We start from the raw sequence: 257,134 nt of genomic DNA, 5'->3' as shown, positions 1-257,134 counted from the left end.
TTATACTAGTTTTATAATGGTACAATACCCATTTTACAGATAGAGAAACTGTTATCAGAGAGACTAAGCAATTTGCCTTTGATGTCATAATTAAAAAGAAACAGACCCAGAATTCTAACTTGAGAGTTGCTGTCTGAACCACTTTGCTTCTTTTTCTATTTAAAAAAGGAGAATTGGGGCACCTGGGTGGCTCAGTTGGCTGAGTGTCCAACTCTTGATTTCAGCTCAGGCCATGATCCCAGGGTGGTGAGATCAAGCTCTGTGTCGGGCACGGAGCCTGCTTGAGATTCTCTCTCTCTCTCCCCCTCTGCCCCTTCCCCCTGCTTGTGCTCTCTCTCTCTCTCTCTCTCTCTCTCTCTCAAGTAAAATAAAATAAAATAAAATAAAATAAAATAAAATTAAATTAAATTAAATTAAACCTTTTTGTAGTTCTGGTTGCATTTCTTGTCATTATCCCAGAACAAAAAAGCCTTCCAGATTTATCTCTTTGATCCCATTCAAGAGAATCTACACCCACTATCATTGTCTATAACCTGTTCATTTTAATGTCACCTGGGATTTGATGAATGTGATATCAAGAGGTCCTATTTCCTTCTGACTATCCAATCCAAGAAAGTTATGAACCAAGAGCCCATAACAGCAGTTTTGCTCAGTTAATATTTCAGACTACCAGAAGCCTTGAGAACCTAAAACATTCAAACCAAACAGTACTTACAGCCGGTCGCTGGTCAGTTCTCAGCAAAGTACCCTGTCCCTGGGTCTCCTGTTCACTCTGAGCTCTGAGTGGCAAGGTGAAAATTAAATACAAGCTGCTTGAAATGTGAACCAACAGGAAGTTCCTAAACTATCTTAGGACAGATTTTACTCTTGCCCGAAGCTAAAAGGGAAGCTATTGTCCGAGGGGAAGTCCTGGGCTTTCAGTCTTTTTGTGGCTTGGCACAGAACTGCTCTTGGCATTCCAGCTGTCTAGCATCAAAAAATAAAAGCAAACAAAGAAAAAAAATTCCCACTAGCCGTTGTCTTTAGTCACAATGATTCTCATTGAGAACAACCTCAGCCTTGCCTTGACCTCCTGCAGTCATTACTACTGAAATAATCCTTTTGCTTCCCACCAATCCATTTCCTCCCAACGTCCTCCTGGGGAAAGTAGGAAGGATTCCTTTGTGCCAGATGAGGAAACGAAAGCCTGCCTTCTCCAGCACAGTTGCACACACCAACAATCTCCAGGATGATCTGCTTCTTCATCTATAAGAGAGTTGTCATCAACAGGGTGGAACTAGACAGGCTGTCTTGTACAGCCACCCAATAAGTCTTAAAAATAAGAGTTTTACTCACAAGAGGGAATGGCAGTCAAGCCTTGTTGAAATCCTCTCTTCCTTTTGCTTCCAAATTACTCTTCCCATTTGGTTCCCTTCTGCCCTCATCTATTAGCTTTGTCTCTTTGTTTGTTTCTCTACCTGCACGCAGTCCATTCATTTCAGAATTCCCAGAGCACCTTCCGTGGATATTTCCTCACTCTACAAGTATTTCTTGATGCTGGGAGAGTTGAGAGCCTCTTGAGATGGGTGATCTTGAATTTGCCAAGAGACCTGTCTGACGGATGTATGGTTTTCTCTAGTGGCATTTGGCTATTCAGGAGAAGAATGGGGGAGTTGGGGAGTAAGCTTTGTTTCAAGTTAATGCTTTTTTTTTTTTTTTTTTTTTTTTTTTTTTTTTTTATGCCAGGGAGATATCACAGATAGATGAAGGAGCAAAGGAAGTTAAGATATTTGTGAAAGACTGCCCCAAATGATGAACCATGGTATCAGAGGGACATACGGAGGAAAGAGACTAGAAGGGGACTCCTAGGGAGGAAGCATTGATGAACTTGAAGAAAGATGAAACCAGTTGGCTGGAAAGGTAGGAGGTGCTGCTTGGAGACAGAATGATTGACTGATTATCTTAAAAATAGAGCAGTTGCAGAGAGTGGGTGGCTTTGTGATAGTGTAGACAAAAGGTCATTGGTAATAAGGAAGGCAAGGAACTGAGAGGCAAGGGTGTTTGGTCATCCCCATGGACATTCAGTTTATCCTTTTGGAAACTCTCTAAAGATTTTTGAAATATGAGAAACAGAATAAACGTAATCATTTCCACTCATCTCTCCCAACATATATACACAACAGTGTCGATTTTTATACTTGGATTCGTTTGTAAAAGCAATAGCAGACACAGATGTCAAAGGAGGACCCTGGAATCCATAGAAGATTGTAGTCAGAATCCTCTTTATGTCAAAAGAATATTTAGGTCCAGTTTCTGGGGACTAGGGGATCTACAATAGGTGATAGAGAATGGCCCAAAGATTATAGGTGAGGGAGACAGCTAATAAGACCACCACTAGGGCCAGAGGAGGGAAGATGGGGGTTTCTTTTTCCTTCCTTTCCTTTCCCCTTATTGCCCTGAATCCTTATACTACCCACCTGGTTGGCACTGGAGCAATGGGATCAGGGTTGGTAGGGAAAGAGTGGCAATGTAGTTCATAATAGGAAGAGAGAGAGACAAGCAAAGTAGGAAGGAGACCCCCAAAGGTGGGCACCCCCCATAGAGCTTCTTTCCCAAAGCCCATCTCAGCATAGGGTGTGATGCAAATCCCAGCACCCAGTGTTTCCTAGATCCCCCCGCTGGTCAGCAATGGGGCTTCCCTGCTTCTCAGTTTATTGGTACTTCAATTTCATTTCTTAAAAAAGTTTCTATGTGTACTCATTTTCGAGAGAGAGAGGCAGAGTGAGAGCAGGGGAGGGGCAGAGAGAGAGGGAGACACAGAATCTGAAGCAGGTTCCAGGCTCTGAGTGGGGCTCAAACTCATGAACCATAACACCATGACCTGAGCCAAAGCTGGACACTTAACCAGCTGAGCCACCCAGGTGCCCCTGTACTTCAATTTCTATTGTAATAGAAGTAACTCTCTTTAATTTCTGGGCCTGGAGAGGAAAAAGCATGATCCATATGGATTTCGAATACATCATGAATTTGAAAAATCAGGCAAAAACTCATAACATCAGAATTTAGCATGATTTCATTCTTCTGCCTTTTGTCCTGGGAGGTGTGTGTGTGTGTGTGTGTGTGTGTGTGTGTGTGTGTGTTTAAATGCTTTTATTGCTTTCACTTCCTGTTTAAGCTGAAAGCAGTTAATAAGAAAGAACGCTTTATTTCAGCATTTATTGGTACCAATTGGATAGCAAGCACTCCTGGGGATAAAAGAAGAATTAAACACAGACTTTGTTCTTAGTGACCTTATAAGCTAATATGGGAGATAAGTGACATAAGGAAACAAGCAGAGTGCTAGTCAGTCCTACCAGGGAAGAGCACACTCCAAGGATTTATGGAAGAGAGTTATTGAAGGGACGGTCTACAGAGGTGTTGGCTGCATTAAGAGACCCAGCAAGGCATGATGAAGCATTCAGTGTCTAGCAATAGTGGGAAACCTTTACCACCTCCAGGTCTGCGGGGATAAGAAGAGAGGGGGCAGTGTTTCCAGATTCTGATGAGAGTAGTAGCTGTGGGTGAGGTGCCATGACATGGGAGCAGTGGTTGTAGGAAGGGGAACGTGGCCACTGTCAAAACCACGGCCCTCATGGAGAGAGCAGAGGTGGGTGGGGATGGGGTAGGATGGGGGAGATGCCAGCAAAAGAGAGTAGAAAAGAACAGTCAGAGAAGTACATGACAACACAAAACCATGTGGTATCTGGGAGTGGAAGCAAATGCTTTGAGCGGAGAGAGGGGTCCCCTACGTCACTTGCTGCCAAGAGGGTGAGCAAGGGGAGAACTGAGAACTGGTCACTGGATTTGGCAAGATGGAGGGCACGATCTTGGCAAGAGCTATTTTCGTGCCGCGGTGTAGAATAGAAAATCTGATGGGAGTGGGTTACAAAAGACAAATGGCCCATCTGCTGGGGTGAACAGAGCAGAAAAGAGTGGAAAATAGTGGAGAGTCAAGTGGAGATGATCCAGGAGGAATCCAAAATGATGAATATGAAGTGGTGAATGGTGTCCGAGCAACTGAGATCAAGAGTCACGGGAATTCAGAGAAAGGAGCTGTTCTTCCAAAGATGGAAGATGATGAGACCAAAAGGGAGATCTTGTGGAGAAGGTGGCACCTCATCTGGGCCTTGAAGCCTTCCTACCCTCCCACTGCCTCCTAATTATCCCTGGGGTGCACATGATTCTTAGATAGCAGACACTCTCTGGATCCCAGCCTTGGCCTCAGCCACTGGTTCAGAGGCAGAAGTAACCTGCCTCATGAGTGGGATGCTGGGTCAAAGGCTCCCTTTCTTTCTCTGGATAGTGCAATGTGTGGATGGAAGAGCGTTTTGCTTCCTTGAGGGACGCGAACCAAAAATAAATAAATAAATAAAAAGACAGGATAAGGAAAGGGCAGAGCTGAAAGAATTACAGAGATGCAGAGCTTCTGTCTGGATGACTGGCAAACTTAGGGTCAAACCATGCTTGAATTCCATCCTTCCTCTGGACTCACTGATTAGGAGGAACTGATATTCCCTTGACTATTTAAGTCAATTTACATTACATTGTCTTGTGCAAATGGAAATCATTTTGATTGAGAGATGTTATGATTTGAACACTAGGAACTGGCCCAGGGATAGATGTGGGAGGGAATTTGGAAGGAGAAAATGATAACAAAGAAGGCAACTCAGCATAGTACAGTATTCTCGACATAGTTTTTTTGTGTTCTTTTTAAGATGTTTATGTATTTATTTTGAGGGGGGGGGGAATAGAGAGTGAGCAGGGGAGGGGCAGAAGAGAGGGGGAGGGAATCCCAAGCAGGCTCTGCACTGTCAGCATGGAGCCTGACATGGGGCCTGAGATAGTGACCTGAGCCAAAACCAAGAGTCGGATGCTTAATCAACTGAGCCCCTCAAGTGCCCCAGCACTGCATAGCATTTTTGAGCATGGAGTCAGACTTCCCGGGTTCATTGCTATGCTCTGTGATCTTGGAGAAGTCATTTAACCTCTCTATGCCTCAGTCTCCTCGTCTCTAAAGTGAGAATAATAATAGTACTTAGTTGATAGAGTGGTTATAGGAATTAAATGAGCAGATGGTTGTAAAGAATTTACAATAGTGCTCAGAAGGTAGTAAGTTCTTTACAAATCTTTGTCAAATAAATTAATGGCATTGTGTCTGCAATTTGCAACTGAGATTATGCATAATCCCCACCTCTAATGAGAGGGGCTGGGCTCCCTGATTTTGAAGACTCTCCCAAGGTACTCTACATAGTGACAGGGTCACTGCAGGCCATTCTTCCTATGTTTCATATGAATAAGTAGAGGCCCCAGGAGGCTCAGAAATCATCTAAGAGAGAACTTAGTAATAAACATCATGATAGAGCCAAACCCCACCAGATCCAGAATTAGGACACCACATTTATCCTTCTGGTCTGCTTCCATTCATTAGGAGCCCTTGGAGTTGTCCTCTTTCTCTTTCTGGGGTAGCAAGGTGACCTTCAGGTACTCAACAGCCCTAATAGTCTGTGGGTCTCGTAATACCACCTTAAATGATTCTGTAGTTTACCATTTACAAAGCATTTGCAGTGTCTCCTTCTGGACACACAAAAACCTGTTGAGGGACGCAAGGCAGATATTATATTATTTTTCCTGTTTCACAACCAAGAAGGGAAGCTGGTTGATAAAAGGCTTGATATCAGATAAGTTACCACTAAGGGTCACTGGAGGTGAAGCCCACTGAGAAACTCGGGGAGCCAGCATACCCCTGCCTGTTATCTCATCTGGGGGGAGGGAATTGGGGTATTTATACACCAACTCCTGTCAATCACCGGGGGGACATTAATTTCGGGCACTTCTGGCCTGTCGTACATGTAGCAAAGTGGGCTCAGGAGACCAGAGGGACTCCTCAGGCAAAGGCCTGTGGCTGTTGGCACTTGAGAGCAGGCCACTGCCCTGAAGTGATGAAAATGAGGGATAGGGGTGACCACCATCAACATGCCCTGGTTTCCTTTCCAAGATGCTCTGGGCACCTTTCTGTGCAAGCAGGCCTGGGAAAGGTGGTGTTTCAGTTAGGCACCTTGCTCTTTTGACCTCCATCAGGGTTTTTTGAGGATAAGGAAGTAGTGATAAGGCTAAATAATGATCCCCCCCAAGATGTCTGCATCCTACTCCCGGGAGTCTATGAATACGTTACCTTACGTTACCTTGCATGCAGGTGTAAGTTAAAGATCTTGAAATGGAAAGATTATCCTGGTTTAGCCAGAGGGGCCTGATGTGATCACAAGGGTCCTTAGAGGAGGGAGGCATTTGGTTACAGGAGAGAGAAAATTCTACATTCCTGGGTTGAACATAGTGAAAGGGACCAAGGGAGAAGGAATGTGGGCAGCCTCTAGATGCTGGAAAAAGCAAGGAAATAGATTCTCCCCTGAAATCCTCAGAAGGATCACCGTTCTACCAACACCTGGATTTTAGATTTCTGACCTCTGTAACTCTAAGAGAACCAACTGGTGCTGTTTCAAGTGACTGAATGTGCACTCATTTGTTCCTGCAGCCATTGAGAACTAATCGAGGGAGAATGGGGATTGGGGGGGTTCGTGGAAGGGTCCACCTCAGCTGTCTGATAGGTAGCTCACGCAGCTTGTGCAAAACACCAATGTTGATTTCACTGCTTGCACCCTTCCTACCAAATGTGTTACCCATCTTGGGAATTGGCACCATTTATGTACCTACTTGTGCCATAAACCTGGGGGGCATCCTCAGTTTCTAGTTTTCTCTCACAATCTCACTTCAAATCTGTCGGCAACTCCTGCTGGCTCTACCTCCAAAATGAAGTCCACATCCGACCACTTTCATAACCTCCATGGCCGCTCCAACCCGCCATCATCCCACCTAACCTAGGCAATGACAGCAACAGCTTCCCACCTGGGCTCCCTTCTTCCACTCTTTCCCTCTGTTGTGTCTTTCACAACGGTTCATCAGATCCTACCACTTCCCTGCTCAAATTTCTCCAATGGCTTCCATCCCACTGCATTAGCACGAGATCCAAGGTGCTCACCTTGATCGAAAGCCCCTACATGATCTGGCCCTGTCTGCCTTTCATCCTTATTTCCCAGCACCCTGCTCTGCAGCACTGGCTTTCTTGATGTTTCTTAAACAGGGCCAGGTGGTAGCTGCCTCAGGGCCTTTGCACTTGCTGCTTGTTCTGCTTAAAACCCTTTTTCACATATCCACATGGTGCACCCCTCACTCTAATTCAAGCTTCTGCTCAGATGTAGGCATTAGAAAGGGCTTTCTCAGCCTTCCACCTAACTTAACTTGCCCTCTGCCCACTCCACCATTCCTGAGCTCCTTATCCTCTTATATCTTTCCGTATACCCTCTTCTCACTTCCTGAAATTATATGAACTGTCTTTTCTACTGAAATATAAATTCCACGAGGACCAAGACGGTTTTATTACCTGTTCTATACCAATGCCAAGAACAGTGCTCCGCACATAGTTCAATAAATATTTGTTGATTGAAAACACACACTTCCCGTTAGGTGACTGTCATGGCTAATCAAAGACAAGTGGTGGCTTCTCGTGTAGGTGTCACCTACTCAGCACATGAATTCCTACATTTTTACATAACCACCCACACCTTCTAAATCTTTGTGCCTGAAAGAGAAATTGGTCCTCAGCTACCACAAGTCCTGTCATAAGTTAGAAGAAAAATTGTGAGCCATCTGTGACTTCACGGAAAGTACAACCCTCCAACACAGTTCTTTTCAATCACAAACGGATCCTTTGGCCCTCCCAAATGAGAGGGACCACTGTCCCCACTGGGTGTGTGGCTGTTAGGTGCTGCTTGATTAAATATAGAAAATTCCCGCCTGCTTTTCTTATTTAACCCACTCACTAATTTCACTCACATTCAAACCTCCTGGCTTCAAAAATTTGCCCTGGGTATTTATATTATTTTAAAACATTAAAAAAAGAATTTTAAAAAGCAGATGGAATAAATCTTATCGTTACAAATTCCCTCCTCCCTTGTTCTTCTTTTCTTTTTTTCCCCTCCCCTTCTTACATCCAACCTCACTAAGGGGTGTTAACTATCCCTCCCTGGGACCCCAGGGCCCAAGGTGTCTCACCTGTTCAACGTCCCTTTTACAGGTGTATTCTACCACTGGTCTGCAAGCTCAGCTACAAAATGGAATCACATGGAGAGGTTTAACGACACTGGTCCTGGCCCCACTCTCAGAGGTCCTGACTCACTTGGTCTAGGTGCTCCCTGGGGACCGGAAAAGCACTCCAGGTAAGTCTCAGTGCAGCCACAGTTGACCAGCGTCACGTCTAGTCCCTCTCGTTGGGGTCCTTTGAGGCTCCCCTTCTGAACACACTCCCCAAACTCCTTGGAATTTTCCATACATCTCCTTAAATTCACAAAGACCCAGCTCTTGCTTGATGACTCAGTGTTTTCATAACAACGCCCACTGAAAGAAATGTCTCCTTACTTGATGTTATAGTTCTTTGGAGTTTGCAAAGCCATTTCCCACACATTATTTCTCTGACTCCTCTCAACGTGAGGTGGGAATTCAGGGCCAAGATGAGGTGAGGACAGCCAGAGCAGCCGCCTGCGAAGTTAGGGCCAGGGTGGCCACATGGAGCAAAACAAACAAACAAACAACAACAAAAAACCAAAACAGTAACAACAAAATGAAACAGAACAAAAACAATAAAAAAAAAACAAAAAACAAAAAACCCTCTCAGAAACAGGATTCCCAGTTACATTGGAATTTCAATTAAGCAATAATTTTTTTAAGTTTTTTTTTTTTTTAACTTTTTAATGTTTTAATTTAAGTTTTGAGAGACAGACACAGAGCGTGAGCAGGGGAGGGGCAGAGAGAGAGGGAGACAGAACCCGATGCAGGCTCCAGGCTCTGAGCTGTCAGCACAGAGCCTGATGCAGGCCTTGAACCCACGAATGTGAGATCATGACCTGAGCCGAAGTTGGACGCTCAACCAACCCAGAGACCCAGGTGCCCCAGCAATAATTTTTTGTTAACGTAAGTATGTTCCATGCAATATTTGGGATATACTTAAACCCCAAAAATGTTTGAAATTCTAACTTAACTGGGCACCCTGTATTTTCCTGGGCATCTGTATACCCTGAAGCTTTGGCTTGAGGCTATAACACTCTCTTGCCTTCCTGTGATCTTTTAGCAACTTGCCAGCTTGAGCTCCTGCCCATGTCCCTCCTCTCTTCTGCATGGGTAGCCATTATTCTCAAAAGAGGCTCTTTTGGATATTAGGATCCACTTGTGCTTCCTTTTTTCCCACCTTTCCCTCTCTTCTTTCTGTGGCCTAAATTATTTATAAGTTCACACTGGTTTAAAAAACACCATCAAACATTTATTCAGGAGTTTCTGTGTGCCAGGCATTGTGCTAAGTGTTTTGTATTCATTATTTCATTTACTCCTTACAGGCTCTACCTACATAGGACTATTTCCATTTTAAGATGGAGAAACAAGGTTTATGGAGGTTGAGAGATTCTTCAAGGTCATTCGACTTGGAAGTGACAAAGCAAGGATTTGAACAGGGCTGTCGGGAGTCCAGAGCCTTTGTTCTTAACTAGAATGCTAGGAAAACAAGGTGGTACTAAGAGTTTGTGGCTTTGCTAGTCAAGTCGTCTAGCTTGCTCTGTTTAGCTTCCTGAAGCTCCTTGGGGTTCGGAAACCACTGGATAGACCTCTTCTGTGCCATCTGGGTGGCCTGAGAGATTAATGGTTGACAATACAGCAATCCATAAGATGAATATACATTTTTGGAAACCTTATTTTTAACCCTGAGGGAAAGAAGTGTCAAGGCTTTTGAAGAAAGACTTTAGCAGCCAAGTAAACACTAAATCAACTCAGGGACAATGTTCTTTAAACACATTGGCTGAGGCTAAGGGGCAAATAGTTTATACTGATTCTGGGTAGCTGGCCACAAATGTGATGTGTCAGAAAGGCTTTTTTTTTTTTTTTTTTTTTCAAGTGTTCTGTATCTTTTTTGGTATAAGCTGCCCCTGTGCTTTAGCAGTCTGTAAATATTTGTGCGATTAACGTATGCTGGCAAATGTCTCAAGAGGAAAGCAGGCTTCATAGTGCTCAGCAGAATTGCAATTAGCAATGCAAAAGAAAAAGAATTTGTCTCTTTCATCTCAGTGCTTAAAAACCTGTCAGCATTCAATACAGCTGGAAGCTTCAGAAAAGATAATTTGCAAAAGCTGATTTTCCTAAGCTTTTAAGAGTTAGCCCTTTACCCTGGTATGAAAAAAACATTCACTTGAAAATTGGTTTTTTTTCCCTTCCCTACTTAACACTAATTTATTAGAATACTGTATTCTAATGTATTCATAATGAAAGGTGTTGTAGAGGGAAGTTCCTTTAAACATGTTAGTAATGTTGTCAAAGGGAGTGTTTTGCATTGTGGTACCCATGAAGTACCAGAGGAGGGAAAACATGGGTGGCCTATCTTCTTTAGAAATGATTGCCTAGGTGATTGGAGAGGAAGAAGAAAGAAGTGTGCCTGCTGAAAGCAGCTGGAGAAGCAGTGCACCTGGACCCATCCACTGCAAGCCGTCTGCCATCTGCTCCTTCCTGACATGTCATGGGCTTCCTCTAAAAGTTGCCATGGCCTTGAGGCTCCTGTACAGCCTCTGAAGTTCCTGGGCAAGTGGTCTGTACTCCCGAGCACATGCGTGCCTTGGATCCTTTGCTCTTCAATCTTGGCGTAAGATGCCTAGCCAGGTGATATGGACTGAATGTTTGTCTCCCTAAAATTCATATGTTGAAGTCCTGGCCCCCAATATGGTGACATGGGAAGGTGGGTCCTTTGGGAGGTGATTAGATTGTGAGGGTAGGCTCCTCATGAATGGATTAGTGCCCTCATAAGAGACCCCTGAAAGGTCCTTATCCCTCCTGTCATGTGAGGATACAGCAGAAAGGTGAAATCTATGACCCAGGAAGTGGACTCTCACCAGACACGGAATCTGCCAGCACCTTGATCTTAGACTTCCCAGCCAGCCTCCAGAACTGTGAGAAACATATGTTTGTTGGTTAAGCTGCCCACTCCACGGTGATGTTACAGCAGCCTGAGCTAAGACACCGGCTCTCGTGAACAGCCAATACGTTGCTGGCCCTTTGGTGATCTTTTTCCAGCTGTTTCATTTAGGCCTTGCTGATCTGCAAGGGAGACTTTTGAGATTAGTATAAAACCCCTACATAAGAATATCCAGGTAGGTTTGTTAAATGAGCAGATTCCTGGTCTCCATTCCAGGAATACAGAATTACAATCGGGGGTCGATGGGGGTGCAGGAATCTGCTTCATACACAGACCCCTAGGATTCTCAGGCATCCAGAGCTTGAGAACCTCTGAAGTGAAAAAGTCACATTAAAAAAAAAAAATTCCCCTTCTGTACTGCCTCCTCTCACCCTTTCTGGGGTGCCTAAAATGAAAGAGGATTTGATATTTCCTCCAGGAACCCCTCTCGGAATCCTCAAGCAGTGGGACACCCCCTTATCTGCATTCCAGAGTCATGTGAGCACAACTCCTTTACAGCCACTGTTTTACTAGCGTGATTTGTTAACCTCCTCTGGGGAAAGCATCATTTCCTGGTCATCTTTTTCAGCCCCACCCCTAATCCAACACCCAGCATTTAGTAGGGCTTTGGTGTTTCGATCTGCGTATCTTTGGAGAACTCCTAAGGGTCACATGCCTTCAGAAAGTAGTGATATCTAGGCTGCTGTTAATTTGTCTCCCTGCCTCATGACACAGATGAATTGCTGCTTTAACCCAGTGACCACCTCCTTCTCACTTGGCCAGATGTTTGCTGGAAAAGGGCCTAGAAGCAGGAGTGTGCTCCTACGGAGTCCAAAGGCAATCTCCGGTTACCAGAGTCGCTGGTGACAAGATTTCAGGTGATAGGCTGTGAGACTGGACAAAATAATTTGTCGCCTAGGCTCTGTGCCCTTCCGGAAGACATCATCTTCTTTCTCACAGAAAAGCCTTTCTTTCCTCGAGGCTTTAAACCATGCGAATACACTGAACTCCAGCACTCTGAGACCTATTTTGGGCAATTCATAAACACAATAGGCTTAGATGGTTTATGGAAATTTGCTCAGAGAAAACGCTCAGGGCAGAGCCTAAAGCGGACTGCGAGTGTTATTAATAGCTAACACTTAAAACAGGCTGATGGCACCTTGAGAGAAACTAAAGAGAAACCCTGATTTGAGCCCATTGTCCCAGCAAGGACACCACACACGTGCACTGTCTACCTCCTGAGCCAAGAGGGTGCTTTTTGCCTGTTCCTCCTGCAAGGGGCAGCTTGCATTCTAAATAACAATGACAACTAGGAATGTGTAATCACCAGGTTTGAGTGCTTATCAGAACTTTGGTTTGTAAAAGGATCAGAAAAGTTTAAGAATGGAGGTGTGACTGAGCACATAACCAACTTGGAACAGGATTTCGGATGTTGATAAGCAGTGTCTGCCCAATGAAGTATTCAAGGATGAAGGCTCTTTCTTAACAGCCATTTACACCGCGCCGCGTGTCTAAAGGACATGAAGGAATGTTCATTATTTGTGACCTTAATACCTATGATCGCTCAGAGAATTTTGTAAAAAGCCCCAAACCCTGACATTTGGGATCTTTAAGCGAGCTTACAAGGTAAGTAACTAGAGTGCTGTAATTTTTACTTCCAATCACAATGCACTTAGGTACATTTATTTCTATGAGAGGCTCCTTAAATAGGACGGTCTATTTTCCAAAGAACACACAGCTGGTGAATTCTGAGAAAGAGAGGAATAATGCTTGTTGATTCTTGATTCATGATCTACACTTAAATTTCGTACATTTGGTATACTTTAGATGGCAGGAAACCAGAGACAAATCTAATACACTGGCCCTAATGTTCTTATTGATATAGAAAATACTTCTACTCCATCTGATTTTGTTGCCAAATTAATAAATGGTAGCCCACTGCAACCAGCTTTCTAAGCTAACTAACCTTTTACATGAAGATTCTGAGCTTCCTAAGTGATGATTTACTTACTGTTCTATTGGTGTTCCAGCGTCAAAAGAAACATGAATTATATTATGTGTTGAGGTCAAGTCAGTGAGGTCAATTCGTATCCTGTTTTCCCATTTTTCCACTGCCATAAAAAACTTTAGAAGGAAAGCAAACTGAGCAGGTTAGGAATTAAGCAACCACATTTTAATCAATAAATATGAACATCTGTGTGTTAACCAGTTATTAGGCAGAATAGTAACTTATCAAGAATTCAAAAAGTAACCTTGTAAACAAAGTGCGAGAATCTTTGCCATAAACGTTGCCCACATAATAGAATTAGAGGTAACAAGAAATTTACTCAGAATGAGGCTTGGAATAATCTAACAAGTTCCAGGCATATGTTAAAGCTAAAAAAAGATTATTTTGCACAGAGTGGGCAATACGTAGATTACCTGACAACGCAATGAATAAATGATTGAATGGAGGAATTGCTGAACATCAGGGAATATGATGACTTATATTCACATTATGGGCCATTCTGATATCCATTTCTTGTTCCTGCCCTGCCTCACTAGGCTTTGCTGTGCTCTGTACCGCATGAAATCACATTTCCAAGGGCCCTTGCCAGCTGGCTTCCAGGTAATGCTGGTAGGGTAGGGTGCCAGGGGGAGACTCAGGGCGGGAGAGATGAAGCTGGGGTATTTTTCCACATCTGACTCGGCTGGTATTGCCCCATCTCAGGCAGGGGCTTTGTCTGTGCCATGGCTCCAACCCCCACTATCCCTGGGTGATCCCAGCTCTCACCAGGCAGCTCCCACCATGCCCATGTGGCCAGTTCCTGTGGGCTACCCCGGCTTCTGGATTAAGGGAACCACACCTTTTCATAGCCCTCGGTGGTACCAGATTCCTTTTATTTGGCTTCTTTTTGATTATCTTTGTAAGTCAATCTCCTCTATTAAAACCCCTCTATTGAAACACCTAGTATGGCTTCTGTTTTCTGTCTGATATGTATTAGATTCATTGATTTTTTTTCCCTCTCCTTTAACTTCTCTGGGAATTTTTGCGTGAGAATCTGCCCTAAGCCAATGAAAAACCACTCAAATCACACTCAATACCCACTTTCTGCAATACAGGTGAACACACACTGCTTTTTCTCAAGCACTGGAACGCTCTTTGCCAGGTGCAAATAGGACTCTGTCTGCCGTGTCACCACTGATCACGGTGGGCACAGCCGAGAGTCATCTGCAGAGGTCGTTTTTGTTGTATGTACTAAATGAGACAACAAGGAGAAAAATACAAACAGAAAATTAGTCTTAAGAAGAAATTACGAAGTCATCAAATGGATAACATTGTATAAAAAAAAAAAACAAAAACAAAACTCTCCCAAAACATAGGTACATAAGACAGCACCAGAAAAGTTTCTTCCTGTTGAATCAACAAGTGTTCCTAAAATTAAAATCCTTTAGAATTTCTTGGTATTTCAAGAGCATTTAAAAAAAAAAAAAAAAAAAAGACTCATGAACGAATGATCCGTAGCTTTTCGGCTAGAATGCATCCCTGGGATGGTTATTTTCAGAAGTAGAGTTCCTTGGTGAGCATAGAGACCACACATGGGATCTGCTTCTTCTCGTGGAAGTAGGGGTCATCAGACTGGGACTCAAAGTTCCTGGCCACTCTGTTGTTCACCCTGGTGAGGATATGTAGGATCTCCAGGCTCTTGCCATGCTCGTTCAGGATGGAGCACAGGGCCTGCACAAACCAGGACCCACTGCCCGGGTTCCTCCATGAGTAATAGCCTTCAACGAGACAGAAAGGAGATGATCAGATTGGCTGGCCTGGCCGCACCACCAAGAATGAGCTCCTGGTGTACGGGGCCTCCACACCTGCTTTTCTGAAATTATCTTACTCTTCTCTGCGTGCAAGTCCCCGGTGAGAATTATGCTCGTGTGCTCAGAGAGCACGCATCGTAGGTTTAGAAGGCTGCGTAAAGATGCTCAACGCAAGGCCTGGTGTTCCTGCGTGGATGCATATCAAATACCCAAGTGCTCAAAGGAAATGCCGGAGAAGCATTTTGTTAACTCTGGGACTCCTCGCTGTCCTCTGGGGGCAGAGCTACTTTCCAATCCAAGCCTCACAAGAGAGGAATTTGCAGGAGATTTCAGAGAATTTTGAGATGTGTTCCTGCTGTTGGGGGACCCAGAACTGGAGCCAAGCTCCTCATGGAGAAATCTGAAAGTAAGACTTGGCTGAATGACCAACTGCCTTATGGGTAGAGCCCAGAGAGCCTGCAGCTCTGGGAAGGCCACCATCACAAGGGCAAGGGGTGTGCTTCTCATGGACCGATATGGTCTGTGGCCGAGAGAGTCTGGCTCTCAGTCTTCCCTGGGTCCTGTCCAACACGATTTTTTGGAGGGACAAGGAGACCTCAGCAGGAAGAGGCTGGACAAGTGCCCTGGAGGATGCCCAGAAGAGGAGGAAGGAATCACAACGCACAGCGAGGAATGGAGACGCAAATCCAAAGCCAAGGAGGTATAGGGTCCAGGAAACCCAGCAGTTCAGGAAAGTGCCCAAGGAGAAAGCACCCAGCCTTTAGCATTTCACAGGTTCAGAGCGCAAGAAGCCAGGTGACTATGGGACCCGGAGTTTACCTTAACTCACCTCCCTCCCATCTTTGGCTCTGGGAGAACCTAAAAAGGATCTGGCAAATGGGGGAGGAGGTGAGTAAGGGGAAGGATCAAGGCCCCTTTAGCACCTTAGACCTATAGCGGGGCTGATCTGGGATCAGAAGAAATGGAAAGCCAAATTAGGTTCAGGGTTTTAATTGTTATTTTGGGCTGGACGTTCGGGTTACGGTGCTGTGACTGCCTGTGACTTGAAAAGTGACAATACTGTCTCATATCTTAACATGAGCTGTAAAGCCAGGGACCTGCTGATGCCTCCATACAAGGGCAAGGGAATCTTCCCCTCACTTACCCCCATTCCCTCCGGTTTAAAAGGACAGCATGCAACAAAATAAAGTCGCCCTTGGCTTCCATGACGAGCTGTGATTTGTGCCCCTAGTCCTAAGCGGTCTCACCAGTTGAATGAGACCATTATAATTTATGGCAATCGCTTATTGAATAATTGTACAATAAGCAGAAATAACCTTTTTCTGTGACATGATCGAGGCACTTAGAATTCTTCCCGCGGCGCACTGGTAACCACCGGTGCAAGGATTTAAGCCCAATGGTGTTAGTAGTACCAGAACACAATTCACTTTCAGAAGGGCTCACGGAACGCATCTCGTTCAATACAATGAACTAGTGAGGCTGGTCACGGACAGTCACCTCCATTTCAGTACTGCCCCTGCACTCATGTCCTTTAACCCCTGACCTACATGGTCTTCCAGAGAGCCAGTCTCACCCTGTGACTCTCCTACCTGAAATAGTTCCATTGCACTTCATTATCAGGGTGAAGTTCAGGCCGCTTAGGATAGCACACAGGACTCCCCACGGTGGGGCCCCCCTGTTTACCTATCCAGGTTTAATCCGTGCTGTGCCTTGTCACATCCTGTGCTATAGACGGCGTCCCCCAAAACTCAAATGTTGAACCCAGCCCCTAATGGGACTAGATGTGGAGATAGGGCCTTTCTGAAGGTAATTAATGTTAAGTGAGGCCATGAGGGTGGAGCCCCAATCCCAAAGAATTAGTGTCCTGATCAGAAGAGACCTTCTCCCTCCACCATCTCTCTGCCATGTGGGTGGGGACAGAGCTAGAAATAGACGGTTACCAGCCAAGAAGCAGGCCCTCACTAGAAACCAAAATGGCGGGCACCTGGGTCTTGGATTTCCTAGCCTCAAGAACGGCGAGAGATATATTTCTGCCTTGAGTCTGTGGCATTTTGTTGCAGCAGCCCACAGGCTAACACACCCTGTGGTCCAGCCTTTTGAGTTTTGCCTCTGACCCCTTGGCACTCAGTCTGGCAAGCCACCTTTCCCTTCCCCTGCTGTCTGATTTTTCATGACTCGGTTACGGTGGCGTTTTATGAACGCTTCTCTCACCAGCCTCCCTGGAGTTCACCCTTCTTCCCCTACTTCTGCCAGACCTTGCTCAGAACACCAACAGCTCTACCTTGGGTTTGTTCACCCAGACCGATGACCCCGTGCCACTGCCTCCCTCTCAAGAGCAGGAAGACCAAACTATTTTTTTTTTTTCACGTGATCCTTAAAACGTGTGAAGCTGTCATTCTCATGAAACCTCATCTGTAGATCCTGCCAGAGCTGTTTTTCCAAACACACCTATTTACTGCAACCAACCAATACCTCTGTAGCAAGCACTTGACCAAACTACTACCCCACAGGGCATTTCTAAGTGATAGGTTTTACTAAAGCACAGGAAGGAATTCTACTGAACTGAGGCAAACAAGGAGCTTGGGAAATGGGTAGGCTTGCTCACTCCTGGCATTTTCTGGTGCCTGTTTCTGGGTCACAATGTCAAGAATCCCGGTCTGAGCTACTGCTATAGTTTTATACCAAAATCTCTCTGGGATCTTGAGCATATCATTTAAGCTCACCCCAGCTCAATTTTTTTTTTAGTCTGTAAAATTAAGACAGTAACACCTTTCCTAACCACCTACCCAATTATTAGGAGGATGATAAGAGGTAAGAGACACTCTGTAAGACATTCTGTAAGGTGTAAGTGCTACAGAAATGTTTGCTCTTACCATTACCAAGAATAGTAGTGATACTTAAATGGAAGGGCTCAGCTTCCTTGGAGAGAAACTCGAACACATCTCCGTGGCAGGCAGAACAATGGCCCCCGGAGACGTCCACGCCCTAGCCCTGGAACCCATGGACAGGGTACCTGACTTGGCAGAAGGGACTCTGCAGATGTGATCACAGTTACGGAAGTAAGGGGGGAGCGTATCCTGGGTTACTCAGGTGGGCCCGACCTAATCCCAGGAGTCCTGAGAAGAGGAGAACCTGTCCCAGCTGTGGTCAGAGAGAGGGACAGGTTCACACAAGAGTCACAGAGATGTGAGATCGCTGGCTTTGAAGCTGGAGGAAGAGGAGCACAAGGCAGGGAACCCAAACATGCTGGAAAAAGCAAGGACACGGATTTTCCCCCTGGAGCCTCCAGAAGGAATGTGGCCCTGCCATCCCATTTCGGAATTCTGACCTCCAGAAGCGGAAGACAATCCACTTGTATATCGGAAGCTACTGCGTTTTAGGGAATTTAGCACTGCAGCAAGAGGAAAGGGATACAGCCCCAGGCCTGCGTGTTGATGGAGTGGCATGGTCTTGATACCTGGGACCGTAGAATAGGCGAAGAGAAAGTCGGCTTCAACGGGGATCTTGTATCGGGGACTGGCATCTGTGTCATTGATAGGCCCCGAGTCAGCCTGGACCCCGTCATCGAGCTCGGTCCCCCGGCAAGCCTAAGTAACAAAGCAGAGATCACTCCATGGAGTCGGGAACAGGCACGCGTGTGCTTTTCGCTGCTGCGTCCCGGTGCCGAGGGCTATGCGTGGCGGGTTCGGCAAGAATTTGATCAATAAATAAATGAACAAAGCCTGTGTCGAATTAGTAAGCCAGAGCCAATGAAAATCTTGCAGTGTCTTAAAGAAGCCCTCACAATCCGTGGTCTGATGCAAATACAGATGCGAAGCATTTAGAGGTAGAAAACCAAAACCCCAGTCTGCAAACCCCGACCGAAACAGCACGTACGTTTGTAAAAGTGATCCGACCCAAGTCACTCTGTAATCCTTTCCCGTTTTCGACAGTATGGGGGTTACCTGAATGAAGAAGAGTTTGGGTTTCTCTAGAAGAGTTTTGCATCTGTCCCCCCTAAAATGGGCTGTCAAGTCCTTTATCGCTGTCACGCCGTCTGTTCCATAAATTAAATTTTCTTCTCCGTGGCTTAGTAAGATGCAGGCGAAACAAGCCGAATTTCTGTGGTCCTCTTCAGAGGCTGCAAGCAAGCCATTGGAAGATTGAAAGGTTAAGACGTAAGTCCTGCGGGACCTCAAAAGGGTCCTCCTTCCCAGCCTGGCAGTGACCGCTGTCGGGACAGGTATTCAGGGGCAGGAGCACCCCTCCAGAGAGAAGGAAGACCAGTGGAGAGAAGCGAGAGGCACGGAGAACTCTAGAATTCTCACTCAGTCTGAAACCAAGATGGCACTGCCTCCTGAGGATGTGCGCCCCAAGTGTGGGAGGGGGTTCAGGCAGCTGCCGGAAGGCAGCACACTGGGGTGCTGAAGGGCATGGCCCTACTGCTTGTTAGGTCTGTGACACCAGGCAAGTTACTTAACCATTTTGTGCCTTGGTTTCCTCATCTGTAAAATCTGTTTTAAAAAGAAGGTACTTCCTGGGGTGCTTGGGTGGCTCAGTTGGTCGAGCGTCTGACTTTTGATTTCGGCTTAGGTCATGGTCTCACAGTTTGTGAGATCCAGCCTTGTGCTGGGCTTTGGGCTGACAGGGTGAGCCTGCTTGGGATTCTCTCTCTCTCTCTCTCTCTCTCTCTCTCTCTCCCTCTCTGCCCCTCCCCTGCTCATGTGCACATTTGCTTGCTCTCTCTCTCACTCTCTCTCAAAAGAAATACAGAAGCTTCAAAAAAAATAACACTTCTGAAGTACATGGGGACTAGAAAAGAGTTTACATCTCAACTCCATTCTGGACAGAATGATACAGACTTGTTCCTTCCCTACGAATTAACTCTTTGAAATTGGAACTGTTCTGTAGATCCCAAACCTATCATTTGCTGTCCTATGAGCAGATTTCATCTTTTTAGGGAGAGATCTAAGTTTCCTGAGAGACCCCCGCCCAGCCTGCAGACAGGGATGGAGTAGTCCAGACGAAGGAAAAGCTGCCCAGGCTGAAATCCCTCTGTCCTGCAAAGGCGGCCCCCCATCTCCGAGCCCACTGGCGTGCTGCCCCTCCTGGGAACAGGAAGGAGACGGAGGGAGGGGGTAGGCACGCACCTTGTTTCAGCAGATCTTGCATTTTGGCACAAGAGCAGTCATTGTAGACGACCACGTCAAAACCCAGGTTTCTGAAGCACTTGAAAAGAGCCTCGGCATCTTTGTCTGTTCCGTTTCGGACGCCCATGCCTGTGGGAATCAAGCCCACGATGAGCAATCCCGGGCTGAGAACTGCCTGCCAGCATCGCCCCGTCAGGCGTAAGTGCAGCTTTGCTGGCTCTTGTGTAAATGCTCCCAAGGTCACAATTTAAGGGAGCAACTCGGGGCGCGTGGGTGGCTCAGTCTGTTGGGCGTCCGACTTCGGCTCAGGTCGCGAACTCGCGGTTCACAGGTTTGAGCCCCTGCGTCGGGCTCTGTGCTGACAGCTCGGAGCCTGGAGACTGTTTCAGATTCTATGTCTCCCTCTCTCTCTCTCTGTCCCTCCCCCCACTTGCACTCTTTCTCTCTTTCAGAAATAAACATTAATTTTTTTTTAATGTGGAATTGATATATGAAGCAAACTTAAAGGAGAGGGTTACTCAGCTCACCCACAGAAGGTGAGCCTCATCATGGCAACTCCAGTTGGGGCCAAAAGGCTCCCCTTGACTCTTAGCCCTTTGGTCCCAGTCTTGCATCAGATAATGCACATGGTGGGACCTTCGATTCCAAAGCTTCTGGCGTCCTCACATCCCTTCCCCCCGGACACATAAATAGCATTGGATGGGGGCTGTCTGCCATAGCAGATGGACATTGCCTTTCTCCAATCAAAGTCTGATACAAGTTGAAGACAATGGAAAGGAACAGGAGAGGTTAGCCTACACCCACAACACTTACCTGTCTTTTTGTCGAAGTTCTTGTTGTTTATTATGATGCATTTGCCCACCTTCTCAAAATTCATGTTATACTGATATGCAGGCACTTGGTCCTGGGTGGTCGTGACTGATCTTCCTGAGCCATTTTTCTTCTTCTTACTGGGGAAATATAAAGGCAGTCAGAGGCTATGGAAGACATTTGGATGGAAATGGCCTCTGGATTCTATTATTAGCAGGGAAGGGGTGCCCAAGAAAGCTGCGGTATCTGTGAAGAAAAAAGGCCCGAGGGGGGCAGATGGTTTTGTTTAATTGTCATATTTAAAACGAACGGGATCTCCTGCCTTGTTTCGCTACATGCCAGAGAGATGCAAATTAAAACCACAGTGTGATACCGGGACACTCTCACCAGGATGGCCACCACGTGCTGGTGACCGTGTTTCACACCTGGCGTTGTCATACATTGCTGTGGGAACCTACTTTGGACTTGCGTGGTGGAAAACTCGTAGAATCTACCAAAACTGAACTTAAAACACATCCTATGACAGAGCAATTCCACTCCTGGGGCTATCGCCCAAAGTAGAGTAAATATGTTTGCAAAAAAGGAAAGATCTACACACGTGCACAGGGGTACTGTCTAGCAATAGCCCCAAGCAGGAAATTATCCATATGTGCATTTACAGTGCAGTGAATAAACTGAATATGCATATAATGAAATCCTACAGAACAACGAGAATGAACCAACCGTGACAACAAGAAGCCACATAAACAAATCTCGCAAATATAATACTGGATGAAAGAATCCACATACAGAAAATGCTAATACCTAATAGTAGAAGCAGTTACGTGAAAAGGTGGACAAAAGGAGCAGCAACTTAAAAAAGCAAGTTGGGGCCCCTGGGTGGCTCAGTCGGTTAAATGTTGACCCTTGATTTTGGCTCAGGCTCACAGTTTGTGAGTTCAAGCCCCACGCTGGGCTCTGCACTGACAGTACGGAGCCTGATTGGGATTCTCTCTCTCTCTCTCTCTCTCTCTCTCTTTCTCTCTCCCTCTCTCTCTCTTCCCCTCTCCTGCTCATGCTCTCTCTCTCTCTCTCTCAAAAATAAATAAATAAACTTTAAAGAAGAAAAAAGAAAAAAAGAAAGTAGTCCCCTTCCAATCTCCAAACACTGACCATCCAGCTTTCCAGAAGTCTGGCACATGGGCACTGAGGCTGAACATGAAGCATCATTGAGAGAACACAGAAAAAAAGGTCAAATGTGGGTGGAAAGCAGCCGTGCCAGTCATCCACAGGAATATAGGCTCCGCAATAGAAGAGATCTTTTTTTTTTTAATCTGTTCTGAAAAATTGCTGCGTCCCCAGTCCCGGGAACAATGCCTGGCATATAAGTTATCCATTAATAAATATTTTTTGGAGGGGCACCTGGGTGGCTCAGTCGGTTAAGCGTCCGACTTCGGCTCAGTTCATGATCTCACGGCTTGTGGGTTTGAGCCCCACGTCGGTCTCTGTGCTGACAGCTCAGAGCCTGGAGCCTGCTTCTGATTCTGTGTCTCCTTCTTTCTCTGTCCCTCCCCTGCTCATGCTCTGTCTCTCTCACTCTCAAAAATAGTAAATGTTAAAAAAAAATAAAAAATAAATATATTTTTTTAAAAACTACACACCAATATCCCTTATAATTATAGATGCAAAAACTCTCAAAAAATATTAGCAAGTCAAATCTGTAGGATTATTGACCATCCCCGAGTGTGATCGATCCCAGGAATTCAAGGTTAGTTTAATATCCAAAAATCGATGAATGTAATCCATAATATCAATAAAGGACAAAACCATATAATCAACTCCATTGATGCAGAAAAAGGAATTGACAAAATACAGTACCCTATTATGGTAAAAATGCTACATAAACTAGGATTACAATAGCACTAATCCAACTGGAAAAGGACATCTATGAAAAACTCCCAGCTAATACCATACTTAATGATGAGAGACTGAACGCTTTCCCCCTAAGGTCAAAAACAGGTCAGATAAGTCCATTCTGGCCACTTCTGTTAAATACTGCAGGAGAGGTTCTAGTCAGGGCAATTAGGTTGAAAAAAAGTCTTCTGTGAATGAATGAATCAAGTCCTATCCCCTCATTTTACAGATAAGGAAACAGGTCCACAGAGAGGCAGGGGTTGTTCAAGGTCAGCCAGGCAGTGATGAGCACAGTGAGACCAACACGTCGGCCTCAGGTGACGGTCAGCATCCCATGTTGGTGTTTCAGAGTCCCACGCCCTGGCCTATCTGTTAGAAGACTCATCCACCACTGTCGCAAAACTGTCATCAAAAGTTGTTAGGAGTAGAGTGAAAATAAAAACTCAGCTTGGTACCTGACAAATGCAGGCCCAAGGGTATTTCCCCCCCCCAGGCTTCACTGAATCTCACTGTTGTAGTTTCTCAGAGTCTCTGGAAGGACATGGCCTTTGCCGTCGCCCCTCCTACCTGGGTCCAGATTACAGAGTAGCTCTCTATGTCGAATCTCCAGACAGCCGGTTGCTGTTTTTCAACCGCTACACCACTTTATCCTCCACTTTTAATAAGGCCAACTTTCTTCCGTGATATCGTCTGATTTTTCAGAGAAAAACATCCTCGATCTGTTCTACCATCTCTCGATTCTTCTTCCCTACTTTTTCTGTCTAGTCTAGGGGGGTGATGTCCGTTCTTCTCCACATTTCTTTCCCCAGGGAGGCAGCCCAAACCAGCACTGGACTGAGACTCAGAATCTGCCCAAGGGAACCCTTCACAGAGCACCGAGCCCCCTTCCTGGAAAACAGCCTTCTGTGACCGTCACAGAATCAGATGGCCGACTTGATGGGCAGCAAATACTCTTGTGGAGTCTTCTTCCCCTCCCGGGCCTCCATAAAAGCTCAGAGGAGACGAATACCAGCAAAGTGAGCTTCTGTGGTGTTCAAGGGCATGCCATGTATGGGAGCGTAGGATTTACTTCTGAATTCCCTGTCAACGACCCACACTGACAGTGTCCTCTGTGCATGAGGCAGATTATCTGCACATAGTCCTTCATATGCACACAAAGTCTTTGGTCTTCAATTGATGCCTCTGAAGTTGGGGGAGGTGGCTTAATTAGGGCCATTCCATAGGTACTGATGACAACTAACATTTGTCAGGGCTTACTATGGGCCAGGACCTTGTTAAAATTCTCCCTGCATTTTCTCATTTCCTCCTGACAGGTCTTTAGCTAATTTAAGGCCACTCAAAGACCCGAAATAAGACCAGCATAAAGTCTAGCAGGCTGGAGGATCTCTAAGAGATAAGACTCTACTTCTATCTTCTGCTATATGAGTTATCCTAAAACAAACTGTACAAGAACATCCAAGTAATAAATGTGCTGTGGTTTTTTTTTTTAAAGCTGTCATTAGCCCATCCCCAATGATGAGCAAAACAAAAGATGCCAGTGAGCATCTTTTATAAGAAAAACAGGCTTGGTTGTAAGTTATATGAAAAAAAAAAAAAAAAAAGGACTCGGCTTTTATCAGAATAGGATTTGGAAAATCAATTTTTAAAAAAAGGAACACAAAAGGGGAATAATGATAGATACACTTTAAAGAAATTTCCATGGTTATGAAAAGTACCTTAAAATTGAATATGAAATGTGATTCTTATCCCTGGTAAATATTTCAAAGGGGAGGGGATTCCCTTACCTTACCGGCCCCTAACTTGAACTCTCATTTTTCAAAATGAAAGGAGTATCTCCTTCCTCTTTCTGGATTTGAGTCCGTCGTTTATTTTTCCTTCTAACCCCAAATAGCTTTTTGTTAAACCCAGGTCTTTCCAGATCCCAAATGTGTATTAGAGAGCAATCAATTCTACTCCATTGACTTCATCTTCTTAAGAGAGGCACCGGCCTTGGGAAAATTCCATCTGCAGCTTAACTTGTGGGGAAGCAACCCCTGTGACCGGGTTAAAGCATGTCACTGGACAGACAAAAGGACGAAAGGGCTGTCAAGATGGAGAGAGCACCAGGACAAAAAAAAAAAAAAAAAAAAATGTGGACCGAAGCCCACGGCATAATAGATACATTCTGCTAGAATCAGAGTCCAAGAGATCAGAATCCCTCACTGACTAGCCTCGAGGCTTCCCAGCACCCTCTCCTGGGGATTAGCGCCCTTTCTGTCCCATTCTCCCTTCAAAGACTCCAGTGAGAGCAAGGCCTTCACTTCCATTTTGCCCATTCTGCCTGCAAGGTTGCTGCAGAGATTATTAAGTACAGCCTCACATTTGGGAAGAGAAATGACTTCTGAGAGGCGACTCTTTTAGGATAGTCCCTAGCTGCTGCATGTTTACCCACACAGGACAGTTATTTCACTGCAGAACTTCTCTTGTGCGTGACCCCTAAGGCTATTTGGAGACACTCGTGGCCTGGTGGGTTTTCTTCCCTTTCCCCCACCCCACCCCACCCCCGAGGCTCTTATTTCCAACTGTGGAAAGGCCCGGCTGGAAGACACAAATGTGTCCCGTCGGCCCCTCCCATAACGACCTGCAGACAGGTACAAAGATCCAGTTCAGCCTCTACTTCCTGGACGAACCGCGAAGGGCAGGGTGTTTAATCAAAATAACACGGTACCGCAGGGAAGAATGAGGAAGTTCTCTGTGTCCCTACGTGGGATCATTTCCAAGGCGGAGGTTAAGTATGAAAGAAAACAGAGGGACAAAACGATGGCAATAGTATACCACCCTTTAGGGGAAGATGAGGGGAAAATCTACGTTTACATTCGATTGTACCTGCATAAAGACTCTTGAAGGGTGACATAATGGGTAAACTCATTAATTCCAGGGCTGGGCTGCCTGGCTCTGAAACCCGGCTCTACTACAGAGCCGAGTGATCAGCAAGTTGCTTAACCCCTCTGTGATTCCTCGTTTGTAAAAAGAACAAAATTACAACATCTGCCTCCCGGCTTATAAACAAGCGGATATTCAAAAAGCACTCAGAACAGCTTCTGGCCTGCAGAAAATAGTACCTAAATGTTATCATTACTAACGGTAGTTGTATATCACGAAGAGTGGTTACCTGTGTAAATAGGGGCCCTGGGGCAAGGGCAGCATGAAGGAGGAAGGATTTGACGATATATCTTTTTTAGTACATGTGACTGAATTAATTATTCAAAAGGTTACAATAAAAATGATTTAGTAGCGGGGCGCCCGGGTGGCTCAGTCGGTTAAGCGTCCGACTTCGGCTCAGGTCCTGATCTCAACGGTTTGTGAGTTTGAGCCCCGCGTCGGGCTCTGTGCGGATGGCTCAGAGCCTGGAGTCTGCTTCGGATTCTGTGTCTCCTTCTCTCTCTGCCCCTCCCCCAACTTGTGCTCTGTCTCTCTCTGTCTCTCAAAAATAAATAAATATAAAAAAAGAAAATTAAAAAAAATGATTTAGTAGTTAAAAATCACCTGCTGCAAACAGATTCCGTTACTTGGCTTATGTTGAAGATTACTGGATTCGGACTTTTTTTGTGCTACTTGTTAAAGAGACACCGTGTTTCTGTTTTTCACTGTGATCTTACACGTGATTTTCTTCCCTAGCCTTTTGAGCTTTTTCCTCCTCTCCGTGTCAATAACCGTGCTGGTAATAAACACAGTTCTAAGAAGGACCATTCTGGAACGCTCACTGCCTTGTATACGTTACCTCATGTGCTCTTGACGACCACTCTGTCAGGCGCTGGCCCCATGACATTAGCTTGCCTGAGAACACAAAGCCACACAGGGGTAGAGCCCAGATTCACTCACAGGTCCAACACGAAGTTTCCTATTCCCACATTTCTTGTCTCTATTAACACCCAGATTCCCGGGGCCTCAAGCTTAGACCTAGAGGATCAGAGCCGGACCTGGGTGTCTTCATGGAGCCGCTCGCCTCTGACATGTGAGGGCCTCAGCACTAGCCTGTCTGCTTGCTGCCTGGGCTCCCCGGACCCTCAGCTCTCACTGCGGTCCCCAGGGCCAGCTCACCCTCCGCTCTCAGACATCACTCTCCGTGTGGGCACGGCCTTTGGGACCCTCGGTTCTTGGCCAGAAGCTCGGACCAGATACACCTCGGGAAGCACGGCCTGGGGAAGGTGCCAATCGGCAGCAGCGAGACCGTATTTAGGGTCACGTGTGTGTGATCCACAGCTTTCCGTGAAAACTGCGAGGTCTCCTAGGGGTGACAGTCAAGTGAAATGTTACACTGCTGTTACTTGGACAACGCAACTGAGACGCTTCCAGGAAATGCCACTGTGTGTGCAACGCCACCCTTGCTCTCCCTCGTTGGCACGGTGTTCGGCGGGTCCCCTGCGTGGCCTTGGTGGCGCAGTAACTCAGAGTCAGGGGAGGGAAGCTTTGCCATCCCGGTGCCAATAGCTCTTAAAGAGTTACTGTCTGTTTGGAAATCAATTGCTAGAGCCAGGCAGACCGTCAGATAAACAACTGCTATCGGACAGGAGCAGCCGCTTCAAGGGCTCCGAAGAGACTGTGCTAATTAATTAGCCACCGCAGAGAGATGGTAACAGTCCACAGCTCAGCGGGGCCAGGTTCTCCCCGGGGGTGGCTGCTAAGAAACTTTCAAAGACCCAGATTAGAAACTTTTCTTTTTCTTTCTTTCTTTCTTTTTTTTTTTTTAACATTTATCAGATTGGAAACGTCTTCAGCTGGTGATCCTCCCCCAGAGATAAGACCTTCTGAAAGTGGATATTCTTGTTTTCCTGGGTTGATAGGACTTTTCTGCAGAAGAGCCTAGAGCATGGAATTGCTGTGGCACAGAGACCCCAGGACCAGATCAATGGAAAACCAGTCTTTGTCCTGAATCTGACAAACCTCGCCAACGGGGGAGGAGGAACCACTCCAGACATTCCCTAAGTCACCAGGAACAAGCATCACTAATATCACTGAATAGTGTTTTATGCTTTACAAAGCCTGTTCATCATCATTATCCCATTTATTCTGCAAAGTATAGATGAGAGGCAGGGAAAGACATAGTAAATAAAAACTGGCCACAGTATTTAAGTCAGATGCTACCACTTTCCAAACTACCTGCGCTCCCCCCCACCACACCCCTTCTCCTCTGCCTTCGCTAATTCTCTGCTGATAAACCTAGCTTTTATCCTGACCTTTTTCACTTTCTGAAGACTTTGGCCAAGATTACTATGCTGAGAAGAAACACAGGATTCTTGCTCACAAGTGCAAGGCTCATGACAAACCAGAACAGTGAATTAAAAGTTCTAAATCCTTTTAAAAGCTCCTGGGTTTCACAACTGGCCACAGATTAAAAAAATAAATAAATCTGGCCATGAAATCACTGCTCTTAGGGCCAAACAAGATTGCAATAACTACCATAACCTGGCAGAACTTAGCAACTGTTCAAAAGTGTGCACTAAAATGCAACGGGCAGTCAATCGAATACCAATGCTTCCTAATCCTAACCGTCTTTTATTTTTTCTTGGTATTGCATTTCCTCACCAGTATGAGCACGTACCATTATCTTCTCTTCCCAGACACATTCAGAGAGGCTCAAATCTCTGCTAAGAACACAGACAATGCCAGCATTGATTATCAGGAAGAAACTAGATTATCCTAACTTCTTCGGTTAGGGACCTGTTTTTTGGAACCTCAAATTCTGCAGTGCGAGGGCAACTCAGTCATTTCAACAAAGTCAAGAGGCACAAAATCGCAACCAAGCCCTGATGGTCATTTATACAAAAAAGATGTCCTTGAAGAGCCTATAGCAACCTGTACCAGAAACCATTGTAGGACAAAAATACTCTGCCTACTTTGCGAAGAAGTAAAAAAACCTCGGAAAGGGCACAATGAACTTTTACAATCCACTCTGGGCGTGAGTATAATTTTCCCCATCACCGGAGTGGATAAATACAGGTTTTATCCTCGTCCAGATCCCCTCGGCTGCTCGAGATGTGAATTATACCTTTCTATATTTGGAAGGGAATAGAAGCACGCAAACCTGCTACTGTTTATTTTCTAAAGCGTCTCCATGAATAGGATCCCCAGAAGCTCTATCTGTTTGCAGACATTCATCAGCAGGAAAGTAAACACACCACCAGGCACACATTTCCCCAGGGCTCTTCCATTCGGAACTAGGGCTCTGGTTTTCGTAGCTGCTTTGTCTAAATATTTTTGGGATGATTCATTCATGGTTTCAACATTTTAACAGCGGGTATCCCCGACAGTCCTGACATACCAAGGCACAGAGCAAGGCAGAGAGGAAAGGAAAGACTGAAGGCGGTACCTCGTGTCTCCATCCGAAAGGACCCCCCTGTGCATCAGAACTAGGCTTCGCCCGGCAACTCTGGGCAGCGGGTTTCCTTCTTCTCTGTAATAATAAAAACTCAACATGCTCGGGGCTCAGCAGGGGACAGCAGACTGGCACAGCCCGCCTGGCCCTGAAGGCCCGTGACTGAATCAGCAGTGAACCGCACACTGGAGTTTTCCACAGGACCATTCACGCTGGGGCTGGGAAAGTCACACTGGCCTCCCCCTTCTCTGCTGACCGGCAGAAATGCCCAGGCTCCACACGGCTGCATTCTCCCCACCCCGGGACAGCTCCCTAGAGAAAAAGTGACTTTCTAGGAGCATGGGATCTGAAGTGGGGGGAAAAAAATACCCCAGACTTCCACAAAGATGCAGCCAGCGGCACCATTTTTAAGAGTGAAAACATGGAAACGGGAATGGCTAAGCAAGAGACTGAGATTCAGTCGAATAAAATACCACACGGCTATTTAAAGTGATGAGCGTGCAGATGTGGGCAACCCAACAAAGTGCCAAGCTACAGGAGGTGGCAAAATTACATGTAAGTAAATGAACAAAAATCGGAGGGGAGTTTGTGGTGAATCAGAGTCCAAATGCTCGAGGTTATTTTTCGCCTTATAAAAGCACGCAAGGCATTCGTACAAATAATAAAAGACTACAGAGGCAAGCCAAAGACCTTAATTGTCAAATGAGGCATATAAATCATTTTTCAATCGTCTTGAACAAATTGAATGATCCAGGAGTTACTACCCTTCCCCATCTCACCCCTCCAAATGCAAGGAGGAAAGTGTGAACACGTAAAAACAACACCCTTATTAAGCAAACTGCTCACGATGATGCTTTTCTCAATTTCCTGGTTCAAGGTCGCGGCCAGGGAAAGGTGTGCCACTGACAGAGCGGAGCTGTAACACCTGATATCCTGGGCAAACCGAACCCTCGGCCACGCTCAGGTCTGTGAGCAGAGAGAAATCTGGCTCCATACGTTCTGTTCTGGAACCCAGATTTGCAAACATACGCTTACTTTGGGAAACAAAGTCTATTTAAAATAGGCTATGGAGGGAAAGATTCCTTCCCCAAACTTCTCCACATCACTTGCCTCCTCCCCTGAAAAACAAAGCAGAGAGACCTCTGACAATAAAAATTGATAAAAGAATTTAAAAAAAAAATTCAGGAGGGAGATAAAGGACAGAATTCTCTTGAAACAGCCTCAAACTGCTGTCTGTATGATGGCGGGGGGCTCTAGAATTTAGAACAGCTAACAGGACTCAGTCCTCTCTCTCTTTTTTCTTAATGCTTATTTATGTTGAGAAAGAAAAAGAGAGACAGAGAGAGAGAGGGAGAGAGAGAATCCCATGCAGGTTCCGTGCTGTCAGTGCAGAACCCAAGGTGGGGCTCGATCTCACAAACCGTGAGATCATGACCTAAGCAGAAATCAAGAGTGGGATGCTTAACCCGCTGAGCCACCCAGGTGCCCCGGCCCTCATTCTTCCTCATCTGTGGAACAGCAGACAAACCCACTGTTACACATGCGTGCCAGACAGAACACCCTGAGCCCCAGCAAGCTCAGGGTTTGAACAGGCAAGGCCACACTGCACAACTAACTCTTACTTGTGACCGCGTGTTCCCCCGAGAAACAACAGGTCTTAAGTTTCATAGTACTTTTCTGCACCTAGGCTTAATTCTGTACAAATAGTGTCTTAACATTTTTATTACTATGAAAACCTGATCATTTACTTCCCTTCTTCACTTTTTTCTTTTAACCATACAGCTAGCTCATGATTTCCCTTCTAGAAGAGCAATAACCTATAATAACTGGAGATATTCTGCATGTGGGGGAAGCTTCAAAGTCTCTAGATCCCGTCACCATGCTTTAGAGGTGTGGTTCTCTGCTCCTGAAATGGGCACTTGACCCTCTATCAGCACGCCCATCGCTAGCCCTGCTGGAACTCTGTCCAAGCCCTCAGCTGAAGCAGGGCAGAAAGGGAGCAATTTCAACGAAGAATTAAATTTGCTGACCCACTTGGGTAGAAGAAAAAACCTGCTCTGCTGGTAGATTAACGTGGCTGGCCAGCTCAACGCCACTGCAGTTGTGACTGGCACTTGATGTATGGGGTGGATCGCTGGACCCCAAGTTAGACCCAGGTCTTGGTGCTGGTCTTGCTGGGTGACTATGGGTAAAGTACTTTACCTCTCTGGTCTTAACCGTCCTTGACTGTTATGGGAGGGAGCTGGATAAATCACATTTTTAAGGCATCTTCCAGTTTTAACGTTACGGTTCTATGATTTCTTCCCTGTCAGGAATCATGTACAGTTTCTTCCTCATCAGGCAGTTCAGTAAGCTGACAGTTACTGTATTCAATTCTCATAAGCAATCCAGTGGACAGGTATTCATATACCTATTACGTAGACACAGAAACTGAGGTTCAAAGAGGTCAAAGGACTTGCTGGTACCTCAACTAGTGATTGGGAGGCAAGGCCAGAACCAGAACCTGGGATGTCCACCTCCACGCCTCCATTGTTGCCATTTTAAGAATCATCACTGCTTCTAGATTTATTACAGCATTAAATCGTTAGTATGGTCTATGTACAAATTTCGGAGACAGGCATCCAGTATTCTGTAGTATGAATTCGAAGACTTCCTTTATTGAAAGGTGAACTCCCTGGGTATATTTTACCATTCTCTTTCTTTTAGGGGGCCCAGACCTGGCCTCTCTTAATCAGTGGGTATGATCGAATGGCTTTTGCTTAACATATTCTTCGGAATGAGTTAAGGTCTGCTATCTTTGCTCTGTTCTTTAATTCCAAAGCATTGCTTCTTCTGAAACACCCTCCCCTCCAAATGAAAAGACAGGCCACCAGGATCTTTCTTATAATTATACAAATAACACACATTTTTTTACAGGGATCTGTTTACATATAACACTTAACTGGTGGAGAAACCCAAGTTGCAATGCAGGAAAAAGAATGATAACCCTGTGGCATCCATTAAATACACTCGAAGAGCACACAGGGCAGAGCACGAAGATGATATGGAAGACAAAGTCCATGGGATCTGAACCAGCGTCTCAAAAACAGGGGATTTATCAAGTTTCAAGAATGAGGCTTTTCTCCTGCCCCCTTCACCTGGTAAACGGAAGGATAAGCAAACCTCTTTGCAGGGACACAAAGGCTCCACCAGGGCCCGGGGGAAATCTCAGTGCATGAAATCTGTTTGCTCCTTTGTCTTTTATTTCCCTTAATGCTGACCTTGAGCAGAACTAAGCCTCTGATTTCAGAGCTGAGGTATGCCTGCAAGAGGACATGTGTGAGGCTGCTGGGTGGGGCCTGGCCTCGTACCCTCGATGGCTCCCGGTGTGGTGCCACCAGATGTGGGCCTCCACTCACTTTCTAAGAATCTGTGTGCTTTGTAGCTTGGCCTGACCATCACTGTCGCTGGGGCTCTTCCTGGGCCCTGATAACTCAACTTCCAACTCCTCTGGCTCTCCCTCCTCCTCCCATAGTTCCTAATATACTACAATTCAGCAATTAGCTATTCTCAGCCATTAGCCATTTTCTGTAGCCATGCCTAGACATTCTAAAAGAACCTGAGTTTACATTCAGGGCAGGGACCACACTGCTAACACGGATGGCCGGTAACCTGTGCCAGGTGCTTGGGTTACCTTTACTTCAAGAAGAATCCCTCTGTAAGTTCGCAGATGACTTTAGGCCTTGTTCCTTAAACAATGGCTCAAAATGAATGCAGGCTGTGCACATACCGATTTCTCCTTTTTTGTTTTTACTTCTACTAATTTTAACTAATTAAAACACTTTTACTAATTTTAAGTTAATATCTTGCATGTCTTTCCTTTGAGGTTTCCTATGTTTTCCAACCGTTCTTCAATAATCGGGAAATAAGAAAACATTTAAATGCATTCTTGTTTTAAAAAAAAAAAAATTAAGTTAAAGAGCAGTTGGGTTTACTCAGGGTCCAATGGAATGGAAATAAAACGAGGCTGTGGCGCCATCTAGTGACAGTGAGGCGAAAAAGCCAAGACAAGTCTGAGAGCTTAGCACTACCTGGGGCCACGGAATCCTCCCAAGCTTTGGGGGGAAAAAGGAGACCTGTTTCCCAGAATCCTTGAGGTCTCCAGGGGAGGGCACGTGTCCTCAATTAGAGAGGGGCAAGAGGTGCCACCTGATAGCAATTCTGACGCCCCGAGAAGGGAGCTGGGGACAGGACAGTCTGGGTAGGGTGCCCACCATCAGCTGCGGGGAGCACTCCAGCGCAGTGGTTGATGCGCTCACACGTCGGACCTGTGGCATAGCGTCCCTCACTCCGTGGAGGTGGACCCTTTGCTCTGCCATTTTCAGGTCACCCCAATGAATTAAATTCAGCAGAATAAACAACTCCCCTTTAGAATCTTAAGTAACAGAAGTGAAAGTATAGGGTGCTGACCAGTCAGGTGTGACAGTGGACACCTGCTCTTTGCGGCAAATCCCACTGTCTGGAGTTGCACTTAGGGTCTGGTCCCATCACATGCCAAGTCCCTGGCACCACCCAAATCCATCCTGCGCTCTCGGGCAGCAGGGCCAAGGCAGCAGAAATGTTCAGGGAAGCAATGGAAGGTGGCAAACACCGGTTTTTCTGTTAGAAATAATGGATTTCGTCACCCCTTTCCTAGCCAGACAGCTCAGGGGTCACTATATGACTTCAGCTATTCCCTGGGGTCCAGGTGCCACTTTCCTCCTCGCCTCTCCCCTCTTCAGCCCTTCAGCCCTCTTGGTCACAAAGTCTCGCTGCTTCTACCTCTCTGCACCCCTGGCACATCTGGGGCCAAAGGCGAAGGCTCCACCTGTCGTATTCGGCTGGTGTTTCGCTCCCATTCTCGCCCAGAGAATTTGCAACAGCACCCCCTTCAGGCCCTGCCCCGCACTGCAGCTCTGCTGCTCTGGCACTTTTTTTTTTTTGGTAGGTATGGTTGATCAAGTCACTCTACTTAAACTTTTCCATGACTTCCTTGTTCTTTAGGATTCCAAATCCTTAATATGACTGACAGACAAACCCTTCTAAAGTCTGGCCCCTGCCCATTTACTTTAATTCAAATATTTGATTGGAAAATGGAATTGAATTCAAATATTTTGCAAGGATAATTGTTTATTTTGATAAATGAAGCTTGATGTCAACACCAGCCATGCTATAAAAAGGTAGCGAACTATAATACAGAAAATTACCTGAGCTTACTGACCTTTCCAAAGGACTTAAGGGGGTAAAAAAACCCCAATATCACAGACCATGTCTCTTCCGTAAAATGATGCATCTTAAGGCAGAGGTGTTCAAACAGGGCACTCAAAGACCTTCCAAGGGGTGCAGACATAGGATATTTTAAGGGAGTTCATGATCAGATCCTCAACTTGCATGTGTATTTTTCCGAAAACTGGTTTGCCTGAGATACTGCCTCCCCTGTTTCCCATCTCCCACCAAGTAAAAGAAGAGCAGAATTCTCATCCACCCTGATTCTTAGATGGTGTCAAAACCTCCACATCATCTAATAGACAATTCAAATATAAGTATCTGTGGGTCTCTTTGAATCAGGCATGGTAATGGGCTTCCTATTTACACAAGAGTCTAATAAGGGTGAAGGATGGCGTTAGAAATGGGGCTGTTTGGGGCCACCCTGGGCTGTTCCAAATTCGATGATATGTTTACAAAATATACTGAATAAAAATAAACATAGAATGGAAAGGGAACGTTGTGGCTCTTAAATAATGACTTTGCCTTTTTCACTTCCTGATTATTTCCAAAGACACTATCACTTTTGAGCTAGAGTTCTGTGACAGCAAAGCAAATAAACACTGAGAGAAGTGAACACAGCATCCGGCTTTCTTTGTGCCCTTTCCTTCCTCTTTCCTTCCCTCCCTCCCCACCCTACATCCATCCATCCAACCTTCCTTTCTTCCATTCATCTATCCATCCATCCATCCATCCATCCATCCATCCGTGCATCCATCCTCTAAGAACTAGAAACAAGATGGTTGTCACAGGGATGCCTTATAACACATTTGCTGAACTGGAAATGGTATCAGACCTTTATTGGTTGAAAGTAAATCTGGTGTGGCAGATTAGTTCGACAAGAAGGACTGGTTTTGTCAACTAGAATATACAGCAGACATTTGACGTAAGTGAATGAGCTACATTCGCAGCTCTAAGGTCTTAACCATGAAATATCTTAAAAAGCAGACAGTTTAAAAGCTTTTTACCAAAAAAAAAAAGGATACTGACAAATGTTCATCATCGCTACTTTAATTATCTTATCTCTGTTGGGAATATTTTGGGTTAAACAATTTGCCCCCAACTAAAGAGGAACAGGCTTAATTAACAGTTTTTTGAGAAGTTTTGGTAAAGCCTTTTGAGCATACTTCCCATTAAAAGAAAAAAATCAATGTTTCTAAGGGCAGAATAACAAACCCTTTTGTAAGTCAAGTAATTTGTAATTATTTTCGATACAATTGAAGGACCTAATTGATTTGTCATTTTTTGGCACAGAACTTAGAAGGAATTCAAAGAATTAAGTGACAATTATTATCACAAAACTGTTGCCATCCCACGTACTTATTCATGGTTTCTTAGCGCTTCTACCTCTAAAAATGACAAACAGGCAAAAGAGGTGATACTGAATGCTTCCTTATTCTGGCAATGGCTCTCATTTATCCACGTATGCATAAGCTAGCTTTTGAAAAGCCCGCTTTCCCATTGTAAGTTGCAATTTAAATGCAATTTCTATTTAATAATTATCTTGATGAAAAATGATTTAATAGTGCTAATGACTTACCAACATTTGTTTGGATCAACTGTGAATTAATAAGAGTCAAGACAGTAACTTAGTCTCGGAGAAATTATCAGTAACTTAACATAGCAGAAATTTCTTGTAATACTCATGATACCTGGAAAAATGTCTTAAAATTTATGCATACATAGGGGCGCCTGGGTGGCTCGGTCGGTTAAGTGTCCAACTTTGACTTGGGTCATGATCTCATGGTTTGTGAGTTCGAGCCCCGGGTCGGGCTCTGCGCTGACAGCTCAGAGCCTGGAGCCTGCTTCGGATTCTGGGTCCCCCTCTCGCTCTGCCCCTCCCCCACTTGCACTCTGTCTCTCTCTCTCTCTCTCTCAAAAAAAAAAAAAAAAAACTTTTTTTAAATTTTGAAAAACTTTATGCATATGCATTGATGCACACCTTTAGGTTACAGAGATGCATGATGGGGAGATCATTCAAGCAACTAAATCTATGACAGCAGAATAAAATACTGTGGGGGGAAATAAAGCAAAAAAACAAGAGTTCCGGGGAAAAAGAAACAACAAAAATTCCAGCTGTTAAATACAGCTTGCTCGTGTACATTTTTAAGGGAGAAACGTGGTTATAAAAGTACTGTGGATTCAGAGTCCACTGAATACATTTAAAGAAGTGATTTTCAAATGTCAGTATTTACAACATACCGCTGGGTTTCATAATTTCTGGGAAGTATACCACAAGGCTTTACTAAGACTTCCGAAATGACCATTACACAGTTTCTGTTTCTCTGTCACCGACAGGCAACCTGCTTAACCTAAAGACTCAGAGACTTGGGAAAACTGAAATATTCTCACGTCCTTTGCACCTATTTGCCAAGAAATTTATAGGTCACCTTAAAATATGTGTGTGCAGATAGGGGCGCCTGGGTGGCTCAGTCGGCTGAGCGTCCGACTTCAGCTCAGGTCATGATCTCACAGTTCGCGGGTTCGAGCCCCACGTCAGGCTCTGTGCTGCCAGCTCAGAGACTGGAGCCTGCTTCGGATTCTGTGTCTCCTTCTCTCTCTGCCCCTCCCCTGCTCACTCTTTGTCTCACTCTGTTTCTCAAAAATAAATGTAAAAAACAAACAACAACAACAACAAAAGTATGTGTGTGCATGTGTCGTTTTAGAACGTTATTTTGCAGCTCCGTGAACGAAACATTTGCTGGCCACTGTTCTAAAGGGCTCGTACTGGATCAATTGACCTTATGGCTTTCGAAAGTTCTCAGGAGTTGCAGCTGCATGTTCTGCTCATTTCATGGGGTATCCTTGACCCTAAATGGCCACCAAGGCCAAAGGAACTCAGGTCCAGGATGTGGAGGTCTTCTCACTTTTCCGAGTCCTGTCCGGGATGGCGTGACCCAAGGGTTTCTCTGGGATTGTTTGGAGGGAGCCAGGCTGCCCCTCATCACCGGCTCTTCCCCTCCTGAGCACTGCTTGGGAGCACTCCCTAACCTCAACTTTGATCTCTGTCACCGTCCCTCCCAGGTGGGGCTCGACTTAGGAGACGCCGAAAAGTCTGATGCTTCTGACCCACAGTGCCCTCCGGCTTCTTGCGAGGAAGCCCTGTTGCCTGCCGCCTCATGGCCAAGGGTGAGGGGAGGTGAGGGGCCCCTCTGGGTCCCTGCATTCCTACTTTTAAATGGAGAGCACAGGAGAGCTATTGGGTGGTGGTGGTACCATGTACGTTCTCATCTCAGCTCCACCATTTACTTTTTTTTAATTAAAAAAAATGTTTATTTATTTATTTTTGAGAGACAGCGAGAGAGAAAGAGAGAGAGAAAGAATCCCATGCGGGCTCTGCACTGTCAGCACAGAACCCCAACGCGGGGCTTGAACTCACAAACCGTGAGGTTACAACCTGAGCCGGAATCCAGAGTCGGATGCTTAACCAACGGAGCCACCCAGGCGCCCCTCCGACATTTATTAACTGTCATCAAAGAAGCAAGCTGGTAAACGTCTGTGTGCCTCAGTTTCCCTGCCTATTAAATGGTGATAACGATAGAACTATCTCCGGGGATTAGGAGGACGGCGTGCCATACTGAGCTAGCACACGAGAACGTAATAAATTAAGTTGTTGTTATTATTACTATTAAATGCCAAGATCTGGAAATTTAGAAGTGGACTCAAGAAACGACAAGGTGAGAATCAGCAGACGGCATGCTTCCTTCAATGGAGGGCTACCGTAGAACCTCCTGTCCCATGCCCCCGGATTCTGCCTGGCAGCCAAACCTGGTCCCAAAGGGCAGCAGCAACCCAGGCTCTGCCCCAAAGGAGGCTGCCTGCAAATCACCTCTGATGCGGACAGCCCCTCCCTCCTGGGCAGGTGCCACCCAGATGCGCAGCTGCGGAGCCGGAGACCCCCCCCTCCCCGCCAGTTTGGTTTCCCCCACCTCTGGGCTTGCCCCCAGAGACAGGAAGTGCACGCCGGAACCCGAATGTTGTCACACACAGCTGTCAGGGTTCTGTGCAAATCTTCCACGCGCAGCACGGACCTCCTGCCCTGAATGTCCCTCTCCCCAGGCGTGTGTGGAGATGGCTGAGGCATGGCAGGCTGGAGGGGCCCAGGGCCCCTCTTTAGCCCAGGAAACGTACCTGAAGAGTGATGGCACAAAGGAAGACCGGTCTGGCTTAGCATCAACTGCATCTCTGCTTGCTGAGTCCCCAGCTGCTTGCTCCACGCCACAGCCCTGATCGTCTGCCATCTGGAAGGAAGAAAAAAAACCAGAACCTTGGTATCTAGCGCATCACTGGCCTCATGATCTTTTTAAGTAGCACTCATTAGATGATACAGGGTTTTTTTCTAAGATTTTTCTTTAATTTATTTATTTTGAGAAAGACAGAGACAGTGGGAGCCAGGGAGGGGCAGAGAGAGAGAGAGAGAGAGAGAGGAAATCCCAAGCAGGCTCTCCACTGTCGGCGCAGAGCCCAAGGCAGGGCTCGAACTCACAAAACTGTGGGATTGTGACCTGAGCCAAGATCAAGAGTCAGAGGCTTAACCAAATGAGCCACCCAGGCGCCCCTAGGTTTGCGGTTTTTGACTAAGCCTGGAGATGAGCAGTCTTGCATGTTTAGGCTCCAAGGCTCCTGCACCAACCATGCAGTTAAATGCTCGAGTGCCAACTCTATTTGAGGCATTGTTCCAGAGAGGGAGGAGGCAGCAGCAAAGAGAACAAAAGCTGTGCCCTCAGGGAGCTTCTGATCTGGCAGTCCCTGATTTTGTTAAAGGATCCCCCAGTAAGAGAAGCTGTGGAAGGTCTGTAACAGGAAACTCCCTCTACATTCCTGACAGGTGACAAGGTGCTCAAGCTTTGCCTGGCATCGCTTGAACCCCGTTCGAAAACATTAGCAACCTGCAAAAAGCAAAAGCTCTCTGTGTCAGACGGTTTTCGGCGGGTCTACCAAAATAGACAGATTTCCATCCTATTATTTTCCTCTTCCAGAATCTTCAAGAGATCCCTATGATCCAACAGTTCAAATCTAAACCCACCTCCTTGGGTTTTAAGACCCTTTATGATCTAGTATTGGAGTTGGCAAACTCCGGCCTACCACTTGTTTTTGTAAATAAAGTTTTATTGTTAATACAGGCATACCCATTTGTTAACATATTGCCTATGGCTGCTTTCCTGCCACAACCAGAGTTGAGCAATTGCGACAGAGACCATACGGCCTGAAAAGCCTAAAATATTTCCTACCTGGTTCTTTATTTAAAAAAAGTGGGATCTCTTACTAACCTACCGCTCCCTCTACTTTAAGACGTGAAAACAACAATAAGAATAGAAACTGACTTATTATTTGCTTGTACTAATTGCTTTGTAAGCATTATCTTATTTAATACTTTCAACAATGCTGTCGGACCATTCCTATGATCACTGCTTTTTGACAGATGAGAAAGGTGAGGTTAGAAACAGGTAGATAGCTTGTCCCAGGTTATATTACGAGTAAAGAGCAGGACTTGGATCTGAAGGCAGCAGCATGCACCCCACCCAGAGCACACCCCCCGTTACCATCATACCATGCAGCCTCCCAGCATCCTTAAACATATTATGCTCATTTCAGGTTCTGTCAGGGCTCATAGTTCTCTCTTTCTGGAAGTCACCACTCATACATCTGCTGGACATGACACCTTTGTCCAGCGGGCTAATAATCAATCTTCAGAATTCAGCTTAAATGGCACCTCCACAGGGAGGTCCTCCTTGATTACACCTATCTCATCAGTTCCCCCCACCCCTGTTCTCTTTGTCTTTTTTTTTTCATTTTCACTCTGCTTATTTGTAGCTCAAACACAATTCTAAGTTCATCACGGCAGAAGCGCCCAACACACAAAAGGTGCCTACGACAGAAATATTAACTGAACGGAAAGCTGGAAGAAACAAATGTCCCAAGGGAAGAGAATCCGCTAAAAGTGATATGGCCGGTTAGAAGAGAGTTTTAGTAGAGCCTGTACTAAAGCCGTTTTTCCTACATCCATTCCTGTTTCCTTCCCTGTGAAGGGCTCGGCTTTCAGTAACAAAGGAAACCCTCTCCAGAGTCTAATTTCTGCTGGTCTCAGTCTCCGAGCAATTGCACAGAGTGGGTGCGCAGATGCAGGCCTGCATTTCTGTTAGGCCCGCCCAGGGATGTTTTCACTCAGTCAGAAAACAAGAAGGCATCCACTGGACACAACACACTGTGCCCCAGAGCACAAGTAACGGCTTCTGGAGGTGGGGAGAAGGAACCCAGCTTGAGGGGAGGGAGGCATCCAAGATGGCAGAGTGCTGACCCAGTGGCTGTGAGTTCTGAGTAGTAGTATCACGTCCCCTTGCAGCTTACCTGAGGGGTGAGCTGGGCAGTAAGGAGAGAACGGAGAGGGAGGGAGGGTCCCACACGAGCTCTCTACCATGACTGTGGGAAGTCAGGTGGCCATCTTGTTTCTCAACACCTCATCAACCCTCCACCATCGCCAGCAATGTGCATTGTGTGTTCAGCGGGGGGGGGGGGGGGGGGGGGGGGGGGGGGCGGTTAGAGCGTTCAGATTAGGGTGCAAAATGTTTCTTGAAAACAGAGATGACCCCATTCCCAAAGGAGATAAGCATGAATCCAGGCACGCAGAAACGCTCGATAATTTTATCTCATCTCCTTTACATACACTTAGTTACTTTTCAGTGTGGACTGTTGTCAGCAAAGCACAGAAATACTTTTTAAAGTTAGCAAGTTAAAGTTACACAAGAGCCGTCAGAAGAAGACACTACCTTCAACATGTGGTAATTAAGCCTTGAGCCTTTTGCTAATGCTAGTCTTTAAGGCTGAATCTAGGATGTATCATGATAAAACAACGTGACCAATTTTTTTTTAAAAAAGGACAAACCTAAGCAAAACAGCTCCTAAGAAAGCCAGACTTTTGCTCTGATGGTGTTGGGGGTGCTGGGAAGAGTTGGGGCAGCTCCTCCTCGAATACTTACTGGGAGCCTAACGCACCAGGCCGTGTGCTAGGAGCTGGGGACACTGCTGGGAGCAAACTGACCTGGTGCTGCCTTGATGGGGGACAAACTTTGATAAAAGGAGGGCACAAATGTCAAGCTGCGATTGTCGTGAGTGCCATGCGGACCAACAATCTGTGGCCATCCCGGGGGACCCGACTGGGCTTCAGAGGAATTCGGGAAGGTTCTCAGGGGAGGAGATATCTGACCTGAGGTCTGAGAAGGGGAAGCCCAGAGGGTACAAGGCCGGGGGGTGCTGCAGGCAGAGGGGAACTGCACACTCAGTAAACCCTTGACCTATTCCGTCAAAGCAGGGGTGTGGCTTAAACTGCTTGTCCTTCCCAGCCACGCGGAGGGGACTTTGGACTTGACTACAGAGGCATAAAATTCAGGCTTATGTCCACGGATCAGCCGTGGGAGGCCTCCCAGAGTTTTCCCTCCAAACATTAGGCCAGAAGGGTCTTCAGCCTGAAACCTACAGCATCTTGCTGGGTTGATGCTGAACGCTGCGCAGAGGGACAGGAAACATTCAACGACTGTCTTACTCCTATGAGGCTAGGCTTGATTTCTGGGTGAACTCAAGTTCACCCAGAATAAGGGTGCTGACCGTGAGGTGCCTAATCCTGGCCACATCATTTCAGTCAGGCCAAGGCTTGGATTTCCACAGCCTACCCAAGAAAATCCAGGCCTATCTCACCTCTGCTGTGCCTGGAGAGGGCAGGCCTACTGTTATTTTCTTGTGTTCATCCCCTTTGTAAGGGCTCAGGCTGTAGCCCCCGAAAGGAGGAAATAACCTGTAAGTAAACAAAGGACAGGGCCACGTAGCCTGCCAGAGCAAGAGTTCAGGCGAAATGGCCTAGAAATGACCCACACAGAATAACCCACAAGCGATTTTACTGCCCCATAAACGCTAAACTTGACTACAACGGTGAACGGTAGCAAGGTGACCTGCAGCCTGCCTTTTTTTCACTTCCTCAAGAGACCTTCAAGAGCTCAGTACCAGGGGCCCCAGCCAGGACGACGGTAGCTCCAACGCACTGAGCTCCCACGGAGGGGCTGTGCGCCTGTCACCTCCTTACAGCCTGGCAGCAACCGTCAGCCCGCGGTCACCACCGATCCCATTTAACAGACAGGCACAGGGAGGACCGAGGCCCACAGCTGACAAACAGGGACGCGGGGACTGGCGCCCAGGGCGGTCAGACACCCGAGCGCTCACTGCCTGCCTTGCGAGAGATCGATCCCCTCCTTCGCGTCTCAATCCACGCCCCCTTTTTCCAAATCCCGAACAGCCCGAACTGCCCGGCAGTCCCAGCTGGTTAGCGGGGAAGGGAGGGCGCGCTGAGCCGAGCCGGCGATGCCGGAGGGGGGCGGGGGGGCGCGAGGGCCCTTTCTTTCCCCAAAGTTTCGTTGCGGGCCGGCTGGGGGGATGAGAGGGGGAGCAGGGCCAGGTGGGAGGGCGGTTGTGGAGGGGGGGAAAGAGCGCACGCGGGCGGGAGGGGCGCAAGCGGGGGCGGAAGTTACCAGGCCCCTGCGCGGCGGGCGGCGGGGCGGCCAGCGCTGGCGTCCGTCGCGGTCCCTCGGCGCTGAGGGTCTGCGGCCGCCCAAACGAAAGCGAAAGTAAAAGCCCCGGCGTGGCAGGGGGCGGAGTCGCGCGGGACAGCCCCGGGCAGGCCGGACAGCGGGCGACGCCTGCTGCCCGCGCAGCGGGCGCGCACCGCCCCTGGAGGGCGCCCTCTGCAAAACTGGTGGCCGGGTCCGCACGCTGTCCGCGTTCACCGCCCGGGGGAAAGGCGCCCGTGCAGTTGCCCGCGCACCCCTAGAACTTGCCGGATAAAGTTCGCAGGCAGCTCTGCGATCCCGACGCCGCGCTCACAGTCCCCGGGAGCGCTCCAAGGGACCCGGGAGCGCGCTCGGCCAACGGGGCGCGCGCGGAACGGCAGCCGCACACCCTGAAGAGCGCGCCCGGCGGACTTCGCGGCGCTCGAGGGTCGGGCGCTCGCCAGGGGTTCTCCCCTCCTGCCGCTGCTGTCCCCCGTCTGCACCTCCCTTCGGGTCTCCGCACCGGTTAGGGGACCCGGTTCCCACAGCCAGAGGGCTCTTCCCCAGCCGGGCCCCCCCGACCCCAGTCCGTGCTGGTGGCGTGCCCACCCCGGGGATTGGGTGCCGGGCGCCCGCAGCAGCTGGAGCTACCTTCTCCGGGGCGGGGCTCCTGGGACCAGCCCTGGGGTCGCCGATGGGCTTCCACTCGCTGGGGCGTCTCGGTTCGCGCGGGGGGCGGTAGGACCCGAACTCCGCTCCGTCGTCGTGGACGAGCTCCGTCTCCTAACTCGGAGAACTGGTCTGAAGTTAGTGCCAGAATCTGTCCTGCTCGATTTACTGAGCGCCCCCAAGTGTCAGCCACCGGGGATGTGGCCGTGACTTAGTCGAACGTGGGAGGGACCGTGCGCTCTCCCGGATCCCACCTCACTCCTGCCCCTGCGCCCCGCACACGTGCGCGGATGCACACGCGCGCTCTCCCGGATCCCACCTCACTCCTGCCCCTGCGCCCCGCACACGTGCGCGGATGCACACGCGCAACACACACGCTGGCCTCTTCACCCTTGGGCCTCCAGCCGGCGCCTCCTGTGCCTGTCTCCAAGCCCGCTCAGGGAAGCGACTAATTAACGGGTCACACTGAGGTGTGCATGTATGAGAAGTTACACTTCTACCTGTGCCAGAAATAATTGCTTTTGAAGAACTTTCAACCACCTTGAGTGAAAGGCAACCGTCGTGGCGTGAGATCAGGCAAGAACCACATCTTGTCGTTTTGTTTGCTGGCTTTACCCTGGGCCCGAGACTAAAGTAACCGTCTCTAGAATCTCACCAGGTAAGGACGCTTTCTTGGTCTAGGAAGGACTGGCTCCAGGTAAGTGTCAGGGCATGGCTGTAATTTACTAACTGCTGCAAAAATCCCGAATTCCCGAATGTTTTAAACAGTCACACTGTTTCCAATATGGCTGTGTTATATAAGCTGGAAATTTGTGCCCACGGCCCCCATGGTCGAATGTTGGAACTCGATGCTCAGCGTGATGGTATTAGAAGTTGGGTATGATTTTGGGAAGTGCTTAAGTCTTGAGGGTGGAACCCTGGTGAGTGGGATTAGTGCCCTTATAAAAAAAAAGGCCTGACAGAGCTTTCTAGTCCCTTCCACCCGGTGAGGACACAGACGAAAGTTGCAGACTGCATCCCCAAAGAGGGGGTCTCGGGAGAACCCCATCATGCCGGCACCGTGATCTTGGACTTCTAGCCTCCAGGACCGGGTGAAATAAGTTCTGCTGTTTATAAGCTATTCAGTCTGTAGTATGTTGTTACAGCAGCCCGAACAGGCTAAGGCAGTTTATATAACATCCATGTTTCTAAAATGTTGGGGATAAACTAAGTCCTTGTAGGCACTAAGATAATTTGCTTTTTTAAAGGAATTCAGTTGTGAATCCTTTGAGAAATGAAAACTACCAGTAAGGAAAATTGGTTGCTTTCTAATTTAATTTATAAATTTAAGTTTTTTTGCAGGTTATTCAGGAGATAGAGTGAAACACAATGTTAGATTTGGAAGGGACCTTAACTACTCCTCCCTCTGCTCGTTTTATAGATAAAGAATCTGAGGCTCAGAGGAGTTTTCCACACCCTTCCTAGCGGCAGAACCAGGATCAGGTTGCCTAGAAAAATAATGAATTTTCCATCCTCAAGAAGTCTCTACCGTAAGTTATATCATGCAAATGTATATTTGTATTGCACGTAGGAATTCATTGCTGGCTAAGAAAGATGGTTTGAAGGAAAACTTTCTTTTTTCAGTTCTTTAGTGTGGGCTGGCATGGGGAACCCCAAAGATATTGCTCTGAGGCTGGATTTTCCCAGTATTAACAAGTAAAATGATGGAGATATGGAAGAGAAGAAATAATTTTGAACTTTTCCCTCTACAATGGTTTTACTGAGACTTTAGATCCAAGTGACGTTCTAACTGTATTTCTTGTGTCTCTCCAGCCTTGGCCCATGCCATTGTCTTCTGCTTCCTTTCCATACTCACATGATTGGCATGGAAGTCTTCCTCCTCCTTCCAGAAAAGTCCCCAAACTCCATTACTCAAATGGTTTCCCCAGGGCTAGACTCCTGGGTGCTCCTGGACTGGTCCCTTCGGCCCTTCCCTCTGGCCCTCTCCTCTTGCCCCAGCAAGCTCCTTAATCCCCCCCCTCATCCTGCTGAGCACAGGACCCCCAAAGGATGCCACCAGTGATGTTTCTCTAATTCTTCACAGCACAGCTCAGGCCAGGCTATGACTTTGTACAGGACTCCATTGAAGGATATCCCTTGTTTAACAGAAATGCCCAGAAATGTCTTAAGAGGCACAAGCCCAAACCCAAACTCTGGTTGAGGCACCGGCAGCCTCCTTCAACGGGGGGGTGGTGGAGGGGAAGAGTAGGAAACTCTGGGCTTAGGCAGAATTCCCTGAAAGGGGGAATTCATGTTGAACCTATTATCAGTTAATTGTCTCTGAGCTCCGCATCCACCCTTTTTGTCTGTTCCGTAAAAATTAACCTGGGCCCTTTATGTAGTTTTCCTTGCTTCCCTCCCCCTGCCATGTTATGCTTTGCCTGTAGGGGGTGCTGGACAGAGATTACAAGAGGAAAACCAGTGTCTCTGGTGTGCTCCTGGAAAATCAGGCTCTTACAGAGGCTTCTCGGGTTTCTGAGGCGCACCCAACTTCCCTGGTGCCCAGCTACTGCTCTGCCTACCAGCCGGCAGCATCCTACAACCCTGGTACTCCCTCACATGGTTTTGAGATACATCCCTATGAACCTAGAGAGTCGATTTCCAGGAAGTTCTAGGGGCCAGATGTCTAGCAAGTTCTACCAGCACGGCATTGACAGTGACTTCTCTGTCATCTAGTGAGTCACGGCCACACTCTCTTCAACAAGATTTGGATCTCAGCCCCCCGGGGTGAGGAGAAGGTGGGGGACTGTCTGTCTCAGCTCAGAGCAGGGGTAGCGGCTTGTTACGTTGTTATGTTACGTCACGTTACTTTACAGGCTATAGGCCGTGCGCTGTGGTAATTAGCTCAGAATCACGTATTTGACTTCATTGGCTCTTCTTTCTGTGGCTCACTCCCACCCTCACTCCTGCCTCGTGGAACCACTCCCCAAATGAACTACCAAGTCCTCCCCTCAAGATCTGCTTTTGGGAGAACGTAAACTAAGGTAGACATGCACCCCCCAGCGAGGGAGGGACAATTCCAGTCTAAGCAAAGTGACAGGGACAGAACGAAGGGTCGGGAGCTTTCTCCTCCCTCTGAATTTGTCATCTCCCTGTGACTTCAAAACCGTCTCACGTCCGTGGCCCTGGGGGGGCACTGGAAATGACTCTGAGCTAGGAAGAATGACCTCATCTTCTGGATGACAGAACCAAGGTACAAAAAGATCTTGACCTGCTGAAGCAACGGGGCTTCCATCAACAGGACGAAATTGAAGAGATAAACAAGTGCTCCGTTTAAGTTCATAAAGAAAGTCAGTTATCCACAGACTGAACATGATAGCGATTCGTTTGAAACGAAATGTGGAGTTTTTCACTGATCACGATGTCCCTATGAGTCAGGACTTCAAAAAAAAAAAAAAAGCCAAAGAAACGTGGGGCAGTGTTGGCAAAAGCATCCAAATCGAGGACCCAGAAGATTCTCCATGGCCTGGCCCTGGCTCACCACAACCAAGCCCAAGTCTCGGACTCTTTGCTGATTGGACGGCGTATCGGACACCTCTCAGGAGCCACTTTATTTATTTATTTACTTATTTATTTAGTGTTTATTTTTGAGAGGAGGGGAAAGGCAGAGAGAGAGAGAGGGAGACAGAGGATCCAAAGCTGGTTGGTACCAACAGCAGAGAGCCGGATTCAGGGCTCGAACTCATGAACGGTGAAATCATGGCCTGAGCTGAAGTCAGACGTTCAACCAGCTGAGCCGCCCAGGCGCCCCAGGAGCTGCTTTAGATCCACGCAGCCTCACCTGTCTCAGGACCTCTGCCTGCTTGGGTCGGTCCAGCCTCAGCACTGGCAAGTAGCTCTGTGTGGGCTCTGGCCATCTTCGTGGGGGCATGACCAACAGTGTCTTTGGCCTTCTGTTGTCTTTGCTCTTTTCCCCTGTCGCCGTTGAAGCATAAGATGCTGGGGACGCCACGGGCATATACACAGCAGGGACGCGTAGGGACGTTAACACCCAGTGGGACTCCCACCAATGGGAGACAAGGGCCAAGAGGTATATTCTTCCCCCTTCCTTCCTGTAGCAGATGTTCCTGATTAGAAGTTGTTTATGTAGCCTCTTGGAAGAGGGCGATCGAGCTGTCCGGTGCACCTCATATCAGGCAGTGGCTCCTTTGAGAGTGAACCTTCATATTGACCCCCTCCCCAACTGCACCACCATTTCCCGCCTCTTTTCTTCTCCCTGGCACTACATTTCTAAATAAAGTCCTTGGACATAAGCCTTTGCCTCATGTTCTGTTTTGCGGGGAACCCGGGCTGAGACACGTCTGAACGAATCCCGAAGGCCACACGAGTGTCGTGTGCTCCTTGGCTACGGCTTGGATGGGTGGCTTAGGTAGTCACTGTGGCAAGGTGGGGGGAGGGATCTACCGGAAGTGAGCAGGGTGGGATGGACAAAGGAGCGACCGCCCACAGTGCCTGTCAAGCAGATGGGAGCCTGTGGATCTCCCTCCAGCAGTGAGCGGTCACCCGAGTTCCTTAAGGTGTCCAATTCTAGTTCACTGGGCTTGTTTCTCCTCGTGACTTCCGATCCCTAATAAGTGCCTTTTAGAAGCAGAGGTGAAGGTACAAATCCAATTCAACGTCTTCATTCTGTTAATTGTTGTTTTCACAAGGGCGACCTCAAACCGCAGCGGCTAGGTCACCCCTTAGAGAAGTGGTAAGTGGCTTTTAACTTACGTGGAATCTGACTGTAATTCCTCATCCCTCTGGGTTGCGGCAGAGTCCTTTCTCAGTGATTACTGGGGCTCGCACCCAGCCGCCCGGGAAAAGCTTGAGAAGCCTGTTAAAGAGCAGAACGTTCTGGGAACACTTCAAGTCCTGCACCAACTTTCAGCGTGGGAGCCTCCCGGAGCCTGGGGTCCCTGCTCGGGGTCCCCTTCCTGCTGAGAGAGCAGCCTTGGGCCCCGCTATCTATCTGTGGGAACCCCGGACTGCAGCCCCTCCTTCGTGTCGTGTGAATGCTGCTTTCTGCTTTTTCCCCACTTGCTTTGCAACCTACTCCCCCTTCCCAGCTCAGTACTTAACTGAACATCTTTTCTGTGTCAGGCCTTGTTCCAGGCACTAGGGAAAGAAATGACAAGAACCAGGGATCCTGTTTTGAAGGAACTTGTATTTTGATGGAGGAGACAGATACTTTTATTTTATTCTGTTTTATTATTTATTTATTTTCAAAACGTTTTCTTTATTTTTGAAAGAGAGCGCGTGAGCGGGGGAGGGGCCGGTGGAGGGGGGCGGGCAGAGGATCCGAAGCGGGCTCTGTGCTGACAGCTGCAAGCCCGATGTGGGGCTAGAACTCAGGAACCGTGAGATCATGACCTGAGCCGAAGTCGGATGCTCAAGCCACTGAGCCACTCGGGTGCCCCGGAGACAGAAAATTTTAAAATGCAGAGATTCTGATATTCAAGATGTCCAGTGGTGGTTAACTTCAATGAAGCACATAAAGCAGGGTAAGGGCCATAGAAAGTGGTCAGGTGAGGGGTGGAAACAGGTGAGGTGCCATCTTTTGGAAGCTGTTTCTAGAAGGTCTGTTTTAAGGTGACATGGAGGTGGACACTGAAGGTGACGGAGGGGCTTCATGAAGCCAGGAAGAGAGGGTTCGTCTTTAAGCTGCCCCATTTCAGGTCTGGGAAGGAAGAGAATAAACAGACCTTCTTGGAACGATCTAGGATAACGTACAGAGACCAAAACACTGAGAGGTCTAGTGTGTTCTTATCCTAATCAGTTTTCAGCCTCACAGTTGTGAACATCTTTTTTATTTTTATTTTTTTAGATTTTTTAAAAAAGTTTATTTTTGGGGGCGCCTGGGTGGCTCAGTCGGTTGAGCGGCCGACTTTGGCTCAGGTCATGATCTCACGGTCCGTGAGTTCGAGCCCCGCGTCGGGCTCTGTGCTGACAGCTCAGAGCCTGGAGCCTGTTTCGGATTCTGTGTCTCCCTCTCTCTCTGACCCTCCCCTGCTCATGCTCTGTCTCTCTCTGTCTCAAAAATAAATAAACGTTAAAAAAAAAAATTTTTTTTTAAAAAAAGTTTATTTTAGAGAGAGAGAGAGAGAGAGAGAGAGGTTGAGAGAGCGCGCACAAGTGAGGGAGGGGCAGAGAGAAGGAGACACAGAATCCGAAGCAGGCTTCAGGCTCTGAGCTGTCAGCAGAGGGCCCAACGCGGGGCTAGAACCCAAGAATCGTGAAATCGTGACTTGAGCCAAAGTCGGACCTCACTGACTGAGCCAGCCAGGCGCCCTATTATAAACATTTTTAATAGATAAAGCTAAAATTCAGATACGGTGTTTACCCCTCCCATGGAGTGAATCAATCCTGTTTTGTTTCTTATATTTTTGGGAACTGGCCTCTCTGCTTTAGTCACAGGCCTCATAGAGCAAGCTTTTCTAATTTGATCATTGGATGAGTGTGTGGCCTATCTCTTTGTATTCTTTTCTTGGGTTATGATCACAGTTAGTGTTAAACTACTACATGCTGCCTAATCACACACGAGGATTTGGTCACCCACATAAACATGATGCTGTTGTGAGTTCATTTTTCTATTTAGAGAAGCACGTCAGCTAGAAATACCTCCAGCTCATTTCCCAGACGCATGCGTGCTAAGCCAGTCGCCAAAATAGCCCCTTGAGTAAGTGGCAGCTTTAAAAACCATCCAGCTGCTGACTTCAAATTAGAAGGTCAGCAAAGGAAAGTGGAAGTTGGATTTTGAATGAGCAAGGTGTCCACAAGGTTTTGACGGTGGTCGGGATTTTGGGAGACTTGAACAGCTAGCCTGGGACTGTTCCTTGGATTTCTTGCCTGTTGCCTCTTTTTGTCTGCTCTCTTCGGACATCACGATGAATGTGCAAGCTTGTTCTAGGTGTGGGTATGGAGTTTATCCTGCTGAGAAGATCAGTTGTCTAGATCAGGTCAGTAGACATGTTTTGGCCTGCGGAGATAAATTTACCAATACGGGAAATTTATCTTCTCACGTATGGATGTGTGGTTGTTTTTGAACCATCCAAAAAATGTATTTCTCACCTTTCTTCAGTTCTACCCATTTCTATCTGTCTTCTGTGTTGCCTTGAAAAGGTTATTCATTTATGTAACGTTGTATTTGTGTGTATGTGTACATGTGTGCTTATCACCATATTATCTCTAAAGATGAGTTTTTACCTGGAAATGTACAAGAATCCTGAGTCTGGGAAAAAAAAAGGTATTTCTGCTAAATCTTTTCTGTACAATTTCTAGATATGGCATAAAGCGTGTTTTCACTGTGAAGTTTGCAAGATGATGCTATCGGTTAATAACTTTGTGAGTCACCAGAAAAAGCCGTACTGTCACGCGTAAGTGCTTGATGCCCTGCCCCACCACCTCTTGGGTTTTGTTTATTTTTTAACGAGGAGCCAACCAGAGCTTCAAATCACACAGTCCAGAGTTAAATCCAAAAATCATCTTCCCCAAGGTTTTCATTTACATAGAATCATTGACGAGCCCTAAGGCAGGATTTTATGCAAAGGACAGAAAGTTGAAAATTTCAAATTTCTTACCGTAAAATGGTAAATCTATCCACTGTAACCACATATCGAATTATTAAATACTGTGCAGAACAGTGTAATTACCACAGATATACCTATAAAGCTTTAATTTTTTTCTTTGAAATAATTCCAGAATCCATTTCTGGTTTTTTTTCAGAAAATTTTTAAGTGGTCATTTTCTAGTTGAAATTTTTGTACGTTCTATATATTGAATTTATTTGATTTAATTTTTCTTTCTTTAAGGCCTTGCTTGGAAAATCGTGAACTTCATTATTAAGTTGTATATTTATGAATGTAAAAAACGACTACCTTTAAGAATAGTCACTCAATCATCTTGGATAAAATACATTTCTGATTCTGGTTTATATATATTTTTTTCTAGCCATAACCCCAAGAACAACACTTTCACAAGTGTCTATCATACTCCATTAAATCTAAATATGAGGAAGACTCCAGAAGCCATCCATGGGGTAAGTTACTTAATTTTGAATTTCAAAATAGCCTTTAAAGAAACTTTTTTAATTAACTCAGGTTTTTAAGTGTCTGTGTCGACATTGAACCTGCTCATTTTCTTCACTTACGTGTGCAAAGCGCATTTAAGTAACGAGTGTTGCTATTTGCCTTACACACTATAGGGGCCAATACCCAAGATAATCTAGCTTGAATATCCAAGGTATTTGTAATCTTTCTCTGTCTGCCAGTCTGTTCACTCTGATGGTGGTTTACCCGATAGGCCCTGTACGCAGTAGGTGCCTAATATGTAAAATGAAGTTTATAGAGTTGGAAAATATTATAAGAGCCTTTCCTTATTTTTTCCCCTGATTATTTTGGTATAGAAAATTAGGGGCGCCTGGGTGACTCAGTCAGTTGAGCATCAGACTCTTGATTTTGGCTCAGGTCATGATCTCACCATTCGTCATATCGAGCCCAGTGTTGGGATCTGCACTGACGTTGCGGAGCTTTCTTGGGATCCTCTCTCTCTCTCTCTCTCTCTGCCCTTCCCCCACTCATGCTCTCTCGCTCTCTCTTTCTCAAAATAAGTGGATACATAAATTAATAAAAAGAAAAAAATTTAAAGAAAACAGTAAACTTCTAACTCCACACTCTTAAATCTTTCTAGATTCAGTAGTTCTTAACAATCACTAGCAGCCTCTCTTTCCCCTTGGGACAGCAGCAGGTCAAAGAGGCTTTGATTTGGAAGCCATGTTTGCATAGACATGCATAGACAAGCCGTGTTGATAAGCCAACCTCTTTTGAGAAACCAACAATGGGGTTTTGTCAGAGAGCCGGCTATTGACCGGACCCTCGCGTTTATTAAGACGATGACTCATTTAACTTCTTTCCCCCTGCCCCACAGAAGTTGCTCTGCGGGATGGAGCTGGCAACTTTCTAAAATTAGAAACTTGCACATGACGGGGAAGACTGTCTGTGATCTGCCCTCCGCATGTCCCCTCACCTCATACTGCCTCTCCTGCCTGGGCAGGCTCCCCTTCTCCGCAGGAAGACCTGTGTTAGATGGAACCTCCCCGATGCCCACTGCCACGTGGCTTATTTCACTAAATGCTTTGCACTGATTGTGAGCTTATTTCTTAGCAGGCTTAGATAACATTTACTCCACAGTCATTTAATTCATTTAGTACACGCCACAATCTGACAAAGTAAGTACGATCATCATCCCCTTCTGCTGAGGAACCTGAGGTGCAGAGTGGCTCACACATGCCTGATCTCGAAGAATTCGCAAGCCATCCTAGGTGGCCGAGAGGGTTAATTCTCGGAGGATCTTGTTTTCATCTCTTCATGGCTAAGGGCAGCTCCACAAAACTACAGTAAATACGGAGCGTTACTCCTGCTGAAACAGTGCCACACATTCTTCTAGGCTCTTTATCCGTCTTACCTTTTTTGTTTGTTTTGTTTTTTTCACAAGAATCCCCTGTAATATTATCATCTTGCAGCTGGGGAGGCTGAGGCTCAGAGAGGTTGAGTGACTTGGGCGGTTTTACCCAGCTAGTTGAGTGGGTACAAATCCAGGTTCTGTCTGACTTTAGAACCCGTATCTTAAACAGCTCCATTGGCCTAGCGTTGCGTACCTAGAGGGGAGCAAACTGTCCGGAAGGAAGAAGGGACTTGTTTATGTTTACAAACGTCCAGACGTTTCTGAAGTGGTATAGCCAGAGTGCGGCAGACTAAATGCAAGGAGAAGTGGTTGCACATCAGAGTGCTCTTTGTACGTATTGCACTGTCTACAGAAAGAACCGTGATATCTTTATTTTTCCACACGGCGCTGGCTCTTAACTGGCACGTCCCTGCCTTACAATCCTACCACAGGTCACACGGTATTACCTTTCTTTGAGGCGGAGGTGGATTCATTTTGTTTTAACTGTGTGTGACAGGACGGATCTGAAGGGAGATTATCGCTGGTTCGGTTTCCAGGCACAGGCAGGACGTCTGTGAACTTCCCAGGATGCCTGTGTGTGCGCGTTCGTTTACATCTGTGCGAATATGTGTGTCTGTGTATAAAGATGTATGTGTGCGTGTGGGGAGTGTATGTACGTGTGTATGTATGTGTGAATCGTGCACGGGCATACACACGTGTGTATGTGATGCGTGTGTACACGTATGTGCGTGTGCGTGTATGTGTGTGCCTATGTGTATGTGTGAGCGGTGTGTGTGTGTGCATGTGTACGTCTCTGTATATCTGCGTGTGCGTGGTGTGTGTGTGTGTGCGTGCATATGTGCACGTGCGCGTGTGCATGTGTGTGTGTATGTGTGTTATGCCCAGTAATTGCCTGCTGAGGTCACTTTCTCCGGCTTCCCCACCAGCGAAAATTTCAGAGGGACAGCAGTGTCCCTTCTGGGCCCCGGACCTAATAGCCACCTTGGGAAGTGGGATGGATTACTTTCTTACCCTCTTGCATCTCTGAGAGACTTTGCCCGCTGAATAAAAACCAAATTCGTTGTACATGTGCTAAAAGAAAAAAAAGAACAAAAGGGGTGCTGGGGTGATGGTGATGAAGGAGGAAAGTAAAGATTTTTGAGTAGGCATTTGGAGCAGGTTGACATTTTTGTGCTTCCTAAATGTCTCCCTTTTAAAAATAAATAAATAAACGTTTGAGACACCATTTCCTGTTTGGCAGGCGTGAATGGGATTTTTAGGAGAATAAAACATCTAGATTCTCTTTTATTCAGAGAGTAGACTTTAGCTCTTAATGCTTCCTTACCTCACTGGTGACACCTATGGCCTTTTTCCTCTTCCTACTTCCTTAGAATGATCTGGAATCTCATGAAAAGTCTCCAGAGAAGCAGGCACTCCCCGGTGATGGATTTGTCCTGTGGGTGGAGGACGGCAGATAAGGCTTTCTGTCTATCTTGGTCACATGATTCTGATTCCTTATGTCAGTGGCTCTCAAGGAGGGCAGTTTTACCCCTCGGGGGACATTTGTGATGTCTGTGGACCGTTTAGAGTGTCACAACTGTCAGAGAAGGGCACTGTTGGCATCCGATGGGTAAGGAGCAGGTATGCCACTAACCATCCTGCAATGCACAAGGCAGTCCCCACAAAAAAGAGATACCTGGCCCCAGATACCGGTAGCGCTGCCGTGTGGAACCCCTGCCTTACATTCACGGGATGTTTGTGGTAGTTTCTCAAAATCCAGGGAAGAAACAGGGAAAATGCTCTCAATTTATATATTTACAGATACACGTATTGGAGCTGCACTAGGCAGTAGCAAGCCTAGAAAGTCCATGAAAGAAAGTGCTCTTAATATGGAAATAGAATTCCCACCTTCTAAACCTGGCTCTGATTACCCATTGGATGATTTTAGTAAGGTCATTTCTTTCCTTTCCGTTTCTTTCTTCATCTGCAAAATTAACGATTTACACTTCAGCTTGTTAAAATTGCAGATCTCTGGGCCCCCTTTAGACGTCATAAATTACGATATCTGGGTTTGGACCTAAGACCTTTCGAGTTTTCCTTTTATGGTTAGTCCCGCTTAGGTTCTCCGTAAGAAATCTTTGCCCCTCCTGAGGCTGTGAAGATACTGTTGAGACGTCGGTTCTGCCCAAGGTGATCTACACGTTCGGTGCAATCCCAGTCGAAATCCTGGTGGTTTTTGTAGAAAAAAAGGATTTTTTTTGACGAAGGGATTCTAAAATTGATCTGAACGCACAAAGGTTCTAGAATAGCCAAGAAATCCTGAAGAACAAAATCGAAGAACTTCAGCCACGAGATTTCAAGACTTACTACAAAAGTAGTTGTAATCAACTTGGTATAGTATTGGCATAAGAAGAGACAGACTAGCGGAATACAATCCAAGGTCCGGAAATAGGGCTGCACATATGTGGTCACTTGAATTTATAACGAACCTACCACTGGAAGTCGGTGTAGCAAGGACAACCTTTTTTTTCTTTTTTAAAGTTTATTTTGAGAGACGGAGGGCACACACGCGAGAGCCGGGGAGGGGCACAGAGAGGATCCCAAGAAGGCTCCACACTGTCAGCTGCAGAGCCCAATTTGGGGCTTGATCTCACGAACTGTGAGATCATGACCGGAGCCGAGATCAAGAGCCTGACGCCTAACCGACTGAGCCACGCAGGTGCCCCGAGGACGATCTTTTAATAAAAGGCCGTGGGATTATTTGGATATTTGTGTGGAAAAAAAATGAACCTGGGTCCCTACTTCACACCCATACACAAAAATTAACTTCAGGTGTATTATAGGTCAAGATCAAGATAACAAAGGTAAAACGATAAAGCGTAGGAGAACGTGTACACGAATCTGGGGAGCCAACGTTTTAACAAGCTCCCCGGGTGACTGTTGCACAGACTGAAGTTAAGAGCCACTAGTCTCGTGTCTAGTGTTTCTGACGTTACTCTAACCTGCATACTTGGTGTTGTGTGAGACGTTCATAGGGACTTTCGGTCTTTTTAATTGCACTGCTAAATAGGGCTTTGCACACGACAGGTGCTGTGCACAAGCCACCTGGCTGGTGGCACAGGTGAAGTCACAGTGATACAGTGCGTGTTGCCATCCACTTACGATGCTTTGTGGGCGAGATTTAGAGAAATCCCTCCGACTTAACTCCAGATTTCTTATTTTCCTTCTCTTCTTTGATGAAAACATCACCGCATTACTGACAACGTCTTCATTGTGCAGGTGGACGACCAGGATGATAGTGAACGGTTTAAATCGGTTTTTCACTGGGACATGAAATCCAGGGATGGGGCAGATGCAGCTAACAGGCAACCCCTGGTGAACGAGGTGAGAGAAGAGGTATGAAGGGGTCTGGAAGAAGGGAAAAGAATGGCACGCTCTGCGAATGAGATGCATTATTATTATTTTTGAATGTTTATTTAATTTTGAGAGAGAGCATGTACGTGTGTGCACGCGCTGGGGAGGGGCAGAGAGAGAGGGAGAGAGAGAATCCCAGGCAGGCTCCGCACGGTCAGCATGGAGCCCAACGTGGGGCCTGATCCTACGAACTGGGAGATCATGATCTGAGTGGAAATCAAGAGTCGGACACTTAACTCACTGGGCCACCCAGGCGCCCTGAGATGCACCTTTATTTTTACTTGTAGAGGAATTGATTAGGCTTTCGTTCACCCAGTTTGTGATCGCAGCTGTCTACAGAGGACATCCATCAACAGGCCATGGGGTCATGTCTACCACATCTGCTCCCAGTCCAAACTCACTAGTCAGTTTGTTGCTTCCAACCACCGTGTTTCTGTCCCTGGGAACAACCACCCAGGCTGGAAACCACGGCTGCCCTTTCTCCCTCTGATACGCCACTCAGCTCCACCCTTTCCCTGCATTTCACTCTCCCTGCTCTGATCCACATCATCTCCTGTAGAGTGACATTGGTCACACATCGCTTCTTGGGTAGCCCTAACTTACCCTTCCTACCACCTGAGAGTTTATGCTCACTCTCTATGGAGAGTCTTCTTTCAAAATTCCTCATCAATTTACTTTTAAAAACAATTTTTAATGTTTATTTATTTTTGAGAGAGAGAGAGAGAGAGACAGAGCATGAGCATGAGCATGAGCATGAGCATGAGCATGGGAGGGGCAGAGAGAGAGAGGGAGACACAGAATCCGAAGCAGGCTCCAGGCTCTGAACGGTCAGCGCAGAACCCAACTCAGGGCTCGAACTCACGTACTGCAAGATCATGACCTGAGCTGAGGTGGAACGCTCGAACGACTCAGCCACCCAGGTGCCCCTCAGCCATTTACTTTTAATTATACATGTGATACTTGCATTTTCCTCGTTGCAAAAAAAAAAAATCCAACGTACAAAGTTAACCCCTTGTTCACCATCGCCAGTCAGTCCCTCCGTAGACGTACCTGTTGTTCGCAGTCTTGTGGGTATTCTTTCAGACTTTACTCATTTACAAACATGTAATTCATTTCTTAGTACTTCCATTTGGATATGACTACTGCCACTTATTGAGGGATCTTTAATGAATTATTTAACCATTCTTTGGCTTTCTCCTTTATAAATTGAACTTCTGTCTCTCCAGATCTCCGGTTTGCCCCATGTCCAGCCCACTTGGTTCCCCATTTCTTCCCCACAATTCCAATCAGATTCACCTCCTCATGGTCTTTCATACGAAGCCTGTCATTGCCTTCATGCTTTTGTTCCTGGTAGTCTCCACCCTGGGAATGTATTCAACAAACACTTACTGAGTCAATTATGTGCCAGGCACTGTTCTAGGCTGTTAGAACAGTTCCAGGCTGTTCATCAGTGAACAAAACTGATGAAAATCCCAACCTTCTAGAATGGTTGTCCGTCTTCCTCTCTTTGCCCCTGTTAACTGGCCTCAGCCTTGAAGGTTCAGCTCAGATTCCATCTTCCTGCCAAGAGTGGGGCCCATCTCATGTAGGCCGCTTCTTAAAACCTTGTGTTTATCACCAACACGGTACATTTAAGCACACAAACATTTTCTAATCACTACCTATTTTGTATGTTGGTTTTATCTCCCTAGATAGGCCACAGATGTCTTACATAAAGAACTGTCTTCCCTTTTTTCTTTTTTTTTTGCTTTTCTGTTCCCAATGTTAATTGCTTATCCCGAGATCAGGCACATGACAGGTAGTAGGTTTTTGCAGTGTGTCTGAATAATGCTAGTTAATCTCACGTTGCCCCTCCATAGCGACTCCCCACTGCTCAATCCGGGTACAAAGATGAGCAAAGAAATATTAAGTTATATTTAGAACCCTTCTATGATATAAGTGAATCTCAGAAAGTTCAACTTTTTAGGATATTAGGTTATTTTCTAGGTGAAAAAAGTGAACATTTTTGTTAGCTGAGACCCACCATATGCCAATAGGAATTTATAGCCTTTAGAGAATTTCTCTTATGTTAACAGTGTATGTGAGCATGCTGGGAGGATGGGGTAGGTCTCACCAACCAATGTGTAGGGTGTGTGCTTATGCATTTGCGTGTTTCCTTTATAGAGAGGCTACTGGACCGGATATGGGGAAGGGAGTGGTTGGTGCCCAGGAGCTCTGCCAGATCCTGAAATCGTAAGGATGGTTGAGGCCCGAAAGTCTCTTGGTGAGGTAAGGGCCCTAGACATTACTCTTGCAATTAGTTTGATCGTTTCTTTATCTTAAGATTGTGGTAGACAGACTACCGACCCCTCCCCCAGAGGTTACCATGTGCCAATCCCTGGAACTGTGTATCTGTTAACCTTATATGGCCAAGGGGACTTCGCAGATGTGACTAAGCTAAAGATGTTGAGATAGGAAGATTACCCTAGATGATTAGGGTGGACCCAGTGTAACCACAAGGGTCCCTATAAGGAGGGAGGCGAAAGGGTCAGAATCAGAGACAAGGTGAGGTGATAACAGAAGCAGAGGTCAAAGCCATGTGGCGCCACACATGAAGGGTGCCAGTGGCCTCTAGAAGCTGGAAAAGGTAAAGAAATGGAGTCTCCTCTAAAGCCTTCAGGACGGACCAGCCCTGATCACCCGTTTTGGACTTCTGTCCCCCCCCCGCCAACACTGTAAGAGAGATTTCAGTAGATTTTCATGTAGAAAAGGCAACGTTGGCCCAGATTATGCAAGTCCTTAATGATTTGCACACTTCTAGCCCCTCCACACACCCAGGGCACTTACCTTTGAAGAAACCACTTTGGACACTATCATTAGTCTTTGGTGACTCAGCCTTCAGCAGATAGAAAGAAAACAGAAACACAAATGCTGTGGTGCCCGGTGTCATTAGGAAGGCTAATCATCGGAAGTACTCAAAAAGTTAGAAGGGAAAACTAACGTTTTGTTCTCGATGCCGTGGAACTAATTCTCGTGGACAAGTTACGGAAGAGTCTCCCGCACATTAACCGCTGCATTAGCATACCAGCCATTGGGTCAAAGGGGTTGCGTTCTCTTTGGGTCCCCTTGGGTTGTACCAGGTTCCATAGAATTCGATGTAAGCATTGAAGCGGAAGCCCCTTGACCTGGGAAACATGATTTCTTCGGTGTTGACTGTTACTCAAATCGCCAACGGAATGACATCATCAGGTTTACCGCAGGTGATCGAAGTGTTTTTCAACTACCTCATAAATCCAGCAGCATTGGTTCTGATGGTGCTTTCCGTGGCAGTTTTACTTGTTCTCACCTCGTATCATTCTGAATCTCGTGCTGACATTGGTTCTGACCAGCAGGAATATACAGAAGACTATGAGCAACAGAGGGGCAAGGGGAGTTTCCCAGCCATGATCACACCTGCCTATCAAAGAGCCAAGAAAGCCAACCAGCTGGCCAGCCAAGTGAGTGCCCTAGTGCTGGTTCACCATAGGTTATGCTAATCTTTGTCACCAGTGAGCCTCTGGGATTCGGGTAAAAACCACCAAGAGAGTGCTTATGGACAGTAGGTGTCATTAGTGTGGTATTATGGAGACAGCTGTGTCCTCATCTTTTCCTTGCCCGTTGTCTTCTGTGCCTGGATTGGGCCACATTGGCCAAATGGAGAATACACCAGGTTGCCTACCCAAAGACTGGACCGAACAATTTCTCGAGGTCGCTTTAGCATTTCAGATACTGATTTTTATGAAGTGGATGGCAGATCCGCCTGAAGAAGAGCAAAGCTTGTTGGCTAAGAGGTCAGATTTTTGGAGCCAGAATGCTAGGATTTGAATCCTGGCTGTCTCACTTACTAGCTGTGTGACCATGAGAAAATTACTAAGCCTCTCTGTTCCTCGGCTGCTCATTTGTAAAATGGGGAAAATAGTAGCCCTGCCTCATGTGATTGTTATGGAGAGGAAGTGAGTTAGTATTTGTTAATGTTTAGTTCCTGGCACTCTCTTGGACTTGACACGTGAGCATTGGTGCTTTTTAAAGAGGAGCTTATAAAGCAAGCCCTAAAAACTTGCCCTGGGCTTGTGTCGAGTGTAGCCCGATGGAATAGCTTCAGGACAGCTGCAAGGAAAGGTCCTCACAAAGACTGGTGGGTATGACCTTGACTCTCTGCTGTCTCTTCATCAGGTGGAATACAAGAGAGGGCATGATGAACGTATCTCCACATTCTCCACGGTGGCGGATACCCCTGAGTTGCTACGGGCCAAGGCAGGGGGACAGCTTCAAAGCGATGTAAGAAATGATGGAGGCCAAGACCCTGTGATTCTCCTTTAAGAGTCTCTATTCCTTCCTTCCTTGGAGGTGGAGGGAGGAAGTATGTAGGAGGCCTCTCAGTCCCATGTGGGAGCCAGGAAGAACTTTCTGAGGTCAAGGATGGTCAAGTCAGATAGGTCAGCTAGCACAGACCTTGTGAAAACTCTTTCTCAGAGAGAAAACTTAGATAGTATCAGTAACAAATCAGGTGTATGTGATCAATCTGAAAAAATTATGCCCTTGTCCCTGCAAATTATAGAACGTAAACTTCTAAAGAATTTCTACCGTTTGCCTTTTCACAGCCCAGTTGCTCCTTAGCATAACAAGACCAAGAACTTAGTCTTCTTCTGAGTGGGAAGTTTAAGCACAAATCCATGTTCAGCTTAATGAGTGGTTCCCACTTGCCTTTGGTGGAGAAGCCTCTTTTGTCTCCCAAACTCGACTGGTGGCTCCTTGAGGGCAGAAGCCTTACTGCTCCGCCCACCCCCACCACCTGGCCCACAGTAGATGCTTCATAAGTAGGTGTTGAATTCTGTATTGAATGTCTCCGCGCACCAGGCATTGTGCTGGGTTTGGGGAAAAAAGAAGGCAAATAAGACGCGTGTGGTCCATCAAGCTGTAAGCCAATGATGATGCCATAGGGAGACATGGAGGGAGTTATGCAACCCCTCATCAGATTGCATGCTAGATACTGGGACTGTGGCATGAGATTCATTTTCTTTTTTTTTTTCATTTGCCAGGTGAGATACACAGAAGACTATGAACAGCAGAGAGGGAAAGGCAGTTTTCCTGCTATGATCACCCCTGCTTATCAGATAGCCAAGAGAGCCAATGAGCTGGCGAGTGATGTGAGTGTCCGTGGCAGTGTTTTCATGTTAGGGGAGGAAGCGGGAAGTTACCTGGACCTGGCGAGTACAACTTCCTGTCTGCTTTTGCGTGCACCGTGGTCCAGGAAGTAGCTCTCCTTCAGAACTCTGAAGCCGTTTTACCAAGACGATGATCTGGCACTTTTATGTCTAAGACACACTCCCTGGACCCAAGCAGGAAAAAAAAAAAAAACATTCCACAGAACACTTGGTTTTACTCCCCTGGCTTCTGTGCACAGAAGGTTAAATTCACCAGGTTTGTCCTTTGCCTTCGTTTAGGTGAGATACCATCAACAATATCAAAGAGAAATGAAGGGAGTGGCTAGTCCAGCTGCCGGAGCTGCAGGTGCATCGTCAAGGGAATGTATGGACCAGTATGGCCAGGTATGTGATACATCACTTGCTTTCTGACGGTCAGTTCTCAGGTCAGCAGCCCACTAGCCTGCGACATACCGATGACCGTTTAATCCGGGGTTGGGCTGTGGTTTATGTTGCCCTATTTATGAGAGGTGGATTTTCCCAGCCAGACAGCAACCACAAATAATGACACAGGGCTCAACCTGATCCACGAAGGAAAAACAGTTTCTCAATGCTTTTCCTTTTCTTTTTTAAAATAAAGAACCTATACCAATATGGTTGATTTGGCAAGAGTAAAGCATTCTCACCTATTTATTCAAGAATGGTCCCAAGGCCTAAGACTGGCTAATTTTAACTCATCCCTGTAGAAGTGTGAAAGGGATCCAAATACATGTCTCAAAAACTATTGGGCACTTCACTGAATAGCAGGACTCATTTCTTAGAAAGTACATGTCTTATTGAGGTTACTGGATAAAGCAATATGCCAGAGGATGTGTATCTTTTCCCTAGTTTCACTTCTCACATGAACTACTTATTGATGGGGTATAGGGGTAGGTTGAGATGATAATTAGAAGCTCATTTTTATTTGTATGCCCCTCTGTATTTTCTGGTGCTAAACAGGTGTAGGAGAGAAAGGGAACATTATTTTTTCACCATTGTAAGTAAAGGGTACTGGACGGCCATGTGTGTTCTGGACGATGCCATTCAGTGGGCTTAGTTGATTTTTTAAAAATTAATTGGAATGTTGTTTGAATTTTTGGTCAGTGGCTAGACTCTACAACATACGTGATTTATTCGACATACATCATTTATGAAAGGAAACAACTTATTTCTCTTTAGAAAAATAAAACATCTCTTCATATTGGGGAGACACTCACGGAAGACTTGGGATGTGTGTGAAAATAGACTGTGACCCCTTTGCAAATGTTTAGTTTTGAATTAAAAAGTCCCTTTTATTAAATTCCATAAGTTAATTAAATGGTCTCCGTGCTTTAAACCCAATGAAATTATGTCTTTCTTGGTTTCATGTTTTAAGTATATTTTATAGAAGGCTCAAGACAACTTTAAAAAATCACTTTTAAGAAATATTTGGTTCCTATATTTGGCAAAAAATATTTTGCTCTAAATTTGGACAGAGCTATCTGCCAGTACATGAGCATGTCTAGACGTATCTATGCACATCGATGAGATGTAACCTCATAGTGTCATAGTTATTTTCTTGGCTGAAGTTTCTGGTCACGGTCATAACAAATCTAAGAATCAAAGTGGGTGTCGTTTAATAGCACCGCCAGCAACTGTTGAGAGGATCAGTCTTGGGTGGCATTTCCTTGTGTGATATAGCGGGACCCGCCAGGCATGAGTAGGAGGGAGTGAGAGAGAAGCGGACAGTCAGATAAACTATAAATATCCGTAGTGCCTAAAATGCCATACAATTCATTCTTCTTTTCAACGAGTAACTGTTTTTTTAGGTTAATGGACTGTATCATATCATCAACGTATTGTTTGTAACCAGTCAATTCCCCAGTAGGATTGAGTACCTCACTAAAAGATTTACACCCCCGACATAGATACACATAAGCAGAGAAGTTAAACTAAAGCTGCAAACCAAACCTACACCATAGAGCAGAATGGGGAAGAGGGGATTACCAAAGAATTCGAGAGCCTTTCTTCTTCTTTTTTTTTTTAAGCTTAACTTTTTTTACTTATTGCATTTGGCCCCAAACATTCTGGCATCCAAACATAAAAGAGCACTCGGACCGAACAGTTGTCACTATTGGATAAAAAGGAAGCCTGGATTTTCTAATTTGACCCAGCTGTCTTATTTAAGAAAATGTGTGTGCCATGGGGCGCCTGGGTGGTTCTGTCGGTTGAGCGTCCGACTTGGGCTCAGGTCATGATCTCACAGTTCGTGGGTTCGAGCCCCACGTCGGGCTCTGTGCTGACAGCTCGGAGCCTGGAGCCTGCTTCGGATTCTGTGTCCCCCTCTCTCTCTGCCCCTCCCCGACTCGTGCTCTGTCTCTGTCTCTGTCTCTCAAAAATAAACATTAAAAAATTTTAAGAAAGTGTGCGTGCCAGACTCTGACCCTGGTACAGAAGCAGGGCAGGCCTTTGTCTTGGAGGAGGCAGGAGGTGGAGGGAGTCATGAGCCCCAGGGGGCACATGAGGTAGTTTCGCATTTGTGGGAACACAGATGAGGAAGCAGCTGATTCTGCCTGGGGCAGGACTGGGAATGAGGGAGGAGCTCCCGAGAGAGAGGGTGGCGTCCGACAGGGTCTTGAAGTATATCCCACTGCCAGGAAACGTTTATGCCAGTGAACGTCATGATGGTTCCATGGGGGAGGTTTGCTTTCGTGGGAGTCGGTGCATGGTGTAGGGAAGAGGAAGGAAGAAACAGGCCCAGATTATAATAGTCTGGAATATACCTTTAGTCCCATTTAGAGCCTTTCACCCCAAATACAAAAATTCAAATAGTGATATAATGCTCTTCTTGGCAAATTAACATACATTGCTGGGGAAATGGGATCTTGCATGTTAATGAGTTTCTCTGCAGAGATCTGTTAACGGGCCCAAGAAAGGCAGCATCTGAGATTACTGGAAGACAGAGGGACCTCCCAGGTGTCAGATAGGACACGAGTACTCCATGTACTCATGGAGATTTGTAGAATGTCCGCGTTTATCTGGTGGAAATGATGAAGGTGATAATGATAATAGTTACCATGTATTTCGTGCTGTGTGCCAGGGACCAGTAAGTAGACCTGACCACCAAGTCCACCACCTTAGCCACCACATGGTATTGCTGGGCCCTGGAGGGACCAGTGTGGGTGGACCTCTACGGCAACAGGCTCTAGGAGGTATCATTGCTAGTCCCCCCCACCGCCATCCAGGGAGGGGAGCATCGCTGATGGAAGTTTTCGATTGGCCCAGCAGGGTTACTTGGAGGAATATGAGGAGCACAGAGGAAAAGGCAGCTTCCCCGCCATGATCACCCCAGCTTATCAGAACGCCAAGAAAGCCAACGAACTCGCTAGTGATGTAAGTACCTCATCGGGAAGACCCACAGGTCAATTTCTTAGAGCTGAGCCAGAGTAAAATGTTAGCCCTCAGTTTCTCTCCAAATTTCTGACATCTGCTTCTTTTGTTCAGACTCTTCGGTCACAGTTATCTGCTTCAAAGGAGACTGACACAAACTGTGGAACTCCCTTTAGGTCAGCCGAAGCAGGTGCAGATGCTGGGCTAGCCAGATCAGCGGGGCTAGAAGAGCCTTCGCTGAATGGCCCATCTAGAAACCTAGCACTTTAGGGGAAGAGCTGATTAAAATAAGCCATATGATTATCAAACTGGGTATAACCCAGTTGATAAAATGATTTTTATTTGCAGAACGTTGGCCAGCTGGCGGTCCTTGAAAGATAGGCTATAATTAAACTCGGTAGAGGGACGTGCACACATAGATCTAACACAACAACTTGAGCTTGGTCTATATATAGTTAGAAGCCAGCCATGATTTTCACACCCCGCTTGCCCTACTCCTTTACTCTGTCCTATTCCGTTATTATACCCATTTGCCCAGGAAGGTGCACTCTTGCCTCAAGAGGATAAATACCCATTTGCCAAGGAAGGTGCACTCTTGCCTCAAGAGGATAAGTAAAACACGTTACTCATTTCGCCTCTCATTAGCAGGTTAAGTGAGAAAATATGTTGAAACCATGGGCAGGCTGGGTTTGGAACGATACCTTTTGGTACAATTGTTTCAAGGTGTCTCTTCATGCAGAATTAAGCATAAAGGGCACCAAGTGTGAAAGGGGCCAGTAAAAATTTTAATACAAAAGGAACCGAGTAGTTTATGGATTTCATGGAGAAAAAAGTCCCTGTGATTTTTTAATTTTCCCTTCAGAAAGTTCTGTTAAGTAAATGTTGATGTTAAATGTGAAGTCATTTTGGAGTCCCTTCTCTCCTGAAGCATGAAAACAACAATTCCTTCCTTGCGTGTTTCTTTCAGATAAAATACAGGCAGGACTTCAACAAGATGAAAGGGCCTGCACATTATCACTCCCTCCCAGCTCAAGAGAACTTGGTTCTCAAGCGGGCACAGAGCGTGAACAAGCTTGTGAGCGAGGTGCGTATGGGGGACAGTGGACACTGGGGCGACCCCAGAGTGAAAAATGCCACGGACTGTGGCTTATGCGCTATACGTCGTTACCAGTTCCCATGGAACGAATGCGCCGTAAAAAGCAACTCACAAGAGAGCCCAGAATCAAACAACCTGAACTTAAAATTAAGTGTCTCCAAGGGTTCAAAAGTTTCTTCTCGGATTCCCATAGGGCTGTAGACTGTCAGACATTTCAGGCAGTAGATTTTTAGGTGCAGGATACTGCCCTAGCCAACCTTTATCACGATATGTCATTGTCGAAGAGTGGACATCGAACATGAGAAAGTGTTTGCAGCTTTGCATGTCTCTTATCCTCTTATAATTGTAGCCAGCTTTCCCAGAAGCTGTGTGTGTCATATGAATTCCCGTTACCTTGGAGGCTGGACTGGCTGCCAGGTGCCGTGTGTTGTTTGGGCTGCCTGGTATTTCAGAGTTTTTGAATTGCTGGGACTCTGGCAAGGAAATAACCCCTGGAGCTCCCAAATCCTCATCACGCCCTCCAGTCCTTTCTTTCACAGCAGCCTCTCACTGGCATTTCCTCTCTGGATCCTAAAGGCATTTGAGTTAGCAATCTCTTGCGACAGGGAAGAATGAGAGCTGTTAAAAGTAATCCCTTAATCAGTTATCCGCAACCGAGAAATAGATATTCAAATATCCTAAAATATTTTTCTTCTCTAACTTCAAAAGGTCCGTCCTTAACCCCGAACTGTTACTTACTCTGCAGTCCTCTAACCTTGGGCTGCTCAGAATCCCCGAGAGTGACATTTTCCTCATCTTAGCAGGACACTCACGTATTTTGGAGTCATAGATGGGTGCCTAGGTCTTGGAATCTGCTCTTTAAACAAATGTTCGCGATGGTTTTGATGCTCCAGGCCAGAGGTCAGCGAACTACAACCCGAGTGCCAGATCTGACCCATCGCCCGGTTTTGTAGATAAAGTTTTATTGGAACACCACCACCTCATGTTTGGTTACACGTTGTCGATGACTGCTTTCACACCACAAGAACAGAATCCAGTAGTTGCCGGAACTTGCTCTCGATTCACGGAACAGTGGATCTAGATGGAACCTTTGAAATTGTTAGGTCCTCACTTTGTCGTAGGTCTGGAAAAGTAGAGTGTCTTATTCTGGTTTAGAGAGACTTTCAGGAACAGAATTGGAACCAGACCTCTGAAAGTACCATTTTACCACCCAGGAAAAACACTGTTAACATTTTGGCCTTTGTCTGGGTGAAGATACTATAACCTAGTTTATGAATATGAAGACATTTATAGATTAGAATTCAACTATATTTACAGTCTGGTGTACTTTTTTCACTTTATATCAGATTGTGAGCATTATAATGCATCTTGCATACTTTATTTAAAAAATTTTTTTTTAAATTTTTTTCTAACGTTTATTTTTGAGACAGAGAGAGACAGAGCATGAATGGGGGAGGGTCAGAGAGAGAGGGAGACACAGAATCCGAAACAGGCTCCAGGCTCTGAGCGGTCAGCACAGAGCCCGACGCGGGGCTCGAACTCACGGACCGCGAGATCATGACCTGAGCTGAAGTCGGACGCTTAACCGACTGAGCCACCCAGGCGCCCCGCATCTTGCATACTTTAACAAGCATGTTTCCACCATATGTTTTATAAGATAGGATAACAAATTATATATATTTGCTTGGTGAGGTGTCACAAGAGAACCTTCGGTTTCTTTTCGCTGTTATGTTTATCCCGTAAGACAAACCAGTCGTGCTCTATTCGTGGTAATCAGTCTGCAGCTGCCTCCTCCGATTACCTAGGATGACTTGGAGTCCATTTCATGACTGTAGCCTCACATCTTGCATCCAGCTACCCAGGGGAGCTCAACTAGCCAACCCACTTAAAATTAGAAGGCACTCGATGCATCTGTTAGTGGTGTCAGTTATTATACTGCTTTGTAAAGCAACTTTTGGGCCTACGTTTTATTGAAGTGTACATACGGAGAAGTGTATAGGTCATGTGTACATAAGGGAAAGGATTTCCACAAGTGGACACATCTGTGCGCCTAGCATCCAGATCAAGAAACAGGATATGACTCAGACATATCCCTCCCAATCCCACAGACACTTTCCCCCAAGAGTGACCACTGTCCTGATTTCTCAAACCTGTTTCGCCACTTCTTGGGCTCTATGAAATCTTACCGTAGTTTCTCTTGAAAGGGACTGTATGTGTATATCTTTAATTTTCAGAACCAAATTGTTGATTTACTTATTTATTATTTGAAAGGAAAACATGTACTGCTAACTTACAGTATCCTATGCCTGGTCTTTTTAAATGCTGGGTTGAAAGTTTTCTAAAAATATCCTAGTAAAGTCCTGGTGACATTTTTCAAGAGTGACTTCGGGCTTGGTTTTACTGTGCATCTGGTGTTTTGGTTTCCAAGGTGGAATATAAGAAGGACCTGGAAAGTAGTAAAGGTCACAGTATCAACTACTGTGAGACGCCTCAATTCAGGAACGTGAGCAAGATCTCAAAATTCACCAGTGATGTGAGTTTTTAACACCTCAGCGTTGGTTTGGGGCTTTGTTGATGAGCTAGTTTCTAGGTCTCTTAAGAGACAGTCTGTGTGAACATATCTGTTTGTCCCGGAAGCATGGCCTCTTAGGCACGAATACCTAAGAGTTTTGATGAAGGTTGCCTGCAGGCAGTAGTCCATGTAGTGTTAAATTCTGTCACGCCCCCCGCCACACACATGACCTTGAGTCCTCATGGTAGCACCCATCCTCTTGTGTTCTTCTTGTGTAGCGGTATCTGGCTCCTGGTGGTGAATGCTGGGGAGGGAGGCTGGCTGAGCATGTAACATCGCCTCTCAATGTGACCTCGTGCTTCTTAGTACCCGATCTCCTTTAACCTGGGGACCCAGATGTTCTTTCCTCATTTTACAGATGAGCAGAGACATGCCAGAGTGGCATTTGCAAAGCTGGAAATTCCCAAAGTTCTGGGGACGTTTCGTTGAGCTCATCAAGGACCCATACTAGATGTGATTTTATTTCTGCTTAGCTGCACATAATAGTAGAATTTAAAATCCTGAGGGAATTTGTAAGGTTCAGGGAGGAATTTATTGCCTAAATGTAGGGGTTAAGAGCACCAGCTTCGGAGCTGACAGTCCTGGCTCCATGATTAGCCAAGTGTTCGACTTTGGGCCACTTGTTTAAGCTCTCTGAGCCACTTTGTCCACCTATAAAATGGGGATGATACTAAGTCCCTCCTCGTCACGGAGTGTTTGTGAAGACGAGCCGAGTAGGATCGTGTCTCAGACATAGTAATAGATTTGTGTAAAGAATTTCACTGCCTGTAGGGCGCCTGGGTGGCTCAGTCAGTTAAGAGTCCAACTTCGGCTCAGGTCATGATCTCACAGTTTGTGGGTTTGAGCCCCGTGTCGGGCTGTGTGCTGACAGCTCAGAGCCCGGAGCCTGCTTCGGATTCTGTGTCTCCCTCTCTCTCGGCTCCTCCCTCACTCACGCTCTGCCTCTCTCTGTCTCTCAAAAATAAGTAAACATTAAAAAAAAAAAAAGGATCACTGCCTAGAAACTCTATGGCCTCCCAGGGTAGATTATTTTAACGTAGCTTCGTTAGAAGCCACCCAAAGTGGTCCTGTCTATGACTTCTTGGTATCCCGTTTTGGTTTTCTCTTCATTTGGTAAGCTGCATTTGGGACATGACGTCATTACTTCCCATGGTTTTAGTCGTAACCCATTTATGGTGTAAAAATCACAGAATTTGGCAAAGCTCAGGTTATATTCTTCATATAATTAGAAACGGAGGTAATAGCCTGCAGTGATTTATATGAGCCCCGAGCGCCTGCATAATCAGCGCCTGTCCGTTGGGGAGCGCCACACGCTCAGGGTAGGTTTTCACAGGGGGAAGAATCTGGTATATTTACAATTAGAAATGTTCCAAGAAAACTGGGTCTGTTGTGTACTGCCTGTGCTCACCCAGATCCTATGTTTGGTTGTGTGCCCGTGTTCTGGCCTCACTCCAGCCTCTTGTGCTTGCTTGAAGTGTAAGTTGCTTTGTTACAAAAAGGTTTGTCTTTTTTACTCAGCAAGGCACTGACTACTTCGGTAGGTTCTATGTAATCATTTATATTAACAATTTAGTGCATTAAGATGAGTAGTAGTTTATCTTCAACAGGTTGGGAGGAGAATGCTTTTCTTGAAAGTTTTGTGTTTCCGTGTAGAATAAATATAAAGAAAACTACCAGAACCACATGAGGGGCCACTATGAAGGAGTTGGTATGGACAGACGGACCCTCCATGCTATGAAGGTTGGAAGCCTGGCAAGCAATGTGAGTCCTAGTTTGAAGGGCCTGTAGGTCTGGGGACCTGTTGGGGTGGAGGGAGGTGAAACGTGAAGATTTCAGCCAATTCTTTTTCGACTTCCCTTTGTAAAAGTCAGTGTTCTATTGTGTAAACATTAACTGATACAACCAAAGCTAGGTTGACAATTTGCAAAAGCTTCAATTTATTGGTCTCAGCTTTCTCTGGCTTAAAGAGTTCTCAAATGTGTTATCATGGATCTAGTGTGAGAAAAACATTCCGTTTCTGAGAGAGAGAGAAAAATGGCTGAGCATAATTCTTATTTGAAATCCCTCAAATTTCCATAGTGTTTGTGGTTTGTTTGGAGTTGGTTAGTGGGTTGGTTGGTTCATTCATTTATTCAATGGTAGTGTTCATTGAAGACCTCCTGTGGGCAAGTGCCGGTCAAGGTGGTGGGATAACGAAATAGATGGGATCCCATTGCGTGTAATCTGTTAATCTCTCCTTGGCTTTGTCAATTGGGTTGACAGGGTTGCAAATGTCAGGTTGTAAATCTTGGAGGTACAGGGCACTTAAAAGAAACCGATTTCATTATTAAAACATACAAAGGTCAAATTTCCTCTGCTTGAGAATGTCAAATTTGACCTATAGAAAAAAAAATTTTTAAATCTTGACTTTTCATTTATTTTCTGGGGGTTTAGCCAAGAAGCTCTTTCATCATATACCCATGTGCCACTGCTTCCCTTTGTAAGGGGTTCCATAATTAATAAGAAAGATAAAATAAAAATGTGCTACAGATGGAAGTTCACTAATTTTGGATTAATTAAGAATTCAAATGAATTAAAGGCAAAGTGCGAACATAATTTAATTTTCCTTGGAGGTGGTGAAACTGAATTAATTTTATTTCTTGTTACTTTTTAGAAGTTTCCTATGTCATTCAAACAAGGTCAAAAGAAAGTAGGGACTAGTTTCTTTCTTTCTTTCTTTTTCTTTGTGTTTCAGATTGCCTACAAGGCTGATTATAAACACGATGTTGTGGACTACAACTACCCAGCCACTCTTACTCCTTCCTATCAAACCACAGTGAGACTGGTTCCCTTGAAAGATGTAAGTTCTCCTCTGGTAGCACCTTCTGCTTTATTGCTTGTCCCTTCCTCCTGTGGAGTGATTCTTAGGTAGCGAGATGGAAAGAGAGAAGATATAACAGTTCGTAACAGATGGAAGGGATTAAGAAGGGAAACTTTCGGGGCGCCTGGGTGGCGCAGTCGGTTAAGCGTCCGACTTCAGCCAGGTCACGATCTCACGGTCCGTGAGTTCGAGCCCCGCGTCGGGCTCTGGGCTGATGGCTCGGAGCCTGGAGCCTGTTTCCGATTCTGTGTCTCCCTCTCTCTCTGTCCCTCCCCCGTTCATGCTGTCTCTCTCTGTCCCAAAAATAAAATAAACGTTGAAAAAAAAAATTTAAAAAAAAAAGAAGGGGAACTTTCCCACTAGGAAGCCCACGTATGCATGTTTGGAAACTCTTAGATTTTCTATGTAAGGTGGGGACAACTCTGGTTCCATCTTGAAAATAACCTGCTCTTTAGTATCTCCTTGTAGAATTTGGTGGAATATGTCTGCTGTTGGGCACATTGAAAGCAATCATTCTTTAGACATGAGGAGCTTCTTTTTTTCCTGATTTAAAGTTTTGGAGTATGGTACGTTGAAGGACTGCAGGGAGTAAAATAAAATAGCTAAAAGTTGAGAGGAAGTGGTAATGTTGACTCAATTTTCTCTCAGGAGCACTTGGGAAAGTATATATATTTCTTAATTACTATAGTGGTGATTTTATTTAGGTACAGTTTGACTTGTCCCAATGAAATAAGTATAATTCATTAAATTTATTGTTTTCTAAGTGTAAGAATTTTACTGCATATGCTTATTACAGGAAATTTAGGAAATACAGAAAAGTACAAAGAAAAAGATTAAAGTCATCTGCTATCTTAAAAAGTAGTTAAGGTGGTTTAGAACTGAGTTCATATCATAGTTATTGGCCAGTGATGGTTATCTCCAACCAGTCAATAATTTAATAAATAATTCAACATATATTTACTCAATGCCCAGTGCTACTTTCCTTTACATTCCCTTGGGATCAGCATGACCTCAGTAGCTGACTTGGGTGTTGCTCTCGGTAAATAGGTCTTCGGGTCGCTCTCCCTTTTGCTCAGAGTGGGAGCCTTGTCGGGTTCAGCTGGGCATCTCCAGTGTTGAACGCACGGCTTACGGGACAGCAAAGGACAATCACCGGCAAAGGATAGTTTAGTGAATGAAATAAGCTTTTCAAATGTGTAGTAAAGCAAAGAATGGGAAGTCAAGGAATATAAAGGGCCTAAGCTTTGCTTCTTCTTTTCCCAGGAAGTTTGGTTGGGTTGACTTTCTCACATCACCTTCATGAAACCCAAGGTTACACTTGACTACCTAAGCTACTTCCTTTCTATTTTGCCTGCATGCATTACCTGGGAAACTTGAGGACCAAGAGCACCTCATTAAAATGCGAGTGTCGGCTCAGCCCGTAGAACTCCATCAGTCATGCCTAAGAGCACAGTCAAGTGGAGAGAGATTCCTACAACTTTGTACTCCCATTATAACAGGACTTGCTATTACATTTGTCTGTGGAAGGCTGTGGAATCAAACCACGCACCTGAAATACAGCCTGGTCAGCTGCACGAGTCTGATAGGAGAATCAAACCAGACTGGATTCGAAATACTATTTAGAAGCAGAGGGAGATTCTGAACTAGAAGCCCCAAGAGCCAGATCCAGGTTACAGAGACGTTTAGTTTGACCACACAGAGTTGAAAAAGTAATTGGACCAACATATAGAGATTTGGGGAGTTCATGTAAAAATTCATATTTTCATCTCTTCTGGAAAAATCTAAAAATGCTGGGAATGGCCACCCTAGCTCCTGCATGATAGCAACTGGCTGGGACTGAGGGGCAGCTGCTCTGGGTTATCTTATTCTCCTTTAGCTTCCCTTCCTGGCTCCCATGTGAATTTGAATTTACCACCCCAGAATGTAGGGATTTACATACAGGAAGTGTTGGGAGAAGGAAGTTTGGGGAAGGAAGTTGGGGGGAATCCATTACAAGAGCATTTATGGTCCCTCTGTCTGGTGGCTCTAAACGTGGTCAAATAGCTATGAAATGAAATAAACAAGCGTGCGTCTTTAATTAGAGAGCATTCCCTTCAGATGGATTTTATCAACACTAATAGCATTAAAATGAGATTCCATCCTCAGCAAAGAGCTCCTTCAGAAAGTAGATTGAAGCAATGGCCAAGCATCTGTGATGTTGCAGAGATGTGATTAATCTTGGAGACTGTTAATTATGTCCCGCAGAGGAGAGTAATTATGCTCTGCAACATACTAATGCAGAATTATTGGGAAGGAATATGCCTTTTAAAAAAAATACAGTTTTCGTGACATTTTATCATGCATAATTCTGAACTCTAATAGACTCTTTATTATGAGATGATAATTTCCCCTCTGAGTTAATGCACCAGGAAGCAACTGCACTCTAATCTCATTAATGGTTGACATTGAAATGACTTTATATTTCCTACTTTTCCTATATACCCCATATCTGCAACTCACAGTGTGCAAAAACTTCTCTCCCTGGACCACTAACCAAAAAGCACAAAGCGATGCCGTGCTTTATCTCCAAATCCAACAAAATACCCCGTGGCTCAGTGTCGGGAAAGCTCAGTTTTTCCTAGATCCTGTTCTAGGAGTTAATTTGTAAGTCATTTGTTCATACCCAGAACATATTTGCCTGTCTAAACAATGGTAGCTCTGGCTATGGGGGATCCCTGATTCATCTGTAAAGAAAAAAAAAAAAGTAATCGCTCCAAGCACCCTCGCTTTGGCAAGCCAGGTTTACAGTGGGAGCCACTTTGGCTGACATTAGCTGGGTGACCTTGGGCAAATTAGTTCTCTGGCACTCAGTTCTTGCATTGTAAGGTGGGGATAATAAGAGCGTCTGCCCGCAGGGTGGTTGGATTAAATGCATTCTTGTGTGTGAAGCACCGGAAGTGGTGCTAGGCACAGGAAGTACCATTCTTTTTTTTTTTTTTAATTTTTTTTTTAACGTTTATTTATTTTTGAGACAGAGGGAGACAGAGCATGAACGGGGGAGGGTCAGAGAGAGAGGGAGACACAGAATCTGAAACAGGCTCCAGGCTCTGAGCTGTCAGCACAGAGCCCGAGGCGGGGCATCGAACTCACGGACCGCGAGATCATGACCTGAGCCGAAGTCGGCGGCTTAACCAACTGAGCCACCCAGGCGCCCCAGGAAGTACCATTCTTAAGCCACGATTGTCGTTAGCCCGTGGTGGGACAGGCAAGAATGGAGTGAGTACAAGGAGGAGACACGGGAGACAATGGCCCTTAGGTCTATTTCACTTGAGTCACTGGGCTATAAAAACGTTGAACTATTCGTCAGCATTTAAAAATGGCAAGTCTTGACACAATAAAATAGATTTCGGGTTTCTTTGGAATAACTGGAAGATCTGATCATTCTGGGCCCCGCACTGTTGCACCGTAATGTTCCCAGAGCTGAGCAGCAGATGCGGGCCTTTGCCACAGTCCCCCCCACTCCGGAATGCTTCCCCAACAATGAGGCCAAACCCTTAGCCCCTACTAGCCCTTCACCTGTACCCAGCTAGTGGTCTGTCTGGCTGTCACAGACTTTGTGACCTCTGGGCTACAAAGTCTCCCTGAGGTGAGCTGTCACCTATGCAGGCAGCAACAGGAAGTAGCAGCCGGCAGATAGAATGAGAGGTGTCAGACTCTAGACAGACCGCTGGTGGGAGGACAGGGCAGTGGTGCCCCTTGTGGAGGGCAGGGCCAGCGGCCAGAGGAGTATGGCCAGAGGCGGTAGGTGGAGGTCTGGGCAGAGGTGCCAGTAGACAGTGGGGACCCAGCAAAAGGGTGTGACGTTCTTAGGCGTGACCTAGGCCGAAGGATGCGGCCGCACTGTGTGGGAGACCGGGCGGGGTCCCGGGCTTCAGGCGATACGACAGAGGCATGAAGACTGGGCGTGGGGTGTTCAGTGATCTGGTTGCTATGAGCAAAACCGGGGTGTCGCTGACGGGAGGGCCTAGCCAGGAGCCTATAGGCAGAGGGGCTCGGGTGTCACAAGCCACCGGGTCAGTTTGGGGCCCCGGGAGCAAGGGCCCAGCTGAGATATCTGCATGGACTGTGCAAGTCTGCTCGTTCGGTGCAGAGTAGCCTTCTGTGGCTGTTTGCTGAAGGAATGCATGAATGAGCAAATGAATGAGCGTCAGGGGACCACGCAGGCCGCAGGGAAGAAGGTCAGGAATAGGTTAGGGATGCGTTAAGTTTTCCCTCCTTTCCCTGGATTGAGGGCTGGCCTTGGTTAGACCGTGGAACAGGCCATCCCCCACCTTCAGCCTCTTCGTCTTCGCTAGCCTGCATCCCGGCTCCCCTTCCGCCTGTGCGGGGCTCTGGGTCCTCACGCAGCTCACCGCCACCCCCTCCCTCGTCATCTGCCGCCAGGCCTCAGACATGTTCCTATATCTCTCTGCTCAATTCGCATTCTGTCTACAGTGGATCTTAGGAGGAAGATCATCCATCTCTTGGTGGATGTTTGGAGGAAAAGAAGACAATTGAATGAATGTCTTCTCATGGGCAAATGGCTAATAATCCTTGAGTCTCTGAAGGGCAAATTGTACTTTCCAAAGAGAAAACCCACGAGCCCCCCGTATCTTGAAATGATGGGAAACCTGGAAGTCAGTGCACTAGGCCGTGCTGGAGGTTTATCTTACCTCCTTCTCTTCTGAACTGGCCCACCCTTCTTCTTTCACGAACGTGCGAAGCTTTCGGCCATTTTCTCAGGGACACCGACGGGACGGAAGTGAGGGCCAGGCAGGGGCTGGCGTACAGGGTGAAGCCACGCGAAGACCGTCCTCGCCCAGAGCTACTGATGTGCCCTCGCCTCCCACCTCGACGTGCCTATGGCATCAGTTGGACTTTTTGTCCCTCTTGCATTTTTCGTTTCCTTTTTAAAAAGACCCCTTTTCTTTTGAAGCATAAAGCATATATAGAAAAGTACATTAAGCATAGATAGGCAGCTTGAATTATTACAAAGTGACCTTGTGCGTGTGTTTCCATTGGGAATGCATGTAAGAATAGAACTGTTGAGACCTAAGGTATGGGTGTGTATGCCAAGGCACCATATTGGTCCCAAAGTAGCTTTGCCAACCCGCACTTCCACCAGCTGTGTTGTGAGCGTTTCTGCAGCTCTACATCCTTGCCAGCCCTTGGTAGAGTCAGTGGCTTAAATGTTCACTCTTCAGGCAAAAGCGGAGGGGTGTCTAATTGCAGTTTTCATATGCATTTCTCTGATTCATAACAGTAATAACGTAGATGAGCACCTTTTCCTGTGCTCACTGGCTCACTGTGCTCCTGTTAAAGTCACTCAATTCTACCATGTGTTGGGGTTTTCTTGTCAGTGGGGTTGGAGAGTCTGTTGGTTTCCAATTGGAATCTTTGATCCTTTTTGTAGTAATCAGAGGATCACAGCTCTGCTGAGCTTAGGGGCAGGGAACTAATAAGCAAATCTTAGAGAAAAGTGTTTTTTGTTTGTTTGTTTTAACCAGGTCAACTATAGGCAAAGCATCGACAAATTGAAATACAGCTCTGTGACCAACACCCCTCAAATTGTCCAAGCCAAAATCAATGCCCAGCAACTGAGTCATGTAAGTAACCGGTCCTTGCCTAGTGGGGGGACTCACAATTGCTTTGTGGCCCCTGGATATCTGGCTCCCAAAGGATTTGGCTTTCATTCATGGTGACATATGTCTTGTGATAAACATGAAATGACCTCCCCTCAATGTAAACTTTTTATTTTGGAAAATTCCAAATATATTTAAGTGTAGAAAGGATAATGTAACGACTCCCCATGTATCCATCACTCGGCTTCAACCACTACCAACTCGTGGCCAGTCATGCTTCATCTATATGCCCATCCATTTCCCCATTTTGTGTTATTTTAAAGAAAAAGACCAAAGATTAGATAATTTAACCTATCAATACTTTAGGGTAAATCTCTAAATGATAAACAATTTTTAGACATATTTATACAATTTTAGTATATCATCCCAAAAAAACTAATAGTAATTCTTAATACCACCAGTGTCGTATTAGCATTCAATGTTCCAATGATCTCATAAAGTTATCATTTTGTCTTACGGTTCGTTTGGAACGGGATCCAAATGAGGTCCATGCTTGTGAATGGCTGATAGCTCTTTAAGATTCTTTTCATCTTTAAGTTTTCCTGTTTTTCTCTTTTCTTTCTTTTTTTTTTTTTTTTTTTTTTTTTTCAACGTTTTTTTATTTATTTGTGGGACAGAGAGAGACAGAGCATGAACGGGGGAGGGACAGAGAGAGAGGGAGACACAGAATCGGAAACAGGCTCCAGGCTCCGAGCCATCAGCCCAGAGCCTGACGCGGGGCTCGAACTCACGGACCGTGAGATCGTGACCTGGCTGAAGTCGGACGCTTAACCGACTGCGCCACCCAGGTGCCCCTCTCTTTTCTTTCTTGCAAGTTGTTTATTGAAGAAACTGGACTGTTTTTCCTGTTACGTTTCCCACAGTCTGCACTTTGCTTACTGGATCCCTATGTGGACTTCATGTGTTCCTCTGGCCTCCAAATGTCCCATAAAATAGTAGCTAGATTTATAGGTTGGATCAGGCTCAGGTTCAATTTGGGGCCAAGGATGCTTTTCAGATGATGCTCTATTTTTCCACTGGCAATCACCTAATGTCTGGTCGGCCCTTTTTTGTGTGTGACTTAAGATGGCCTTTTTTTTCAATGTGCGCAGCCGTTGAGACTTACTCCCTGAGTATCTACTCTGCCTATAGTGAGATGTTCAGCAGTGTAGCACATTAAAAAAAAGAAAAAAAAAAGTTCTGTATCCATAGTGCTTCAAAGGAGAGTTGGTGAAATAACCACAGGGAGATATTTTATACACTCACAACTCAGAGTGTGCCCTTGAGTTGTTTTACTTGTCACTTGACCTCTTTAATCAGCTGATTTCAAACACTCATAAACTCGCAGGCTTCCTTGTCAAATTTTCCAAAAACTCCTTGTCGGCTATTGGGTCTAAGGGGAAAGTGAAAAAGAGAGGCTTGCCCCCGAAATTCACCTCCTGTCTGTATAAAAACCTTGCATTTACCCTGTGGGTTGATTTTAAATCCAACAGGTGAATTACCGCGCTGACTATGAGAAAAACAAGTTGAATTACACACTGCCACAGGACATACCTCAGCTGGTGAAGGCCAGAACCAATGCTGAACTATTTAGTGAGGTGAGCAAGCAGTGGAGGTGAGAACGTGGTAGGGGTGCGTAACCTATGTGAAGGTGAGGGCACCAGTCCCTACAAGCAGGGGCTGTTGTGTTTGGGGAGAGACGTTCATCAGAGACGCCCATCACATTATTGTTTTGAATTTTGCTGTCTCATGGACTGTGGCAGTTCACGGGGGATAAACTGATCGTAGAAATGTAATTCTCATCATCTGAGCATGTGCACAGCATGTTCTCAGACACACACACACACACACACACGCCATCACCATCATCGTCATCCTCGTCCTGGTGACTTCCCACCGGTGCTTCGCTGTGTGGCGGAAATTCGAGTTTTGAGATCAATCTCAGTCGCTAGATTTTTCCTGGAGTCACAAGGGGGCTGTGATTAGGCTTCTCGTTCTAGATGGGGGCAGGAGAAGAAAAAAAGGAACTAACGTTTATTGAATGCCTGCTCTGTGCAGCACACTGAGACAGGCAACCAAAAATGGAATTATTCAATTATCATCACCCCCCAAGGACGCATTTATTGCAGGGACACAGTGGCATGGGCTTTGGCATGAGAATCCCCCAGGTCAGATGCTGGCACTGCGATTTTTAAGCTGTGTGACCTGTGCGAGGTCATAGATGTCTCCGAGCCTCATAGGCCTAATGCAAAGTATGTACAGTTAATGAGTAGAAGGCACTTAGGAAGGACCAATAAACTGAAGGTGTTGTTACCATGGTAATATCAATACCTTCCATCTTTACCAGCTTGGGATCTGTTTTCATGTTCTATATCCAGTTTATCCCCACAACAGCCCTGAGACAGATAATAGGAGATTTTTTTTTTTTTTTTTCAAATGGCAGAGTAAGGCTGAAAGAGCTAATGTGCCTTTCCCAAGGTCTCACGATCAGGAAACAACAGAGCAAGGATGGACACATGGCTCTTCTCTTTGTCCCGTCCCATCCCCGCTGCCCTGCACGGCCCCACAGCTCAGGAATCAACAAGCCGTGTTAATAATTTCTGTTACCGTTTTGACCATCATAGGCAAGATTCTGGTCTGCAAACAGATGGAGAAACCATCTTTGTGGTCGTCGTCGTTGTTTTAAACGTCTTTGTAACCTTTGGCAGGAAGATGGATCGGGACTCCTATTCACCTGTGTTTCTGTTCGTCAGGTTAAGTACAGAGAAGGCTGGGACAAGGCCAAGGGGAAAGGATTTGAGCTGAAACTGGATGCTATGTCTCTGCTGGCCGCCAAAGCCTCCGGAGAGCTTGCGAGCAATGTAGGTTTTTCTCTCATTAACTCAGAAATGCATAAGAAATGGTTCCGATAAAATGTCAGTGGTCCTGCGGAAAAAAAAATAATGACCGCTAACGTTGTAAACATCACGCCTCTTTAATCATCTTCTGGGTTCGCGAAAGATGGGGAGGTTGTTTTCAGAACTCTTTCCCTTGCCCTGTGAATACCAGAGCCCCTTCGATGGCAGAGTTTCCTTTCCCCTCACAGTAAACCTTTTTCTTTCTCTCAAGATTAAATATAAGGAAGAATATGAAAAATCAAAAGGCAAAGTCATGGGCACTACGGACTCCAGGCTTCTGCACTCTCTGCAGGTTGCCAAGATGAGCAGTGAGGTAAACTCTTTTCGGTCCTCCACACTTTCTCGGGCTTGTGCTGCTTTGAGAGTCCTTCCAGGACCTACTTCACTGCTACCTTTTTATTGACTTCCATCTACAATTTCTTTCCCTGTTGGTGTGAGAAGTTTGTTTGCTTTCTTTATTTAGCCAAAGCATACTGTTCTTTTAAAATAGGGGCACCTGGGTGGCACAGTCAGTTAAGCGTCCGACTTCGGCTCAGGTCATGATCTCATGGCTCATGGGTTCCAACCCCACGTTGGGCTCTGTGCTGAGAGCTCAGAGCCTGGAGCCTGGTTCAGATTCTGTGTCTCCCTCTCTCTCTGCCCCTTCCCCTTCCCCTGCTCATGGTCTGTGTCTCTCTCTCTCCATTAAAAAAATTAAAATAAAATAGATGAGAGGTGGGGCCCCCAACAGTGATCTCTTTCTACTGCTCAAGGTACAAAGGTGTCCGGCCACAGTTATTCATCCCACAGATGTTTACCAAGCAGCTACTGTGGGCAAGATCCCGTGTAAGACACCTGGGCTATCAGAATGGACAACACATAACAGGTTCCTCCCCAGCGGAGCTTAATTCTTACGGGGAGAGTTAGACACCAAGCGCCCTGTCTGTTGTGACCATGTCCTGGATGAATCCTGTGGCTACGACACACTTGATACTCAGAATGTTTAGCAGATAACTGAGTCGCCTAAACTCCAACCAATCGAAATGACCCTGCTGGTAAATGACTGTGGTGGCTGGAGATGAACCTTGGTAAACGTCACCTGCCGAAATCCTTTGGGGAGGGGGGGTTCTGCTACGAGGGACCTACTCGGTTTCAGATCAGGCCTTCCCTGCCAAAGCCGAGGAGGCCAAAAGGACACACGAGCACTGAGTTTCTGCTTTACAGCGGCTGCTCCAAGTTGGTGCAGGCTGCATGGCACAGCCAGATATAATTCCCTGGTGAGTCATTAAGGAGCCATGGCTTAAACAGAATGAGAGAGTTGGCATCTGGGTCGCCATTTTGGATGTGCCTACAGAACACGTCCTGTGAAGTGCGTTATCGTGAAATATACAGAGACACTGAGAATTTGGCTGCAGGTTAGACAGAGAACAGAATTATACTTCTTATTTTCAGCGGGAGGAGTTGGGGCCAAAAGGATGGTGTCTCGCCCAAACTTGTGTAGTGGTCAGTGGTAAAGGTAGAGATCGGATCCTAGAAGTCTGACTTACTGGAACCATACTGACTCTGCTGTGGCATGCCGCCTTTCCTCACCACCACACCACCATCACCCCTGTCACCGCTGTCATCACCGACATCACCACTGTCATTGCCATCCTCATTGGGAACGTTTACCAAGTGGTTGCTCTCTGCCAGTCCCTGCACTTAGCAGGTTTCAGCTGCTGTCTTGCTTGCTTATCGCAATAGTCCCCTGAGGAACATGAGCCCCAGAGGTCATCCACTTGGCAAAGGGTGGACCAGGTCTGACCTAAGACTTGTCTGGCTCTGCAGCCCAAGCTCTGTTATTCTGCCTCGTAAAGGTTCCGCAGAAACCGTAGATCGAGCATTCTCCTCCTGGAGAAGCCAGGGAGAAAGATTTCATATTGGTGAGAGGCATTCCTACCAGAGCCAGAGCAGCACGGGGCCTCAGCTCCTTAGCAGCACCGCCTTCCCGAGCCAGAAATTGGGTCCCACCTTTCTGACAGATGAGTGACATTGTCGTTTCCTCATGAAAGCCCGGGCTGCTTTTCTGTGTTTTGAACCACTTCTGCAAAGGCCGACCTCAAGTAATGGGTCTTGTCGGTACATTCAAGGTCGAATACAAGAAAGGCTTTGAAGAGAGTAAGACCCGCTTCCACCTACCCATGGACATGGTACACATCAAGCATGCTAAGAAGGCCCAAGCTCTGGCCAGTGACCTAGACTACAGGAAAAAACTGCATGAATACACTGTGCTGCCTGAGGACATGAAGACTCAGTGGGCCAAGAAAGCCTACGGGCTCCAGAGCGAGGTGAGCCCTCACTCAATGCCGGTTCTCTTCCTGCCCCTCTCGCGGTTGGGCACAGGCACGTCTTGAGAGCGATTTGGAACCTGTGCGTGAGTCTGTTCCGTGACCCCGAGGACTAGGAAGAACTTCTGAGATGCGTCGGCCGCAGGGAAGGCGGGTGGGGAGGTTGAGCCCTAGATACAGTCGAGACAGCAGAGGGAAGAGGGCGGAGGACTGGGGCTCAGAGCTGGTGCAGAAGGCCAGATGTGTTGATCACGGCGCTGAGCAAGGAGGAGGCGAGCGTTGAAAATGGCAAGTAAATCTTGGAAATTTAGCAGGTTGGGAGATACGATGTTCGGTCAAAACTGTGTGAAAAGCCCTCTTTTTGGTGCGGTTGTGGTGTTTGAGCACTAAGGCGGGAGATGCTCTGCTGGTTACAAAGTGAGCCAGTGGCCTCACCCGCAAGGAGAGTCCAGCCCGACTATGAAAGAGCCGAGGGCAGTTCTACAAATGCAAGAGCAAGGGTTTTCCGAACTCTCCCATCTTCTTTGCACCCACGCGTCTGATTACAGCTTGGGTTTTCTCTTGCAGCTGCAGTACAAGGCCGACCTGGCGTGGATGAAAGGAGTCGGGTGGTTGACGGAGGGGAGCCTCAATTTGGAGCAGGCCAAGAAAGCGGGACAGCTGATCAGCGAGGTAAGCTGAGCTCGGGCCCCCGGGCTCCTAGTGGTTCTCAGCCCGCGACTCGCCGAACACCGTCTTTTCCCCTGATGCCCCCTCCGCAGCCCCCCGGCTTGTTTTGAGGGGGACTCAGAGGAGGACCTCTCCGTTTCGCACCTGCAGGGCACCCTGATGAATGTTCCGCACGCCCTCCCCCATCCGGGGAGGCGTTCGTGAGAAGCCTTAGCGGTTTATGTAGAGGAGCAGTGGCAGCCAAAGAATAATCCAGAAGGGTTGTAATACGCAGTCGATTAGCACGTAGGAAAATGTGTTTGTCCCGTGAGGCGTGCGTGCTGCCTCCTGAATCAGAGGGTCTGCTGTTTGGAGGTCAGCACTCTTCCCGGTGCTGTGCCTTCGACTCACTGCAGACTCCGGTCAAGTCACTCGAGCCTTCCGACCCTTTCTGTCGTGTAGAACAGGGAGTGTTTGAGAGTCCCTGCGGCTCTCTCTCCACCAGGCAAAGTGGGCTTTGGCAGCCGGCAGAGGAAGACTTTTGAAGGGCATCTCATTTGGAAGTGTGACTATTTCAGGAGCTCTGTTTGGGATCCTCAAAGGGAATTCTTGTGTCAGGACCAGGAAGGCTGAGTCGGCATATCTTTTGCAAATGGTAATAATAGTGATAACAGCTGCACAGTCCCGCAGCCGTTGCTGTCATTGATTGACCACTTTGAGGACGTTGCATGCATACTGCTCATTCGTTGCTCACGGCGGCCCTGTGTGAGGAGACACTATTACTCCCCGGTGAAGCTCATTTTAGTGAGGGAAGAGGTACTGAGAGTTTCGAGGGAGGAGCAGAGCTGGGCTCTGTCCCAGTGTGTCCAGCCCGATGCCCCAGCTCTTGGCCATTAGGTGGTATTGCATCCCCGAAGCACGTTTTGTAAATGACTCTTATTTTTCCACTGCTCATCCTTCTCTCAGACACAGACACGCTTAAGGTTAGGATATAGAAATAAAGAAGGTAGACAAATGGGAATAACGCTTCAGGGTTCCTATGACTCAGTTCAGGCGTGCTGAACTCCCAAGTGGAGAAAACCCAAGCCCCATTTGCGTTGGATAAAGATGTAGTGAGGAGACCCAACCAGCTGACCTCCAGCCCTAGGAATTTCCATCTCTGTCTCACTTCCTCGGCCTACGAATTATTAAGCTCCTCAAGGGCCAGGAAAACACTATTCTCTTCGCCTGTTTCATGTTTCTGTTGTGCCCTGTCCAGGGTGGATTCTTGGCTCCTCAGTAATTTCTTATGATCTGACCCATGCAGAGCCTGGAATAATCAGGAATTTCCAACCATGGGAGGGAAATGCGACTTCCTTCAATTATGTGGTGAAGGAGTTTTCCCATTCAACACACTGGAACTAGAGAGGAAAATTACAAGTCTCTTTGGAGAATTTTTTTTTTCCTAAAGGCAGGAGATTTGGAGTCTCCAATATTCCAGACCCGACTCTGGGTTCAGGTGGTGCCCGTGACCCTCTTGCTGACAGAACTGGTGTGGTGCTCACCTCTGCGCTCCCCGCCACACGAGGCTTTTGCTTCAGTGAAGCCACCCCCAGCGGCCGCCCTTCCCGTCCGCTTTGGCACCTCCGGTGGAAAAGCCAGAGGAACTAACCTCCGGGAGGGACAAGAAGTCCCTGTGGGGAGACAGAATTAGCACATTTGAAATCTTGCCAGTTACTTTGTGGGTGTGAGGCGGGGACACAGTGAGGACGAGACCTCGGCGATCTGGGACATGAAGGAACTGGGAGGCCGGATCCCACCCGACTGCCAGCCTCCCGCCTGTGGCTCCCGGCATCCCCGTTCCCTATGGCATAGGGGATCCTTGGATAGCCATGATGGCACCATGCCTAACGGTGACGGCTGATGTGAACCGTTGCTGTGTCCATGGACTCCGCTCGCGGAAAGCATGGCATTGAAGCCTCTGCCCCACCCCAGAGTGAGACAGCTTCTATTTTTTGTGCCGCCGTAGCAAGAGCAGCTCGGGTGACCAAGAGAGGTGCCCAAGGTCATGAAGCTGGAAAGGGGCAGAGGCGAGACCTGGCCTCCATCTTCCTGGTTGTAAAGCCAAGTTCCCTCCACGTCACTTTTCCTGTGTCAGATCTCGATTTATAAAATGGGTGCATCCCAGGGCATAAGGTGAAACATAGGGTTTCCTGAGGGAGAGGCTCAAGTTCTCACTCAAGGGTGGGAACTAAAAGAGGCTCACCAGAGCGGGCTGCCTCAGGCCTGTGTGGTCCCGATTAAGCTGCCGGCCCAGCCGTGACGGTCCCCCTCCCCCCAAGAAGATGCACGGGTCACTGAAAGTGTGCGTGTGGACGTAAGCACGAGTGTGGTGGTGGGGACAGCCAACCCCTAATGCTACGCTGTCCCTTTTCTTTGGAAACAGAAAAACTACAGGCAGAGGGCGGACGAGCTCAAGTTCACCAGTGTGACCGACAGCTCCCAGATGGCACACGCCAGGAAGAGCCAGGAGCTGCAGAGCGGAGTGAGTCCCGAGCTGCCCTTTCTCCGCCATGCTGCCGTGTCACGGGCCGGGCGTCTCTGAGACCACAGCAGGTGCTGCCCGGACACGATCCGGGCACCAGCGAGCCTCTCCTTTAGACAGGCGGGGCCTGGGTCTCCCGGAGCCTGCAGGCTGTCTCCGGGCACCGGACCCCAGCTCTCTCTGCCTTACCCCACTTCCCTTCTCTGCTGGTTGTGAGGACAGATGCCGACTGATGCTACTCATTTCAGCTCTCAGTATTGCCCCGTCTCGCTTTCTTCTTCTTTCTTCCCCCGCCTCCTACCTCTCATCACAGGCTCTGTCATTCTGCAGCCGGGAGAGAATTCTCTTTGGGGGGGGGGGAACATGCGCCCCAAGACGGGCAGCATCGAAGTGAAACACCGTGTATGTTGTTCGCACGTCAGTGTTGAGCACTTCCTGTGCACGTACACCAAGCACGTGTTGGAGCTGCGGCAGGGTGGCCAGGACCGTCCTAGTCGTCCTTCATAAAGGTCCAGGGACACGTGCCGGAAAGGACGCTACCGACAGAGCTCAGGGGCATCAGAAAGCCGCCTTTTGGAAGCTCAAGTGGGGGGGTGGGAGGGAAGGGGAGAGAGAAAGAACAGAGGGGTACGTTTTTCATGGAGCAGGTGTTCACTTGTGCTGTGTTTTTGGTCATTGCTCGCTTTCCAGGTGTCACTGCCTGGGAATGCATTGGGACTGGCGATGGGGGCAGGGGGACGTGCAGGGGAGCAGAGAATGCTTCTTATTTTTCTCATTCGGGGAGCCTGGGCCCACCTGAGCCCTGCAGCGGGTTATTTTCTGTGGCTGTGGACAGCATAGATGGGAACAGCTTGGGAAGCTCAGTGCCTTCTCAAGGGTGACATGTGAAGACAGGGACCTTGGCAGTGTGGTCGGGTTGGTCCCCTGACCACACTCTTCTCGAAGCTCCTCACTGCCTCACCCTCTGCCTTCACCCCTCCTGCCTTAAGCCCCATTTGCTGTCGTCTGCTGGCCAGCGTCTGGTCTGGCGGGTTTTGTAACGGACCCCCCCGTGCAGGTCGCAGAAACGCCAAGCAGATCTGAAGGCGCACCCGCGATGCCGTGCCACCCACCCCACCCTGCCACCTGCTCCTGACCCAGTGCTCTCTCCTGACAGGTGGCCTACAAGGCAGGAAACGAGCAGTCCGTCCATCAGTACAGCATCAGCAAAGACGAGCCTCTCTTCTTACAGGCCCGAGCCAACGCTGCCAATCTCAGTGAGGTATGGCCAGAGGGGGCGGGGGCGGCTGTAAACTCTGCTTTCCCGCGTAGGCGCTTGGCCACTGTGCTCTGTCACCTGGGGTTCCACACATCCGGTCGTTGTAAACAGCTCATCCAGCAGACCTCGTTCCTGGCCAGTTGTAGGGGGAGGGAAGGACCACTTTCCCTAGGAACGAGTTGGCGGGAGATTTGACCCACTGACTATATAACAGGGTAGGAGGTAGTGGTTCTTCCAGGGTCGCGGCTCGAACAGCATTAGAGCATTGCTAGAAGGAAGGAAGCAGCACTTGAAGGCGTTAGCTCCAAACTGCTTGGGTTTGTTCGGTCCTTGGGTCTATCGCTTACTAGGTGTGAGACCCTGGGCTAATTCTTTGCACTCAGTTGTCCCATTGGCAAAAGAAGGGTAATACTAGTTCCCGTCTCATCGGGTTGTCACGAGGCTTCAGTGAGCTAATATACGGAAAGCCCTGGGAGGAGGAGGAGTGTGCCGAAGGTAGCCATTACCCAGATGGCTCTCAGACACAAAGCATGCGTGGCCCCATCCTTCTCCTCCCTGTCTTTCAGCAGGGGCCTTCCTCAGCTCTCCCCCTCAGCTCCCAGGTCTTTGGAGTCCTGATCTGAGTCCTAGGTAGAGGGGAAAACTAGAAGGAGCAACAGGGGCTAAATTGATTCACACACACAGAGAGGGAGCCTTCAGAAGAGAGACCTTGAAACCCACAGGTGGGGGCAGGAAGGGACATGGGAGGAGCAAGGACAAGCCCCAGGTGGACTAGAGGCTGGAGGCAGGGAGACAAAGATACGCAGCTGTGGCACCTGCTGGGCTGAGCGGGCTGCGTGCGCAGGGGTGGGGAACCTTCCAGAAATGTTGCCGGGCGTTTTGCAATGTTATTCCACCTCGGGCATGTCTTTGAGACCCCCGTGAAGACTCCTAGTAGTTTTCAAGGCCTCTGGAGTTCAAATTCAGCTTCTTTTGACTGAAGCCCTGTGTGTTAGGAGGCCTTGAGGCAGGAACAAGGAGGTCTGGTGGTGTTCAGGTTACCAGGTTTCTGTGGAAGGACGCAGTCGTGTTTGCCTCCTGGAGAGAGCATTACAGACTCTAGGGAAGGCTTCCCGCAGGAGGATGATCTCTTTTCTCCCCTACCTCCTCAGAAACTGTATAAGAGCAGCTGGGAAAACCAGAAGGCGAAAGGGTTTGAGCTACGTCTTGACTCCTTGGCCTTCCTGGCAGCCAAAGCCAACAGAGACCTGGCCAGCGAGGTGAGTAGGTGCTCAGCTTGTACAGGGCGCCACGAATCCTGCCGTTTTCCATCTAGGAGAGTCAGAAAGGGTCTGAGCCTCAGGGTCCCATCGGCGAAGTGGGGATAAATACGACTGCTTCACAATGAGATAATCCTGTACGAGCCGAGAGCACACTGCTTGCCACACGTTGGCTTTCAGTAGGCGGAGGCATTATCAGTGGCAGCAGCACGAGTAGTAAGCTAAATGGCTTATGTGACAGATAAACTGAGGCTCAGAGACATTCCAGGACTATCTAAGGATGTCGTGGCCTGCCAGTGACCGAGCATTGTGATTCTGGGAAGGTGGTTTGACCTTGCAAAATCTCAGTTAACTCATTGGTAAATCAGCAGTTGCAAAATGTTTACGAGGAAATGAAACAAACTGACGTGTATCGAGCGGTTCATAGTCCACTGCCATCTGTCGGGAGTCTGATGTGAGATCAGAAGCCGAGGCCAGAGTGGAAGACAAAGTCTGCTAATGTCATCAAGACAGTCTTGCTTCCAGAAGAAATGCGTGCACATAAATATATTCTCCTATATAAATATATGTAGATATCAGCTGAGCTAAACAGTAACTTGGTGATGTCATTCTGGCACAAGGTCCTTATCTTGTTCCTGGTGAGAGTTCATGAACCAGCACTGGTCTACAGATGCACTTTGAGGGGCTTGGGTTTGTACCAGGCCTGGCTCACAGTGAGTGTTCAATAAATGGTGGCAGGTATTAATACGGTTGTTGTTGGTGCAGGTGAGAGGACAGCCCAGGTCTCCTGATAATATTATCCTGTTACAGTTTTTAAGGCAGTTCTGTATCTGTTTTTTCCTTCTGATCCGCATTACTGTCGGTCTTTTTCCAAGCGAATATGAGCCCCTTTCTCAAACAGCAGCTGTGTTTGGGCTATTCTGTGTCATTTTCATTCCATGACTACTTTTTGTTTATAACGTTTTCACTATTCCCAGAAAGGAAACAACGGGCCACTTAAAAATAAATCCAGAAAAATTGAGGTGGAGGAATACAGACAAGAGATGGAATGTCACCAGGAACTTGGGAATAGACTGTTGCATAGCTGAGCATTCAGTTTAGCTCTGAGCTTCCTGGCAGCTGAGGTGAAAAGGGAAATAATGAGTAATCTTTTATTTCACTGTTCAATGATAGGAAGATTGTAATTCTAGTAAGATTCTGTTGTTTGGCTTTGTTTGGACTTTCAAACCCTCAGTTTGAAAATTAACAATGCCTTTAGGAGATGCTAAAATGCCCCTCTCTCTCCTTCCTGTTTAGGTGAAGTACAAGGAAGGTTATGAAAGGTCCAGAGGGAAGCTGATCGGGGCGAAGGATGCCCAGGGGGATTCACAAATGAGTCACTCGCTGCAAATGTCCAAGCTGCAGAGCGACCTGGAGTACAAGAAGGGGTTCGAGGACACCAGGTCCCAGTGCCACGTCTCCCTGGACATGGTCCACCTCGTGCACGCCCGCAAGGCTCAGCATCTAGCCACAGACATAGGCTACAAGACAGCATCTCATCACTTTACCGCTTTGCCCACAGACATGAGGGTGGAATGGGCCAAGAAGGCGTACGGGTTACAGAGCGACGTAAGCTCCGTGTGCACGCGTGCGTGTGCTAGCGTTGCCGCGATGGTTTTCCCCAGCACCCCCCCCCCCCGCCACCGCCCCCGAGATGGTAGTGTATCCCCTGACATACCTGCTTCTGGATCCCAGGGCGGACACAGCTCAGCTTTCCTAGTGGTTTAACCTTTATTTGAGCTCTGCCCGCTTCAGATACTATACCACCACCCAGCGACTTTTTTCTTCCGGGGCATTTGCTCTATGTCTGTTTTCCCTCTTTCGTTTTACTGCGGGGGGGGAGACATGTTGGTGACCTCCACAACCGCGGCCTGTTCTGGGAGAGGTCTCCCACCCTCCTTCCAACCCTGGCAGTGCCCTTTGCGGGAAGAGTGGCACACGCTAACCTGAGCGCTCCCTCCCCTTTCTCCTGGGTGCCCCACCTGGCTCCCCTCCTCCTTCAGGTGGCTCTTGTGCGCTGAGAAGGCAGGTCAGCTGCCTGCACGCTGGGGGCCGGGCGGTGGGGAGGGCGGTACAGACACACCCTTCCCGGCAGAGCGGTTTCGGGGGATACAGGTGATGCGCGAGTTTTAGAGAAGCGTCCATTTAAATGGCTTTCCATTAAAACGACTCCTTCCACGCACGGCGAGCAAAGAAATGAGATGTGCCCCCTGCCCCGCACCGAGGCGCATAGGAAGGAATCGGCACCGTGGGAGGCCTGGGCTGTCTTGTGAAATTCCCTCAAATAGCTCCCCACCCGGGTTCTGTTGTGAGTTCTCATTTTCTTCTCCCCTGCTTGTCATTTCCAACAAGGAAACGGGGAAAGCAGACAATGAGGACACTCCTCTTCCCGAGGTAGACACGCGTCCCTAATGAGGGACAAGGTTGATCCAACCCCTCCCGCTGAACCCCCGGGCGCCCGTGGGTGGGGCCTAACGCCACCGGCAGCGGGAGGCTCCAATTAGAGGGGAAATTAATTGACATTCTGGAGCCCTGCCTGTGACTGTGCAGAAATGGATAAGACAAAAGTGGCATCTAATTTGACTCAGCCAGCACCAAGGCGACATCTGGGAGCCGTTAACAGCCCTTTAAATGTCTGCGCGCCAACAATGGCCTGCCTTTTTCTTCTTTCTCCTTTATCAGAACCAATACAGGGCAGATGTGAAGTGGATGAAAGGCACGGGCTGGGTCGCCACCGGGTCATTAAATGTGGAGCAGGCGAAGAAGGCAGGAGAACTCATTAGCGAGGTGAGATTTCCTGACAGCGTGCAACAGGGCCGGCTGCACTAGGCGTGTGGCATTGCTGTATAAAATTAAAATAATTTCCACTCAAAAGGCGAAGAAAAAGGCAAAGCTACATGAAAGGCCCGGAAGCCCAGACTAGGGCTGGTAATTAGAGGGAAACTACATACCAAACACACACCAGTAGGGGCCCGTAGAGCCCCGGCAAAAACAAAGTGGGTGACAAATGATATTATGAATAATAATGACAATCAAAAAGAGCTCAATTGCTACCCACCAGCTTACCTTTTTAATGAAGCAACAAGGGAGAGATGATGAAAAGATAACATTTATTGCACCCAGAAAGCTCTTTCGGGACTTGATGCCCGTTTTCTCTCTCTCTCTCTCTCTCTTCCCGCCACAGTGTAAACAGTTTTTGAATATTCACGTGGTGTGGAGCACGTGACCCGGGTCTCTCCTGTTGAGGGGTCTCACTTCTACTTAAATCTCACGCCGGTCCACCTGCAGCCACCCTAGCTGGACCCTAAGGCATTACAGCGTGCTAAAAAGATCTGTCTGCTCACATTTTGGGGAGAGTTTCATTAAACAGGTCTTTTAAAGACCTGATCAGGGTTTCTCCCTCTCAGAACTATTGGCATTCCGAAAGCTCTCTGTTGTGGGGGCTGTCCTGAGTCACGTGGGGTGTCTGGCTGCACCCCTGGCCTCCACCCACTAGATGCCAGTAGCACCCTCTGCCCAGGTATGACGACCCTCAGTGTCTCCAGATGCTGCCGGAAGGTGGAGAGCCACTGGACTAGACACACCAGGGAGTTGTCATTGCCTCGTGCTCACACGGAGGCTGCCCGTCCTCGAACAACCCAAATCCCACCTCTGTTCATGTCTGTTTGGGGAGGAACTTGCTCAGAAGGCAAGTGAGAATTTTTCTAGTTGCCTCCAGAGTAACCCGGTCTTTCTGGATTTTCCTGGGTGGGGAGGGGATCACCACGGCTGCAGCCACAGAGGATGGTAGTCTTTGTAATGAGCCTCCTGGGACTTTGTTTTGAGAACACTTTCTTACTGAATGTGTAGGTAGGACAGAAAGACACCTAAGTTGGTTTTTCAAACACACCTGCCCAGCGTTGATATCTTTCCCATGGGAGAATGTTCTGGTTAGCCTGACATGTCACAGAGCTGGTTCCAAAAGCGGGTTCACTCTGATGGGCCTAATTTTTTAGGAAATCTTAGTCAACGTTCAAGGCTCAGTGGACACTTCACTGCCCTAAGTAGTTCATCCTGACTGAGGAAAGACCTTCCTCAAAGGATGATTTTGAGAAACTTGCCGCAGCAAACATCTAGGTTGGAAGACTCATGCTCCTAAGCTCTCATTGGGCCCACTCATAAAAGGATGTGAAAAATAAATCATACACACAATTTAGACTTCAAGATGATTCTTTCATGCATCTAAGTCTGGCATCCAAGGGAGCTTTCTGGAACTGTTTATCCCACAGTGGGCTTAATTTTCCACCTCATTTTGCAGACTTACTCAACAAATTGGCTTATCTTCTATGCTGCATGCCAGTCCTCAAACTTCAGTAAGGCAAGAAAATCTTTCAGCCGTTCTCCCTAATCACCTCACTTCTGTTTCCCACACTTCCAGTTCAGTGTCAAATTGGCTGACCTCTTAATTTTCAGCCCGAATGCCACACACTGCCGAGAAAACCACAGATGCATACACGCCTGTCTCTTAAAGCAGGAGTCGGCAGACCTTTTCTTGTAAAGGACCAGATAGGGAGTGTCTTCAGCTTTGTGGGCCACACAGTTCCCGTTGAGGCTCCTCGGCCCTGCCACCTCTGTGTGAACACAACCATAGACCACCGTGTACGTGAACGAGCATGGCTGTGTTCTGATAAAACTTTAGCAGAGTGACCCAACAGAGATGGCTGGATACCGAACCCTGTCTTCCTTAATCAACCCAGGCTACAAAAACTGACCCTGATAAATGAGGAAGTGTTCATAAAATAGGTCTTTGATTTGAGGAACGATACACTTCATAAGTCCGTTAAGAGTGCGACTGTCCTAGTCTCCTGGAAATGTATTTGGATTAAAAACAAACAAACAAACAAACCCGGAATTAATTTAAGCGTGACTTTTAGAATCAGAATTGGGTATCTAGGTCTTTGCCAGCATTGGAATTCTTTGTGATTCTGTGTTTGTTTGTTTGTTTGTTTGTTTCCAGTGTCTTTCAAAATGTAAGCTCCTTCCTTTCAACCATAGCACCCTTCTTCTTGTTATCGTAACATTCTAAAGAATCCTTGCTCGTGTTAACTGAACCAAGTTCTAAAGTGATTGAATAGTTGTGATCCCTGACTGTTAAATGTGAGGGTTTTGACTGTGATAATCTCCGCCAAGTCCTTTCGTGGAAGGAAAGCGGGAAGCTTCAATTGATAAATGTAACCACCTTCTTGCTTGGGAGACCCAAACTAAGAGATGTAAACAACGCAGCATTTGAAACCCACAAAAAGAACCCTTTCCTAGGCGTACATCCCCCGGTATTTTACCGGTATAACCCAATTTCGCGATGTTTTCTTTGCACCAGCTAGAAATACTTTAATGTTAATTGACATGAGGTTATTCTTAAATTGAAACAAATATTAACCTGAAGGCACCTAGGATATAAAGATGGAGGAAGCCGAATAATAATTATGTTCACAAATTCACTCTAATCTCAAGCAACCTATGATTTTCCCTTTCAAATGGCATGAAAGAGCGGCACAAAATTCACAGCTTTGATCTTTTTCTGCTCAACAGAAGAAGTACCGTCAGCCTCCAGATGCTTTGAAGTTTACCAGTATTAAAGACACTCCGGAGATGGTCCAGGCCAGAATTAGTTATACCCAAGCCGTGGATGTAAGTGATAATATATATACATTATGAACTCTAAGAGTGGGCTCTTCTTTCAACACTGCGATTGAAGCTGAGGGTTCCTTGCCTTGCTCTTTCTGTTGTTCGAAGGATGAAGGAACTCCTTGTCCTTTGCCAAGGAGCACCTTAGCGGGGGTGCTTCCTCATTAGGATGCAAATGGGGTGTTACCGCTCTTCTGATGCCAAGTGGGGCTCTGTCACCCCACTGCCCTCATGCTCTCCTGTCTTCCCATTTGCATATCTTCAAGATTTGTGTGTGTGTGTGTGGGGGGGGGGTGCTTTTCCCCTCTCCTTTTTGTTTTAAGGTGTTGTTTCCAGAACTGGAACTTTGGGAGTGAAAATTCTTGGCATCTGGAAGACTCAGCCCCCGCTAGTCCTCCTTGGGACCCGAGGGCAGGAATTCTTGCTCTCTGAATTCCCCCAAAGACTTTGGAAATGATTTGGGTCTTGCGGGCACGAGACTAACGGTGAACTCACTTCCCGTCTTCCCTTTTTAACGTGAAACTGAGACCTGGCCTTTTGTCCTCACTGCATGGCGTTCGTTGGAGACCAAATTGAATGATGAGGTCCCATAAAAACTCACTTTAGGACATGGGTTAACCCCATTTGGCTGATTCTGCTGAGAGAGGCCCGCAGATCTTTGTAAAGTGGGGCAGACACGCCTTATAAATATCTTCAAACCATTCGACTTGCCGTGAGGAAAATGTGCAACCCTTGGTGAAGAGGAGTTTCAAAATTATCTCTCATGCTTCCCAATTGAATATTTTATTCTGATTGTGCCTTATTTAACAGGCATTTGGAAATGTCCTGAGTGCCTATCAGAATAAGTTTTGGGATGATTTACAAACTTACGGGTTTAGGAATTTATAATTTCTTGACAAGCAGCCCATCAGAAACAAATTAAATTCTGAAAAACACAGATGGTCAAACAAGAACTTCTGTATGAAGAAAAACAACCCGGGCTTCTTCCTTACCCTAACCAACTCTAGGGGGCAGTGCTGTGATACGTAGAAACTTTGGACACAGCTACTAAGATTTGGGATGGAAAAGCCCGGCTTAGAAACTTTCTCTGGTGGCCGATGCCAACTTCGTGTGTCATCACTATGAGGATGTCATAAGCCCAAATCAGAGTTCCGCATGAAAGACACCCCAGACCCACCTGGTAGACATTTATTAGCACAAGAATCCTCGAGACGGAGGAAGGGAGTGGGGATCGAAGTAGGTCCAGACGTCCCCTGTGGAAGAGCCCTCTTTCATGCTTCTGAATTTTAATGCCCTCCCACGCTTTATGGTTAATAACAAAATTATTAGGTGTTAACTAGACCTCATTTTCCCATCCGACACCGTGTCGGGTTTATGCTACAAGTAGAGTGTTAACGCAGAGGCAGGTTTCAGCCTGTCGTGTTCTGAGCTGGGACGTAGGACTCAGGAGGGCACGAAGCCTGTGTCACCGTGCTGGCTGTGGGATCCAGGTGGAGGCAGGGCACCCAAGATCCTGTCCCTATGGGGAGGTGGCAGCTGTCCCTTGTCTCCCGGAGTGTAACTTGGCTGATGGCTGTGTGGAAGAACCTCCTGGGTTTAATGCAAAACCTCTCTTCCTCCACAGAGGTTATATAAGGAACAAGGAGAAAACATAAAGCACCATTACACTCAGACAGCCGACCTCCCTGAAGTCCTCCTGGCCAAGCTGAATGCCATGAATATCAGTGAGGTGAGGCTGGCGGATGGGGCACTGGCTTTCATTCCGGGGGATCCGGGGACCTGGGCAGTGCCCGGCAGCCTGTGCTCAGAAGCATCCCGTACTCAGAAGGGCCTGGAGCTTACTTGAATGCTCTGCTGTCACCATCTTGAAATTTGTAATATTTGTGACCAAGGGGCCCCATGCTTTCATTTGCGCTGCTGAGTTCTGCGGGCTAGGTAGGCCGTCCTACAGAGGAGTCAAGCTCATTTGCAAGAATGAGACTAGGAAAACCGCCTTACTACAAAAGGCGTTGGTACTGAGGGGGTGAAATGCGGGAGCGTCAGAATATAGGTGAGGGCAGCCAACGGCTATGGCGAGGAGAGACCCTTCCCTCCCGTGACCTTGATCAGCAACCCCCCCCTTTCCTGTTCTTCGACAGAGACAGTTGTGTTCTCCTTATCTTACGTCAAGATCTGTGCACGCTCAGCCTTATGCCTCCTTCTTCCACTCGGCTTGCTGCTCAGAGAAATCTGGGTCTGTCTGACTCTAACGAGTCGCCCCCAAAAGACTCTCCCTCCCGTGGGTGGGCGTGAGGCAGGCTCCAACTCTTTCTCGGTTTTTGCTAAGACGCAGTGATTTCTAACTCCAACCGGGCGCTGGGGGAGAAAACCCATAACAAAGCCGATGCCCATCTTGGTAATGAGCATCTCAGAACCACCAGGTCACACGAAGGTCTTTATTTGTCCACATGTTCCCAACAGACACGTTACAAGGAATCCTGGAGCAAACTTCGAGACGGTGGATATAAATTGAGACTGGATGCCATTCCATTTCAGGCAGCAAAGGCTTCCGGCGAAATCATAAGTGACGTGAGCATCCACCTCCATTACCGTGTCAATGTTTAATCCTAACCGATTTTTACTCCTTTTGCCCCCAACCCCTGCCTTCTTTTGCCTGTGGATACTGTCCTCTGCTTTCCCAACTGACTGTGTTAGGGCAATCTGGTAACGACCAGTGAGAGAGAACATACCATACAACAAAAAAAAATCCCCTAGCCGGGGTACAAAGCCAAATGCCGGACTGTAACTCTGGACCCCGGGCAGATGAAATGCACCCTCCACCAGGCGCTTTCCTAAAGCAAGTCCGCGTGCAGAGACTGTTAACAATGCACCCACCTTCTTCCAGCGCGGGCCGCCCAAGTGCTAACATGTCCTGCCAGTTCATATCCAGCCCTTTAGTCATTGGGAGTCTTGCATATGAAAGAATAGGCCTTTTGACGACTCCCGCGCGTTTTCTTTTAACTCACCCAGTCACTGTCAAAAGAACAAAACATTTTCGCCCAATACCCACCTCTCCCATTCCGTGTCCCTTGTCCCCGAGCTGTTACTCTCTCCCGCTCTCTTTCCCTTTAGTACAAATACAAAGAGGCATTTGAGAAAATGAAAGGGCAGATGCTTGGCTCCCGGAGCTTGGAAGACGATATCAGCCTTGCACATTCAGTGTATGCGAACTCGCTGCAGAGCGAAGTAAGTAGGAGAAAAAAATGCAGCGGGACTGGGGGGCCCTCACCTAATGGTGCACGGCCAGCGTGTGTCGTTTGTCCTTCCGGTTGTGGCTGTTGGCTCTGTCCTAACTAGCTGTGTGCCTTTGTTGGGTCCCTTGGCTCCTCTGGGCTTGAGCTTCTTCCTGCGTCAAGTGACAGTTTGAGCCAGACGACCCCTGAGCTCCCTTGGGCCATTCTGTGATGTGATCAGTGGCCACGAACGGGGGCCTGTGGGCTAGGTTTGGACGACAGAGCTGTTTTGTTTGGTCTGCAGAGTGAATTAGTCGCAAACCTTTAAAAGTGGAACATTTTGCATAAAGGTCGTAGACTTCCAGCCAGAAGCTGGCCCTGGATTCCTCAAGGCCACAGTTGACGTTGACGACCGAGAGCTCCGTTTAGAAGGGACCTATGCTCTCCTGGTCAGGCGGCCGCCTCCTTTTCCCTCACTGCCCGCCTTACTCACTGGTGCTATCGTCTGGGTGCCTGGAAACGTCTGAGTTTGCAGCCCGTGGTTTCGACCCTCTGGATGCTGGCACGAGTGTGTATGCAGTGTCCCCTTGTACATATGTGCGCTGGCAAACGGTGGGGCTAGACGCTGACGTATATCCCCTGTGTTACGAAGGACGAAGCACCTTTACACCCTGGGTCTCCCTTAACCATTGGACGAACTCTCTTGAGGAACATTATCGTCTTATCCACCCCGGTTTACTGATAAGACCTAGACTCTGAGCGCCTCAGTCCCTTGTCTAAGATCAGCTAGAAAGTGAATATGGTGCCAGCCCTCCATCTCAGGCTCTGTCCACAGCTTCACATGTTCTCCGCCTCAGTTTCCCCATTTCTAACATTCTTCCCCCCCAAACCCCCACCCCTTTCTGGGCTGGAGTGCTGACCGAAGAATGTGGGGTTGCACATGAATTGTCCTGGCCTTTATGCTAGGGGTCAGGGGAGGGTGCTAGATGGGAGCAGGAGGTAAGGGAGGGGTGGCCGGGGCTCCGGGAAAGATGGCGGAGGTGGAAGTTACGCATCTGACTCCTGAGAAAGCCCAGAGTGAGCTTCGCAGACCTTCCGGCAGCTTCTCTGAGGACTGCCGTGGAGCTTGTGGTCTGTCCTCTCCTCCCTCAGCGTGCCTCTTGGGAATACCCATCCCTCAGAACTGACTTTCCAAGCGTCTACCCACTGCTGTTGGCCCCCAGATTTCTTTTTTTTTCAATTACATTTTTCAAGTTTATTTATTTATTTTGAGAGAGCGAGAAGAGGAGGAGCAGAGAGAAAGGGAGAGAGAGAGAGAGAGAGAGAGTTCCAAGCAGGCTCTGCACAGTCAGCGGAGAGCCCAGCACGGGGCCTGAACTCACGATCAGTGAGATCATGACCCGAGCCGAAATCAAGAGTAAGATGCTCAACCTGCTCAGCACCCAGGCGCCCCTGCCCCCAGACTTCTTAGGATGTCGTCTGATGCTTTGAAGAAGCTGTTCATCGGCTAAGCCTGAGAAGGGAGTCCCCGGTGTCTAAAGTCTGAACCTGACAGGGGGAGGGGGAGAAACTCTGGCGGGCCCCGTGCCCTCACAGGTTAGCCACGTACCTTCTTGCCTCTGGCAAATGGGAAGATCTAAAGACCCAGCAAGGGAATCACTGACGTGATGTGATGTAGGTCTCCTGCACTTCTGTATTGCCCCAACTGGGGGAGCCGTGGGCCTTCATCATCTAAGTCAGTGACCTCCAGGAGCTGAGGGTGGTGAGTGTCATGAATCCTGCTAATTAAGCCAGTCCCTACAAGAAAGGAGCAGCGGTCCCGCCAGAACGTCTCCGGGGCTCACCTGGGAGACTCTCACTGCACTCGCTGTCCCTGGTGGTCCCTGTGCAAATGGTGGCTTTGAAATAGCGGCTGTTGATCTGTCTGCCCCTCTAGGTGAATTACAAGAAAGGCTTTGAACTCTCCAAGGCACACTTCCATCTGCCATTGGACATGGTGACCCTGGTGCATGCCAGGAAGGCTCAGAGCCTGGCCAGCGACCAGGACTACAGACACCCGCTCCCCCAGTACACTTCCTTGGCCGAAGACCTGAGGCTCAGCTGTGCCAAGAGAGCCCACAAGTTGCAGAGCGAGGTAAGGGGACCTGGCCTCTCTCTCAGGGCTCTGTCCTCTCAGATTTGACCAGGAGGCAGTGACTCCAAGCTCCCGTTGGTGCCGCGGGGGATTCCGGAGGTGAGAAATCCCAAACCGGGGTCTTCTTGGGAAACGCTGCCCCGTGCTCCTGCCCAGCACAGTTGCACAGATCTAATGGCAACGGGAAACATCCACTGGTTCCAAACATGACGTTTTCACACATGATCTCATTTGAACCTCGAAATAACCCCGTATCAGTAGTCTTTACCCCATTTTAGAAATGACAGGGAGGCTTGAAGAAGTTAAAGAGAGAGCTTGCCCGAGACCCCACAACTGTCAGTGAGAAAGGGGGGCTGACACGTGAACTTAGATGGCGTCTGACCAGGATGCCCTCCGCTCACATGTTTTGCATGTTGAAGATTTGCTACCGGCACTGCCTTTGGCCTCAGGTCTGACCAGGGTGGGGGTGGGGGGGGCTCTTCTTCGTGCTTCGTAAATTCCCAGGCTGCCCGTTTTCTGAGGGAGGCCATGCTCCGTTAGGAGAGGCTGGGGTCAGAGCGGACCCACTTCAGGCAGAGGCGAGTGTGTGGGGGAGGGCAGGGCATCCGGGCCCCAGCAGTCCTTCCTGGGTCCCCGCGACGAGTGGTGGAGACCTTCACGGGCCTCCCACGTGCGTGTCAAGCTCGAGTCACCTGTTTCTGGAAGCAGGTGGCCTGGGATTATTGGGGAGCACCGAGGATTTCCTCACCCCCAAAGAGATCCCGGATGTCTCCCCTCCACAGGCGGCAGCGTCCTGTTTGGCACTCCCCCTGTTGCCTACCTTTCTAGGTTTCTGTGCTATGGGCTTTGCAAGTAACAGGCTGGGGTTGGAAAGCAAAACACCGCACAAAACCTGCATCCTGGTTCGACAGTGCCTGGAAGCAAAGGGACACTCAGATCTGGGTATCTGTCGTCTGTTCGGGTTTTCCGCCCGTGTACGGTGTTTACCGGCTGCCAGAAACTGTCAGGAACCCCAGAGCAGCTGCAACCATGGAGCTGCCACGCTCAGCTCAGGGCCTGTGTGTCACTTGAGCAGAGCCCTCGCCTGCCCTTGCCTCTCGCTGTGACAGCACTTGGAAGGCAGCAACGGCCGGGGGCGGGGGGGGGGGGCACCTGGGTGGCTGCAGGGGAGCGAATTTGGGGACCCTTTAAACTGTCAGCCCGGATCACTCAGGTACACACACTCGCGCCTACCCACACAGACAGGCCTGTGCCAGATGATTCTGGATTCATTTATTAGTTCTTTCTTAACCCATGATTAATTAACGCCACCCTCTGCTGCTGGGTTTTGTTTTAGAAGGCCTATTAAACCGTCATTTCCACATTTGCCCCAAGACAACTGACTTTCCAAGCACAATCCACTCCAGCGTTTATGTCTGGATAGCCCCCATGAAGATAAAAACCTGCCTCACCTCCCTCCAAAGCTACGGAGACAGGTGACAGCAGAATCGTTTTTCTTTTGACCTACATTTTTGTTTCCCCCACAAACACTTACTGGGAGGCACCGTGTGTTTGTTGAGGATGCTCTGTCTGGAGACACTGGCTTGGCCGTGAGTTCTAATTACGACGTTATCCTCTCGTGGGTCCTCCGGCTTCTCCTTGCTTCCTTGTTCTGTGAGTTTGGCTTTTCTGATTCCTTGTGTTGTCTCTTCTAGAATTTGTACCGGTCAGACCTGAACTTCATGCGAGGCGTTCCCTGTGTCATTCCAGGCACGTTAGAGATCGAAGGGAGAAAGAAGGCATCTGAACTCATCAGTGAGGTGACCGGGGACCCTGGAGGGCTGAGGGGTATCCGTCTTATTTCCACGGGACAAATAAGCATTCAGCTTACTTCTTCCTGCTGAAGCCAGTTAGAGGTTAACTGTTAACCGTGGCCGTTCACCACATAACCTCTTCTGGGGCCTCTGTTCTGTTATGAGATCCTCCATTTAGACTGGATGTCATTTAAGACAGCTTTGCACATATCAAGCCAGTCCCTTATGAACACATAAGAATTATTCACTGACTCGTAAGATCTGCTTCCCTAGGGTCCCTTTGAAGAGTGGCCCTGTGGTACAATGACAAAAAGGCCGGCTTTGGAGACCAACAGATGGAGACTGAAATCCTAGGCCAGTGCTCATTTGCTGTGTGACCTCCAGCCTGTCACCTGCCCTCTCTGAGTCTCACCTTTGTAATCGGTTAAATGGGGGTACTCCTACCCCTCTCGTTTAAGTTTTTATGAGGATTAGCGCTAATAGTCCAAGCAACTATGCTTCTCTGGTGGCTGGGAAATGGTTGTTAGAAGCTTGGTGATAATTTCATGGTAAAAATACAGAAGTCTAGAATTCTAAGCCCTTTGAGCTTCTGAGGAATCTTACTTACACCTGCAAGGGCTCTGGGACGTCCACTCACTGTAGATGCAAGGACAGGAGGGCATAACGGAGGGCACTGGAAGTATCAGGTGGGCTCACACATTGATTAGGAGCTCTGAGAAAACGGAGCTGGCCTCACCGTGGGAGTTCAGATTGAACTTTGCGCTTTACTTTTCCAGTGAAATCTCAAAAGAGAGTGGTTTCTGAACCTGGTGGGGCATCAGAATTGTCTTTGGAGTTTGAAAAAAAAATACAGATGCCTGGGCCCACTGACAGTTTAATGAATCCTGGTCTCCCGGGGCGGGGTGCAGGCAATCGGTATTTTTTTTTTTTTTTTAAAGCTGCACAGTTCTTTCTGGGACATTCCCAGAGCCGAGGGGCTCTGGGTCTCCAGTGAACAAAGGTCGGGAGCAAACTGCAAATTTCAATAGTCACGTTCCCATTCATGGCAAAGGGCTAGATGTCCTCTCCTCTTCCTGTGGGTAAGCATCTGATTCAGTCCGTCCTGTCCTCCTCTGCGTCTTCCTCCCTCTGAGCTCCGAGGTCACGAGAGCAGGTGTCGGACTGGATTCCGGGGAACAGACTAGCAGCCTTTGCAAAGTGAGATTTTATAACCAGTGCTTAGAGAGCTTCGTCTCCTTTTGGTTTGATGCCTAACAAGTCGTCTTCTTCCCTCAGAGTAAATACCGTCAGCATCCCCAGTCATTCAAGTACACAGCTGTGACAGACACCCCCAGCCTCCTTCATGCAAAACTCAGCAACCAGATTACCAATGAGGTAAAATCGGATGGCTTTGGAATGGCCTTTTTAAAAACTGCTAGCTTGTTAAAAATAACGTGTATTTGTGGGGTCGGGGCCGGGAAAAAGCATGCGTGTTTGCATGGGGGTTTGGAAAGAAAAGAACGTCACATATGGAATGTAAACATTTTCCAGAGGGAAGGAAGGCCTAGTTGGAAATCTGGTTCAGACTCTAGTCTTGCCCCTCAAGGGCAATCACGGACCAGCAGGATATCCTGGGGGGCTTGTTAGAAGTGCTGAACCTCGGGCCCCACCCCTGACCCACTGAATGCACATGGTCCTTTAACGGGGTCCTCACGTGTTTCCTTGGCACATTAAAGTTTGAGAGTACTGGTCCGTCGTTCATCTGTTCTGTCTAGGAACATAATGGCTAACCGCACGTCCGTGGTCATTCTGATGATTATTCTCGGAAGGATGTGTGGTTATTCAGGGGTGCTGATGCAAGGCCGGTTACGTAGAATGCTGTTGGTCGGACCTCTGGAATTTCTGCCTCCTCCCTTACTTGCTGTTTGCTCACTTTATTTAAATATCTCTACCAGAGCGGCACTCAGGGGAAGGAATCTTATTACATAAAATCAGTGTTCCAGCCCCTTTGGTTCTACTTCTTGGTGGCTGTCTTGCAAGTTTGAAACAGAAATTGAGCTTGGCAGAGAATTAAATTTGGCATCGTCCTGAGTTTTTCAGATTTTCTTCCTGACTCTTTTAGAAGCCAGTTGAGATTTGGCTATTTATACAATTAGGGTCCACTCTCCCCCAAGTCAAAAAGTAAGAGACAGCAGCGTAGGATAAGAATGTCCCCAAGAGCTTGGGTAGCGACCGTTCTCAATTTTAAATTCCTGTCCAGGCTTTCCTGCCTGCTGCGTGAGCTGGATGCTATGGGGTAACACTGCCTCTTGTGATGACCTCTGGCCTCAGAGAACTCACCAGTCACAGAGCCATTTCTGATCACAAGAATAGGTGTTTTCATAACTGGTGGAGGCCATGCAGGGCGGCCTTGGTGGGAGTTTGCTCACGGAAGGAGCTGGGGCTTTAGGAAAGGATGCAGACCAGAGTTTGGGAGCCCCCCTTCCGCCAACCAGGGCTTCTCCCAAATCCCCCTGGATCTTGGTATTTATCGTCTGTACACTATATCCTCAAGGGAAAAGTTTACAATGAGAAGAGCTTTGATAGTGTTCCTAAATGCGGTTTTCTTTCCTCAGCCTATTATTGGGCAAAGCGTAAGGAGGAAAAATTACCTTTTCTTTTACCCAACATAGGGTCTCAGTGCGGCTTCTGTAACAAAAGGCAGATTAACAAAAGAAAAGCATACTAGTTTATTTAACTCAAGTTTTACATGGTACGGGGAGCCTTCATAAGGAAATGAAGACAGAAGAAACGGGTTAGACCTGAGCGTTTCAGTACGAGGTTCGATGAAGAGTGGAGAGTCACGGCAAAACGTGATGAGCTAAGAACAGGGGCACACTTAGCTCGGTCTGTTCGCTCAGATTCCTCTCTGCAGCCCTCCGTCTTCAGAGATAAGGACGCTCATCGCCTCTGGGTGTGGGGAGGGCATCTCTCACAGGAGGGTCTTCTGACCTGCTTCAGGAGAGGGGAGAAGAAAGAGTTCTTCTGGCACCTGCTGTTTCCCAGATTCCTTCAGCTTAAAGCATTCAGTACGCCAAGGTGCCGTATTTTGGGGTGACCTGTCCCGAACCCCGTCAGAAGCAACTTGCAGTGTCTTACATACTCCTTTTATGTCACTCAATTTGACTCATGAAAGAACTGACTTTATTGAAAGAAAGATCTTCCCCAGGGCTGAAGGTGTATCTGTGACACAGCGAGTGGCCTTCCGCAAACCTATTTCTGCAAACCTATTTCCCGCTTGCCAGCGAGGGACCTGCAGCGTTGCAGAAGCACTGAGCGTTATCTCCTTGCTTTTTCTTCGTTCTTTTTCTACCCAGCGCCTCTATAAAGCAGCCGGGGACGAGGAGAGGCACCGGTACACAATGACCCTGGGTCTGCCTGAGTTCGCCCGAGCCAAAGCAAACGCGGCCAATCTGAGTGACGTAAGCCTTTCTTGACGTAAGCTGAGGTGCAGACGTGCTCCAAAGCCACGTCTGTCTGTGGCCGTGATGGGCTCTAACGGTGGCCCTTCTGGTTCTCCCAGAAACTTAAAAAACGTCTTTTAGATGCTCATGGTAAATGCATTTTTCCTCAAGTGTGGCACGTACATATGCGTCAGAGAGCACGCCAGTGTGAATGCTAATGAGATTGTCTTTGCAAAAGAGAGAGCTTTTGCTGGTCAGAAATCGATTCTCGAACGCCATACTACAAATGAAAGGGGTAGCCTTTGTTCGTTGGTTCGTGTAATTTTCTTTTTTTTTTTTTAAAGAAGATCTACATGTGTTCCTACTGTAGGCCAAATACAAGGAGTCTTGGCGTAATCTCCGTGCTCAAGGCTACAAGCTGACGATAGACGCTCTTCCCTTCCAGGCTGCTCGCGTCTCTGGAGATATAGCCAGTGATGTGAGTTGAATGATATGACCTTCCATTTTGCCTAATTTCTGTTAACTTCTTGTAAAACAATGTCTACGGCTGATTTTCCTGAATTAAAGCAAATCTATCACCGTGTGAGACAGGATGTCACCTGCAGAATATATTAGTTAGGAATGAGACTCTTTGACGGAGGGAGGGAAAGAAAGGCTCTGTTAATCCGAAGCTAAACTCAGGCAAAGGTCTCCAGCAGGAAAGCGATTAGGATTTGTTTCTAATGGCGGGGTCTCGCCAGCGGTCCCCCTGTAACGCGTGAGCTGCCTGCTTTCTAACTGCGCCCAGAATTCGACAGAGAACTCGTAAGAGAAATTGTAATACGACCGTAACGCATCTCCCTCTTGGCTCTCTGTAGTTTCACACGTTGGCGTTAGGATTTGCCAGCTGTGTTTCAGCCACTCTGTTGATAGCGTCCATAGCTTTGGGACATGAAGGTGACTTTCTCTTTCCCACAAACAAATCACAGAAAGCGTGGACTTCAAATAAATGGATCCTGTCTTTTGGGTTTAATGTTTTGCCAAAGTACAAACGGTTAAAGCACAAGTTTTTCTTTTACCTTTTTTGATAAATTCCTTTTGGCCACAGGACACACATAAGGGGAGTGGGGCCCTTCCTTTGGTCCTGAGGATATGGTTTTAATTAGGTAGGAAGAATGGAGCGCTGTTTTAATTGTTCATCCCCCAGGGAGGAAGCATGCTCTCATGCCACCCTCACTGAGGTTTTTCTTATAATCATCACCTCCTAGTGGAAGAGTGGGTGAGTTTTCTAGGGTCGGCAGTGAAACCATGCAGGTGGGATTTAAGCAGGCCGAAGGCCGGCCCCTGACTGCAGTCTCCCCTTCCAGTTTCTCTACCGACATGACTTTGTGAAGGAGCGAGGTAGGCTGATCGGGACCCGGAGCGTGAGCGAGGACCCCCGGCTCCGGCACTGCTGGCGGGTGGGCCAGCTGCAGAGCGAGCTTCAGTACAGGCGGGGGGCGGCGGGCAGCCGAGCCCAGTGTCACCTGCCCATGGACATGGTGCACCTGGTCCACGCCAGGAAGGCCCAGGCCCTAGCCAGCGATCGCGACTACAGGACATGGTGCCACGAGTTCACGGCGCTGCCTGAGGACCTGAAGATGTCCTGGGCCAAGAGAGCTCACGCCCTGCAGAGTGAGGTAGGGGACCTTCGGGCTGCACGCCAGCCCCTGACCTTCCTCCCCCCGCTGAGGCTGGATGTAAATCTCTGCTTCTTCCTTTGCCTTTCGGTCCCCCCCACTCCCCCCGCCAAAGCTAAAACTTGCTGGGTCTGTGTCGGGCCATCTAGGTTGGAATCATTCGGCTGTTTGATAACTGTTTCTTGAGTACCTACTACACCATTCCAGGCCCTGGGAATTACCACGGTCAATAGAAAAGTCAAAAACTGCTACTTTCCCGGGGCTTCCATGATCTGGGAGGGAGAAGGACTGTGATAAGTAGGACACGTGGTACGTCGGGTGGACACACGTGGTGGAGACACACAGAGCAGGGAAGGGGGGGTAGGTGGGTGGACCTGTGTGTGTGCAAATTAAAACGGAGGGCGGGGCCAGGGCACTGAAAAGGCAACATTTGAGCAAAGACCAAAGTTGAGGGAAGGAGATACCACTCCAGCCAACAGAATAGCAAGTCCAAAGGCCAAGGCCCTGAGCGGGAGGAGCCCCAGCCTATTTGAGGCCAGCACAAAGGAAGTGGGCGAGTGAGGAGGATGTGGTCTGGAGCGGGGGTCCGAGAGAGAGTAGGGGCTGGACGGTATGCAGTGGGGGGGAAGCTCATGCCTGGCAAACAGTGATCCAGCCACAGCTGACGCTGTCTGCCTGCCTGCCTGAGTGTCCCTCTTGCCACATGCTGCGAGGTGGGGACAGTCATGACTCCTCTTACCCAGATGAGGTCACTGGGAGATGCCCGGGCAGGACTGACCCCAGAACCCACCATCTCACCCATCTTGCTCTCGAGGAGGGAGCTCCTTGCAGGGGAGTCAGGCTTCCTACAACCCAGGTGTGGACACTGAGACCCAGAAAAGAGAGGTCCTCACCCAGGCCAGGGCACCAGCCCCTCCCATACATGCTGACATCAGTTCCCTCCTCCTTCCAGGACTCAGTGTCTCCCGCTGGGACAAGGTAACGATGATAATGTGGGCGTGGTCAGCACTGGGGTGCACGTGCTGTGTGGCAGGCACTGAACCACGTGAACTTGTACGTGTTGTCTCTCTCAGCCCTCGGAGGAAGGAGCTCTCGTACCAAGCATTCTCAACTCCAGCACCTCAGATGTTCTGGGCTGGGTGATTCTCCATGGTGGGGCCCGTCTGGTGCATGGTGGCCTCTACCCACTAGATGCCATGGCACTGCCCTCCCCCCGGTGTGACAGTCAGAATGTCTTGAAATATCGCCAGGTGTACGTGGGGGGCAAAACTGCCCCCAGTTGAGAACCCAGTTCTCAGTTTAGGACTGGCCTATATGAAACCTCGCATGGTGCCCGGTGCATAGAAACGTGCCAGGAAGTGTTAGCTGTTTTGATTGTTCTCTACACCAAGGTCTCGATTCTGGTTACCTTTAGGGCAACGACCGCTCTTGAGTTTAGTTACACGGCACAGACAGAATATTATAAACACATAATTGGTGATGAATTCGGACTCCGTGATGTCATGATACACTGGCCACCTAATTATTCATCGCAGTTCACTGGAATGGTAGTTATCCCAGTCAGGTCGAGTGTGGGGCAGGGGGAGGTCATCGGGCTCCACACAGGGGATGTAGTTACTAAGGGGCCAGCCCAAGTTCCATTAGGAAGGCCTTCCACCTGCTAGATGGCCGTCCTGCCATCTCCAAGAATGGTGCATGGCATGACCATCTTGTCAATGGTCTATTCCTGGGGGGGAATCTCCAGGGCAGATACAGAGACCACCCGGGAGAGGTGAGGGGAGCCGAGCCGGGAGCCCCAAGACACTCGTGGGAAGCCCCACTTTGTCACCCACTGACTCTGTGTCCTGGAACTTTCACTTTGCTTTCTAGGCGTCTGTCCCTCCAACAGAGAAGCGAAGAGGTTTGACCAGTGACCTCAGATCTCAAGGTTCACGGATAGATGTTTTTAAGAGGGTGGCATCAGTATAATGTCAGATTTTTATTTCACGTTTATTTACTTATTTTAAGAGGGGGAGGGGCAGAGAAAGAGAGAGAGTGAGTGAATTTCAAGCAGTCTCCGTGCTGTCAGCACAGAGCCCAATCTGGGACTCTATCTCACAAACCCTGAGATCATGACCTGAGCTGAAATCAAGAGTTGGATGCTTAACCGACTAAGCCACCCAGATTGCCCTCAGATTTTTACTTTACTAAGTAAGAAAAAAAACCCTAAACATTATTTCAAGCTACCATTTATATCACAGTTTTTTTTTCTGAAAAGAAAGGATATTTTAATGCTAAAAAATGTAGGAAAAACAATCTAAAAAGCAAAGGACTTTCCAAGAGATGATAGCTGGCATTCTTACACACTTTATGAAATAGGATATGTATTAAAATTTGGAATGCTGAGAAGCTATGGCTTAATTTTTTTAAATCACCGAATGATGTTTCATGCATTGCTTTTTAAACTTCAAGTTTGTTCATTTGGTGGGGGGCGGGTAGAGTGCAAGAGGACAGAGGGCACCTCGTAATGTTGAGCTGGTTCTGAGGCTTCAGTTTTCTTGTGGTCGTTATTGAAAATCTAGTTTCATGTAGTTATGTTGTATAGAAAAAGAAACAAAGGCTCCGTGTGTGTTGACTCAGTTCGGCTCGGTCTGGGGGAGGAACAGTAGCCCCCAGCCTCCGGCTGCTTCTCCTGCCCTCTCCTACCCTGGCCAGAAAGAAAGCTGTGGGTCGGGCCAGAGGGAGCCAAGAGGTGCTCTCCCCCAGGTCGAAGGTCTCAGGCCACAGTTGCTCAAGCCATGCTTGCCTCGGGACGTGTATGAGATACATGCTGTGCCCAGGCAGTGCTCTACAGTGAATGGCCATGATCTTGTGCGGGGGCTGCAGGGAGTCCTGGAGAGCACCTTCAGGGACTGTCAAGGGGACAGCCCTGACCCCACCCTTTACGGCTGCATGACCTCAGGTAGACTCTGTAAGCTCCGTGAGCCTCAGTTTCTCCATCAGAAACAACAATAACATTAGCTACAATGTTTGGAACGTTTATTCCGGACCAGGCATTTGTTTACATGGTTTGCACCAACTATCTCATTTAGTATCTAGGTGCATACTGCTATTCCTCTTGTTTTTACAGATGTGGCAGCTAAGGCACCTGTAATCTTAAATAACTTGCCCTGGGTCACAGGCTGGCAGGGGAATGGCTTGCTCCAGACCCTACAGCAAGAAGCAGAGCAGGGCTCTTGTGTCCAGACTCCTAGTTCAGTGCTCTTTGGCTCCCCCGCGTGGCTGGATTAGGACCCCAGGTGCTCTGACTCCTAAGGGTTCCTTTAATGACCGCCTGCGTGGTACACCGAGTGGACAGCCGCCGGTGGCTCTTCTGAGAATCTGAGCAGTCAGTCGAACACCGAAATTGTTCTGCGCATGGGCATAAGAATCCCTCCTTTGAAGGATGCCATGAACAATGCATGAAATAATGAGTCTAAAGCAAACCACACCCTGTGCAAGAGAGTGATTATGAAGGGTCCCATTAATATGACAAATACACCTTCCCACTGGCCGCCTCCTGGCAGTTGTTTACATCGTTGGAAATTCGGGACCCAGTTGCAGCCGGTGCTGCAAAATGGGGGTGCCGGGAAACCCCACGTACGAACCCGAAGGTGGCTTCCAGGCAAGGGAAAACAGCAAGACTGCCATTTGGGGAAGCCAGATGCAGTTGGGCAGCGTGCGAGGCTCTCTTATTATCTTAGAATCCTTCTTTAAAACCATCTTTGGGTAGGTAGCTGATTCTTCTCAACTCCCCTCTCTCTCCCCCTCTTTCATCGTGAAGTCTGGGGCAGGCGTGTTGTTTTTAGGGTCTGCGTGAATAGTCCAACCTGGGCTGGGAGCTGAAATATCAATAGACGATCCATTTATAAGAGAGTCTGAGGCGCAGTCAGATCTTTGGGGAACCTGCATCTTGCTTTCTGACTTACCTGCGATTGTACTGTTCAGCTCAACAAAAGGCAAGTTGAAAGAGTGTTCCCCACTTCATCTTGCGTATGAAAGGAGCGAGACCCGGCTGTGAAGAGGTCCTGTCGGATTATTCTCTCTAACTTAGAAATTTATCCAATTTTCTCTGTTCTTTATCAGAGTGGAAGGCAAAAGCTTTGCCGGTGTAGACCGAAAGATCGTGGTATAAAAAGCAATCTTACTGACATGGGGTTTTGAAGCCTGCTCCTGAACCTGAGTGATGCCTCCCTTCACCAGTTAGAAAGCAGAGTGGAATTTGCACGGGGGCATTAACCAGCAGACAGTAGATCAGAAACGGACCCTCTTTGAGACCAGCTGTGAGGGACGCTGTGAATCCTGAAATGAAAAGGAACTAAAAAGGCCGAGAGGCTGGTTTCTGGAGTGATATTTTGCGTTACAGCAGAGCTTGTATCTAAATTAGAGAAACGCTATCAACTTCGTTTAGATCCAAATTTCAGATTTCCTTAGAGGGTCTTTTTCCACCTTTAAAAAATGCCTAATTTCCATAAAGAGAAGAAGAAAAGCGTTCATGTGACTGTCTCATCCTAGATAATGGTGGGCAGGTGGAGGGATGGTACTAAGACCTAATGTTTTAGGAGACTCCTGATCAGACTCATTGTCCTACAGCAGCACTTACAATTTTGTCCCAGGGATGCTGCTATAGTTCTAATCTTCTGAGTCCTTAAAATGAAAAAAAGGGTGATAAAGCCCAGCCCGTTTTGACCTTATGAGCAAATCCTGGGGAACGGTGGCAGGGGGAGGGAAACGTAGGCACAAAAAGATTAAATTGGCTCCCATACTGTAGGCCGGTTGTATCTAAGCTTGTGCCCTTCTTAGGGTCCTGCTGTAATTGTCCCCGCGCCCTCCTGCCCCCCTCCCCGGCCCCCCAAACCACCACGAGACAAAAACAGATCCAACACATAGAGCAGCTTTTGCTCCTGAGGACCCTCAGGCATTCTCATGAGCACAGAAGGGTCGTTACCACCTTCAGCTGTCACAGAGAGAAACTGAGTCACATTTGGTAAAGTGATTTGCTCCGCGTCACGGCAGGTTTGACCCAGAGCTCAAAGCCCTTTCATCACCTGGAGGTGGGCAAAACTGTTGTATGTAGGCAGGCAGGCAGGCAGGCAGTCACCTCACTGCCAGAAGGAAACAAAATAATCCAGGCAGATGCCTGGGCTTGGGTGTAGATCTCCACTCTTCCTTCAAGCGATCATTTGCATCCATTACCTTGGCTTCTAACCCTGCCAGTTCACAGGTGGGGTCTTCTTGTATCTTAGGCACGATCCATTATTTAATTCCTGGCAGAGTGCACGAACTCACGTGGTTGGACTTAACGATGTGCAGACACACTCCGAATGAAGATGTTGACACGTCATGATGAAGCATTATTACAAATCAAGGATCTAGGAATGCCCCGACAGTCTTAGACACTCTCTTGGTAAAAGCCAATGATTTTCTTCCCGCAGTTTCGCTACAAGTCCGACCTGATGGGCATGAAGGGGACGGGATGGTTGACGCTGAGTTCCCCACAGCTAGAGAGTGCAAAGAAGGCTGGAGAACTCATCAGCGAGGTACCACTAACCCGACCCTATCTTACGTGCAACCTATAGCATTCACTTTCTGCTGCAAAGGGAACCTGCTTACAGGGTGGAGATCCCAAGAGGGCCCCGTGGCCACTGGACGCCCAGTGTTTTTCTTGGCCTTTTGCAACCCAGTGGCAAGACTGAACAAGATCTCCCTCCACATGAATTCACTTGCTGGGGAGTTAAAGGCATGTTCCCAATGGGCAGTGAGAGACAGATGATGTGCTAGAAGGTTCTCAGTAGGCACATTCGGTAGTCATGAGCTAAGCTGGCCCGTTGTTTTCATGGGGGCACAGAACTTGCCATCCACCTCCTGAGTTTACTCAGAGTGCCCAGTGTCTGGGGCTTATCTGATTTCAGAAGGTGTTACACATTGCGCGGGGAATGGTTACCTTAACCCAACTCCCCACCGTACTGGTGGCCTGGAGATTCTTGCCCTGGCGTCCCCTTGAGGGTGGCATTGCCTTCTTCCATTTCTTAGTAACAGACCTTACTGGGACCCTGCTGATGCTGAATTCTCCCCTCTACTGAATTCCTTTATTGTGATGAGCCAGGCTATTGTGCAGCTTTCGAGAGAGAAAGAGAGAGAGAGAGAGAGAGAGAGTAAATAGTGGTAAAATGTTCCTTATCACAGGGGCCGCTTGGACCTCTTGTATACCCCTGTGAGCTACCCGCCAAGAAGAGAGACTTGTTTTCCAGTCGTGTCATTGGCCCATTTGGTACTGAGCCGGTGGTGCAGTGAAGATGCATGCTGAAAAATGCATGCTGTTCACCGGTTTTATGGGAACCTGTGCCTTTTTCTTACAGACTAAATACCGTAAGAAACCAGACAGTATCAAGTTCACCACGGTGGTTGACTCCCCAGACCTGGTTCACGCCAAGAACAGCTACCTGCATTGCAACGAGGTGGGCATCTTCCACCACTCGTCCTAGGTGCCCCCTAGTGGGTAGTGTGCCGCCCGGTACTCAGTGCTTCAGAGGATGGGCTTGGGACAGCTGTGAGCGCAGACCTTCTGTCTACTGCCTGGGTGGTCGAGGGCCAGTTACTTCTCTCTTCTAACCTCCGCTCCCTTATTGGAAAGGACGGCACTGAGAGCACTGTTTCATAAGATGAAGTGAACTAACTGAGGGTTAAATAAATAAATGTATGTGACACTTTTAGCAAGTGTCTGGAACATAGTGAGTCCTCAGTAAGTGTCCCCTATTATGGCATGTTCGCAATCATAACAATACTAAGTATTATTGGTGATCTTTTCATCAACATTAGAGAGATTCGTCTCAATTATTGATAGATGGTAATGAAATTAAAGGCTGAATGTAACCCAGTTAGAAAAAAAGAACAGCCATGTTAAAAGCTTCTTTCTGCTTTTACTCCGTATGATTTAACCTCATTTCTTCTCCCCTGTATTTATTTCGGAGTATAGGAAGTTAAATATTTTCTCTCTGAAATTGTCAAGGGATTTGATTTTGCACAGAGAAAGCTGACCCCTCATCACACAGAGTCTAAATGTTGTACCGAAACATTCGTGTTTGCGAAGTCCAAGCTGAATTTGGAAAAGGATCAGAATACTGTATTTTCCTCTCTAAAAGTAGATGAGGCTCAATCCCTTCCTAAAATTGTTTGCAACTCTTAGATCAGTGCTCTAAAAATAGGAACTAAGAGAGAGCTCGAGTTTTAAAATTGTGTCTTCCTGGGACCCAGGTAGACTATGAAAACTTTAATTTTCTGGAAACATCTTAAGGCATTTCATGGTAAAAAAAAAAAAAAAAAAAAAAAAAAAAAGACTTGTTAGCCTTTGTGTCTTTTTATTATTATTCACGTCAAACAGCAAGGGCATTAAGGCATCTCATTACAAGTAGAAACCTTGAACAATGCTCAGTTGCAAAGATTCTCAAAATACCCACACACCTTATACTGTTGTAAAACACACAGGCGTAGCCAACCAGGATACTGGTTTGGGGCCCATTTGGAGCAGATCTTGATGAGTATTTTAAACAGGGTCTATTTAAAACCAGCCGGTCCCACCTGACTATGGGCACACGGGCCCCTATGGTCAGCCGGTGGGTTCTGGGTTCTGGCGGGAGGCCCTCCACGTGCTGGGCTGGGTTCTGCCCCCACGATGGTGGGCACTCGGTGGGAGGGGCAGGAAGGGGGTCCGCCTGTTCTCCGCCTGTCACTTCGGCCGGTGCAGTTCTGCACTTACCGTGAGCCTGTCTTACCCACAGCGCCTGTACAGGGCGGGCGACGCAGAGTCCCTGCACAGATACACCCCGATCCCCGACCACCCCGATTTCACCAGGGCCCGCCTCAACGCGCAGTGCCTGAGTGACGTAAGTGAAGCAGCCGTTCATGTGGTGTGTAAGTGTGTTTGTAAATGTATCCATACCCGAGCTGGATGTTACTTGTTGGGGAAGAAAAAGTCCCAGGAGGGAGGACCTGGGACGGGAAGAACATGGGACCGAGAGTGAGACAGACCACGTGTGCGACTCGGAGCCACCTTCCTCGCCGGGCCTCAGTTTCCTCAACTGGAAAATGGGTTGGAGCCGGGCGAACCGATGCCTGTGGTTCCTCCCAGCTCGGAAATTCTGGTTCCAGGCACGACCGCAAAGACCTCAGTCGTGCGCTCTCCTGGCCCTGGCAGGGGCAGACGCTTGCTCTGTCTCTTTCCCGGACACGTGTCCTCGGCCCTTCGGAGCAGGGTGACTTTGGAGACGCCGTGGCACTTTCTCACCGCACAGTTTGGAAAGACGCTGCGGTTGCCGCCCATCGGGCACAAACACAGTCTCCTTTGTGCGTGAGGCGGTGGCCTTCAACACTTCCGCATCCCTTAGATGTGTGCCCTTTGCGTGCATAACCAAGATGCTGTTTCCTAAACCCAGGCTTGTTGTTAGCAGGGGTCGGAGGCCCCCGGTTGTAATAGAATAGGCAGCCGCTCGGCCAGCAGAGCTGTGATCCTGGGATAACAGGTAGCCAGGCGGCAGAATCAAAAGACGCCGTCAGATCAGAATAACACAGGCTGAGTGTGTCGGCCTGGGGCAGCGCGGGGCCTCCCAGAGTCCGGCCATTCTTCCCTCCCTGGCCCGGCCATTGTGTCCTGGGGCTCCGCGCAGATCAACAGCTGCTACCGTGCACCCCAGAGGTGGCCGCCTCGCAGGGGTTGGCGAGAGGCGCCTTCTAGTTAGCGTGTGTATTAGTTTGTTGCGTTTGTAAAGCCCTGTGGGATCCCACGCGGTGAATGCGACGGGGCTTTGTAAATATGAGTTATTATGACCATTTGATGCTTTTGAGGGATGTGCGAGCGATAATTTTAGAACGGCAGCTCTGGTGGGCTGACCTCCATCTGGGGAAGCGGGACCTCCCCCTCAGCAGAGCTCGGACAGAACAGCCATCGCATTAATGCTTCAAGGATGGGAGAAGGCCAGGCCTCCATTTGACGAGCTATTGGAGGCCCATTGCCCCGAAAAACTGGGATAAGACTGCCGGTCCGTTTGGGGGCCAGCTTAAGGAGGACGGCCGCCCCGGGCCGGTGACGGCGCATCTTCTGGCTCACAAGGGACGCCAGTCTGTAGAGTCCCAGAGCTGAAATTAGCCGCCGGGGCATGCGGATATGGAGAACTCATGAACCTCTTTTGAAAGAGCACTTCTTCGGGGGCGTGTAGAATGCACACAATTGGATCAAGTGCTCTGTGAGGAAGATGTGGAGGGAAAGTGACCTTCCTGGGCAAAGAAAGCCATTGAGATGTGTAAGGCAGCCGAAATAACTAAAAATCAAATGACTCTAATGTGTGAGGATGAGGACAAAACTGTGCCCACTGTGATAAAGAAGAGAAACGCCCAGGGTTCCAAATCAAAGCGCCTACGGAATGTAAAGGCTCCCAGTGGCAAGGCAGAAACCTCAACAGAATAAAAAAACTCAGGGAGGAAGTGATGACAATCAAGCAAATAGTATACAGGGAGAAGGGGGGCAGGAGAAAGGGAGCAGGCGTCTTGGGGAGAACCCCAATTTGGGCCACACTGGCTCGTTGGCCCTCGGCTGCAGAGACCCGGAAGCGGGGGCGCATCCGACAGCACCGTGGGGTGACGTGGGAGTTTGAGGCGGAGTGAAGCTCGGTGTCCCTACCCAGCCCAGATCTGGTGTGGAGGCCCTCTTTTAGGAAGGCGCCAACCGTCACCTTCCCAGGGGACGCTAAGAGTTGGGACTCTGTGTGCTGGGCCGCCATATTAGGGAGCATAATGCTAAAGGCGACGGTGGGTCTGTCGTTATCTGAACGCTCCCCCCCTTGTACATATCCCTCGCTCACGCCTGCTAAACTCAGTGGCGACCCGGGAAATGGAATCCTTTGGGCCCTGTCTGTGACCCATCGATTAGGTGATTGCCCCAATGGTTATGGGCTCTGTATTTCTAGGCCCTTGAACGCAGTAGGTATTTGGCTCGTGGTTGGCAGCGTTGGGTGTTGGAGGTGGAGGCCGTGATGAAGGTGAAGGTGATGGATGGCGGTACCTAAAAGCGCAGAGCCCGGCCGTGCCTGGCTCAGCCTCCATGGGCCCCTCTGGTTCCGGGCCCAGGTGTGCGGCCGTGTGAGGCACTTTGCTTTTTATCTGCCATCCCCGCTTTGCTTAATCTCCTCAATCCCCTGTAGAACAGAGCCTCAGGCTTGACCTCTATTTCCAAGTGACAAAAGTAAGGTTCTTAAAGGGCCTTCTGACCCGCTGGGGCTCTTGGAAAGAGTGAGCCACAGACACGGTCTGGGGCTGTCACTTTGTCGTCTGCTGCTGATGTGCCTCGCCTGCTGTCTCCCTTCTCTGTGGCTGAATAAAGGACAGCCCTCCACTGGGATCTCCAGATGGTTCCTTTCATTGAGCCATTCCCTTATCTTGAAAAAAAAAATTATTAGCTACATGAAGGCATGGGAGATTTTGATGCTCTATCGGTTATGTGGGTCTACCTGAGGACTAAGAGGGTGTGATTACAGACTCCTGGAGGGTGTGTGAGAACAGCTTCAAAAGGGGAAAAATGAAAGAGGAAGATGTGAAATAACATGGGTCAGGAACTCGGTCAGGTTCTTGGCAATCAATTTAACGCAGGTGAAGGCTCTTCCCTCGGTGCGTCCTCATGGGGTGCATGTGGGACACAGCCCGCTTCATCGCGATGGGGTGACGTGGCTTTGGGAGCTGCCGAGGGGCCCCCGGGAAGTCTTTGGAGCTAACAAACCCATGGGTGCCGGGACCTAAGGAATAGTACTTTCCGCGTATCTGAAGACACAGAGTTCTCGAACTTTGAGTTCTGTTGTTTGGAAGCGAATGCAAACACAGGAAGGAGTGGGGCAGGGGCCCCTCGTACCAACGGGATGTAGCGAATGAGCCGGACTCGCTGAGCCCACACCCGCCAGGGCAGGGCCTGATGAGCAAGCCAGGGGCTTAGAGCTGCGGCCCTTCGTGGCCAGTCCCACCAGGCTCAGAGCTGGGGAGGTCCTTGGGGTGGATGCGGGGCTGTGGCTCTGTCCTTGGGCCCCTGCATGGGCGAGGGTGTGTGTTTAGGAACTGTTCCTGCTCAGAACTGACAACATGCCAGATACGGAGTTCTCACTCCCTGCTCGTTCGCTTCTTTGTTCTCGCCATCTAGAAAGCCTACAGAAACTCTTGGGAACAGACGCGGGCTGTCGGCTATGACTTCAGGCTGGACGCCATTCCATTCCAGACTGCCCGGGCGTCCAGAGAGATCGCCAGTGACGTAAGACCTCAGGCTCTGTCTCCCTCTGTCACTGAGAGTTTTGACTGGTTTTCCCAGTTCTGTTAAAACGAAAACCACCAGGAACCAAAACTGAACAAATATTTCCAATGAAATTAAAAATAGGTCTTATCTCCCAGAATCTTAGCTAGAAGTTTTAAGTTGGGGAGGGTCGTTTTCCCACTTTCTCTCTCTTAAGAGCGACACTCTTATTATTTTTTAACTTTTTAAGTTTATTTATTTTGAGAGAGAGAGAGGCACATGGGAGGGGCAGAGAGAAAGGGAGAGAGAGAATCCCAAGCAGGCTGTGCACTGTCACAGTGCAGATGTCAAGAGTCAGTCGCTTAACTGACTGAGCACCCAGGCGCCCCAAGAGAGACACTATTTTTTTAATGTTTATTTTTGAGAGAGAGAGAGAGAGAGACAGCGTGCAAAAGAGGGAGGTACAGAGAGAGGGGGAGACATAGAATCTGAAGCAGGCTCTAGCTGTCAGCACAGAGCCTGACGCAGGGCTCGAACCCACAAACCACGAGATCATGACCTGAGCTAAAGTCAGACGCTTAGCAGACTGAGCCACCCAGACACTCTCAGGAGAGACACTCTTAAAACTTGATGTGTGTGTACCGAGAGGTCAATCAACATGTGATTGATGTGTTGATCCACATAAAAGCACTTTTAGCTGAAGTGCAGCGTGACAGGGTAGAAAGAGATGGAGCTTTCCACCTCGACTCGTCCGAGTTAAAGTCCGGGCTCAGTCATTTAGGACTCAGCTGCGTGGTGTTGGGCAAGTTGCTCACATTCTGTGGAGGCAGATTTCTACATCTATGAGCAAGGGGTATAATTTTTCTCTCCTAGGACTGTTGTAGGAGTGAAAACAAAATAGTTTAGAGTGTCATGCAAATAACAGGTGTTCAAAACGTGGCAGCCATTGTTATGGAAGAGGAAGGCATCATTGATCATGAACAGCTTGTCTCTGCCCACAATAAGTACAGAAACCAAGGGCAAGCATTTAGAAACATTTGCAGCAACTAGCTATGGTGACAGCCAAGCATGTGCCCGGTGGACTTATCTTGAGCAGGGCAGGGGCCGCATTGGGTGTCGTCACACGCACAAGGCACCCCACTGCAGGTGCGGTAGAACCACATCTGGGACCTTGACGGATTGGCAATTTAAAAAGCAAGACGAGGGGCGCCTGGGTGGCTCAGTCGGTTAAGCGTCCGACTTCGGCTCAGGTCATGATCTCACGGTCTGTGAGTTCGAGCCCCGCGTCGGGCTCTGTGCTGACGGCTCAGAGCCTGGAGCCTGTTTCGGATTCTGTGTCTCCCTCTCTCTCTGACCCTCCCCTGTTCATGCTCTGTCTCTCTCTATCTCAAAAATAAATAAACGTTAAAAAAAAATTAAAAAGAAATAAATAAAAAGCAAGACGAAATGAAACTGACCCTTCACTATAGATGGTTTGAGAGGCCCGGGTCCCTGCAAACTGGAAAGAATCAAGGGAAGAGTGGCTGCTGACAGAGTGGGCGCGTTTCTCTTCCTGTTGGGTTCATTATGGCGGCAATAACACCCAGAGCCGCCACTCGGTGGGCGTGAACCTGTGCCAGACGCGAAGCTTAGCCCCCAGCTCATTGAATCCCGTCAGTGTCCCGTGGGGCGGAGGTTCATTCTCCCATTTTATCAGGTGGGGAAACTGAGGCTCAGAGGGACTCAGTCACTGGCCCGAGGCCACAGAGCTAGAAGGTAGCAGCGGGGGAGATAGATCCCAGGTGTACCTGAATCCGAAGCTGCGCCCTTCCCCCATCCTTGAACTTCCTGCTGAGACCCTGGTGGGCTGGCGGGGGAGGGGAGGCAGCACCCACGACCCCCCTCTGCTCCTCTGACCTGCAGTTCCGGTATAAAGAGGCCTTCCTGAGAGACCGGGGCCAGCAGATTGGGTACCGCAGCGTCCAGGACGACCCAAGGATGAGGCATTTCCTCAACGTCGGCAAACTCCAGAGTGACAACGAGTACAAGAAGGACTTCGCCAAGAGTCGGTCTCAGTTCCACAGCCGCCCAGACCAGCCCGGCCTCCTCCAGGCCAGGAGGAGCCAGCAGCTGGCCAGCGACGTGTGCTACAGGCAGCCCCTGCCCCAGCCCACCTGCGACCCCGAGCAGCTGGGCCTGAAGCACGCGCAGAAGGCCCACCAGCTGCAAAGCGATGTGAGCTGCAACCCGCCCCCCCCCCCCCGCCCCCCTGAGACCCTTCTTCCTGTGCCTCGGCCTCTCATTCCACATGTGGAATTCTCCACTCTGTGGCCAGATCACCCCCAAACCCTGCTGACCTATTCCTCTTGCTTCCCTCCTTCCCCCGAAAGGTCAAGTACAAATCAGACTTGAACCTGACCAGAGGTATCGGCTGGACCCCTCCCGGCTCCTACAAAGTGGAGATGGCCCGGCGCGCGGCAGAACTGGCCAAGGCGAGGGGCCTGGGTCTCCGGGGGGCTGACGTGAGTAGCAAGCTCCAGACCCACCCTGGCTGGCACGGCCGTGGGGAAAGGCAAACTCGTTGTTTCTTTTCAAACTTTATTTTTGGCCAAAGGTCAGCCGGCTCTAAAGAAGTGTGAAATGCAGCTCGAGCAAGGCGCCTAATTTCATGGGTCTGAGATGACCAGGCGGATGACACCCGGGTTAAACTTCCTGCAGGGTTTTCTCTGAAGTCACAGCCATTAGTTCTGCGGAGACAAACCTACCGGGGCTACATCAATCCCGGGCCACGGAAGCCCAGGCTGTGCTGACTGCTTGCTCGTTACATTTGCAGAAAGGGTCAGGGACTCGCTGGCTGCAACAGTCCGGGTTTTGAACCCTGCTTTGTTCAGAAGAAAGACACCACGTCTAAATGAGAGATTGGCTTTGCTTCGCTCTCCTTCTTGCCTCGAGGATCGTTTTTCTTGGGGAGGGTGGAGGAGGGGAAGGGCAGGGGAGGGAGAACGTTTTAAATGCTCCGGGGGCATCTTAGGCAGCTCGCGTGTGGGAGCGGGGCGGAAGCTTCGTTCGGACTCAGGGAGGTATGTTTGATTCCTGCAGGGGGGACCAGAGGCTGTGGAGCCCGCGGATAATCAGAGGGGGGACGTGAACCCAGACGCCATGGAGATTCTGCACATCAAAAGGAGGAGGGGTCTGCCCTTGTGAGCATGCGGCATCCACCCAGGATTCTTGGGAGAGCGGCTGGGGAGGAATTGTGCCCACCAGAGACATGCTTCTGTTCCAGCAAGCCAAAAAAAACCCAAAAAACAAAAAGCATGACACACCAGCCCATTCCCTGAGCCGCTTCACTTAACGACTCTTAGAAAGCTACGGAGAATGTCGTATTTTCGGTCCTCTGGGTCATCCTGGAAGGGGGGGACCCGTTCTGCTGTGTACTTTGGGTGTCTGCCATGAGGAATAAAGACGTAAAGGTGACTTCCAGTGGCTCTGGTCATTCTTTAATCCCACACTTGCAAATGTCCGAGGTAAAGGCAGTCTGTGGTTTTCTAGAAGGTACCATCGTTTGCAGGGAAGCAAACAAAATATAGGTTGCGTTGCTTCTGGCATATCTTGGTCCAGGATGCGCCAGGCTGGGCGGCCGTTGTCTCTGTGTAGGGCGCAGACTCTTGGCTGTATGGCCTCCCAGGGACGCCCAGGGTGTCCGTGCTGCCCATGAGGGTGTGCCTTGTCTGGGTGCTAAGGAGAATGGGCTCTCAGGTTAAGAAGACACCTTAGAAACTAGTCTCCCTTTGGATGGTGGCTTTGATCCAATTTAGGAATTTGGTCACCAGGGTGTAGACTCCTGGCTTCTTCCCACATTCCAGGCCCCAGCTCACTATCCCATAGACATAGTAGGTGCCATTCTTCTCACAGGTCAGAGGGCCTCCTGAGTCACCCTAAGGGAAAAGACACGCGAGTTCAGCTTTGTGAATCAGAGCACTTTCAGAGACACCCCCACCTTCCATGAGGAGATGCCAGGGGGTGCGGTCACCCCGGTGGGTTTCCCTGGAGAGTGCTGGCAGGGACCCTCCTATGCCTTATATGACCCAGAGTTCTGAAGGGAGAGATGTGAACGCCAACACGTGTCCCTGAGTTCATGAGGGGTTGGCAGATGAGCCACGGGGCTGGGCCACGTGCCTTGGTCACACCCCCATGTCCATGCTCTTACTCATGACCCATAGTCACACAGTGAATTCTCAGGGGCCCTCAACTTCTCATTCCTGCAGGGGCCTCGGTAGGGAGCAGTGCGCTGTTTAGCCAGAGCCCTTGAAGGGACCCGAAGGGGCCACGCACAGGGTGGGGAGGACAGGGCTTAGAAATAGCATGGCCCACATGTTCGACATGGTCTGCGGGGTTAGATCTTCTGGGTTCCAGACCAGGCTTTGGACAGCCAACTGGGCCTCAGTTTCTCACATTGCAAACTTGGGGAGAGCAACCGACCATCCCCCACCTGCCCTGGCTCTTGAACGGATAAATGTTTGTAAAGCACCTGGAACGGTGCCTGGCTCATACTGAGCCCCCAATTAAATTAGCAGGAGGAGCATGGAGAGAAAACATAGCTCTCAACGCATGTCTCCTCTTAACACACGGCAACCGATAGGATCTTCAGTGGCTAAAGCTCTTCGGATCTTAGCCACATCTTCGGATTTTATGTAGATGTGATTTCCATATTATAGACTAGGCACCCGAGACCGGGGAATTATTTCGGTGTAATGAACTGAATGTTTGTGTCCCCCCCGCCCCTGCCCAAATTCATATGTTGAAGCCTAATTCCCCAATGTGATGGTCTTAGGGGGCAGGGCCTTTGGGAGGAGAAAGGCAGAAAATTCTAAATTTGGCTGTGCCTTGGAGTCTAGGAAGGACGTCTCCTGTGAGATGTGACCCCTGGGGAGTGTCGGGCAGGCCCTAGGTTGGCTGTTGCTACAGAGAAGCCACTCAGCCACTTAGTTTGCTAGGCCTAAATCCCCCTCCCCTTCTCTATGTCTCTCTCTCTCTCTCTCTCTCTCTCTCTCTCTCTTTTTCTCTCTCTCTCTCACACACACAAAGCCTAATAATTAGTTAATATTATCATGAGTTCTCTGGGCCTGTCATTTTTCTCCTTCTAGCCACTGGTCTTTTGGATAGTTCTGTATTGGGATTTTCAGACATGCTGCCCCGTTCTGAGGCCAGAAGCACCATTTTCACATTTAAACACAGCGAAGCAAATTCCTGCTCTGCCCGCTCACCACCCAGGTGCTGTAGGCCCAGACCGTTTCTCTACGCATCTGTAAAATGAAGACGATGACATCTCCTTCACCAGTGTCACGCCTGCCGGTTACTATGCTCAATCATCCTGGATGGATGTGGATTCCGACTTGCCAGAGGACAGGTGTGCCTACCCGTGCCTTAGCTTTATGGCAGGTGGACCTCTGAAACTGCCTCCCAGCCCTGGGCTCTTGGTCTGGCCTCTGTGCCCGGTGTATGTTCCTGGCCCACGTGTCCCTCCCCAAGTGCCATTTGGAGTCTCTGACCTGGCAGGAGTCTTTTCCAGGCTTCTGAAGGTTTCCTGCACAAATCATGCTGTTGTCGATCATGTGGTCATAGAGTCGGTGGGAGTTGCACAAAGTACTGGCAATCAGCTTGACCTTGGCATCCAGGAGCTGGCGGGACCCTTCCCCTGTGGGACAGAGAAAAGAGATTGCCACTGTGGGGACCCGGGTGACACCTGCCCCACCAGAAGCTAGCACTGATAAAAAGAGGGCCACAGCTCTGAACTCAGAAAGGAAGGTTTTTCCGGGAGATGGGCAGAAGAGCTTCATGTTTTAAGGATGGGGACCTTTGCCTCCAGCCTTCACTGTGGTTTTATAGACCCTCATTGCTTTGCTTATCGCAATGCAGCAGAATCATTTATTCCCTCTTCTGTCTGCCCAGCTAGACCATCAGATCAGAAGGGCAGGGATAGTGGCTTAAGCCATTTTTTAAAACTTCCTAGCAGAGGGCTGGTACACAGTAGATTCGTAATGATGGACCAAGTGCCCGGTTGCTCCTCTAGATGACCCACTTCCCAGAGTAGACATTTCTTTTCCGAGGATCCTCTGTTCTGCTCGGTCTTCTCTGGTCAGCACAGTGATATCGAAAGGTTTAGGTGCAGGACAATGAAGATCCCTACAAAGATCAGTCTCTGGCTACCCCCAGATCTGATTAACCAGAAGCCTTCATTCCCAAAAGCCTTCTGACAAATTTGTGTATTACACTATGTTTTCTTCACGAATACAGGTCTATTTAAAGTGTTTCTTGCTTTCCATCATTAAGGACAAGATTTGGAGGGAAGAGAAATCTATTTTGAGTATTTGAGAAAGACTTGAAATACACTTCGGAATTTCATATGTTAGAGAATATAATCTTGTCGGTACATGAGGAAATTAATCCTGTGGTTACTTTTTTAAAAAAGACCACATCCTAGAGGCCAATCAATAGCTTGAGTTAAAAACATTTATAGAACGCCTACGATGTGGTGGGCCTGAGCAAGGCACTATGGGAGAGACCGATGAACAAGAGTGGACCCTGCCCTCCAGGGCCTGACTTAGTGAATATCTCCATAGAATTCTATCAGCTCCTATTATCATGATTCCAAACCTAGGAGGTGAGCGTGGTTATGGAGAAACTAAAACCCAGCTGTCCAAGTGACAAAGCCAAGAACCCAACACAGGTCTGTCTGATGCCAAACCCATCTTCTTTACGATCTATCCTCTTTCCAATCTGCCTAGGGAAGGAAGGAGAAAGATCTCCATGGATACAGTATCAATGCTTGATGGACGTCAAGGATCCCATCAGAAACTAGCATTGATAAAAAGACTGATGAGATTTAACTAGAGCTTTAGTGATGAGGCAATGTCTTATTTTTGGTAATGCTTTTTTTTTTTTTTTTTTTTGGTAATAGATTTTCAATGGAACATGATGTCAAGTTCAGAAGGGCAGTTGAGTTTGACCCTTGCTTCTCTGGTTGATGCAACTTATCTGAGTCTCAGGAGAATGCATGGCCAGACTCACCTGTTTCTGTCACACCCCAGCCAGAGATGTGGCACTCAGTCCCAGAGGGGAAGGCACCATCGGGCAAACATACAGTCTTCACATATTTGGATTCCAGAGCACAGTGACCATCCACCGGCTTTAGCTTGAGCAAGGCTAGGTAAGGAGAAAAAGAGGAAATGAACGATGGGGTCCTCTCTGCCAAAGGAGCACTAGCTTCAACTCAATCGGAAGGGAGGTGTGGCAAAGCCCCACTCCCAATGCCCGAGAAACTAATGACTTCCTCCTCAGTCATTGAGTTCTTTTAACTTCCACCAGGGGAGGAGTAGCACTTTGGGATGAGAGTAATATCAAAAAATAACAGTTGAGTTTGAAATCATTTCTCATCCATTTTTTAAAAGAATGGGCTTCAAGAGGGGGAAAGAAAAAGATAGTGAGGAAGGAGAGAGAGTGACAGGTCCCAGGAATGGAGAACGTACCCACTGAACAGCCAGTAGCTTAACATTATCGCCTCCACACCTGAGTACCTCCCAGGTGCCTGATGTACACGGGGACACATGCACGTCTTGTCATTTAACACATAGGAAGCTGAGCGTTGTATACAAGTGTACCCATTTTACAGAAGGAGAGCTGAGGCTTGGGGAGGTGAAGTCAGCTAGTAAATGAGAGAGTTGGGATTCAAGGCTGAGCTCTTTCCACAACACAGTGTTGCTAGTTTCTCTTCCCCTCATTTATCATAACACTAACACAGACCTTTAGGACTAAAGGGCTCTGGAATAAATTCTCTTCCTTATGGAGTCTGTGAGGGACCAAAAAGATAAGAACATCTTCTAGAACCAAACCTCAGCTTTCCATCAGTAGTGAAATCCGCCCAGGACAAGACCCATGGGAGATCCACCATAGAAGACACTTGCCAATATCATTGTGGGGAATCTCGTCTCTTTCATTATAGTGGCTGTACTTGAAAATCTTCTCCACCCCGAATCTCTGCTCATGGAATTCTGTCTTCTTCAGGTCCTGGTCCCCTAACACCACTTTCAGATGTTTGGTTTTTATGCTGCAAAGGAAGGTGAGATGGTAAGAGACTGAAGCCAAGACTCTGCTCCTAGTGAGCTGTGTGACCCTGGACGGATGGCCCGACCTTCTGCAGCCTTGGCATCATCTGTGACTGTCATCTTGCTCACGGAACTCTGCTGTGGGCCCAAATAAGAAAATGTGAGGAAGCTGCTTTATTAATGGACCGGTCTACAAATGTAAGCGGAAACATATATCTCGTATTTCCTGGGAGACCTTCCATTGCCCCTAGGAGTTGCTAAAGAGCAGCCAATTGACTTCTTGAACAACTATTCCTTGTACAGGCTAATGTTTGCATGTTTGAGGAACATCTCCTGGAATCCCAGAAGAAACTGTTTAATGCCAGGGTGGATTGGAAGACCTTCAAGGTCACCACCAAAACCTGGGCTATGTGGGACCAGGCCTGACCATGAACTTGGGGAACTCAGGGGAAGCGGTGATAATTCAGGCTCCTCAGTAGGTACCGGTTTCTCTAAGCCACACAGGAGTCGTGGCTGAAGACACCAGGAGGTTCATGGGAATGGCATCAGATGGCATTTTTCTATTCAAGGCCAGGCTGGAAAGGTTAAGGAAACGGGTAAATCCGGGTTCATATCCCACTTACCTATTCACTTCCCACATGACTTCCGGCAAGGAGCCAAACTTTTCCAAGACCCAGGGTTTTGTTTATGAAATGGGAATAGTAATCAACTTTTTCACTGCACAGATATTTACTAAGCATTTGCTCTGTATGAAGCCCTGTACTCGGCATTGGGTATACCACAATTAATCAGAGTAAAAACCCCTATCTTCCCTCAGTAGATAGTTTTGAGGATTAACTGTCATAACACGTGCAATGCCTGTGGTAGTTCTTTTCCATCCGGTTTTACGGAGCCACTCTTTTGCCCTTAGAGCTAGATTTGACTCTCTGACCCTGCCAGAATCACCAAGATGCTGCTCAGATGGGAAGGAGAGAACACCCCCAGAGATTCGAGTCACCCTGGCCTCTGCTTTCAGCAGGCACCTACTCAGTGCAGTGGGCAGCAGTAAGCACCCAGCAGGGGTGGATCAGTGAGCCCCCACAGAAGTGGCCCTGGGGCATGGAGACAGTCAATGGCAATGAGGTCTGCAGGGATGCCTGCCATGGGTGCTTGCCCGCCGTGCTCTTGAATCCTCCGTAGATCCTCTTGACCTTCCCCATCTCAGTCTTCCCACATGAGTCAAACCCTGGAAGCTTGGTCAGAGGCTCTGTGGGGCTTCCCTCTGGGTCAGCAATGTCTGAAAGACAATGCAATGCAAGAAAGACAAATCACGCTACTCCCTTTCTCTCCAAGGCCTCAGAAGGAACTTGTCAGAGGTATGACTCCAAGTCCAGCAGCTTAGCAAGTTCCAGAGCTAAAAGACTATACTGACGCATACAAAGTGGGCACACAGTAGGTGCGCAATTAATATGTGTTGAATACATTGATGGATATAAAGCAAGTCGATAGAATTAACAATGAAGATGTTGCTTCTTATTTTGATATGGAGACAAAAACGTGTGTGTAAATATATAAATCCATCACTGGGTATGTACTTAGCTATTCATAATGTACGCATGTATTTTGGGGGCTTTCTTGATGTGTAAGGGGAGATATCCAGATGAAATAGAGTGAGGGACATAAGACAATTGCACAAATAACTGTCATACAAAGGAGAGAGCAGTAAGTGTTGTATGGGTGGTGCCCTTTCCATTCCATGGGGTTTGAGAGGAGGCAGAGATAACACTTCACTTGGTAGGGTCATGGAGGATTTCCCAGAGGCAGGGTTAGTTGAGTTGATTTCTAAAGAATGTTGGATATGGACAAGATCAGAGGGAGGATGGGGTATTCTAGACAGAGCTGACCATGAGAGAAAAGGCACAGAATTGAAACTATCCAGAGAGGTAATCCCATTGATCAGGGTGGGAGAGTGAAACATTCCAGACGTGTGTAGAGCGGTAGTCCAGAGAAGCCTGGCAGGAGGATTGTGAGGCTGGAACTCTGTCCATGTTGTGTCCTGAATGGTTATTTATGGAGTCTCAGCCAATGTTTGCTCACCACTGTAAACTGAAGGCCTGACATAGTGCCTGACACATAGCAAGTGATCCACAAATTTACTGAGTGCACTGACTGGGAGTTAGGACAGGAGTTTATGGTTGGATCACTGGTCTCAGTTTACAGAGGTATCTGGGCTTGCTAGGCATCCTGGAAGGGGAGCAAAGGATTGGGCATCTGGGTTTCCACTGGGATGGCAATGGGAAAAGCAGGTGTGGTGGAAGGATGGGGATGGAAGAGATGGGGTGCCAGGAAAATCCATCTAGGGATCGGCAATCTCACCATGACTGGGGCTTCTGGACAGCCACGGTCTTACCTAGGGTTGAGCAAGCTGGGATGTCACAGTACTCCCATTTCACCTTTGCATTGTTTATTTTAATGAAACACCAGGGCTTTTCATCTCCATCTGGGTTTCTAAAATGAGAACAGAAAATAGCCCACCGTCAAGGCTTGGCAAACCCACTGACCCTCATTAAAAGTCCTTTGGGTAAGCGAGTACCAGGTTCCTTGCTCCCTCTGGGACCACATTTCATTCCATTCCTCCAACAGGTTAACAGATGCTGGCATATAAGTGTTTTGGGGCAAAACCTTAACTTCCAGAGGAGAATCCCAATGACCAAGAAATAGTTAACAAGCCCTGTGCCAGATCCATGGGACATATCAAATTGTTTGTACGAAAAGAAATGAGATCCCTGTTGAAGATTGCCCTTTGTCAGGAAAGTGAGAGAGCCACAGAAACATGGTGAATGTAGGGCTCCACTGCCCAAACCTCCAAATTGCATATGTGGGAATTGTCTGAAGGCTGCCATGGATATCTGTCTGAAGACGCCTCCACGAGGGGAACAGCTCAAAGTGAGTGGTGGTGGGAGGTAACTTGTGTTTTGTACAAGGGAAATCCTCTGGCTTAATAGAACCAATTTAAAGTCATACAAAAAAAAATTCCTGCTCCTTATACACAGATTATGTGTGTCCTTGGCCTTGGTTAGAGCAGTGGAGGAAGCCAACAGAGCAGTCTGGGGGCAGCAGAAGGGGAAGAAGGTAACCAATCATCACCAGGGATAGAAATGGCATTATCCTTACTTGGAAAAACCTGAATATCCTTGTGGCAGAGACTGTAATGCCCATCGGACATTCCCTTTTATTCTCTACATTTCCCCCATGAAGTTATGTAGGATTACGTGACTATTTCTGGCCAACGAATTAAGTGTCGCGGAGATGATGTGTCACTTCTAGGTTGAAGTAGTAAAAACCTCATGCTCCATTTTTGAGCCTCTCCTTGCCTTTCCTAGACATCTGAGTAACTTTGTGGAGCTAATAATCTCACCCTTATTCCCCAGCCCACATGACAAAGGCAGCAGCAGTGAAGAATAAACTCTGAGGTATTCAAGCCACTGGGATTTGGGAGGTGTTTGTTACGACAGCACAACCTCGCCTATCCTGAGTAGGAAATCTTCGTAGAAGGAAACCTGATGAGTTTCAGTGTTCCATCCCCAAATTTCTAAGCTGGCCCAGGAACACTAAGAGCAGGGGAAAGGGACAAACCATTATCCTGATAAGCGCCCAAGACCGATCATGGGGAAGAAGGTGAATTTTACCTGCAGAAGTTGTGCTCCCCGATCCCATGGGTATCAGCATCTTCCATAAACATGTTGTAATTCTCGTGCAAGAGGAGGTGGGAGTTCCAGTAAAGGCAGGAGTGCTGGTTGACTGTCTGAGTCACTTTCCCTCGGTAAGAGTAGCCGTCACCAACATAGCAGTCGTCAGGACCTTGGAGAGAGCAGGCAGGGGCGTGAGAACGGACAGCAACAGACATGGTGCTCCAGGACTTGGCAGGTGTATCAAGTGGGGAAAGGATTGGACCCGAATACTGATCACCTTGAGAGTCCACCATGAATTCCAGAAAGAAAGTGGCTTGCATATTCCACATTCAGCCCAGCTTAAAACATGAAATATAGTGGTTGTGGGGAGTTGGAACGTAGTTCTCACACAAGTACTGGTGGCAACCTGTAGGTTGAGGCTCAAGGATGCCCAGGTGCGCTTAATTCACCCGCACTCTATCCCCGTTTATGACTTTGTTTAAAAGCCAGGCACACTCTATGCCCTGAGGTTGGAAGGCTGGGGCAGTAGTAGAGTTTGGACATCTTGACATGACTCCCATTCTGGAACAAAACCCAAACGGAAGAGAATTCCAGGGCCCTCACTGTGGCCCTGAGTTTCCGACGAAGTGGTGGGAGAGACCCATACCTATTTCACAGAATTTCCCCTTGAACTGTTCGGGGCAGGTACAGACGAACTTGGTTCTCCGCTTATGCCGGGAGCAGATGCCACCATTTTGGCAGGGATTCGGCCGGCACGCAGGAACCGCTGTGAATACAGGAAGTGGGGCCAGGAAGGCTCTTCAGAAGGAGTTGCAGCTACATCTGACATGACGAGGAGATACCGGTGGCACTCTTCTGGTGCCCATCCTTTCACAAAATATGGGTTACCAAAGGAGAAAGACAGACCCACTGACACTCTAGTAAAGGCAGACACGAACCTTAAGGACATAAAACAAACATGGATGAGGCAATACGATGGAGGCCATGCCAAAAAGAGTATGTAAGTAGACGGGTCACTCAGTTAGGAATAGGAGGCATGGACTGAGCGGGAATCTGGGGCCCGTCTGAGCTAGGTTGAAACTTCGCTCTGCCCTTAATAGCTGTGTGACTATGAGCGAGTTAGTTAACTTCTCTGAACTTCAGCCCCTTCATCTATGAAGCTCTGACTTGTGGTATTTTGGGAAGAATCTAAGAAAAAATGTAAATCTCTTGGGACAATGCCTGACTCATAGCAGTGACTAAATACAGATTTAATCCCTATGTGGCCCATTCCAGGAATAGACCACCTTCCTGGAGGAAGTGAGTTTCAAAATGATTCTTTTTGGATGGGTTAATTCCCACCAGACTCTTTAGGGAGGGTGCATTTTAAATTTCATTTTTCAATGCTTATTTATTTTAAGAGAGAGAGAGAGACAGAGCACGAGCGTGGCAGGGGCCGAGAGAGAGGAAGAGAGAGAATCCCAGGCAGGCTCCATTCCAGGCTCTGAGCTGTCAGCACAGAGCCCAACTCAGGGCTCAAACTCACAGCCCATGAGATCATGACCTGAGTCAAAGTTGGATGCTTAACCCACTGAGCCATGCAAGTGGTCCAGGGATGGTGCATTTTAAAGTTTGTTTGTTTGTTTGTTTGTTTGTTTGTTTAGAAGGGCAGCGCAGGGGAGGGGCAGAGGGAGAGGGAGAGAGAGAATCCCAAGCAGGCTCTGCACTGTCAGCACAGGAGCCCGATGCTGGGCTTGATCTCATGAACCGAACCGTGAGATCATGATCTGAGCCAAAATCCAGAGTCAGGTGCTTAACTGACTGAGCCACCCAGGTGTCCGGGGTGGTGCATTTTAAAAAATGTCCTAGTTAAAAGCATCATCTTGGATGCTACTGAAACATCAGAGGTATTGGGACTTCCATGCAATGGGTTGCAGACATCGCAGGCACAAGCCAGATAGAGAAAACCTCGCCTAGAAGGGGGCCTCCAGCACTTACCTGTGGAGCAGTCTGAGCCATTGTAAGGGTGTTTGCAGGCGCAGCGGTAGTAGGGAGGACTCTGGGTAATGAGACATTCGCCCCGGCCACACGGTTTGTTTTTGCACGTGTTTTGCACTGTAGGAGATCCATAGAGAAGCAGGGGACATGATTTGGGGGCACATCTTACTTACTGGGGTACCTGTACTGTACAACATTTGGGGGTGCTGGTGAGGGGTGACTGATAGCATGCCCTTGTCTGTGGTCCTGAAACATCCTGGACAAAATGTTTGTTTGTTTGTTTTTAAATAAATCCTTAGATCATGGATGATTGCACCCCAGTTCCTTCCAAGGCTCATGTTCTTTATTATTCTATTTTTATTAAAATAAAAACACCTTGATAATTTTTACACCTTCAACAAACAAATAGAGCTGCAATTTTAATTTCTCCACTTTCGAGTTGATTTTGTGTTCCATTTACAATTTTGTCATTCTTTTGGGCAGTTGAGGGACGAAGCCAGATACTATGTTTATGCCTGATACCCCAACCATCCTGAAACATTGATCAAAAAACCTGTAGTATTGAAAATGGAAGGAAGGAATGAAGAGGGCACAGAGGAAAGAGGACAATCATGTCTCTAGATAAAGATCCTCATGGCTCCCCTCACCCCAGTTAGATGGTTGCCAGATGGAACAGAATTCAGGTTCTCTCTAGGGGTGCAGTTAGCCCGTAAGAGTTCTATTCTCAATATCTTACCACAGAGCTTCAGGTTATGCCCATAAGAGGTCACTAAAGGCAGAAAGAGTTTTTACCAGAGTCTCCGTAAGTGAGGATGGTAGGAAGAAAGAACATGGGGATGGGAGCCAGGCACCAGGGCTCCGATTTCTTCTTTTCTCCTAACTAGCTGTGTGACCATGAGCAAATCCCTTGTATCTCTGGGCTCCCTTCCTCTAGATGGGTTGAGCCTTCCATGCCTTCAGATTCTTCCTGCTGTCTCATTTGAGAGCAGAATTGCTCTGTTGTAGTTAATATGAACAGTCTAAGCAACAACAAGTCCTGAGTTTAGAATACATCTCAGTCAGGGTCCAGCTCTTATCTCCTCTTAGCCTCAGTGTTCCCATCTGTACGGTGGTTATCCTAGTCCTAGCCAATATGCATGGGTGAGGATTCAGTGCGATGCTGCTTATTACCATGCTGAGGAGTCCATTACGGATGATCCGATATGTACAGCTATGATCCTTTCCATGAAATCATTCAGCCCTTCTCTACCCCCTAGACGTGGAGGAGGAGCAGCCTCTTGTTCAACTCAGAAGGAAGAGTGAATCCAGTAAAACTGCACTTACCATTCTGACACCTGTGTCCAGAGAAAGGGGCTGGACAGCTGCACGTGAAGGTGTCCCCACTGACAAGGCACTCCCCGTTGCGTTTGCAGGGGTTGTCCAGGCACGGATCTAGGATACGTGAGCAGACGTCAACGTGCAGCGAACGGCAGGTGAGAAGCCCCCGACTTTCTCATCAGATTGCAGCCTCCTGCCCCGCCTGAGAGAGCACATTCACAGCCAGGGACCGGGGACAGGGGGAAACATGGGCTGCCCTTAAAGAGCAAGGAAGACTGCAGTCACACGACCAGAGAGAGGGATTCGGGTTAGTAAGAGGACCGGCGAGAAGGAATCTCATTGAGTTTCTCATTGAGAAACTCCCCTTTTCCACCATCAGTGTTTTTCTCCTCCCAGTCTCGCTGGGAGTGCCACGGGGTCTGCCTCTGATGCTGAAGGCATTTCACAAGCCTGAAGACCTCCCCTACTCCCAGTGCCCAGGGGTGGAGGTCAGGAGTGGGGAAAGAAAACCCACCCCTAATGAAACACAAGCTTTCTGAACATCAGGAAAGAAGACCAAAGGCAAGAGGGTGACAGAAGAATTGGCGGCGAGGAGGAAATGACCCAGTGGCCTTCATCTTTCTTCAACTACTTGTTCAGTTAGATTTTGTCATATTTCATCTGTGCCTTTGGCTTTTCATGGTTGTCTGAATGGATCTTCCCTTGGGGAATTCTTTATCCTTCTGTTCACACACATTGTTCTTTGGTTCAGGAACTAGGATCCCTGGGCCCAGCTCTTGTTTTGATGGTCCCTTCTGATGTTCCCCTGATGCCCTGTATCTTGGCCCTGCCTTCCAGGCCACTTCGCACAGTTACACAGTTTTTATTCCAGCTGCTGAGTGCTTTCCATTTCTTCTCCTGGCTTAGTCACATGGTTTTTTCTTGGGCCCAGCTTCTCGTTTTCCCTTCTGTCCCATTGCTTGGGTTAAGAAGCCATAAACACAAAAACAAACGTAGAGGCACGTGTGTGAGTCCACACACACACAGGCACGCACACACCAACAACCATACAAAGCTTCTGAAGAGTATAAAGAGAGAGAAAAACACGGCACAAGTGGAACAGAAATCTCAACCTTAAATCTGTGAATGCTGCAATCTGGTGCCTAATGCTGATGCCAGCCTCTTCGGCATAATTAGGACCTACCTGTAATCAAAGCCGGGAAGTGATTTTGAGCATGACTTTGACTCACAGTCTTGAGAGACCTGGTGAAGATGAGCTAACTCGCTGTATGACCTTGGCTAAGGTTACTCCACTCCTGGCCTCACTTGCTTCATCTGTCATTTGAGAGTGGGACAGATAGTCTCTAGGAACCTCCCCAGTCCTCCTAGTGCATGACTCTAGCTGGAAAAAAACGCTAGCCTGAGTCATTTATCTGGTACCCATTTTATGATGCCGGTCGGAGAGGAGGAGAGAGATGCTTGCATATACAGTCACACACAGACCTTAATTTAAGTGCGCTGCCCTTCTCCCAGGAGGGTCCCCCGAACAGCTTTGGCACCTACCGTCCTCTGTGTAGTACCAGTCGGGATTCTCCTGGTAGGCAAGAGTATCACTGCTGTTCTCTTCATGGTTGTAATACTCGTAGCTACTCTCATAGTAGTCAGGGGTCCAGTCTACAGAAGTGGGAAGAGGACAGAAGAAAAAACCAAAAACCCTAATCATTAGACCTACAGATTTCTAAGTCCTGAAGGAGGACTCATGGGCCTTTCCGGCTCCTCTACTGATGGGGCGGACAGAGGGCTTAGGCATTGTGAGTTTTCATCTGGGGTGTGTTAGGACCCCGCAAGGCAGTGTTGGCATCTGGCAGGGTCCAGAGGCCCTGACTGGAAATGGGGAGAAGTCAAGTTCTTGCTTTTCACTGTGACCTGGGACAAGCTACTTATATTCTTGGTGCCTCCGTTTGCTTATCTGTAAACAGCAGGAAGATGGTTAGGATCTTGAAGGTCTCCAAGGTCCTGTAAAAGACGTGCCCAGGGTCAGAGCCAGTGGCACCTGAGTGCCTTGCTGTGCACTTCTGTGAATAAGCTTTCTTCCTGGGCCTTTGTTAGTCGGTCACCTTCGCCTATGAAGTCAAAGAAACTCGTCACTTTGCTCTCGGTCACGGCATCAAACTACTCCCAACTTGTACCTATAGAATCATCCTAACAGCTAGTATTTCTTGAGCCTCTACTAGGATTAGGCCCTGTAATAAGCATTTTATGTGAACCATTTCACTTCATCCTCATAATAACCTGGGAGGCATATTACTATCTCTACTTTCAGTTGAGAAACCTGAGGCTGAAAGAGGTGGTTATTGGCCCCGAGTCACATAGTTAGATAAATGGCAGGATGTGAACCAAGGCGGTTTATCCCCATAGAACCTCTAAACTGCACTGGCTTAGCTGCTTCAATTGACCTCTTACACGGCCTCAGCTAATTCCCCCTTCCCCTTGGGAAAGGGATCCAACCATCCCCATTGCATACCCAGCCTGCTAATTAGGATTCGCCCAAGGACAACCTTGAGAAGATTCATGGATTTTGCCCAGTGAAAGGCAGGGTTGTATATGACATTGTCCACGGGTGTAAACCTCACACCGGGCCAGTCCGTTGGGAAGAGCAAGCGTGTGTAAGGCTGGACTCAGGCTCCTTGCTGTCTGGGGCCTTGGAAGATGCTGGTAGCTCCTGTGGCTTGTGGAGAGAAGCTTGGGATTTGAAGAAAGTTGGGTTGACTCTGCTCTCTCCAGCTGGCAGGAATATGGCAAGGCGGCAGGTTGAAGCTCTAAGGAAGCTGCCCAGAGATGCATATGATAATGAGGCGGAAGCAAATGCAGATGGGCGACTTGAAAAGGCACTCCCGCAGAGCCAGCTGATGGCTGGAGCATGGCACTTTACCTAAGGCTGATTATCAACCACATTATCTCAGTCTCTCTCCGTTGTTCCCTTATAGTCTTTATCTCTTTGGCTTTTGAAAAATCGACTTTCGCACAATGGCTGTTTTATATTTCCCATTAAAATGGAACTATCTTTTTATTTCCTTTTTGAATACGCCAACTCTGGTTCCTTGCCAAAGTTTCACCTCATTTATCACAGTGTCAAGTCAAGCCTCCCCTTGCTTGCTCATTATTTCTCCCGAGCTGCTTTTCCCCGCTCTGAAAATGCTCCCAGAGGAGGCCACCTTTCCAGGGATGAGGATCTAGGTTGAAGATAAGGCCATTGTCTTCCCAGAGCAAATAAAGTTTCTTTCCATCTAGCATGATAAAGCAGAGAATGAGAGTGAGAAAGTGAGGGGGAGAAAACCGTTTTTCTGAGTTTGACATGAAAGATTTCAAACTGACATTTGGGAGAGACAATGGGTGGGTAATGAGATGATTACATCATTTATTTATTTCTTTTTTCCTTAGAGAATTTGTTTTTGTTTTTCCAAACAGGCGTTTATAGATAAGTGCCTTCAGAGCGCTCCTGTGATTTCTCCCAGCCCTCCGACAGGTTGAAGGTCGGACGGGCTAATCTCAGCTACGCCATTAAGACTCATTCCCTTTGCAGATATTTGGAAACGGGGAAGCTTTTTACGTAAATGGAACCGTGTGACTTTTCTAGGTGGTGGGGGATGGCTGTAATGTCTGCTTGAGAATTTTTACTGGAATCTGGCCTTATTAACAAGCTGTGCGCATCCCTCGGTGAAGTTAAAGAGGGGATAAAACACGTAGGCTTGGAGTCATACTTCTGCTAAACGAGGCAAAAAGTCCCTGCTACTCCCCAGGGCCTGGGGCCCTTGGTTGAGGTGGATAGAAGCAGTAGAGGTCCAGTGGCCCCAGGTCACCAGAAGCCATCCAATAGAAGTACCGTGCAAGGAAAGGCACCGAGATCCTTTACATTTGGGGCGGCTGCAACACGCTTTCAGAATGCTTTATAGAAGCATCACCCGGCAGGGTTTCTCCACCTCCAAACCTAAAGTTGGTGTTGTCTTTTCTATTCTGTTGGCACTTAATCCCACTGTCTACATAAGAAAAGTGTGTTGGGGCGCCTGGGTGGCTCAGTCAGTTGGGCGTCTGACTTCGGCTCAGGTCACGATCTCACAGTTCGTGGGTTCGAGCCCCGCGTCGGGCTCTGTGCTGACAGCTCAGAGTCTGGAACTTGCTTCCGATTCTGTGTATCCCTCTCTCTCTGCCCCTCCCCAACTAGCGCTCTGTCTCTGTCTCTCAGAAAAAACAAAAACAAAACCAAAAAAAACGTTAAAGAAAAGTGTGTTGTGCCCCTACGATGGGCCTACTATTATGCCGGGTTCGAGGAGGCTTTGGGAATAATGAAGAGTGGCCTCCACTCACAGGAACTTCCAGAATAGGGTGGGTGGGGGAAGAGATCCAGCCAAGAAAGGAAATGAAAGGGTAGTGGAAAGTCAGGGGAGCTGGATGTGGCCAGGCCTAGGTCAAGTCTTCAAGGTCCACATTGACATTTTAGCATTGTATGAGCCAATTGGATGGGGAAAAATGGCCCCAAGTCTCCACCCTTGCCGGTAGCCACATCTTTTGCAGTGTGACTTTACAGCTCCTCCTACCAAAAGATGGACTTGATTTCCCTGCCCCTTGGGTCTGGACAGGCCTTGGGACTTGCTTTGACCAATAGCATGTGGTAGAAGGACAGCGTGCTAGCTCCAAGCTGGGTCTCAAGAAGTCTTCTGCACTTCCTCTCCCTCTCTCTCTCTCTCTCTCTCTCTCTGCCTGTCTCTCACACCCTTGTGACTGCCATGTGAACGGGTCGGGCCTATTCTATGGAGGATAAGAGAACCTGTGGGGCAACAGGAGGCCCAGCAGTTCCCGTCAAGGCCTCAAAGGCCTCAGACATATGAGAGCCCAGCCAATCTACCAGCTGACTGCAGACAGGTAAGGAGGCCCAGCCAACATCAGCTGAGCCTGGTCCAGACCGGAAGAACGGTCCAGCTGAACCCAGTCTAAATTGCCAACCCAAAGAATTAAGACATTATTCTATTAAGAATAAGAATTAATACGTGATTAACGGTTGAAGCCACTCAGTTTAGGGTAGCATAGTATGCAGTAATAACAAATAAACACATGGGCCTTGATTGATAACTGGGTTGCTAGTGGGATAAGAAATTTAGGTACTACAGCATTCCTCAGTGGCCTAGAAGGCTGTAGAGTCTTAGGTTTCCGGGCTGCATCTCAGATGGCACCTCTCTCTTATGGTCCTTATTTAACTTTGTCTATCTGATTGTGTCCCCTAACTAGAGTGTTGGTGTCTTAAAAGCAACGACCGTGTCTGTTCCTCTTTCTACCCCTCAGTGCCCAGCACAGAGCCCTCTATGCAGTTAATGTATGTATGTGACAAGTGAGTTCTTCCCTCTGTGTTTGGGCCTCCCTTCATTCTGACTGGCCTGCACACGGCAGGCACACAGCTCGGCTAGCAAAGTTGGTATCTGTTTGGAACCGAGTAAACGGGAAGTGTGGGAGAGAAACTACGTGAGATTTGGGTCCGACGTATTTGGTGAAGAAAATGCCTGATGAGCTCCGTAGGAGTCTAGAAACTTGTCCAAGTGCTTTCCTGCATACAGAGGGATTACAGCCTGACATGAAATTGGGTTCCATTGCTGGATTATTGGAAAACACTCCAGGTTCAGATACAGATTATTGGAGGCTTTCTCTAGGCTGTAGAAAAGGAGAAGGCTTTGGGCGAAGGTGGGAGCAGCTGTGAGAAGCATTTTGTATTAGGTGTAAAAAGAAATCCTCGTGCATTTCTCTATTTATCGGAGTCTGCTTCTAGAATTTATCAGGAAGGATGATGAAAGTATCCTGAGCTAACTCAAATCATCCCAGTGATTGGTTACTGCCTATTTTCTATGTTCTGGACACTCTACTAAATAAGTGTGGTTGCACATAATCTTATTTAAACCGAGAGAAACCCCATGGCATAGTTATTACTATTCCTATTACACAGAAGAGGGGAAAAAAAAAAGGAAGTGGTGTTATCAGGGCCCAGGTCAACCCAACTCCAAGTCTGGTTTGTTTTTCCACCTGCCCAGGAGCCCCTTGTGGGTTTGTGTTTCATGAAACTCCACGGGTTTTCGCTTCCAGGAAGCAACACACATTGAGAAATCTCTTTTAGCCCATGCTCCAAGTCCCCGGTCCGGGATTACTGTTCTCTGTAGCCGGGGTCTCTCGGAAAGAGCTCCGAGTTTGTGAGATGGGCTCTGCAGCTGCTCTAGTTAAGGAGCTTGCCAGATGTGCGGAACGGAATAAAAATCTCTGGAATGCCGTCCCTGTTGGCGTCATCCATCACTGTGGCACAGACAGCTCCTCTGAGGGCCTCCCCCAAACCCCAGCCCTGTTGGCCTGCATTCGACGCTTCCAATCCAGCTGACAGGGCAAGCCCAGCAGAGACCCTCCCTGGCAGGCGGCAGGACAGCTGATGGATGGGCTCAGCTCATGTTGCTGGGCAGAAACAAGCCAGCTTTGAAGAGGCATTTCCGCAGGCCCGCTGGCTGTCACGGCACCTGCTTTGGGGAGATGAGCGGAGTCTGTGCTGTTTGATGACCACCTCCTCGGCCACCCATTGGGGACTGTGGCCTGGGCACCTTCTGCTCCAGCAAAACCCTCACCGCGCACCGTCTCCAGCAAAACCAACTACAGAAGCGGCTTGCCCGTGGACGTGCGCGTGGTGTTTCCTTGGCCACGCTGCTTTCCAAAGCCAGCTGGGAGCTGACAAGTTCCATCAAAGCACAACCCCCATGTGAAATTAAATCAGATACTAACAGGGGCTTGATTAAAACCTAACCTGCTCTTTGCAGAAAGGCCCAGCTACCGCGTCTCACCCAGATGCACGGCCAGAGGTTGACCCGACACCTCGAGACGGACTTAGGAGCCCAGGGATGGCAGCCTCCGGGGTCCTGTCATCGGCTCACCAGACTGGCAGAAGCTACTGGCACAGTTCTTATAGGGCCAGGAATTTCAGAAGGTTAAATCCAACACTCTCCACTCGCTGCTAAAGTGGCTTTTCAGCTCGTGTTGAAATGCCACCAGTGATGGAGAACTGGCCACCTCCCAAGAGCCCAACAGCACATCCAGGTTTTTGGACAACTCGGATGGACAGGAAGTTCTTCCTGTTTGCAGACCAAATCTGATCCTCCAGCTTCTGATCTATCTCCTGAAAGCTGGAAGCCTTAAGAACACAGAGCACGGACCTCTTCCCTTTTCGGGCGTCTGTGTTTAGCGGGGCCACTGGCTACAGCTGTTCAGGTTGTTCATGGCACAGTAGCAAGGTGCCACAAACTCATGGTGATTGTAGGTGTCTTTTTGCAGTTTTCTGGAAGATGGCAGCCCAGCGTCTTGAGGTAAACACGTCTCTTAATTCTCAGAAAGTTGACCTCACGGACTAACGGGGGTTCTGCTTTTCATTTACTTGAAGAGAGCGAGGTCTCTTGAGTTTTCCAAGCTGTTCGTCCACTGCGTGACCCCACCGTTCTGGAGCTCCAACATCTAGACCAAATGTCTAGATGGCCCCTCCAATGGGGCCTGAGAGTTGTGTGCTGAAGGCCAGGGGAGGGGACAGCTCTTCCCACCTCTTAGCTTTGGACCCCCCCCCGTTGGACTCCACATGCAGATACTGGTGTGGCCAGCTGGGGGAGCCCTCTGACGCATGATTCCTCCAAAGAACGGAATTCTACCCTGTTGAATAGAACACTCTCCTTTGCTTTGAGGAAAGACACGGACCCTCTCAAAACCCACACACCGTGTTTGATTTCACAAACCTTCCGTGAGCATGTGGGGTAGACAAAGGTCAGACATCCCTTGCCCTGAGCCAGCACAAGTCTGTCTGCCCACCCAGTGCTTTGCCGCTGGAGAGTATTGACCATAATGCGGAATTTGCCCCAGTTGTCTCCAACTTGCCTCCAAATACGCCCCTGACCCAAAGTTTAGATGTGACTAAACTTTGCCATCTCCATGTGCTGTCTGCCTGGCTCTCGTTCCCCTGTGGGTGACCGACACAAGCCACTGCCAGTGCCGGCCTCTGCCCTGCTGGAGTTGTGCCTTGGTTCCTGGAAGGGAGACTTGGGCCCAGAGTCAAGAGACCGAGGTTGGATGATGGCAGGAAAGAACAGCTCTGCTCAGTTGGGGCACAGCTGAGGGTACCAGGCAGAGGGGACAGGACAGAGACAAGGTGACAGAGAGAGTCTGTGAGAGACAGAGCCGTCGTGAAAGGGTCTGGGGAAACAAACCAGGCAGAGGGGCAATGGGGGGGGGTGCTCGTGGGAGGCCGCCACAGGGGCGGCTCAGCCTGAGGGCTGCCTGCATGGCCCAGCACAGGGAGCCTGGCTCCCCACCCACGGGGTGAAGTGAGTAAGGGTCCAGGTTGGCCTGCCTGGAGCCAATAATTGCCCCATGCCACCCTCACTTTGCGTTGGCCTTTTCATCTCATCTCAGCCACTAATGGGCTGTGTAACTTCTGGCATCCCTCCCTGCGCCTCAGTTTCCTCTTCTGTAAAATGAAGGGACTTAACTGTATCAGCAGTTTTTCCCTTGGGGGCCTGAGACAGGGCATCGGGGGCATCCGTGGGCAGCTCGAAATTTAGCAAAGCATTGTGCGTGTGCGTGTGCATGTGCGTGGAGGGACAAACACCCAAGAGAGCATCTTTCTGGGAAGATTCTTGAAGGGGTCCGTGGCGCTTCAGAACCCTTTGAACGCCGAGGTTGTGCCAACACTTACACGCGTGGGTCCCCTCTCCTCCATCCCAGAGCAGCCTGTAGCTTGTGGGGAGCCCCTGGACGATCCACACACTCACCTGGGTCCGGGTCTACGAGTAAAGACATCAAGGAGAACTGCAAAAAAGCAAAAACGAAAACAGAAAACCAACACAGGGCTGAGCAAGGTTGAGTCTGCTGGCTGGCTGGGTGCCTCCCCGAGCTCCTGCCAGCTGAGAGGAGCTTCTCCCAGGGTCACATGTCAGGATCAGGAGTGCTGGGTGCCTTCGGATGGCTGTAGCTGGGACGGGTTAGAGGGAGGGGGCGGGACCTCTTTGAAGACGCCCCCTCCTCCCCTTCTTCCCGTGCCCGTTGAGGATTCTCCTTGGTAGGGACTCGGTGCTTGTGCCTACCCGGTCTCGGGCTGTGGCCTGGCTGCCCAGGTATTGACAACCATGTCCCTGACCGTGATGAACACGTACGGAGCCTCTCCTCTCCGCCTGATTGTGCGTTGCTGCATTTCATTCCTATAACGGCCCTACGAGGAGGCTTCTATTAGCCCATGTACAGATGAGAATATTGAGGCTTACAGGTCACACAGCCGTGATCCGATTCGGATTCACACTCCAGTCTGGGGGAGCCTTGGGGGACAGCTCCTTGGGCGGGGGATGGACAGATGCTTAAAACTCTCCAGTGCCTTCCCATAGTTCTTGGAAGAAAACACAAGCACCTGCCACAACCTATGATCCTCCGTCCATAACCCTCCCTTCCACCGCCCAGTACTAATCCCCAGCCACACCCGGGTTCAAACTGGCGCCGGCCAAGGTCCTCCCACCTCAGGGCCTTTGCACCTGCTCTTACTTCTATGTGGAAGGCTCTCTCCCGTGACCATTGCTAGGTCTTAGCTTAAATGTCATTTTCTCCAGGAGGCCTTCCCCAGCTCGCCGTGGGTGTGACACGCCCCCCACACACTGTTTTGTCATTATATCCATTCATTTCCTCCATAGTTCCTGTTGTGCCATGTCGCTCTTGTCTATTTGCATGTTATCTATTTCTTACATTGACTCTGCCCTCCAGAAAGGCAAAGATCTCGTCTGTTTCATCACTGATGTATTACCCCATACTGAGAGTAGGCACATGACAGTCCCGAAAAAGGTTTTGTTGAATAAATAAACAGTCTTATGAACAACTCCTTTTAGAGCACAGTACTTGTCGGAAAAAGAAAGTTTTATTCATTTAAGAGCTGGAAATATATTCTTTTATTTAAGTCGAGGGTAAGCAAACTAAGGCCCTTGGGGCCAAACCCAGAAGTGTCGTTTTATAAATACAATTTTTTTTAAGTTTATTTGTTTGAGAGCGATGGAGACAGTGTGAGTGGGGGAGGGGCAGAGAGAGAGGGAGAGAGAGAGAGAGGATCCCAAGCAAGCTCCGGGCACGGGGCTCGGTCTCATGAAACCGAGAGGTAATGACCTGAGCCGAAACCAAGAGTGGGACGCTCAACGGCAAATAGAGTCTCGTTGGAACACAGCCATGCCTGTTTTTAAGTGTTGTCTTCGACTGCTTTTGTGCCACAACCGCAAAGTCGTCGTGATAGAGACCATACAGCTCCAGATATTTCCTATCTGGCCCTTTCCAGGCGAAGCTTGCCGACCTCGGATTTAGAAAAGGAGGGCTCTGTCACCCGCACAGTTCTCCCTTTTGGGTCTTGGCCACCAGAAGGCACTGGTCAACGTGATCATTTTCCCGGCACTTGCATCAACCTGGGGAGTGTGGTATATTTTCCTCCTCTCCCCTCAGCAGAGGTTTTAATTTTCTGTTTGACTGTAGGCCTCCTTAACCGTTTTGGGAACTAGGCAGATGATACATCGGAAAGGACAGGTAAGGCGCACCTGGGTGGCTCAGCCGGCGAAGCGTCCGACTCTTGATTTTGGCTGAGATCACGGTCTCACGGTTTGTGAGGTAGAGCCCCACATCGGGCTTTGCGCTGAGCGTGGGGCCTGATGAAGATTCTCTCTCTCTCTCTCTCTCTCTCTCTCTCTCTCTGCCCCTCCCCCACTCACGCACGTGTGCGCGTGCGCTCTCAAAATAAATAAACTTAAAAAAAAAAAAAAGGCAGGTTAAAAAAAAAGAATGCATCCTGACTTGAGGTACCGAGGGCGCAGTATCCACAGTGGAATTCTTGACAAAAATGCTTCTCCCGAGTCTACTCACGAGAAGCACGACAGGCGCAGGTTGTGGCCGTTCAACAGAACAACTAGCCGAGGCCCTGCAAAAATGGCAGTGCCGTGAAAGACAAAGAAGGTGGGAAGGCTGTTCTTTACTAAGTGAGAGTAAAGAGACGTGACAACCCAAGGCCATGAGAGGTCCTGGATTTAAAAAAAGAAAAAAGAAGCCGTAAAGGACATTGTTGGGGCAATCGGGAAACTGGAGTGTAGACTGATGTTAGAGAATCTTATTGTGCGCCTTATTCTTCCCACTCTTCTGTAGGTTTGGCAAATTGTGACATACACCGCTGGGGAGGGGAAGGCATGCAGAGAGGAAGAGTGGCCATTTGCTGTCTAGAAGGGGCCCACGCCTGCTTAATTGCCTCAGGGTCATCCGGCCTGGTTTCTGCAAAGAATGACATGGGGCGGGGGCGGGGTATCTTGTTTGGGAAGGGGGTTGATAGTGGGGAGCCTGACGGAGAAAGGGCGGGTTCAGGTCTTAAGGGTGTTCCTGGGCCTCGGGACTTGAACGGGGTAGAATCCGAAGGTGACTCCTCCAGGCTTGAGCACCAGGGCGGTAACCAAGGGAGGGCCGTGAGACGGCCCCGAGTGCAAATGTGACCCCTCCTGCCAACTCTGCGTCGATCCGGTCCTTCGCCCTGCATCACCTTCCCTCCACGGAGCTCGTCCGGAGGGCAGGGCCTGCCCCTCTCCCCATGCTCCCCCAGCCCAGAGGAGGTAGCCCCTGAATTCTCCCATTTGCACTGAACAGTGTGGACCGTGCCTGGCCACGCTCAGCCTTCGAGAAGTGGGCAGGACAGGAGAGAGGACTTCAAGGAACATGGTTCCTCAGGGCCCAGCGTGGGCAAGGCCCTCTGACGCCTGGACCTGGGCCAGAACCCCGAATCTGAGCTCTGAGCCGGAGCGGGAGGGCCAGCCAAGTGCTGCGCTGCCCACAGCCAGCAGGTGGCAGACGTGCCCTTCCCAGGAGCTGAGCCCTCGCTCTCGGGAGAAACCAAACAAAAACAACTCTGGACCTTTCTGGGGCCTGGGGGCCCTGCAGATCCCGCTGGCTCTCGGCGAATCTGAAGCAGCTGCCGCCCAGCGATGCAGCCTGGGCTGCGAGTCAGGGACCCAGAGCAGGGCCACTCATTTTGTGAGCCACTGGGTCCGCCTGCAGAGATAGGCTGCAGCGAAATGTGGAGACCCGCAGCCCAAACACAGGCTGGGTAGCTGGGGGACCATATGGGAGAGGCCAGGCCAGTAGCCAGTTATTTATGCCATAGGTCTGGATCCTGAAACTAACCTGAGTGATGGGGGTGGGGGAATGCGGAGGCACAATGTTTCATCCTATTCTGGCGTCCAGTCTTTCCACGGTGACACTTAAAATGATACAATCCTACTCCTGGGACTTGCACACGCAAGGAGGAAGACCACGAAAGCAAAAGAATAAGAAGGGGGCGGGGGGGGGGGAGGAGGAGACAACCGTGATCTCAGTCGGCATACATCAAGAGCTGACAGTGCGCCAAGGACTGTGCTCGATATTTTACATGCATTCTGTCTCGTTGGCGGCACACGATGCTTGATCACGGAGGTACTATCACTGTGTCTATTTTAGAGGTGAGCAAACCGGTTCCCAGAGGTGAAGTTGCCCACAGTAACTCAGCTAGTAAATTGCTGCAGCCAGGATAGAATGGAGCCAGTCTTCCACCGGAGCCCTTGCCCTTGACCTCCGTCGCTATGAGGGCTGAGGAGAGCGTGGCAATCATACGCTTTAACGGAAGACTGGAGGAGAAAGAAACAGAAGTGCTACCGAATTCTACAAGAGGCAGGTTGTGAAATCAGACCTCTGTCCTTGGAAAGCTTTATGAAAGGCCTGTCCAGGCCTGGTAGGACAGAGAGAGGACTGCTAGGCACCAGCGACAGCTGTGGAAGGTACAAAAGTCAGCTCGAGCTTCGGCCAGGCCACGGTGGCCAACGCATCTCAACAAACATCTCCACTCAGATCAGGGGGGTGTGCAAGCCGCTGCCTGCTTCTTTTGCCGCTTCTGTTCCTTGTCTCAACAGGGATAAAATAGCAGCTTCTAGTATCTTCTAGTGTCTTCTAGGCTAAGGTTTGTTAGGGGGAAAGACAGGGAGGGCAGAGAGAAGGCTATTGTCTCTGAGTCTTACTGATTTACAGCGTAATCTCCCCGGGGGTGAAGAGCATGGGAGTCTAATCCATTTTGTCCTCTCTTTAATCGAGTTTAAGCTTTCTCGAGATTTCATCTTTAATCTAGATTATTGCAGCTCAGGTTCTTCCTCTGCCTTTCAGAATTCTAAATCTTCTGGAAAACAAGAAGGCAGAGGCTAACAGTCTGAGTTGGCGAATCCCAGGAATTAGCTGGTGGAAACTGGTCTCAGAGGATTGGGACGCAGAAGAGGGGAGATGTGGTGCAAGACCTGTCCTCTGGAGCCAGAAGCTTGGCTTAGCATGAACCAACCAACAACAGAAAATTGGGACTCTAGGGCCACCTGGGTGGCTCAGCCGGTGAAGTGTCCAACTCTTGATGTCGGCTCAGGTCATGATCTCAAGGTTTGTGGGATGGAGCCCCCACCCTGTGTTGAGCTCCGCGCTGACGATGTGGAGGCTGCTGCAGATTTTCTCTCTCTCTCTCCCTCTTTCTCTGCCCCCCCCACCCACCCACTCGCACGCGCACTCCGTCTCTCTCAAAATAAAGAAAGATTGGGACTCTAATCCCTCCATCCCTTCCTCCTTGGATGTTCTGCCATGAGCTGGTTGTGGATCAACACGGAGAAGCCGAGTTATTCCCAAGGGCAGTTGGGTGGGAGATAACTCTGCCCCATGACCAAGTGAAGCTGAAGTCACTGGCCTAAAAGGGTGGGCCAAAGACAAGAGTGCAGCGTTCAGCAGGCCAGTCCTCACTGTTGGACAAAGAGCTCAAGGTCAGGGTGAGATGTGGTGGCGACAGAGGACAGAGGTTGTCCGTGTTCCCGTCACCAACCCAAGTATTGCCCCATACCATCCCCCCACTGCGGCTCTGGCTGCAGACAAACTATGATGAAATTCACAGTTGTGCAAAGCCACGTAGTCCTTTCCCCCCAAAAACTGTGATAAAATCCACGCAATACAATATTTTTAATTTTAACCATTTGCAAGTGTACCATTCACTGGCATTAGTTACACGAACATTGTTGTGTAACCATCCCACACTATCTTTACCCGAAACGTTTTCATCATCCCCAACAGAAAGTGTGTAGCCATTAGATAATAACTTTCTCCTCACTCCCCGCCCTCCCCTGATCGGTACCCGAGTAACCTGTGTTCTATTTTCTGGCTCTGAATTTGCCTATTCTAGGTACTTCATATGTGTGGAATCACAATATTTATCCTTCTGTGGCTGGATTTATTTCACTAGGCGTAACGTTCTCAAGGTTCATCCATGTGGTAGCATATACCAAACTTTCATTCCTTTTCAGTCTGAGTAGATTTCCATTGTCTATCCATTTTGTTTATCCATTCATCTGTTGAGGGACGCCTGGGTTGTTTACATCTTTTGGCTATTGTGAATAAGTTGCCATGCACATGGGTGTATAAATATCTGTTCCAGTCCCTGCTTTCCATTTTTCTGGGTTATACCTAGGAGTGGAATTTTCTGGGTCTTAGGGTAGTTCTATGTTTAACTTTCTGAGGAAGCACCATCCTGTGCTCCATAGTGGCCGCACCATTTTATATTCCCACCAACAGTGCATGAGCGTTCCAATTCTTTCACATCCTCATCAACACTGGTTGCTTTCCATTTAAAAACATTCTGGCCATCCTGATAGGTATAGAGTGGTGCCATTCAGTCCTTTTCTAGTCGCAAGGAATCTTGCCTTTCTTGCTTTTGCACGTACACCACACAGGGCTGTCTCAGGATGGGCAGGGTTCTCTGTGGCTTTGCTTTAATCTGAACCTCAGGGCAAGGAGGGAAGGCTTCAGCGGGGGAAATACAGCAGCCAAAGAAGAAAGCATTGGCCCGTGGTCTGTGTGGGTGGCTTCCTTCTCGGGAGCCTGGGTGAAGCAGGACCATAGTGACGAGCAAGGGTGCATTGTGGAGAGGAGCGGGTCTGGACTCTTCATGTACAGAGGGGTAAGGCCCAGGGGGATGGAGTGTTCCTGTAAGGACATGAACTGACTGGGGCAGGGGAGGGACTCGAGGCCAGATCTCCTTGCTCTGTCAATCCCCTGCGTAGCCTTTCTACTTTAACGCTCAGAGCTTTAGAGCCCATTCAGGCCTCTGCCCAGGTGACTGAGGGCTGGAATGTAGCTTCACGTGACAAGCAGAGATGGGATGGGGCAGAGTAGACGACGTCCATGGCATTTGCCATTCATTTCTGGAGAACTTGGTAAAAATTCAGTTTCCTGAGGCGCCTGGGTGGCTCAGTCAGTTAAGTGTCCGAGTCTTGGTCACTTGCTCAGGTCCCAATCTCACGGTTCATGGATTGAGCCCCACATAGGGCTCTACGCTGGCAGCGCGGAACCTGCTTGGAATTGCTCTCTCCCTCTCTCTCCGACCCTCCCTGGCACGCTCTCTCGCTAATAGTAAATAAATAAATAATAAACAAATTCAGGTTCCTGGGCCCTATACACAGATATCGTGCGTCCATGGGCCTGGAGTGGGCCCAGAACATGAATTTTGAACCAGTACCCAGGTGACTTTGCCCTCAGGCTCGCTTTGATTATACCTGCCTTAGGCATGAAGCTCCTGGCCAAGGGAGACCCTGGGCTGATCTCTCCTCTTTGCACAAGTTGTTGAGTCGCTCTGTGCCTCAGCTTCCCCGATTGTAAAAGTAAAAATGTCCGTACCCTCATGTTTTATTCCAGGGCATATGGCTGCTCGTGGGGAGTGCAGCTTTTGCAAAGAATTGGGGAGGATTGAGGATGAGGGATAAACACACGCCTTTCTGGGTGCAGGAACACATGCCTTTCTGGCTATAGTGCAAGTGGAAGGCCTTTGGAAAGGCAAATGAACAAACAAGACAAAAGAGCGAGATGGGTCTGAGGCCTCTGCCACGTGGGCATGATCCTGAAGCTGCCTTCACTTCCGTGCTTCCTTTGGTGCGGAACCGGTGGTCCCCAAGCCGATTCAGCTGGTGCTCCCCAGGGCATGACCTGACATCAGGCACAGCGTAAGACGGTCACTCCCTTCCCAATTTCACCATAAACCCTTCCAAACCCATCACAAAGGAGAACTGGGTGCTGCTGGTAAGTCTCTATCCTCTCTACCTCTTGCTAGCCTCCCCTTCCAACAAGGAGAAAGCAGGCTTCAGGCTCTGAGCATTTGGGTGGCAAGTGTAGCCAGTTAGAATTCAGTGATGTCATTTTCTTTGATTTTTTTTTTCCAATATAGTCGTGACAATTTCCTTTAAAAACAAATCTGTTGAGCTAGAGAAAAGGTAACTCTGTTTAACAAACACATTAAGAAACCGGTTTGGGCTTTAGGGCAGACCTGGGTTTGAATTCCCATTCTGTAGCCTCCAGGGGTGGCCATCTTGGACAGATTCCTTAGCTTTTCTGTAGCTTAGTTTCTTATTTGTCAAATAAGAATGATATGGGTGCCCAAGCCATTGGGCACTTGGGAATGAAGTAATAAACATTAGGCACACAGTATCTGACATATGATAGAGACTTAATAAATGGTTGTGCTATGATTATGATTATTAGCTACTGTTGTCAGAGAGTTTGAGTTTTTCCTTTCTTTTCTTTTTTTCCCCCCTCGCAAATCATGGGCAAGAGTAAGGAGAGCTCGCTAAGCATAAACTCTTCATGGAACTTGTTTGTCGGGTCACAGGCACGTCACACCAGTCCACCCCCTTATTTTTCCTGGGATCTTTGCCAAGTCCTAAGCCAGAAAACCTTGTTATATTAATTATGAAGAAAAAGCATGTTTTATTTAAAGTCCCGGCTGCCGAATATTCTGCCATGCTGTTTCTCTGTGACAGCAGAATTCCTTTTGCATTTAGGGAACCTTAATGAATTTAAAATATAAATATATCTGTGCCTATATACACATGTGATTTCCCGCGACCTGATTTCCCTAAATACCAGCATATACCGCCAAAGCTAATGAGTTGGAATTGTGCTTTGGATCAGTTTTGTGTAAAAAAAATCTGTAAGAAGTCCCAGTGAACTTCAGTCCCTCTCTTTTCCTTAAGACTCTGTGGTTCCAGCAAGAGGGAGTGATGTCCTTCCTGGGCCTGAAGGAGACTTGGATATTCTGGAACCTTGAGGCTTAGAAAGGGGTGGCTCTTACTTTCCCATCAAAGGCCTAGTTCGGTCCCGGGGGCTGTGCAGATGTGAACGCTGAAATTAATCAGACGCTGAACCCAGTTACTTGACCATCCAAAACAGGCTCCAATCCTTCAACATCCATAGTGTTTCTGCATAATAACAGACAAGCCGGGCTGTCTCTGTCTCTCTCTCCAACTTAGAACCTGGCCGATAATGTAAATCCATCCAGCAAAAGAGTATCAATGGTAGAGAGTGGTAGGGCCTATGGACTCGGCGGGGGTGGGGGGCGGCGCTCAAGTTTCTTCTGAAACTGGGAATGGTAGCCCTTCATCTGGTTGGTGCCAAGCAGGTACGTGAGCCCCATGTTACTAAAATGTCTGGTTTGGGAGTGCCTGGGTGGCTCAGTCAGTTCAGCGTCCGACTTCGTCTCAGGTCATGATCTCACAGTTTGTGGGTCTGAGGCCCGCATCGGGCTCTGTGCTGACAGCTCAGAGCCTGGAGCCTGCTTCGGATTCTGTGTCTCCCTCTCTCTCTGCCCCTCCGGCTCACACTCTGTCTCTCTCTCTGTCTCAAAAAAATAAAAATAATAAAAACATAAAAAATAATAATAAAAAATAAAAAAAATAAAATGTCTGGTTTTCAAGAAAAGCTGGGGATTTGTGCTTCTATGTGAAGTGTTCTGATTTGCAAATGTTGCCAAACAATTGAAAGAAAATTAAAATACTCTTCGGCTGACCTTCTACCCCCTAAAGAAAACTCAGTCTGTGAGCAGAATGGACCCCCAAGTTGCCAGTTTGCAGATTCGGGTCCCTTCAAAACTTTCTGTGGTGCTCTACCTGGGAGGATACTAGAGTTCTAGAGTTGTTGAGTTTAAATTCGAGGGTTTAAGGAGTCTAGACATGGGAGCAAACATGTGTTTTAATTATAAGGTGCATTGCTGGGGAGAGAAAAGCCATTGTCTTCTGTCCTCTCTAGGAATGGCCTGCCAAGCCTTGTCCTCTGGCTTCTGACCCTAGAGAAGGTCAAATTCCATTATGGCTGAGCCCAGTGGTCAAGAACCACAGCAAGAAGCGATTTTTGAGCCCTGGGCACGGTGCACATCCTTGATACAGTTGAGTGGGTCTCCTGTAACAGGCAAGGAGTGGGACAGATCTGAGCCTCGGTCCTGGCTGGGAAGTTAGTTGAACATCTCTGGGTGCGTTTCTCATCCATAGCACAGGGGCAACAGTACAAGGCTGTGCTGGAGACAGGTGTTCATTCAGGAAAACCAACTCTAGCTCAGGCCAGGAAGGCACTTCGAATGAATTTCTGGTGTCCATGACAATAACATTTGTCCAATACCTCTTTGGATCACGGATATCTGAATAAAAATCTAAGTTAGAGATGAGCCCATGGAGAACTCATTATAGGGTTTGCTGCATGACCTAAATTCATGGGAGAGTGTCCACACATCCTTCCAATGGATAGTGATTGTAGATCCTGTGACCACTTTTCTTTAAAGTTCCAGGGGCACATGGAGATCGCTGCACCCCAACCAGCAAACAAACCCCTGGACTAAGAGCTTCCTGCCCCTACACAGAGGACCATGTCCCTGAAGCTCTGTGGATGGAAGAAATCTCATCTTCAGCCAGAGTCCAGGCGAAAGACCTCATCCAGACAGTGGACAGCAGCCTGTAGGGTAGAGCTCGGCTTGACTAGAGGCCAAGCTGTCCATCTTCCCACCTGTAAAATGGGAACAATGACACTACCTACTTCTTAGGGTCCTCCCAGAGATGAACCGATCCACTGTAAAGAAAGAACCTGGCCCACAGGATTTCTCATTAAATGATAACAGTTGGTGATTATTTTTAGCTACGTGGGGTGGAAGAGACTGCCCAGCCCATCTGGCTGTGTGGCTCCCTCCCCTCGATGATGCCCCTGCACTCTCCAAAGCATCTGAGCGAGTTGGCCACTTTCCCCTGGATGTCTGTGGACTGGCCCATGGAACGCAAGCCGCCTTCCCGACCACCTGTCTGGCACACATCTGGGGTAAGAAAACATTCCAAAGCCCTGAATCCTCTCTTTGGAACTGACTAAGCTCATTGCCCGAAGGCTATCTCTCATATTTTCTCTTTTATCCATTATTGACTTATAATTTCATTGCTAACCCTAAAAATTCACTGGGGCTTGCACCAAAGGGAGTTTTTGGGACCATTACCGTTGTGTGAACTTCAAACAGACTGCATCAACTCTCTCCTTGCCTGCAAACTTTAGGATCTAATTCTTTCCGACTGGTACTTTCTCTGGGCCCCTTGTGGGCCTCTGATAATTTCCACCTCTTCCTCTAGACCTATGGTATTTCTGCTGGGTCTTGTCCCCAGACATCCACCAAGCAATCAAATGATGTAGGGGCCTGAAAATTTGTAACTGCAGCCACAGCACACATATACCAGTCATCACTGGTGAAAGAAAATTCTCTCAGAGGTGAGTCACTTGACAGCTTAATATGGGCCGAAGGAAGGTGTCTGAGGAAAGTTTACCGAAAGGGGAGGAGAAGCTCTTGGTTTTGAAGCATCTAATGAGAAAATCTGAAATTTAATCTGCTGCCTACAGGGAAAGCTCTATGGAATAGAATGGGAAATAAAATGCAAAGGTATTTAATAAGATAAAGGGGTTATGACTGCTCTTTCTGTTGTCATCCCTTGATTCTTCTCTACCTGCCCCCCCAAAGGGGTGCATTCTCTGATTTAATTTTTTTTATGTTTATTTATTTTGGAGAGAGAGAGAGAGGGAGAGAACGAGAGCAAATGGGGGTGGGGCAGAAAGAGAGAGACACAGAATCTGAAGCAGGCTCCAGGCTCTGAGCTGTCAGCACAGGGCCCAATGCGGGGCTTGAACTCACAGGCTGTGAGATCACGACCTGAGCTGAAGTCAGACACTTAACCGACTGAGCCACCCAGCCTCCCCTTATAGAGATGTCGTATTCATTCTGGAAATTTAAAGGGGAAAGAGCTAACATTTATTGACAGCCAATGCATTGCTTCATCCAATCAGCCGTGGCCCTCCCCAAATCTGTGACAGATTATCTGTCACTTGGTTTGCAGTAGGGGAAACTGAGGCTCAGCGTGATTATGTTTTGCCCAATATTCCACAGCTAGAATGTGGCAAAGCTGTGAGTCAAAGCGCTGGCTCCAAAACCCATGCTCATGCCTCAAACCACATCTGGTAGGGAACCCCAGGAGGCTCTGTTTGTGTTGATGGCCCCTCTCCTGTGCCCACAGAGATCCAGCTGGCACTCTGGAACTACAAAGGCACACAGCAGGGGCCGACATCTCCACCGCCCATCTGCTTCCAAATGCCCACGGTCCCCACGTAAGACCCGCGGATGGCATTTCCTCTCCCTGCTCGCCACCACCTCCCTTGGGCCCCTGCTGACCCTCCTTGTCCCATCTGCTAGGGACAAGGGAGAAAAATGCTACCCACGAAGCTTCTCTCCAAAACTCATCCACCTAAGTAAAACCAGAATCATACGCAACGGACAGGATTCTCCTCTCGAGCCGAATCACAGGGGTTCCTCCCCTACTGTTGCCTCGGATGGCCAGAAAACTGGACCTCTGTCCACACGTGCAAAGAGAGTCTGTAGCTTTTAATGGCTTCTCGAAGGGTTCTCGGAGATCCATGCCAAAGGGTTCTCCGAGCCCCTCGTCTTGGCAGATTTGCTCGCCCCGGTCCCCTTAGCGGCAAGGTGCTCACGGAGACTCAGCTCCGAGGGCTCGAGTCAGTTACGTGGGTTCATGGACTTGGCTTCTCGACAGCAACTAACATTACAGACCTGCATTGACTCTTACAATCAGGATGTATTCAGATTGACAACACGTGCCTTTTACAACCCAAGTTTCTAGTCACTCCCGGCCCAGGTGCTTGAACCTGGGTCGAACCCGGGTCCGCCTCATAACCTCAGCCTCTCAACTACGGACATTTGAAAAGGACACTTACCCCGATGGCTGCCTTTCCCACCAGAGCTGTTACCAGCACAATATGGAGATGACACATTCTGGCGAGCATATGTGCAGTTGAAGCCCTCTTGTTTTGCTCGACACACAATTTCTTTTGCTGTCTATGCCTTTACGGGGGGAACATGTCCCCAAGGACTCAAGAACAAAGGATGCCAATTATTAACTAGGCATCGAATACTGTTTAATGTTTTGCAAACCAACTATCTTGATTAAACAAATGGCCACTTTGGAGCTGGGCTGAGTCATGGGGTGGTTTCTTTTCTGGGGAGAAAGTATCCAAAGGAAGTGGCAGGGTTAAAGAGCCCCAGCCCCTGGGTGCACCCCCGGGGGGCTGCCGAGTGTTCGATGCGGAAGGGCCGATAGTTAACTACCGTCCCACGCACGGGATAAAAGCCCCGGTCGGGTAAGGCTTCTGCTACAGGCCTTTGCCGTCGCTGATTCAGACAGAATGTTAACGGAGTTCTGATTCATCAAATCTCTAAACAGAATTAAGGCATGGACGGGCTCCTAACAACATCACACTCTCTATTCATGAAAGATAAAGGATGCAAAACTGCTATTGACAAACATTGATCCTGGGCCCTTTGAAGCATTGCCCATGGTTGCTTGTTGGCTTCAAAAGTTTTCTTTTAAATCTCATTACATCAGGTTTTCTGCTTTTTAATTATTTTTTTTTCCTCTTTTCCTTGGAGTCTTTCTTTGATCAAGAGGGTGAAGAAACCGTGATGCTCATATCCGGGGCCAGTCCTCCCTGTGTTCTGTATTTAGCTACCCTGGTTCCAGGTAAGGTTCCATAAAGCAACGTTACCTCTCAAGCATGGGTTCTCAGGAACACGCTTATTGATTTCTTTAATAAGCATCATCTTGAGCTCTTGTAATCACCTGACTGCCCACAGTAATCTATGTGAGGGCTCTGGGAATCCTCCTGCCCGGGGCCGGCATCCGGGTTCTGAAACCTTGCCGCCAGCTGAGGCGGGCGCTCGCTCGGGGCTCCTGCTCACCCATATGCCGTAACCTATTTGGCACACGCAGGACCGCTCAGTGGCTGCTTCCACCTTTGGGAGACAGGTTGCCAGCCGTGAAGGGCCCCATGGGTACCAGCCCCGGATAAGGCCAAAGTCAATGCCTCAACCACCAGACGTCCTTGAAGGACAAACCGAGTCCTATCGTTTTTACCTCCTAAATAACTCCAAATTTGTCTTCTTTTCTCCACTTATTTTCTCTCCATTTCAGGCAGCCATCAACTCGCTCCTGGTCAATATCCACCTGACCTCTATGACACATGTACACACCAGTCCCTTTTTCTGGAAAGTTCTCTGAACCCATCCCAGTGTTCCCCTAATCTTCACTCCCACCCTAACTCTGTTCTTAACTCCAACCCTCATCGCTCTTGAGCAAGTTTGCTTGGTTAACTCACCCAGTCAATGCATCTTTCTGGTCTCAGCACAGACATGACTTCTTCAGAAGGCCTCCGTATGTTTTTCGTTTATAGCGTTAACCAGGGTCATGACTGCGGGCCTGTATTACTATTTCACGAACCTTCGTTGCCCACTGTTCCCACCAGACCGAAAGCTCCTAAGACAGGCGTTCTGTTTTGCCGGCCATTGGATTCCTGGCATACATAGATACCTGGCACTTGCCTGGCCCATGGTAGATGTTCGTATATCTTAGATGAATAACCGCTTTAGTAAAGTGACAGTGGGATCCTTTATTTATTTATTTATTTACTCACTTACTCATTTATTTATATTTTTTTAATGTTTATTTACTTTTGAAAGACAGAGAGACAGACAGAGCATGAGCAGGGGAGGGGCAGAGAGAGAGAGAGAGAGAGGGAGACACAGAACCCGAAGTAGGCTCCAGGCTCCAAGCTGTCAGCACAGCTGCATCCCGACACGGGGCACGAACCCACGAACCGCGAGATCACGACCCGAGCTGAAGTCAGTCGCTTGTCCGGCTGAGCCACCTAGGGGCCCCTAAAGTGACAGTTGGATACTTTATAATCAGGACACCTCCAATAGCATAACCAGCTCGATGTGAGAAACTAAAGTATTTGTGAAATTGCAAACACCCTTCAACTTGTTCACGAAGACTACATTAATATCCATCGAACATGCACCAGTGATCTGCCGTGAGCCAGGCATTGGCAAAGCAGGGACGGGACAGGCAGAGAGAACTTCGCTCTCAAGGGGCACACGTTGCCTAAGTCAATTTTTGGTTAGTGATAAGTGTGAAAAAGAATAAAACAAGGTGACGGACCAGAAATCCTTGCGGGTGGGGGATGTTTGCTGGGTGGGTCACCCGTGTGGCGCTGAGGCCACTGCTGATGGTTCTCTGACCACAGAGCAAGGACCAAAGAGGCAGAGCACTGGGGGGTCTGCTGTTTTCCACGTTTAAACTGCAGACCTCACGGCACCTGCACAGTCGGTTATAAGTAGAAATAGACATTTTTAGGCAAGTCAAATCACCGAATCAGTGCAGTGATGCAGGTGTCTCTTTTCCCCTCCACAGCCTTGTGTGAACTCGTGACCCTCTGATCTTGTGGAGTCTCAGAAAACCAGAAGCTTCTCTTCCTGGGTCAACAGGAAGTGACCTCAGCACGCTTGTGGTTCATCTTTTTAATACGGATTAATTTCCCTGACGTGTAGTCTCCCCTTTATCTCAAGCAAAAATTGAGCAATTTTGCTCCCCGTGTAATCACTGCAGGCCTCCCACATATTGTCTATTTCCCCAAGGCTCTGTTATCACAACAGTGTGGAATTGAATACATTTCGGCACATGGCCCTAAAGGAGAGAATTCTCTAAAAAAATGTGTAGTCCTTTGAATTGAGGAAGACAAAAGGGTTAGCTTATCGTGTAATATGTCTGTATCTGGGGAGTTGGAACGGACCTCCCTGGGATCTCTGGGTTTTTTGTTTTTTTGTTTTTAAATTCAAACACAGAGCCTTTAGCCCTCATTCCTGTGTGGGTGTCTGATGCGATCGGGTCAATCTATTCTGTCCGAGTTCTGGGTGACGTTTTCTCAAGAGTTGGGTTCCATCCCACTGGAGAGAGCCCCTATCCTGCCTTGGGGGGGTGCCTTGGGACTCTGGTTCTCTGTGGGCTGATTCTGCCACCCTAAGAAAAGACTTCCTCACGATAACCTTGCCAGAGACCCACTCTTTGACGTACTGGTTAGGGATTGTTTTTATACAGCAACCAGCGGGTCTGAACCAACCTGTTCTGTGTTTATTTGTATTTATGTAACAACAGTCTTCTTCTTCCCGCTGGGCCTTCAGCATGGGGTGGGGGGGGGTGTAGTATGGGGGGCGGGCGGCAGCCTAGAGGAGTACCTGTGAACAGCAGCTGGGACTCAAAACAGACCTGGGAGAGCCCCCACTCTGCCCACATATCCCCGCTGTGGGGCTTTGAGCCAGTCATTTACGCTTTCCGGGCCTCAGTTTCCTCATCTGTAAAGTAGGGAAAATATAGTTGCCACTTCATGGCATTACTGAGAGGTGCACATGAGAGCACAGAGGGAAGGTGCTTACTTAACTCAGTGGCCCCCATAGAGTAGATTTGCAGAGCATGCTGGCTTCGATATCACTAACGTCTTTTTGTGGGATGAAACTTGCTGAGCCCCCCAGACCCTCTGAGATGAAAGGGCCCCGTGTTCAGTGAGTCTAGTCTCCAGCCCAGGGAAGGAATGAACCCCTTCACGGAGGGGACCTTTATCTCACGTGTTCCTTCTCGGACAGGGGTCAGCAACCTTTTCCCGAAAGGACCAGATAATGGATATGTTAGTTTTTTTCTGACCGTGCATTTCTGTCATGACTGCTGGGTCCTGCCGCCGTGTCACCGAAGCAGCCGCAGAGAATGTTTATGCCAGTGAGCGGGGCTGTGTTCCAATAAAACACGATTTACAAAACCGATCCCGGAGAAAGTGACGGGATACAGCCAGAGCATTGCACAACTCGAAGGGGCCCCTATGGAGACACGTCGGAAGCCAGCGGAGGGGCCTGGGCTGATGTGACACCACTGCCCTCAGAAAGTGTGCCCCCTGCTCCAGAATCATAAGAACTCTGTGGGGCATGGGGACTAAGGACGATTGCTCATTCATTCATTCCGCAGGTATTTATTGGGCGCCTACAGCATGCCTGTGCTGTGTGGGACAAAGAAGATGGGTCAGGTGCCAGCCTCATGAAGTTACATTCTCATGATGAGCCTCACTCAGATTCACGTGGCTGGGCTTCCATTAAATTCAGAAAGGCTTCCCAGGGCGCCTGGGTGGCTCAGTCAGTTGAGCATCTGACTTGGTTTCGGCTCAGGTCATGATCTCCCGGTTTAGTGAGTTCAAGCCCCACGTCTGGCTCTGTGCTGGCAGTGTGGAGCCTGCTTGGGATTCTCTCTCTCTCTCTCTCTCTCTGCCCTTCCCCCGCTTGCATTGTCTCTGTCTCTCTCAATAAACTTAAAAATAAATCAATAAACTTAAAAAAAATTTTTTTTAATTCGTAAACCCTTCCCTAACCAGAGAAGAGAAGACATCTTGCAGGGAAGTGCTCCTGTTGCTTCCCGTCATTCCCCGAGGCCCCTGCCTGATCCATTAACTTCCAGGGGGGGGGAACCCTCCTTTGGGGGAAAGGGAGCTGGGGAGCTGCCTTGTTAACTTGGCAGGGGGCCGGGGTACCTTTCCCCGTGCTGCACCAAGTCTCCCCGGTATGTTCACGTCCACCGTAAACTCGTGGGTACTGCTCACCCCCTTTTTCCTACCTAGGAGATACTAGGGCGTCCACCACCCTGCTGTGTTTATGAAAGCAAACCAACATTTACGGAGCAGCTTCTGTGTTCCGGGTGCTTTTACACTCCTAAGCTCATATAGTCTTTATTACTGCCCCATGAGGTGATTTGACCCATTTTATCGTCAAAGAAAACCACGCTCAGAGAGGTTCAATACATTGCCCAAGGTCACCCAGCTTGAGACAGAGCCTGGTTTGAAGCTCCTCCCACTCTACTGCGTGGACGCCCGGGGTCTTGGGATGTAGTTTTGCCAGGTCAATTTCCACGTTGTCTTCATACTGACTATTATATATTGTTGGGGGTAGCAATGTGCCCAGTGGGTAGTAAGGAAACCCTGTCCTCCAGCATCAGCCACTATTGTTTGAGGCTGGGTTTCCTGGGAAACCCATACGGAGATGTTGGGATCTGTGGGCAGGAAGTTTATTGGGGAGTGCTTTTAGGATCACTACTCCTAGGGGAGTGAGGGGAGCGGGACAGGTAGAGGAAGAGGCTGGGTTGCAACGCAGTCACAACAGAGGCCCATCTCACGGAAAGTTCTAGAGCTGGGCTGGCCCTCAGTGTCGTCCTGCCATGAGCCATGGGGTAGGCCTTTGTACTGGGATCATCCCGTCACTGGATGTGGGCTATCCCCATGGAAGGAGTGTGAGTGTGGTCAAGGCAACTCTGGTGAAGGGAAATTCTCTGAGACGAACTCAGCGGAGAGCCTTCAGCAGCCAGTACCAGGCAGCTGAGGGAAAGAGGGCCCCATCTGTGGAGAGGGATCTGGTGGTGCACCACAGCACCCACCCCAACTATTAGCTGGAATTTGCTTAGCTGGAAAATCCGGCTCAGGAAACCTGAATGGTTCAGTCAAGTTTTGGACAAGCATCCCCAGTCCATCCTTGGTCTAATTCAAGATGGCTGGAGCCACATTCGTGGCCAGGCTGAATCAGGTCCGTGGGGGCAATTACAGATGTTTAATTGGAGCAGTCAATATCAAGCAGCAAACCAGACTGCTATTATGGAAATCATAAATCCTGCACTGTTAATAAACCGAGCTTATTTATAGCTGAGTTCCCCGCTGGCCAAAGATAAAGGAAAACCCTGATCATTTGGCATGATTTTCATGACACTTAAGTCAGTTTTATAGGAAAAATAAAGGGTTTCCCCAACCCCCCCCCCCCCGGGGGGTCAATTCCGGTCAATTTCGATTTGAAAAACAAAACCCAAAAAACCTTGCGGTCTGATGAGCACAGGCTGCAGTGGGTAAACAGGATGGAGAATTCCCCTGACACACTTGCTGGCTGTCTCTTGCCAAAATGAACCCTGCTCTTTGGCCGTTGGTGGCTGTGGCTCCTGTGATCCGCGAAGTTTGTAAAGAGACAAGAACCATCCGTGCCGCACAGCTGTGTGACTTCGAAGTGCAACGCGCAGCCCGATATGAATTAAACACCTCCGGATCTTCACACAATAATTGATCTGCCCATTTGTAGTTCTTTCCTTTCTTTAATCTTTCCGTGGGGCTTCAATCTTCCCTCTCATATTTTAAATTTCCTCTGTTCGGTGGTTGTCTATGGCAGAGAGTGGGGTTTTTTTTTTTTTTTTTTTTCCTCCCCGATCTCTCCCATCCCATCAATCAGTTCTGCAGAAACACAAGTCTGTCCCTTGGATCTTCAGCCTCACAAAGAGCTATCACCTGGGCGATGTGATGCTTCTTGTTCTAAGTGCGGCTTTGATTTATTAAACATTTTTGAATGAAATTCTTGCATACGTTTTGCATGTTGGGAAGCCCTCCACCCCCACTCCAGCGTATAGAAAACCTGAAAGAGAGGTGGGGTCTGGAGATTTGGGTGTCCCTTTCTGTCTAGACTCGTCGCCTTTCTGAGTACAGCGTGCTATTTCCAAAAGCCGTTTTCCTCTTGCGGGAGGCAGACCTCTGAGCGCCCACCCCTCTTAAATGTACTGCTTCTAGACAGGGCCTGACATTAACATCTTTCCTAAGCGCATTTGCTTGCTAGCCCTGTGTTGTGCTGGCAAGAGCCTGGGTTGGCATCAGAGCTAGTGGCCAAGCTATTTGTTTGCCGTGTGATCTTGAGCAAATTAAAAAAAAATTTTTTTTAATGTTTATTTGTGTTTTTTTTTTTGAGAGAGAGAGAGAGAGAGAGCGAGCAGGGGAGGGACAGAGAGAGAGGGAGACGCAGAATCCAAAGCAGGCTCCAGGCTCCGAGCTGTCAGCACAGAGCCCGACGCGGGGCTCGAACTCACGGACCGCGAGATCATGACCTGAGCCGAAGTCAAATGATTAACTGACTGAGCCACCCAGATGCCCCAATGAAGCAAATTTCTTCATCTCCCCGAGCCTATCTTAAATAATTTGGGGGTAAATTAACTGTGATGATATATGGGAAGGCGTTAGACATGGAAACAACACACATGCATGCACACACAGAAGCGTGTGATTTATCTCCCCTGATCGTGTATTCTTTCATTTGTTTTGGAAGAACCCATTAAGTGCCGTTACTATGGCATTCGTACGTGCACAGGGACGTCTATCTCTGCCAAAGGAAAGCCAACTAGGCAAATCGGTAGCTATAAAACCAGGTGCTCGCTGAGGCCAACTCTGAGCCGTACCGGATGCATAGACATCGGAGGAAGGCATATTAGAAGAATGACAGGTGCCACGTGGGTCCCATTGGTCATTGCAGGATAACTCAGCTGCCACTCCACCTACCCACACACTCCAACCTCCCCCCATTCAGGAAAACCAGTTGCCACATTGGTAATTATTATCTGCCACCAACACGAATTTCTTGTGTCTTTCCGAGGGTAGAGATTGGAGGACAGATCACACCCACAGTCTCTACTTTCAAGGCCCTCGCTCCCCACCTGGGGAAGCATCCCTTAATTTCTCTATGACTCAGTTTCCTCATTCGGGACATGAGGGCAGTAGTAACAGGTACCTCATGGGGTTGCTATTACCATTAAGGGGGTTGTGCTGGGTAAAGTTCAAAATGCTTGATATCGTTTCAGGATGTAGTGAATGCTCTACAAGCATTTGGTAAATGACCCGCCCTCCGGGACTATCTACGGTAGGGGCTTCAAATATTACTAGCCAAAGCTGCACCAAGGGCCCTATTAAATTAGTATAACAGAGGTTAAAAAAAATAAATTTTGTGGGTGAAATGAGCAACATTTAAGATAGCAGGTAGACCGAATGACCGAGCAGGCTTCGTGGCCTGGCATACACAAAATAAAAGAATCTGGTGAAGCCGGCTGCCCAACCCTACACAGAAAACTTCTAGGTCTAGATATCCTTTTGGTCTTGCCTCTGATTCCTGGTCCAACCCAAAGGCCAGCTGACCCACAATTGCAAAGTGACTCTTCCCTGCAAAGTGGTGTCAGAGTGCCGGCAGAAGCGGAGTTGCGACTCATAAGGACCCACACGTGGGTGATTTTATGCCTCTTTGTTACATGTGGCAGAACCGCTTTCATGATAATGCCACCAGGTAGCCGGTTGGGAGGGGAAGCCATGTAGCTCCCATCCCCCTCTAATTAGCAGAAATTCCTTTTGTTTCCCCCAAAGCCTGACAGCTGTGGGATGGACAGCTTGGCTTAGATCAGTTCACAGCACAGAAAGTGTTTAGAACAGCTCCTGCCGCGTAGCACAGACCTCAGATGTTAAGCCGTCACTACTGCCCTGTGACACAGAAACTGGCCAAGTGTTAGATCGCGTGGAACAGACGACAGGAGCGGTAGAATTTGAGAAGAGGAAGCCTGGACCCTGTGGCCAGAAGCTAAGTGGGGTCCAGCTCTAGCGCCCTCTGGCGTCAACGTGGTCCCTCCGGGCAAATCAGCAACTTTTCCGGAGCTTCAGTTTTTTTCCACCGTAGAATGTAGTTCATTCTGCCAATTTTGCCAACGTGGTGACGGAGGGCTGGAATGCTTCATAATCACAATGACCTCCCAGATATGAGACTCGGTTCTTCCCTCGCCCCCGCTCGTCTCCCCTCTTCCCGGAACTGTGGAGTATTGATCTGGGTGCTGTCACTGTGCCTTGCACCCCACAGCCACTTCTGCAACTGTACCGTCCGAGCTTATCAGTTGGCCTGGAGACAGGTGATTTTTGTCTCGAAGAACCTCCTTTCGCCAGAGTCCACTTTCTCTCCTCTGACCTGCCGGGGTCTGGGGCGTGTGCTTCTCCCGCGTCCAAGCTCCCCGCAGCCCCTCCCCCAGCCCCAGGCAGGGGGGGGGTGCAAAGGAGGCAGGTGAGGTGTCCGTCTGAGTGTTTGCCTTCCAGATGTCTTTCTTGTCTGCCCTCTCAGCCGCTGTGGCAGCAGCACCGCCACAGTGTGGCCCGTGTCCCCAGCATCGCCACCTGGACCTTCGCGGTAACCTCCGGCTTCTAAGCCCTACCCTGAAACCCCACCTCGACCGTGCCAGACAAGCCGTCTCCTAAAATGTCAATCTGGTTGTGTCACTGATCTGCTTAAAACTCATCAGAGGTGCCTCATTGCCTACAGGACAAAGTCCAGATTGATTAGCTTGACATAGAAGCTCTGGCCCCTGGACACTTTATGTGCCCCTCCCCGGCTTTGTTCCCACCTCTCCTGACCTCCATCCTCAACACTCACCCAAAGCTCCAGTCACGTGCCTGCCTGATGCCTTCATTTACCTCCACTTCTGGTTCCCCGGGCCAGAAACATCTTCTCCCACCTCTGGCTTTTGGAGAACTCCATCCTTTTCTCTTTCAAGACTCAGCTCGAATTCTTGGTGACCTTTTTCTCCCTCTAGAAGTTGGAGTCTTCTATCTACCCGGAAGACTCCTGTGGCATTGTGTGCATTTACGACCTTAATACCTTGATGTGTCACACCTGGTGGGGACACTTTGGGGCTGAGACTGTGATTCTCTTACCTCTGGGCATTCAGCACATGACGCACGATAGGTGCTCACTAATTGCCGAATGAAATGGATGTCTATGTGTCACCTTGGGAGTGTGGGAGATCGCAGGCATCGAAGAAGGGGGGAAGGAAGGAGAAGAGGGATGAGGGCAGGCCTAGACACAAGCAGTGGCGCCCTCTGGAGACCATAGGTCCCCAAATCTAGTCTGAGCCTACTCAGATGTTATCCTTGACCTCTATCCTTGCAGCCAAGGAGATAGAAGCGGCCCTAGCAGCAAATACATAAGGGAGCATTTGTCAGGGGGCTCACGGGAATTGCTTCTTTCAGAAACAGGCGCCCTTCCCTGTCAAGACTCGTGTTCCTGCCACTTCTGGCTTCAGCTGACCCCTCCCACGGGCTCCCATGAAGACCTTTGCTGTGAGCCTATCTTGTGCGTTGGTGTCCACACGTAGGAATGGTGGAGTTAGGGCGTTCAGGGTTTGGATCAGAGAAATGCACATATTGTAAGGCAAGATTATTAATGTACTTTATAGAACATTCTAAGGGTTCTTTTTACATTTTTTTTATTAAAAAATTTTTTTTTCCTTCTCCTCCCCCATGGTCTTCTGTTAAGTTTCTCAGGATCCACATAAGAGTGAAAACATATGGTATCTGTCTTTCTCTGTATGGCTTATTTCACTTAGCATGACATTCTCCAGTTCCATCTACGTTGCTACAAAAGGCTGTATTTCATTCTTTCTCATTGCCACGTAGTATTCCATTGCGTATATGAACCACAGCTTCTTTATCCATTCATCAGTTGATGGACATTTGGGCTCTTTCCATCATTTGGCTATTGTTGAGAGTGCTGCTATAAACATTGGGGTACAAGTGCCCCTATGCATCAGTACTCCTGTATCCCTTGGGTAAATTCGTAGCGGTGCTATTGCTGGGTCATAGGGTAGATCTATTTTTAATTTTTTGAGGAAACTCCACACTGTTTTCCAGAGCGGCTGCACCAGTTTGCATTCCCACCAACAGTGCAAGAGGGTTCCTGTTTCTCCACATCCTCGCCAGCATCTATAGTCGCCTGATTTGTTCATTTTAGCCACTCTGACTGGTGTGAGGTGATAAAAAAAAAAAAAAAAAGAGTTAGAGAGGGAGGGAGCCAAAACATAAGAGACTCTTAAAAACTGAGAACAAACTGAGGGTTGGTGGGGGGTGGGAGGGAGGGGTGGGTGGGTGATGGGTATTGAGGATGGCACCTGTTGGGATGAGCACTGGGTGTTGTATGGAAACCAGTCTGACAATAAATTTCATATTAAAAAAAAAAGAACTCTAATGAGAGATATGAGAACAATCTTCCAAAAAAAATTTTTTTTAATGTTTATTTATTTTTGAGAGAGAGAGAGAGAGAGAGACAGAGCATGAGTGGGGGGAGGGGCAGAGAGAAAGGGAGACACAGAATCCGAAGCAGGCTCCAGGCTCTGAGCCATCAGCACAGAGCCTGACGCGGGGCTCGAACTCACGAACCGCGAGATCATGACCTGAGCTGAAGTCAGATGCCCAACCGACTGAGCCATCCAGGTACCCCTATAACATCTTAATGGTTCTTTTATGAGGCTGGCACTCTTCATTTGACTCCTCCCCTTGCTCATGTGTACCCAAGGAAATCACAATAAAACTGTTATACATCTGAATGCATTTCTAGAAAAAAAAATCTGTATTTTCTTAAAGCCAAGCACATTTTGTGATTGGATTTGGGACTTTGTGATCGCATTGAGGCCAGCAGACCGCAGAGGTCTTCAGATCCCTTTCTAGATAGACTTTCTTCCAGCCTTTCTCGTGAAATCGGTTCTTTGAGATGTTCTTCCCAGAGGTATCTTTCCAGCATCTACACCGGAGATGGCACCCGCCCCAGAGGGACACACACAGAGAACCGTCAGAAGTTTCCAAGATTTTAAAGAATCACGGATTCGCCAGTGATACGTATTTGGATCGACTAGTCAATTCCTTGGTTTACATGGAGGTACAATTCCTTGCTTTCGCTCTCACAGTGCTGGAACTGGCCCGTACTGTTCGTGATGGCAATATCTCTTCTCCTAGTCTACGTTTGGTAGCTTGAAATCCACCACGTGGCAATATTTATATTACAGAAATTGGCAAATGCTGCAGCGTGGGGCTCCCCACCCCAGAGATCTAGCTGTTAAGTGCTCACCTACACACAACTGTACCCGATGGAGAAGAGAGACAGAGAGATCGAGTGACTTGCTCAGTGTTGCACAGCTCGGTAGGTTAGAAGTGATTGAACAGGACTTTTAACTAATTTATTTATTTCTCCATGGTTATTTATTTTTGAGGGAGAGAAAGAGAGTGAGGGCACGCGATGGGGGAGGGGCAGAGAGAGAGAGGATCCCGAGCGGGCTTTGTGCTTGACAGCAGAAAGCCTGATGCAGGGCTTGAACCCACGGATTGCGAGATCATGACCTGAGCCAAAGTCAGACGTCTAACCGACTGAGCCACCCAGGCACCCCTCAAACAGGACTTTTTAGAAGATGTAAAACTTGAACTGGGTTTCTAAGGGAATGTGAAAAGAATAGAATAGAATAGAATAGAATAGCGGCCCCCAAAGATACCCAAGCCCAAATTTCCTGGAACCTGGAACCCATTAATATGGCAAAAGGGACTTTGCAGATGTGAGTAAGGGCATGGACCTTGAAATTGAAAGATCATCTCGGGTTATCTGGGTGGGCCCAATTTCTTAAAGAAATGAGTCCTTAAAAGCAGAGAACTTCTCCTGGCTGGGTCAAAGGAGGAGACAGAAGAAAAAGAAGGAGAGATTCCAAGTGTGAGAGAGACCAGACTTTGAGCATGAGGGAAGAGGGCCATGTGCCAAGAATGTGGGTGGCCTTTAGCAGCTGAGAAATGACTGGGAGAGGTTAATCAGCCTGCCATCCATCCAACTACTAATCAGAAATGTAACCAGAATGTGTAACCAAGGCGGTCAGGCCCTAGAGCCCTTGCTCACCAAGACAAGTGCCTTCCAGCCTCGCTGTAATCAGCTGCCCCTGACCCACCAGGCCCCTCGGGCTGATACAGCCCACGCTGGGCCCTCACAAGGGACTCTTCCCCCTACAAGCTCCAAGGAGGGAAACATGGCCTCAAAATGCTGTAGCAGTTCAAGGTTTGATGGACACCACTAGGCGGAGAAAGGTTCTTTGGCTTTGATGGGAGGCAAGATCCCATCCACGCAGTTCCGGGAGATGGCTTTGCTCTGAACAGATAACTCAGTATAAAGGACAGGAAAAAGTAGAGGGGTGGAGGGAAGGGAGAGGAAGAGAGAGGGGGCGGGGTGAGAAGAGAGAGTCAGGATTTCACAGAGCCCAGCCCCAACCAGACACTCTCTGATGACCAGGGGAAAGGCTTTGAAAGTGGAAGGGCTGGGCCTCAAACCCAGTCCCTGAAAGTGGGGGTGGATCTCTGCAGAAATCACATGGGGACCCCTGCTGTGGAGCCAGGGAGACCGGGAAAGAGTTCAGGTGATAAAAAAAAAAAAAAATGTTAATAGAGGACTGAAATGCATGTGGCTGTAATTCCAGTCTTCAGGTTCCCGGTCTGAAATCCCGAGAAGAATGCCATCACTCTGCTGTTTCTCTCCCCAGCCGGACTCCACTCCCCAGGGTGACGACACTCTCGGCCTCTGCACCTTTTGTTGTTTGTGATGTTAAACGTGGCCAAGCAGGCACTTTGGTTTCAACGGCTTTTCTGTTAAACACGTTCCTTTCTCCCAGATCCCTGAACCACTTGGTGGCCACAAATGATACCATCCGGAAAGAAGATGGACCCCTTTCCCCAAGAAAGATGGGGTGTCAGTGACTCTACCTAGGACAGAGGAACCCCCATGTTTTCAGCCCATTCTCCAGAAAGGACATGTTAAAGCACAAAAATGGAATCATGTCTCTTTCCTGCTAAAATCTTTGAGTGCCTTTCTACTGTACTTAGACTAATACCCAAATTCCTTACTTGGTCAACCAGGCCTGAGAAGTCTGGCCCTTGCCTTCTGGCAACCTCACTTTGGACCATTCTCCTCCTTGCCTGCCAAGCTACAGCTGAAGAGCCTCCTCTCAGTGCCTTAAAGACACCCTGTTCCCCATCACTGCCACAGGGCCTTTGCACATTCACTTTCCTTTTTTGAGCCTTCCTTCAGGCCTCTCTTGCATGCCTGGCTCCTTTGTCTTCTGTGGTCTCAGTTTAAATGCCTAGTGGCATTTCTTTTCCAAGAAGGGAAGGTCTATTATTTTCTATCTTGACATCCTTTAGGGAATTTCCACAATATGTAGTTCATTTATTTGTTGGCTGTCCCTTTCAAAGGCCACTCAAACCCTTTCTCAGAGTTCAGGGACCTTTTCTGTCCTGTACATGCCTGTGTTCTCAGCGTCTAAGCACAGGCTTGTTGTTCAGTGAATATCTGATGAATCCATGAGTGGCTGAAGAAGGACAGGAAGCAGGAACAGAGGTGGGAGCCGCTGCAAGAGGAGTGGTCATTGTTCCTGGGGGTAAATGTTTCTGAGGGTGACTGTTCCTGGGGGTGACTGTTCCTGGGAGTGACTGTTCCTGGGGGTGACTGTTCCTGGGAGTTACTGGTCCTTGTGGTAACTGTTCCTGGAGGTAAATGTTTCTGAGGGTGACTGTTCCTGGGGGTGACTGTTCCTGGGGGTGACTGTTCCTGGGAGTGACTGTTCCTTGGGGTAACTGTTCCCGGGGGTGACTATTCCTTGCAGTAACTGTTCCTGGAGGTAAATGTTTCTGAGGGTGACTGTTCCTGGGGGTAACTGTTCCTGGGGGTGACTGTTCCTGGGAGTGACTGTTCCTGGGGGTGACTGTTCCTGGGGGTGACTGTTCCTGGGAGTTACTGTTCCTTGCGGTAACTGTTCCTGGAGGTAAATGTTTCTGAGGGTGACTGTTCCTGGGGGTAACTGTTCCTGGGGGTGACTGTTCCTGGGAGTGACTGTTCCTGGGGGTGACTGTTCCTGGGGGTGACTGTTCCTGGGGGTGACTGTTCCTGGGAGTGACTGTTCCTGGGGGTGACTGTTCCCGGGGGTGACTGTTCCTTGCGGTAACTGTTCCTGGAGGTAAATGTTTCTGAGGGTGACTGTTCCTGGGGGTGACTGTTCCTGGGGGAGACTGTTCCTGGGGGTAAATCTTTCCGAGTGTGACTATTCCTGGGGGTGACTGCTCCTGGAGTGGGTAAGAAAAAACCAGGAGCTGACCGGTGGAGAGGGAAGATTGTGGGGGGTAGGGGGCCCTGCAGGCAAGAAGCAACAGCCTGTGCTGATTTGCTTCTAGGGTTTTCTGCTTCCGGTCTTTCTCTTGGCCTTTGACTGCCCCCCTGGCAGATGTGCAAAATCACGGTGAACCTTGATCCCTTCGCTTTGTCTGGGCCAGGGCTGGGGACGCCAGCTCTTCATCTATTTCATTCTCTCCTTTTTGCTTATCTACGGGACAGCAACGGAACTGTGTGTGCTTGATTCTACCCATCCAAGGTTTTTCAACTATTTTGAGATTGTGTAGATGACTCCACGGTAACAGAAATGGCGTAACGCAGGAAAGAAAGACACGACAGTCCACACATCCGTAAACGTGTGTGTATGTAAATAGCATATATCGTAAAGTCACACAGATGCATACATTATGTAGACAGAGGTGACCAACAGAGGAAGTCAGTCCATGCTTTAGTTCTATTAGGAAGAAGGGAGAATGAGAGGTGGGTGAGCTTGAGAGATCTAAATCCTCATCTACCCCAAGTAGATGGTTGAGAGACAAAGGGCACCACCGACAAAGCAAGCAGTGTAGTAGAAGCAGAATATTTGGAGACGTGGAGGAAATCACCAGAAGAAATAAAAATAGAGGCAGTTTAAAAATTAAGAAGGTGCCTCTGGGCTTGACAGAGGAGGGTTGTTTTTCGTTAAACACCACTGAATGCTATTATTTTTAAAAATCATGAGTGCATATGACTTTGATATAATTGAAAAAAATTTTAGTGTGCATTTCAGCGGTGTTGATAAATGCTTTAAAATATTTTATATTTCCGGGGCGCCAGGGTGGCTCAGTCGGTTGAGCGTCCGACTTCAGCTCAGGTCATGACCTCGCGGTTTGTGAGTTCAAGCCCCGCGTCGGGCTCTGTGCTGACGGTTCAGGGCCTGGAGCCTGCTTCGGCTTCTGTGTCTCGCTCTCTCTCTGCCCCTCCCCTGCTCACGCTCTGTCTCTCCCTGTCTCAAAAATAAATAAAACATTTAAAATAATTTTAAAAATAAAATATTTTATATTTCCTAAAATATTCCTTCATTTTATTTTTCCCCCCAAAGGTGAAGACAGGAAAAATTGCAGCAGGGAAAAGGAATGTGAGGGGTGCCACATAGGGCCTGGGAAACAAGGTAAGACTGTGTAACTCTCCATCATTGTACCTCTCTCCAGATTCCCCAGGCAAGCTGCATGGACCGATGCATCTTCTAGCAGGTTCTCCCCATCCTGCCCATATGCTGTGCTCCCCGGAACATCTCAGGTCCTGGAAAGACGTGCAGACCCAACACCCTTCCTCACCATGGGACTGTGGGTGGAGAAAGATAGTTAGAAGCCCAAGTGACCCTGAACTGAGTCAGTAAGCACTTGAAAGCTGACATGCCCCTGAGGTTCCCACGTCCTTTTCTGGAGGGGTGTCCCTCCTTGTGTTCACAGAGCCTGGAGGAATGAGGACAGGGAGCTGGCAGCCTCTTGGGGGTCAGCTTCCCCATGTGGCCTTTGAAGTGGTGCATCCAGTTGTCACTTTCCTGCGGACCCACCAAGACCTGCAGACCTCACCCCCCTTTCCTGGTGTCCCTGCTGGGCTCCTGGATTGGTCTGAAATCTCCTGGCTTTCTTCACAGCCTTCGACAGAAGCACACAGGAAAACTGCCATTTTTCTTTCAGCCAGGAGCCATCTCACGCCCTTCTATTACTCTCTTCCTCTTCTTTCTTGATTTTTAACACAACTGGGCCAGCCACTCCCATGGCCCTTGAAGGCCCTCTCCCTGCCAGCTCCACTCTGCAGGGTCTTGCTTTGTGCTGGGTTTGTCACATCCCTGCCCCTGCCGGCTGGGGCTTGCGGGGTCCTACCTACAGATCTTGTAGTTCAGTCTTCGTAGGTATGATTACAAGCTCATATGACTTATTTTAAGTCCCCAGCACCTCCAAAGGAACCCAGTCCTCTTGGAGGCTCTCAGCTCTCTTGGATGACCCACCAACTCCAGGTAGGCCATGTTGATTGTGTTGGGACTCACCTTCAGATCCCATGTCCCATTAGCCTCTGTGATGGCAGTCTTCAGCCTTCAGGCCTAGACTTGGCCTCCTTTGGAACCAACGCCTACCTCTGCCGAACAAGGCTGCGGTCTTAGACTTGGAAACCAGGTTTGTCACCAGAAAGGGGTCGGCTTTCTCGTGTGCGTGTTAAGGTCCTTTGCAAGTGGACTGGGAGCAAAGCTGGCCTGTCCTGCCCCGCAGTCTTTGAAGAGCCCCACACTCGTGCTGTCAGTGGTGTGAAAACGGGCAGTTGGTGATCCCCAGGCTGAGAAGGAAAGATGGGTTGGTGGTTTGACAGATCACGTGAGCATCATCCATGCGGCCACTGCTCCTGTGCCCCTCCGTCTCCTGCTTCCCTGGGCTGTCCCAAGGAAACTCTCACCCTCTATTTGCCCTCCGTGGGCTTGTCTTTCTGTCCTTTGGCTGCAGGGAAGGACACAATCCTCGTTTCCACAAACAGCTCAATGCGGGGGCTTTGCGGAGGGGCTTTCTCTTATCTGGGCTCTCCTTTCTCAGAACGATGCTCAGGGCTGCTTTCAGTTTGGGGATTAAGCCAACCAAAGTACAGAATCCACTTCTCTGCATGGAGAATGCTCTCCAGTCTGTTGTTTATCTGTCTTCCTCCCAACACCCTCCCTGCTTCGCCCTAATCTTTGGAGCTTAAAAAGGCTTACAATGCTTCTTAGGCACGGAATAGTTCTTATAAGGCAACTATTGATGAGCCAGACAGAAATGACTTCAAAACTTACTGTGTGAACTTTCCTCCGTGACCGCATTGCTGGACGTCAAGTGAAAGGGGGAAGAAGAGGGTCCTCTTGTTGTCCTATATTATCAGCTGTTTTCCTCCCGCAGGAAGGCTGGCCATCAGGATGTTCCAATGTGGAAACTTGAACCTGCCCAATGCAGCCCCCTTCTTTCTCCCTTTACCCACTCAGCTACAATGGTAACGACTGGTATGACAGACTCACCCCGGCACAGACCAAACCCTGGGCACTCTGACCATACCCCGAGAGGAGAAGCTGTTCGTTTCCCATCACCCAACACTTCTCATTCCATCAGTTACAGCAAAATGGCATGAATAGTCTTCCCTTGTCTGGCGTTTCACTTTTCTGCGGTTTGTCACCTGTGGTCAACGCTGGTCCAGCAGGGAAGGATCCTCCTCCTGACGGATCATTAGAAGGTCGAGAGTAGCCTCCCGCTACGTCGCGGTGCCTGGGCCATTCACTTCGCGGAGTCTCATCCTGTAGGCACTTTATCATCTCACATCATCGTGAGAAGAAGGGTGAGGACAGGCGACACGGTATTTCGAGAGAGAAAGAGAGGAGACCACGTTCACATAACGTCTATTACAGCATACTGTTATAATTCTATTTTATTACCAATGGCGTTCATCACTTACTGTGCCTAGTTTATGATAAATTTCATCATAGGTATGTACGTATGTATGTATTATCTGTGGCTCAGGCATCCACTGGGGGCCTTAAACCTTATCCCCTGTGAATAAGGGGGCTGCTGTATTAGAATAGAATCATAACATTCAAGTTGCCCCCTTGCTGTTTGCAAACTGCTTTGATATGCATTGTTTCACTTTCTGCTGACCACAACACAAAGAAATAAGTGCCGTGATCCCCCCCTTGCCAGATGAAGAGACCGAGGCTCAGAGCCGGGAAAGGACTTACCCGAAGATCTCAGGAGCCCCGTGACTCCATCCCAACTCAAATCGACTGGAGACTCCACGCAAGAGGACGGGAATGAGAAGGACCCCGAAGAAGGTATCTCTGAGTGGAAATGAACCCGCAAAGAACAATTTACCTTCGTGACTTAGGGAATGAGAATCCAGCGACCTTAAAACCTACCACCCAGGGTATGTTAGAGCTGACCCTGAACATGAGAAGCAGGGTGGGAGTTAAGGGCAGAATGCTGAGTATCCTTGAGGGAAGTAGAGGCTAGGAGTCTCTCCCCTCACTCTGTATCTTTAGACAGGCTGGGCCAAGGGAGGAAACACAACTTATGAAACGCTAACTTGCCTTAGCAGCCTCCATCAGTGCTGATGGCAGAGGGAAACTGGAGGCCCAAGTTTTGAGGTTAGAAATCTTGGCTGCCGACATTCAACTTTCGGATGTACTACTCACATTGTGGAGAAAGCAGTAAACGCCCGACGCTTTCTTCAAAATGTTTGTGTTTCCTCCCGGTGCAGAAGAACAAAACAGGCATGACGTGAAAAGAAGGAACGTGGTACTAAGAAGGGAGCCTAAGAGGCACGAATGGAAATCTGTGCATATTTGTGCTGAGGTCTGGGAGGAGCGAGGCCCCCGGCTGTCTTGTCTAAATCATCCGAGGAGCACACGATATCTACTCGGGGACTCCTGGAATACCCAGTGGTGTCCTAATGAAATAATAATGGGGAATATCCTCTTCCCCCGGCATTTCTACAGGGAGGACTTACCATTACCCCAGACAGGGATTAGGCCTAATAAATTACACTTCAGGATGTAGGACGCACACAAAACGTCAGGGCTGCGTACACATACGGATGGCCCCGAGCACAGAAGATTCATCATCCCGAGGTTAGACACACAGCAGGCGCCAAGGAGCAGGAAGTGTCCTGGAATGTGTCCCAATTAGGTGGTTCTTGGAGCGGAGAAGGAAATACCAACAGTAGTGCTGAGATGTTTGCTATGGGGCGTCCGGGGCTCCAGGGACTTGGCTATGGCGTCTGTGAGCCCCTGTCATCCTCCTAAGAGCACACTGCCCATGCTGGGGTCTGTACCTACCTTCCTCAGCCTTGGCACCGTTGACATTTTAGGTCAGAGACTTCTTTGCCGGTGGGGAGGGAGGCTGTCCTGTGCGCCTGGGGGTGTTTAACGTTATCACCGCTCTCTACCCGCTAGATGCCAGCAGCACACGGCTCCCCACCACGCACCATTGGTGATGACCGCACATGTCCCTGGACTTGGCCAGATGTCCCCAGGGTGGGGCAAAATCGTCCTCGGTTGAGAACCACTGGTCTCTACCAGGGAAGACCAAGAATGATTTCGTTTCTCTGTTAGCTTACCACAGGCCCCAGTGGCTTCTGGTCTCATTCGCAGTCAACCAAGCACCCCCAGGCTCCTTCACGGTCCACTGGTTCGGCCTCACCTGACCTTGCTTCCCCTTGCCAGCCTCTCGAGCAGCTTGCTCTTCTCTATGTGCCGCCAGCATGCCCCTTGTTGGGGTTGGGATGCCTGCTGGTCACTCTGCCTGGGGTGCCCTTCGAACCGCTCCCTCCTGAGTCTCTGCGTGGCTCCTTTCCTCATTTTTTCAGGTCTCCGCTCAAATGTCACGTGGAGACACCTTCCCCCCAGCTATTCAGCTTGAAGAGTACCCAACTTCCGTCATGCTCTGTTATTCCTTATTTATACTTACCCTTCTTCTTATCCTATGGGGACTTATTCTCCCCACGGCTCTATTCACTGTTGGCCATTCTGTATCTGTTGCCCATTGTCCTCCCCAGAACACACGCCCCTTGAGGACAGGAACGTTGTCTTCTCGGTCACTTACCATAGTCCCAGCTTCTCCAGAAGGACCTGGCCATCACAGGTGCTCAGAAACCTGCTGCTTACATTGGGACAGAGGCGGTGCCCGTACTGGTTATCGGTGTGAATTACTCAGGGCCCACATAAGGTTAAAGAGGACTGTGAGCGACGATTAGTGAATTCTCGCCTGGTGTCTTTTCTTATAGGTGTGGAGTGGGGATAAAATAGAAATCAAAAGTAACCAAGCTAAATAAGTGTACCGGGTGCCCACCTGGGCCTGACATTGTATGGGGCTCAACGCTTGGCTTGGGGTCAGACCGATCTAGGTTCGGACCTGTGCCGTGGGTTCTGGAAAAAAAAAAAAAAAAAAAAAAAAAAAAAAAAAGTCAGACATTGGCTGTTGGATCCTGGGCAAAGTGTTTAACTCTTCAAGCCTCAATTTCCTCATCTAGACAATGGGGATAACAGCAGTCCCTTCCTTGCAGGGATCTGGGGAGAAGAACATGATATGAGGTCTGCAAAATGCTTGGCATGTCCTAAATGTGGTGAATGGCTGCTCTTAGTTGTATATGAACACGGGTCTGGTCCTCAAGAGACTTACAGTCTCACTGGAGATGGGGGAGAAGTCAAACGTGGCATCAGGTGGAAACCCTTCATTCCCAAGAGGGGCCGGAAGGCCTCAGAGGAGGGGAGGAGGTTCTGGGTGGCACGGAGGGTTCACCGCAGACACGGGACAGAAGCCCGGAGTGCCCTCGGTTCATGGTCGTCTCAACCCACACTGGACTTGACTCACAAAACTCTTTCCCACTGTTGTCTCATTTGATCCCCACAACACAGTAGAGCAGATTTTCCTTCACGCACCACGAGGAGAGAGAGGCGCAAGACGCCGATGGACATGACGAATGGTGAGGAGGTGACAGCCGTGACTCTAATCCAGATCTTTGGACGCTAACGTCACTCCAAATGTCTGAGAATCGGAGGGTGGTAAAAACCGCGCCTAATGCTATTACACAAATAGCTAACATTCGTTGTGGGCTGCGGGGCGCCAGGTGCTACGCGGAGGGCCCTGCCGGCTTTGTCACATGCGACGCTCTGCTGTCCCTCCAGGCGGAGGCGCCCAGGTGCCCCCTGTCCGCTCTCGTCCTGTGGCCGGGGCTGTTTGGTTGGGCGGGGGCGGGGTGGGGGGGGCGGTGCCTGGCGGGGCTCGGAGCTCAGAACCGGCGGGCAGCTTGCTGCGTGGGGAGGCCGAGGGACCTCCGCTGTCGCTTCCCTCCCCCCAAGGCCCACGTGGGGGTCCCCTCACCACTCTCTGTCTTCCCCGTCGTGCCAACAGGGAAGGACCTCTCGGATGTCTGGACTTCTGGATATTCGGGGCTGCACCCTGAGGTCTGCTCCCCCCCCCCCCCCCCCCAGACAGCAGGCTTCTGGGCGACTCTGTCGGTTTGGCTCTGCGTCCCTACCTTGCAGCGAGACTCCTGGACGGAGCAAGTACTCCGTGAGGTGAACCCGTGTCGAACGAATGAGTGGATCATGAACTGAGCGGGCTGCAGTCGTCCGTGCCACGGCCTTCCTGTGTCTGAGTTGGACTCTGTGTGGCCCCAGGGATAGGACGGCATGAAGTCGCTGTGGCCTTACTCTCCGAGGGCCCTGTGATCGGAGGTACATTTGCACACGTCTCTACCATTTCTGCCCGAGGTTTGCCCTAAGGCCCTAGCATCCCCCACTGCGCCTTCGTGTCCGTGGCCGCGGGAGGATGTCCTAAGAGTACGTTTCGCCGGGTGTCCCCCGGCCGGGAATGAACCCCTTAGCTCCTTCCCCTGAAGCTGGGATCATGGGAGCATCTCCTGCTTTCTGTTGCTCTGCTCCCGCCCTCGCCCTTTTCAGCAGCGTCGTTAGAGCGGACGCAGAGGCGGGGACAGCAGTCGGGCCCCTAGGTGACGCTTCCGACCGGGACAGCCGCTCAGTTAGGTCCCGGGGCCGTGTCTCCAGCACCTCCGGTGCCCGGAGGGGGAGGATGGTGCAGCAGGGAACTTTTTGCCTCTCCTATTAAACGCTGTTTGGGGATGAGAAGAACCTATGAGTAAATATAGGAATTAAAGAAATTCTCGCAGTGTCCTATTTATCCCCAGGAAAGGAACAAGGAGATAAAAGAACAGGGGCCCTTAGAAGAATCCAGCAGCTTCCTGAGAGTGACTCATCCCCGGGAACATCTGACAAAAAGGCTCTTTATCTGGGCGCCTGGCACCAGGCAGAACATTCCACTGAGGTGGGCTCGGGCCCGGGTAAACAGCCTTTGCCGCAAAGTCTTTCCTCAGGCCAGGCTTCATGCTGTGGCCCTTCCCGTCCCTCAGGTGTAAACCCCAGCCCTGGGACACAGCGGTAGCACAGTGGTCACAGTACGGGCTCTGTAAGGCAGACTTCCCGGGTTCAAACCTTTCGTCTGCCACTTAGTGTGGATGTTCGTTTGCTAACATACCCGGGCCTCGGTGATCTATGTGTAAAATTCCCTCACGGGTCATGGTGAAGAGGGAATGAGTTGGTGCACACTTAAAACAGTTCCTGGCCCTCAGTAATTACTCAGCAAATGTTAGGTACTGCTATTATGCTCCGAGTTTAATCCTCCTACAACAAATTGTCTTTCTGGCCCAAACTTCCACCTATGAACCAGAACCTCCCAGAACCTTCTAGATTGTTAATTCGTTGCTGGCCATCGGTGGTAGGAACTCTCCAAAGTCTCCCTCAAGGACAGGCCGGGGATCAAGTAGGGGCCCCGTTTCTGCTCACTGGCCTTGGCTCAAGGTCATCTCCTTTGGGTTGGTAGGGCATCCTCATTGATGAGTCAAGGGGGCTTTAACACACGTCCATGTGATTACCTTTGGAACTCCTGTGTCATGGAAACACTGGTGGAAAGGGGGAAGGACACAGGATTGCAGACAGCGGAGGCCTCTAGCCCCAACCTGGGCCACAAGCCCACAAGCCCACGAAAGGTGGCCAGTAGGCTGTTCATCTCCCGGAGAATTCCGGAAGCCTCTTCCACTTTGTCTCTTACTGGGTGATGTGACGGACCTACACAAAAGAAATGTGCTTGGCCGGTGCATTATCAGTGTAGGGTTTCTCTGTCTCCCTCAGAGGACTTCCCAGGATTCCTATCAGGCATGAAAAGATGCACTGGTTGTTTAAAATCTGTTCCTAAAAAAAAGACGGTAAGATAAAAGGACAGCTCTCAAACATTCAATGCTTATTACTTGTCGAGTCCTGGACTAAACCTTTATATACATCATTTCATTTGATTACTACCACAGCTTTGTGAACTAGGTACTCTATTAGCTCCATTTTATGAAGGAGGGAACCCAAGGTTCAGAGAGGTTAAGTATCTTGTCCAAGGTCACACAGCTAGGAAGTGTGGAGCTGAGGTCCAAATCCAGGTCTGTTTGACCTTTGAGATCAAGTGACTTTATCACGCATTAGGAAATGGAGTTTCCTAATAAAGGAATTGTCTCTCTGACCTCTCTTCTGATTGCTTGGGTATTTCAGTTAAATATACACTTTCTTTCTTAGCAGTGGGGACATTAGGGGTCCTGAGCATGAGACTTACTGTTCCCTATTACCAAAAAACATTTTTTCCCTACTAATTTAGGTGATATTGTGAAAAGGACACTTGACCCAGATATGCAGTATCTTTTGGAAAACCGGATTGCAGCGAATGCCTCTTAATTAAGCCATGACCTTCACCCAGTTCATCTTTTTCCTGAATGCACACTCTCTTTTCCTACCCAAACTGCTTTGAGTAAAAGAGAGGCTGGTCCTGTAAAGCATTAACCTTTTCCTCTCTTCCTCTCTAATATCTGCAGCTCCAGCCCTGGTTCCAACCTCCCCTTTCCAGCTGCCCACAGGAAATCGCCGCTGGATGTCCCAAAGGCACCTCCATGCCTGAAACAAAGCACATCCTCTTCTCTGGGCCCCAGCCCCCCTTCCTGCTGGAGGTGCCATTATTCTCCCAGCCTGTAGAGCTCAGGGCCAGGAAAGCAGCTTTGATGGCACAACTTCCTTCTATTCCTAATGTGCCCGGAGTCACCAAGCTCACCACAGCTTCCCGTCCAGCATGCCTGGCCTTTATCTCCCTCTGCACCTCGTGCTGAGTTCCAACCCTCCTCACCCGTCTTCGGGGCTCAGGCCCCTTTACGGACCATCTGGCACTAGCAGCCAGACGGATCTTGCCCCCCAAATAACACCTGCCCAACGACCTTCAGTGATTCCCTTTGCCCGCTGCTACAAGTCAGCCCAGAGCCAAGGGGACCCATAAAGCAGCCTCTCTCTAACTTACTTCCTTTTCCTGGAAGAGCCGCCTTCTCACTCACATTTCAGCTTACCTCACTCCCTCTGGCTAAGGTGTCCGCCCCCTTCCTCTCTACATCTTTAACTATCCATGTGTCAAGACCCGAAAAGGTTAACTAGATTGTATGCCATTTTCCCACTCTGCTTAATTGTTGTAACTGCCCGGAGCTCTATACTGAGAAATCTGAGATTATAGGCTTGCTCTGTGTGGCAGAGGGCTATGATGGATTAGTCATGTCTGCCGTGTCATAGGAGGGATGTCTTCCGTGGGTTTACGAGGGAGAAGTCATTGATTAGTGATGTTGCCCGTGGGTGTGGGAGGGAGACGTGATCGATTAGTGATGTCTGCCGCGGGTGGAGGAGGGAAAAATTGAAACAAGTTGACTCTGGCTAGACCAACTGATAGCCTACCCCTTGCAAGTAGCCTGAAAACGAGGTAGCCCTGTGGGTCATCTTGCCCACGATGAACTATCATGTTAATAAATATCATATTGCAGTGAGCTCTAAGAAGAAGAAAACCGGGATCTGCCTTTAGGAAGGTCATGATTAGGAACGTGTTTATCCCGTTCTTTATTACGCGCCCCCCCCCCCCCCCGTTCTCTATCTGCACTGGACAATTAAAAATCTTACTTATAACCAAAACGGCTAACACTTAGGGGAATCACTCCACGCCGGGCCCCATGCTGAGGTCTTGACACACGTCATCTCGCTTAGTGACCGTGACTCCGCGAAGGAGGAGCTCTTAGTGGGTCCATTTTGCAGGTGAGGAAACATTCAGAGTGATGAAGTAACTTGTTCAAGGTCACCTAGGCAGCAAGTGGTGGGACCGGGATGTACATGTGAGGCTGCCCGATTCCACAGCGTGGCTGTTAGGCTGGCAGACAATGTTATGATTCTCTATTATGGTCATATGGTGTCATCCTGCACTTCCTGCAAAGGTGTCGCAAATAGACTGTTAGGTGTCTGAGGGCAGGTATCTATCACATACTTTGTCATATCCTTCCCTTCCGCACCCACGCACCCAACAGTCTTAAGCCAGAGCTGATGGACCCTTGGAGCCTCTTAGATGCTCATTTGGAGGCCGGTCAGACCCTGCTGGTTATCTCTCTGTCATGGATTGTAACACATTTTCAAGGCGCTGGAGGGAGGGTCACAGGTACATCCGGGAAATTTGGGGCTGGATCAGAGTGACTCGGGGACCCTAAAAAAACTCCAGGAGGCAAAAATACCTCCCTCTCCCCAGCCTCAAAAAAACCCCTGGCTTTTCCAGATGCAGCAGTAACTTTTGGCCACAAGAGGGAAGTAAAGACAAGGCTACCAGGGCCGAATCTCCCAGCCTCCACCCAGGTCTCAGAAGCAAGCGGAGGCCTTGGCAGTGGTTGTTTCTTTTTTTAAGGCCACTACCATCAACGTGCAGATGAGATGTGCCACAACGGGCTGGCCTTTCTCCGCAAGTTCCAGCGTAAACTAAGTTGAATGGGCTGTTATTCATGAATGTATCGGCTCCGCCTGCATTTATTGAGCACCTACTGTATCCCAAGCACTGTGCTGCTACTGAGGATGACGGATGAGTAAACTGACAACTCCAGTCTGTGTTCTCAGAGGAAGCACTCACCATGTTCCTGGAAGGGTCCAGGCTGGCCTCTCAGAGGGGGTGCCATTGGAGCTGGGGCTTGGAGAAGGTCTGGGAGTTCACCAGATAGAGGAGGCTGGCTAGAGGACATCCCAGGCAAAGGAAACAGGAGAATGGCAGCTGCAGAAGTCATTGGAGTGGGAGCACAGTTTTCTACTGTTGCCAGGGGCTGGATTTGATGACTACCTGCAGGTAAAGATTCTCGAAATTCTCCTGTCTTTTTGGTCAGGTTTATAGCCCCCCACAAGAGTGGAGCTCCAGGCTGTGGTTCGAGGGTAATGGTGGGAACCCGTGTTTTCTGGAAAGTTCCTGTGATTATATCCTTCCTGAGCATATTCATGGGAGTCTCCCAGCAAAGTTTCCAGCAAGATCTTCCCCCGGAGCCAGCCCAAACGGCCACGCAAGGCTGGATGGGAACTTGGATGGTGCTTCTACCCCACCCCTCCTGCATCAGGCCGGAGGTGGGCTGAGGGCTCAGATCTCATCTCTGGAAAACAGGCTGCAGTCAGTCCCCTAGCAGCTGGATTTCCAGTCCCTTTTCCTTGGGCTCTTTTTTCAAAATGGCCCATATCCCTTTGCTCCTGTTTTAGGCCTTGCCTGGATTCTGTGGCAAACCACAGCTTCCCTGGCAGTTGATCTGAGCCTCTGGGTATAAGGCAGGGCCAGGAGAACACCAGGTCGTGGAGGGCGGCCCTGAGCTTGAATCCAGGCCATGTCCACATCTTGGCTATGTGAGCTCGGGCCTGATACTCAACCTCTCTGGGCTTCTATTTCTTCATCTGTGGAATGGGCATCGGAGGCCCTTCCTCCCAGGCTTATGGGGAGAGGTATCAGAGGCAAGCATGACCGGGTCTAGCATGACTGGGTATTGGGGAGTAGTGACTGGGCATGTCAAGATGTCAGGAGCACCTGGGCAAGGGCCACAGCCAAACCTGCCCAGGGAGCCCACTTGAGTAGTTGGGCGTCCTCCTTTCCCTAGCACGAGAAACGTCCGTGAGAAAACAGCACCCAGGAACCGTTGGGGGAGACTGCCACTGTTGTCTCCTCTGGCACTGTCCCTTAGCCAAGGAAGCCGGGAGCCAAGCGGGCCTGAAGTGGATGAAGGAGGAGCTGACCCCAGGGGATGCTGGGGAGGGGACGTCATTGCCCGTGTAAGCCCAGTTCATCCCAGAGCTGCTCATTTTCAAGGGGAGCCCCAGAGTAGGCAGGACTAGGTGGGACAAAGGGTCGCATCACCTGCAATGTCGGGGCTGCACCCAAGGCCAGAAGAGGGGACTCTGACCCAAATCCCCATCATCAACATCACCATCACCACCATCATCACCATCACCGGCACCACCATAGCAACACTACTACTAGTAACATAGTAACTAATTTACCGAGTGCCTGCCACACTCCAGGCATTTGCCCTTACAAGAACTCCTCACAGCAGTATTTCCAGTAGGTGTCGCCATTATTCACATTTCACAGATGAAGATAACTGAGGCCGGGGGTCTAAGGAGTCCTTCTCTTTCCACTCCCTCAGCTCTTGGGAGCAATTTCTCCCAGGGCAAGAATGTGGGCCAAGTCCCTTCGGAAATAGAGAAGAAGAAAAGTCACTCTTAAAGTCCTCAGGGAAGATTTCTTTCTTTCTCCCTCTCTCTTTTTTCAGAGAGCGTGTCAGACTCCCACCTGTTCTTTGAAAGTGAGAACATTAGCTGGGTCAGCAGGGGAGCCAAGCACACAGCAGAATTCTACACTCAGCCAGAACTTTTCTATCTGCCACAGTGGGACCCACTGTTCTGTTCCATCCCCAACTCTTGATGGCTGGCTCTCTGAATAAAGAGCAAGGCCCTTTCACCCCCTTGAAAGACATTCACAATCTGCCTGGAGAGGCAGAAGTCAGTTTGCTGTCTCCAAACCCTCCTAATTGTGATTTATGCAGAACTCGTTAGTTGTCCATCAGCCGGTGGAACAGTGTCACCGGCAGGGATGGGGGCGGCCACTCCCCCAGCCCATCACATACTTCCTCACAGCTTTGGCCTCTCCAGCTTGGACCCCTTGCTTTCCCTTGGCCAGAAGTAGGGAGGGGGAAGAGGGCCTTCATCAAGGAGGGAGGGAGGGAAATCATCAAGGATGCTTCTGCCTTTGAGAAGGGGACTGGCTTGGACCCTGCTCAGAGAGACACCCACCCTCACTCACTCACTCACACAGTTGAGAGGACCCGGCGCATGGTCTGGCCATCGGCTCTTTGCTGGTAGAGTTGGCCTGGGCCTCGCCCACAAACACTTCATTGTTGTGTGTACCTGTGTGCACCTCACCCTCAGGAAAATGCCTGCCCGCTCTGCCAGCACCTTTGATTTCTTTCTCCCTAGAACCAACTCTGGCTCATGGTTATTACATAGTGAGCCAACGTCCTTGTGTGTGGATGGACAGAGACCTTTTCCTGCGGCCCTGGAAACATTCCCTGCTCAAGAGACATGGAATGTTCTAGAGCCACATGGAATGTTCTAGAACTCCCAAGCCATGGTAGGGGAGTCCTTGGATATCTTATTTTTGTAAAAATCATTTAAATAAAGGGGGGGGGGATGCCAAGTCACCCTGCGGTTGAGGAACCCAATGGAGCCCTAGAAACTCAGTCCCCTCAGTCAGCCCTGAGCTCAGGAAGGAGGCCCAGCCAGAACCAGCTGAACTCAAATGCTAAAAAGACTGAGCACTGACCCAAAAGACATGGAGTTAATTGACAAATGTTTAAAATTAGAAGACAATGGGGGGTCTCGGTGAAGCGTCTGACTTCGGCTTGGGTCATGATCCCATGGTTCATGGGTTCAAGCGCCACATCAGACTCTCTGCTGTCAGCACAGAGCCTGCTTTGGATCCTCTGTCCCCCTCACTCGCTTCCCCTTCCCCACTTGCACTCTCTCTGTCTCTCTCAGAATAAATAAATAAACTTTAAAAAAATAAAAATTAAATTAAATTAAAAGAGAATGAGGTACAGACAACAAACATGTTTGACCTCAGCTTCCTTATCTGTTACATGGGCATTGTAGGACAGGTTCAAATCTCCTTTCTGTCCTTCTGAAATCCAAAAAGCTCCGAAAACACAAAGCTTTTCCCTTTTCCCCAAACATTTAGCACTGAAACTCATTTAGTGGCGACGTCTGACCAGAATTCATGTGAAGCAATTTAAAACTTTGATTTATCCCACCAAATGTGAAAACACAAATGTGTTTGATCAAGGGGTGCCCACGCAGACCTACAGAGGGGTGTTATGTATTACACGGTCTATGCCCTTATTTTTTTCTTTACTAAAATCTGGGGAGAAAGTCTTAATTGTTAAACACATCAGGCCCCATGCATTTTGGGATAAGAGCCTGAGGACCCACCATACAAAAGATGATTCTGAAAATCCAATGAGATAACACATGGAAAGCACTTAGCACAGGATTCGGCACCTGGTAAGTAAACCCCCACCCAGGCCCCGCCCCCAAATGGCACTGTGGCCAGGTTGGGGCCTCAGACAGAAAAGACAGCTGGGCATTCTTTGGAAGAGGGCTCTTTCCCCTGAGGTAACAAAAGGGACTTCCCATAACACCAGAGAAGCGCCAGGATCTCCCCGTGCACCCCCATATTTCTCCCAGTGAGTCAAAGTGTCCACCCCGATGCCTCCCAGTTTTTCCATTGAAATAAGTCCGTTTCCAGAAAGAACCGTTGTATTATACACAGCTTTCTCCTCCAGCTGCTTTAAGTTGCAATACTCCCTGTTGGTTATGAAGTCGAAAAATACATTCACATCTGTCCTTGATCTGGTAAGTCAAGAACATAAAAACTCAGCAACACAAAGGCATTCTTCCGCGCCCCTTCCAAAGGGGCGGTTTCCATCAACTGCGCAGGAGAGTAAGAGCTGCTTTACATATGTTTTTGATGCTGAAACTATAACATTTGACTTTTTTTCCCCTGCTCCAAAGTGTTAACCAAATAAATAAGAGTTAGATGGTGTTTGTGTAAACTTAGATACATGACCTAAGATTCTTGTTTCCCTTCTGACTTCAGCATAAGACTTAGCTACTTAATCCTTACACTTTAAAGCGTGTGTTCTATTTATTTATTTTTATCAAATCCATTTCTGCAGTGAATAACTTCTTTCTTGGCAAACATACAAGCAAGGAGGTTGTTTTGTATTTCCACGAGGTGGAACGAACCCCCACATTAAAGCCCGTGGCTCTCTTGGGGTTGGGCAACTGTGCTTCCTTATCTAGTCGAGGTGGGTTCATCTCTGTGCTCTTGACCTTGATTGCCTGACCTCCGGCCACCGGCCATGAGGAGGACCAGGTGTAGGATGACCAGTCGACTCCACCTGCCTGAGACTAAAGGGTTTCCCCGGCATAGCACTTTCAGTTTGGAAACTGGGAAAGTCCTTGGCAAACTAGGACCAAATGGGGACCCCAGCACGGGGGAGAGAATGGCGTGTCTCAGAATAACGTGTTCCAGCTACTGGATTAGAACGCACGGACAATTGTCTGACACTTGCCATGAATTCTGAAGAGGTTCACTTACCACATGGTCACAAAACCAAGGAAAGGGAGGAGAAGGAGGCGACTGGGTACTAGCTACTGAGTACTCCCCACTTTGGTGGGGGGCCGTTGTGGGCTGTATAGGAATGGGAAGCCCAGCCTCACTTACAGGTACCAGCCACCAGGGACCATGGGATGGGACACATCTCTGGAGAGCTTGGTGAGGACCCAGGGGTGGCAGAGGGGGAGATGCCCATAGGTCTGCGTCTCCCACAATGCCAGGATGGGGCAGAAGCCCCCCACCACACACAGACAATTACAACAGCGAACACTTAGTCCCAGGGAGGAGGGCTGAAGAAGAGGAAACTCCAGAATGAATTGAGATCACATTCTGAAAAGACAAGACCAAATATTCCAAAGAGTTCATCTTAGATCATTTTAAACGGCAAGCAACTGAGATATTGGCCATGTCAAGTCTGAGGTTTTTATTTCTCTGTGGTGAGGGTGCGGGATCAGACTGACATCAGTTACAAGGGAAACATATACACTTAAATTATCCTGGCTGAGGAGACACCTGAGTCTCAGAGTCTTAGAGTACAAGTGTAGACACGCCCCCCCCCCCCCCCCCCCCCCGCAACACACAGTGGTTTTATAATGATGACAGCTTCCATTGCTTTTAGGATAAGGTCCAATTCAGTCTCTCAAGACCCCGGATGACCTGGCTCCTGCTCTACCCCTTTTCCATCTGGTACCATTGCCTCTCCTCCCCCTTCATGCCCAGCACACTGGCCTGTTTTCCATTCCCCATTCTCAGATTTCCTCCCGTCTCAGGGCCTTTGCACATCTCCTAGTCATTCCTCCTGAATAATTCTCTTACGTCTCCTGGATCATTCCTCCTTTCTCCTCTTTATCTCCCATTAGATATCTTTTCTTTGGGGATACAATTCATGACCCCCGAGATTAGGTCACAAGCCTCTATTGTTCCTGGAATCAGTGGTAATTAGTTGTTTGTGGTTGACTTTTTACTCTGACTCAATTACCAGACTGTGAATTCCATGAAGGCAGAAACCAAGTCTATTTTTATTAGTGGTTCATTCTTAACTGGTAGGCAGTGGTGACCACACCTTATATCTGTGGGAGGGAAGAAAGAAGGAAGGAAGGAGGGAAGGAAGAAGGAAGGAAGGAAGGAAGGAAAAGAGGAAGGAAGGAAGGAAGGGTGGGAGAGAGGAAGGGAAGAAGGGAGGGAAAAGCAGGAGAAAAAAAAGTGAAAAGGAAGGAGCCAAGGGAGGGAAGGATGTGTCCAAATAGTTGACTAGCACTCTCCATGGTGCATTTTGGTATTGTGTAGTCCCAGAAAAGAGAGTTTCTGTTCATTCTAAGGATTGTAATTTCCTTAGGACCAAGGACCTTGACTTATTCTGAATTTTGTCTCTACCAAACTCTCTGGTCTATAACACAAAATATTTTTGATGAAATAGATGCATTTGGGGCTGACAAAGTATTGCCTGGAAGACAGCACAGCTCAACTGGCCACTGAGAGACAGTCCTTTGGATGCTGTCATGGCCTATCGCCATTCCAAGTTAACCAGAGCCTCTAATGGCATGTTTATTCATCTGATGGCCATCTATTTCCAAACGAGGTCACGTCAGCCCAGGCCTAATCAATGCTCTCCAAGTCCCAGGTTCTCAGGTTGCCATTAATAGCTAATGTAAAGAGAGAAGCTTCGAAAAGGTCAGTTCTGAGTTGGGTAGGAGAGGACTGCCCTTGTTCTAAACAAGTACCAAAAGGGATAGAGCGGCAGCTTCCACTTCTGAGCGTAGCTTTTAGAAGCCTAAGGGAGGTGGCAAGGAGATGCCTGGGAAACTATTAGTAACAACTTGGGACGAACACCATTGTCTCCCTAGAGAATTCTGTCCTCCATGACCTTCCCTGGGAGTAGGAATATTGTCCTTGAGCAGCTGTTATTTTGGACCAACCTTCATTACTTCATGTACTAGAATCTTGCTCCCCTGCTGCACTGTGAACTCCCAGAGGTCAGAAGCCAGTTTTAAGCATTTCGGCATCCCCACTGCCTAGCCCAGTGTCGGCGCTTACAAAGTACAAGACGGACATCGGTGAAAATGGCAGAGCAGAGAACTCCAAAAGCTTATCCCTCCACAAAAGCAATAAGTACCTGGCAAAAAACTCAGAATCAACTCTTTTGGAATTCTGGAAACTAACCCAAAGCATATAGCAACAGGGGAGACACTTAATAAAAATTTGGAACCTCCCTCTCAAAAAAAAAAAAACCAAAAGCAAACAAAAATACCAACAAAAACAATGAAACCTCAGTAAGAGAGCTGTGTGGCGTGTCTAACTTCCCCTGGCCCCAGCCCCTACTCCCCAACTCAGCAATGTCCTTGAAGGCAATGGTCCCTATCACCAGTATAGGCACCAGCACCTTGAGGGAGAAAAATAGATCTTTTTCTCAAAGAATTGTGGTTGGTTGTTTTGACCCGTCCGGTGGCCCCTGGAACCTTTCAAAGGGCCCGCCTTCACCTTGCTGAACTCAGAACTCTCCCAGTGCAGAGATGGCTGTCCACCGGGCATTTGTCAAGAACACTTAAAGACCAATGTATCAGTCCCTGCGGCCTGGGCAGTGGATAACAGTCGGCACAAACAACAGTAGACCAGCCAAAAACTTGGGGAGGAAAGGCTGGGGAATGAGATGCTTTGGAAAACAAGGGCTCTGAAATGCTCTGACATGTTCTTGGGGATCTTGAAGGGCAATGCACGCCCAGGGCTGTCTGCACGCTCAGGGGAGAGCTGGGGAGGCCCTACGCTCCCACTGCTGGCTGACATTCAGGTGCTGCCCAAGAGAGAAGTAAAGGCTCAAGCGGACTCATCAGCTGCTTGGCTGAGCCTGGAGGATGTGCCCCCATGTACACAGAAAACCCACCTTGCAGGTATGGGGGTCTTTGTTAATGTCATTGTTGCAGACATCTAAAGAAGCCTGAATCCAATCTCTACCTGATCCCCAGACAAATGGAAGAGAGTCTTAAGTGATCACAAATGACAAAGAATACAGGCTTTACAAAGGTAGCTCAGAAAAATCATTAAAGAAACCACAACTATAACATTTTGCATCGATACACCCCAGGAAGGATAAAATCTAATTTCTAGAATTGGTACGTTATAATATCCAAAATGTCCGGTTTTCAACGACAACAACAACAACAACAAAACTGTGGAGAATGCACAGAGACAAAAGAGTGTGGTCCATGCACAGGAAAAGAAGTGATTCGTAGAAACTATTCCTGAGAATTCCGAGATGTTAGACATACTAGACCAAGACTTCCTATCCACACTTTTAAATATGCTCAAAGAGATCAAAGGAACCGTGTACAAAAAAACAAAGGAAACCATGAAAATGACGTATATGACAATTAGAAACATATACACACACAATGGCCAATCTCCCAAGATGTATGAAGCCAAAACTGGCACAATAGAAGGTGAAAATAGTTGAACGATAATTATTGGACACTTTAATAACTTGAATTGAATAACAGAGAAACTAGACAGAAGAACGGCAAGGAAATAGAACTTTGTGAACCAACTAGACTAAACAGGCATCAGTAGAACATTCCCCCTGCAACCGGAAATAGTCATGCTTCTCAAGCGCACATGGAATATTCTCCAAGGTAGGCTCTATGTTCAACCACAGAACAAATGTCCTTAAGTTTAAAAAGTTTGAAATCATGCGTTCCTTGGCCACAATGAATAAAATTAGAAATTGATACCAGAGGGAAATCTGAAAAATCCACAAATGTGTGGAAATTAAACAACACACGTTTAAATAACCAATGGGTCAAAGAAGAAATAACAACCAGTAGGATTTGGGAATTGGAAAATACTTGGAGATGAATGAAAATAAACGTATGACATACCGAAATTCATGAAAGGCAGCAAGAACAGTACTCAGAGAGAAATTTATAGTTGTAAATACGTGGGTATAAAAAGAAGAAAGATTTCAAATCAATGATATAACCTTTCACCTTAAGAAACCAGAAAAAGGGAAAACTAAATCCAGAGCAAGCAGAAGAGAGGAAATAATAAAGCTTAGAGCAGAGCAGAGATAAAATAGAGAGTAGGTAAGCTGGACACTGACCTGGGAGGGCAGCAAGGGCCCTGGGGGATGCCCAGCCCTGGGGAGGGTGTGGACTCATTTGCATTAAAAGCTCAGGACCCAGGGCGCCTGGGTGGCTCAGTCGGTTGGGCGTCTGACTTCGGCTCAGGTCATGATCTCACCGTTTGTGAGTTTGAGCCCTGCGTCGGGCTCTATACTGACAGCTCGGAGCCTGGAACCTGCTTTGGATTCTGTGTCTCCCTCTCTTTCTGCCCCTCCCCTGCTCACATTCTGTCTCTCTCTCTCAAAAATAAATACACATTAAAATTTTTTTAAAAAAATAATAAAAAAATGAAAGCTCAGGACCTACTGGGATTAGGACCCTAAACACTGCTTCTTGGATTAAAAGTTAAAGAAATCTGATAGGATGACTCTGGCTGAAGCCCTGTAGTAAGAATCTTCTAGGATTCTCTAGAAGAACCATGGAGAGCATAAAAGGGAGGTTTTGCCTGGACTAATGGCAAGAAATACATCCCAAGAGCCCAGGAGTTTTGTTGGAGGGTCGGCAGGTGGCCCAGCATGGGAGGTACGCCTGGCACCCTGGCTGATGTGTTTCAAGAATAAATGGCTTCCACGACGGTGAATTGAAAGGGCAAACGAGAGCTCCATGGTGGAGTGCCCAGGACCACGGCAAGGATCTCGAACACAGGAATGGATTGCAAAGGACCAAGACACCACGTGGCTACATCAACAAGCCAGCACACGGCTCAGTTATTTCTCTCTGTGAATCCGGAAATTGGAGGCAGGACTGAAACTTTCACTTTTTCATTTAAAGACTTCAGTTAAAGACCAACATGGGTGGGAGGCTGAGGGAGCCTTCACGACAGACATTCTGCTAACAGAGGGCAGATGGTGCTTATGCAATGAGCTGGAAAATTGCAGGCACTGTGACCGTATTTGTTTCCTAAGCTGAAGAAACACACAAACTACACAAATGTGTACACACACACACTCGCTGACATAGAATAGGGCAAGACCAGTTAAAAACAGCTGAAGAAAAGGGAAAGGAAACCAAGACTAGAAGAGTCATCTTGTGCCGAGTGAGGGAGGCTAACTCACAAATTTGGGGCCGGGAAAATCTCTCCATTTGCTAGACGTGGGACCAGATATTTGTCTCTAAGTTCCTAGGAGGCGATGTGGAGTGGGAAAGACCACCAGTTACTCGACACAACGCCTATTTGTTGCTTAGATACTAGACCTGAGAATCTTCCCCCATGAATCCTCACGGAGTGCTCACAGGTCACTTATATCAAGATCAATGCCCCTCATGACATTTTTACTGGAACAAATGACAAAGCAGCACAGTAATCCTCCCTTATCTGCGGGAGATGCCTCCCAAGACCCTCAGTGAGCGCCTGAAACTGCATGTGATAATGAACCCTATACATACTGTGTTTTTTCCTATAGGTGCATACCTGAAATAAAGTTCAATTTATAAATTAGTTACAGTGAGTGATTAACCACATAACCAAGAACAAAATAGGACACTTACAATAAACTCTAGTCAAAGTCATGGGAATATGATTTCTCTCTTTCTCAAAATGCCTTATGGGACGGGAGTCACCTTTCCTCTTACGATGACATGAGACGGTAAAAGGCCTACGTGATGAGATGAAGTGGGGTGAATGACGTAGGCATGTGACGTAGCGTTAAGCTACTACTGACCTTCTGACCATACGTCACAAGGCAATCACCCGCTTCCAGACCTCGGTTGACTGTGGGTAACTGAAACTACGGAGAGTGAAAACTGTGGATAAGGAGGGCCGTTGCACAGCCATATCGTGTAACGCCCTCCGTGTGCAGTTCAGTAAACTAATCACGAAGGGTCAAGACCCATGTTTCTCTAATGCTCGAGATGTGTCCTTTATCCAGACACAGAGCATGGGGGATGTGGAAGAATAAAGGGACCATGCATCCTTCACGTGCTCGGCTGGGCTTTGGTAGCTGGTGAGGAGCTGGAAGCTGGAAATTATGCTTTTGATCAAGAACTCAGAGAGCAGCTTCTGGAGCCCAGTGGTTCAGAATGCCAACTCAGAGGCAAACCGCCTGGGTCTGAGTCTAGCTCCCCACTCACCATCTGTGTGGTCTTGGGTAGTTTAATATCACCGCATCTGTTCTCTCGTGAGTAATACAAGGCTTGAGTGAGGTTCCACACGTGACACACTTATTGTATCAGTCAGGGCTCTGTGGGACAACAGAGCCAATAAGATATATATGGTGTATACGGGGAGCTTTATGACGAGAACTGACTCATATGATTATGGAGACCACGAAGTCCCACGGTCTGCCGTCTGCAGGCTTGAAAAACAAACGGCTAGCGGTATAATTCAGTGCAAGTCTGAAGGCCTGGGAATCGGGGGCTGATGGCGTGGGTACTGTCTGAGTCCCAAAGCTGGAGAACCAGGAATGCCAATGTCAGAGGGCAGGAGAGGACAGATGCCGCAGCTCAAGCAGAGACAGCAAATTCATGCTTCCTTTGCCTTTTTGGCTGCATTGGGTGGTGTCCACCTACACTGGGGAGGGCCATCTTCTTAGTCTACTGATCCAAATGCCAATCTCTTCCAGAAACACCCTCACAGACACACACAGAAATAATGTTCTACCAGCTATTCCATAGCCCTATCAAGCTGTGCTAAGTTCTGGGATTGCAGCATGAATGAAGCCAAGTCCCGTTGCTCAGGAAGCTTCATTTAGTGAGGAAGAGAGGCAATAAACAAATAGGTGAATACAACTCGTCACATGGTGGTAAATACTTCATAGAAAACTCTCCCAGGGGAATGGAGTGAGGCCCGGGGCGGGGAGGTTGTTGTTATTTTATGCAGATGGTTCAGGAATGGCCTGACCAGGAAGGCGTCTTTGAGCACAGACCTGACGGAAGTGAGCAGGAGCCATGAAGATATCTAGGGGGAGACTGCCGCAGCAGAGGCAAGGCCAAGTGGGAAGGTCTTAGGGCAAGGGTGAGGCCCGTTTCAAGAACAGCAAGAAGGCCACGTGGTTGGATCAGGGTGAACAAGCGGGAGAATGGTAGGAGATGAGGCCAGCGGAAGTAGCAGGGGTCAGACCACACGGGGCCTTGTGGACAAGTCTAAGAACATGGAACGTGGGCTCCAGACTCCCTGGCTCGATCAAACCAAATAAGTTTGTCGGCCACAAAACCATCTGCCCCCAGGGCGTGAAATCCACCCAGGATCTGGGTGTGATAAGTGTCTATTATTCTAGACTAGGGCTGGATGTGTCCTGACCCGTGTGGCTAGAGGCTCTAAAGGGAAAGAACAGTGCAGCCGGTTGGCTATCACAGCTCCTCCTGGTTCCCCAGTCACTCTGAAATCATGGGGAAGCAAGCCAGTCCTTAGGGAGGAAATAAGTGAAAAGTCTAGTCGTATGCACCAGCTACCAGGGCCAGCCAGCCTGAGGAAATAAGTGATTCTTCTCTATCTGTGTGCCTTCCTCCAGTTCTCCACCAGCCTCTTTCCAGGAAGTTCCTTCCAGGGTTTGTGTGGCCTTCGTGGCCGCTGTGTGCACAAGCTGCTTCTCGTGCATGTGATTATACAGCCATCCTGACTCCGTTGAACCCTCTTGGCTGACCAATCTTAGAGGAAAAGTCACAGGCAGAAATCGAGGTCATAGTCTGGGGCACGGCTGCTGCTGAGTCATTTGGAAGAAAAAGAGGTAGACTAAAGGGCGTTTGTATCGGGGTGTGGTTTGGGGCTGTTCCTTGGCTTACGTGCACATCTTTGGGGTCTTAAGTGTACACATTTGGCTTTCACCCTTGAGGATCCCCTTCACGGAGGACTCACGGTGAAATCCCAGCGTTCCCAGGATCCAGGCGGGATGAGTCGATGGCTGTGCTTTGCTGACTCTCCTGTGGTCCACACAGGGTTAACCCCAATTTGCCTGTGCTCCCCTAAATAAACGAAAATAAAAAGCTGGAAGCATTTCTGTTTTGTATTCTCTGTTTAAATGTTTTCCTACCTCGCCCATTTTTTCAAGAAGTAATTCCTTTGTCCTTTTGGAAGGATGAAGTCGTTTTTATCTCATTGTTTATCCAGACCCTTATCACCTAGGGCTTTGTAAGTTACGCCTACTGTTCCTTGGCTTCTGGGTATAATTAGTGCCCATTGTAATCATACAACTGACCAATCGGGCGGGAGGCTCCCAAGGGGACCAGCGCTGGGAGACAGACTAGTCACAAAACCATACTTAATATAGTCTTATCTTGCCAGGGAAAAAAGCCATCTGTCTGGCATCCTGCAACCCAACCCCATTTGGGTACTCCAGGCCTTCTTGAGGTAGCAACTCTCACCAAAGAGTGCGGCACACAGACTTTAAAAGGGAAAAAAGCCACACAGAGGAAATGACTGGAGTGTTCAAGAACGTTGTCAGAGGGGAGCTGCCAGTGTGCCGTTAGCGCACAAATGCACCTCGCAGCCCAGAAAACAGAAAACGATGGCAACGAGAGAAGGGACAGTCTCTTCGGCCATCTCTTTCCCACTGTAGAAAGGCAGCTGGCTTTCCTCCTCCTGAAGATTTTCCTTGAAAACTGCGGCAAAAAAGCATTGCCAGGAAGTTAATGAGTCCCGCCCTATCCCTTTCTCCTGTTCCCTCCCAAAGAAGTGAAACATGCTTATTTATATAGGTCAGCATCTGAAGGTAATTAAAAATGTAATCTCATAGTTGCAGCCAGCTCTCTCGTCTGTAGTCAATTCCCACCACCAAGAGATGCTACTGCTTTACTGCTCTGGTACACTGGAAGCTTCTTTTTTCCCTCTTCTCACTTATGTGATGGATTCAGATCTGCATAGCAATCTGTCCCAGCCGAGTGGACAGGAAAGGAATAAAAGATTCCCATTTTACAGATGAGAAAACGGGGATGCACTGGGTTCCACGACTCACCTAAGTGCAACAAAGCCAGGACTAACCAGCAGGTTTCCTCATTTTCCCAGTGAAGAGTTGTTTTCCCTGTGCCACGAAGATGAGAAGGTATGGCTCCTTCTGGTGCGTTAATTTCCTTGGTTGGCTCAGTTTCCACGTGTGCTAACTTAGCCTACAAAATGTTCAAACAATAAAAGGAAAATGGCACTGGAGAGGATTTTATGTGGAATTTTGGAGCCAGGCATTGACTTGCAGCACACATAGACCACTCCTTACATCATGGACAAAAACCTGTGCCCCAGAGAGGGGACATGTCAGCCAAGAGTGACACACGAAGGAAGTGGCCATCCAAGCAGGAAGGGCTCCCGGCTCCTGGAAGGTTGATGCAGCATCTTCCAATGGGTCCAAAAGTTACTTCCAAATCCTATTCCTATATAACCTTGTCTGTTTCTTGTCTGGGGTCAGCATTGTGAAACCATGTGCGATTAGGTGAGCTTTCTGGTGGTTTGGGTTCTAAATGGAATTTCCGGTCTGAAAACCAAGCAAACCCAGATTGGAATGTTACACCAGAAAGCAGCATCATGTAATAAGTAGGTCAAACACTCGACCGGCAGCTGAGACACCTCTTTTCTGACTTCAGTTCTGTTAATAGTTCCTTGGGTTACCTTAGGGAAGAGGGGTTGGAGGCCAGGATCTTGTTCCCCATCTGCCACCAGCCGGCTGTCTGATTCCAGCTTCTGACCCTGTTTTCTCGTCTGTGAAATAAAGAGAGGAGGTATGGAGGTAGTGGGCAGACTGATCTGGAAGGGCCCTTCTGCCTTGAGAAAACTTTGATTCTAGGGCACACCCATAGCACTCTCTCCCCCATCCCAACCCCTGGGGGATCATCTTGGAATTAGCAAATAATTCAGGAGTATGAGTCAAATCTCAACTGGACCTCCAAAGGAGCTTGCATTTTACTTACATTGTACTTGGGATCCAGGGAGAATCAAAAGGGGGCGGGGGCGGGGGCGGGAAGTGGGTATGAGAAGGTCTTTAGTTCCACAGCTGTTTTTGTTCAAACATAATAGTATTTGTTCTAATAGAATTTGATCCGTATGAGTGAACATTTACGTTCCCTTAATAAAACATCTTCCCTTCCCTCAGTCCAGGGTGCTCTTTTTCCCAGCAAATCCAGGAGCGTCCTCTTTAATGTGGAGGTGACAGCCAGGTGACGATGCTGAGCGATCTTCCTGTCCGACCCCTCAGCGTTCAGACAAGGCGGTCAATGGTGACTGTAAGCATCATCAGGGCTCACGGTTAGCCGTGGCCTTCTCGGCTAGTGCCCCAGGAAACAGAAAAGAAAGGCACACGCAGAAATGAGAGGTCAGCATTTTCCTGACTGATCTTCTGCCTCCTAAGTCCATTGGAGAACTTCACTTGCACATCCGTAAGGAGGCCGCCTCCAGTGAGGGCACCCTGGCAGCTCAGGGGGTAGGAGGGGGGAGGTACGGGGAGAGCGCCCCCTTTTCTTCCACTGTTAGAGTCCAGAGCGAGCCTCCTCACTGCCTTCCACTTCAGGCTGCGTTCATGCATCGCCTCCCACCCCCCAGCCCCTGACACACAATACTGAATAAATATGCCTGGCCCTGGTCCATGTGGGAATTCTGGAGAGTTACGATTGTTATTTCCAGGAATGCACAGACACCAGCAAAAATTCATTTCCCAGACGCATGGCTATTTTGAGAACCAAATCTCCTGCTCTGTAGCAATCAAACTGGGGGCTTTTCAAGTCTTGCTTTACAATAGAAACCTGTTCTGCCTTCAGCTGCCTTTTACCTACAAGAATTCAATAAGAGAGAGAGGCCATTAGAGTTTCCTCTTCCCATCTCCGCTTTGGCACGACATACATTTCTGGCCAACTTTCCTGGCTCTGCATCTTAGTAAATTCTTCCTGACAATAGTTAGCGACAAGCATGTCAGAAACAACAAACTCCGTCATCTATATGGCTTATCAATAATTTAGTCTCTTCCCCCTCGTGAGAGCCTGTGTGTTTTGCAATAATGAAATATATGATTTTAAAAATAAATAATAGGCTCTTGTCAGCCCGATTGTAGCTGCAAGTTATGAATGTGATTGATTGATTGAACATTTGACTTCATCTGCTCTAGCAGGATCAAAGGGAAACCCTTCCACCCGCCTAAGGCCACTAGCAATTTATTTAGAGACTGTGTTCGTATCCCAGCAGGTAGCAATATTGGACTGAGGTACACAGAAAATCAGCTCTTTGAGGTTTTTTCCAAGTCCAAGGGAAGCAACAAATGAGATTTTTTTTTTAGTTCATTAAATCATTAACCACTTAATCACTAAAAACAAGACATTATAAGCATTCCCCTTCGCTGGGATACCCGGGAATCGGAAGGAATGTTGCCTGGCCGAGATCTGGGCTTGGAAGGTGGGCCCTTTTTACACAACGTGACAGTCTCTAATTTTTTATTTATACGGCACCGTATTTTTTTTTTCTTCATCTTAACTAATCAGTGTGGCAACAGACACGTTGACATCCGAAAGTGACAGGTGTCTGAATTGCAATGAGGTGTCTCTACAACCGCCTACGTGGGGGCAGGAAAAGACAAAGGTGTGGAGGCATGTTTGTAAAACAAATTCTGCCACGGCGAGGTTGGTTGAATGGAAAAGGAAAAGAAAGAGACAAGAAAGCGGGGCGCAGGAGATTCTGGGGGTGTCCAACACCCTCCCCCCCCCCCAAATTCAGCCAGGGCATCGGACTTCCTTAGTTTGGGTGCCCAGTTGGCAGAGGCAAGACCGTCCTTGCTTTCTCGAGAAGGGTCTCGGGGTCAAGTGTGAATCTTCTTCCCTCACACAACAGCTTCCCCAGGCTTTTAAAAACCCTGCAAGCCAGCTCTCCCCAAGAGCTGGGAGCTGTTCAGCATTCCGATGAGCGCGGTGGGTGAGGAGTCTGAATCTGGCCCTAACCAGGGTGCTGGGAATAAAGGAGCCAGGATGAGAAGGCCCGAGGACATCCACCCGCAGAGGGACAGGCCCATCGTCACAAGAACAGGTGACGGTCTTAGTTGTTCTAGCAAGGGAACGGAAGAAAGGGAATGTGTCTTCCCTTTCCGGCTCCCCTAGTCCTGCGCTGTCTGACCTCAGGCAAGGCAATTTAATCATCATCCGAATGCTTTTGACTTCATAGGGCCTTTCATCCACGGATCTCAAAGCACTTCACAAATAGCAATTCATTAACCTTCACAACCCACCCTGGGGGACAAAGGGTGGGCATGTTTCCCCTGTGGTGGAAACGCGCAGCTGGAGGCATGCGGAAAAGCGGTTCTTCCTTCAAGGTCACTTGAAAGTTGACCAGGAAACTCAGGAGTGAGCTCTGGAGCAGCTGGCAGCAAGGCGGGGTGCTGCTCATTGCTGGGGCCTCAGTTTACCCTCCTTTGTGCTGTTGCGGCTGGATCCCCACCCTGATTCTCCTCCCGTAGAGCAAAAGAGTCAAGTTCAGAAAGGGCGAGAACAACCTTGCTCTCTGCCCGCTGTGCGCTAACTGCTCTCCCACACACTCCACCTCATCCCCTTCCGATGGGAAGCCAGTGAGGTTCCATCGACCCCATCTTACAGGGGAGGAAATTGAGGCTAAAGGCTGTAAAGAATTTGCTCAAGGGGGCTCCTGTGCGGCTCAATCGGTTAAGCGTGTGACTTCCGCTCGAGTCATGAGCTCACGGTTCGTGGGTTCGAGTCCCGCCTCGGGCTCCGCGCTGACCGTGTGGAGCCTGCCTGGGAATCTCTCTCTCTCCCTCTCTCTCGGCCCTCCCCGACTCAATGCTTTCTCTCTCTCAAAAATAAATAAATAAACTTAAAAAAAAAAAGAATTTACTCAAGGTCACTTGACTCTTAAGGAGTGGAGCTGAAAATCAATTTGTTTGTAATAATAATAATAATAATAATAATAATTCATGTATATTCCCAGGCACTGCCCCAAGGCCACCCCTGAGAACACTGTTTTCGTTCACGAGGACTTTCTGGGTTGATGACCAAGGCATCCCTTGGGCCGATGAGCCGTAACAGGAAACGTGGAGGCAGGGACGGCAGAAATTCTGGCTCGGTTTACAGAGCCAGAGGAGAGAGTCGCTCTGGAAAGGGAGGGTGAGGCGGGATGGGTTAGAAGGAGGGCTTGGGGGATGAGTTTGGGGTGGAGAGAGATGGGGGGGAGAAGCGACTGTGCACGCGTGGGCCATATCACAGAGACACGGGGGAAAGAAGAATGTCAGCAAGTGTGGCTTTGGATTACCAGGCGGTTTCTTTTTTTTTTTTTTTTTAATTTTTTTTTTTAACGTTTTATTTATTTTTGAGACAGAGAGAGACAGAGCATGAACGGGGGAGGGGCAGAGAGAGAGGGAGACACAGAATTGGAAGCAGGCTCCAGGCTCTGAGCCGTCAGCCCAGAGCCCGACGCGGGGCTCGAACTCACGGACCGCGAGATCGTGACCTGAGCTGAAGTCGGACGCTTAACCGACTGACCACCCAGGCGCCCCGAGGATGTTTCTTAAGGGGAGGCCGTGTGGGTTTGAACAGCTCCTGAGTTGCCTTCGGAGGCGGCCTGACGCCCGCCTCCGTGCGCTGCTGGGCAGAGCCGGGCCGGGGCTGCTTGGTGTCCCGAGGACGGCGTGTCTCTACTCTTTTCACGCCACACGCCCCCCTCGATTGACCTGGGCGCGTCCCGCTTCGGTGGTCCCGGGCATGCGGGAAGGGTGTCGTTCACCTGCAACTGCTTTGTGACTGAGCGTTCCTCCCCGTGACGAACCTTGGTGGTGTTTGGCAGCACGGGGGCCCTGCCATTCGGGCACCCACATGCCAGGAAACAGCAGGTACTCACAGGTCGTGCCAAGGCCTTAACACGCAGCTACCACACGTCGGTGCCTTAACGTAGCGCAAGAGGGTTTCTCACTCGCGGGATGTCCCGTCGTGTTGCCCCCGCTCAGCATTTCTCCTGGGCAGGTCACCCCTCCAAGCCAGGAATTTCGGGGACCTGGCTTCCACAGTCCTGTCATTCCCCACCAGCCTCTGGGGCCTGGGAGGCCTGCACATTCAGTTGAGAGAATGGCAGAATGATGGGGTGTGGAGAAGGGCACGAAAGCCGGGAGCCAGGCGAGGACGTGTGTAAATATCACCCTGCCACCTGACCACCGGGGAGGCTGGGATGCCTTGTCTAGCTGTGTGTCCCAAAGGAAAAGGAAGTGTGGTTCAGTAGCATAAAGCAGTGTCTCCCATGCGGGGCCGTCCGCAGCAACCACTGGTCCTCCCGTGTCAGCCAAACGTGGGACTTTGCTAGTGTTGCCCCTACAGGCGACCAGACATCAAGTCTGCAGGTGCCTTGTGACTCCCTTTCCCCCACACAATGGATTTAGGAGCAACCTAGAATCCTCCAGAGGGGAACAGAGCTCTTTGGGGGGTACTTTTGAAAAGGCTGTATGGACCTAGACAATTGGGAGGCATCTGACATTTTCTGGCTGGAGGGAGGACACGTCCAGTTTAATGACTGCCCTTGAACTGACATTGACCAAAGCATCCGTCTCTTTATTCCGTAAAACGCAAAACGGCACAGGCGATGTGCAAACCCTAGACGGAAAGGGATTCCTCACCAACACACAACAAGATGAACGTTACATCTCCTCGCATTTCTATCCCCAATGTCCATCCAGCCAAGGTTGACTTTGCCTTCTTGGAATATCCAGTCAGTCTTGAGAGTGATTTGTCCGTCATTTTCAGGATTAACGGCCCCGGTTTTCTCTTCGTCTGCACTCATGGCCTCAGCAGTAAAGCTGGTGGGAAACCCCACTCCTGTTTCCCTGGGGAAACCATGCTTTCCGGCTCACTATGACAATCCCCAAATATGTAGCTTTATTTTGGAACACAACAGAACACGCTCCTCATGGACCTGCTTCTAGCAACGTCTGTTTCTTTTCATTTCCCCTGAAAATACCAAACCCTGGTTGTAACAGAGGACCAAGGCTGAAATACTGCAAAGCAGTGCCTCACTTGTCCTTTCTCCCAGGCTCTTTTCTCTGCTGCCTTCCTTCTATTCTCCCTCTCTTTCCATTTGTAGAGACAAAAGAGAAAACTCTATAACCATTGGCCTCCGCCCAGGAACCTGGAAGAAAATGAAGCAAGACAAACAACAGAGAAATGTGAACAGCAGAAGAGCGAACTCAGATGAAATGGCTTAAGTCTTGTGCTACAGCCCCAGCAGGTGAGTGTGTTGACTTCTTTTCCTCTTCTCCTTAAACTTCCAGCTCTTGGTCCAAATTCTTAGAATGAAATCAAGGGTTGACAGAAGAGCCCTAAAACCCCTCTATGGAAATGACTTGCCTATCAGTATGTATCCCGAATCTTTAGGGCTCAATTCGGCAGCACCTATACTATCCTGAATCTTTAAAGAAGTCCTTTGATTTGGCTCAATAGTTTCGCTTCTAAAACTCCACCCAAAGTTAATGACTTAGTTTGGAGTCTCCCAGAAGCAGAGCCTGAGACAAGGATTTGGTGCAGGTGAGCAGTTTCTTTGGGAGGTGACTCCAGAAAGCGTGATGAGGGAGCGGGTGAATGTGGGAAACAGGAATGAGAGAAGAGCCAATACGATAGATAACACCAACGAGTCAGACAAGGTAGGTAGCTGGAGCTCACTCTGGTGAGGACCGTCTGACGTCTGACAGTGTGGAGAACACACCCTGTCAGTTGTGTCATTTGTCATCCTGCAGAACAGGGAAGCTGGAATTCCCATCCTCAATTGGTTGAGGTTTGCTCAGAGACAGTAGTGCTGGCCCATGCCTGTAGTCCAAGGCCGTTTCCATGGCCAGGGAACAAGTCCAGGCAGGTGGCATAGGGAACCAAGAGACCATCCAGAGACAGTCTTCAGGCACCCCTGGGAAAGGCCTAGGGGTGGATGGATGTTGACAGTGTCTGCTGTAGATAATAATCCAAAAAAAAAAAAAAAAAAGCCTAACAGAATGTCAGCACTACCTGTAACAGTGAAAAATTGGAAGCAATTTTAATGTCCACATTAGAGGGAGGCTTACACGTGTTCTGGTGTAGCTACTCAATGAAATATTGCCCATTGTAATTTTTTTCAATACCATTACTGTTGCCGGGCTCTGTGCTAGCTCCCAGAATGACTGCGATAAAAAAGACCCAGTCCTTGCCCTCCAAGAGTGTATGGTCTCATTTGTTTTTGCAGGATTAAACACACACACACACACACACACACACACACACACAAAACACATAGGCATATGCCTAGATTGTACTATAATACCCCCGAATCAGGACTGTGTATATTTCATCATCTTAATTCCATTTTCAAAAATGCATAGAAAAAGGACGGGAGGGAAGTATGCCAAATTGCTAATAGTGATTCTCTTGGGAAAATGGGAGTTTCTTCGCTTCTTACGTTTCTATTTTCACCAAATTTTCTACGGTAAGAATGTATAAGGGAGAAAATGATAAGCTTTACTTGAAAATAAGAGACAACAGCGTCACCTGCCAAGCAGAGGGGCACTCAAAACTGGCCCTTCTCACCATCTCCCCGTGCTGAACTTTAATCTGCGTCTCACATTTCTGGTTCCCTGCTGAATCTGCAGCCAGCATCTAATGCGAAGTAATTTGGGGCACTTCTCAGGCATCGCTGGGGCTTGGAGGGAGCAAGCATATCCTGATTAAATGTGAAGTTCTTAGGGCACCACAAAGAGGACAAGAAATTTCTATCCTGTTTATTTTTCTTACGTTAATTCACAGAAATATGAAGCCCATGGTCATGTTGCCCAGCCTGGTTTCTCTGTGGGCTGATAAGCTCTGATACTGTCTTGATATCAGACAGCATACTGATAGTTAGCCAGTGACCTCCTGTCTGCAAATTTCCTACTTCTGTTGGCAAGTTACCATCCCACCAGGGGGAGGGGACCTCCACGTTGGGAATTTTCTTGCCAGTTCTGTCTCTAGTAGATTCTTGAAGCTTGGGGATGAAAGATGTTACCTAAATACAAAGTATTCTTGTCAAATGCTTTGAAAATGTACGACAACCTAGGCTTAAAGGAGCAGAAATATGACCGTATTCAATGCCATTTCATCTGCCAGAAGACTTATACTTGGCAAAGTTCATCCTGAAATGTTTTCATGCAGTTTGAGAGTTAAATATCTTTAAAATCCTTTTCCTAGACTCCTCCAAACACCTCAATTCTAAGTGATTTCTGGTAGATGGAAACATTTTAGTCCTCTAAGACTTGTTAATTCACTATTTGGCTAGGGTCCAGGCTGCACCTTGCCCAAGGCCAGGGGACCCACCCTCCTCGCTCGCCTAGCTGTCCCCTGGAGTTTTGCAACATAGTGTCTGTATGTGGACCCAAAGTTGGTTTTCAAAACAATTCTTCTTGATGTGCCTGAATTTCTGATTGGGCTTTGGGATGCTTCATTCTGATAAACATGCTCAAAGTGGGTGTCCTATATACAGTTTGGGATCATGAGAATCAACTCTTCCCAAAGTGTATTATTCATGACTAGTTCCTCAGGATATCAACAGGTATTTTGCGAAAGACAATCTCCATGCTTTAAATTAAAATGAATTTAAGAAAAGGGGTGCCTGGCTGGCTCAGTCGGTGGAGTGTGTGATTCGTGATCTCAGGGTTGTGAGTTCAAGCACCATGCTGGGTGTAGAGATTACTTAAAAATAAAAATATGTTGGGGCGCTTGGGTGGCTCGGTCAGTTGGGCGTCTGACTTCGGCTCAGGTCATGATCTCGCGGTCTGTGAGTTCGAGCCCCGCGTCGGGCTCTGTGCTGACAGCTCAGAGCCTGGAGCCTGTTTCAGATTCTGTGTCTCCCTCTCTCTCTGCCCCTCCCCTGTTCATGCTCTGTCTCTCTCTGTCTGAAAAAGAAATAAACGTTAAAAAAATAAATAAATAAATAATTAAAATATGTTAAAAAAATTTCAGGAATGGCCGTTTAAGAAAACGGCGTCAGAGTTGCCCGGAGAACCTGTTAAAACGGGATTCCTGAGCCTGTCCTGAGAGGTTCTGAAAACGTGATTCCTGAGCCTGTCCTGAGAGGTTCTGATTCGGTAGGCCAAGGTGGGGCCCGAGACCATGCATTTCTGGGTTCCTAGGTGATGCCGTGGCTGCTCGTGCAGGGACCGTATTTTGCGAGCTACTGGCTTTGAGATATTGATTGAGCGATTCCCCGGGAATCCACCACAACCTGGAGGAACAGGAGGGGTTTTCTAGTATAGCTAGTCCTTTGAGATATGAAGGTCCCACTTCCCCCACGAAACGCATGATAGTGAAGAGATACTTGGTTTGAAAGACCAGGGTTGGATGCCTAAAGGTGCAGATGAGATCTCTCTGGAAACGCACCTGAATGCAGTCACAGAAGCTGCCGTGTGAGGTAGGAGCTCATCGGGGACAGGGCTGAGGAGCGGTGGCTTTGGTGTCAGACAAGCTGGCGTCAAAGCCCGGGCAAAATAATCTCTTTTGAGCCTCAGCTTCCTCATCTGTCAGATGAGCGTCATGGTCTTTGCCTGCCGGAGTTTTGGGAAGTGCAAACCGGACAGCAGGTGTAAAACACTTTGCACCACTACACGGCAGGCAGTCAAAACATAGGAGGAAGAGAACTTGCTTACTGGGAATAAGACAAGGATCGGATACGGGAGGCGGGCCATCAAGACCACACAATAAGTCTGATTTCCTGAGCCGCGGGTCCATGTTCCCTTAAAATACTTTCGTCTGGGATCACTTTCTTGGCAGAGCTGGGATTGGGACCGAGAAGCCCCTCAGGGTGAGACCTGTGGACACCAGGAGCGGGACAACCGTCTCAGAAACCTCCGGGCCTCAGGCTGCTCCCAAAGCCTCTCAGTGCCCACCGCGACCCACAGCGGATGCTCATTATGTATCTGTTGATGCGTCAATGCATTTGATAGAGGAATGCGACCCACTTGGCCCCAGGAAGCAGTGAACGATACACCAAGATTTCGCTTCAGTTGCTCAAGCTTTTTCTTCTCAGAACAAGCAAACACACAAAAAAAACAAAACAAAACAAAAAATAAAACCAGACAAGCCTTTGGTTCTGAAAGACACTGAGCAAATACACTTGAGCTATTATCTCAAGAAAAATCAATGACGTTGCCACCCACCAGCGTATGAGCCTTCGGCGTTGACTTGGAAACGCTCAAGTCCGCCCGGCCCCCAGCTCTCCTGAGTCCACAGGCCGAGCGCACAGGCTCCAGCCCTCCCTGCTGGCCAGTCCAGTGTGAAATCGTTTCCTTCCTGGAGCGCGGAACCACGGCTGCAGGAATTAACGTGCCCGCGGAGCCCTCTGCCTTTTGGCTAACTTAGCGAGAGCACAGAGAAAAGAGGAAATCAGGCAGCTGTAGGGCTCGGGGTTTGGGAGAGTGGGGTTTTGGAACATCGAGGGGGAATTAACCACAGCCGGGAGAATGGCCAAGAGCTAAGAAGATACTCAGCTGAGCGGCAGACGCACCGGGGGACCTTTTACTGAAAGTATTATCATGATCCTCATTAACAGGATTCTTTAATGACAGATTCCTAGGTCCCACCCTAGAGGAGACTCGGAATCTCCCTCGCATCATCCTCTTTTGGAGATTTCCGTGATGGAAGAAAGTGCAGGAATCGGTTCTGTTTCGGTCCCGGAGATGCCATCTTTCCGAGCTACGTCCAACCTTTTGCAGCCCATCCAGGGGTCTCAGGCTCAAGAGAACTCCTCTCCAAGTGCTCTCCTTGGAGGACCAAGCTGACGACACTGACGAGGAGGGATGTGCTTTTAAGAACGTGCAATATGGAAAGGAAGAGCTGGAAAGGTCTCAAAGACTCTTCTCACGGCGACAGCTGCGTGTCTCTAAGGACATCTTAGAGAGCATTCATCTTCAAAAATGATCACAAAGAGTGACTAATGCAGGGGAGAAGTATGCCATGATGTCTGTTTAGAAGAATGTCAAGATGCCTCCTTTCAGCACTTCGGCTCTCAGGAAGAAAAAGTTGATGAAGACAATGCTTTCAGTATCTTGCTAAGAAATGAGGGGCCAGATCTCAAAGCTGAGAAGCTGTGAAGCCGTCTCCCAGCTGCTCTCGCCGGCCCTCCCTGCTGCACAGGGGAGTGGCCGTCATTACGGAGGGGCCTGTGACAAGTCCTTTGCACGCACTAGGCTCACTTCATTCTCGTAACGGTCCTATGAAATGGGACTGTATTTGTATTTTTGCAAAGACGGTATTATTAGAACAGAGCCACTGCCATCCACATCCATATCATCTGTGACTGCTTTTACTCCACAACAGCAGAGTGGGGCGGTTGTGACGAAAACCCTATGCCCTGTATCACAGAGATCTGCACACCCACGTTCCCTGCAGCGTTAGTCACAATAGCCAAGATACGGCAACAACCCAAGTGCCCGTCATCAGATACATGGATAAAGAAAATGGGGTAGATATACACACACAATGGAATATTATTTAGGCATGAGATAGAGAAGGAAAACTTGACGTTCAGAGCAGCACGTATGAACCTTGAGGACATTATGCTCAGTGAGACAAATCAGACAAAAAAAAAAAAAAGACAAATACTGTATGATATTACTTTTGCGTGAAATCTATGAGAGCCAAAGCCATGAAAATGAACAGTGAAGGGGTGATTCCCAGAGGCTTGGCGGGGGGGACTAGGGGAAACGCTTAAGGGTACGAACTTGCAGCCGGTGGACAAATAACCCTGGAGATCTAACGCACAGCATAGGGAATATAGACAACAATGTCCTATTGTAATAACCAGGTTTGCTGAGAGACCAGATCTTAATTATTCCTGCCACAAACATGAAAGGATAATTATGTGAAGTGATAGACTGTGATGAAAGCCTATTATAATATATAAACGCATCACCTCCGCACGATCAACATACTCTACACTTGAAGCTTACACAATGTTATCTGACAAACGTAACGCGATTCAAAAAATAAAAGAAATTAGGCCATAAATAAGAAGGAAATCCTACCAGTTGTGACAACATGGATAGACCTTGAGGGCATTAGGCTAAACGAAGCAAGCTCACCGAGAAAGACAAAGACTGTATGATTTCACCAAGGTGTGGACTCCGAAGAGGCTGAACTCAGAAGCAGAGGGTAGAATGGTATTTGCCAGGGGCCAGGGATTGGGGCAAGTGGGGAACTGCTAATTAAAGGGTACAAACTTCCAGTTATAAGATGAATATATTCTGTGACTATTAGGGAAAGCGCGGTGACTATAGTTAACGACACTGTATTAAATACTTTAAAGTTTCAACGAAGAGAAGGTTGGAAATGTTATTAAAAACCAAAAACTCATAATAACAAAACCAAACAAAACCCTCTGCTCTGCCAAGTCTAAACTGTGTGACCCTTGACAGAAAGAATGTGTTGATCCCTAAAACTGTAGGACCCCCATGGGTCCCACTTTGCAGATGGGGAAACAGAGGCACAGAATGGCTGTGTGTTACTTAAGATCATTTCGGTTTTGAACGACAGGGTCAGAGATGCCTTTGGCTCCCAGGGATAACTAGTCCTGCGTTTCTCCTACCCTTTACTGTAGGGATACACAGACTAGGAAAGAACCAGAGAAGGGCCAGATAGCTCCAAGCACAAGGGCAGCTGCTTTTGGCTGAACCACACCCCCCATGGGGCTTATCTCTAGTCCCATCTCTGAGGACCGGCCTGTTTGCCTGGCCTGCTGTTCTGCCCTTACCGATGGCTTTCTATCCAGCCTTAGCTTGGTCTGCCTGTCGATACTGCTTACCATTTACTTCTGTCTGGTTGGCTTTGGCTCAGGCTTAAACCCTGTGGGTAACGGGCCACAACTGGGGTCTGCAGCCCTAAGGAGTGTCTAAACTCAGGCTCCACATCTTGGGCAGTACATCCTAAGTTTCCATGCATATCCTGAGACCAAACCAATCCCAAGATCAGTAAAACTGATGGAAGGGACTGCTGAGTAAAAACCACCAAAATTTCCAAGAATACAGGAATAATTATATAAATTATGATGACTCCACGCAGTGGAGTACTATGCAGCCACTTAAAATGAGATTAACAAAGATTTTTAAATAATGTGATAGAGGGGCGCCTGGGTGGCTCAGTCGGTTAAGTGGCCGGCCGACTTTGGCTCGGGTCACGATCTCGAGGTCCGTGGGTTCGAGCCCCGCGTCGGGCTCCGTGCTGACAGCTCGGAGCCTAGAGCCTGCTTCTGTTTCTGTGTCTGCCTCTCCCTCTGCCCCTCCCCCATTCACGCTCTGTCTCTCTGCCTTTCAAAATGAATAAATGTTTAAAAAAATGTAAATAATGTGATAGAGCAGAAACAGGGCCAGCTTCATGGGTGTGGTACCTGCACAATTAAATAGGGTCCTGTCTTTGGTGCCCACACTGGGTTTAATCTCTATAGCTACTATCCAGAAATTCTTAATAATTTTTGAACAAGGGGACTCAACACTTTCATTTTGCATTGAGCCCAGAAATTATGTAGCTGGTCCTGAGCAAAAAGATACCTTCCAGAATACCTTCATTCTTTCCTGTCTTTTAGTAATAGAATTACCCCCCATCCCCAACTCTCCCATACTTTCACCCTGACTAAGGTTTCCATGTGAGGATTCCTTTCTAGTATTTCTTGGGAAGTTTTTATGTTTTTCCAAATCCTGAAAGAAAAATTAGTGAGGAAACTGGGACCGTGAAAAAGAGTAATGTAATTTTCCTGCAAGAATCAAAGCTTAATAGGGGCACCCGGGTGGCTCAGTTGGTTAAGCGTCCGACTTGGGCTCAGGTCATGATCTCGTGGTTTGTGAGTTCAAACCCCACGTTGGGCTCTGTGCTGACAGCTCAGAGCCTGGAGCCTGCTTCGGATTCTGTGTCTCCCTCTCTCTCTGCCCCTCTCCCGCTTGTGCTCTGTTTCTCTCTCTCTGTCTCAAAAAATGAATAAATGTAAAAAAAAATTTTTTTTTAAAGAATCAAAGCTTAATAATTAATACAGAGACATTACTGGTTTGAATCCATCAATGTCAACTGAAAAGCAAGAGCAGGAAACATGGGCAGGTTAAGATCGACATTTTCAGGAACCAGGATGGGAGCACATGGGAAGTGGAGTGGTCATGATCTACTCAGCCAGTCTTTTTTTTTTTTTTTTTTTAATTTTTTTAATGTTTATTTATTTTTGAGAGAGAGAGATAGAGTATGAGCGGGGGAAGGGAAGAGAGATAGAGACACAGAATCCAAAGCAGGCTCCAGGCACTGAACTGTCAGCACAGAGCCTGACGTGGGACTTGAACCCACAAACCGTGAGATCATGACCTGAGCTAAAGTCAGACACTTAACTGACTGAACTACCCAGGTACCCCTACTCAGTCAGTCTTGTTTGTAGCTCTTAGCTTGTTGCAAGTATGTGTTCATAGGGGTGCCTAGGTGGCTCAGTTGGTTGAGCGTCTGACTTCAGCTCAGGTCATGATCTCACAGTCTGTGAGTTCAAGCCCCGCCATCGGGCTCTGTGCCGACAGCTCAGAGCCTGGAGCATGCTTCGGTTTCTGTGTCTCCCTCTCTTTCTTCCCCTCCTGCACTTGCTCTCTCTCTCTCTTTCAAAAATAAATAAACATTTAAAAAAATTAGACAAACAAACAAAAACCAACTATGTGTTCATGACCCTGACTGCTTTGAATGGAAAGTCATTCTTGCAAATAAAACAAATATCATTACATTTATATGTGTTATACTTTGTATATACCCTGTAAATGATCGTCTCAGAAATAACAAGTTTGGGGAGCAAAGTAAGTCCTTAAATTGGCGATTTTGACATGTAATTCTGTAGAGCGCTTTAACTTTGCTAGATCTAAATGTTACATTATCTGAATATTACCTGATACTGTTCACTGGTATTTTCTAATATCTGATTATTTACTACAAGCTGTCATTGTTGTAAATTCACTAAGCTTAGTACGTCTTATTTATTGGACCAATATTGTTAGATATCCATAGAATGAGAAAAGAGTATGAAAAGTGTGGGAATTCTTTTAAGACTGATTTAGGAAGTTCCAAGAATTCCCAGGAATTCCGACTTCTCATTTATAAACACCGAAGATTAATATCCATTGGGAAGCACTAACGTGCCATGATTGTCCAGCTGGAGACTACAATTTCCAGCCTCCCTTGCAGCTAGCTACAGCCATGTTCTAGGTTTTGGCCAATAAGATGCAAGCTCACATGAAGCCTGAACCTTCTGGATTAGGTTTCTATGAGGAAACTGTCTGTCCTTCCCTCTCCCTTTCCCTCTGCTCTCTGGCTTAGAAGTGATTAAAACCAGAAGAGCCACTTGGGGTCAAGATAAGGAGAACATGTATTAGAGAGAGTGTTCCCCCAGCCTGTTCCCTGGATTGCCTGGTGTATCAGAGCTGTCCACCTGCCCTAGCTTATCTTTAGACCATTACATGAGAGATAAATAAATTCTATTTTATTTTAGCCTCTGTATTTTGGGGTCTCTTTATTACAGCAGCTCAACCTATATGAACACATGTAGGAACATGTTTATGCTCTCACGTTACTTGAGAAAGCATTGTACACAATTACATTTCCCATTCAATTACATGACATCGTATATTACATTATGCACAGTTACGTATATGTGCAATCTAATCTCAATCACTAAAAACATACAGGGACGCCTGGGTGGCTCAGTCGGTTAAGTGTCTGACTTTGGCTCAGGTCATGATCTCACGGTTTGTGGGTTCGAGCCCTGCATTGCGCTCTGTGCTGACAGCTCAGAACCCGGAGGCTGCTTCTGATTCTGTGTCTCCCTCTCTCTCTCTGCACCTCCTCTGCTCACACTCTGTCTCTCGCTTTCTCTCTCTCTCAAACATAAATAAACATTTTTTAAAGAATTTAAAAAAAAAAAAAAACTTAAAACATACAAAGAAAACGTCCAGGAGAAAACGTGTCAAAAGCCTGGCAACAAAGGGGATTGGAGAAGCCAAGTCTCAATTTATTGAGCACTATTTATGTCCTGGGGAGAAAAGCGAATAGAGAACAAGAAAGACTTATTCCCTGTTTTATGGAGTTGGCAGTGAAACTAGAAAGGAAGATGTTTGTAAGTAATGACCAGTATGAACGATATGAAGAATTTATTTCCTCTTTTCGATGAGCCCTTTTTCAAATATTGGCATATGGGTGAGATGTGGGATTTTGGACAATCTCAAGCTCCTTCAAGGACTGGCAATTTCTACCATGCCTCCAAGACGCGGACGGTTTCACCACGAGGTGGTCCATCCCTTCAGCGATCCTCCAAGGCTAACAATGGGCAGAACTCCAAAAGCTTCCATTTCACATTCTTGCCTCCCTCTTCAAAAACCTTAATCCAGTTTCCCAAGCCCTGGGCTAAAAAAACCTGGAAAACATCCAGTCCCATTATGCTCTCTGTATCAAGGGAGCCCTTACCTGGGAACACATGGTTGGCCGTTGGGTTGCCATCTTGGGAAAACCAAGAGCTTCTATTTGGCTTTCATTTGGGGGGAAAGCTAAGAAAGCTGAACAAACACACGAGTGGAAAGTTGGCACTCGTCTTATACAGTAGCTTTAATTTTTGTAGCCTTAAAAAAAGTGAGAAACTCTAGTATTCTGTTTAGCAGAAGTCATTAAATAGCCTGTAAGAGCCTGTACAAGTCAGTGAGAGGCAGTAAGTTTGCTATTAAGTAATAGTTGGTATTTACTAAAGACTTTATCTGCCTATCTGTCCATCTACCTACCTGGCTAACATGCCCAGCTCTGTCAGCCACTGCAGGGCATTTCTGTCCACATACCTGTCAGATTCCATTTTTCACCAGAACCTTCATTAGGAAATAGAGCCTGAGCAGTCTTAGAGGCACTTTACACAGCTGAAAATAATGAAGGAGAAGTCAATGCAATTAACTAAGCCCTTAACAGTAGGATTTGAATCGTGAAGGAACTAATTATGTGCCCCAGGCACCCACATATTGTATTTGCCACATCATCAGGCAGCCGTAAAGAATGTCTCGAAGCTGTGCATCTCACAGGACAGGAGGGAGACCGGAGTTACCTTCGTGAATTCCTTTCTTGCTTGCTCTCCATAAAGAAGGCTGACTCTCTCAAGGCCGAGTCCGCAGTCATCATCTACCCACTATCCACTCTTCCCTTCTTCTTTACTAACAGAAGCAATATTTTACTCAGATTGACAACGTGCCCAGATAAAAAAAGAACATATTTCCTGGTCTCCTTTGCCATTGTAAGTGGCCAACGAAATGTCAGTGTCAACTGAGGCTTCTGAGAAGGCTGCCCTTCTCTCCTTCCTCCTTCTTCAGCCTGAAACATGGATGTGATAAATGGAGTTCCAGCAGCCATATTGGTACCATGAGGCCATCTTACGAGTGGAATTCATGAACTTAAGATGGAAGAACAGAAAGATTGAAGGATGTTGAGTCCCTGGTGGCCGTGAAGCTGCCATACTGCCATGGGACTTTCAACCTCTACACTTCACGTCACATGAAAGAAAAATAAACCTCGAATTTTCATCACAACTGTTAATTCAAGTGTCAGCAAGTCTAATTTTGACAGATACACCTTACAGTCACTTTCTACCTTTTCTACAAATATTTCCAAGAGCCCTAGAAAAATTCAGTCGTTGACTGAAGCAGTCACTCATCAACAGACATTTGCTTAATGCCCAACTTTTGGGTCCACACTGGGCAATGGAAGGGTGAGTAGGCAGGCTCTCTGCCCCGTCACACACTTTCCCATTTCCCCGTTAGAATGAGTTGCTCTGTTCCACTGAGCTTTGAATCTCTTTTAGAGCTGCCTTGCAACAGAGGAATTATTTAAGCTGCTAGAAGGCAGAGAATCTCCCTTGTTCTTCTTAATATCACCCACAGTCCCAATGCCTCTGCCTCAGGTGCTCAAGGTCTCTGGGCAGGGGCACGTGAAAGCTGAGTTTTCAGCCCAGACCAGCCTGTTGAAGCATCTGCCCATATCTGAAAATCATCACATGAAGAGCTACCCACTTTGGACTCTAGCTTCACTGATGATCCTTGGTCTCTTTTCTAGCCACGTGCTTCGAAGCTCAGGCTCCCATCCCATCCTCAACGCTGTCTTCAGATACGACGCAGAGGAAGATGGAACTTTCTCCCAGTTTCGACTCTGCCTCTCCATTCTGTCCTTGCTTCAGGCATCGCCTCATCGGGACAACGAGCACACTTTGCATCCTCCAGAATATATGCCGGGTGAGGAAACCATGGAATCTGCCAGGAAGTGGCCCATTCTGTCAATTTTTCCAGAGTGGGATAATCTCTGAAGATCAAGGTTTTCACCAGAGAGGGGCCTCCCGTGGTACATCCCTGGGGGTCATTTTTAGCAAAGGAATTGTGGGCCAAATACGCCATCCGTCTCTCTCCAGCCTTCTTGGCCTCACCCAAGTGCCAGCTCCCAAGCCACTCATGACTGAGGCCGGACACCTGGCAGATCCTTTACTCTGGCCAGCTGGTGAGGGGGGTATCAGTCTTGCTGTCCAGGCCCACATTATGCTGGAGAGCAGCACGGTTTGAGCACCAGCTCTGTCCCTCTGCACCTCTGGGCCTCTGGGCAAATTACTTAACCACGGTTTTCTTGCCTGCAAAATGGGGATAACATATCGACCTTACTGAGTTATTGTAAGGATTAAAGGAATAAGTGTGTACTAACCCTCAGCCCTGTTTTTAGACCATCGTGAGCCCTCAGTGAATGCTAACCGTCAGTATTATTAACACCTGGCCTCACCTGTTGTTTTAACCCTTTTGTCACTTGGTGGACAATTAAGCACGTTTAAGGCTCTGATGTTGATAAAGAATCCTAGTTAAATGTGGGGTGGGAGGTAGTCTTTTCTTTTTCTTTTTAAACAAATTTTTATTTATTTATTTTGCAAGACAGAGAGAGAGAGCGTGCACAAGTGGAGGAGGGGCAGAGAGAGAGAGAGAGAGAGGGAGAGAGAGAACCCCAAGCAGCCTCTGTGCTATCAGCACAGAGCCCAACCCAGGGCTCCCTCTCACCGACCGTGAGATCATGACCTGAGCCAAAATCAATCGTCAGACGCTTAACCCCCTGAGCCACCTTTTTTTAAAGGTGTTTAAAAGGTGTTCCACCTTTTTTAAAATGCTTATTTATTTATGGATGAAAAGTGACTTTACTTATTTTTCTCAACTCTCTACTTTATTTCCCCTCCTTCTTCCTGGTGATATTACTTGTCTTTTCAGTTGTAAGGAAACAACCAAATTCGACTCAAAGCCCTCCTTCTAACACCTTTGCACTGAAGGTGCAAAGGTCTTTATCGCTCACCATCTGATTGGGTCAACTTGCAGGGTTTTTTTTTTTTTTTTTTTTTTTTTTGGTGAAGTTTACAGCAGAGGGTCAAGTTACCTGCCCGTGTTCTTCCCAGGACTCTTCCCAGGACGCTCCCACCCACAGCCACGTCCGAGGGGTGGTGAGACAGTCAGAAACATAAAGACACATGTGGGAATAAATGTGTAAATGTACTTAGGCTGTATTTGGGCAAACTGGGCTTTCACCACCATCTAAATTCAACAGAGATGACTATGCAGACCAAACAGTGGTTAGCCGTTGACAACAAAAACCATTTGCAGCCCAAATTAGACACAACAAATCTGGGAGAGAATTTTTAAGAATCCAAACCTTGCAACCCACCCCTCACCCCAGACTCCTTTCGGCCTCCGCAGCGAAGGGAAACGTGCAAGTCAAGAGGAGGCGGGAGGCCCGAGCAGACTCCTTGGGGCTGTAGCAGGTGACAAACACACTTGCCAAAGCAGAGCATGTTTGGGGATGGGGATGAAAAGGTGGGGGTGTTTGTAAGTCAAGGCCCTCGGTCCTGCTTCTCCTGGACGGCCACCAGGAAAAGCTGTCAGAGCTCAGCGGGGGTGGGGTTATCCTCACGCCGATGTGGCTGGTAACAAAGTAGGAAAACTCGGGGTTTCAGAGCAGGAGACTGGCCAAGGCTGAGGCTGCAAAAGCCAGACAGGAACATCCATACGTGGAGTGGGTAGGTTTGGGGGACCTGGGTGGGCCAGAGAGGGCGGTCTGCGGCAGGACCCGAGAGCCTCCGCCACCCCTAGGGGGCGCGGTCTCCGGGCTCCTAGTTAGCAACGGAGGCCTACTGTGGCCCCATCTTCAGAGGTTTTAAAAATTGCTGTAAAAGCTCCTGGTTTTCAAATGTTGGCAACTGCTGGAACAGACTGTACATCACTGTGTAGAGGCTGAAGCAAACTACCCATTCTGCTGGCTGCAGCGTTCCCGGGCAGCTTCTGAAATTCCAGGTGGGGGCTGACTTCGATCTTACCTCGGACGCTCGGGGGTGTCAGGGGTGGGTTCAGAGCCTGCGTGCATCCACGTTCACGCCTCTGCCCGAATCTTCCTGACGCTAAATTAGCCTAGCCTAAGAACTCCTTTGCAGCTTTGAGAAAAGGGAAGCTCAAAAATCAAAGTACAAACCCAGACAAAAACCTTCCAGGTAGAAGCCTCAAAGATTGAGCTTTACTTTTATTTTTTTGGGTATTCTGTCATGTCCCAGAATGGTTGGTCATGTTAAACTCACAGGTGTAATAATAGTCACTGATGCTCAGTAGATGCTCCCAGGACAGCACAGGCTTGGGCAGGAAAGGAGAAACGGAGGGGGGACCAGTGACACACCCGAGACCACCCAGGAGGCTGAGGATGCCCAGTCCGAGGTCAAATTTATGTCCACCCTCCCCCCACCACCAACTTTTAGTCTGGGGCCTGTATTCCCAATCTGCCCCTGGAATTTGGAACATCCAGACAATGGCTCCGTGGGGCTCCCTGGGGAGCAAGGTTTGCAGAGAAAAGCATCCTGCGTGCGTGCGTGCGTGCATGCATGCGTGGGAGGGAAGCTTGAAGTCAGAGGACACCGTGTTGGTCCCCAGCAGCAGATCACGGTGGCACCTCTGAGTTTTCACACTTGACCAAGCAAGGGCTGTGAGTGGGAGCCCAAATGCACCAGAGGACAGCATGCCTCGGAGTGAGGTCCGGCATCGAAAAACACACGCGGCACAAAAATCTCAAATTCCAGGCAAGTGCTGTAGCCACCCCCCATCCGTCAGGGCTTCTAAAGGTTGGCGCTCTCCTCTCCCTCGCACAGCGTGGCTTCCCCATCTCGGCAGATCTGGGCAAAGGGAAGAAGAGGAAGGCAAAAACAAACAAACAAAAAATCCAAAAAAACAAAAGACAAAAGGCAAGGTAGAGCTCCCAAGCCTGAGATTAAGCCCTAAGGGGCTGGTTGATAATCACCCTGGTGGGAGCAGTTCTCCCCCCACACCCGCCTTGCTTCTCCTGCGGATACCAAAGTACCTCTCTCACCCACAAGCACACATGCGAACCTTTCACTTTGTTCCCTAGAGCTCAGACACTGGGGCTGCGTGGAAAGATCTGGGAACTTGCAGAGCATTGTGGGTACTGACATGCAAATGAGGAGCGCAACCAAGCATGTCCCACATTGCTTCAGAGGACCTGAATTTTTTATGGCTTGTATGTGCTTTTTGATGTTTTCATTGTCTCCAGCATAACTGATATGCATTCCGATTCTGACAACTAGAAGTTTCTGGGTTGTTGGTTTGGTTTTTTTTTTTTTTTTTGGTTTTTTTTTTTTTTTTTTTTCCCCTGGAGCTGGTCTTCGCTACCTCAAAACAAAACAAAACAAAAACAAGGAGGGGGAAAGAAACAAAACAAGACACAAAAAAATCTGGCGTAACAAACTGAGGTTACTTTAAGAAGTGAAATATTTTGAGCAATCCAACCACAGATGCAACCAGGAAAGGAAAACATGTTGATTCCCTTAAATTCCTTGGAGGAAAACAGCTCCAACTTTCCTACCTCACTTAAAGGGGCAACTTCCAAAAGGGGGGGGGGGGGGGGAGGGCAGTGCTTTTTTTTTTTTCATGGTGGTCAGTGGTGTAGAAGCCGTTTCTATTATGAAATACACCCTCCCCATCTGTTAGCACTTGCTCGTAATTAAGTCGGGGAAGTTCATTTGGAAAAAGGTCATTTGGAAAAAAATGAGGGACCTCCTCCCCGACATACACACACAGACGCACACTTCAAGCGTGTGCTTTTAAGGGAACCATTTTCATTTTACAGCCATTTGCCCTTAAAGGATCCAGAACACCATCCACCCACGCCAAATACCTCAGATTCAGTGGTTTTTCTGGTTTGGCCGAGGGAAGAAATTGCCGGACAAATCACAAGAAAGTCATTTCTGAGAGAATCCTGCCAATTCCCCGCCACCGCCCCCCCCCCCCCCCCCCCCCCGCACTCAGGTGACTAAGATTGTCAGGTAACGGGCTGAGTCTGACAGGACCTGTCTGAACCTGGACATGGGACCTTCCAAGCATTCCAGTTTCGTTCCAGCCTTAACCACACGAACAGAAAACGGGGCATATCCTGGGAGCGTGAACACGATGGCAATAGCCCCCAAATTCCTAACGAAACTTGCATTCTGCTTGCCGTCCTGTTCATCCAGGGACATGCAACGCAATGCTCCAGCCTCCCTGTGCCTCCTTTGTCCAAATTCAGCATCATTCTTTTCTTTGAGCCCCACGCTGTGGTTCTGTCGGCCTTGGACGACTCCCCCCACCCCCAGTGCCCCCACTGCCCCCCCTCCATCTCCTGGATGGGTGAGACCCAGCTGCCCTTTCACCGGGCCTTTTTAACTTCCTCCCACATCCCTTACCTTCCATGAAATTCCCGCCCCCCACCCCCACCCCCTCTGCCCCAGGCTCCAAGTGCCTCCAGGTTCCCAGGCCAGAGTTTCAGGGTGGCACCATCAGGCCCAGAACTGCTTCTCTGGCACCTTCTGTCTCCCTCCTCAGCTCCCAGCAGCTTCCCTGGCTCCCGGTCAGTGGTCCAGAGTATTGCTGAGTGAAAGAAGGCCGCCCTCCCTTGTTTACCAAATAGCTTCAGACACTTGGCATCGAATTTCCACTACAGGCCTAAGAGGTAGGTATTAGGATTTTCACTTCACAGGTGATAAATCTGAGGCCCAGAGAGGGTACATGACTTGCCCAAAGCCCCCAGCTGCCAAGTGTCCAAAGTTCGGAGATCTCCCAGTGGCACCCCCTTCCTCCAGAAGGGACACCTTTTAGTCCTTCTCCATTTTCAAACCACTCCCTCAGATAACATTTCTGGGACCTCCGCAGGGACCCCCGTCGGGCGGAGATTAATAATGACCCTGTTTTACAAACGCACGACCGAGTAGCATAAATCCCTGTATTCCTACTGTAGGTCTGCTCTCTCCTTTTTTTTTTTTTCCAGAACCTTCTTTGAAAGACCACAACAACTGCAGTGATTAAAAAGGAGCCTGATTCTCCCAGAGCGTAAGCTCCCGGGAGGGGGAGGAAGGTCAAGTGAGGAATTTGAAGAAGCCATGTTAACCTTTTCAATTACAAAATGCCTGCAGGGACTTGATTCACGAAACCAGGCTGAAGACCACAAGCATTTATGATCCTTCTAAATATACCCAATGAGCCTCCGGAAGTATCTCAGGTAGTCAGAACCCAGCTCTGTAAAACACATAAATACATTTAAAATAGCAGTAACTGTTTCCACCCTTCTATTTTTTTTTTTTTTTTTTTTTAATGAGTGAATGTGCTCCAAATAGAAATGTTGGCGGTCACCCCTTTCGTACCACTATTTATATTGAACTTATCAGCATATAAATGGAAGCACGGGTAGGTTCACAGAGCAGGTCTTGGGTTATTTGCTTTCAACTTCAGAGCCAGACAGTCCTGAGTTCCTAGTGACAGTGAAAAGAGAGACACAAGTAAGCGTTCTCGCCTCCTCTGCGGCTTTCAGCTATGGAGCCCTTCAGTATATCCAGTTTTCTCCCACCGGAGCATCTGAGAGGTCTCCCGTGGGGAAAGGAGGGAGATGCAAATGGGCTCAGCTTTTCAGATAATGAAAGGGAAGAGGATTTGGGGAGAGAGGCTCTGTGTTGGTGGCTACAGTAGGGCTCTAGGAAAACACAACCGGAGCAAATCAGGGCGATCGCAAAAAGAAACAATATTCCTAACTTCAAGTAAAGCTGTCCAAACTCCCCCCCCCCCGCCCCCGCCCAACCCCTCCCCAGCACCCTCACGTTGTTTGGATTTCAGGCTCTTGAAGAAAACGTATTTCTTTTGACATTTAATAATGTCTGTTGACATGTAACATCCCTGCTAGGGCTTTTCATTTAGTTTTATTTTTTATTTTTTTTTTATTAAATGATGTAAGTTCTGTAACTGATACCGGTTGTCATCGAACATCATAAAGCCAATCATGCCTCAAGTGATCAATATTTATTGTCCCCGGTGGGGGAGAGGCTGTTTTCAGTTTGGGGCAGATGGGTTTAATTTTTCAGTGGGGATAGTTAAAGCAGACGCACCTAGGAGCAAATGTCAGGCCAGCAAGGATCTGCCGACAGGGTACAATTGAGATGTTCACGCAGCTGGAGGGAAGGGGATGGGGGAGAGAAGGAGCAGGAAAGGGGAGAGGAGGCATAGACCGGAGAGGGGGGAAGAAAAGGAAATGGGAAAAAGAGGAAAAAAAAAAAAAAGAGTGTATACTCCTGGACGCGTAGCATTTACAGTAACAGATACCTCGACTAAAGGGTGTCCAGAAGGACTCGGGGAGGGAGGGCAGGCTGAGGGGAAGGGAGGCTGAGCGCTGCAGAGAAAGGTCAAGGGGAGAAAGTGCAAGGGAAGTGCAAGAGAAGGAGAAAAAGCGAAAGAGACCCTGAAAGAGAAGGCAAAAGGAATCAAGTGAGGTAAGATGTGAGAGAAAGTGAAAGCCGAACCATAAGAAAGGAAAAGAAAAAAATGATAGTAACATGGCAAGTGAAAAGAGAAGAGGAAAAGGGATGGGAGGAGAGCCTTAGAGAGAGACAGTAAGGCAGGGAGGGCGTGGGAGGCAGGGGCAGGAGGTCCAGCCTGGGTGACAGGCCCCAGGGGATGGGGGTGGGGAAGTCTTTGGGCAGGCCAGTCCCAACCAGGGTCAGTCAGGAGTGGGTGGGGTTTGTCTTTGGCACCCACCTATCTTGCCTGTGCCCCCTCCCCTCTTAGAAGTTCTCCTATGACAGGCAGTCTTCTGGAAGCTTCTAGAATTTTCTCACACTCGACCCTCAGGAAAGGCTCGGAGTATCTCATTCACACCGAGGCAGAAATGACTAATAAGCCTCAGTGGGATACTTCTGGCTGGGCTCAAGTTCTCCTTGTTCAGTTTTAGTTCCAATGGCAAATTCTGAGACGTTTGTCAGCCAGGTAGGGAAATTTTTAGGGGATGTGAAGCTGGTGGCCAGAGTCTCATCCCATAATCAAGTCTGTCCTGCTTCCTGACTGTTCCCTGAGGGATACAGTTTGCAGACCCAAAGTTCCTTTTTGGAATGATAGATGTGGGACGTGTGACAAAGCCTTGGGCCTAGGAGGCCCGGGATAAACCTTGGGTCCGGAGGCTTCTGCTTGGGACCCCTCCTGGGCTGCTCAACAGAGGAACCAGCAGGTGGACCTCTGGGGGACAGGGGATGAGAAGCCTTGTCCTTGGGGTTCAGTGGAACTCTTGCAGAGCCCAGGGCCTGGGAGGGAGGAAGGGCCAGGAATGGACTGTTCTGCAGTGTCCTTAAACACCCAAATTCTGCCCACGCCGGCTTTTGCGCTGACGTCAAAGTCAGAGGGAAGAAAGGAGGAAGGAAGGAAAAACCTTAATAAAGAGAATTTCCAAAAAAACTCCTGGAGAAAAATAAATAGGTCAGACCTCAAAGCAGCCAAGCAAACAGTCCTTAATGGTCCAGCCCACCGCTTGCGTTTTTGGAATTATAGGCCTTCATATTTACGTAACCTGGCCCGAGAGGTAGGCTGGGGCCGGGACCCCTTCCCTCAGCGTGGATGAGGGTTCTGAGGCACAGAGGGCCCCTGCGCAGGGTCTCAGAGCATGCCAGAAGGACCAGGGGAGCCAAGCCTGAGGACCTCACCCAGGTCCAACACCTTCTTTCCCTCCTGGGAAGAATGAGAGACGAGGGGCCGGTGTTAGTGTTCCAACGCCCCGTGACGGGCCTCTATTTCTCCCACCTTGTCTTTGGGCTTTCCTGAGTGGAAAGAAATTGCATTCTGTAGCCCTCCCACCCCACTTCCTGAATTTTCCGATCCGATCTGGACAAGTGTCTGGACATGTTCTCTCCCGTTGGCCCGCATTCGGGCAGCCCTGGGAGCTCATTAACAGCCCCACCTTGCGACACCTGAAATGGCTCTAGGCCACTCCTGCCCAGGCACCCAGCTAGCAGCCCAGACCTCACTGTGGACACTGGGTGCCTGTATTTCTGGAGAACGATGCTCTGTGCATCGTTGGTCATTTCCTCACTAACATTTTGTCTTTTCTTTCTGACTTTTCAAATTCTTGCCAGTGAGTATCTCGTTGCTATTTTATTTTGTTTTATTTTTGATTTTTTAATGTTTATTTATTTTTGAGAGAGACAGACAGATGGCGAGCAGAGGAGGGACAGAGAGAGAGGGAGACATAGCATCCAAAGCCGTTCCAGGCTCTGAGCTGTCGGCACCGAGCCTGACTCGAGGCTTGAACTCACGGACCGTGAGATCGTGACCTGAGCTGAAGTCGGATGCTTAACCAACTGAGCCACCCAGGCGCCCCGATTCCTCTTTTCGTTTCAACAGTGTTCCTCATCTCCTCCCCGTCGGCCTCCTATCAGTTAGCTGTGGTTCCAGTGGCCATGTTTGAACAGCTCTTTTTAATTTCGATATAGTCGAGGTCACCAATCTTTGCCAGGTGGTTTATGTTTTGGTGTCTAATTGAAGAAATCCTTACCACTCTAATGTCAAAAAGACATTCTTTTACATAGTCTTCTATTGAAGACATAGCATTTTTGCTTCAAATTTTGGCCTTTTTGAGTTCATTTTTGAATGTGGTTTGAATTAGAGCCACGATTTTATTCATCCAGTGAGCCAGTTACCCCAACAAAATATACTAAATAATTCACTTTTTTCCCCTCCACTGAATCCCAGGGCCCCCTGTTAAAAATCATGTATCATGGGTCTCTTTCTATGTTTTTTTTCTTCATTCCATTTGTCTATTTGTCTATTTCTGCATTAGTACCCCACTATTTTTATTAACATGCCATTGTAGAATGTCTTGTTTTTATGCTTTTTTTTAAGTGTTAAAGTTTTACTCTGGGTTGCTTTAGTCTTACTACTATGGTGTGACTTTTTTTTTTTTTTAAATGTTTTTATTCACTTTTTGAGAGACAGAGAGAGACATACTATGAGCAGGGGAGGGGCAGAGAGAGAGGGAGACACAGAATCCGAAGCAGGCTCTGGGCTCTGAGCTGCCTGCACAGACGCAGGGCTCGTACCCATGAACCTCGAGATCATGACCTGAGCCGTGTCGGCCGCTCAACCGACTGAGCCAGCCAGGTGCCCCACTATGGTGTGACTTTTTCAGTGACTCTGCTGAAAATCCCAAATGTTCAAGGACTATCCTTTAGTTGGTCAGTTCAAGTGTCTCCGAGCCTTGGGTGAACTCTGAAAATTGTTTGCCTCACAGTAGAAACTTATAGGAAAATTCTTTTCCTGGTCTCATGATTTTCACTTGACATGTGCTCAAATGACCTTCTTCCCCTCTGGTTCTCTGCCCACAGGATCCAGTCTCCTCAGCCTCTCCAAAGCCTCTGTTCTCTGTCTCCTCAATTCAGTGGGGCAGCTATGAACTGCTTGAGACTCTCCTGCTTGTGGATTGTATTCTAGAATGTTCCTCCAGGAAGAAGGGCAGGGATCATAGGGTTTACCTCATTTGTTTGCCTTTTCTCAGAGACCACAGTCCTGTGCTGCCTGCTGCCAGTTGTTCGATGCCTAAAAACAGCTGCTTCCTGTATTTTATCCTGTTTTCTAGTTGTTTATGGTAGGATGGTAAGTCCTAGTCCAGTAACTTCAACAGGGCCATTAGGTAGAAGTCAGAGATGACTTTTTCATTGACATAAATTACTCTTGCATCTGGCAATCTTGTGAACACTTCTGAGCATTAAGCTTTTCCATTGATCATTACCATTTAAAAAAAAAATTCTTTTTAACGTTTATTTATTTTTGAGAGAGAGAGAGACCGAGTGTGAGCAGGGGAGAGGCAGAGAGAGAGGGAGACACAGAATCCCAAGCAGGCTCCAGGCTCCGAGCTGTCAGCACAGAGCCCAATGCGGGGCTCAAACCCACGAACCATGAGGTCGTGACCTGAGCCGAAGTTGGATGCTTAACCGTCTGAGCTACCCAGGTGCCCCTGATCATTACCATTTGTAAAGAAAGACAGTTTTTCTTTAATTGTTACAATTTCCATGTTTCGTTTCTTTTCCTTCTGTTACATTGAATGGAATATCTTCTAACTTTAGCGTATATGTATATATAGCACATAAATTTATTATGTATATTATATGTTTTTAAAAAGTAACCTTACCTGTTTTTCTGAGTTAAAAAATCACAATTAGATGTTGAACGTTATTGAAATCATATCCTGGATATATTGAGATAACCATGTAATTTTTCTTTTTAGTACATGAATACGGTGAACAACATTACTAGATTCTCTGAAGTGAAACTATCTTTCCACGCTGAAATACGGCTTACTTTCCTATTTATTTCAGCTACAGTGTTGAATTTGGTTGGCTAATCTTTCCCGAGCTTTATCTTTTTACTGTCTTATCTAAGTGTTCAGAAGAGGCCTCAGCCTTCCACAAAATAATGTTTGACAACTTTCTCTCCTTCTGATTTCTGAAACAATTTGTATAAAGTAGGGATTAGCTCTTAATTTGACAATTTAATAGAACTTCCAGAATTTTTTGATACGGGGGTTTAACATTACTTTATTAGTTATGTCTATTCATGACTTCTATTTTTTTCTTACCCCAATGTTGTGGCTTTCATATTTTTCTGGTAATTTTTCCATTTTGCTTAAGTTTTCTGAGTTTTTGCTACACAGTTGTTCACAATACTCTTTTATGACTCTCTATTGCATCTATAAGTATTTATCTGCTTTCCTCATGTATCAGATATTTATATCTTCACTCCCTTTTTTAAAACTAGATTTTTCATGAGAGGTCTTTATGGTGACGGAACTGGTCAGTGTCTCGACCAGGGTAGTGGACACATGAATCTAAGTGTGACAAAATTACACAGAACTAAGTACACACGCATGCACACACACACATGTGTAGAAGTAAAACTGAGAAATTCTAAATAAAATCAGTATACTGTATGCGTGTCAAGATCCTGGTTGTGCTTTGTGCTCTGGTTTTGCAAAATGTTACCTTTGGGAGAAACTGAGGAAAGCAGACGTGAGACTCTTTCTACATCGTTTCTTCTGATCGCGTGTAAATCCACAATTCTCTCCACCAAAATTTCAGTGAAAAAAATCAATTTTGCCAGATGTTTGTCTCTCCTTGTTAACCTTTTCAAAATGCTAGCTTTTGGGGGCGCCTGGGTGGCTCAGTTGGTTAAGCGTCCAACTTCAGCTCAGGTCATGATCTCAACGGTTCGTGAGTTCGAGCCCCGGGTCGGGCTCTGTGCTGACAGCTCAGAACCTGGAGCCTGCTTCAGAGTCTGTGTCTCCTTCTCTCGGACCCTCCCCTGCTTGTGCTCTATCTCTCTGTCTCTCAAAAATAAATAAACATTTTTAAGAAAATGTTTTTTAATGCTACCTTTCAGTCTTGTTAGTCTTATCTGGTTTTTCTTTCTGTCCTCTGTTCCATTAATTTCGCTCTTGTATTTATTTTTTCTTCCCATCATGCCTTTCTGAGATTTCTTTTTTGCTACTTAAAAAGTGTAAAAGCTTAAATATCAAAGCTTAGATGGTTTATTTTCAGGGTCTTTTTTTCTTTTTTGACAAATGGATTTAATGCCATATGTCCCCTCTTTTATGTGTTGCACAAATTTTACATATAGTGTTTTCATTTGCTTTCAGCTTTAAGTATTTTAGAACTTCCTTTATGATTTTCTCTCTGACTCAAGAGTAATTAAACAGCCCACTTTTTAGTTACCTAACAGATGTAGTTTTGTGGGTTTTTTTAACGAATAATTAGATATTGGTTTCCTATTTTCCAAACACAATGAGAAAACATTGTCTGGCTTCTTTCTTTTGAATTTATTGGGGCTTCTTCTGTGGCTAAATCTAGACCAGTTTTTGTTTAGGTTCTGTGTGTGCTCAAAACATGATGTATTGTCTGTGTTAAACGCATTGTTCTGTAAACACAGAATTTGAGTTTACTATGTATATTTCGATAGCTTGGTTTTTATTCATGTGTTTGGTTTTTACTTTTGATCCAATCTGAAATCTGTTTATTTTTGAATCCTGAATTTTTCCTATTTACAATTACTAATATATTCGGACTCATTTCTGTCACCTTATTCATGTATTTCCATTTACCTTACTGGCCTAGGTCAAGTTCTCTAGAAGTAGAGCCTAAGACAGGGAGTCTTGTCCAAGTGTTGTATTAGAGGAGGGGCCTCAGGGGAGGGAGGATCCGGGACACAGAACAGGGCAGGGGAAAACTGAGTTACATGGTGCTTCCACCCGGAGGCTGGGGCTCGCCTTGATGCTTCCCTGCCACCCCCAGGAGCCACTGGCCAGGCACTGCTGTGCGTCCCACGGGAGATAAAGTGATCAGCAATCTGCCCTGGCAACGTGAGAAAGAGAAAAGAGCAAACGTTAAAAACGCTCCCATGCCCTGGGAACCGACCCTCTTGCACCAGGGGTGCTCCCACTCCCCAACCGGAAGACCCCGTCATCTTCCGCCTCCTTCGGAGTTCCACACCACGTGCACCCTCGCTTTGTGTGTTCCATCCACCTTGCTCTGGCCTCTAGGGCATCTGCAGGGCTGGGGTCAGGGAAGGGAACAGCAACCTCTGCCAGCTTGCCATCTCATCCTACCCTTTCTTATTTATTTGTTTGCTTATTAGTTTTTAGAGAGAACGAGTTGGGGAAAGGGGCAGAAGGAGAGAGAGAGAGAGACAGAGAGAATCTTAAGCAGGCTCTGCACTGAGCGCAGAGCCCGACCCAGGGCTCGATCCTGCGATCCTGGGATCATGACCTGAGCAGAAACTGGCTTGGAAGTTCAGGGATGTCCAGGGTGGCTCAATCAGTTAAGCATCCAACTCTCGATTTCCGCTGAGGTCATAATTTCATGCTTCATGAGATCGAGCCCCAGGTGGGGCTCTGTGCTGACAATAGAGAGCCTGCTTGGGATTCTCTCTCTCTCTCTCTGCCCTCCCCCCACTCTCTCTTTTAAAATAAATAAGCTGGAAAAAAGAGTTGGGAGCTCAACCGACTGAGCCACCCACGTACCCCTCATCCTACCCTTTCAATTTCTACTCACCATCTAATGTTGTGGACCCTTCTCCGAGGACTCGGGCCCAGCTCTGGTGGGTGGATGGGAGGTTAACCTGACTGACTGCCTACACCTGGAGGACCAACCCCCCCCCCCCCCCATCTTTTCCAGCACTACTCATTCTCCCTTCCCCTAGGATGAGTCCAATCCCAGGAGGCTCCCCCATCTCTCGGGTAGGTCGACTCTTGCTGGGTGGGCCCCTGGTCCTTCAGACCGGACCCCACGTGCCTGCCTCTTTGGCGGATGGCTGTTCAGACTTGAGCTTCGATCCTGCCCCTACCTCCACTGTGTTATGTGTATCCTAAGCTGACAGAAACTCTTCGAGGTGGCTCATAATAAAGAAGGAACATGTAAAGTTAGAAACAAAAACACATACAAATAAAGTTTGAGAGACTCTAAGTCACATGCATATGCATGGGGAGGTAGGAGAATTCTTTCAGGAAAACACTGTTGGATTTCAGTCCCAACTTTTCCTGGCAGCTAAGGTAAACTGAGAGGCACCAGGCCCCCTTCAATTGGGGATTATCACTGAATGTGTTTACTTGGAAAACCAACATCAAACATTTCTCATTTTAAAGATTTATTTTTGGGAAAGAGAGAGGGGGGGGGGTGTTGGGAAGGGAGAGAGTGCAAGCGGGAAAGGGCAGAGAGAGCGGGGGTCAGAGCATCTGAAGCAGGCTCTGTGCTGACAGCAGTGAGCCCGACGTGGGGCTCGAACCCATGAACCACGAGATCATGACCTGAGCTGAAGTCCGACGCTCACCTTGTTTATCCACCCAGGCACCTCAAGCATTTCTTTTATTATTATTATTATTATTATTATTATTATTATTATTAATTTTGGTTTTTTAATTTACATCCAAATTAGCATATAGTGCTACAATGATTTCAGGAGTGGATTCCTTAATGCCCCTGACCCATTTAGCCCATCCCCCCTCCCACAAGCCCTCCAGCGACCCTCTGTTTGTTCTCCATATTTAAGAGTCTCTTCTGTTTTGTCCCCCTCCCTGTTTTTATATTATTTTTGCTTCCCTTCCCTTATGTTCATCTGTTTTGTATCTTAAAGTCCACATCAGACGAATTTCGCTCAAACATTTCTAATTTTTAAATTCCTCTTTGTCAAAGGCCATCTCTAAACAGTTTGGTTCAACTCCTCCTCTTTTCTTTTAGCTCGACAATTTTTCCTTCAAACCCACTTGACAAGTGAAAGAATATTCCCTGATGTTCTCTTTGCATCTGCTTTCGGCTGACAACGACTGCTCCTTGAGGGAACCTTGAGGGTCTGTGATGCTGGAAGGGGACCAAGAGCCACAAGACAAGGAGGTAAGCGCCCCGGAGGAGCATGTTGCGGGTACACGTGGAGACTCTGGGCTCTGTGTCCCCAGCTTCCTGTCCCCGTTCGGCCTCGGCAAAGCTAGGTGACCCTACCAAAGATATTTAACGCCGTCTGACCCTACTACACCTGTTGTCCAACCTCTAGGCGTCAACTTCCTCATTTGGAAAATCCGAATAAGCCCAGCGCTCCCCCCTCCTGGGTTTGTTGTGAGAGCGAAATAAGATGATGCACATCACACAGCCAGGGATAAAGGAGGATAAGGTGAGTTACAACATCACATCACGACGGGAGCCGTATTGGCTGACGCATGCGTCCTAGTGCCAGACCAGGTGCCTAGGACTTTTCACTCACTCATGCTCTGAGCTCTCCGGGAGCCCTGGGAGTAGGGGTGGGAGGAGCCCAGGGGAAAGCTCCTCCCCTTCTCGTCTGCTAGCCGTGGAAGCTGACGTCCAGAGGGAGGGGATAACTTGCTCAAGGTCTTTCTTGGTTTTTTTGTTAATTTTTAAAAATGTATGTTTATTTTTGAGACAGAGACAGACAGAGTGCAAGTGGGGGAGGGGCAGAGAGCGAGGGAGACACAGAATCCGAAGCAGGCTCCAGGCTCTGAGCAGTCAGCACAGAGCCCAACCCGGGGCTCAAACCCGCAAACCACGGGATCATGACCTGAGCTGAAGTCAGAGGCTTAACAGACCGAGCCCACCAGGCGCCCCTCGAGGTCTCTCTAATGAACACAGAACCAGTACCGTTTCAGACAGAGTCCACAGCGAGCTTCGCTTTGCCTTTCTGCGTCCACTGCAGTGTGGGTTGAACAAAACTTTTTGAAAAATGTGTCATCACCATCCCCTGACCTGTAGAAGCCTCTGTGGGTTCTGAGAAGGAGGTGCAGCATTGGGCTCAAATGGTGTGTGTGTGTGTGTGTGTGTGTGTGCACTTCTTGTCCCCACTCCCAGAGCAATTCATTTCCTACCTTGAATCCTTGTGCTGGGATTTTTTTGTTGCAAACTATCCCCACTTCACAAGTAGCCTCAAGCAACAATTAGTCCTGCATGTAATTTCTGAACCAAATGGTGGCTTTGGGTAAGAACCACGCAAGCGGGTTTGCAAGCAGATGTAGCCCGAGGTGTTGTCACTCCCGGTGTGGAGGGGAGGCCGGAAGGGGTGGGAGGGAAAAGGGCGGACGCACCTTCGGGTGTAGGCCTGGCGCTCGGCATGAGGAGGCAAAAGAGTGGAGGCCGCGTGGTGGGCAGAGTAATGGTCCCCAAAGATGCCCACACTCTAATCTCCTGGGACCTGTGAATACGTTACCCGACGATGTGAGAAGGGACTTTTGCAGATGTGATTAAAGCTCAGTGGACACGGGGACATGATCCATGTGGGTACAAAGTAATCCCGTGAGTCCTCAAAAGCAGAGAAACTTCCCTAACCGTATACAGGGGGAGGGGTGTTGGCCGAAGGGGCGGGGAGATGCCCTGCTAGGGACTTTGAGGATGGAGGCAGGAGCCACGAGCCAAGGAATGCCAGGGCTTCTGGAAGCTGGAAAGGGCAAGGAAATGGATTCTCCCCTGGAGCCTCCAGAAGGATTTTTAGCCAGTGAGACCTGTGTCTGACTCCTTAAGATACTAAGGGTGTGTTTTTTTGTCTTTTAATTTTTTTTTATGTTGATTATTTTTGAGAAAGAGAGAGAGAGACAGAGCGTGAGTGGGGGAGGGGCAGAGAGAGAGGGAGACCAAATCAGAAGCAGGCCCCAGGCTCCGAGCTGTCAGCACAGAGCCCGACGTGGAGCTGGAACTCGTGAACCTCGAGATCAGGACCTGAGCCGAAGTCGGATGCTTAACTGACTGAGCCACCCAGGCGCCCCAAGGGTGTGTTGTTTTAAGCCACTACATTAGTGTCCTTTCTTACAGCAAACGAATGCAGCCTGGCCCCAGCTCCTCCTTTTCCTCACGCTTCAGCCATGCCAAGAGCTCTCTGCGAGCCTCCGTGTCCTGATCAGTAAGGCAGAGCCATAGTCACTTCTTGGAATCCCAAACACTCCAGGCCCGGCCAGTCCCAGTCTGAAGTCAGTTCGACAATAACATAAAACTGTGAGGCTCGGCCCCATACGTGCTGAGTCTGTGGGCACCTGGAGAGCCTCCTCCAGGCAGCCCCCTAGAGGACAAGCCTCCCTGAGCTCCAGCAAGCTTCCTGGAGCTTCCTTGCCAGGCCCCGCTGTGGCCCCACGAAAGGATCCCGCTGTCAATTTCACAGTCCCTACTGCAGGCCCGCTTCCATGGGGCCCAACCCCGGCTGCCTCTTGGACCACCACCCCCCCCAACCCTTTAAAACCACAGGATCCCAGGCCCCACCCCCGACGGACTGCCCAGAATCCCCATGAGGCCGTGCAAATTGTCATTTTGCAAAAGAACACGAGGAAATTTGGGAGACTGAGGATTTGGTCTGTCTTCTTCCAATAATTCTATCATTCCTCTATCATCCAGGGCCAGTCATTTGATCTTCCTGGGTCTCATTTTTCTCATTGTATCACCTGACAATGCTGGACTCGCGATCCCTAAGCCTCCTTCCACAACTGAGGATCTCTCACGCACAACGGTATCTTCCTTTCATTTCCTGAAGACACCTTAGGATTGTATCCCATCTCGGGGCCGTTGTGACAAGCATCCGTTTTCTCTCCACAGGAGCGTCATTGTAGATTTGAGCCCCTGGGGTGGATCGAAACCCAGGCCGTGGCATAGTCCGGAACTTGTTTCAAAACATACAAATAAATTGTGGTAATTCTTAGAGAAGTAAAATAAAAGCAGCTCCGCCAGACATTCTGATGAACACCCAGAGACGGAAACCAGCGCCTGAATACACGGAGGTCACTGTGCAAGCATGGGAGAAGATGGGGGGGAGGGGGAGGGGGAGCAGAGGTGTGGGGGAAACCAGAAAGGCAGAAAACCCAACCTCCCCCATCTTCAACACGTACACAAAGTACCTGCTCTGCCTACCTCCTTAGGTTAGTGGGAAAAGCAACAGGATGGTCTATTTGGACCATTCTCTAAACGGCTTAGTGCTACTCGCGACTAAAAGATTCTCCCTTCTGGAGCATGGACCTTAGCAGCCAGACTTCTGAGACGATGTCGTCACGTTGAGAGAAAAATGAAGCCTCTGGGGCGCCTGCGTGGCTCAGTCGGTTAAGCGTCTGACTCCTGATTGCAGCTCAGGTCATGATCTCATGGTTTGTGAGGTCGAGCCCCACGTGGGGCTCCATACGGACACTGTGGAGCCTGCTTGGGATTTCTCTCTCCCTCCCCTTCTGCCTGAAGGAGCAAAAATGTAAAAGGGGAAAATGAAGCTCAGAAAAGGCAAGTGACTGGTTCAAAGTCACACCCTCTTCCCTGATAACGAATCATCGATCTAAGTCAAGCCCACTCTACCAGTGAGGAGAGGCTGGGTGTACTACCGTGGCAAACAACCCCCCAAATAACAAGCTTTATCTGCCCTTCATTCTACACGTCCATCATGGGGCGGCAGGGGTTCTGATTGTTGGAATCGTGGAGGGACCTAGGCTGATGGAGCGGCCGTCGTTTCAAATCCCATGCGTCACTGTGCCAGAAAGAACGAGAGAGAGTTCTGGAAGGTCTAGCACTCTGGCCTGAAGTGACACACGGCGCTTCTGTTCACACTCATTGGTAGGAACCAGTCGCGTGGCTCCAACCCACTACCTGGGGCCACGAGTGAAAGGAAACGCAAACCCATCAGGTTTCCCCGCGGGGCAGGAGCTGGAAATGCTTGGCCAACAGCACTACTTGCCCATCACGCCCATGTTGCCACCCCGGTCCCCTCCACGCTGCCTCCTCTACCAAACCTTTCCTCGTCCCATAAACTGTATTCCCGAAAGTTCTATGTGACCAAAACTTCGGGGTGCCTTCAACTCTGGTCCTTCGGCGTTTCGTACACGCCAGGACGGGTGCTTCGTCCCTGCACCTCTGACACCCAGCGCAGGGCCTCGGCGTGGGAAAAATTGATGCTGCTTCCAAAGACCCGTGGCGTTTTATTTCATTTTTGTCTACCAGTTATAAATCAGCAGCACTATTTGAGTGACTTAAAATTATTTAATCCGTCAAAAACGCTTTGTGGCCATAACTATTATTTCCCCCATTAACCACTCAGCCCAGGGCTCAGCAGGCTCCATTAGGGCCCCCCCTCTCCTTCTGGGGAGCCTCCTAGATCCAGCTCCCTTTTCTATCAAAACGTGCCGGTCCTGCGTCCTATCCCCTTCCCTCAGGGGCTTGCCCTCTGTGGATCTGATAAGTTCCAGGAGAGCTGGGAGGTGCAAAAGATCATTATTTTCCCCTTGACAGTTTTGCCGAAGGCTGGCCCCGGGGCAGATAATCCACCCTGGGCAGACGCAGGTTGCTGGTGCTGGCGGTTCGGGGCTTTGTGATGCAAACGTGCACCTTCTGCGTGGCCTACTTGGAGCGCTGTCTTCTAGCAATCAGCCTCTGAGCACCTGGTCCAGGCTCTGCTTCTTCATTTCAGAGGAGATCCTCAGACGAGGAGCCCAGGACACGGCAGGATTCTTGGAGGGACGAGAGACTGCGAACATTCTGCTGACTCGGTGCCCTCGCCCTGGAATCGGCAAGTGGCTTTTCTCCCAGGAGCCCTTGTGTGTGTGTGTGTGGGGGGGGGTCTTTTGCCGGTGCCCTCGCCTTGCAATCGGCAAATGGCTTTTCTCCCAGGAGCCCTTGTGTGTGTGTGTGTGTGGGGGGGGGTCTTTTGCTGGTGTCCCTGATCAACAGATTCTTTTAACTCAGGCTGAATCTTTCAGTGGAGCACCATAGAGTTTGCAAAGGAGCTTTCGGAAGCTGAGGGTAAAACTCACGTCGACCACAGGGTTTCTGCGGCCAGCAGGAGATGCTCTGGTCCACACAGGGGGAGCCAACATGTCTAGCCTTCATGGCCTGCGCGCTAAGCAGGGAGGATGCCGCACACACTGGGGGCTCTCCTCGTGGACTCCCGAAGAAGTGCTCTCTCCGAAGAAAGAATTCCAAAAAGCTCCTAAGAATTTAAAAGTGCATTCGAAAGTTGTGCTCTTTTCAGAAAGAAAAATTCCAAATTCCCCAACGATATTCAAACAGGAATTTGTTGCCACTCTGGAGCAGGGCGGGGTGGGGGGAGGGAGGGGGGAGGGTATTGGCAAGGTGGAAAAAGATGAGGAAAAGGGAAATGTGAATTGGGGAGGAGCTCTCCAGGCGCTGGTTTGTTGGAGACGTTGGCCCGAGTACCTTGCTCTGGCCTGAAGGCACCACAAGATGGCAGCATTTCTGAAAGTTCCAGCACCCCCCCCCCCCCCCCCAAAGGCTGCCTCTGGGCGTTGGGGCGCCTTGGCGTCCAGTCAGGAGCACATCCTCCTTCATGTTTAGAAGGATTAAGAGTCCCGACCTGAGATGCTCTTGTCCTCAGCCAGAGAGAAGAGGGCCAGGGCCGAAAGGCTGGATCTCTCCGGTGCACGTTCAGCTGTTTAAACAAAATCAGCGTTGAACCCAAGTGCCTGTTGGCCAGTGACCACTTTGGACGTTGGGCTGGGTTGTCTTAGGTTGTCTGAGAAACAGAAAGCTTGTTTGGCCAGATGTTGTGTGGGGGCCAAGGAACTTTGTGGTGCTTTAGAGAGTATGTCCCCGCCAGCTAACCTCGGTTTGGATGCACTGGGGGACTTTGCACCCCTGGTAGAGCCTGGCACCAGCACCTGCATTCAGGTTCCCAGCCCCCCCTACCACCACCCTGGATGCCCACACTGGTCATCCGGTGTGAAACAGTGGACAGTTGTTGCTATTAAAACTCTTCCTGCCGTTTTATATGCTCTGTTCACTCATTGATTCGTTCTTCGATACACCTACTCTGAGCCAGGAGTCCCGTGGTGTCCCGGGGATACAAGAATGACCGTTCTGCCATCATGAAGTTGCATCTAGTTGGGGGATGGAGGGGAGACTGAATTATTTATAATCGTAAGGGGCGCCTGGGTGGCTCAGTCAATTAAGCATCCGACTTCAGCTCAGGTCATGATCTCAAGGTTCTTGGGTTCGAGCCCTGCATCGAGTTCTGTGCTGACAGCTCAGAGCCTGGAGCCTGCTTCGGATTCTGTGTCTCCCCCACTCTTTCTGCCCCTCCTCCGCTCATGCTCTCTCTCTCTCTCTCTCAAAAATAAATAAACGTAAAAATTTTTGTTTAATTGTAATTATAAAATTATATTCCTACTATGCAGGAAAAGGGCAGGATGTTGTGACAGGGATTCTGGAAGCCTCTGCCATTTATTAGCTGATATCTCGGGCAAGTTACTTAGCTAGGGGCACTGCGTATGGTTTCTTCGATTTTGCACGGGACGGCCGTGAGGACTAACGAATTAAACAGGTGTAACGGTGTCTGACATATGGTAAATGCAAACAAATGCTGCCTGCAACCCCTAATACTGTTATGCACCTCACAACCCCGGGAGGGGCGATGTGCACACAGACCACACGTGCAACTGATCGCGGCAGCTTTGCACTGTTCCGAGACTCAGTTTCCTTATCTGTAAACAGAGTAATAATAGTGATATCATGGGACTGTTGTGAGCATAAAATGAGATATGGAAAGAGTGTTAGGCTCCAGCTCCATGCCTGCTGTCTGTTATTATTATTAGAACTCGAAGCCATGATATCAAAGCTCAATATAAAGGCTTAAATCTGCATTTTGGAGCCGTATGTAAAGCCCCAGGTGACACATTAAGGTGTGTGTTTGGCTAATTAATGGCCTATTTTCAGCTACGAACTGCTTCCTCTTCCTACCACCTGAAGGGGGCGTGTCTGAGCTTTCAAGATCAGGTCAGTGCCCATCTTTAGGGGACCCGAAGAAGATCTAACATCTGGTCAGTAGGGTCAGCAAAGAGTCGGCTGAGGAAGGGAAACGGGAAGGCCTCTCCCTTTGCGGAGTGACTCCCACAGCGGCAGCTACCGGACCTCGTATTTGTTATCCTATGTCACCCTGAGGGCAGCCCTGTGCCATAGGCCCTGTGTGAGCGTCCTTACAGATTCGGAAATGGAGGCCAAAGGTCACTCAGAAAACACTTGCTGAAGCTAGGTGTGAACGCGGGTGGGTCAGACTCCAAACCCTGAAGGCTGTCTTGAGAGGTTTGATGGAATTGACTAGAATGTTACACGTGGCTTGTCCGCAGGCCTAAAGAGGCACTTAAATGCTTGTTGGATTGGTCCATTGGACCAATTCTGTCCTAACCAGACTATCTATTGGCTCCACGTGTGGACAAACATGTCTTTAATCTGGGCAGATTAAAGCGTTTCTCAGATAAAGAAAAAAATGTTGTTACCAGAAAGTTGGAGGATTAGCGTTTTGGGTTTTTTTCTCAACGCGTGTTTGGCAAGTGGGAGTGGACATCTGAGGAGGTTTCCACTGGCTGGGATCAATTCCCTTTCTTCTCATACCAGCATCCTGGGGGTTCCTGTGCGAGGGCTCCCCTTCCCCACTCCTGCTCTTCTGGTTTGAATGAGGCTGACCTTCTTTACTTGCTCTGGGGATGGGCACCTGACCAGCTCTGGCCAATCTTCGCGCTCTGGAGGCAGGATTATTTCAGAGGTGGGTATGAATCCTCAGCCAAACCGAAAGAGAGTCAGTCCTGAGGTGTTGCTGGGGTCTGGGGACACCACCACCCTCTTTCTGAAGGGGTCGCTAAGCTGGAAGCCCATTGGCCTGGAGTTGCCAGTGGCTATGTTTGCCCCTACGTGAGACTGAGGACAGACCACAGAAAAGAGGAGAAAGGAGACACTGAGATTTCTGGTGGCATCTTTTGAGTGGCTGGATTCAACTGTGAATTTTCCTAGTCACGCGAGTTAATGTATTTCGTTCGATGTGTTTGCAAATTTGAGTACAGTTACTGTCTCTTAGTCCTGAGAGCATCCTGTCTAATATAGAAACGTTCTCAAAATACATCAGTAAACTGGGTGCTGGAAATACAACGGAAATTTCCTTTGAAATGTTATTTGGTACTCAATATCAATCCTAATTGTTTTTGCGTTGTAGATATTAAAGATGTAAGAGAAATTGTGCTATGCCCGTATCATGGAAAACATAAACAAAAATAAACAAATATACTTCATACTATTATCCGGTAAATCCCAGAGACCTGCTTCTCGGGAGTCAGAAAGATCTGAGTTTGAATTCTAGCCCTCCCAGTTACCTTGGACAACTGTCACAACTGTAATGGGCCTCAGTTTACTCACCTGCAGTTCGGAGGTAACTGGAGTAGCTACATCATTGGGACATTAGAAAGGATTGTCTGAAATAATAAGAACACCCAGCCTTATAACGGAATAGTACTATGAGATAGGAACTTAAGGAAAGAAAGACTAAGTAACTTGTTCAAGGTCAGCTAACTCGCTGGTGGCAGAGCTGGGATTTGAACCTGGGTAACGTGGCTCAGAGCTTCCACTCCTGAGCACCATGTTTACCATCTCCTGAACCTGAAAGAGGTTGAATAACTTGCCCAAGTTTGCACCTCATAATATTGTACACAAAGTGCTTATCGGGGGGTCCGATACCAACAGACGTTAAGGAGAACAGAGAGCAACGGGTGTGTTAACCAGCTCGTTACATTTCAGGGCAGGGCCATGTATGCGATAATAGGGGGATGCGGGAGTGGGATTTAGGAGGCCTGGTTTTGACTTTCCTCTGTCACTAACGTGACGTGTGACCTTAGGCAAGTCACTTGCTTCTCTGATCTTTGGTTTCTCGTCTGTACATCAAGAGGATCGAGATTGTTCTGCACCCATTGTAACCATCTACTGGTCCGGGGTTTGGAGCCATTCAACAACCAATGAGACTGAGGCCACATGAACGGGACTTGGCAAGGAGTTTGGGGCAAGGTGGCTGGATTAGAGACCCCATCTCCCTGCCAGTCAGTCTGAAGCTGTGGGTCCAGGGCTGCATCCCCCATGCTCTACACGGCTTGCAGTTTGGGGCTTCTCTCCAGTTTTCCATATTTCTCTACCCTCGTCTATTTCTAAGATCAAGGAAGAAAAATGTGGCCGAAATTGGCCGTCTCTGACCCACAGCAAAGAAAGCCCAAGACTGGACCTCAGCCTTCTCACATGTCAAATCAATGGCCGACTTCCAGCCTCTTCCCTGATCATTTTAAAGTCTTTTATCACATCTGAAAATGCTCCCCGAATGGCAACAAACTCTCCCAGGAAAAAGTAAGTGTTTTGATGAGTTAAGTGTAAATGAATCAAAACCACATGGATTAAATTTCCCCTGAAATACACTCAAGATTGACCATGAAGGACAAATGCTTTGGGACAATATGGGCTGCGGGAGAGAGGGCTGGAGAGTCTGGGATCTGACTTGAAACTTCCCCTCTGCTCCTTAACACCGAGGCCATTTGCTCCACAGTGTGAACAACCCCAAAGGCTCAGACCCCCTAACTCGCGCTGCCTTTAACAAATGACCAGATAATCTTCGCTTGGGACTTAATAAGACCTTGGGGTAAAAGTTCAACTAACCAAGGGCATCTTGGTTAGTGATAAACTCGTTCAAGGTGGTAGACAGCCTTGAAAAGCAAAACTGTTCATTTATTCAAAGAACGCTCATTGAGTCCCTGATTTGTGCCAAAAACCTGCGATGTAATGAGAAGCAAAGAAGAATGACATGAGGTCCCGGCTTCTCTGTCCCATCCCCGTCTGTCACGACGTCATTGCCCTGCTGCTACTTCTCGTGGGTCTCTGTTGCTTTCAGTGACACGAAGCTCTCTGTTGACGGGCTTTCAAGCCAGTTTGGGAGTATTTTCTCAAGATTTTGGTTGAGTTTGGAACATACCGAGTGGCAGTTTCTCTGCTCTTACCCCCACTCGCGTACTGCTTATTCATCAGACCTCATCGTCTCCTCCCAGAACACCAAAGCAGACTCCTGACTGGCAGCATGTCTGCCCCCTACGAATCCACCCTCCACCCAACTACCAGAACAATCTGCCTCGACCTCAAATCGGACCACATCATTTGACTCTTGAGAGTCAGAACTCCCAAGTGTCTACTCAGTTAAGGGCGATCTCCAAGCATGGTAGACAAGGCCTGCTACAGGACTTGGCCCTTACTTGACTCTCAAGCGTCTTTGGAAAGACATATCTTATATTCTTGGTCCGGGAGAATTAATGTTATTAAAGTGTCCACACAATCCCAAGTGATCTACAGATTCAGTGCAATCCACATCAAAATTCCAGTGGCGTTTTTTACAGAAATAGAAAAACTATCCTAAAATTCACATGGAATCAAAAAGCACCTGAAAGAGTCAGATCTTGAGGAAGAACAAAGCTGGAGGCATTACACTTCCCGATTTCAAACTATATTACTAAGCTGTAGTCATCAAAACAGTATGGTACTGGGCATAAAAACAAGCATGAAGACCAGTGGAACAGAACACAACCCAGAAATAAACCCAGGCCTGCATAATCCAGTAATCTTTGATAAGGGAGCCAGGAACACACAACAGGGAAAGAATTGTCTCCTTAGTAAATGGTGCTGGAAAATTAGATATCCACTTACAAAAAAGTGAAATTGGACCTCTATCATATACTACTCACAAAAGTTAATTCAGGGATGCCTGGGTGGTTCAGTCGGTTAAGCGTTCAACTTCGGCTCAGGTCATGCTCTCGTGGTCTGGGAGTTCAAGCCCCACATCAGGCTCTGTGCTAACAGCTCAGAACCTGGAGCCTGCTTCAGATCCTGTGTCTCTGTCCCTCTCTGTCCCTCTCCTGCTTGTGCTCTGTCTCCCTCTCTCTGTCTCTCTCTCTCAAAAATAAATAAACATTAAAAAAGTTAATTCAAAATGACTAAAGACTCAAATGTAAGACCTGAAATTATAAAACTCCTAGAAGACAAGTTAAAATTAAAATTAAAAAAAAAAACTCCTGGAAGAAAACAGTGGGAAAAATCTCCTTGATGTTGGTCTTGGTAATGACTTTTTGGATAAGACATTAAAAGGATAGGCAACAAAAGTTAAAAGAAGCAAGTGGAACTATTTCAAACCAAAAAAACCACAAAAAACAAAAAACAAAAAAAACTACACAGCAAAGGAAACAATCAACGAATTGAAAAAGCAAGCTACAGAATGGGAAACAAAATATTTGCAAACCACTTATCTAATAATATATCCAAAATGCATAATTTCCAAAATATGTAAGGAGCCTACACACCTCAATAGTAAAAACTCAAATAGTAAAAAAACAAAACAAAACAAAACCCAAAAACTAAAAGACAAAAAGACCCAAAACTTAGAACTGAACAAAGAACCCGAACAGACATTTTGCTAAAGGAGACAAACAAGTGACCCATGGGTACATGAAGAGATGCTTAACGTCACTAACCAGGTGTGACCAAATGCAAATCAAAATCACAATGAACTGTCACCTCATCCCTATCATCAAAAAGGCAAGAGATGACAAAAGTTGGCAAGGACATGGAGAAAAGGGGACACTTATACACTGTTGGCGAGAACGTAAGTTGTTGTTCCTCAAAAAATTAAAAATAGAACCACCAGGTGATTCAGCAACCCCACTCCTGGGCACGTATCCAAAGGAAACAAAAGCAGTATCACAAGGAGATACCTGCACCCCCTTGTTCATTGTAGCATTATTCACAATAGCCAGGATCTAGAAAGAACCTAAACATTCTTTGACAGATGAATGGATAAAGACAACGTGAGATAATGTATATCTACATATCCCTCTACATATATCTATATATACCTATGCAATGGAATGTAGAAGAAGGAAGTTCTGACATTTACAACAACATGAATGAACCTGGAGGGCATGATGCTACGTGAAATAAGCCAGACAGAGAAGAAGACTGTATTTATCACTTACATGTGGAACCTGGCGGGGGGGGGGGGGGGGTGGAGATCAATTTCATAGACACAGAGACTAGAGCGGTGATTGCCAGGGGCCGGGCAGAGGGGGAAATGGGGAGATGTAGGTCAAAGTGAACCAACTTTCAGTTATAAGATGAGGAAGTTCCGAGGATCTGATGTGCAGCACAGTAACTATATAGTTAATAATATGATATTGAATACCTGAAATTTGCTGAGTAGATCTCAAGTGTTCTCACCGCCAAAAAGAAAAAAAGAGTTAAACTCTGTGAGGTGATAAATGTGTTAATTATCTTGATCTCCGTAATCATTCCACAACGTATATGCATATCAAATCCTCATGTTGTACACTTCAAATGGATACAGTTACATTTGTCAGTTATTCCTCCATAAAGCTGGGCAGGGGTAAAAGATACAGGAAATGTCTCCGTATTAGCTGTTTAATTTAAACATTTACTGTCACAAACCAAGCAACTTCTGCTACCTTTTATATCATCTTCTAAAGACACTGCTATGTTTGCTCTTGTGAAAGTCTCTGGGGCACTTTTTTTTTTTTTTTTTTAGTTTATTTATTTATTTTGAGAGAGAGAGAGGGGGGCAGAGCGAAAAGGAGAGAGAGAATCCCGAGCAGGCTCTGCAACTGCCAGCACGGAGCCAGACGCTGGGCTCCAACCCGCGAACTGCGAGATCGTGACCCGACCCGAGACCAAGAGTGGGATGCTTAGCCAGTTAAGCCGCCCAGGCACCCCTGGGCACTTTTTCATCACACACACTTAGTTCTTACTCTTAGGGTTCACAGGACGTCTCATATGTCAATATAAGTTCTATAAATCATGATGATGAAATATACACACGTGCGTACGTATGTGTGCACACACGTTACCCCATGGCGGGCGATATTAGCACGCGGCGTTAGATCCAAGACCGTGAGAAGCACAACACACATCCAAAAACAGAATGGCGTCTTCCCTGGACTTGACTGTGAATCTGCTTGATTGTGTGGGAGCTGGGGCGGAAGAAGGTGGGTGTGAGACTCCCAGAGGTGGCTCTTACTTAGGGACGGAGCTCACAAAGCAGCATGGTGTTTCCCCCATGAAGCAGCCAGTTTCACCTTTCGGTTGTAGCAGCGTTTCTGGTGGGGGAGCACTCCACCCGCAATCTGTGAGGAGCGGGTTGTGGTTGTGAGGGAGGCACCTCTAAGCACATCGGTGCAATTCCTTCTATTTTTCCCCAAGGAGAAGCGTGGTGGGAAAGAAACGACTGAACCAAGCTGGAAGCAACCTGAGGGCCTACGAAGTCTAGCCTCAACTTTGGGCCTCATCCTCTTGAGGGACTGAAAATGCAGAAGCACTGTGGCCTGACCGCTTGTAAAACCAGGACTTGGACCCACAGGCCAGAGCGCCTCATCTGCAATGCCCAGCCCAGGAGGCCAGGCTGCTGTCTCTAGTGACAATCCAGGAGGCTGAACCGTCACGTCTGTGACAGTCAGCCCCCAACAGCCAGGACTCGATTAATAACTGACGGCCTCCCTGGTTGTCGTCCCTGCTTCTCACTTAGGACCAACCAGAGAGAGCCACGTATGTCCCCTGGACCCCTAACCAACCACTCAGGCCACTCCACTTCTACGTAGCTTCCCCGGGCCAACAGCCTCCAGTCAGGCCACACCTGAAGCTTCCCTTTTTCACTCTAAAGCTTCCCCTCCCTCTTCTGCCTGCCTTTGAGTCTCTCTCAAAACACAAGTGATGGGGGCTGACTTCCTTGCTATGGCAAAAGCTCTGATTACGTAGCCTTTGCCTTTTTCATTTTATTTCCACACACCTTTCTAGATATTTGTGGGATAGGTGATTCCAAGCCACCAACGGTATCACCCTCTTCCCTAATTCTGTCTCCTGCAGCCCCAGCTGGCCAAGAGATGGCTGTCGCTGCTCTCTCCTCGTTGCCGTGCGGCCGGAGGTTCCTTCACTGACTCCACCCCTGATGTGCGCCATGACAGTTTCCTGGGGTCTAGAGCAGGCCTGACCGTCAGCTCTAAGACGCACTGGGAAGGCATGAGTGGTTGTTTATGGCTGGTGTCCATTCTGTTGGCTCTATGCTCTTGCCCCGATTCAGCACCGTTCTTCCTTCCTCAAAACCACCGCGGAGGATAAAAAGGTGTAGGTTGGCTTCTAATCCCAGAACTAACAAGCAGAGAAAGGCACATTCCCTTCAGGGTCCTATCTCTGCTGCTGTAATGTGAGGACAGGACTCAATAGTATTTTAAGTCCCTTCTGTATCTTACCCAGCTGAATCTTCTCCCCATTGGCTTCCGGCCCTCACATGTGTTGGTCATTATAAAAATCTCCAAAGGACCACCCCCGATGGGCTCAACCTTTACAGAAGGAGGGTTCATTGAACCGGGGGCATTGGCCCTGCCTGGCCAAAGAGAGGCAAATCCAGGGTGGAATCAAGTCCCTCTTTTCCTACACCAGATTCGTGGTTCCAAATGGTGCCATTTAGGCAACGCCGACTCTTGAGCTGCCACGCCCTTTGTTACAATTCACACGCGTACACTTGATTCCCCTGGGAACACGTTTTTAAAATTGAATGAATCCGGAGTTCACATATGTTGCCTGAATGCGACATTGTGTAATACCTTTTTTCCCCCTGACTATCCGTACCGTCTCCCCCTTTCAAAACCCCCTCTCATTGAGTGGCATTAAAAACAAAACAAAACAAAACCTTCGCTCCCACTTAGAGGCCTAAGTCCTGGGGAGCCAGAGCAGAGGAGAGGTTGTCACCTCTCACGTTCAGCAATAAAAATGACTTCCTCCTTTCAGCCGCTGTTCCCTGATGTGACTCTGTGATCAGTATCAAATGCTTGGCAGCAAGGATTTCTGTAGAGCCTTCCCAGCTAAAATAGATTTAACCTGCCCGCTGCTCTTTGTGCGGGAACAATGGGCGTAACAATAAGGAGCTGCTATATTGTTCATGCATGAATAGTTCTGATTCTAGATATTTGCTGTTGGGCCCTGTAGATTACCTGCAAAGAATGTCCAGCTCCCTCTGTTGAGAAAGGTTATGCTACAGGCAAGCAGTCCAGGCTGTTTCATGGTAATGAATCAATAGGGGCCTGCAATTAATGAAGCCTTATTTCAAAATGGTAGGGAGTCACCTTTTGAAATAGGGTCTGTTTTCTTCTCCGGCCTAATTGCACAGCCTGGGGTGTCTCCAGTTTGAATGGGTCAACTTTGTGTGTGAGCCGGGGTTGAGGGCTGGCGGGAAGGGGCAGAGGGTGACAAGCAAGGTGGCTTTGGGGGCTTACTTGGGCCAGCTCTGGGGGAAATGAAACCCATATGTGCGGTTATTAGCATGTGGCTCGGAACCAGGCAAACCACAGAGGCAGGCTGCAAGGCCGAGAGCACCTTCTGAGTTTTCCAGTCCCAGTTTTCCAACTGGGCAAAATCTTCATCAGCAGGGGTTTTTGCTGTGTGGCTATGATTGAGTCTTTGAGAACCCGTGGCTGGTGCCTGGCGGTTAATGGCGGGCTTTGGATCCAACACATCTAAATCTCAGTTGTTGCACTGTCATTTACCAGCGGTGTGATCTGAGGCAAACTACTTAACCTCTCTGAGCGTCCTTTGTCTGATCCGTCAAACAGGGAGAGAGCATCACCAACAAACGGGGATCTCGCAAAGAAAACATGCCCCCCCTAATAGGGATCCGATACATGGTTGTAGCAAATGCTGCGAGTTTACCAATATCCATCCTTCCTTCCTTCCTTCCTTACCAACAGAATCTCAATTTTGTTCAGGGCAGCAATGTATCCAGCCAAGAAAATCCTGATATCTCAGGGTCCCTTATAGTTGAAGTGTCCCTATGACATAGTTCTGGTCAATCAAAAGGGAACGTCTGCTGGATAGAGCTGCCTGGAAAACGATGGTTTTCTTGATTTAAAAAACAATAACAGTAACAACAGACTTTGCAAGGCTTTAGCCTTTTTCCCTGCCCTCCTCTCTTCCTTCCTGGAACGCAATTCCAATGCCCAGAAGCATGGGAGCCGCCATCTTGAAACCATGAGGACAAACCACCATGAGGACATAAGCTGAGAGAGTGGGACAAAAGGGTAGAGGATGGGGGAAGGTTCGTGGAGCTGTGGAGTGGCTGTACCAGTCCCTGAGTGCCTCCCTCAGGCCTCTTGACAGGTAAGAACTATAAATCCCCATGCATTTAAGTCACGGTTCCTTGAGCTTTCTCTTATATGTGTCCAAGCGCGATCTCTGATACCTTCTGAGTATTATTTCTTCAGGCTGCCGCAAAGAGCCTTGGGAACTTCCCCCAAGACTGGCTAAAGTAAGGAAGAGGAATACACTGGGAGAAAACCACCTAGGCTCTGATATTTCAGGACCTCCCCTTTGTCTGTCAACTCATGCACCTGAGCTTTTTATTTACAGAGGCTTCCTTGCTTGTTATTAAATCGAGGCTTCCAGGGAAGTAGAGTGAAATTAAGGGAGATCAGAGGCAAAGATAGCCATGGCTACTATATAAACACCTGTCTGCATCATATAAGATACTGGAGTTAATCAACTCCAAGAACAGAGGCGGTGCCCAAATGAACAAACCGCCTCCTGGAGCTGGCCACGGCAAGCCTGCTGAGTGCAGGAAGTAAATATGGGAACCAAGAGGCCAAAAATAATAACGGCAATGAGATTTTTTAAATTCATCCCTAATAAAGACACCTTTGCTGAATTCTCATGTCCTGGAGAATTAGCCAAGGGTATTTAGGTTTATCCAAAAGAACTTAGTGGGAACTTGGGAAAAGTGTAGGCATGCCTTAGCCGAGGTTGGGATGGGGCCCCTTGACCCAGTGAAAGAGCTAGGAGGGAGTCTTCCCTTGACCTTTGAAAGTCAAGCTACTGGCCCATAGCTCTGGACAGTGTGGCTTAGAGGCTGCCTCTCCAGGAGGATAGTGGAGTAAAGTGAGTCGCAAATGAGCTAATCACCATTAATGTTTCGGCTGAAACTGCCAGTCTGACATCCTTCCTAATGGCTGACAAATGTCAGGGTGACTTGTGTGCTTTTTTTGTTAATTGAATTGGTTAATTGGGTCCCAGAGGCCTAGCTGCTAATTACGAGCTACAGCCGAATAGGAGCTTTAAAAAAAAAAAAAAAGAAAGAAAAGAAAAGAAAAAAAAGATGCAAGGAAGTTAAAACAAAAGAGAAAATACACACACGCGCGCACACACACACACACACACACATACTCCAACCCCTTTGTGTTCTTTACAATCTGTACTGTTACCTTCTCTTAATTTTTGACCTGCCACATGTTACTACCTTCTTGATGTGTTCAAAAAAAGAGGGCAAGAAAAACTCCAATTCTGCCTTTTTCCATGAGGAGCATCTGTTCAATCAGTGCCTCGTTCATTAATTTTCTGCCAATTAGCAAGAAAAAAAGGTAGACCGGGAAGGGGGAGAAAAAAGTCCAGATTTACTGCTTAATGCCTTACCTTGTGAAGATGGTGTTTTCAAAAGCTACACGTTGCCTCTCGTTTGGGTAAAGACGCATTAACAGTCTAGGAGACCCAGTAGTGACTTGTTGATGTTAAACAAAACTTTTCCAGAGTTTCCTAGAACAGGTCCCAGGCACAGACCATCGACAGTGTCCGTTGAGGAATAACCTATCTCAAAGGTAAGTAAAATAACTTCCAGTGCACAGAGGACTCTAGGAATTTAGTGCTAAAGGTGTCTCCGGGGAAGTACCTCCCAACTGTCAACCGGGTGTTCCCAGTGTTGTCTTTGGTTTTTGCTTCCAAGTAAGGGACAACAACGAAGGCAGCTGGACACTCCAGATTCATGCCTCCAGTTCACCCTGCTTCCGGGAGCTGGCAGACCCAAAGTATCTGATAACACGGGTGACATTCTTTGGTTGGTGGGGAAGGAATCCGAGGTAGAGAGGAGAGAAAGAAGAGGCACTCAAAGGAATTTTGTGGCAGAATCAGATTTTTCCAGCCCCTAAAGTTCTGGCAGACATAATTGGATAGGGGTAAGCTGCCCAGGACAGCACTTCCTTACTCTCAGAGTCTTGGGCTAGCAGAGTCTGGGATTTTGAAAACATGTGGCCAGAAGTTTGGGGACTTGAAGAATGTGTGTGGCCCAGATACCGCTTGGAGCCACCTTGCCCGGGCAGATCAGGTGAACTTGACTCACATTCCCGATTCCAGTCTGCCTCCCAGCTCAGCCACTAAGGCCTCCTCCCAGTTTCTTCCAGGTCCCAGCCTCCCTCGCCCTCCATGAATTCCTGTGCACGTGTTCCTGGGGGTGATGCCTCAGGTTGGCCACAAGCTAGATTTTGGTCCCTTGCTGTTTCCAAGGCTCCCAATCATAAAAGTTTTAACTTTTTTGAAGACTTGAGAGGGCAGGGTCATGGGCTACAAAGAGCCTTCTACGTTCCAGTAACTCTCCCTCCACTGCTCCGGCATTTTCCTCTCCCGCCCCCACCCCCTTCGTATCCCTGAGAATTTAGATTGTTACACCTGATGCCTGGCTGACAGTCCCTGAGACACACGCATGGAAAGCTCAACGTTAAAAGAAAAGCTGCGTGTTTTTCAACGATTCCATTTGTGTCTCTGTATTTTTACCGGCAGGTGTGCATGTGTGTGTGAGTGCCTGCATGAGCCCGCCAGCATTAAAATAGCATGGATGAACTTGGGTTCATCTTGAGCACAGCATCTCTGAAGAGTTGTCAGGAAACATGTTAAAGATCTACGGGGACGATGGCGAGGTTGAATATATGGGGAAGACAAAACAGTGGTAGCCAGTGGAGCTCACTAGTCAAGATCATAGCTCTGTGCCCTGAAGACCAAAGTCCAAATCCTGGCCTTGACCCTTCCTAGCTGTGCAAACTTAGACCAGTTACTTCAACATCTTTGAAACTCATGCTTTCAACTCCAAAATGCAAATAATAATAGCATCTGTCTTCTAGGCTGGCTTCTGGAAATAGATGAGACAAGGCATGCAAACAGCACAGTGCTTGGCATGTAGCACATTCCCAGGAAACATTCGTTCCTATATTTGCTTTCCTCTCTTAACTTCCTTTCTTTAAAATCTGAAGTCCGCAGGAACATCGGCTATACCAGGAATGTAACAGTATCGTTAGCCTGGTTTGTTTTGCTTATGCTTAAATGAATTCTCAAGTTTCTTTGACCTGTCTGGTAGTGTGGCTTCTGCTGCTCTTTCTTGAAGAGAATAGAGTTTTTATGACCTTTCAACCCGGAGAAATACCAATATTTTCTTCAGATTTGGTTTGGGCATTGCTTTACCCCCAGGGGTCTTACATAAGGCTCAGAGGAGAGGTAGAGAGTGGAGAAAACGGATGGTCCTGTTTCATAGGAAGTAAATGGTGTGTCCCATCGTCCATATCATCTAGTCCTTTCCACAGAACCTCTTCTAGGAAAGACCTGCCTCGTATGCTCTCTGCGGGAAGAGGAGACACTGAAGTCTCAGTCCTCGGAGCCCAGGTTTCTTTGGGTGTCCCCATTCCTTTCTGCTGGAGATACCCCACAATTGGTCCCAAGATTTTTGGTTTCATCGTTAGCTTAGAGGGCAGATCATTTGGCCACCTGGAGAGGTAGGGTGACAAATGTGGTAGGGTGCCCAGGGTGGAGTGGCTTCTTGGGACATGGATCTTTCGGTACTCAGAGGAGGAAAATCCAGGCAAATTAGGATGAGTTGGCCATCCTCCTGGAAGGCCGCTATTTAAATAGTTTGTTTGGAGAGTCATTGCAGTTGGGGGAGGTGCCAATCCCAAAGATCCCAGTCAGTTAATAAACTCAGTAAAAATCGGGGCCTCTCAGAGCATCGTCCGATGCTAAATATGTATATGTGGCTTGGGCAGCTCTGATGACGAAAGTCATAGAAACACGTGATTTCTCAGTCACACAGCACGTGAGCCGTGGGGACTCATCCCCTTGGAAGTTGGAGTCCCATGTAGGAACTTGTCAAAACGAAGTCCTGAATTAGCCACCCACAGATTGCATTATGCAGAGAGGAGGAGGAAGGGGTTAAGTGACAAAAGACAAAAACCGTAAAATCCGGAGGCCTTGTGGGCATTCCGTACCCGAGTCACCACCTGAGGGAAGCCAACATTGTTGTCATGTCCCTATGCCAGCACCTAGAAACCTTGCCCTTCCTCGCCCTGGCTCAAAACAAAATGGCTAAGCACGCTTCCCTCAGATTTGCAAAGAATACTGCAAAGAGAAAGGAGGTTGACATCTCCTCACAGAAGGAAAGAGGGAAAATAACAATTAGGGGATGACGCATTGAGAGAACTCAAATACACCAGTCCGTGGGTTACACAATATTCTCACTTAAGTCACAGAGAATCTTGAGAGGTTGGCGTCATGATTCCTATTCGATAACTGAAGAAACCAGGGCTCGGGCAAAAAGTAAGTTTTCTGAGTTCACTCAGCGAAGGAGCAGCTGACCTGGGAATTGAAATAATAATAATAATAGCAATGATGATAATAATGATAATAATTTAATCAAATAGCCATCATAATAGAGCAACAGCATTTCTTAGGTCTTAGGTACTAGGCTACATACACTCTTTATATTTAACCTCATCTTGTCCTGAAAACAGTCTTTCAGAATGGTACCACTCTTAAGCCCATTTAACATATGGGTAAATTGAGAATTAGAGACATTGTGGAAAGCACTGGAGGACACCCAGACAGTGAGTTGCAGAACGGAAGTTTGAACCCATGTCTCCCTGGCTCCTTAAACCATTGCACAACCCACGTGATCCGGCATCGTGTTACAAAAACACTTTTGTGCGTGTTACCACATTCAACCATCGAGACATATTTTCTAGGCTTAAAAAGGGAAGCCAAGAGAGCTTCTGACTTGTCCCAAAGCATGGGAGCCTGGCGGAAAACTGACTCCGATTCCGGCACCCCAGGAGAACCATGGACCTCTGGGTCCGTTGGGAAAAAAAAGATATTCTCCCCAAATGGTGGGTTTCTTCTCTTGCTGCAACAGCGAGCTTCTTCAACAGCCCAACCAGCCCCAGAGGCGATCGGTGACTCGGAATGGGAAAGAAGATGGTGATACTCGAAGGCAAAGACAAGTGGCATGGGGTTTCTGCCTCCCCCAGACCATGCAGAAAGGCCCGGATCTTGCCTGTGCATGCAATATTGACCTGGCGGTATTGACGCACCACCTACGGGCCTGCCTTTCCTTATCGATAACCAATGGCAGAGCCTAAAGTTCAAACACCGCTGGGCGGCTTTCATGTTTGTAAACAGTATTGATGTGCGTAAATAAAGGCCCATCAGACCGCAGGATTAAACAAGGACGGAGGCAGAACATTGGGGAGATTAAATCCGGAAGCAGCTCATTAAAATAAGCTGGGAATGAAGGCATAAATGGTGGCCAGTTAATGAAATGCCTTGCCAGCCTGGACACCCCAGTACCCCCAACCCAGGCTTTCCCAAGCTGGTGGCCAATGACGCTGCCTCTTCCTCCCTAGGATAAAACTGGCCCAACTCTGCCTATGAGTTACTTCCCGACCACAGAGCCTCCTAAGCCAGCGACCCACAGCAAGCGCCAGGAAAGGAGCACTGTCTGAGAAGACTGGGTGGTCTGTGGGAGAAGACAGACATCTGACATCAGCACTTGGACCCAGGATGCTCGGGATGCGGCGTGGAAAACAAATGCTTCATCTTTCCATTAAAGAAACAGAAAGAAAAAAAACCAAAACACATTAACAAGAATTGTGGAAATAGCAACACTTCCTCTTCGATTCCAGTAGGGTTTGTTTCAAGGACAAAATCGGACTCAGGGAAGGAGGGAGGTTCAAGACTCAAGGCCACTTGTCCTCACTACTTCTTAATTTTTCTGAGTCTTCTTTGCATTATGATGGCTCAGCATCAAAAGGGCCATATTGAAATGTCCCTTGACTCACAACGGCCTTGTCCAAAGGTCCTGCTTTGCTGTTGGGGCAAATGAGAAGAGTCAGGGCAGCAGCCAGTTGAAGCTGGGATAGAGAACCTCTTGCCCAATGGATTGCTCAGGAAAATAGCGTGACAGCTGTGCTCATAGGGAAGTAATTCATGCTTTTGCTGGTGACACACTTTCTCCTTTCTGCCATCTTTTGTGTGACTTTATTCAAAGCCAGTGAAAACGATGGCCAACATTTACTCCATACTCTGTGCCAAGCATGATCTTAAGCATGTTACATGCATGAGCTCATTTAGTTTTCTTAAAAAGCCCAAGGGAGGAAGCCAAGGCACAAACGGATAACATAGTGACTTTGTTTCCCCAAGCAATCTCAGAGGTAGGGCATGTTAGTCTGATTTTTGACATGAAGCCTGAGGGGTAAAATGATTTGCTCACAGTCAGAGGTGGGCTTCTTGCAGGGAGCCCTTTGGGGGCGCCTAGATGCCTGAATTTGAGGAGGTGGGATGCCCAAGTTTTGTCCCAGACTCTATTTACCATCACCATTTTTTTCTATGGTCAGACATGGCCCAGCATGCTTCCAGAAGCATCTTTATTGGACTGAGGAGAGGAGGAAATACCTCCTAACATTGGGCTTTCATGAAGAACAACAAAATCAAGTATTTGAAAGAGCAAAATGCTTTAAAAATGCATCAGGCTGTTATTCTGATTGAAGGAGCTGTCCCCAGGACAGACCCAAAGTTGCTTTCTCCGAGCTGGTCGCGACAAAGGACCCCTCCACTGGCTTGAGTGGCAAGAAGGCTGCATTGTAGGAATGCACCTAAGATTTCTGGGACCGGGGGAGTGAGGGAACGAGCCGGCGTGCGAGGAGGGAGTGGTATCATGTTCCTGGTTTTCGGGTTAGCTCCAGGACTGGAATGCTTAACTCATGTGGTTTTTCAAGATTAATCATAAGTTACAACAATCTACTCCCCCTTGGGGTATTTCATTTGCATCATTCTCTCTCCCAGAGGGTTGAAGGAAGAAAAAATATCCGCTGCACAGCTTTGGAAATTAGTTGCTTGTCACTCACTTGCTTGGAATGGGATTTGAATCTCATGGCCTTTGCTCCAGAGCTCTGGACGGGCTCCCCATTAAGTAAGAGATGTACAGCTGGAAAAGACACTGTTGCCAAGGTACTTAGAGTGAGGAAAGCCAGTTGTGGGCAGCTCAACGGTAACATGAGGCCCTGGCTTCTGAGTGCCATCATTTATCTACAGGTCCCCAGGCACCTTCAAAACGAGGCATTTAGCCCTCCATATGCATTTGAGGATCAGAAGTAACAAGCACGCCCCATTCTCCACGGAAATGAAAGGCTGTGGTTCTATCTTGGGGGAGGAGGCTTTACGTGAGGTATTCAGGGTCTTTGGCAATCCAGTTGGGCGGCCTCCTGATTACCGACCTGGCTGGAAGGTTGCTGACTACCTTTCAGAAGGGTGACCCATCGTCCGGTTTTATATTACACAAACTACACAGTAAATGCAGACTGGATGGAGTCAGTGTCCATGGGAGACAGATCTGAGGAGTGGGGCATGTTGCCATGGTTCTCCGGGCATGACGTCCATGTCACCGGAAGGGGCACCTTTGCCAGAACCTCAAGACGGTGAGTCATCGAGGCCCAAGGCACTAGGCACTCAGTGCTCTGAATTCAGAGAGGTGAGAAAACTGGAATTGAAAACCAGGAAGGCAGACAGAGGCCGTGCCACATGGACACGAATGGGGCGAGCACGGTGAGATCAGGTCAAGGCCGGGCTCCTCTATGGCAGATGTAGGGCAGCACTCTTCCTTGCAGACGCAACTCTGGCCAGTCAGAGGTTGCAATATTCTGCCTGCCGTGGGTAGACTGCCTCAGGTATGGGGGCTGATGCCAGGAACTGGGGAAAACAGGCCTGTGGAGACTCAGTATGCCATCTCCTTGGGTGCCGATTGAGGTGTCCCTGCTAAGTGAGGAGACATATCAGGGGTTTGACCAACAAAGTAGCTTCTGCAGGAAGCAATACGTGCAACCACGTAGCCAGAGGGAGATGTATTTACTTCACCAAAGCCAACTAGTCTAGAAAACCATTCATTACTTCATTCCTTGTTGTCCCAACTCGATGATTTCCTTTGCTCACATCGACTTGGTCCTGATTAAATTTTGACCATCTAAAAACCCCCAAACCACTAGAAAGTCCCTCAGAAAGCTGTAACAGTTTCTGATTGTCAAAAATGAAAGCATGCAGAGTTAACCTATCAATCAAGACCAAGGCTTGCTCCCATGACCTGGTCCCAACCTACCTCCTGCAGCATCTCTCAGCCTACACCTGAGCGGGACCAGTGTACTTTCCAGGCCTCAAGCACCCAAGGTGGATTCCCCACTCTGCGCCTTGCTGATACCATGCCCTTGTCTGGAGGATCTCTGCCTCCCCATCCCTACTATTTATTTACCAAATTCCTTCTCATCCTGCCCTAATTTGCTACCGCTGATTTGTTACCATCTCCGTGATCTTAAGAAATTGAGAGATATATTAGGTATAATTGTTAGGGTTGCCATAACCAACTATCACAAAGCGGCTGGCTTAAACAACAAAAAATATATTGGCTTACGTGTATGGAGGCTGGGAGTCTCAAATCAAGTAGCTGGCAGGATCAGTTCCCTTTCAGGGCTTTGAGAAAAAAAATCTGTTCCAAGCCTGTCTCCTTGGCTTATCGATGGTTGTCTCCATGTTCACAGGGCATTCTTACTGATTGCATGTCTGTGTCCAAATTTCCCCTTTTCTTTTTTTTTAATGTGTATTTTTGATAAAGAGAGAGAGAGAAAGCATGAGTAGGTGGAGGGGCAGAGGGAAAAGGAGAGACAGATAATTTGAGGCAGGCTCTGTGCTGTCAGTGCAAAGCCCAACACGGGGCTCGAACCCGTGAACCATGAGATCATGACCCGAGCCGAAGTCGGACGCCCGATGGACTGTGCCACCCAGGTGCCCCCAAATGTCTCCTTTTCATAAGCACACCAGTCATATTGGGTTAGGGCCCACCCTAATGATCTCATTTTTACTTGATCACCTCTGTAAAGACCCTATCTCCAAATAAGGTCACATTTTGAGTTAAAGTTTGAGGAAATATTTGATTTTTGTGCCAAGAGAGCTAATCAGGACTGTATGAAGAAGACAGGTATGTGCAAAGATAGGAAGCGAAGGCCACCATTATCAGGCCACATGAACTATCTTCTAAGACAGCAAATGTTTGTAAAGGTAGAGGGAGGTACAAGTTATGCTAGATCTTGTGCACAGAGGGTATGTTTTCTAAAACACACTGTATCTGTGAGAAGAGGCTGGGTCTTGCTGTGGTGACCTACAACCCCACAATCTCAAGGGCTTACAGCCACAAAGGTTCACTCCTCGCTCATGTGACATGTCCACTGTATGCCATCTGCAACTCTGTTTCACACTGTCCTTACCAGGGGACCCAGCGATAAAGCAGCCTGTGACTGGAACTTTGCCAACTTTGTGGCAGGAGGAAAAGACATATGGCACATCAAGCACAGCTCTTAGAGGTTCTTCTTGGACAGAGCTCACATTTCACTGGCCAAAGGAAGTCACCTGGCCAAGTCTGATGTCAGCAGACAGGAGTGTATAATCCTTCTGCAGGAAGGGTCACTGCAGGGAGGGGCATCGAATACAGGCAAGCGGAAGCCCAATGAACCACCAAGTATAAACGCCCTGATGTACGTCTAAGAGAAGGAGCTTCATGTGACTTTGTGTGACACTTCACTTCTCTGGCCCTCGGTCTCCTCGTTTAGTAATTGGGAATCAATAGTACTATCTTCCCTTCCCTCCGGGGCCATTGAGAAAAGTAACCATGAGGCTAAATATGAAACTTCTTGGCGAATGATTCTGAAAGCATCCCTGGGACAAAGGCGTACATCTACTATATTTGGAACATAAAGACGATTGTGGTTCACATCGACTGCAAAGACAGGTGGCCAATGACAAACTAGATCTTTCCCCGGAAGCCCTGGAAAAGAGGGCAGGGAGCCTGTTATGGCCAGTGGGTTCAGCAAGGCAGTGCCCAAAGATGCAGCTCGGACAACTGGGAGGGCCAGGGAAAGAAGGGTCGTCTTGCTGGCTCGTGAGTCCACTCGCCATAGTGGATTCTTTCCTTCAACCAGTTCCCCTTCTCTACCCATTTTCCTGCAGGTCCAAACACTAGTCCACATTAAAGGGAAGTAAATAGAACAGCACAGAACAGCATTGCTACCTGCATTTGGTAACTGAGGAAACAGGCACAGAGATATTAAGCAACATGTTTAAGGTCACACAGTTAAGTAAATGCTTACAGAACATCTCCCTGAAGCACTTTATATCCATTAGTATTTAATCCTCGCAGCAATGTTAGGAGTTGTGTGCTCTCACTATTCCCGTTTTACAGATGAGGAAATTGAGGTGCAAGGTGTTAAATAACTTGTCCACTGTCACACAAGTCATAAGTGGCCAGTCCTGGGAGACCCCCGGGGCTGAACATCCTGAGATGTATATTTGTGTCCCCGTATTTTCACATCTCTGAAATTGGGATGTGTCTTTTAATGGACGGCATATCGTAACTAAAGAATCAGCATTTTTTTTTTCTTGGTGGTATATAAAATAATAATGCATCTTAAAATTGATGACCCCCTACTTAGCATCAATGAAATATGAGACATGATTTCTTCTCGACCTGCCCCTCCCACTTCCCCTCACCAATTTTGAGATTTAAAAATGAGTCTCCCTTCTGGATGGAGGGGAACCTAGACCGGGATTCTATCAATATTCCTTCTCCATCTCTCCAGCCCTCTGGGCAAAAATGCAAGAGATAAAGTGACCTAGTGAGGGTTCAAGACAGCAAGAATGGCTGTGGACTGTGTGCAAGATGGGGTGTTAGGGAGAGAGTGGAGCTGTGCCAGCCAGCGTTTCGTGGAGCCAGAGTCCTGGCTGGAGGTCCCTGCACAGTGCCATTTGGGTCCTTGTGCTGAGAGCAGACCAGTCTCCAGTGTGCAGACACGCAACCGGGAAACGCAAATAGGAATTCGGGGGCAGCTGCAGAAGGCGTGTCTAAGGCTCTGCACTTACTGAACAAGACACGAATCTGTGTCCATTTCTTGGGGGGTAAATACTACCACATGTGCCTAAAACTCTCACATCATTTAGTCTGCGCTGACATGAATCCCCTTGGAAGAGTTAGCATTTGGTTAGGTAAACGTTTCCCCTCTCCCTCCCCTCTTCACCTCCCTCATTCTCCATCAATATCTTGCAGATGTTGGAACAAGCCGATGACTGTCTCAGTTCCCACACTGGAATGCCGGCCAGGGGAGAATGCAGGCGAGCTTTCTGGCCGCCTGCGACCCTCGGCTACGATGGGCCTCCTACATTCTCTTGCTTGTGCATCAAGCCTTCGGCTGCTCACTGCCAAGTATTAAGTGCTTGTTCCACAAACCTGGTGTAGATTATCACTTTGCTGTATAGATGTATCTAATAGAATTAAATAGTTGGCTCCTGACCAGTAACAGATGTGCTACGTATAATGCAACAATAATGAGATTGAAACCACCATGTAATATCGAGGGAAGAGTGGAGGGCGACTTGCATTTCTCCAGTTTGGAAGCCGGCTTGAAGGAAGAAGAAACTAGAAGGAATGGCCATTTATTTGCACTGAGTGAGCCATCTCTGTGTGTTTCAGATTCCCCAAGGGGTGTCTTTCACGGCCCGGTCCGTGTCCGTGACAGGGGGCAAGAAGATAAACACGGTGGAAACGGGACTGGTTTGTGCTGGAGGTGGACTGATCCACCTTGTTGACATCCTACCTATCCCCCCCCCCCTCCAACCTGGTGCTGTCTGGTTTGGGGACCCAGTAATGAGACCATAATGAAATACAGTCATGCAGGCTGCTCCGAATGAGAAGTAACCAATGAAACCGGACCTCAGAAGGCCAGCCACGTAGGTAGGGAGAAGACAGAAGTGTAGACAAGGACAAAAGAGCCCTCAGTGATCCCAGGTGGGGTCTCCAGTGCCCTCTCCTGACGGTTGTGCAGTTCTAGAACCCCAGAATCAGGATAGGCTGGTCCCTGGGGATATCTCCAAGCGTGGACAATCCTGGTTCCTGGGACTGCTAATCAGAAGACCCAGAAGGGAGTATGCCTCCACAGCAAGGGTAGCCAAGCTCAACCCTGGAGGTCAAAGGGTAATCACAGGGGTGGGATTCCTGCTATACAGTGGTGCTTAATGTGAATTCAGAGCTGGGGCTTTTCTGAGTGTTTTGGTCTGTCGCGGTGCCTTCTGCTCGCCTTTTCCCCCCACTGCCCCCCTTTCTCTACTCTTCAATATTAATGTCTCTATCAGTTAGTTATTGCTGAGTAACAACAACAATAACAAAAAAACCCCAAGGCTTAATATATGGTTTGTTTTTTTCCCCTCAGGGTCTAAGGGTCAGTTCAGCTGACCTAAGCAGCCTCCACTGAGCCTGGCTGGGCTTGCTCATGTGTCGGCAGTCAGTGGCAGATTGGCAGCGGACTGGCTGACCTAGGATGGGTTTAGTTTCTCACAGCTCTTATAGTCCTTCGATAGGCTAGCCTCACCATGCTCTTACGACAGAGTTGCAATGGAGAGGGAGCCCCATTATGCAAGACGGTTGTGGATGTAGATCTGTGCTTTCAAACCTCTATTTGTACCACATCTCTAGGATCCCATTAGACAAGTAAGTCTTTTGGCTAAGCCATAATCTGAGTGAGAAGGGACTACAGAGTTACAGGGCAAAGCACACAGTGAGGGAAGCCATGATCTGGGGCCATCAATGCAACCCACCTACTCTAGTATCCTTGGAATTTCCCAGAGGTTGCCTACAGATTAGGAACAGTTAACGGAACAGGTCAACGACATGCCCTAGAAACCCAAGTCCTCCTTCAGTCCATCCCAAGAAATGGTTGAGAGGGAGGTGGGCCAGTTTCCAGTTGTCCCCACGTAGATTTTCATCTTCTATCTTACTGCACGCTGACTTTGGGATTGCCTGCTTCTCCCTTTCTCTTTTGCCCTCCAAAGTACACATATACTCCCATGGGGAGACCCCAGTCCAATTTCTGGGGACCCTTCCTGCCATAGTCCTCAGCCCCTAAAAGAATGGTAAGGCACAGAAAGGCTGGGTGTGAGAGCCCAGCACACAACCTCAGAGTTGGAGTAACAACAGAAGAAAGATCGAGATGGAACAGACTCGATACAGAGAGGCGTTCACATAAGAGCGGGTTTCCCTCATGCCCTGGGCCCAAAGGCACAACTGAGGCCAACACACATGGGGGTAAAGAGGCCCACTTTGTCAGGTGAACGAAACCGAGTGTAGCATGGCTGAGAATTCCTAACAGTACCAAACCATCAGGCTAGAAAAGCAAAAGAAAGTCTGCTGGGCACGTAATAATTGCTCAATGGATATCTGAGGACTGACTGGCTAGGAAACTATTCTAAGAAACCAACAGAATCTCAAACAAAGATTTAGGAACAAGGAGAATCACTGAGGCATATTTGTAAGAGTGGAAACAAACCAAATGTTCAACAATAGGGAGATGATTAAATAATTTATGGCACATCTATATAATGGCATAGGATGCAGTCATTTAAAATGTTTTAAATTAAATATTTATGACCGGAGGAGAGGTTCACCATGTAATTTGAAGTGAAAAAGCAGGTTGCAAAACTCTATGCAATATGATCCCAAGTAGGCATAAAGTAAGTGTGGTTTTAACAGTGGTTTATGGGAGATTTTTGTATCTTTACGCTTTCTATGTTTTCCAGGTTTTCCATAATGAGTCTGCATTCCCTTTTTGACTCTTAGTACAACTGAAGTTCTGAAAAGAATGCAGATCTTAATTTTGAAACGGGGACCAAAATGTCAACTTCCTGTTCATTTTCAGGCATCCCTTATATTCTCTCATATATGCTTCTGTATTTTCACTGGTAGCATTTACCACATGTTATATGTACTTGGCGGTCTTTCACTTCTCTTCCCCCACAAAATATAGACTACTGGAGGACAGGAACTTTGACGGCTTGTTCACTGATGTGGCCCTAGCAGTCACCACAGCTTTATAGACACCAGGCCCTCAAGAAATATTTGTGGAATGAACGAATGAACAAACGAACGAACGAATGAACGAAAACACTCAAAGGAATTTCCATTCCCTTTTACTAAGTTAACTAAAATGTCCTGCAGCATCAGTATCAGGAGCAACTTGACTGATCCACAGAGAGAAATGTTCAGAGTAACTTTGAGCTGCAAGTATTCCCTGCCTCCCATGGCTATAGATTGCCTACTGGGGACTTAACACGGTCCCAACTATGATGGTGGACAAGAAGGCAATACTTACCTAGACAGAGCATATTGCAGGACAGGGCATTCATCATATCAAAGCAGGGGACTTGAGCACAAAACACAAAGAAAGGCTCCGTTGAACATGGCTGCCATTTTCCCCCTTGAGATGTACCTTCCCGGAGATCTTCAAGAACCAATACAACTGTACTTGGTCTCCTCCACCATTTGGGGGTCGGCACCAGCAACCACACCCGTGTCCTCCCCACCCATCCCCTTGAAGGGAATGATGCATGTTCCAGAACCCCACTCTGTCTTCCACCACATGGAACTCATGTTGCATCTCAGCCAGTGTCTTGTCTCACATACAGGTCTGAGCAGTAACGATGCTATTAGTTAACAGTTATTCCTTTGTATTCTTCATCTCTGTCGGTGGCACTCCCTTCAGACACATCAAGATAACCCTTTTTGGCTGCATCTTTCTTCTTGTCTCTTCTCTGTTTTCTCCTAGGTCCTATTTTGAGTCCACCCCTCCCCCTTAAAAAGTCTCAGAAACCACCTCAAGCAAATGAGTATTGTCAGCAAGAGGTGAGTGGAGGTGGTGGGGGAGAAGCGACCAGCAAAATTAGCCATAAAGAGGACATTCCTGCGTAAGGTCCTTGAAACTGTTCCCAAGACTACATTGGAATATTTTCACCCTTCTTTAATTAAACTTACCCTTCTGCAC

At 48.2% G+C, this 257,134-nt stretch overlaps 3 protein-coding genes and 2 long non-coding RNA genes across 19 annotated transcripts; 2 read left to right on the top strand and 3 right to left on the bottom strand.

Annotated features, from left to right (window-relative positions):
• Positions 1–13,207: 13,207 nt before the first annotated feature.
• Positions 13,208–43,781, bottom strand: CASP7 (caspase 7). 2 transcript variants are annotated; one of them, XM_019459480.2, is made up of 7 exons: positions 43,510–43,781; positions 38,456–38,565; positions 20,797–20,933; positions 19,984–20,112; positions 18,799–18,974; positions 18,312–18,441; positions 13,208–14,821 (listed from the first exon to the last, which is right to left on the bottom strand). In XM_019459480.2, the coding sequence occupies exons 2-7, from the start codon at positions 38,563–38,565 to the stop codon at positions 14,598–14,600; spliced, it is 906 nt and encodes a 301-aa protein (XP_019315025.2). In that variant the 5' UTR covers positions 43,510–43,781; the 3' UTR covers positions 13,208–14,597. The 2 variants fall into 2 exon arrangements, with proteins under 2 accessions (XP_019315025.2, XP_019315023.2); XM_019459478.2 differs by lacking the exon at positions 43,510–43,781 and adding an exon at positions 42,841–43,073.
• A 6,472-nt stretch (positions 43,782–50,253) lies between these two features.
• NRAP (nebulin related anchoring protein) lies at positions 50,254–120,526 on the top strand. Of its 11 annotated transcripts, none has more exons than XM_019459467.2 (42): positions 50,254–50,504; positions 50,827–50,921; positions 51,496–51,583; positions 56,266–56,370; positions 58,564–58,668; positions 59,772–59,876; positions 60,592–60,696; positions 61,458–61,565; positions 61,863–61,967; positions 64,869–64,973; positions 65,938–66,054; positions 68,495–68,599; positions 70,292–70,399; positions 71,373–71,477; positions 77,024–77,122; positions 78,631–78,735; positions 79,891–79,998; positions 80,246–80,347; positions 82,143–82,340; positions 82,908–83,012; positions 85,414–85,512; positions 86,669–86,773; positions 87,922–88,029; positions 89,326–89,637; positions 90,751–90,855; positions 93,637–93,735; positions 95,357–95,461; positions 96,193–96,300; positions 96,844–96,957; positions 98,881–99,078; positions 100,773–100,877; positions 102,147–102,245; positions 104,207–104,311; positions 104,664–104,771; positions 105,640–105,951; positions 111,405–111,509; positions 112,329–112,427; positions 113,748–113,852; positions 117,146–117,253; positions 119,135–119,446; positions 119,602–119,733; positions 120,311–120,526. In XM_019459467.2, the coding sequence occupies exons 1-42, from the start codon at positions 50,433–50,435 to the stop codon at positions 120,413–120,415; spliced, it is 5,193 nt and encodes a 1,730-aa protein (XP_019315012.1). In that variant the 5' UTR covers positions 50,254–50,432; the 3' UTR covers positions 120,416–120,526. The 11 variants fall into 11 exon arrangements, with proteins under 11 accessions (XP_019315012.1, XP_019315011.1, XP_019315010.1 ...); XM_019459466.2 differs by having other exon boundaries at positions 59,769–59,876; positions 64,866–64,973; XM_019459465.2 differs by having other exon boundaries at positions 56,266–56,382; positions 64,866–64,973.
• A 160-nt stretch (positions 120,527–120,686) lies between these two features.
• Positions 120,687–153,601, bottom strand: HABP2 (hyaluronan binding protein 2). Its single transcript, XM_019459476.2, has 13 exons — positions 153,441–153,601; positions 141,089–141,125; positions 133,821–133,931; positions 132,285–132,392; positions 130,962–131,078; positions 129,631–129,750; positions 128,982–129,153; positions 127,703–127,800; positions 126,340–126,589; positions 125,173–125,315; positions 124,280–124,414; positions 122,761–122,906; positions 120,687–121,146 (listed from the first exon to the last, which is right to left on the bottom strand). The coding sequence occupies exons 1-13, from the start codon at positions 153,507–153,509 to the stop codon at positions 120,982–120,984; spliced, it is 1,671 nt and encodes a 556-aa protein (XP_019315021.1). The 5' UTR covers positions 153,510–153,601; the 3' UTR covers positions 120,687–120,981.
• A 112-nt stretch (positions 153,602–153,713) lies between these two features.
• Positions 153,714–157,873, top strand: LOC128779037 (uncharacterized). 3 transcript variants are annotated; one of them, XR_008424929.1, is made up of 5 exons: positions 153,714–153,863; positions 154,153–154,243; positions 154,694–154,744; positions 154,953–155,110; positions 157,198–157,873. It is a non-coding gene; the product is annotated as an uncharacterized LOC128779037 (long non-coding RNA). The 3 variants fall into 3 exon arrangements; XR_008424928.1 differs by lacking the exon at positions 157,198–157,873 and adding an exon at positions 155,972–156,285; XR_008424930.1 differs by lacking the exon at positions 157,198–157,873 and adding an exon at positions 155,468–155,937.
• Positions 157,874–179,900: 22,027 nt separating this feature from the next.
• Positions 179,901–182,326, bottom strand: LOC109273022 (uncharacterized). Of its 2 annotated transcripts, none has more exons than XR_002082711.2 (3): positions 182,198–182,326; positions 181,292–181,482; positions 179,901–180,098 (listed from the first exon to the last, which is right to left on the bottom strand). It is a non-coding gene; the product is annotated as an uncharacterized LOC109273022 (long non-coding RNA). The 2 variants fall into 2 exon arrangements; XR_002082710.2 differs by lacking the exon at positions 182,198–182,326 and adding an exon at positions 182,102–182,190.
• Between the last annotated feature and the right edge of the window lie 74,808 nt (positions 182,327–257,134).

The sequence above is a fragment of the Panthera pardus genome, unplaced genomic scaffold, assembly GCF_024362965.1.
Source record: "Panthera pardus isolate Hobbes unplaced genomic scaffold, ASM2436296v1 HiC_scaffold_22, whole genome shotgun sequence".
Taxonomy (NCBI): Eukaryota; Metazoa; Chordata; class Mammalia; order Carnivora; family Felidae; genus Panthera; species Panthera pardus.
This window is presented reverse-complemented; position numbering and strand designations above follow the sequence as displayed.

What these genes read in the sequence shown, in the direction of transcription:
- CASP7 (XM_019459480.2), bottom strand. Translation starts at nt 38,565, where the DNA reads ATGGCAGACGATCAGGGCTGTGGCGTGGAGCAAGCAGCTGGGGACTCA. An exon ending in GAACTTCGACAAAAAGACAG is followed by an intron (nt 20,113 to 20,796) that starts GTAAGTGTTGTG and finishes TGATTCCCACAG; the next exon opens with GCATGGGCGTCCGAAACGGA. An exon ending in GCAAGATCTGCTGAAACAAG is followed by an intron (nt 18,975 to 19,983) that starts GTGCGTGCCTAC and finishes GCTTGCTTGCAG; the next exon opens with CCTCTGAAGAGGACCACAGA.
- NRAP (XM_019459463.2), top strand. Translation starts at nt 50,433, where the DNA reads ATGAATGTGCAAGCTTGTTCTAGGTGTGGGTATGGAGTTTATCCTGCT. An exon ending in TTGCCAAGATGAGCAGTGAG is followed by an intron (nt 80,348 to 82,142) that starts GTAAACTCTTTT and finishes GGTACATTCAAG; the next exon opens with GTCGAATACAAGAAAGGCTT. An exon ending in TGGGTCTCCGGGGGGCTGAC is followed by an intron (nt 119,734 to 120,310) that starts GTGAGTAGCAAG and finishes TGATTCCTGCAG; the next exon opens with GGGGGACCAGAGGCTGTGGA.
- HABP2 (XM_019459476.2), bottom strand. Translation starts at nt 153,509, where the DNA reads ATGCTCGCCAGAATGTGTCATCTCCATATTGTGCTGGTAACAGCTCTG. An exon ending in GGGGAGCACAACTTCTGCAG is followed by an intron (nt 127,801 to 128,981) that starts GTAAAATTCACC and finishes TTCTCATTTTAG; the next exon opens with AAACCCAGATGGAGATGAAA. An exon ending in CTGGGGTGTGACAGAAACAG is followed by an intron (nt 122,907 to 124,279) that starts GTGAGTCTGGCC and finishes TCTGTCCCACAG; the next exon opens with GGGAAGGGTCCCGCCAGCTC.